The sequence below is a fragment of the Pelodiscus sinensis genome, chromosome 14 (genome assembly GCF_049634645.1).
Source record: "Pelodiscus sinensis isolate JC-2024 chromosome 14, ASM4963464v1, whole genome shotgun sequence".
Classification (NCBI taxonomy): Eukaryota; Metazoa; Chordata; order Testudines; family Trionychidae; genus Pelodiscus; species Pelodiscus sinensis.
The window spans coordinates 41471272-41759629 of NC_134724.1; the positions used below are offsets into that span (position 1 = coordinate 41471272).

At 42.4% G+C, this 288358-nt stretch overlaps 1 protein-coding gene and 1 pseudogene across 5 annotated transcripts; one reads left to right on the forward strand and one right to left on the reverse strand.

The window, feature by feature from the left end:
- Positions 1–4221: 4221 nt before the first annotated feature.
- On the reverse strand, positions 4222–13281 carry LOC112546468 (C2 calcium-dependent domain-containing protein 4C-like; annotated as a pseudogene).
- Positions 13207–233803, forward strand: VPS13C (vacuolar protein sorting 13 homolog C). 5 transcript variants are annotated; one of them, XM_075897681.1, is made up of 85 exons: positions 13207–13408; positions 19694–19737; positions 22704–22746; positions 24909–25004; positions 27171–27272; positions 31890–31952; positions 37305–37370; positions 40046–40155; positions 41140–41199; positions 41943–42002; positions 42454–42534; positions 57597–57654; positions 71491–71618; positions 73421–73527; positions 75257–75428; positions 77408–77470; positions 79746–79881; positions 80612–80706; positions 83337–83479; positions 85009–85201; positions 85419–85533; positions 86302–86438; positions 87460–87586; positions 88225–88342; positions 94409–94538; positions 94953–95031; positions 96044–96177; positions 98230–98383; positions 100692–100768; positions 100938–100997; positions 102818–102977; positions 105742–105858; positions 106898–107001; positions 107732–107899; positions 111506–111810; positions 112619–112766; positions 113410–113518; positions 113709–113842; positions 115192–115348; positions 117941–118020; positions 120326–120385; positions 125679–125841; positions 127483–127599; positions 128193–128296; positions 129510–129677; positions 135223–135527; positions 139822–139966; positions 142061–142214; positions 144020–144150; positions 147036–147205; positions 147747–147982; positions 149641–149870; positions 151233–151325; positions 152630–152995; positions 155781–155870; positions 157447–157602; positions 158156–158420; positions 159301–159461; positions 160104–160225; positions 160670–160964; positions 164088–164477; positions 165764–165868; positions 167120–167284; positions 168209–168337; positions 173588–173721; positions 173930–174056; positions 175788–176023; positions 177048–177198; positions 177457–177597; positions 183432–183513; positions 183619–183688; positions 185010–185121; positions 187678–187791; positions 189622–189761; positions 190867–190948; positions 191453–191566; positions 192388–192463; positions 195211–195374; positions 198052–198097; positions 199739–199862; positions 203506–203620; positions 219802–219893; positions 221397–221517; positions 223156–223245; positions 231793–233803. In XM_075897681.1, the coding sequence occupies exons 1-85, from the start codon at positions 13309–13311 to the stop codon at positions 231892–231894; spliced, it is 11286 nt and encodes a 3761-aa protein (XP_075753796.1). In that variant the 5' UTR covers positions 13207–13308; the 3' UTR covers positions 231895–233803. The 5 variants fall into 5 exon arrangements, with proteins under 5 accessions (XP_075753796.1, XP_075753794.1, XP_075753793.1 ...); XM_075897679.1 differs by lacking the exons at positions 31890–31952; positions 37305–37370 and having other exon boundaries at positions 13208–13408; positions 105739–105858; positions 147039–147205; XM_075897678.1 differs by lacking the exons at positions 31890–31952; positions 37305–37370 and having other exon boundaries at positions 13208–13408.
- The last annotated feature ends 54555 nt before the right edge of the window (positions 233804–288358 follow it).

Consider the following 288358-nt stretch of genomic DNA (forward strand, 5'->3'; position numbering starts at 1 on the left):
CTGTCCCGCTGCGGGTGTGCTCCGTGGCTTTGCTCTCCATCTCCCTGGTCTGCAGGGAGATGGGGAGCAAAGCCTTGGAGCATGCCCGCAGCGGGCGTGCTCCACGGCTTTGCTCTGGTGTCCCTGGTCTGCTGGGGGGGGGGTCCAGCGGCTTTGCTGGACCCCCCCCAGCAGACCAGGGAGACCGGGAGAAGCTTTTCTCGCCCTGGAGGTCACGGGTGGCGACCCGCCGCCCGTGAGCTCCGGGGCGAGAAAAGCCCCGTTTGTAAGTGCGGATCCGACATAAGTCGGATCCACGTAAGTCGGGGACTGCCTGTACAACTTAACACGGGTGTTTCCTTTTATCTTGAAACTGCAGATGCAGGAACAATTTGAGAGGGAAAGCTTTTGTGGAACAATTTGAGTAAAAATACATGATATTGCTGAGGACCTGAAATTAGTGAAATGAAGATAAATATTTGCCTTTACTTTTGTGCTGATTCCCCTCCTCCCCCATTCATCTATATGGTTTCATTTATATGAATTTAAGGATTGACTTTCAAATGGAACTCAGTAAGCTTTGTTCTTTGTAGATATTGGCTTATTTTCAAAAGTGTTAGCAGCTTGCTTTCTGATAACTAATATTTTGTGGCATGTAATTAGTATGTCAAAGAGGTAGAGAAACATAATATGTACCCTTAAGCTGTGTACAGTCACCAGTTTATGCCATAATACAGCCAAAAGTAGTGACAGAAAAAGATAGCAAATCTGGGCCAAAGGATAGTACTCCTTTGGCTCATGCATTACACTAGCCACGTTGTTTTGCCTCATTGACACAATGTCTAACTTCAGCCAAAAAAAAAAAAAAAAAACCCAGCAAGCAAATGGTCTGGTAGCACTTTATAGACTAACAAAACGTGTAGATGGTATCATGAGCTTTCATGGGCACAGCCCACTTCTTCAGATGACCCCATCTTCATGTTTTGTTAGTCTATAAAGTGCTACCAGACTATTTGCTTGCTGTTTTTTTCTGTAACAGACTAACTCGGCTACCCCTTGTAACTTCAGCCAGTCATCTCTCTTACTATCATGTACATTGAACATGCTAGCTAGGCAGAGTATAACTATGTTATCTTCATAAGTCAGCAGCACACACTGTTTATCCACACATGTTTCTGGGGTTTGAAGATACGATATTAATGTTCTGCCTAGCTGGAATGTTTGAAATGAGTGGTGATAAAAGCTGTGCGCAGAAGGCTACGATAATGCTGAGAATCACTGCTTTTTATTATAATTTATTACAAAATAATTATAATATGAATGGGAGGGAATAAAGAGATTCCAGAACAAAACTAAATCTGCTCTCAGATCTTCTTGACAGAGCATGGATAGGATGTTTCTTTCTCCCCACGGGAGTCTATCACAGAATAAACATTAGAATAAAATTACATACAAGAGCAACATTTTCTTTTTAATGATAGCATGGGGTTCTCTTAGTTATCTGTAGTGAGAAAAGAAACAGAAAGACAAAAAGGTAGCTCAAAACTATTCATCAGTAAAATCATGTGCACTACACCCCCCATACAACAGCGAAAGGACCAGCAGGGGGCTAAGGTGCTGCAGTTTGGAACTGATCAGAGGAGGCCATGTTAGACATCTTCCTCTGTTCTTCCTGGTGCACTTTTGAGGTGTCGACGCGCTTTTGCGTAAGAACTTTTTGTGGAAGATCTCTTCTACAAAAAGCTGCTTGCACAAAAAGCCTGCAGTGTAGACATAGCCGTAGATCCCTTTCTGCAATACTCTTTCTTCGACAGTCACTTCCCATTCTGTGTTCAACTGATTATTCTTTCCTAAATACTTTGCATTTGTCCTTATTGAAGTTCATACTATTTACCTCAGACCATTTCACCAGTTTGTCTAGATAATTTGAATTACAATCCTATCCTCCAAAGCACTTGCCACCCTCCCAACTAGGTATTATCTGCAAATTTTATAAGAGTACTTTTTATGCCATTATCTAAACCATTAATGAAGATATTGAACAATACTGGACCCAGAACTGATCCCTGCAGGAACCCACTTATTATGCCCTTCCAGAATGACTGTGAACAGTTAATAACTACTCCCTGAGAATGGTTATCTAGCCAGTTATGCACCCACCTTACACTAGTTCCTTCTATGTTGTATTTACCTAGTTTATTAATGAGGTCACACGAGACCGTATCAAATGCCTTACTAAAGTCTAGATACCACATCTATTGCTTTCCCCTCATCCACAAGGCTTGTTACCCTGTTAAAGAAAGATATCAGGTTGGTTTGACATGATTTGTTCTTGACAAATCCATGCTGCCTGTTATTTATCGTCTTATAATCCTCTAGATCAGGGGCCATCTATGGGCCGGAGCATATTCATAATCTAGCCAAGGAAACCCAGCAGCTTGGAATGAGGGGTGTTTTGTCTGAACTGGTCCTGCAAGTTGTGCCATTTCCCATCGCTGCCCCATCCTCTCCCCTCCCCCCATGTACCCAGTTTCCCACGTCACCTTAGCTCAAGGATTATGGGAGGAGTGAGGGTGGGACTTGGTGTGGGGCAGTAGAAGTAGTCCAGCCCCTCTGTCCTCAACACACGTACTCACTCTTCTTCCCTGTGGCTCCTGCTGCTGTGGCATCCAATGCCAGACCCCCTGGTAATCTCCAAGGCTGTGTTCCTTGGGGGATGGGAGGAAATGGGGGGTACAGAGTGGGGTGGAAGGAAGAAGACAGTCTTGGGGGCTGATTTCAGAAACCCCTTTACACTGAGCTGCCAGGTCTCCTGGGTCAGATTGCAAATATGCTCCTGCCTGTAAAATGGCCCACGGGCCGTGAGTTTGAGACCCATGCTCTACATCAGTGGTCCCCCGACCTTTTGGGGCTGCTGGGCACCCGGAGGTGGGGCCACCCACGCGCCTGGAGGCAGAGCCCCTTATACGCTGCATGCCTGGAGCTGGCGCCACCCATGTGCCACACTCCCAGGGCTGCATGCCCAGGGGTGGGGCCACCCATACGCCACGCTCCCGGGGCCGGAAGAGCCCATGTCCCATGTGCCCAGGGGCAGGGCCACCACCGCCCATGCACTGCGTGCCCAGAGCCGGCGCTTGGGCCACGTGCCCAGGAGCCGGCAGCACCCATGCGCCGTGCACACGGGGGCGGGGCCGGCCCCCATCACTCAGCAGGTGCACAGAAACGGGCACTGCATTGGGGGACTGCTGCTCTACGGGTTTGCAAATGGATTCCTTAATTATTTTCTTCCTTATCCTGGTACAGAAGCTAATCTGACTGGTCTATAATTCCCTGGATTGTCATTTCCCTTTTGTACAGATGGGTATGATCTGCGCTTTTCCCAGTCTTCTCGAATCTCTCCCTTCTTCCATGATTTGTCAAAGATAATAGCTAATGGCTCATTATCTCCTTAGTCAGCGACAGCCTTCAAGTGCCATCCCTTTTAGTATATTTCTTCTCAGTTCATTTAAATTATTAATAGCTGAAATCCTAGTATAATAACTGCAATATTAAGTGGTGTGTCTGTCTGTGTGTATATATATGTTATGCAACAGCAAATTATTGTTGTAAGTAATGTTATAGATTAAACAACACGCTTATTCTATAAACTAGCAATTAAAATTTTCCTGAGCCAAGTTATCTTTCAAATATAAGACGTCTCTTGGGCAGATGAAATATAGAGTAAGCTGTCACCGACATGAGTAAGAGAAATTGCCTCTAAAATCACACATGTAAATGGCTATTGCTGCAAACTCCCAAACTATGTCTAAGGTCATGTCAATAATTGGATGTACAGCTATTTAAACAGGCAGTGTCTTCCCTCTTTTGAAATACAGGGTTGGCAAATACACACCAGAGATTTCCATATCAGCAGCATGGGTAACAAATCTATCAATCAGTGGTCTGACGTGCTATCAAAAACTCCAATTTTCTGTTAGTGACTGTAAACTTCATGCACAACAGTGGGGATTTCACAGGGGCCTGCAATTGCTTTAAATGAACAGAAACAGATAACTGAAGTCCTCCTTATTGTAGGATTTAAATACTGATGTGTGGGGAAAAAATTGCTTAATAGCACTCACGTACATACAATGTACCTGAAAATAAAACTTTGCTTGCCAATTATGATTATAAATAATTGGTGTTATTTTAAAAACTAAAAAGAGATAAGATAAGCAAGGAAAGTAACAGCCACATAAAATACACATTTTATTCATAAGTAAATTTACTTTGCTGAAAACAGTCTAGACTTAAATTGCTTTCCTGCCCCATCCTATAGGCAGCATACTCCATAAGTAAAGTTGAATTTTAGCTAACATATAATCTCTCTTCATAATAGATGTTTTATTCACAGCTTTTATTTTGATGGTCTGTGAATACCATTCTTAGAAATACCATCAAAGTTCTCATGAAGGACGGGATTTCTGCTTCTCTTTATAACAATGCTGCTTTGTTTTTGAACTTTCCCTGGCAAAAGACAGAAGGTGATGCAACACTTAATCCTTTTAGGTTCCATATTCGTTCCACATCATATAAGCCTTCAGCACTTATCAGATGGCGTCGACACCTTCTGTTTTCAGGACAGTCTCAAGATTCCTCTTCTATCAAGAAATATGTGCACTTTTAAGTCTCTCTTGGCCATTAGCAAAATTCTGAGGAAAGATGGGTGAATGTGACCCATAAAACCTCTGTGTGCACTTGCTTAAATTTGCCACAGATTGCCTATTGGGATTAGGGTTGTTATCTGTCGAGCTATCTTCATCTGTGGACAAGGAGTTCTCCCTTGCCATGCTGGATTTGCTTTATGCTTTTAAAGCCCTGCAAAGCAGTCCCTTTGGATTCTGAATTGTAAATAAAGAGCAAGATCTAGGCAGGGATCTTTTAATAAGAGGGAAAGTAAACGGGTAAGAGGCAGTGGAGGAATGGGTATTGCAATCACAAGAACCGTGTCTTGGCAGGTATGGATGCCTGGAAGTGAGTCTGGTAACTGCACAGTTGATGCTACTGGAACCTTTGTAGTAAATTCTGGAACTCAGCAGCAAGAATAGACAGGACAGAGAAGAGCTGCATGGGTCACTGTGGAAAATACTCTCATTTCTTCTGGTATGGGGGCTCCCTAGCAAAGTACAGAATCCATAAGATGTTTTCACCTTAAGAAAATGTGTCAGGGAAAGTACTGTCTGTGATTGTGGGTATGTGATGGTGCTTTTTCCTATTGAAATTAAGTTATTAGCAATTTCGGTTGAGAGGATATGTGGCAGCTGTGTGCGGGGGTTGTGAACAGCTTCACAGTGAGGGTAGCGATTGGCCTTTGCATTAGGTTGGATGCTGGAGCTGAGATCCCTGACAGAGTGAAGCTAATCAATCTGGACGGGATACAAATCCTGGAATCCTGTCTGGAGTTAAGATGTTGGGAAAAGTAGCCATTGATCCTTGGGCTTTATTCCAGCAGCAAACCCCTTCTCTTTCCAACACAACTAGCTCCAAAGCTTTTCTGAGTTTCTCCAGGCAACACATCAATAACAATTTGTGATACACATAGCTGCCATACAGCAGGAGAGTTCTGTCCCAGGGGAAAGGCCAGTGACTGTAACCTGCAACACAGGAAAAGCAAGATGAGGATCACTTTTCATAAAAGTTAGCAGCCAGTAATAGACCAATGGGGACAGAATTAATGAGCGCATCAGAAGGAATCAGCTACAGATTTCATAGTTAGGGATGGAAACTTAAAAAAAAATAAATCAATCAATCCTTTATGCAATTTTTAAACGAATTCAAGCAAAATCACAAATGTAAAGAATTAATGAGGGAGTTTTGGTGAGACATCAGGTATCTTTAGGAGTTTACATCAATTTTCCTGAATCACTAACTTGGTTGAAGGACTTCTCTTTGTGCAAAATGGGCAGCAGTCACTTGGCTGGTGTTAAACGGCATTTAACAAACAACACTTAAAAGCTTTCGGCTTTTTAATTTATAAGGCGGCCAAGACCTCACTTGACTTCCAAAGCTGTGCAAATTAAATCTAAAAGGGTACTGGTTTGATGGCATTTCTGACATGCTGTTATAACTGGATGTATACTGTACAATGTAAGACCTCTAATTTTTGAAATACAGTGGGACATTCCCTGCTAAGGTCATTTAGATGGGACACTACAGTAGATGTTCAAATTGTAGGTCTCTTATAGTTGTCATTCTGTTCAGTTAGAGAAGTGGCTTATAAAGGTTGACCCAAGTGCTCACAATCAGATACTACAGGCCATCCTCACTATAAGTCCAAGAAATGTTCCAAAAAATTTGGACTTATAGCAAAACAACTTCAAGTGGGGAATTTCTTCCCTATGGCTGACTTCCTTGTTCGCAAACAGTGGCAGCCTGTCAATACAGGTGAACTAGGCGGTCGCCTAGGGCACCAAGATAAACGGCCATTTGAGGGCTTTGCAACATAATGCCATAGCAACATAATGCAAGCCCATCCTCCGACAGGCTTCCGGTGAGTTTACGTGCTGATCAGTTCATCTACTGCTGCAGCCATGCAACATAAAAGCCTCCAACAGAGCCAGTGCACACCACCTCCTTGTAGCTTGTTTAGGTTTGTTACTTGCTCACATTAAAAAAAAAAAAAGACAGCATGACAACGTCTACATCAAATATAAAAGGAAGTATGATAGAAAGGAGTGGATGTAGACGTTTTCATGATGCTTCCTGAAAAGAATGGTAATTAGATTATCTAAGTATTTAGGGAAGGTAGGAGAAGAGAAATGGCAAGATGACCAGTACTGATGGAACTAGTATCAGAGGGAGGGCAAAATTGCAATAGAGCACAGAATTTCATAGCGCAAAAGAATTAAACTATAAACTTCATAAAAACAGAAAAGACACTGATACTCAAAGATCCAGAATTTAGCACAGTAGTTTCTAAATTGTGATCCACAGCACCACTTTGCTAATGACACAAGGAAAGAAGGTTGCTTCCATTGTGTTGGATTTTCACTTAATATTCTACTGTATTTTCTATCTAAGCAGCTACTTTCAGCATAGGCCCAGGCGGCAATTGCCAAAAGCAGTGTTGGGATTGCAATGCAAAGAACACATGCAGTGGAACATTTTCGCAACTTTGCTCCTGCTTACTCTGAACCACACTCTTCTGTGAAAAGTCCCTCTATTGTCCAAGGCTGCTCAGTGTATCGGGCAGTTGCTACATAAAGTAACATACTTACTTTTCGGTCATGCCAAATGCTGAGTTCAGATGGTCCAAACAGCTCCACCACCTTATCAGTATGCTTCATAGTAAGGATGTTAACAATCATGTAATAACTGTCTAACCACTCAAATTCTCAGCGGTTACATGTGCTGGGAGCACTGCAGCATAAAACCTTGCAGCGAAGCCACCTCCCTGGGAGCAGGGCCACCAGTCCCTGCTGGCCTGGCTCCCGGGGAGGTAACTTCGCTGTGGCAATGAAGCCTCTCTGAGAACACAGCAGGCAACTCTTGCACGCCCAGTGCCCAGGGAGGAGGCTTTGCTGCCCTCCCACAGTGAAGCTTTCTCCTCGGGAGGCTGAGCGTAAGCAACACCATTAACTGATAAGCATCTGCTTATTGGTTAAGCCGTTAGTCATGTACTGTACACTGCAACATCCCTATTTCCTAGCACAGTGGTCTAGGCCATGGGAAAGCCCCTGACAGAGAAGGCAGATGTTTCAGGAGTGGCTAAAAACTCCCCAGACAAATCCTAAATAGCAGACATTATTCCAGAGAGCTAAGCCAAGTTTGTGTCAACAAGGCAATCACTCTAACACAGGAGCACATGGGTTGCCAGACCCATTCTGGGCAAAAAGCCAAGATATCAGTAGATCCAGTGCGAAGAGCCGGGGCAAATTTGTTGAAGGGGAAAAAAAGAAAAAAAATGTGTTTAGAGGCTTTTTGGCCCACCAGGCTCCCGCCGGCAGACGCCTTCTTTAACTCTCCTTCTTTAATGGCTGCATCGGACGGCTCCCCTACCCATGTCAGCACAGAGAGCCGGGAGGAGAGGGCTGTTTTGGGGGCGGATTTACGAACAATGGGTAGGGGAGCTTTGCAAGGGGTGGGTGGGTGGAAGAGAGAGCTGCATGCAGCTTGCGAGTTGTGGGTTGGCCATGGCTGCTCTAACATATAGTATATGCCTTAGGAAAAACTGATATCCCCCTGAATTAGGCCATGGGATACTCCCCAAAAGTACTTGTGATTTCACCTGCCATACTTCTACTTGAACTAACAAGTGATAGGCATCAGAATCTGAATGAGAACGGTTAGCTGTGCAAGGTAAGACTACTGAAATGTTAGTTAGTGCTGTTGGAAACCCTGAACATGCTGCACAGATCAGGTGGTGCTGGAGCCTTCAGAAACCCTCAAAATAGGAAGCCAAAAAAGTGAAAGTTGCCCAGTGGTCTGATCTAAAGTTCCCAATCAGCATCAACTTTGGTCCCAGACTTGATGATGAGCTCTGAACATAAAGTGCTGGGAGAGTTGCCAATCTGGGCATGATTCTTCTCTCATATTGATTTTACATACAAAGGAGGATCCTTGGTGGAGAGAGACAGAAATCTTTCACCTTTTCACTTTAGGATGGGTGATGCGTGGGACACATGGAATCTTGCCACCCTTTGTTGGACTAATTAGAAGGACTTAGGTTCATCAGGTAATTAATTTTCTTCACTAATCAAGAATGGAGGCTGTAATTGTGCCATATCTTAATTCTTTTATTTAAAGGCTTTTAACTGTCTCTATAGTAAATTTTAGCCCTTGACAAATAAGTGATCCTTCAAGGAAAAAAAAGCACTGCCAGAGCCTGAACGAAACTCACACGCCTGAACCTGCCCTGAAAGTGTCCATGCAGCAGCTTTTCTTATTCAATCAATTGTTGGCCACAAAACACAGTTTTATCAGTCCCTCTCATTTCTAATCTAGAAAACTTCACCCGAGGAACTCTGGTCACATAAGCATTCATGTCCACCATGCAAGTGATTACAAGTGAACATTTTGTGATGAGAGGTAGAGTCTGGACTTAGGCTAACAGATGTAGATGACCATACGTTTCATTGTCTGCTCAAATTAATGCTCATATTCTCGTTCTCTGATGACTGTTTCATTCATTATGGAAACAACGCTTAATACAGTCATCTCTGAAACTATCTTTTTAGAATTTCTCTGTTAATTGTTTCCTTCATATCAGTACCCTTAACAGTAATTATTAATTCTTCACCAGCTTCTGAAGTTTTTCTTTCTGTTTTCACAGGCTATGGTTATCTCGGTACTATCACAATCGCTGTTCCCAAATATTAATTTCTAGTTGACTTCATTATGTTAATTTATACCAGAGCACCTGTGCTTTTTCCGATAGGGGTTTCTTGCACAAGAAACCCCTGTTGTCCGTCCACACACGCCTTTTTGCGCAAGAGCTCTTGCACAAAAAGGCTTATTTCTTGTAGAAAAAGGAATAGCTCTTGCGCAAAAAGCCCCACCTTCTGATGATCTACTGTACTTTTTCTTGCGCAAAAATGCGCTTGTGGTGCGGACGCTCTGCGAGTTTTGTGTTTGTGCAAAAACTCTGCAGTGTAGACGTAGCCTTAGATGCTACACAAACATATAAGATCTGGTACAGAAGAAGTGGGTTAGACTGTAGACTTCATGTATTCCTGTCACACAGCAGAATTCAGTATCTGCTTAGTCTAGTAGCAGTAAAAGGAATTTATATAGGTGAAGATGAAATATGGTTATCATTTGTTTTTAAGTATTTGTAAATTAACCAATGAAAATAAAAAGGCAGATGTTTATTTGTCCTGTGCAGAATTTATGAGGGTAAGAGAAAGAGGCATGATGTTTTCCCCATTACCTGTTATATGAAGTAATCGTGGCAGCTCATTTCCCTAGATAAACATTTAGGATAATTGCATATTCTTTCCCAGTGTAGCTTGCTGTGAAACTCAGTCCACTATTACTTTTTTGTGGTTTTCTGATGTTGGCAGCCTGAGGCAGAGAGAGTGGGGCTCCCACTGTCAGCCAGCTGAGGCTGCACAAGGCAGCAAGAGCCCCCATGGTCAAAATAATCTCGGGTGAACTGCGTCTGGGCCACTTATTACCCACCCCGAGATAGAGAATGACACCCCACTACAGCTGTTAGTTATTCCATAGCTCAAGAGTCATTAGTTTGTGTGACAGATCAAAAGCTTCTGGCCGTGTTGATAAATCAGATGGTGTCAATATAAATCCATGTGATGAACTTTGTTTTTTGAGGTTTGCTTTTTAAATCTAGCAAATTACCCACAAAAAACTCCACCTCGAGCAGCTTTGTAATGCTCACATTTATTCATAACTCTCACCTCCAGAAGGCTCATCTCTACCTTAAGTTTACAAGTAAATCAACTAATAATGATATACAAAGATGTAACTGAGATGTATATTTTGTAAAAAAAAAAAAATCAAATGTAAGTAATACATCCAATCTGCAATCTGACCATTTGCCTAGTGCATTGTATCTTTCTCCCACCCTTTATCTTTTCTCTTATTTTTAAAACCGTTAGTGAGTTGGGGCAGGGCTGGTTTTCTTCTGTATGCCTCAACACACATATTACTTTAACTCCCTGCAAGCGATAGCTAAGGGATAAGAGAGTAATGGGTTTTTGGAGTATCTAACGTGCAGCTCATGGCTGGCCTGCTATATGAACAAGGAGCAGATACACCACCTGCACTCATAAAATCTGCCACTTTGTGTCCCTGTAATATTCAGTTAAAATGGGTGTAGATTTCATGATAGAAGGTGAATTCTCATTATTTCCACAAACACTTTTTCAGTGCTTCTAGATCACTGGTTCTCAAAGTGTGGTCCGTGGCAGGAGTTCACTTCCCCTTTCTTCTCCCATGCAGTGGGGAGCCCTCGCTGCTGCTGCAGCCTTGTGGTTGGTGTGCAGCCATAAGGCTGCACCACCAGCTCTGGCCAGCAGGCAGGGAGGTGAAGAAAACAAACCTCCACCCCCGGCACAGGCCATGGAGCTACATATGGAGGAGTGCCACCACAATGGGAAGACCCTACTTCCAGCCTGCTTCTGCTCCCAATCCCTATCCTACTCACTCTCAACCCTGTCCCACACACAGAACCCCTCATTTTTGTCCCCACCCCAGATTCTAAGGGGGTCCATAAAATCCACTAATTCCAGAACCCCAGAAAAGTAAATCTGGCCAATGGGAAGCCCAGAACCTCAGTCCTCCCTCTCCCTTCTCTTACCCTCGCCCCATGGGGCCGGAATGCCAGAGGACTGAGGTATCTCAGTCAGGGACCACATCCATGAGGGCTGGGGATTTTTGTTTTTTGTTTTGCTTCTCACTTGTGTGAGAAGTCCCCAACTTACTTTTCTGTGGGCCAGTGGCCCCAGACACAAAAAAGTTCCCCACACCTACCATAAGTAAAGAGGTCGGATTGCTGCCTGCGAGCTCCGGGGCGAGAAAGCCCCGTTCGTAAGCTGGTCCCGGTGCCCCTGGTCTGCTGGAGACCGTCTCCAGCAGACCAGGGGCACCGGGGCTGAAGCCGCAGCAGCGGCGGGTTCCCGCGCTTCTGAGGCTTTGCCAGAGCAAAGCCTCAGAGGCGCGGCACCCCGCTGCCGCTGTGGCTCTGCTCCCCGTGTCCCTGGTCTGCTGGAGTGGGGGTGCAGCTAGTGTGCCCCCCCCCCAGCAGACCAGGCTTTTGTTGTGGACCCTGGGGCAGAGCAGCTGGGGCGCTGCCGATTGGTCCTGCAGCGCCGCTCTGGGCACTACTGGACCAACCTGGCAGCACCCCAGCTGCTCTGCCCCAGGTCCTGATTCAGCCGCTGCTGGTCAGTTTCAGCAGTGGCTGAATCAGGACGCCTGGGGCAGAGCAGCTGGGTTGGTCCAGTAGCGCCAAGGAGCGAGGAGCGGTGCTACTGGAGCAACCCAGCAGCACCCCAGCTGCTCTGCCCCAGGCGTCCCCAAGTCAGCCGCTGCTGAAACTGACCAGCGCTGACTACAGGAAGCCCGAGGCAGAGTTGCTCTGCCCCAGGCTTCCTGGAATCAGCCGCTGATCAGTTTCAGCAGCAGCTGACTTGGGGACGCTTGGGGTTCTTAAGTTGAATCTGTATGTAAGTCAGAACTGGCGGTCAGTTTCAGCAGCGGCTGAATCTGGATGCCAGTTCCGACTTACATACAGATTCAACTTAAGAACAAACCTACAGTCCCTATCTTGTACGTAACCCGGGGACTGCCTGTAGTGACCATGTGTCCATTTTAAGGAATGTTGCTTATTTGGTGCCTAATCTGGGCTCACCAGTTAATCATTTGGTTACAGGCAAGAACCATGCAGGCATGATATGTAACCATATATGAAGATCTGTGAGATGGTTTGTCTGAAATACTTTTGTCCTTTTTTTCCCTTAAAATAGACAATCAAATGTGTTAGATATAGTAGGCATTAGAGGGGACAGCAAGTAAGGTGCCCATCCTTTGTCCCCGCAGAAGGGACTTTGTTTACAGAGTCTGACTCTTGGTTTGACAATGCCACTAAGCCTCACCAGCATTAAGCTGCTGGAACTAACACAGGCTGCCTTAAAACATGTACACTAGGGATGTAATAGTGTAACCGACGAACTGGTTAACCGATAGGTAAAACACTTATAGGTTAATGCTATAGACGACTCCCATTTCTCCCTCCCTCTCCCTGACCAAGAAATTTGTTAGCAGGCTGGACAGCAGCCTGGCTCAGTCCTGGCTTGTACCAGGTCCGGGCCCTGCTCCTGCTGTGGCTCTTCATGTCAAGTGTATTCACAGCCAGATGGGCAGCAGCCGGCTCGGTCCCGCCTTGCGCTGGACCCAGGGACTCAGCCCTGCCTCAGACAAGGGCTTCTGCCCCCCCCCCCCCCCCCCCCCGCTGCTGCCTCTGCACCAGGGGGTGACAAGCAGCCGGATCACGAGGGGGGCTGGTTTTTAAACTGGATCCCCTTGCACAGCGGCTCCAGGCAGAGGCTCCTCGGAGCAGGGTGGGAGCGCGCTGGCTGCCAGCTGCCCAGGGTGGGCGGGGCTACACCCTGCCCTCCGGCGCGTGGAGGGGGAGGGGCCTTGCCGTGCTCCCCCGCGCGGCGGGACCAACCAGGCAGGCGCGACGCGGTGAGTGACAGGGCCGCCGGTTCCGCGGCGCCGTCGCGCTGCGGGGGCTGGGGCGAGGACCCGCCCCCTCCGGCGCCAGGCACGTGACATCAAGGCGCTGCCGGGCGCGCGCCTGGCGTTGGCAGGCTCCCCGCGCCCGCCGCCATGGTGCTGGAGTCGGTGGTGGCGGACCTGCTCAACCGCTTCCTCGGCGACTACGTGGAGAACCTCGACAAGTCTCAGCTCAAGCTGGGCATCTGGGGGGGTAAGCGCGGGGCGGCGCCCGCGAGCCCCCCGCCCCCCCCGCGGGCGTGGCCTGCCGTTAGCCCCCGGCCGTTAGCCCCCCGCGCCGGCCGTTAGCCCCCCGCGCCGGCCGTTAGCCCCCTGCCGTTAGCCCCCCGCGCCGGCCGTTAGCCCCCTGCCGTTAGCCCCCCGCGCCGGCCGTTAGCCCCCCTCCCCCTTGGCAGCACGGGCTGGGCCTGTGGCCGCGCTGCCTGCTCCAGCGTTGGACAGCGCCCGAGGCGGGCTCTGCCCTGTCGCCTGGCTCGTGGCAGGGGGCAGCCAGCGACTGCCTGGGCGCCTCGGGGTAGCGAGCGCCTGGCTCGGGCTTTGCCAGGGGCAGGACTGATAGAGACGGGCGGGACTTGGGGTGTCTGGTTCTGCCTGCCCCTCGGGTGGGGGCTCGGTGCGGGGTCCAGAATGACCCCCCCCCCGCTGCGAGAGGGACTTGATATCGCAAGTCAGTCACAAGCGGCCAGATACCGGAAGCCTCCCAAAAAGCAGCTTCTGGCTTTGGTGGCTTTTCCCAGTGGGTTGTTTGATCTGTGGGGCTGGGCTGCAGCAAGGCGCTCAGTGAGATCAGCTCTAAGGGGAGCATTAGCAGAGCTGTGCATGTGTGGAAATGGCCTGGGAGATGGCGGAAGTCTCCGTTGCTGGCTGGTGCAGTTGAAGAATTTGGTGGTTAGAAGAACTGAACACAAACGTTACTGTAATAACGCCTGAAATGACTTACCGCAGTGTCTGGAGTGGCTTATGACAGTGCAGACTTTGGTAGATGAATGATATGTTCCCTCATTAGAGTTCACCAATGTAATACAATCTAAGTACTACTGTAGTGTTATACAATAATGGAGTTACAGAGGAAGACACTCCTGTCTGTTTTACTGCCCAGGTCAATTACACTAGAAATCACAAAAATTTCAAGTGACCCTGCCTCCCCCCACCAAAAGAGCACTCCCTTGTCCAGGCTGACTTGCATCCTAGGTCTCTCTCAGTATTGTGTAGCCAATATTCTAGGAATTTCCTAAATTAATTTAGGAAATACAGGCTGAACCTCTGTAATCTGGATTTCCCTAGTCTGGCAACAACCCTGGTCTGGCATCTTTGGTGACCCAGGGGGACTCCAATGCTGGAGAAGTCAATTGGTGGGTTAGGGCCAGGAGCGTTGCTGGACTAGGAAAGAGTGGCTCCCAGGAGCCAGTAGTGGGGGACTGGCACCCTGGGATACTGGAGGGGCTAGCATTGATTTTTGTCTGGTCTGGCAAATTCCCTGGCTCAGGGCTGGTCAGGTCCTGAGAGTCCAGGACAAGGGAGATTTAACCTCTAGTACATAATACTTGTTACCTGTGTCACACTACAGATGCATTGGAAGTGGTAAGAACTAAATCTCACATGCAAACACAATAGCTCTTATATTTTATTAAATTAAATCTTAAATGTTACATAAGTTTCATATTTTCAGTTGCAGACAGCTGAGTCAGCTGATGGCTGTCCTTAAACTTTTTTAAATATTCAAATTTTATTATTTTTAGCAGACAAATCAGCAAAACACTAAATGTACGTTGCCCTCAAAAGGTATACAACTAGCTCTCATCTTATACGACTAGTTCTCATCTTCCTTCCACCTACTGCCAAATGGACTGAAACATTTAAATTTCCTTGCTTTTTCAACTCCCAGTTGATTTCTTAGCTGTGAGTGAATAATATCATACAATGAAAATATTCTCTCTCTGCCTGCAGAGTAGGGATGTCAACGTGTATACTACACAATTAACTGATAAGTTTGGGCTTATCAGTTAAGCTTGTGGATTACTTGCAGTCCCCCCTTAAAGCTCCCCTCAAGCACTGGATCTGACTTCTCCCTGCCCCCTGCACTGCTCTGATAGAGAGGCAGCAGCACAGAGGGTGAGGAGAGCAGGCGGGAGCTGATACGTGCAGGAATCCAGCTTTCAAGTATGTTCTGTGGACCCACCTGCCCTCCCCTTGCTGCCTCCTGCAGAGGCAGTGGGTAGGGAGAGACAGGCAAGAGCTGGTACTGTGGGGAGCTGGCTTAAAAGTCAGTTCCCCCCAAGACCAGCTCTGCAATGCCTCCTGCCTCGGAGTGCTGATGCCTTGATCAGAGGTAGCAATGTGGGTGGGGGTGGAGGAGAGGCTGCCACAATGCAGCCTCTGTCCTCAACAGCTCGGGCTTGCATTGCAAGCAAGCACCCCTTGTCCATGGGGTGGTGGTGTCTGAGTTCCCTTTGGGCAAAGGCTGCTCTGTGGCAGCAGAGCTTGGACCGCCTCCCCCATCACCACTGACGGGCTGCTGCTATCCGTACTGCTGCCTCTGCATGGAGTGGCAATGGGCTCCTCAGGAGTGGGGCTGAGAGCACACTGGCTGCTGCCTCTGCTGACTATTGAATAGTTGTGTAACTGCTAAAATTCCTGCAGTTAAGTACTATCTAACCTCCCCACTGAAGAGGAAATTATTGATGTGAAAAGTTGGTTTAGCAACTGAAGGAAGGTGCCTGGCTAATGACTTCCACCAATTCAGGGGAGTGACTTTGTTCACAACATCGTCGGTAAACATATACTGATTAAATGATTTCACTCCAGCACTGAAATTTTATTATGACCCTCATAATTGAGAAGTGATTTTTGAGATGTACATGCCATGGCAACATTACCATTTTCAAAAGTTAGGCATCTACCTTTCTATCTGGGGTTAACAATGTTTGCAAGAAAATGAGGCAAAATTAGTGTTTGATCCATTCACTTCTTTATTGCCTTGCATCAATGTCTCTTGAAATGCCTTGTAAATTTCGACGGTATCAGCAATGCAGTAGTAGTTTCTTTGAAGTTTGTTTAAGGCTATGAATAATAGGTTTCAGTATACTGAACTTAAGGATATTAAATATCAGTTAATGAATAGTCAGGTAACCTCATGAATTCTTATTGCTTAGTCGACTGTTCTGTAGTCCCTGGAGGCGGGGCCGGCAGCAGCATAGGGTGCCAGGTGGGAGCTAGACTGCGAGGAGAGCCAGTTTAAAAACCAGCTTCTCTTACGGACCAACTGCTTGTCACCCTGTGCTGTTGCCTGTGATCAAGAGGCAGCAGTGCAGGGTGGCAGCAGCCTCTGTTTGGAGGGAGGAGCTGAGCTTCCAGACCCCGTGCAAACCAAAACTGAAACAGGCTGCCTGCCTGCCCACCCATTTCCTAATATGCCAGATGCAGGACCTACCTCCGCCTCCCCGCAACTCTGTATTTAAAGCATAAGTCAGAACTGAGCTGGGCTGCTGGTCAGTCTGCTAAAAAATTTACTAGTGTGGGGGGAGGGGAATACATGTAGTCTGTAGCATTAATCTATATGCTTTTGCATATTGGTTAATTGATTACACTATTACATTCCTATACTGAACATATCCTCTGCATTCCTCTTTAATTCAGTGTTAGATATTTTGAATGGGATACTTCTGTCTGTTTAATCATGGCTTTCTTCAGAAAGTTTTATGAGAACAAGCCAATTATTAATAAATTGTTCAAAACTATCAACTAATAGAATTCCATCAAACATTCTGAGGGAGAATAGTTTGGATCCTCCTGCTCTCTTCAGCAAAGCTGAAGCAATACGATTGTAACAAAAGTGTCCAGTATCAGCAGGGTAGCCGTGTTAGTCTGAATCTGCAAAAGGGGCGAGGAGTCCTGTGGCACCTTATAGACTAACTGAAGTGTAGGAGCATAACGAAAGTGGTGACTTAAACACTTTCTTTGATTCCTGGAGAAGCTGTACTTAAGGCTTTGGCTAAAAGATGTATTAAATAGGCCCTGCAGCATATGTTATTAAGGAGCATCCTTCTGTTTCTTCTAAGTTTCTTCCCAGTTGAATTTTTGTTTGCAGTTTATTGCAGCTTTCACTGTCACTTTTAAATATTCTATTGTGTGGGCATTTCCTGATGTATCTGTTCCTGGAAGATATGCAATCCCATTTTCTGTTGTCACACTGGAACATATTATTGGATCATTGTTTACATTGCTCCACCTATCAGTGTTTACTGGCAATTTCTCCATAGTATTTCTTGAACACTTAAGTTCCTTCTTGGACACAGTATCTGGCAACTTTCCATGAATGTCTGATTTACAAGGATTATATAGCCTGGTCTTAAAGACTCATGACAATGAAATACTTTTTATTAACTATGCGAAAAGGAAGATTTGTGGCATAAATGAACCAATCAGTCTTTTCGTCTACAGTGTCTTTTGTTATTTGCTGTTAGCGGTTATTGACTTCAAGTCTTTGGTCCTTGATTTTATGCAGTAGCTCATTTGTGTTTAATGACCAGGATTTAACGTCATCTTGACCATCCGTTGAATTACGTAAGGCTTATTTCTGGTTTAATGGGTTACTTAGTTAAAGACATATGTACAACGTAAATGTTGGCTATTGCATTCTAATAGAATACAAATACAGGCAGTCCCCGACTTAGGCGGATCCGACTTATGTCGGATCCGCAGTTACGAACGGGCCTCGCCCCGGAGGACACGGACTGTGGGACCTCGCGGTCCTGCCGCCCATGTACTCTGGGGCTTTCTCCGCGTCTCCCTGGTCTGCAGACCAGGAAGATGTGGAGCAAAGCCGCGGAGGGGCTCGGGTAGCGGGGCAGCCCAGGTGCGCCTGGGCTGCCCGAGCCCCTCCGCGGCTTTGCAAAGCCTCGGGGAAGCCGGCAGCGGGACAGCCCAGATGCCCCGTGGTTGTCCCGCTGCTGGCGTCCTCAGAGGCTTTGCTCCCCATCTCCCTGGTCTGCTGGTCTCCAGCAGACCAGGGAGACTGGGAGCAAAGCCGCGGAGGACCCAGGCGGCGGGACCGTGGTGCGTCTCGGTCCGCCGCCCTGCGTCTTCCTGGTCTGCTGGGATGGGGGGAGGGGGCGCAGCTAGTACCCGCCCCCCCCCCCCCATCAGACTAGGCTTTTCTCCGGACCCCTGTGGCAGAGCAGCTGGGGCGCTGCCGGTTGGTCCCGCAGCGCCGCTCTGGGCGCTACTGGACCAACCCGGCAGCACCCCAGCTGCTCTGCCCCAGGCGTCCTGATTCAGCCGCTGCTGGTCAGTTTCAGCAGCGGCTGAATCAGGACGCCTGGGGCAGAGCAGATGGGGTGCTGCTGGGTTGGTCCAGTAGCGCCGAGGAGCGGCGCTACTGGAGCAACCCAGCAGCACCCTGCTGCTCTGCCCCAGGCGTCCCCAAGTCAGCTGCTGCTGAAACTGACCAGTGCTGACTAGAGGAAGCCCGAGGCAGAGTTGCTCTGCCCCGGGCTTCCTGTAGTCAGCCTCTGGTCAGTTTCAGCAGCGGCTGAATCTGGACGCCAGTTCCGACTTACATACAGATTCAACTTACGAACAAACCTACAGTCCCTATCTTGTATGTAACCCGGGGACTGCCTGTAGGTGAAAACCATGCAGTATCCAATTAATTTTCATGAAGTTAAACACCAAATACATTCCTATACATTTAACAGACACTTTGTTCTATACTAATAAGTAAATTGAACTGGCTTCCACTTAGACTTTGTCAGTTCTCATCTGATCCCTATGCCTCGGTAAAATTGGTTTACCAGCATTATGAAACTCATCCTTTCTGTTTATTTCCTTACTTATACTGTGTGTGGTAGGGTAATAAAATGGATGGAACACCTGCTGTAAGGCTTTTAATAGGTTTTGAAAAATGTCTTGGAAACTTAAAAAGGATATTTCCCCTATCCCTTAAAAATGATATTCCTCCCTACCTTTCTTTCTTTAAGACACATTTACCTCCCACCCCCCATTACAGTGGTAAGTTCTGTGTGCCTGCAAACTTACTGATTATTCAAGGCATATTTGTTGTAAGCCATACATATAAATACAGCACAGGGAAGCTAATTATGTTTGTTTCCATCATTACGATGTAATCCTTTGAGCCTCCAAGTCTTTCATTTGGAGCAATACTTTAATTCTGATGCCTAAGGCAAGTGGAGTATGAATAGCAACAAGTGTTTGAAATCCAGTAATTTAAAAACGGTTACAGGTACAAATCTGCCTCAGGATCTCCATGCAAATTTGTATGATTTTTGTAATTCATATTTTTTTGTTAAACTTGTTTCTTTTCCTATTGTTATGACCCAATAAAATGAAGGGCATTGACAGTGTTTTTGATGCTCCCACCCTTATTTTAGAAAAAAATGCCTCTTCCTATTTTAATTAATAATACTGTAGTCTTACTTATTTACAGGACTATTGATCATTTTAATTTTTTGTTTTGTAGGTAATGTGGCACTAGATAACTTGCGGATAAAAGAGAATGCACTAGTAAGTATCTTAATATGATCATTTGCTTTTAGGATTCTTTTTTCATGGGTTGCAATGACCAAGCCATATGGTGTCAAACTAATGACTTAGGAATTTTATTTTTATAATCCTGATTATTCAGATTTGAATTCTGGTGCAACACTAGTACAGGCAGTCCCCGACTTACGCGGATCCGACTTGTGTCGGATCCGCACTTACCAACGGGGCTTTCTCGCCCCGGAGCTCGCAGGCAGCGGTATGCTACCTGGACCTCCGGGGCAAGAAAAGCTGCTCCTGGTGCCCCTGGTCTGCTGGGGACCGTCTCCAGCAGACCAGGGACACCGGGAGCAAAGCCGCAGTGGCGGCAGGTCCCGTGCCAGAGCAAAGCCTCAGAGGTGCGGCACCCCGCCGCTGCGGCTTTGCTCCCCGTGTCCCTGGTCTGCTGAGTGGGGGGGGGGCAGCTAGTGTGCCCCCCCCCAGCAGACCAGGCTTTTGTTGTGGACCCTGGGAAAGAGCAGCTGGGGCGCTGCTGGTTAGTCCCGCAGCGCCGCTCTGGGCACTACTGGACCAACCCAGCAGCACCCCAGCTGCTCTGCTCCAGGCGTCCCCAAGTCAGCCGCTGCTGAAACTGACCAGCGCTGACTACAGGAAGCCCGAGGCACGGTTGCTCTGCCCCGGGCTTCCTGGAATCAGCCGCTGATCAGTTTCAGCAGCAGCTGACTTGGGTACTAGGGGTTCTTAAGTTGAATCTGTATGTAAGTCAGAACTGGCGGTCAGTTTCAGCAGTGTCTGAATCTGGACGCCAGTTCCGACTTACATATAGATTCAACTTAAGAACAAACCTACAGTCCCTATCTAGTATGTAACCCGTGGACTGCCTGTACATAGAAGCTTGAAAGTATAAGGAGGGGGGAAAAAAGGCTCCAGTCTTACTGTGCAGCGTTTTGAATGGTACTGACGTCCTTTTTTTGAAGATGATGTAAAACAAATTGCACTTGTAGACTACTCTTTTCACCTTGTTCTAAATATTTATTCCTCCCAATCCATAACAAATTAATATAATGAGCTACTTAATTTTGACTGGTACAATCTTTAAATTTTGAATGAATAAAATCCAATCTTTTATCCTGCATGTAGATCTGCAAGGGTGGTCCTTCTGCCTGTGTTGACACCAAACAGCTTCTATAACTGGGCAAATACTTGGACCAGCTTTATATGGTAGTGTTCTGACAGATATTTAAGTAACACTAAGTGAATCCTACCGCAGGATATACAATATGCCTCTGGTGAAGTTCCACAAAAGTTAACCTACCAAGTATTAAAGAAACCATTCTGATGCCCTTAGGATCACCTAGTGCCTAGCTTTTCTTTTATTATATGAATGGGGACTGGCCATTTCATTAGATGCTGCTGAAGTAGCTGGGCTGGAATAATAATTCTCCAGTATTTAATCTGTGTGGAACAGCACTATGATAGATTTAATACTTGAAATTAGAGTTGACACATTTGTTTCAGCATTTGTTTTGTCATATTTAGGTTAGTCATTTCATGTAATAAAATCATCAGTACTATAAAATGTTATTTAACCTTGATTCACTAGAAATCAGATACTCCATTCTACTTGTTTTCAAGAGTTTCAACAGATCCTGCTTGTAATAAAGCTGTTAAGCTATCTGTTGAGGGTTCTTTTTTAGAGTACTTGAAGTACATGATCAAAGTTAGACAGAACTTTAGTTTTACGTTTGAATTATTGATACAAGGGTTTCTAAGGCAAGATATGCCGTTATGTAATTAGTACAGATCTGGCATGATTTTAGTTAGCCAGGTGTTCACTTATCATGGGTATAGCCAAGTTTCCTATGGTCCAATAAAGTTTGTTTACAGTCACCAGTCCTGACTCTCCATGTGTGCTGTTGTTTAGCTTTAATTTACCCCTAACTGTCTTCTAAGAGCCCAGTAAGTGGTGGAAGTGTATGTAATGCTGCTAGACAATATAGACCTCCTGAGATCTGGCAGATTCTTTGGTTTGGCACTGGTCAGGTCCAGTGGCTTTATTGAATAAATACATTTATTTAGAACTGAAATTACTTCTTTATATGATCGTGATCTTGTTAGGTAATCCAAATGGGTACAGGGATCTGCCCTCATAATCAGTTGACAAGATTAGGGCTTTAGTACTTGGAGGTTCTTTGAGTTTCTAACATTTCAGAAAGACTAAATGTTGGTTCTTGTCAACTCTGATTTTAGTAAACTAAAATTTTTGCCACTTTTCAACTCGTGCATCATATGTCTGTAGGGATCTTTCCCTTCACTTGGGCTCGAGATCAAGAAAGCAAATCTATTCATGAAAAAGAATTCTAAGACTCATAGAAGTCAGTGGGATTTAGGGAAATTCTTAACTTAAAGCATGTTTTAGATGTTTTCTTATGTATGTTTTGTCTAACTTATTTAGAGTACATTAAGTTCAAATTCCCCCTCCCCCCCAAAAAAATTTACTACTTGCATTTGATGGCTATTCTTAACCTTTGTACAGAAAAGTAATTTTTTTTAGAGTGACTTGAAAATTAGTTCTGATATATATGTAACAAAGTAATTTATATTCTACCTTTTTAGTGGGATAATGATATATTTATTGGGGGGAAAATCTGATTTTTAAATCTTTATGTGACTGCCATAAAGATGTGTTCTTAGTTGTAACCTCATTTTAACTATTATAATATATAATACTTGATGGAAGCTTCTTTTAAGTTTGTCACACTAATTTTCTAGTTTGTAATTTCACAGTTATTACTGTTACTACATTGTCTCAGTCTGAATAGTAAGGAAAACTTTTGTGTAAGGCCAAATTTCCTTGTCAAATTAAAATAACTGAGACTCCGTACTGAGATTGCTAGGATAACCTGGTTTCTACGGCAGGATGAGTTGATTTTAAAAGTAGATGATAGCTCTGAAATATAATATGTACACTATTACTTATCTCACTACAGAGTGAACTGGATGTGCCTTTTAGAGTAAAGGTTGGGCAAATAGGTAAGTAAATACTGCTTACTACACAAGTTAGGATAAAATAAATTTCCTCTTCAGATTGAAAATTTAGTGTAAGTCTTAATGCTGAACTATCTTGCTCTGAAGTTTCCTTAAACGGATGTTTCTGTGCTTGATTCCTATGACTGACTTGCTGTGTAGATGTTTTTACATTGTTTCCATATCAAGTTTTGAATAGTTTGCTGAATGACACTAAGATCCTCTTCTAGCACACCGGAGCATGTCGATCCTGAAAAAAACTCTCAATAGGAATCTTCCTAGCAGATATGTTGGGTCAAACCTAGGGATGTAAATTCCCAATTAACCTAATGTTTAACCAGTTAACTGGTTAACCTGAAAGCTAACCAGTTAACCGAGTAAGCAGGATCCCGACTGTGGAACCACCCCTGCCTGGCTGGAGCAGTCCACAGCCTGCAGAGCTTCTGGCCCCGGGGCCAGGGCCGTTGTCACTGGCTGGCTCCTGGCACTGGGCCTGGGGCTGCCTACAGCAGGCTGTGGGCAGGGAGGTGCTCCTGGGCACTAGTTAATTGGTACGCAATAAGCATCACTCTCTTAGAGTGATGCTTACTGGGTAACTGGTTACCTATTCAGTCCCTAGTTGAACCTGAGAACTGGTGTGGATAAGCCAAATTTGAAAATGTTTTCTTTGCATGTACATGAGATATGTTATGCTTGTATTAACACTATACTCAGTGCTTTTTTGGTAAGAAAAAAGGTGCCGGTACTCCAGGGGAAAGTTGTTGTACAAAAAAAAAAAGAAAAAAAAGCCGCACTGAAATGCAGTCACAGCCCCTTTAATACCCATGTAACCCGAGTGGGCTTCCATCAGAAGCCAAGGTGCTGCAGGAAAATAAATGCCAATAGGTGCCAGTACGCCCAAGGGGAATACCATTCATTTACGGTATGCTGGGTTGTACCGTCACAAAAAAAGCACTGCCAGGGCCAAAACCGACCCCTCCCTCAGAGCCAGCCATCCTCACTCCTCTCCCCACCCCCACCACCATTCCAATGCAACCACCACTTCCCTGAGCCTGGCACCCCAGCCCCCCTGTCCCAATGCTCCCAGCCCTTCCCCAGAGCCAGGCACCCCCAGTGCCCCCTGCCTCCCCAACCAAATTCTCCTCCCGCAGAGCCAGGCACTGGAGGGATGGGTAAGGTAACCCGACCTTTAAAGTGGCCGCTCCTGCTGCTAGCCCGGCTGCCTCGGCTCACTGTGTGTACAGGGAGGCAGCACGTTGCCTACTCTCAGCTCACTGCTCTGTGTCATGTGGGCCTGTGTGGCATGCGCTCCGGTCTCACCCCAACTAGCATTGGGCCCAGGGGCAACTACCTCCTCCTCACTACGCATCTAGTGTTGGTTCACTGAGTCCCCCCCCCCCCAGCCCAGCTGAGCCGCCTGCTGCTTTTCTGCCCACCCCCAGCCCAGCTGAGCTGTGAACCACTTTTCTACCCCCACAGCCTGCTACTTTTCCGCCCCAACAGTGGAGCTGCATGCTGCTTTTCAGCCCCCTCTGCTGGCCCAGCTAAGCCATGCACCATGGCGCGAGTGCTCCCAGAGCCAGGGGCTGTGCCGGGGAAAACAGCACGTCAAGAGTGCTCACAAGAAAAGGTGCCAGTACGCCATACCGGTGCGTACCGTCACAAAAAAGCCACTGACTATACCACAATATAGAAAGATCACATTCCTATAATATATGTGTTGGTTCTTCTGCTCTCTGATGTGGAGATGTCTGAACTGGAACACAGTTCTTTACTGTTAAATTTAATCTTTTCCATATGCTTTTTTCATTTGAATAGATTTCAAAAGTTGATCCCAGGCTGAAGGTATTACAGTATTGATTATTTCTGAGTAACTTCCTCCCACAAGTCCTTTTTAGTGGTAGCCACTGCTTATGTACTTGAGGCATTTGGGTCTCTGGAAAAGTGAAGGATGGTACTTCGGAGAAGCTGTCAAAACTAGAAATTTTTATGTGCCACTGAGAAAACCAAAAGTGCACATCTGCTAAATGCCTGCTTTACTTACAGTATCAGTAACATTTTTCAGTGTTTGAAATTTAATGCAGACTAAACTAAGCTCTAGAGACTTCTTTAGTTTTTTGTTATGTAGCATAAGATGCTGAATGTGTATTGTATTTTGGTCTATTTAGATAAGCTTACTCTGAAGATTCCTTGGAAAAATCTGTATGGTGAGGCTGTGGTTGCAACTCTCGAAGGCTTGTATCTGCTCATTGTTCCTGGAACGAGTAAGTAACGTCATTAAATTATAGTGAAATGGGATAATTCCTATTACCTATAAATGGTGTGACAGAAGTAAAACTACTGCTATCTGATGTTGCTATGTGGATAAGTAGAAAGTGGAACTGTTAGCTAACTAATGTAAAGCTGTGTCTAGACTACAGAGTTTTTTTCAAAAAAACTTCACTTGCATCTAGACTGCCGTCGTGTTCTTTTGAAATTAATTGAAAGAACGCGGCAGTTTTTTTTGACAGTGGTAAACCTTTTATGAGGAAGAATGCCTTTTATCAAAAGAGCTCTTTCGAAAAAAGGCTTTTTTGAAAGAGAGCATCCAGATTGCTTTTTCGAAAGTCTTGTGGCTGTCTAGATGGTCTCTTTCGAAACAGGCTTGTAGTCTAGATGTATCCTAAGTTGCTTACTTACACAATGTACCCAGAGTGAAACATGATTACAATACTTTATTTCTAGCCAAATATTGGCAAGTGAAGACATGTGTTGCTTTTACAGACTGCCTTGTCCCTACATTTATTTCCTCATCCATTGTCAACTTGTGAGCCAAAACCCTCTTAAGCTTACTTATCCTGTGTTCGATAAGTGTTTTTTCCCCCTCAGAATGGGATAGTTTATCAGGTTGTAGACTTAGGCTACATCTATACTAGAAATATTGCAGAGGTGCAGCTGTCCCTGGCAAATGGAAGCTGTAGGAAGCACTGTCCTGATTTAGGGATGTAAAATCCCATTTAGTTAGGTAACCAGTTAAACATTAAGTTTAACTGATGAACTGACTAAACAAGAGTGGACACCCCTTCTCTGGGTGTGCCCACTGAAACTGCAGCAGATTGCTTCTCATAAAACCAAGCAGAAAAGAGCCAATCCCCAAATCAACTACAGTCCTCAAAAGTTGACATAACTGAGCGAATGTTGGAAGAGGGCTCAGGGCAGACTCAGGGAGTACAGAGTGCCACCTCTGCCCACCGACCCTCACACAGAGCTACTGCAACAACCGTGTTCTGGGCTGGTCAGAGGTTGTGCCTCCCCCCACCCCAGCTGTGGCAACCCTAAACTTCCCCCCCGCCCCGCAGCAATGTCTGCTCTGTGCTGGGGCCAGAGGAGGCGGTGCCTTCCCTCAGCCATGGCACCAAAACTGAAACAGTCCCAGAGCTTCTGCTGGGGGACAGATGGTCCTTCCTGGCCCCTATCCAGCCTAGCTTGGACCCCTCCCGCCAGGTTGTGCCTGCTGGATGTGCAGCATCACCAAACTGCAGCAGTGTGAGAGGGCTGGATTCTCCCCAGGGTATGCAGCAGGCAGCATGCATCCTTAGCCATACCTCAAAGCACTTATTCTAATGAAGCATGTGCATTTTCATTTTATTTTCCAAAAAACAAAAGTTAATTGAGTTACGGACCCAAGAAAGGCCAGTAAATCTTACAGTAGTAATAGTTAGAAATCTAAAAATAAAGAAAATGTATATACATCAAAGTTATTTAAAAAATGTGTATTCCATCAAGCTTCCTGCTAAGGCCTGAAATGAATTACTTGGTGGTGATGTTAATTCTTGTCGTCTTTGAAGATTTTGCAAAACCGATAAATAAGGTCATGAAAGATTTCTGCTATTATAACACTTGTGCAAGATGCCAAGAGGTCTGCAGCTCAAGACAGGGCGAAATGGGTCTAAAGACCCAACATTGTAAGAGTTCTAAAGGGAGTCTGTCATGTGGCCATCTTACTTTAACATCTAGCTTATGGCTTGTCTACACACACACATCTAGTCCTATTTCAGAGAGGACAGGGTTGGAGTGCATTAACATGTAGCCCATGGCAGACTAGTGTAGAGTGATGACCCAGCTTGCTAAGCCCTAAACATTTGGGTAGTCAAGCCCTTAGGTATCTTGTAAGCTTGATAGTAGTGAGTAATAGATTTTATAAGGTCTGCTGCCTTGATCTGCTGAGATTGTATGAGATGATGGGAACTTATGGTGGTGTTCTTGTCAGCTACTGGTGTGTCTGGTTTAGGAGTCCATAATTAGGCTTAAAACCTATACATTGTATAGTGCTGTAATATCCTTTTGGGTAAAACGTGAGAAACATAATGTCTTAATTTATATTAGTATGCTTTTATTTAATGTGTAGTTGTGCCTTGAACATGAAATCTCTTCTAATTTTTGTCTTCTAGGCATTAAGTATGATGCGGAGAAGGAAGAAAAGTACTTGCAGGATAATAAGCAAAAAGAACTGTCAAGAATTGAAGAAGCTCTGCAAAAAGCAGCAGAGAAAGGTACTGCATATGTACAGAATTAATTAAAAGTTTTGGGGATTTAGACAATACTATAGAAGAGAAATCTTATTTTTCAAAAGTGGCACAACCCAATATTTTTATTAACTGATGAAAATATTTTAAAGCATGAAAATTTCTATAAAACTTAAAATGAGAGATTTAAACCTGCATGTTTGCTCTCCAGTTGCTTATTTAGTAACTTCCATTAGAAATGTGAAGTTGAGTATCTCATATACAATACATGAATTACCATAAACACTGACAAAAATGTTGTCCAAGCTGATTCCCCACTTTGGCACGATGAATGCCGAAGTAGGGGCCCGCAAAAGTACCCTAAAACCTTACCTTTCCAGGCTTTGGTATAAAACTTCCCCCCAAAATCCTAAAAAACCTAGATTTTGGTGATAAAAATCCTCGGCCACCATCAAGCGGTCTTGAACCCACAAACGGGGTGGACATTTGAAACCAATTCTTTTCCCCTAAGAGCTTGAAAAAGAAAAGAGAAAATATAAACTGCTGTCTGTGGCTGATTTCCCCTAGTAAGAGGCATGCAGATCCCACAGACAGATTTTCCAGGAAGTAGAAGTGAACCAATACCAGGTTAATAAAAAAGCGAGAACTTTTATCACAATAATACTCCTGTTACAAGCATAGTTGGATTTGCTAGATGGTAAGAGCCACCAATTAATAAACTCATGGGGAATTTTCCCATGGGAACAGAACTTACTTACAAAAGAGAGGAAAACCCATTTCTAAATACACAGACATCAGATTGCCATTCCCAAACCATAAAGCAATAAAGCCTAACGGATTTATCTAGACTTTGCCCTACTTACAAATGGTGAAGAGTCTTTTCTTGGAGAAGGACATGTTGTCTGTCCCCCTCAGAATCTGGAGAGCCAACTGCTTAGACACAAAGGAGGGAAAACCCCAAAATTCCTTTGTATCAGTTTGAAATCCCTATTTGCATTTCTATTGGCTGACTATTACTTGGCTGGGCACAGTTAACCCCTTAGTCCCCAGGCTACTGCCTAACCCTCATGACCATGACACATGTTGATGCTGATGCAGCTCTAGAATGACAGCTTGTTAGTTATCAGATACATTTATTAGCTGTGGATGTTGGTATATGAATATATATTTTGGAAAATACAGCAAGCTGAATATTTTTAAGGATAAGGAAATATTAACCCTATAGAACACTGGTAACTGAAAAATGCAGTACTTTTGATAATTATAATTATAACTTTGATATTATAATATAATCCATTGTAATAAGTAAACTTGTATACAGGCAGTCCCCGGGTTACGTACAAGATAGGGACTGTAGGTTTGTTCTTAAGTTGAATTTGTATGTAAGTCGGACCTTGTACATATTGTAGGGGAAACTCTAGCCAAACATTTCTCGAGAGCTCAGTTTTATTCTCCCACACCTCACTTCCCTCAGTCCTTTATTCTCAAGCTGAGGTGTCTGCTGAGAAAAGCCGCTCCGCGTCTCCCTGGTCTGCTGGGGGGAAGCAGCTAGTGCGGGGTTGCCTCAACCCATTTGTAAGTAGGGATCTGACGTAAGTCGGATCCATGTAACCCGGGGATTGCCTGTATGGTGTTTTAATATTAAACATGCCTTCAGTTTGTTTTTCGTTTGTGATGTCACATCTGAATGTTCTAGTCAACATTAGAATAATGGTTAATCAATAAAAGGGCAGGTAAATAATTGCAAAGAACTGGAAAAATGAAAGTTAATTTTAATAATTAAAAATAAAAAGTCAGCATTTAATTTTTGGCCCAAATCAATAGGGGCTGTTTTATAGGTAACTATTGGGCTTCATTAATGGATGTTGGTTGCAAAAATCACTAGCTAAATTGGCATTTGTGCCCCCCGGTCCACTGAACAACATGTCGAGGAACAAATTTGGAGTGCTGTCTCTTTGCAAATTAAACACACAATCTTCTTGCTTTGTTTTCTAGATCCTATTTTTTGTGTTACTTTGAAATGTAAGCTAATGCTTTTCTTAAACTGCTCCTGTTTCTCTTTCATTTATAGAGGAGAGAAAAAGACCTTATTCATTGCATGTGTTTAACATTCTAGGAAGTAGAGATTTCTTGGTGAATTCATTGTAATACTGATTGATAATCTTATTGCTTAAGTCCATTTGGCCCAAAGTATAATATGTATGAATAGAAGTGATCAGAGTTGTATCCTTGACAACTACACACATTACAATTGCTGCTCACAGAATCAGCAAAACTATGGTAGAATGGAGAAATATAGCCAGAAAAATGAATAACCAATTTGCTTGCTTTCTGTGTTACCTACTTACTTTGTTGTCATCTCTGTACAAGCATTTATATATGGAACTGTTAATGGGTAGCTTTCTGAGGGAGGCATAGAATCATAGGGCTGGAAGAAACCTCAGAAGATGAAATCTAGCCCCAGGCCTAAAGCAGGACCAATCCCAACTAAATCAACCCAGCCAGGACTTGGTCAAGCTGAGACTTAAAAACCTCTAGGGATGGAGATGCCATCACCTCCATAGGTAACCTATTCCAGTACTTTACCACCCTCATAGTGAAATAGTTTTTTCTAATATCCAACCTACACCTCCCCCAGGCATATACTATTAGAATTGTTGTCTAAGAACTTAGGAAAGATGACACTTTTAAAATGGCTATGGCCTTCAATAAATCTTTTGTACTATTAGAAGAATTTGCTTGGACTACTGAAATAAAAGTGAAGTCTTAAATATTTATTTAGTAGCTTCATTGTCTCATGAAAAGACACTAGCTCTGAGATTTTTATCCTGTGTCTCAGAGGGGCAGTCCTGAATTTGCAGTCTGGAAGGAAAGGCCAATGGGACTTTAAGATGCCATTGTGCCCTTTTTCTTTTCCTGGGCTGTTCTGAGAATTGGAGCAGCTCCAGGAATAACTTAGACAGCACAGGGGCCTGTGTAAGATACTGTGTATCCCAGGAATGGACAATAAACAGCCCAGAGCAGATGCTGAGTACTTTGTTTATCTGTGAATGGCGATCCATGGTTAACAAGAGCTCCGAGAGGCCATACCTGCAGATGTGCAAGTAAATGACACATTTGATAGCCCCTAGTGAACTGCATCCAGCCCTGCAACCTGCTTATTGCCCACCTGGGTGTATCCTATAGAGCCCTGTGAGCAGCATTGGTGTCGGAAATTTCTCCAGTGTTGTGGCCTTGCTGAATTAATGTCCTTAACCCCATCCTGTGTACAAGGCTTTAGGGCTTTATGCCACTCTGGGACCTTTTTACACAGCATGAAAGACTAGAGTGGTGTTGTGAATCTCACAATAATGATCCTTCAGTGCTATACAGTGCACTGCAGATCCAGTGAACATGTAAATAAGAGCCAGTGGGAGTATATCAGGGAGAGAAGTGACTGTTCTGAGAGATGTATGTGGACTCTTGGCTCTAAACATGCTTTTCTTCATTCTTAATTAAGGCATTTTTCTATTGGCCAGTGTATTTAGACTCATACTAGTGACGTAAAATCCCATTTAAAAAGTTAATGAATTAAATGTTAAGGTGAACTCTGATCCTATGGGTGGGAGAGCCACTCTATCCCAGCTGGGCTGGGGCAGGCTTGTGGTGCGGTGTGCCCGAGCTGGGCCAGGCTGCCGGTTAACTGCTTACTGGGTAACTGGTGAACCCTAACCCCTATGGCAAAAGTAATCTGAAGTGGGAAGTCAATATATTAAGAGAAGCTCTTCATTGGCTTAAAAAACACTCTGGTGTTTTTTAGAAGCAGTACTTCAACTACATGGAAACTGGGCATGAGTTTAATAGCTAGAAAACTTTTGCCCAGTTATAACACTTTTGCATGTGGAAATGCCATAATCCTCCCAGTACACTTCAAATGGACATGTGTTCACACGAGTGTATATATATTGGACAAGCTTTACAGGCTGGCTGTCTAAGCCTGACACTTGTGGTTTGTAATCGGAGCTTTCCTTTTCCAAAGGGAGCTGCCTGCCAGGGCTGATGTATCCTACCTGCCATACTTACTTTAAAATGGTCTTTATTTGCCTTGATAACCTTGTTTTAGGGTCTAAGTGGTATTTGACAGAAGCAGCCAACCCACAAGCTTGTCTCACCATGCCCTGTTGAGGTGTTGACTTCAGCTGCTTATTACATATTTGTAGGTGTCTTTCTTACATAGAGAATCTTCCACTATCTGCCACAAAAGGGCATGCCTGATGGAAGCCGGTTGCTCCATCGCAGAGAGTGCCACTTTTCTAGCTAGATAGTGTTTTTTGGTGTTGGGAAGGAGATAGACCATCATTGTAAATAGGTATATTAGGTATTAGATCAAGTACTAAGGAGAATAAGACTTTTGTATATCATGGGCAATGCAAAAAACTGCCACAGTCTTTGACCATTGTATTATCAGTGTGTTAGCTTAAAATTGCATACAAGATAAAAAGTTACGCTTAAACCAGTAATATACATACATAAAAAGAATATCCTTATGTTTAAATGGTATGTAAATATGTTTTTGAAGATTAAAGATTTCATTTGCTATGAAATGTGAAGGTAGATTTCCTTTAAAAATTGTGTTTTTTGGTTATTGCTGCCATGTGGATCAAGGCACTCATTCAGGAAACACCATATATGGCTTGGAGAACTTGGTTTGCAAGGATAACAAGCCTGGTGCGTATGCATGGTTCATTACCATTTTTCCTTTAGAAAAAATAGAAAACAGTGAAGCCTGGTTCTACTCTCAAGTGTTGCTTTTTTGCTCAAGGAATGTTCAAAAACACAGATGGCAGTTGGGCATCCAAATCCCATTGGCTTATAGTGGGAATGTCTCACCTGCTATTGATGCCTTTAAAAGCTTTCCTGTCAGTTATCATTGTACTGTATTCTAACTGTGTTGGTTAAGGTCTGTCTGAGCTGCTATTTCAATGCCAAGTTGCACTACTGCTTTACTGTTGCAGCTGATTTTGTTTAATAGGCCAGGTCCTGAGGTGCTGGAACTATGCCTGTTTACACTGAAGCCAATGAAACTAAATGGATTTGCTAGAACCAAGCAAGGTGTTACAATATTTGCAGATAATTCATGTAGCAAGAATTGCTATATTGGCTCTCATTTGTGATGCCCCTTAGATAGGGATGTAAGGGAGTAGTTAACTACTTGCTTCCCTCCAGACTTGCTGCTTCTGTGTAAAAGGGGGAAGCGGCAACCCTCTTTGCGGGGTGGGGCAGAGCTGCAGCATCCTGGGGCCGGCGCGTGCTGGGACTGTTTAGTCCCAGCTCACACTGCCCTGGGCAGCTAACCCTGCTGTGGTTCTGCAGTTGAAATGTAGTAAGAGCTAGGCTGCTGTGCGCCTGGATCCTTCTACATTAAACTGCAGAGCTGCAGCAGGGGTAGCAGGTGCCCCCCCCAATCAGCTAATCAAGTAGTAGATGGAAATTCCATCCACTACTGGGTTAGCTGATTAACTGCAATTTAACATCCTTGCTCTTAACAACAGTCAGACAGGAGACTGGACAGTAATAGATAACTTTGATGGTATCTTCATTAGCCGCTAATGGCATAGCTTTTGCATTGGTGGAGTTTTTGTAATCTCGTCCAGCAACTGATGTATAATGCACTTGATGTATGACTTAAACCCTAATTTTTCAGGCAATTAATCCCTGTTTTTTTTAATTCCATCTACTTTAATTGTATGCGTGGCATATGTATCTAATATTAATTTAACATTCTGTGTTATCAGATAACACATGGCTATGGCCACAGGCAAACTTGATTTTGTGTTTAAAAAATAAAAGTTGTATGAGAGGGTACCATTAATTAATTTGTACACTTAATGTCTTTTTATTGGCCTCTCTCTTGAAACTAAACAGTCCTTTCATAGAAATCTTTCTGTACCTCTAACCATGATTTCAAGAAATTTCTTTCTTTCTATATTTAGCAATAGGGTGATCAAATCAAAATATAGTATTTAAGATGCCGTTAGGCTTTAGTTGTTTTAGTTTTTTCAATCCTGTCTTTTTTAATGTAGCCTAGCAATTGTATTTTTTTCCCCACTGTGTATTAAGCAGATAGCTCAATTTATATCTATGCTGTCCATAGCGATGTCCAAATTCTTTCCCCTGTACATGGCTAAAGTTGATGTAGAACCAAGCAAGGTGTTACAATATTTGCAGATAATTGATGTAGCAAGAATTATCTAACTTTAGTCAATACTGAATTTTTCTGTCCTTATGCTATTCTTTCACCTAGCAACTTTGTAAAAGCTGACTGAATTTCCTTATTTTGTAGCCTTGATTAACTTAGATAATTTTTAGTTGCAAAATTGGTAACCACGCTGTTTATCCTTTCCTGGATCATTGATAAATATATCAAGCACCAATCCTAGTACAAAAACATTTGTTTTATTGTGGTTAGTTGAAGTTGTCCATTATTACAGTTGTCTTACCTATTGGCTACTTAGATCATGTTTAGCACTGTTTCCTTGAAATATTTTTCCCCAAAAACATGTACTTCTACATCAAGTTGGAGTTAAGGTTGAGAGAATGCATTCATAATTTAAAGGTGAAAGAATTACAAGAATATACTATCCCCAAAATAATAATAAACTTGGGAAATTTAGAATTGAGGTTAATATTAAAAGCAAATAATTGCAGAAGTCAAGCAGACAGACTTAATTTTGCTGCGTTTTGGTGTCATCAGGCTGATGGAAGGGCAAATTATTTTTTTGAAAAACTAGTTTAATCTGGGACAATAAATAAAGCTGTGTAGGAAAGAATAATATTTATTTTGGATCAGTTCCTTCATTACTTGACCTGGAAAATGGACACATGCACTTTTTGTCTGGAAGTTTGAGGGGGCAAAAATGTCAAGGAATGAATGGAGAATAGTTTGTATAATATATTTGAATTTGCTTTGAGTTGTAAAAACTAGACAGGCTAACCATGACAATTTATTTTTTCTTCATTGAGACTGTTTCTAGTTTTTAGTAAATGACAATTTCCTCTCATGCTTTACTGTTATAACACTTGAAAACTGATTCTTTTACAAGTCAATACCAAATTTGTCATGTCAATTTGAAGGGCACATTTGTGTTGTCAATAGAAGGATATTTGACAGGGTGAGTTTGAAGGGATTTTTACAATAAGGAGGCAATCATGATCCCCTGAGTGCAGATACCATCTTGTCACTTATAGCAGAACAACATACCCTCACCAAACCAGGTCCAAGGAATGGGTTCTGTATGCTCAAAAACATGATTGTAGTGTTCATTAAAAGAGGATCTCCACTAGCTATCAGGTACAGAAGGACCTTTAAGTTCTTTATAGGAGATCTAAGATTGCCCATAGACACAATCATGTTCACACCCAAAGAGCATAGTCTTTCTGCTTCTTAGATGCTATTGGATGGAAAGAGGAAAGAGTAGAAATCCCCAAAATATTTGAAACAAATTAACTAAAAGTTGTGAATCTTTTTTCATATGTGAGCTTACAAAGAAATGTAACTACAGGCAGTCCCCGAGTTACGCGGATCCGACTTAGGTCGGATCCTCACTTACGAACGGGGCTTTCTCGCCCCGGAGCTCGCAGGCAGCGGGACCGCCCAGAGCGCAGCGGTCCCGCCACCTCGACCTCCGGGGCGAGAAAAGCTGCTCCGGGTGCCCCTGGTCTGCTGGGGACCGTCTCCAGCAGACCAGGGACACCTGGAGCAAAGCCGGGGAGGCGCGGGACTCCGCCGCCACTGCAGCTTTGCTCCCGGTGTCCCTGGTCTGCTGGAGACGGTCCCCAGCAGACTAGAGGCACCGGGAGCAAAGCCGCGGAGCACGCGGGCAGCGGACAGCCCAGACGCGCCGCCGCTGTCCCGCTGCCGGTGTGCTCTGGGGCTTTGCTCTGCGTCTCCCTGGTCTGCTGGTCTCCAGCAGACCAGGGAGACGCAGAGCAAAGCCGCGGGGGACCCGAGTGGTGGGACCACGGTGCGTCTCAGTCCCCCGCCTGCGTCTCCCTGGTCTGCTGTGGGGGCGGGGTGCAGCTAGTACGCCCCCCCCCCCCCCAGCAGTCCAGGCTTTTCTCTGGACGCCTGTGGTAGAGCAGCTGGGGCGCTGCCGATTGGCCCCGCAACGCCGCTCTGGACACTACTGGACTAACCTGGCAGCACCCCAGCTGCTCTGCCCCAGGCGTCCCCAAGTCAGCCGCTGCTGAAACTGACCAGCGCTGACTACAGGAAGCCTGAGGCAGAGTTGCTCTGCCCCGGGCTTCCTGTAGTCAGCGGCTGGTCAGTTTCAGCAGCGGCTGAATCTGGATGCCAGTTCCAACTTAAATACAGATTCAACTTAAGAACAAACCTACAGTCCCTATCTTGTACGTAACCTGGGGACTGCCTGTATATGGAAGGTTTTTACAGGTAGTAATAGGGCAGTGTTGAGAAGAAGTGATGGACAAATGGTTAAACTCAATTTAAAATATTGAAATCTTTTAATGATCTGCTACTCCAACAGTTACATTTTACAAAGGATGTGAATATCCTTGATATATATTTAAGGTTGCAACCAGTTTCCGCTATAGCATCCTATGATGCAGTCTTCACTATGAAGATGATGCAACATCCATGTGATGGAGAGAAGTTAATGTAACTAAGAAATACAGTTTTCAAGAGGTGATACTTTTCAGAAGAAATGCAGTATATTAAGTTCTGGTGGTAGAATTTAGAATATACTTATTGACTAATTCATTAGTTTTGAAAAGAGGCTAATGTAAGTCTTTCAAGTCACAAAAATATGGCACCACAAATTATTGTAGAGCTCAAGCAAACTCCTGGGAAATAATCATCTATTGTCATGCACATTGTAGTAATCTAGTTCAATGACTTGTGTGGCAAAACTTCTAATTTCAGAAATGTGAGATGATTTATATAGCAGCCATTGCTGTGCATTGCAATAGCATGTTTAAATTTGAATCTAATGATTAATATGTAATCATGGTACCCTGGGTTTGTGCTTATTCTTGCCATTCTTAAAATGATGCTACAAAAACAATTTTTCATGTTTTTGTTCTTCATTTGAGCAGTATAAGAGGAGCAGGGATAAATGCACACAGGTCATATAATAAGTCTCACTGAAACCAACTTAACCTGTGTTTTGAAACCTTGTGAAGCAGGAGTGGACTTGATGGCCTGTCTATTGGTATATGTTGATGTTCTCTACTCAGTGCATTTAATTGCTTGAAGTATTGTATTGTTTCAGCTTTTTGTGTCTTTGTTGATTGGACCAAAAAGCAACTGTCAGAGGCAAGATAAAGGATGACTGTTTTGTGTGCTAACAGGTATACCTTTCACATACAGAATTCTATTACCTTTTTTCAGGGCAAAATCATGGCTTCTTTACTTGTGAACTTTTTGTCTCACAATTTTAATAGCTTCTACAATAAATTAATCACATATGGTGGTAGTGAATGTAGGTGTCACATATGGACCTATATATATTTTTTAAGCATTAAGTTCCTTCTCCCACTCTCCTAGTATAATATTCAAAAAGCTTGAAAACTGATACTAAAGAACAAATAAAGAAAATTCAAACTTGCATTGCCTTGACTACAACTGACATTACTATGTTCGACATGTAACTCATGACTTTTATAAAATGTATAGGTTTGGGGATGATGTAAAGTAGCAGCGAAGAGATGTTAGTTTGAAGTTAAAAGCTAACGATGGTGTAAAAGAGAAGCAAAAATTCTTTCTTGAATAATTCATATAAAAACAATTTTTGTATGTACTGGGCTGCCTACATATAGAACTTAAAAATGAGAGAGGATAGGAAACAGATGTTAATGAATACAGAATAGCATGTTGCTTCACTGAGTGAATTTGAAATATTTTAAAGGTTTTGAAGAAAGGCAGCTGTTTAAGATGAGCCAGTTTTCTTTTTAGAAAGCCAGTTACCTGCTTTGCTCATTTTCCTCCTTATCTTTATTTGCTTTGTAATGTTACTAACTTGAATTTTATCCTTTTCTCACAAAATTGCCTGCAATGAGAAGGACGTAAACGTAAAAAGCATAAAAAGCATTTTAAGAAACCTTTTAAAAGTCATGGTCACTCAAAAGGTGGGTACAATGTAGCCTTCTACATTGCATATTTTATTTGCTATTTGTTTTTTAATAGCAAATGGGAAAGACAGACTTCCAGGGCCAAATTCTTCTCCTCTGTTGTACAGCTGGAGTAATGCTATTGATTTCAGTGTTGTGAAAATTTAGATTAGCAGGCTTTATAGCAGAATTTGGTCAATCCTCTGGATATAACTTCATCAAGCATGGAATTTTATTGTTTTAACATTTTGTGCCTTCTTTTTCAAAGTGGTTTTTTTTTTACTTTGTGTAAAATTCTTTCATAACATGAAAATAGTTGAAGTCCTAAATCAAGAAGCTTATGATGCCTGCATGATACAACAGGGGGCATTATTTTTTTCAGCTCCACTTTTGTTAGCATTTGTTATAAATAAATTATATGTTAAAATCCAAACAGAGTTATGTCATTAGATAAGCTATTACCAAGCATATAGACGGGTAAAATTCACATCCTGTGAAGTGAATATTAGTGTTGAGGGTTTTTTTCCTCTTTTCTTTATTGATTGTACATAAAGCAATAAGTATGAAAATTTTCAAAGGCATGGAGGGCAGATAGTTTCCTTGACTCCTTGTTAAAATCAGTGGAAGTTGGGATCTGTTCCAGATGGATTAAGTGGGCAGGGTAGGGAAAATGGAAAGTAAGTTCTTGAATATTTTGGGATGACTGCATATATAGGAGGATTTAGATGCAAATGTGCAAAACATTTTACTGACGATTGGTTTCTTTTTTTTGATTGCTTGCTTTCCGTTGTGTGAACAGTGCCCTCATGCACATGTGTTTTGCTACTGAAAGTGAATCTTTCCATTTTTAAACAAAACAATTCTGAACTTTGATGTGTGAAGTATTTTGTGGGATACAGGTATCTTCACTTTTCTCTTGAAGTGAGCCATACTTGGCATTTGTATATGTTCAATTATCATATACTTGGCATTTGTATATGTACAATTATCAGTCAATGTATACTCTCTATATAAGGACAAATTATTCATGAAATAGTTGTCTTGAAGATTAAGCATTCAAATATCAGATAGGATTATATGTGCAACCTTAATCGTTACCTTAACCACGTCACTTGTATATGCATTTGGCAGAATTTGATTTAAAAAAAATAATGTATATAGATAATGTCCATATTTCTTCTTAAGCATTTTCCCCTTTTTTGTCTGTTTACATTTTGCACAGTTGTGGGAAATTATAGGGGAATCAGATGGTGGGTGACACACTATTATTTAATGATAGTAGGTATTTAGATTCTGAAAATTAAAGCTTTATTTTCAACATCACGTGTGAAAATACACAAAGTAAATGTCCTTAAATCCAACTTTTAGCCATGCATAGCATTTTCTTTTATAGTGTTAGTCTTTATGCCAGTTAATTGAATTCCAGTTACTTGTAAGGTGTATACGGAATGAGCATGGCTTCAAGAATTCATGTCTTATAGAGTAGGAAAATATAATGATTGTGTAAATGAATCAGTCTAACTCAGCGGTTCCCAACCTTTTCCAGATGGGGACCCATTTTGACAATTCAGTAAGACTTGGTGACCCAAGGCAATTCAAAAATGGGGGGAAGAAAGGAGGCAGAGCCGCCTGGGGAGACACTTGGCGACCCTTTTGAAATGTAATGGCGACCCATATTTGGGTCCCGACCCATAGGTTGGGAAACCCTGGTCTAACTAAAGTCCATGGGTTAGAATCATCTGGCTTGAAGTAGAAATATAAATGTAGCTCACATCATGTTGCTAGTTGTTTTTTGTTATACTCAATGAACTAAAAACATATATTCTGAACATCAGTATAGGCAGAATTATTATGATCCACAGAAAATATAAAAAGAATCCTATGATTGACAAAGGATTAGTGAATTTATCTACTTGAGAGGGATAACTCTTGAAGGTTTGCTGCAATTCTTAATACAGTATATAGTTAACTGTTGTGGAAGAAAACATTGTCCTCACTCTGAGTTTGTAAGCAACAAGTAGCCAGAGGCAGTTTTATTACGAGCTGCAGCAAGGGAAAAACTGGTTCGGACAGGGGGGGAGTCCCCCCCCTCACCGAGGCAGATCTTCGAATACAAGCAATTATGAAGCAGTTTATATACTGTCTATTAAATATAATAACAATAACAATTAGTCTCCTTCCCGTTACAAACACCAATGGCTAACAGTTATTTAGTTCCACCCAGATGCTCCTTATCTCAAGGTCCCTGCCAGAGTCAGCATTCTATCCTTATCTCCGTATGGAGGCGAGAGGCGAAGGCAGCGTCTAATTACAGATCTCGCGTTGTCAGGCCACAGACTTAGCCTGACTCTTGCTCTCTTGTTAACATGACCAAGATGGCTGCACACAAATTCCCTTATTCCCTTTTCCTGCCTCCACACTGTCTTCGTTCATACCATATTCAAGATGTGTAATTCAAGTCATTTTATAATTCTGTTTTTTGTTGCGATTTTTCTCTTTAAGCTTTAATATTTTAGGGTTTTTTTTGAGCACCAAAGGACTCTAAGTTAGACCAAAACTTAAATGCCAATACCTAACATGAATAAGTGTGTGAAGTTGTTGAAATATGGTGAGTGAAACTTTGTATGTCTTGTTTGGCAAAATGCAATGAACACAATGAAGGCTGACTTTTTTTTTTTAATCCACCTTTTTAGATAAGCTGAAAGAAGAGAAAAAAGATACGTTCTTGGAAAAGCTGGCAACTCAAGTTATAAAAAATGTGCAAGTCAAAATCACAGGCATTCATCTTAAATATGAGGATGATGTGAGTGTCCTAAACTACTTCTGCTTTCTTTTAAACCAAACTGCAACTGTGGGACATGTCATTTTGACAAAAGGCACATTCTGTCTGCACTGTGTACTCAGTAAATTTGAAGTACATTTGAGTTTTCAACCATATTGAAAACGGTTGTGTCTGTAATTCAGAAAGCTCTCCAGCATTCTTGAAATTTAATATATAGTGATATATAGTTAGACTTGACACTCTAATTTGGACAATCAGCTGCATTTCATGCATGAAAATGAAGCTGCTGATGGTTCGGTATATTATGTCAGGAAAATAATAGTAGACATCCAATCTGGAAAAGAGAACATTTTACCATTTTAAAAGGAGTCTTAATACCATTTTGATGAAAAGTGAAGAATTTTCATGTTAAAAACTTGATTTTCTTAGATATTTCCTTTTGGTAAAGAGAGAGGCTAGTAATTAGTTATGAAAGTTATATACCTGAAAAGCAGAAGTTTGTATTGACGCTAAGAAAGGTGCCGTTTTATTTCAAAATGGCCTAACCTCAGGACCTTTTTGAAAGTGAAACTTTAGAGAGAACTTTATAAATCAGAATGATGTAGCCAGGACAACTGTTACTTGGCAACAGTTTCCATATAGCTTGTATAGAAAAGGGGTGCTGGGATAAAGGTTATGGTGAGATTCAATCTATCATCTTCCACCCCACTTAAAAAAGACTTCTCAGTTCAATACTGAAGGCAAGAAAAAGCTAAAAATGATGCTGCTAAACTGAATGAATGGACAGATTAATGGAAGCTTTCTTAGAAGTTTTTTCATGGGCATAGCTAGTGAAATCTTCAGTCTAATATACACAATGAAGTGTATGTTAGGTTGAAGATTTAAATTCCAAAGCTACAAAATGGAGTCACTGTTTTAAGATGTCTTGTGAGAAGATAGATGTTTGCCGCATAAAATAATACAATATTTAAATAAAATTTGCTTTTTATCCTCTTATGTTTGTAGATCACAGATCCCCTTCGGCCACTTTCTTTGGGAGTGACATTGGGTGAACTCAGTTTACTGGTAATGTTTGGATTTTTTTTCAGCTTTTTCATTTAATTTAGTTTGATACATAACACAATTGCAGTATTTAGAATATAATAGTCTGCTGAACAGATTTGGAAACAGAGTAAAAACAATCTCTACAAATATCAAGATGTTTTTGTGGTCAGACGTTGGCCGAGAGTTTGGAAGGGAAAGTCAGTCTGTGACCAGTGCTAGGCCAGGGGCTAGAGAGACCTTGTTCTAAGAGCTGGTAATTGTGTGTCAGATTCCATCACTGAATCCTTAATTTTACATATTTAACTCAGTTGTCTAAATGTCATGAACGTTGTAGCTTGACACGTACAAGTTTAGCTTTTCATGAACGTAACACCATTGAATTATTAAAAATGTATTAGTCCTAGAGTGATTCATATTTAAACATACATAATTATATATTACAGTGAAACTGATTTTAAACCTTTTAATTTGTGTAAGTGTTAAAATCTGTTTATAGTATCAACACTTTTTTTAAAAAGGAAAGTTATGTCTGAGAGGCTGTTGAGCTTTGTAAATGGGACAAAGCGTTGAAACATGAAATACATATGTGCACATACATGTATATACACACACACGAGCTATTTTTCTTTCATTGTTTAAATACATGTTAGTGTTGTAAATTATCTACACATCCTAGGTTAAAAATACCCTTGAAATAAATGTTGCATAATGAATTGAAGGTGGCTTTATGGAGAATAATTTCGAATATTTTTTTCAACTTCTAGACAGCCAATGAAAACTGGACACCTTCCATTTTAAATGAAGCTGCAAAAATCATATATAAGGTAACATGCCAAAATTCATTATTACTTTCAGGAGTGAAAATTGGACCAAAATGAACTGAATTTAGTAGTAAATAAAGTCTGGGTGGGGGGAACATTCTGGTTTAATGAACCAAAATGCGGAAACAATGGTGCTGTAACTTGTGGGTTTTTTAATGATTTTGTAGCACTACATTCCTTTAGTTTAGTCTTTTCCTTTTTATAACTAGTGAGAAGTAGAAGCATGGCAGACACACCTTGCATTCATTCATTTACCCTAACAAATAGACTTCAAGTACAGAAACAGGAAAAGAAGGTCAGATTTTTGAGCAATGCATTTAAATCACACTTGGCAAACAAATTCCCATCAAAATGAGGCTGTTCACTTATATTGAAAGCTTATTTCATTAATATGCAAGTGGTATTGTCTGCTTTTCTAAATCGTAGAATCAGTTGAGTTTTCTTTACTTTTCAGCTCCTGCGTCTTGATTGTCTCAGTGCCTATTGGAATGTGGATAGTGAGATGTATTATCATGGCTCCCGCGAACAAATTCTGGTAATTTAGAAGGCTACATGCATGCTTTATAGATATATAAGGTTATATAATATAAACATGTTACTAGGATAAGCTCATAGAGGGAGATTTCAAATGCAGACTAGAAATTAGATGCCTAACTCGCATTTCTGGCATAAAAATCTCCTTGCTACTATATGTTGTGCTTTGATCATTAAGACAGTTTTAAGTAAAGAAAGTAGAGCTGGGTGACTTCTAGTTTTTATTCCTTCTACTCCCTTCAGTCAGCAGTACTATAATGAACTCAGGAACAGATCCTGTTTATACAGTAAAATTCTATTAGTCCGGCATCCAATGCTCCGGAACTCCTGATGATCCGGCACCATCAGGAACCCAGAAGTGCTGGGGCAGCTGGACAGGCTTCCCCCGTTCAGCTGCTACTGAAACTGATCAGCAGCTGAATCGGGGAAGCCAGGAGCAGAGCAGCTGGGGTGCTGCCGGGTTGGTCACATAGCACTGCCCCTCGGGGCTGCGGGACCAACCCGGCAGCACCCCAACTGCTGTTGGGGACGCCTGGGGCAGAGCAGCTGGAGTGCTGCCGGGTTGGTCCCGCAGCACCAAAGGACGGTGCTGCGGGACCAACCCGGCAGGGCTCCAGCTGCTCTGCCCCAGGGGTCCCCGAGTCAGCCGCTGCTGAAACAGATCAGCGGCTGATTCCAGGAAGCCCCGGGCAGAGCAGCTCTGCCCGGGGCTTCCTGGAATCAGCCGCTGATCTGTTAAAGCAGCGGCTGACTCGGGGACCCCTGGGGCAGAGCAGCTGGGGTCCTGCCGGGTTGGTCCCACAGCGCCGAGGGGCGGCGTTACGGGACCAATCCGGCAGCACCCCAGCTGCTTTGCCCCAGTCGTCGGGATTCAACTGCTGCTGAAACTGACCAGCAGCGTCAGTTTCACCAGCAGGCTGAATCGGGATGTCTGGGGCAGAGCAGCTGCGGTGCTGCGGGGTTGGTAGTAGGGGCAGCACTACGGCACCAACCCAGCAGCAATCCAGCTGCTCTTGGGGACGCCTGGGACAGAGCAGCTGGGGTACTGCCCAGTTGGTCCCGTAGCGCTGACCCTCGGCGCTGCGGGACCAACCTGGCAGCACCCCAGCTGCTCTATTGCCGGCATCCCCGATTCAGCTGCTGCTGAAACTGACCAGCAGCGGCTGAATCAGGGATGCCTGGGGCAGAGCTGGACTATTGTAAGGGGGGGCCAGGAGGGGTCTGGGGTGGCATCCCCTCCCACCCCACTCCAGACGCCTCATAGCCCCCCCCTTCTGATAGTCTGGCATATTTGATAATCCGGCACTCCGTGGGTCCTAAAGGTGCCGGATTATCGGAAGTTTACTGTATTTGTAAGTTGTTCTTTTAACTGTTGGGGATCACAAGCACTTAAGTATCATGACTGTAGAGTTCACAATGTTGGAGCATTCCTTTTTTCTCATACGGTCAAAAATTGATTGTGGCCTACCTATTTTTTTTTGAGTATCTTAACCTGGGCTTTGTGTTGGTTTCTCCACCCATAGTATTTTTAATTTTATTGTGGTAGCAACTAAATCTCAATCAGGGATCAGTACTACACTACCCTCACAGGGTAAGCTAATCTGTAAAAAGTGTGGGAAAGGGGTTGTGTCCTGAAATCATATGTCAAAGGCATTGTAGAAAGAGACATTTGGAGGAAGCAAGATAGATCAAGGTTACAGAAGCAAACAATCTGGTTGTTTAGGGTTATAATAGCAAAAGGTCTGTGTGTATTCCCTTGTACTGTTACATTGGAAGGGATGTGTGGGATTGTTCATTAAACAATAAAGAGACTTACGCTGCCACCTAGTGAAGTGATATGGTAACACCTGTGAAAAATAGGAATATGAAGACAAAAACTGGCTAAAGCCCTATGGGAAAGGGGCTGCCAAGAATGTACTGTGAAAGACAGGACAGACTCTTGAGGAAAAAAGACTGTACCCAGCGAGTTTGGGACAGAATATTACTTTGTTCGAACTTCAGATTTCCTTTGGAAGGAGTGGGCTTTTTGGGAGACATCTCAGCCATCTGACCATTTTGAAAGCCAGGGGAATGTTTGGGGGAAACTGAGGCAGTGGATGGAACCAAAGCCAAACTAGAAAGGTTCAGTTACACTGGTGTTGGTAGTCCATCACTGACTATCTTGTACCAGTTCTTATCTGTGGTTACAAATAACAAAGATACTCCCTGGCCCACAGATCTTACTGTTGAGGTGTGGGACAGGATGTGATATAACAATAAAACCTAATAAGGGAGGGTGAATGTGTGACCTGACAACACTAACTTGACATTGAAATAGAAGCCTGTGTTTGCAGCTTGACTAACAACTGTTAGATGGAAGTGACTTGTAGCCATCACAATAGAAGTAATTTTTGAGGAGAAATTTGAAGGATAAGGTGGTGATTTATGGAATTTGTTGCCTCCGCCTTCTGCATACTCATAGGGATCAACATTAATAAGAAGATGGAGAGACTTGCAGGAAAAATAGAAAACTGTATGAACAAAGCTGCCATTGTTGGCAGAGGAAAGATAAAGGTCAAAAGCTTAATAAATTGGTGTATATATATGAAAGATCAGGAGGTTTTAAAGACAAACAAAGAGCTTGTGGTGGATGAGAGAGATCCAGTGAAATGATGTGAGGGGAATTTTTATGAGTCAGGAAGACTATTACAGAAACAGTAATTTGTGTGCATTTGGGGAAAATAATGTAGCTGACATGTAAGTCAGGGCAAGACTTGCCAACAGCTAGAACTGTTGGGCGAAGAGAATATCAAATCGAAGTTAGGTGGTCTGTCGAATTCTGTCAAGTTGCTATTTAACAGTAAATCATAGAATTAAGCAATTTTTATATACACAATTTTATCTATATTAACTGGTAAAGAAGACTTACTGTAGCTTGTAACAAAGTTTCTTCGAGTGCTTGCTCATGTCCATTGAATGTGTGCTTGTCACATGCACCAGTGCTGGATGATTTCCCCCCGCAGTATCTGTAGAGGACCAAGTTCAGAGCCCCCTAGAGTGGTGTCCACGTGCCACGCTATATAAGGTGACCCCCAAGATCCTTCCTTCCTCAGTTTCTTCTTGCTGCCAGTGATGGTGCTTGGAACAGTGTGCTCCAACCTTAGCTGTAACTTTAGTTAATCCCTTTATCTAGTTGTAAATAGTCTCTCTCTAGATCAGTATAGATAGTTAAAATTAGCAGTTTGTAAGTACTCTGTAGGGACTTAGCCAGGGGATGAGGCATGCCCCTTACTCATGGAAGTCCAGTATAATAGGTGGGAGAAGGCACTCTGCCCGTGGTCATTTTTCACTTGCCCTGGATATTCAAGTCCCTTGAACACTAGAAGTATTTCAGGAAGTGCAGGAAATGCCCCATTTTGACATTCTCAGAATATATTTCATTTTTTCCTTTTGAAATGACTTCTTGTTTCAAAATTTATTTCTTAAAGGGTTAAAATTGAACCAGAATATTTTAGATTGATCAAGAGGGAATATTTTGATTGTCCCAACAAACATTTTTTAGAAGTTCTTTGTTTGGGGAAAATTTCTAAGTTGTGGCATTTTGTCTTGATAAAGTGACTTTATTTCATCATTGTTTGAGATGCAAAATCCATTTTCCTGCCAGCACTCGTGTTTACAAGTATCCACTTAACCAGCTGTTCTTTGCATTTAAACATATGTTCTTCATCCCATTGCCTCCTTTTGTGTCTAAGCATACACTGCTTATGTGCTTTTCTGCCAGTAATTAATACTATTCAGGTATAGAATCCATAAAGTATATTATCAGGAAATATTTGATGCCTACATGGATTTATAGTGGGATGTCTTGTGCATGGATTTTATAGAAGAGAAGTTGGAAGGTGGCTTATAAAAATAACTGAGGTGATCTATCTGTGTGGAAGTTGATTGTGATGAGGTTCACATATTGACAAGATGGATTTAATTCTCACTCATGAGAATTGTTTAGTGAATACAGAAAAGCATGATAAAATTGATTGAATGAAGAAAGCTGACTTGAGGAAACACAAAAGGAGACAAAGGAAGTGTAGAAAAGAGGAAGATAATGAACAGTGGAGAAATTGAAGAACTAAAAAAAAAAAAGTCAGGGGAGAGGACCAAGTAGGATGTCATCTTCCTTACATATAGCAACTCCAGTGATGATTAGAGAACACAAAACTGAACTGCTACAATGTAAATAAACTTTCAAGGTTGGGATGTTAAATTTAGATTAACTAATTGAGTAGTCAATGGGTTTTCCACTGACTATTCAATTAGTCAGCAAGGGCACGTCTGTTTTTGAACTGTAACAAGAGCCCTGCTGGGCTCTTGCTACAGTTCAAAAGCGCAAGCCGCGGAGGGAGCGCAGGGCCAGCGGGGGACTGGCCCCGTGTTCCCTGAAATGTTCAAGGCTCTTGTGAGGCTTTGACACGTACAGGGAGTGAGAGTCCAGTCCCTTGCTGGCCCTGCACTCCCTGCGGGGCTTCTGCTTTTCAAATGTACAAGAGTCCTGAAGGAGAAAGAAAGAGTCTGAAGCATGGGCCTGGTGCTTGAACCAAAGTAATCAAGAGTTGTACTATGAGATACAGACAGGCTGTGTCAAAAGCAAATGTTTGCCTGCAAGTCAGTGTCTCTCGGCACTAGAACTGCTAGCACTGATAAAGGCACATGAAGTATGTGAATGCATTCCATCGGGACCGTACAGGGACACCCAGCTGAGTACACGATAAAATAATTAGACACAACAAAAGTGTAAGTATAACAATGGGCAGTGATTGCTTTTGAGGAAAGTACAAGGGGAGGTATCAAATGTGTCATTAGTGTGTAAGATGATATGTATGGTGTATATCATAGATTGTTCATTTCTGTTTCTAAATATTGGGGTACCTTTACTAAATTCTTTGGCCGGCTGAGGGGATGATAGTGAAATCCATAGTATCCATTGAGCCGTGTCCATTATTATGGGTAGGGGCTCACAGGCCATTGGGCTACCGACCCCTATTAATGTACTTTTGTTCAACAATAAACCTGACTTGGGTGCCTTTGTATTTATTTGAGTCTGTGGTCTTTTGGGGGCTCTCATGAAATCTTTTATGCTACCTAACTGCGCAGAGAAGCATGATATCCCAAGGAAGAATACGAAAGTGCGTGCAGCCGAAGACCTGTCAGAATGCCACGCCAGTGAATCACGAATTTACTGTATCGCTGTCCTGAACTACTACAAGCCCTGCTGTGGCCCTTGTATATTTCAAAAGCAAAGTCGCAGCAGAACCAGCGGGAGCAGAGACTGCTTTAGTCCCTGCTCGCGTCTTTTTCTGCTGTATGTCTACTTCTCCTGGCCTCTGCAGAGACCGTGCTGGAGGGGAACTGACTTTTAAAGTGGCTCCTCCCTTCACCCCCCACACGGGCTTCTGCACCCCCACTTGCTGCCTCTCACTGATAGAGGCAGCAAGGTGGGAGGAAGCACCTAGTCGCCTCACTAGTCAAGTATCTGATAAACTTATGCTTATTGGATAGTCGACAAGTCGCTTACATCCCTATTTGAAGGTTGGATTCCAGCATGAAATCTGATCTTTGCCAAGACATAGACTACTTATATAGACTACTTATATATTTATCATAGTCACAAATTCCCCACATAATGACAGTTTCTCTACTTTGTGATATTGGAACTAGGGTGCAAGTGACTAGTTGAGTCACTACTCAACAACTCGCTTTGCCACTTGCTGCCTCTTTATCAGCAAAGGGCTAGAAGCTAATCAAGTGGTGAACAGAAATTCCATCGACTACTCAATTAGCTTATAAAGCTACTTAACGTCCCATGGCAGAACTTTCAACCCTGCTCTCACCACTTTCCATTGTTGGCTTGCTTGCTTGTTTTGGAAACAGGAATCCAGTCCATGAAGAGAGATGGTTTATCATAATGTGGTCAAGACCTTGATTTTGTAACATGATTTCCTACCTCACTGTCAGTATCTTGCTGCACTTAAGGTTTGTCTACACATGTCTCCCGCATCTTTTGAACGCGTCCGCTATTTTGAAATATAGCAGATGTGTTATTTCGCCATCCCTGTAAAGCTCATTGTACAAGGAGTAAGGGATGGCTCGAAATAGTGCTGTATTTCCAAATTTGGCACTGTTGAGATAATGTCAAATGGCGAAATGAGGTATTTTGAAATAGACTTGAAATAAGTTATGCAATTTGCATAGCGTAATTTGCGTATCTTTCTTTGAGTTTCAGGTGCTGTGTAGGCTGTCCAGGTCACTAATCCAGTAAGAACTTACTCTTCACTGGAATGTGTCCACAGTCTACTGACAAGCAGTTAGTAATTTAATGCCCGTCCCCCACACTTTTTGATGACGCGGTGGAAGAATATACTGCCTATGAATTGGTTTTAAGCTTTAAACACTGACAAAGTTTGTTCTTCTACTCTAAACAGGTTTGGAACAAAATAGTTAATTCTGTAATTATGGCAGTTAAATATTTGGCTTCTGCCTATCGTATAATTTTGTTCCCATTTTTGTGTGACTGATTTGGTTATTCATCTTTGCTCCCATTTGTTTGTGCATCCCAAAATATCTTGCTCATATGCTGGTGATGCTAACTGTCTGAGATATTTTTAATCTGTCACAAACTGTGTGGAACTGAATTAAACTAAATCATATTGAAATTGGTTTAATATCTGTGGGGGTCACTATATTAAAATACAGTTGTTTATTGTGATGGCGTGCAGTCGCAGCGGTCCCCTTAAGGCTGTTTCCCTGTGTGCTCATAAAGCCACTGACACTCGCCACCTTGCTCTCTGGGGATCCTCAACCAGCCTGTTCTGTTGAGCCTGATCTCCTTGTCTCCCCAAGACAAGGCATAGAGCTGAGATAACTGCCCCTCCCCCAAAGAGCAGTGTAGACAAAATCATTTTGCCTCTGGGAGAATGCAGTTCAGAGGCACAGCAGCCAAGAAACCAACCCACAAATGGGATCCAATCCCCAATAAATCCATTTTTCACTGTGTGAGAGTATGTTGAAAGCACATTCAGGTAAGCCCCTTCAACAATATGCATGCTGATTGTTCCCTCTAATTATTTCCACTGGGTTTGATAGATAATAAAGTAATTTTACTAAATATAAACTGTAGGATTTAAGTAGGATGCAAGTGAAGACAGAGCAAAATAAATTACATATTTAAACTAAAAAAACACATAGCTAGTTCTAGTACACTACAGCTTACTGCAAACTTACCCTAAAAGGCTAAATATTTCGGGCAACCCTTTAAGTCAGAGAAGATCTTTTATTCATACCTGGGTCCCTGGCTCTCTTATAGTGTGTGTCAAGCCAGCCAAAGACCAAGACAGTAGTAGCTTTCCAGCTTAAACGGACTTTTTTTTGGGCAGGAACCCTTTGTTTCTACACCCAGCCTCTCCTTCTATGGAAAATTACTTGATTAAACTGTAAAAACTTAACAAAACATGTAGATGGTATGACACCATCTGTATGTTTCGTTAGTCTTTAAAGTGCTACCAGACTACTTGTTGTGTTCTAAGTTTTTCCTGTTAGACTAACTCAGCTACCCCTCTGATTCTATTGATTAAACTGGTATACTACTATAAGTTTGTTTGGTCACATGTCTTTTTCAGGACTAACCATTGCTGAAACTTAAGAGTCGAAACCAGGCTGTTATCAAGTCATTAAGTTGATCACACCGTTATTGCGGCTCTTGGGAGCACCATTGAGGGCTTTTATTTTGTACATTTAAAACCATAAACAATTTCCTACCTCATATTTCTAACTTTACATACACTAAAATAAGAGATACAGATCTAGCAGTTTGTGACACGAAAATAGATAGGTTACACGAGATATTTTGCCCAAAGCATCTCCAAGTTAGGCATACTTGTATGAAACTGTTTTATGTATACAGCATGGGGAGGGAAGATACTTCACAATTGTGTTAGAAGATTGTATTCAACTTCTAGGGACAGGATTAATGTAAATATTAGGAACTCCAAAGAAGTGTTTGAGAAAACGTGAAGTGGGTTTCCTGGGAGGTACTTACAGATGCCTGTTGACATTACACCCTGGTAGAGACCCATTACTACTATATATCTATGCCTAGATAAGACAGGGAACTGTTAGTCATGGAGGTACTCTGGTTGTGGAGGGAGGGAGACTTCCACCCATAAAGACAACTAAGAGGGTTGGAAGATTAATAGTGAGTTTCTTTGATAAACCTTTAAGGGATCAAGATGTAGCCGTGTTAGTCTGGTGTAGCTGAAACAAAATACAGGACTATGTAGCACTTTAAAGACTATCAAGATGGTTTATTAGATGATGAGCTTTCGTGGGCCAGACCCACTTCCTCAGATCAAATAATGGAAGAAAATAGTCACAACCATATATACCAAAGGGTACAATTTAAAAAAAATGAACACACATGAAAAGGACAAATCACATTACCCACATCCCCCTTCCGTTCTGTAATGTGATTTGTCCTTTTCATGTGTGTTCATTTTTTTTAAATTGTATCCTTTGGTATATATGGTTGTGACTATTTTCTTCCATTATTTGATCTGAGGAAGTGGGTCTGGCCCACGAAAGCTCATCATCTAATAAACCATCTTGTTAGTCTTTAAAGTGCTACATAGTCCTGCATTTTCTTTAAGGGATCAGTTTCTCGTAACTATGACAACTCTTTGAACATGTCCTCCATGTGCACTCCCACTGAAACAGTGAGGTGTCCAGACCTCCAGAATGGACTGATAGAAAAAAGATTAGGAAACTTTCAGTGTGGATGTAAAAACCACAGCTGTGTGTAAAAATGGAATCATGTTACTTGCAATCGGTAATGTTAACAGTCTCTTTAGTTACATATCCAAGGAGAAGTTTGGGCAGGATTCCCTGGCCTGTGTTAGGGACCCCATGGTTCTTTAGTAGTTGAATTGTGTGGTGGGAATGTGGAATGCCATCTAAGCTTTCCATTTTAGAGTAGAATTTTCTAGCTTTAAGGGGAATAAATGATAGAAATACTTTAAAATGTGAATTAATGCGGAAATGTATTCCCAAACTTGCAGATGAGTTGAACCTATAATTGAGATGTGAACTATCAAATTAATCTCTACATGTTAAAATACTTTTTCTGGGTTATTTTAGCAGAAGCACCCAGTTAGCAGTCTTACTTAGCTACCGTTATTGGGTGGAATGGGGGAAAAATACTAAAGGGGACTTGTTTCTGTCAAGGGCTGCTGTGGTGGGAACTGGCCACCTAGAGAACTCTTCAGCTATTCTCCTTCCTCCCTCCCCCCACTGCTCCTAGTTATTCTCATCTCAGACTCTTCCCATAAAGGAAAAGTAAAGACTAATACTACTTAAGCAAATGTAGTTCTCAGTGCCCAAAGCTTCATTGGTTTTCTTTGTGCAAAATAATGTGGCTGCCCTTTTACCCCTCTGACTTCTTGAGAATAAAGCTTAAAATGAATATCAAAACATCCTGTTTAGAAGGAAGAACTAGTCCTCTGAGAAACAGGATTTATTGAAAGTTATATACATTAGATGTCTTTCTCTAAACAACAAAGGAGCACAATTACATGGAGCACTTTTTTTTTGTTTTAGCTGAGCAGCAGCGGCAAACCAGTCTCCATTACAAGTTTGCTATTACAGGTGACGGGGAAGGGAGAGAAGCACTTAGATGCAAAGAGCTCTTTCAGCAGATGAAAATGTAAAGCTCAATTGCTAATCAATGGGCTTTGTTTTTCTGTCCAACTGACTTCAAACCAGTATTAATATAGTTTGTCCCCCCCTCCCAAATCAAGATTTTTAAACATTAACTGATTAAAATACAAACTAAACAGGAATATCAGATTATTAAGCTTATAAATTCAGTTTCCAATGAATGTGCTGGGTTATGTTTTTTGCAACCCTTTTATTCAGTAAAACACATCAATTTTTATGAGCTGTGTTGCTTCTAAATTGGTCTTGTTGTCCAGAAGCAGATTCAGCAATGTCTGACTAAACTTCTTCCATGTGTATCATGATCCGTGGATATGTTCAGTAGGTTTATCTTTGTGCTAAGAGGAGAATTGTGCTCCATGTTGTTCAGAGAAATGTTAATGTACACAACTTTCAGTAAATCCAGTTTCTCAGAGGACTAGTTCTTCCTTCTAAGCAGGATGTCTTTATCTTAATTTTAAGCTTTATTCTCAAGAAGTCAGTCTGATAAATGGCTGATTAGTTTGCTTTATGTTAGTGATAATAAATTGTGTAAGCCTTAGCAATCTGTCACTTTTAGAGCAGTAGGCTTCGTGTTTCTAAGTAACAAAAGTATAAGGTTGTTTGTGAGATTGGTTATTGCATATTAAATATACCTATTTGAATGTTAGCTTTCATCAATATAGTTCAGTGGACAGGATCTATGATGAAATACAAATATTATGAATAGAAAGCTTCTTCATATTAAATTACAAATTAGATTTACAGAGGAAGCTGGGGAAGAAAACACTTTGAAGAAATTTGTTGTGTAAAATCCCCTTCTGGTAAAAACATTATTTTTTTAATATCTGGTTATCTTTCCAATAAAGGAACACAAATGCAAGCTATTCATTGTATTCTAGTAACATCTGGTAGGCAAACATTGTTTTATTTCAGCCTGAATTGAAGTTCATTCTTAAACAAGGATATTTGAGGTAAAATAGGATGTGTAGTCTGTTACTTACTATATGTAAATGTGCTTTCTATTAGGGATGATAAATATTAGTTATTGAATAGTTGAGTAAACTCATGAATTCTTCTTGGTTGGTTTGACTAATCTATAGTCCCTGGGGGCGAGGCCACAGCTAGTGCACTCCAGCTTCACACCTGAGGAGCCCTCTTCCACTCTGGGCTGCTGCTTCTGATACAGAGGCAGCAGTGTGGGGTGCCAGGCAGGCGCTGGTCTGTGAGGGGAGCCAGTTTAAAAACCAGCTCCTCTTGCAGACAGGCTGCCTGTGGTCCAGTGCTGCTACCTTTGATAAAGAAGCCGCAGCATGAGGTGGCAGCAGTTCCTATCTAGGGGACAGCTGAGCTCCCGGACCTGGCATGAGCTGGAACTGAGCTTGGCTGCCTGCTCATGCTGCTCCTAATACACTTCAGATGCAGAGCCACAGCAGGGTAGGTCCTAGACCCGTCACAAGCCAGAAGTGAGCCAAGCTCTGACCAGCCTGGTGGTAAATTTATGGGGAGGGAGGGGAAATGCGTATAGTGTATATAGCATTAACCTATAAGCTTTTGCTTATTGGTTAATCAGCTACACCAGTGTTTCCTAAATTATGGGCCACGGCCTGATACCGGGCCGTGGGAAAAGAATACCAGGCTTCAGCATGCCTGGTGGCTGCCGGCAGGGCCGGCCTTAGGCCGATTCAGGCCCCGCGCCCCTGAACCCGGAAGTGCCGGCGAGTTAGAGCCGTGGGCCCTGCTCCACCGATATGTGGTGCTGGGTCTCTCCCCTGGCTCTGCCTGGAGCAGGCCTGGGCCCAGGCCCCGGCCCCCCCGTGCGTCCTCCCACCCCGCCCCCAGAGCATCCCCGCCGTGCGCGGCTCCTCCTCACGGCCTGTTGCTGCCCATGTGCGGTGTTGCACGTGGGCAGGGAGGACGCCCGGGCATGACGTGATGTCATGGCCCCGGATTTTAAAAGTCTTCGGAGACACGTGGCGGGGCCTCGCTGGCTCCAGCGGCCTCCGGCCCTGCAACGTAGAAGGCAGAAGTTAGGGAACGGGCTTGGGCGGAGGAGAGGAGGCGGCAGCGGCGGCGGGCTTGCGCAGAGGGGGAGGAGTGGAAGGAGAAGGGGCTTGGGAGGGGAAGGCACCAAGGGACATGGGTGCAGGAGAGACAAATGCCAGGGGGCCAAGTGCAGACAACGAGGGAAAGGGTAGGAGGGGAGGAGTCAGTGGGAGGGGGACAGGGTGATGCTGGGGGAGGAGAGGAGAGAGGAAGGGCATTGGGGGCTGGAGGAGGAGGTGCAGGGGAGAAGGCTTGAAAGAAGGGGTGGGCATGAGAGAGGTGGGGATGGAGCAAGTCGTGTGAAGGCACAGAGGGGCTGGAGGGGATGGGGCAGAGAGTGCTGAGGGGGTGGGTATTAGGGAAAAAGAGGGCAAAGGGTGCAGGGGCAGTAAGGGAAGGGGGAGGCACCAGGAGGGTGCAGGGCTAAGGGAAGGTGCAGGTGCCAGGGGATTCTGGGGTGAGGAGGAGGGGAGAGCTGGCCACCGGAAGCAGCACTGGACGTGGGAAACGGGGCAGGTTGGGGAGATTGGGGGGTCGGTGGAAGCAGGGCTGCCGGGGGGTGTGAGGTTGGGGGCAGGGTGCTGGCTGGGGAAGGTTGGGGGGGAGAAGCTGCCGCTGGAAGGAGGGCTGGATGCGGGCAGCGGGGCTGGCCAAGGGAGATTGGGAGGAGAAGCGGGGGGGACCTGGCTGCCCGGGAGGGGTTTGGGGGAAGTGGGGCTGGCCAGAGGCGCAGCGGGGGGAGCAGGGGGAAGGAATGAATCGGCCTGCGGGGAGTGGGACTGACCCGGCCATATGTAGATCTTGGGACGCTGCCCATTTCCCCCCCCCCCCCACCGCAAAGCACAAAGCATGAGTTAGTCTGGCCCGGGGACTCTATTGTCCCCCCCACACCAGCCCCCCTCGAGTAGTTGCAAACTGTGTGGCTGGTAGACACACTCATGCAGCCTGAGCACATTTACCAGCCAGGCAATTCGAAACTACAAACTGATACATCTAGTAAGAATACAACTTACCTAATGAGAAAATACCAGACATGTTATATGTCTGGTATTTTCTCAGATTGTTTTTTGTGTGTTTATATTTTTGGGCTGCAAAAAGCAGTATTGGAGGGGAAAAAAGGGTTCCAACTAAAGTAAAAAGTTTGGGGAACCCTGGTATAACCAGTTGTCTTTCTGTCTGTCTGTCTGTCTCTGTCTGTCTCTTACAGTCCATTTATCCAATCCATATTCCTTAACTTGCTGGCAAGAACTTTGTGGGTGACCATATCAAAAGCTTTGCTAAAGCTGTCACCGGTGGTTTTGGGAGGACCAGAAACAACTTATTTGAATATTCATCATTTGATTAATGAATATGCAAATGAACATTACCAGTCCTCCAAAAGTTCGTGAATGGATTTACTGGTCCCCGTGTCAAAAAGTTTGGGATCCCCTGAGCTACACTATTACATCCCTACTTCACATGACTATTCTTGAGTAATATAAATGCATGTTTCTTTTTCCAAAATAAAATTGCTGTAACTGTACTTATGCCATGCACCTAATATTGCTTTCCTGTGCTTTTTTTAATGTAAAAGCTGTAATAAAAACAATATGTATTAGTTTTCATGTGTACAGTAATTACATAGGGTATTTGAAGTATAAAGAACATGACCAGGGTAGATACGAAAAGTTTATAGTCTCAGAACATACAGGGAAATTAGTACAGTAAAACTCCAATTGTCCGGCATCCAGTGGTCTGGCACTCCTGATAGTCCGGCACCAACTGGAACCCGGAATTGCTCCAGCTAGCCGGACAACTGGAGTAGCTGTGAGCCCCATGGGCACTCGCGGCTGGGAAGGGGAAGGGGATTATACCCCTGTGACGGGTGTGCTGGGACCCGCACTGCGTCTGGCTGAGGGGTGGGGAGGGGGGGAGGAAATGTCACGGTGAGGGGCAAGCCTTCCGCCGTTCTGCAGGAAGGCGGGGGAAGCCCCGCATAGCCGCTGGCAACAGGCCAGCTGGGGAAACCTAGCTGCCGGCCTGCAAGCGGCAGTGGAGGAAAGGGGGCGAGAGCTAAGTCCCCAAACTTGCCCCATTCCGGCTGTGCTCAGCCCTGCGCCGTCGCCGAAAGTTTCCAGGAGAGGAGCGAGCTCCCCACCCCCCAGACTGCAGTAGTTATCGCTGAGCAGGGGGGTGAGGGGCGGCGAGCAGGACCAACCCGGCAGCACCCCAGCTGCTCTGCTCCGGCATTTCCTTAAGTCTGCCGTTGCTGAGACTGATGAGCAGTGGGTCCCGGCAGACCCGTCACAGCCCGCCGCCTGAGTACCTCCTGTTACTCTGGCATCTCCGATAATCCGGCACCTTTGGGACCTAGGTGGTGCCAGATTATATCGGAAGTCTACTGTATTAGAGTTCTCGGTAGCTACTGAAATGTTCATTGGGGGGGGGGGGGTCTGTGTAACTCTTAAGGATGACAATTATACACAGTATAAGGGCCAAAAGCATTTGACCCATCCACTGAAAAGCTTGTCTCCTTCATCTCCTAGTTTTGGAACCTACTCACAACCATACTGCTGCAAAGAAGATAGCAAGTCAAGATTTTGCTGTTTCCTTGAACCTACTGTGGTTTAAGAGTGTATGTTTAGGCTTTCTGTCTGTAGTTTTGGTGCTAAATGGACGAGCTGTTTTGCTCACAAGAAAGCAGTTGTAGTGGAGGAGCATTTCACTGTGTAAATAAGATTATTCATAATGCTTGCTGTTTTTTTTGTTTTTACTCTCTGATTCTCTGAGGTTAACCATTGACTAGTTACTCACAAGTTAAGTGGGGGAATTGGTTAATTGTTTCTATGCTGAATATTGTATATGCTTTTTTGGGACCCTGCTGCATCTATGTATGTATAGGTGCATGTTGGATTCTGCAAAAAACTCATGAATATGAAGTCTTATATGCACTACTTTGGCATAAGAAGTATTGCGCTCAAGTTGCGTTTCAGATGGTGCCCAATTTGAGCTTTTTAAACAAGACTCTAAAAGTTTGAGTGTGTCTTATCTCTAGTGTTTGCCTTAGATAGTTTTGGAATGAAGAGAAGCTCAATTGAAATAAGTTCAGTGGTGGAGGAAAAACATAAACAGTAAGGTTGGTTGGAGAACAGCAGTGTAAGAAGTAAGGTGTTCTAAATAAATTGCTGCATTAATCATCTTCCCATCCGATCTGCAAAATATAAGTGGGTGTAATGGTTGGACTGAAGAGCTCACTAAACTTTTTACACAATGGTAATCTACACAACCAAAGCCTCAAACTTAAATTGTTTCCAACTGCAGGATCAGCTAAAGAGAGGAGTTCCTTCTAGCAGCAATCAACCTCAAGACTGCCAGTATAGTAAGTATAGTGAAGAATGTAAACTCATGCAGCACTTGTGAGTAGTTTGCCATGCTTAAGCATTTTAAAATGAAAAGTTGGGAGTCTGTTTTGCCAGAAAAATTATCTGTGACTTCTATGAAATGCCTGTGATGGTGGAGGGAAAGGAAGATATGTTGTGCCGTATTAATATACGTGCCATATAAAGAAGAAATTACAAATTTTATCAAAAGTGTCCTCTCATTCTCTTCACTTCCCCCTATTTCATTGACATTAGAGGTTACAGGTACTAGTTACCCTGTGTTCATAAATGACTCAGAACTTTTGCGGAGGCAGCATGGTGTAACACCATGGATGCAAGGGGTAACATGAAAACTTTGGACAATTGAAAGCATATCTTTCTTCCACAAACAAACAAACCAGAAGAAATGGTTCTTGTTAACTGTTGGTGTACAAAGGTAAAATATTTAAGTCTTGAAATAGCTGGAGCAAAATTCCTTGCTCCATCAAAGACCAACAAAAACAACAAAGTTAGGATTTGCTATTTCTGAAATTTAAACAAAACATAAGCTTTGTAAATAAGTACATGCCTTGTCTATACATCATGCCAATTTTTCTCCTTGAAGAGTAAGCTTTATTAAAGCCAATCTTCGGTTAACTGAAACTTTTTTAGATTTAAAAGGAAAATGTACATGTTTTATTTAAATCAGTGGTCACCAACCAATATATCGGGATCTACTGGTAGATCTTGGATCCTCTGACAGTCGATCCTGATTGGTTTGGCCAAGAGGCTATCAAGTGTTGGCACTTCCGCTGCCTCTCCCCCCACTGCTGCTCATCTCTTGCCCTTTGCCTTGGAGCTGTCCCTTCCTATGGGGAGCCTCCTGCTTTCTGTGCAGGGGAAGGAGAGGAGGGGCGCTGATGTCAAGGTGCCCCCTCCCAAAGGCCCCTCTGTCCTTTCTCCACAGAGCAGAGAGGGGGCACAGGAGGACTTGGGATGCTCCAGTACCAGGGCAGGGATGAGCCTCCTGTAGCCCCGCTGCACCACCAACCAGGAGCCACCAGTAGTGCCCAACTGGAGCCCACATCCCAAACTCCTACTCCAGTCATGAACCCCCTCCTGCATCCTGAGCACCCCTGCATCCAAACGCTGTCCCAGAGCCTGCACCTGGAATCTCTCTTACATCCCAACTGCCTGCCCCAAGAGCAGCTCAGAGCCCCTCTCACACTCCAGATTCCTTAATCCAGGACCTGAGCCAGCACCCCAACCCTCTGCCCCAGCCTGATGAAAGTCATTGAGGATGGGCAAGAGAGGGAGGAGGGAGTGAGGAGAGGTGGGAGGGAAGTGGGGCAAGGGTATTTATATTTGAGGTAGATCTTGGATTGCACTTAAATTCAGAAAGCGATCTTGTGCTTAAAAAGGTTGGAGACCCCTGATTTAAATGATAGGGCTCAGGGCAGGCAGTTGGATGCATGGGGTACTCAGGGCAAGGGGTGGAGGTGTCAGGGCAGGGGGATCTATGGGGGACTCACAGTAGGGGATTAGGGTATAGATTAAGACCAGGGGGTGGGAGTCCCAGGGCACAGTGTTGGGTGTACAAGGAGGAGCTCAGGGCAGGAGGAAGGGGGTGGGGAGCTAGAGTAAGGGCATGGTGTAGGAGGTGCAAGAATCATGGCGGGGAGTCTGGCTGGGAGAGGGGGGAGCTTACCAAGGTGGCAAGGGTGGTGCTGCTGTGGTGACAGTTACTTCTGGGGGGCTGGGACTGTGCTCTCCAGGTGGCCACTTCTCTTGTGGAGCCAGGGATACAATCTCCAGGTGGTGGCTTCTTCCAGGGGGCCGGGCTGCGTGCGCTGGCCTTAGCCTGCAAGCTGTGGGGGAGGGGGCAAGGCTCTGGGGGCTGGTAATAGCCTTTAGCGGCACCCCCTGAGGCCTGCAATCTGTCCGGGGGAGGGTGTGTGCACGAGGCTCCCGGGGCCAGCCCTAACTTCCAGCGCGTTCCCTACCCCCCCCCCCCGGTCTGCCAGCTCAGCATGGGGCAACAAGCTCCAGGGCTGCCCAACGTACATAGCCCGCCCCCCCGTGGCCTTCAGACTTTGCAGGTGCGGGGTAGGTCTGAGGGCTGCTCCTGGCCTGAAGTGGCTCCCTTTCTCTTGTGAGCTGCAGGCTCTCTGGGGGGGTAGTGTCAGGCTCTGGGAGCTGCCTGTGGTCTGCAGTGGCTGGTCTCTGAGGGAATGTCTACACTACAAAGTTAGTTCGAACTAACGGACGTTAGTTCGAACTAAAAAGTTAGTTCGAACTAACGGACGTTAGTTCGAACTAACTTTCATAGGCGCTACACTAGTGCTCCATTAGTTCGAATTTAATTCGAACTAACGGAGCGCTTAGTTCGAACTAGGAAAACCTCATTTTGCGAGGATTAAGCCTAGTTGGAACTAGCTAGTTCGAATTAAGGGGTGTGTAGCCCCTTAATTCGAACTAGTGGGAGGCTAGCCCTCCCCAGCTTTCCCTGGTGGCCACTCTGGCCAACACCAGGGAAACTCGTCTGCCCCCCTCCTGGCCCCGGACCAATTAAAGGGGCACGGGCTGGCTACGGTGCCCGTGCCACGTGCAAGCCTGCCAGCACCCAGCCGGCAGACCCGGCACCTGGCATGGATCGAGCCACCCACCCAATGCCCCCCAGCCCTCCCCCTGTTCCCGGGACCAGGCTGGCGGCTCCCGGGAGCTTGCCCGGGACCGCAAGAGGCGGGCACCCGCCTGGGCTAGTGCAGACATCGTGGACCTTGTCCACGATCTCTGCACTAGGCACAGGAAAGTGGCCGTCTAGGGCAGGAGAGCTGCCAGCCGGGCCACCCAGGAGCAGGTGTGCAAGAGAATCAAGGGGGTCCAGTGAGCTTACAATGGCCGTCCTGGGTCAGACCAAAGGTCCATCTAGCCCAGTAGCCTGTCTGCCGACAGCGGCCAACCCTAGGTACCCTGGAGGGGATGGACCGAAGACCGTGACCAAGCCATTTGTCTCGTGCCATCCCTCTCCAGCCTTCCACAAACCTTGAGCAGGGACACCACTCCTACCCCATGGCTAATACCACTCCATGGACCCAGCCTCCATCACTTTCTCACTTCGCTTTAAACTCTGTTCCAGTTCTAGCCTTCACAGCCTCCTGCAACAAGGAGTTCCACAGGTTGACCCTTTGCTTTGTGAAGAACTTTCTGTTATTAGCTTGAAGCCTGCTACCCATTCATTTCATTTGGTGTCCTCTAGTCCTTCTTTATGGGAACTAATGAAGAACTTTTCTCTATGCACCCTCTCCACCCCACTCATGCTTTTATAGACCTCTATCATATCCCCCCTCCGTCTCCTCATTCCTAAGCTGAAAAGTCCCAGTCTCTTTAGCCTCTCTTCATATGGGACCTGTTCCCAACCCCTGATCATTTTAGTTGCCCTCCCCTCTCCCAGCCTCTCTCTTGGAGAAAATTTGTTCCTCTTGGTTTCTGAGGACAGGACAAGGAGTAATGGGCTTAAAGTGCAGCAGGGGAGGTTTAGATTGGACATTAGGAAAAAATTCCTAACTGTCAGGGTGGTCAAATATTGGAATAAATTGCCAAGGGAGGTGGTGGAATCTCCCTCTCTGGAGATATTTAAGAACAGGTTAGATAGTCATCTGTCAGGGATGGTGTAGACGGAGCTTGATCCTGCCTTGAGGGCGGGGGGCTGGACTCGATGACCTCTCGAGGTCCCTTCCAGTCCTATTATTCTATGATTCTATGATTCCCCTCTCCCACCTCCTTTTCCCAGTCTCCCCCAGTTTTGTTCGATAAAGACAGATTCTGTTTTGGAAGACACGTTATCTTTATTTTGTACATCAAGAAGAGGGGCTAGGGAAGGGTAAGTGGAAGGAGGTGAGGGAGGAATGGGGCACGAGCCCCCGATGGGGAGACTGGGCTGGCTCTGCGGGCTTCTGGGGGTGGAAGCTCTCCTGCAGCCCCCCCATTTCCCCTTCTCCCCAGATGGCAGCCCGCGGCAAGTGCAGCCGGGCTGATGGCCGAGTGGTGTGATGTGCCCAGTGTGGGTAGTCCGGGCACTCCAAGCCAGGACTGCTTTGCAAGCGGGGCACCCCTGAGAACTGTCTGTCCGGGGTTGGGGTCGGGACCCTTTAAGCACAGCCCTCGGCTAGCCTGAGAAAGCATCTCCACGCTCTAAGTCCTCCTCTGATGCCCTGCCGGCACTGCTTCCGGCCATCCTTAAGCCCGGTTCAGGGTCCACTTAATGTGGACATGCTAGTTCGAATTAGCAAAACGCTAATTCGAACTAGTTTTTTAGTCTGGATCCGTTAGTTAATTCGAACTAAGCTAATTCGAACTAATTCGAACTAAGTTAGTTCGGATTAACGTTGTAGTGTAGACGTACCCTGTGGGGCTAGGCTCTGAGGACTCTGTCTGCAGCGTACAGGTTTTCTGTGGGTGAAGAGAGGCCAATGGAGACAGTCTGGGGTTTGTCCTGAGCCTGCACAGATTTCCCCACCCACCCTGCAGAACTGCATGATCTGAGGGGCTAAGCTCTGGGGTTGCCCCTGGCCTACAGAGCCCTCCCTCCCCACCCCTGTGGCCTGCATGCTGTTCAAGGCTGGGTCATGGTTCCTATCTCTGGCTTCTTTTGGGGGTGGTGGGCTCCTGGGCGGGGTTAGGGAGTCCTAGGTGGGGAGGTCTTGGGATGGCTGTGGCTGGGGAGACTGGGGTCTGGGATGGGTTGGGGTCTTCCCCACTGGCATTGTTTTGAGGCGAGGGACTTACCTGCTCAGTTGCAGAGCCCTGTCCTCAGCTGGGCAGTTTGTTCCTGGTGTCCCCAGTGGTCCCTCTGCAGTATAGCTGAACTCTGCAGGCTCTCTTTCCCCAGTAGCCATTCTGAGTATCATGTCTCCTCTCTGCCCTTCCCTTTTCAAATTCTGGAAAACAGTGCCATTCCCGGCACTTCCTGTTTTCCTGGCACAACCAAACCCTGGGTTTGTTGCTTTAAATCAGGGTAAGAGGAAGCTGCATACCAAATTTGGTGGCCCTAGCTCTTACCATTTAGGACTAGTTCTTGAACAAACTGACTCGCAAACAGACACACACATAAACACACTCAAAGTGTGTGCGTGTGTTTTATATGTATATAAAATATACACATAATGTGTAATTGGACATTGATTTTAGAAACTCCATTTAAGCGTGGACTCCTGCTTAGTATAAAATGTCAGTACTGAGATAATAAGGTAATAGGTGCCTTAACATATTAGAAAAATGGATAAGAATTAGGTCAGGTTGAGAACTTGCTGATGGAATATTTAGTTGAAGAGATTCTGAGATAAATTAGCTGTTCTGATTGTTAATCACAATACTATTCAGTTTTAAGGAATAACTGAAATGATAGAAAATCCATTGAAATGTGTGTAGCAAGCTATCTTAGTCAGATGCCCTTAGAGTAACACTATACAAAGGCTCTAGAAATTGACCAAATATTTTAAAGTTTCTTGATTTAACATAGTAAATGGTGTATGGTATCCTTCAAGGATGTTAGCACATAGTAGTTTAAACAATTAACTGATAAGTTTGGGCTTATCAGTTAATCCAGATGCATGCATCCCCTTTCCCTAGCTGCCTCTTAAGCCCCCTGCGGAAGGGGCTGCAGACAGGAGCTGATCAGTGCAGGGAGCAGATTTTTAAACCTGCTTCCCTCATGGACTGGCTCCACCTGCCCCCCCCCCCCACACACACACTGCTGCCTCTGATACTGAGGGAGAAGTGCAGGGTGGCAGGGTGTTCCCCGGGAGTGGAGCCAGGAGCATTCTGCCTGCCAGTTCTGCCCTGCACCAAGGAGAGCATTTTAGTAACTGTATGTTCTTTGAGCAGTGTCCTGTGGGTGCTCCACTGTAGATGTCGGGCTTGTCCTGGCGCCGCAGATCCGAGATGTTTTCCAGCAGTAGTCTGCCAGACCGCGTATGCGCGAAATGCAGCTCGTGGCTTTTCGTGTCGTTTGAGTCCGCGTGGTCCGGCCCCCGCCAGTTCCTCCTGACTGTCCTCATCTGCGGACAGACTGAACGCTCTCTCCACAACTCCTGTTAGATTGAGAGAGAGAGAGTGAGGCTGTGTCCAGACTCAGGGGTTTTTTCGAAAAAAGTAGCCTTTTTTCGAAAAAACTTAACCTGCAGCCGCGTTCTTTCGAAATTAAATCGAAAGAATGCGGCTTTTCTTTCGACGGCGGTAAACCTAATTCCACGAGGAAGAACGCCTTCTTTCGAAAGTGCTCTTTCGAAAGAAGGCGTTCTTGACAGCAAACAGGCTTTTTAGAAAGAGAGCATCCAGACTCACTGGGTGCTTTCTTTCGAAAAAGCAGCTTGCTTTTTCGAAATTCCGCGTGCAGTCTAGACGCGCTCTTTCGAAAGAGGCTTGCAGTCTAGACATAGCCTGAGTGAGTTTACTGGTAGTCGTAGTATATAGTTATAGTCAGGGCTTGCCAAGCGGCGGCGAGCCCCACTCGCCAGCTGCGCGGTTCTATGAGCTGTGCATGAGCAGATTGTGTGGCGCCAGGTGTGCCGACTTGTAATCTACTCGTCACAGGCGACTAGTGACGTGATTATAGTTATAGTTGTTACTCAGTTATAGTTCGTCATTTAAAAAAATTTTTTTACTTCTATAGTTACTATAAATAGTTTCAATGCCTGGTTTTAAGAAATGCAACGAATGCCGCAAGGCAATGCCTGCCTCCGATGGCCATTCCCTGTGTATCAGGGGTCTCAGAGAAGGCCACATAACTTCAAAATGTCCCCATTGCTCAAAGCTCACGGCCAGAGCAAGAAGAGATAGGGGCACGCGTTTAAAAATCCTGCTGTTCGACAAAGCCTTGCAGCCCCAAACTCAACAACTTAAGGGGCACGCAGAACAACCCAAGAAAATGGAGAAGAGACTGTCTCCATCACGCTCCCTTCTGCCTTCACGTGTGAGCGTTGGCAATGAGCCAGGGACCTCGGGCACCTGCCGCATGAGGTGCTGGAGAACCAAAAATCAGCCGGAGTAAGTCAGCTCCAAGCCCCTCCATATCGGTCTTGACGGTCTCAGCTGTTCCCTCGGTCTCCAGACCACTCCCAGGGACTTCCACGGCTCCGAGACCCTCTGTCAATGCTAAACGCTCCCGGGCGCTGAGCCGCTCCCCAGCACGGGCTCCGGCAACGAGCCGCTCCTCAGCACAGGAGCACTTGTCGGCACTGACTCATACTCTGGCACGATCACGATCACCAGTTAAGAGTCGCTCTTCACCCTGGGCACATGCAGCACCAAGGCGCCCCTTGCTTTTTAGATGCTCTCCGGTGTCTCAACGCTCACTGGCACTGAGATCACCAGTGCAGAAGTGCTCTGCGACACCTGAGCGCCCTGTGTCTCCCATAAGCTTCCCGGCACAGAGTCAATCGCCGACACCGAGGAGTCTTTCGCCTCCTTCATATTCCCCGGCGCCGAGGTACCATTCACCGGCAAGGCGTTCGCCGGCACAGAGGCATTTCTCCCCGTCGAGACGCTTGCCGGCACCAAGCCGCCCTTCTGCATCAGGCCGCTCGCCCGCACACAGGTGCTCCTGTCCATCAAGACGCTCCCGAGGCATCCCTCGCCTTTGAGACGATCCTCTCCCTCTAACCGCATGCCTGCCCTGACACGATTGCTGGTACTGACACGTTCTCCAGTAACAGTTGTCCCTTCAGCACACCCCTCGGTGCCGGAGGGCACCGCGGCACCGACTTCCTCAGTGCCAGTGCAGCTCTTTCCCCGTACAGCAATCTCCACTCCAACTTCTTCTCCACCGGAGCAGCTGTTGGCATTACCTACCCAACATAAGGCCAAGAAACTGCCATCTCTGTCACCAAGCCCAGAATTCTCACCTGAGCTACCGTCTCCCAGATCACCAACTCTTTCAACCCACTCTATTATAGATACCGGTATTCTGCATTGCCGTACCATCGCCATAGGTCACTGTCACGTCGTTGGTCGCCTCATACACTCTCCCACTCCTTTCTCACAAGGGAGCATCCTATTCCTTCCCCATCTTCAAGACCTCTAACTCAGGGTCATACAGCAGCCTCTTTCCACTCGGGAGCCTGAACCCGATAGGTCGCCTACGGACCAATCCTCCTCGTCCCCAGGCGATGCAGTTTTTCAAGGGGACACCTCACTCTCGGACGATCTTCACCAATTTCAGGAGCTTTTTAAGGAGTGGCAGAGAGACAAAAGGTGCAGGTGCGGGAAGTACAACAGAAACATCACCTCCTCCATAACATCAGTGTCACCAGGCCAAAATCTCCCTGCCATTGGATGAAGCTATTCTAGAGATAGCTGATCATATTTGGCAGCTGCCCGCATCCGCCCCACCCACAAATAAAAAGGCAGATAAAAAGTACTTCGTTCCCACCAAAGGGATGGAGTTTTTTTTACTCATCCACAGCCCAATTCATTGGTTTTGGATGCAGTACAGCAAAAAGCGAAGATGCCCCAACATAAGCCTACTGTTGCAGACAAGGACAGTAAACACTTTGACTTATTTGGCCGCAAAGTATTTTCCTTGGCGACACTCACTCTACGTATAGCCAACTACTCAGCATTGTTGGCAAACCACAATTTTGACAGTTATGCCAAACTAGTGCTACTACTTGAACACCTACCAGACACCAAACGGGACATCTTAAAGGCAGTGCTACAGAAAGGATACACAGCTTCCAGAATGGCTTTACATATTGCACTGGATACACCCGACATTGCAGCATGCACAACAGCTACATCGGTCATTATGCGCAGGGCGTCCTGGCTGCAGCAGTCGTCTGCCCCGAAGGATATTTTAACAAAAGTCGAAGATCTACCGTTCGATGGGCAGAATCTTTTTCGATACGATGGATCAACTCCTCCACTTGAGAGAAGATTCCAGGACTACTGTAAAAACATTGGGCATGTACACACCACTGTACCGCCGGAAGTGATACACTCCTTACCAAAAGCAAAGACCCTTTCTCCTGCAACCTCCTCCATATAGAGCACACGAACAGCAAAGGGGCAGACAACACCAACAACGAAGATGCCCACCACCTAAACCATCTACCCAACAGGGTAATAGACAGCAGGTTGATGCCTCCATTGAGGGATTGAGACTCATTCCCACTGTTACCGGTCAGAGTGCTACAAAGGCAATCTTCCACCACTGCTTGAGACCATATCTCCATCGATGGGCCTACGTCACCAAAGACAAATGGGTCCTTAAAACAATTCGGCTCAGTTATACCATTCCATTCACATCGTTGCCTCCCCCTCCCCCTCTGCCCTGTCCCTTTTCAGGGACCCATCTCACGAGTCGTTGCTCAGGCAAGAGGTTACTCGTGTACTCACCGTTGGTGCGATAGAGCCTATTCCAAATGAATTCAAAGGCAGAGGGTTTTACTCCCGATATTTCAGAATGGAAAAGAAATGGGGGAGATGGAGACCAATATTGGATCTTCGCGGTCTCAACAGTTACCTGAGAAAATAATGATTTCAAATGGTTACCCTGGCTACAATCATCCCAGCACTTCAGAACGGGGACTGGTTCATGTCCCTCAATCTCCAGGTGCATATTTTCACATTGCTATTCATCTGGAATACAGAAGATTCTTATGCTTTCAAATCGGCATAGACCATTTCCAGTACAAGGTCCTTCCGTACGGTCTCTCGTCGGCTCTATGGGTTTTCTCCAAGACCCTTGCCGTAGTGACTGCGTATCTTCGTCATCTACACATGATGATTTTTCGGTACCTCAATGACTGCCTAATCAGAGCTCAATCGTTGGAGGAAGCATGCCGCACCACAGGCACCACACTCATAGTCTTCAAAGCGCTGGGTCTCATTCTCAATATCCCCAAGTCGTCCTTGGAACTGCACCAATCAGTACAATTCATCGGAGCTCATTTCGACTCTACACGCGAGTGAGCTTTCTTGCTGACAGCAAGGTTCCAGACAATACAGGATTGGATTCAGATTTTACTGATCAGCCCAATGGTTCCCATACTGCAGAGTCTACAACTTATGGGACACATGGCTTCCACAACGTACATCATCAAACACGCAAGGTTACGTTTTTGCTCCCTTCAACATTGGATGGCAACAGTATGCCCCCCAAATGTCCATGGCGTATTACACAGCAGTAACGATTCCCACTCATGTCAAAGCATCACTAGCTTGGTGGACCGTTCCGGACAATCGAATGTCGGGTGTACCCTTTCATCACCCACAGCCGTCAGTGCAGCATACAACCCATGTGTCGCTCATCGGATGGGGTGCTCACCTCGGGGACGAGCAGGTACAAGGCCTATGGACTTCTGATGAATCGTTGATGCACATCAACTTCCTGGAACTCAGGGCAGTGTACGTCGCCTGCCAACATTTCCTTCCCATTATTTGAGGACAAGTCACACGAATCCTCACCGACAATATGACTGTTTATTATATAAACAAACAGGGTGGAGCCAGATCCCACTTCTTGTGTGCAGAGGCGGTACGTCTATGGAATCTGTGCAACCATCACAATGTTTCTTTAATAGCAGAATATCTCCTGGGCCGGCACAACGACACAGCCGATGCCCTAAGCAGACATTTTTCTCTCAACCACGAGTGGGAGTTATATCCCAAAGTGCTTTCTGCGATATTGCAACATTGGGGATTTCTGTCAGTAGACCTATTTGCTACTCACCGCAACGCAAAGTGTCCTCAGTATTGTTCGAGAGCGGCAATTGGACGAGATTTGAAAGGGGACGCTTTCCTCTACAGCTGGGGTCATCACCTATTATATGTGTTTCCCCCCACACCTCTAATACCTAGGGTTGTGGAGAAAATTATCCGGGACGGAGCCACAGTGATCCTAATAGCCCCCTCTTGGCTGCAGCAGATGTGGTATCCTTACCTCCATCGTATGTCGATACATCCTCCATATCCTTTACTGGTACGACACGATCTGCTTTCGCAGGATCACCGCTCCCTACTCCATCCGCAGGTAGACAATCTCGCACTGACAGCATGGTACCTAGTTGGTTCCAACAGTCAGAAATAGCATGTTCATAATCTGTCAAATACATATTACTAAACAGTAGAAAGTCATCTACACGAACTACTTACCTCTGAAAGTGGTCTTGCTTCTCATCACGGGGCTTTCAAATATGCCTGGATCCGACTTGTGCACCCATACAGAGCATCCTAGACTACCTGGTGCATCTCAAAAATTCCGGCCTTACCTGCGTCTCCATTAAAGTACATGTTGCCGCAATAACTGCCTTTCATCAACCTGTCGAGGGATACTCAATATTCTCCCATCCAGTAATGAAAAGGTTCCTGAAAGGAATGACCAACTTGTATCCACACCATATTCAACCTGCAGACCCTTGGGATCTTGAAATGGTCCTCAATGCTTTGATGGGTAAACCTTTCGAACCCATAGCAACGTGTGACCTTAATAATCTATCTATGAAGGTTGTTTTCTTGCTAGAAATTACCTCTGTGAGGAGAGTTGGCGAACTAGCTGCTCTATCAGCCTCACCTCCCTATACGGTATTCACCCACGAAGGGGTGAAATTGCGAATGCAACCGCGTTTTCTACCCAAGGTGAACTCGCGTTTTCACATCAATTAGCCTATAGTTTTGCTTATCTTCCACCCCAAGCCTCACCCTTCGCCCAAGCATGTGCGCCTACACCCTTTGGATGTGAGACAAGCCCTGGCCTTTTATATTGAAAGAACTAGACTCTTCCGAAAGGCGGACTCACTACTAGTATCAATAGTGGAACGTTCTAAGGGCCATCCATTATTCACACAACGCATCTTCTCCATTATTGTGCAATGTATAAGGAGTCGCTATAACCTGCGAAATAAACCACTGCCGTCGACATTGAGAGCCCACTCGACTCGGGCTGTTGCAACATCCATTGCTTTCCTCAAGGGAGTTCCATTAAGAGATTTGTAGGGCTGCTTTGTGGTCTTCGAACTTAACCTTCGCTACACATTACGCCATCCCCAATCTCCTAATACCAGATTCAGCGGTGGAGTCAGCAGTGTTATCCATGGTTACGGCACATTAGCTCCGAACACTCCTCCATTTATGAGCTACTGCTGTACATACACCTACAGCGGAGCATCCACGGGACACTGCTCGAAGAAGAAGTTACTCACCTTGTGCAGTAACGATGGTTCTTTGAGATGCGTGTCCCGTGGATGCTCCACGACCCGCCCTTCTCCCCTCTTCGGAATTTCTCTATTTTTATGTCTTTCAGATCAAGAGGCAGGAGGAACTTGTGGGAGCCGGACCGTGCGCACTCAAAAGGCGTGAAAAGCCACGAGCTGCATTTTGTGCATGCGCGGTCCAGCAGACTACAGCTGGAAAAGATCTCAGATCTGCGGCGCCAGGACAAGCCTGACACCTACAGTGGAGCACCCACGGGACACGCATCTCAAAGAACCATTGTTACTGCACAAGGTGAGTAACTCCTTCGCAGGGCTGTTCCCCACTTTGACACTCCGAATGCAGAAGGTGAGGGCCTGCAAAGCTCAAAAAGAAGACCCCCACCCCAAATCTTTGCCTCTACAGACACTGGTTGCAAAAAGCTCCCCCCCAGAATCACAATACACAGATTTCTGGGAATCACTGCCACCACCAAGTGATTCTATTCCTAAAACCATGGGTGAACACTTGAACCCACCACCAGGGGTATCCCAAAAGAGCTTGAAAAAATAAAAGAAAAACATGCTGAAGGTTTTTTGTCTGTCAAGATAGACAGACCTTCCAGGACACAAGAATCAGATCGTCACCATAAAAGTTTTTTTTATTACAAAATAAAAGATAAACTTGATAAAGTGCACTGTTGCTAGATGTTATAAAGCAACTAAGAAAACAAAACATGGAGAAAAGTCTCTGGGCACAGTGTTAGATGGTAAATGGGGAGGAGAGGCATAAATTCACACAGAGCATTTCAAACCAAACCACAAAATAAAGAAAAATTACCTTCATGTGACTAAACCCACTTTTCCTTTACTTATTTCCAATTTTTTCTTTATTAAGTCCACTTCCATGCCCCAGATTCCTTGGAGGCAGGGTGGTCCTTCCTGGGTTTAAATCATTCTGTGTGTCTCAACTCCTGTTTTTTCTCTCCCTCCACAAAAAAAGCAAGTAAGGAATCTATATTTAATTCAAATTTCAACACTCTATCTCGATTTGTTCTCCCGACCGCCTGGCCAACATCTTTGCAAGCTACCTGAGTTTAACCCCTTAGTTACTGGGTGTTGGTCAGCATTCCTCTTGTCCATTACACGGTGTAACTGCTAAAAATTGTTGAGGCTACATGATTACTAAAATAATCAATATTGAACATCCCTAATATCCGTTGTCTTTGTACTGAATCTCGTCAGTGTTCTTTAAGGAGCTCACAAAGAGCATTGTTGGCTTCAGGTAACTTTTACTTGATTTAAACAGAAAATACCGAGAAATGAGTCCATCTTTGTTTTCTCCTCTTGAACCTCAAGTTTGCTTAGTTGGATTTAAAAACACTAGTTCATCTGCTACTTGCTATTTTGTTGTGTTCTTGCCATTTTGGCATAAATATTCAATTAATGTTTTTTTGTAAATATAAGACTTAATTGATTTAAGTGCTAACTGTGATTCTAAATCAGATTTATTACATCATGTTATTTCCTGCTGATTACATGTTATCACAAGATCCTTCAGAATGTATGTAGTAGTAATTTTACCAATTAAAAAAAAATTAAAAAGTAGGTTTTACAAATGTAGTGCCACTCAGAACTATGGTATTATACATATTTTGTATATTGAAGTTTTTAGGCCAATATCAGCCTCTGCAAAAATCTACATCAACCCACATGCAGAAATGGAATTAAAAACTCCAAAGTTTGATTGGAATATAGAAGTACAGAATATTGCTGTTGAACTCACGAAGCCGCAGGTAAATTATCTGGTTATTTTTACTTTCTGTTGAAGGATTATGACCTTGTCTGTAGATATTTAATTAGCTAGGTTTGTTAGTTACATTTGCACTTTAATATCCATTGGCAAGTGTGGTGACTTATTTTAGTCTGTGTTGTGACAGGCATTCACTGGTGCTGGTTCGTGATTAGGGCCCAATCAAATACACTTTCCTTTTTGGTCAATTTCAAGGTCACAGGATTTAAAAAGTCATAAATATCATTTTTCAAGTATTTAAATCTGATATTTTATGGCAATTAGAGAGTAGTGGTTTCTGGCTGAGAGCCCAGCTATGAAGGCAGAGTCACTGCGAGCAGCAGTACAGAAGTAAGTCTGCCATGGTATTGTATGACCCCTGCCCCTTACTTCTGTGCTACTGCTGACAGCACTTTTCCTTCAGAGCTTGGTCACTAATTAATTGATAATGGCCACCCAAATCTGAAGGCAAAGCAGAAGTAAGGTTGGAAATACTGTGCCCCTCTTTCAACTTCATTTTGGGTCAGGAACTCCAATTTAAGGAACCTTAAATTTTCCATGATGTTAAGCAATATTCATTTCTGCCAGATAATCTGTGCTATGATGACATATATAAAGATGTGATGGTGCTCAGTGTTCACATAGGACATAGTTTCTGTATCGGTGATCATGCAAATAGTAGTGTGGTATTAGTGTGACCTTGCGTAATGCTACATAAACAAGAAGAAAGGTGGGGATCATGTACTGGAAGTACTGAATGTGTTTATTTTGCTCAGGAGAGAGCCATGGAGAAGAGCCATACACAGGCTATTTAAAGCTAAATAGCATGTGATTTTTTTTTATTCCTCACTTTGAATTTTATGTGGCTATATGAGTGTCTCATTTGGAAGAAGCTAATTACAATATAAAATAGACTCTAGGACAATTGTGTACTTCAAGTTGGAGAAGTCTGTGTAATAGAACTTGAAAAACCTTACAAAGCTTAAGGAAATAGAATGGACGTCTGAATAAAAATACAAAAATGTAAAATTTGAGAGGTGGGTAATTTATTTTAAATGGCCCATGGTGTATTGTTTGAAATTATCCATGTAAATTAAAGCGAAGAACAGGTAAAAATGAATAACACTGAAATTGTAAATGCTGTTCACAGAAACAGTTATATATGAGGCTTTTGAAGCATCTCCATGAAACATTAAACCAGAGATGAGTAATGTAGAGAATAGCTAGTATCAGGGCTAAGGAGATGGGCTTGATAACATGAGATACTTCACAGCCATGGCTTTGGGGCTGTTGTATGACTGCACTGCAACAAATTGAAATCTGTATATGATTTTCAGTTGCATAGTCCTTTTCAGCTGCTTAGAACTTGGTTAAGGTTGCTGTTTAGACTGAGGTTTTTCTAGATCTGGTCTAGTCCAAGAGTGTAATCTTGTGGTATCCATGCTATATTACACAGAGCATGGGGAATTCTAATAAATTTGTGTGTGGATTCCTGTAATACAGCTGAGACGTATGGATAGTACATTGTGGATCATATGCAAAGTGGGAGTGAGGGAGAGAAACCAATTTGAGAAGCTCTACTGCAGGGAGACAAGCACACTAACGAAAAATACAAATTTATATCTTTTAACTGTGATGTATATACGTGCAATTTGATACTTTATTAGCCTTAAACCATGCATTTCTATATACTTCAGGAACGCTAGAAGACCATTATGTATCTCTAAGTATAACTTGATAATTGCACGTAATTAAACTATGTAAATATGTGGTGGTAAGAAATAATTATTTGTTTCGTATATTTAGTACCTCAGTATGATTGACCTTCTGGAGTCCGTAGATTACATGGTTCGAAATGTACCCTACAGAAAATACAGACCAGAAGTACCTTTGCATAAAAATGCTAAACAATGGTAAGATGTATTGCTTTGCAGAAGTGCATTAAATTATCAGCTTCATATTGAATATCCTGCAATTGTTGGGTGACTGAGTAATAAATGCCAGAAGCTTTCATATGAGCCATGATCATTCTTTCTTTTCAGGGTAGAACTGTTTGTTAGCCTCTTGATTTTTCTTTCATGTTAATATGCCTTAAAAGTAGATGTGATGGCTTAGGTACTACTCGTTCAGTTTTAAAGTAATGCCAAAAAGGAAAACTGTAGTTAAACAATTGGAGAGACAAGGTGGTGAAGCTAATATCTTTCACTGGGCCAACTTCTGTTGGGGTGAGAGGTGAATTTTTGAGCCAGATAGAGCGCCTCTTCAGGATTGTGAAAAGTACTCTGAGCATCTCAGTAAAATTCTAAGAGAAACAAATAGTTGAGCATAAGGAATCAGTGCATATTCTGAAAGAACATTCAAGGTCACAAAAGCTCTTCCCTCCCCCCCAAAACTCTCCCACCTTAAAAATGCAAAATTTGAACTAACTGTGTTCAGAACAATTAAACTCCTTCGTTCTGAACATTATTTACTATTAGTTTAAAAATGACACATGGGTTCCTAAGTCATATTTCAGTGCACCTTGAAGATTTGCACGTGAATAAACTTCCCCACTTTCTTCTGTATAACTTCCTTTGAGCTGCCTCTTCCCAGAGTTGTCTGGGGTGGGAGCTTACATTTCATATAACAGGGCTTGCATCTCATGGCCCCCTCACTGCTAACCTGTTGTCTGGCAGCTGCCTAGGAGGCGCAAACCATTTGAATAGAAGCAGTTGAAAGGGTTTGTGCCTCCGGGCAGCTCCCAGGCAACTGGCCAGTGGGGCAGAGCTGAGAGCTCTTTTTACTTGCTTCTGTTTAAAGGACTTGTGGGTGCCAGGCAATGCAGCCACCGAGCAGATGAGCTCTTTAAATAGAAGCAGTTGAAAGGGCTTGCGTCTCTGGCTCCTTAGCAACGTGCTAGAGGCGCCCAGAGCTGCAAGCACTTAGTGTTCCTGTTTAAAGGGTTGGTGCCTTCCTTGTTCCTGTCAGAGAACATGAAAGCCGTTTAAACAGAAACAGCTGAAAGGGCATGCAGCTTCCCATGCCTCTAGCGTATTGCTGGAGACACGTGACCCCTTTCAGCTGTTTTCATTTAAAGGGCTCTTGTGTTCCCCGGTGCTGCTAGGCTATGTTGCCTGTGAGGTGTGGGGAAGGCGCCAGCCCTTTAAATAGAAGCACTTGAAAGGGCTTGCAGCTCGCCACGTCTCTAGCACATTGCTAGGGAGCCAAAGATGCAAACCCTTTCAACTGTTTCTATTTAAAGGGCTTGCGCCTTCCACGCGGCTGCTAGGACGTAAACCCTTTAAATAGAAACTGGTAGAAGGGCTCGCACCCCTCTCCTGCTCCAAGGCAACTTGCTAGGGGGTAGGGTCTGGAACTGCCTCATGGGCTGGATCCAAGCTACAGTGGCAGGCTCCAGCCTGCTGAGAGGCTTTTGCCCTCCCCTTGGCTAGCTGCTAAAGATGAGGTGAATTGGGATGCTGATGTGCAATGTTGTGAAAATTAATCCAAAAACTGGAACAACTCATAGTGGAAGGTTATAGAGTTACAATTTATTCAGATACTATGAACAAAATGTTGATTTACTGTTGTTTTTCTTCACCATTTAAGTTGTACATCATAAAATGCAACCAAAAATAATTAATACAAATGAAATGCTTACAGGTGGAAATATGCAACGAACAGTATTCTTGAAGTTCACATTAGAAGATGCACTCGCATGTGGTCATGGGGTAACATGAAACATCATAGACAGCTTTTGAAGAGTTATAAAAATGCGTACAAGAACAAATTAACACAGAGCAAACTATCAGAAGAAGCACAACGACAAATTAAGGTACTTGCTGTTAATATGATAGCATATTTGACAGTGGAGTATTGTTCTATACTTTAGTCTACTTTTTGTAACAGCCCTCTGGGCAGCCAGCATATTCAATTAATTCTTCTCTTACAGAAGAACCTTGCTTAATATTCACACTTGATTAAAACTAAGGGACAATCTGGAGTAGGTATTGTTTTACTTATGCAGTGTTTTTAAAACAAATATTTTAAAATAACAATCAACCTTTTAGAATAAGAGCCAGACGAATACCTAGAAACGATCTACTACAAGACAGACCCAAGAAAACCAACAATAGAACACCACTGGTCATCACCTACAGCCCCCAACTTAAACCTGTCCAACACATTATCAATAAACTACAGCCTATACTGGAACAGGATACTAAACTCCAAGAAGCTTTGGGAGACAGACCCATAGTCTCCTTTAGACAACCACCTAACCTCAAGATGATTCTTACCAACAACCACAGGACATAACACACTAATACCAACCCTGGTACCTTCCCTTGCAACAAACCCCGTTGCCAGCTTTGTCCACATATTCACTCTGCTGACACCATTATTGGGCCTAACCAAGTGAGTTATAAGATCAAGAATACATATTCCTGCGCATCCAGAAATATAATTTATGCTATCATGTGCCAAAAGTGTCTGTCTGCTATGTACATTGGACAAACGTCTCAGACGCTTCGCCGAAGGATTAATGCCCACAAAACCGATATGAGACAGGATCACAAAGAAAAAACAGTTTCTTGCCATTTCAACCAGAAAGGACGCTGTCTCAATGACTTAATTACCTGCATCCTACTCCAGAAGCCTTTCAAATCTGCACTTGAAAGGGAATTCTCTGAACTGTCATTCATGCTAAGATTCGACACTCTACGTGTGGGGCTCAACAAAGACACCAACTACCTTACCCATTACAAAGATAGCTTCCCCAATTATCACCTCTAATACCATTAGCTCACAGACATTTACCTTTCCCCACCTCTAATATCATTAGCTCACAGAAATTTACCTTTCTTCCTCCCCCCCCCCCCCCCCCCCGCATCCCCCTTCTGTTCTGAAATGTGATTTGTCCTTTTCATATGTGTTCACTTTTTTTAAATGGTATCCTTTGGTATATATGGTTGTGACTACTCCACTATTTGATCTGAGGAAGTGGGTTTGGCCCACGAAAGCTCATCTAATAAACCATCTTGTTAGTCTTTAAAGTGCTACATAGTCCTGTATTTTTTGTTTAATCAACCTTTTATTGAGAGAGAGTGCCTGATTCTTGCATGCAAAATGTGTATAATGAAGTATAAGGTCAGGAATTGTAAATGTGGTGTTTATTAAAACAGCATGTGTCAGTTTCACAGTTTGGTGTTGAATAACATTTTAGCCATTTCAATAGTGTCATTTTTAAATATTTCAGAAATAGAGCTTTAAATGTGGGGTAGATTTGAAATTTTAGGTTTTTTTTAATCCTTAGAATTCTTGACCTCTTGTACAAATAAGAAGATGTAGTTTAAACACACATGGGAAAAGAAAGCCAAGATAATCCTTAAACTTAAGATAAAATTGATGGCTGGTGGCTTTTTATACTACAATTCAGAGCTCCTGTGTATGAGAATACTTCAATTTTCAGCTCCAAAGTATCACAAAAGCTACATTTTATTGTTAACATGTGGGCACTATTAAAAGGATTTGTGGTCTTCAGTTATGTTCAATTTCCTGAATTGTAGATGAAATGTACTCCCAACATTTATTGAACTGGAAAACTAGTTTATTAAATATTCTGCGTTAAGACAACTTTCACCTTCCAGTGACCTGTTGTAAAGGGATCAATTCTAAAAGGCAGAGGCTAGAAAGAAGACATAAATGGATTTGTGGAAATGGATGTGTGGAGTAGGTTAATGCAACAATTTTTTTAAGAATCCTTAAATTAATTCATCTTGCTTTAAACAGGGTATTTATTTTTTCCTTTAACAGGATCTAGAAAGATCATTGGATGTTTTCAACATCATTTTAGCAAGACAGCAAGCACAAGTCGAGGTAATAGAATAAATAGAAAAAGTTTCTAATGTCAGTAACAATTATTTATGTACTTGAAGTTAAGGTACGGCTTGTAGAGAATTTCTAGCCCTATATGAAAGAATTTACAGTGTTTTGTTGTCTTGCCTACATTATAGAAGTAGATGAGAGGAGCTTCTTGCTGGGCTGTTTGCTATACTACATTTTCTCAGTTTGATGTTGAGTCTTAAGTTTGTATCAGTCATTGAGACTTCTAATACTTCTGCTGGCCCAGTATTCCATAGCATGTTATACCTTTGTCATTTTTTCTTGATAATATAGCAAAATACTCCCTTTCTTTTATTCCATTGCAGAACTACTTATATGCCTGCATAGCCTCCTAAATACTTGATCTCCACCCTTAATGATACACTCCCTAAATATGTGGCTGTTTGATATTTCTTTTTATCACCCAGCCAAGCATAATGCCTATTGAGGCAGAGATGGAAACAATGAGATACACATCAGGGTATGGTTAAATGCAGAGCTCACAATTTATTAAGCAATTAATAAATAAGGAAGCACTGCCTGGAAAGTCTGTTACAGTGCAGTAGCCCTGAGTTTTTTGCTAACCTGAGTGTATGTATATGTAAGCAGTGCCTTTTTAATATCCCCTGGCCTGCTTGGAAATCTTGGCAAGAAGCCAGAGTCTAAATCTTTTCTCTCCAACCAAGAAACACTGAACAGGAATAATTCCTACTTACAGCTTCTCAGGTAGAAGGAGTAAGACGATACATGGAATAGCAGCAGAAGTGGGTGGCATGACCTCAAATACTATTGGACACAGCTCTCCTGGGAAGAAAGGGAGGGAAATTAAACATAAATCAGAGTTTACTCTTGCTTTCCTTCTGCTCAAAATGGTGGAAGGTGATTGTTGATGCATGTGTCCTCATGGTTCCCAGTCATATTTTAGGTAGCAAGATGAGCTCTTCAGTAAACTATGAATATAGATGATGCAGCTTTCTCTAGTTTTTGCTCATTTGTAATTGCTCCAGTTTTAAATATATTTTTTAACTTGATGCCCAGAAAGATGCTGACAAGTCTGACAAAGTAGTGTTCTTTTTGCTGACTATCCTATTGCAAAGTCTTTTGAACTTTGTCTGCTGTGGCACCTCAGATTAAACTGAACAGAGTTTGTGTTTCTAGTGCCATGAGAGGCAACTATTGTTTTAGTTTAAATTTCTCAAGCATTTATGCTAAAGGTAGCTGAAGAAATAATGTAAGACATCTTTCAATTGTAAATTCTTTGAGGGTAGAACTGTCACTTAGAATTTGGAGTAGTTTCCATAGGGTAAAGCCTGTGCTTAATACCTAAAGTGGAAGGTCTAAATATAAATGAACAAAAGTAAAATGGTGGAATTATCAAGATGGATTTCTGGCAAACCTGAAAAAGTATCTAACCTTATAGATCCTTCCCTCCCTTTCTCCCCTTTGGTTTTTTGTTGTTAGTTAGATTGAAGCCTCTTCGGGGCAAGGGATTATAAGTAGATAGAAGGGCCCAACTTAGAATAAAAGTCATGTTACACAATGAAGCATTTTTGCCCCTTTAAAATACGGAGCCTCATATAATAAATGCTTCCATTTATGTTAGTTCTGTCTTTGGTTAGTGTCATTATAGTAATTCCTCATTTAACACGTGCCCGCTTAACACCTTTTCGTGATGGCATGGTTTTTTTTTTCCTGGAATGTTTTTTGAATTACACGACCATCCCCGGAATAACACGATTTCCTCAGATGGCCCATTGCCGGGGGCTGCGCAGGGCTTCCCCCGCCTCCCTACAAAGCGGCGGAGAGTTCGCCACTTGCTGTGCCGTTCCCCAGCGATCCCCCCCCATTCCCACCCCCTTCGCCAGACGCAGTGCGGGTCCTGGCAGACCCGTCACAGGGGCATACTCCCAACCCAATCACCTTCCCTCTCCTCGCCTTCCCTTCCCCAGAGCCAAACACCTACCCTCCCTGCGGTAACTCAGTCCCCTTTCTCCCCCGACCTTATGTCCCGGTCCCAACAGACACCACAGCTTGAAATGCAACCCCCACCTTTTCCATTATTTTCAGTGGGGAAAATTGACCCAGCATAACATGTTTTTACTTAACACGATCATTTTCTGAAACATATCTATAGTGTTAAATGAGGAATTCCTGTACTGAAAATTCCTGTGCACTGTTCGATGTCCATTGCTTAACTTCTGGGAAAACACAAGTTAATATGCAATGGCTCTAACATTTATGTTTTGTTTAACTAATCTTTGGTTTGTAGGTAATAAGGTCAGGACAAAAATTGTTGAGGAAGAAATCTGCTGATGGAGAGAAGAAAGGTGGAGGATGGTTTAGTGGGTTCTGGGGTAAGAAGGAATGTAGAAAGAAGGAAGAGGAAGAATCAACAGTTCCTGAAAGTATGTTTGAATTTAAATAGGTTATTTTCACATGAAGCTTAACAAATTGTACTAATAATTAATTCACTTGTGGATAAGTTGCTGTATGGCGAGAAGAAGGTAGAAGTATGGTGTGTACTGTATTCTTGTGTTTTAATTTTGGATCGCTGCTGTTGTATCACTGAATAGATAGTAATTCAGTGAAAACACATTAATAAAATAAGTCAAAAAAGCTATGGCCTGTTGCAAATAATGTGTGAAAATTTCAGGATTGCATTGTAAAGAAAAATATTGAATTACTTATGATAGTTGTAAAAGGAAAGTACTAACTAGCAAGTTCATCTAGGGATAGTTGGCTGTTCTGGCCAGAAATCCTTAGGGTATTCATAAAATCATAGGGTTGGAAGAGACCTCAGGAGGCCAGAGTCCAACCCCCTGCTAAAATGAGGACCATTCCCAACTATTGCTTGGTGCCTCGCACAAAGGGGTATACTGATGCTACTTGGGGTTTCTCTGAGCTGCTGTAATTTTGGTGACGTTATACTATGTAATTATGTGTGTATATATAACTTACTAACCTGTGTAGGGAGAATATGAATTACATTGCATAATTTAAGATAATTTTAAATACTTCAGTTTCTGCTATGAAGTAAATGCCCTAGTAACATATGGTGCCAAGATACATGAATTAAATTCTTTTCCTTGCACCAGTAATGGTTACTGATGTAAATCTGAATATTTCTTTTTTTAGCCATTGATGACCTCATGACCCCAGAAGAAAAGGCTAAACTCTTTACGGCTATTGGATATAGTGACAGCTCTCATGACTTGACTTTACCTAAGAAGGTAAACTGACCATTTTTAATGAAGGAAGAGCAAAAACTTTGTTGTCCTGATATACATCAATAATACAAGTGATATTAGCAATAACTATATTTTGAGTGCCAATTAGTCACTGATATTGATCTGCCAAAGAATACACACACTGTAAGTTCTTATTTACAGTGTATAGAGACAATTATAAATATCATGTCATGTTGAGATTTTGGTGTCCAGCAGTCAAATGCATCTAGAAAGTTTGATCTTTCCAGTGTTATTTCTTGCTGAGTGTTGGAAGGGAAGAACTTAAATTGGTGTTTAAACTTAGGTATTTATTTGTTAGAATTCTATTGAAATCAAATGTTAGTAAAGTATTGGTGATTCCTTGGCTCAGTGAAGAGTCAGTGTTCAGGCCTTGCAGGATTGTTTGTCTGAGGATGAGAAGTTGATTGAATCAGGTATATTCACAGTGTAGTTGTGTTAGGTTAAAAAATGCACATTGCTATTTCCTGAAGGCAAAAGAAATAGCAAGAGGCAGTTGAATTGCTCAGAAATTGCGAAGTCTTCCACTACAGCAAGTTATGTGCACCCAAAGTTCATAAATCTTAGGAAGATCCTTAAGATTTTATTGGATGGCCAAAAAGTCACAATTGCGCTGGGAAAGGAAAAGGGCAGTTTAGGTGGAAACTGGTTGATTCACTGGTGAAATGCAGGAAACAATTAGAAAGTAATACACAAAAAAGTGGAAATAGTAATAAGATTAAAATAGAAGTTAGCAATTGTAGAACATTGATAAGGGAACAAAGATCTCAGAGAGAAATCCATGGCTTGCAAGGCTAAGGACAGCGATGAGCTCTTTAAATATATTAGGAACAAGAAAAATTCTGACAGTAGTATGGACCCTCATTATTAGATAGACATGTTCCAAAGGGATAGCTCTGCTTGCTGTCAATAAATCCCTTAACTGAATTAAGAACTGGTTAACTGACAGATTTAAAAAACGCAGTTGTCAGTGAGTAGGGTCATTTGTAGTAGTAAATCACTGGAGCACAGCTTTGGTCTTGGGCTAAGGGACTTGGAGTGTGAGAAGTGCTGAGCTGAGCCTGGGGCAAGGAGTTAGGGTGCAGGAGGGGTTCAGAGTATAGGCTCTGTAAGGGAGGCTCAGGGCTAGGACAGAGGCTTGTGATGTAGGAGGGGGTTCATGACTGGGGTAGGGGTTGGGAGCTGGCTCCAAGTGGACACTGCTTACCTCAGGTGGTTCCTGGCTGGTGATGCAGAGGGGCTAAGATAGGCTAATCCCTGCCCTGGCCCTGCACCACTCAAAAGCAGCCAGCAAACACCCTCCATCCCAAGCCCTGTTGTGGCCGCCCCCACTCCATCCCAAGCCCTGTTGTGGCCGCCCCCACTGTTCTGTGGTGATAGAATACAGGGTGGGAGATGGGAGCACTGATGTCAGGGTGCCCCCTCCTCTCCCTTCTCTGCTCTGGACAGCAAGCAGGAGGCCCTTAGCGGAGGCAGCTCCAAGGCAAAGGGCAGAAGGTGCGCAGCTGTGGGGGGAGGGGCATCTGAAGTGCTGTGCTTGATAGCCTCTTGGCCAAACCAGTCAGGATCACTTGTCAGAGGCTCCAAGATCTAACAGTAGTTCCTTACCTACTGGCTGGTGACCACTGTTCTAGGACCATGGAGTGTGCACCTCCGCAGAACACAGCTAGTGAGGAAAAAAACATACATTACTTAAGGAGGGCATCTTTGGTGGTAGCAGTACACTTACCAGTATACTCCTATTTGGTGTACATTGCTACCCTTTTAATTTTTGCTCTATACGCTGGTAGTCATGTTCCTTATAGGGATGTGAAAGAGTAACTGTGTACACAGTTAACCGATGAGCCTGGCATCACTGGTTAATCTGCACAGTTACACGCAGGCTTCTGATATGTGCAGGGAGTTGGCTCCCAGGGAGCCACGTGCCCTTCACCCCCACATGTAATCATGCAACTGCTGAAAGTTTCAGTGGTTATATGTTTACTTAAATGCTTAGCTTAGGACTGGTAATCATGTACTCAGAAGAATTTATGGGTTACATAACTTTTTTCCAAGTTCTTATGGGAAGGAAAGTTCCAATCCTCTTTTTTGTTTAAGATAAAAAGAACTCATTTCCTAGTCTCAGAAAGGAAAAGTATGCTCTGCTTTTGTGTGAATGCAAATGTAGGTTCCAGGACAATAATCGAAAAATGTTTATTTATATAATCTTTCTTGCTGCTGAGACTAATGTATATGTTGTTCAAATCATGAATCAAGGTTAATGACCACACCTAGTAATGGTGCCTTTTGAGTTGTTCTCCATGAGATTAGGAGTTGACTGGATTTCCATCAAAGTAGCGTTTGTCTTGAGTAAAAATAATTGCAGTGAGATGGAGTTGATTTCTCCTCTTTCAGAGAAAGGAAATACCTCAGTAACTTTTTTTTAACTTGATGAGAGGGAATGATTGATGTCAGGGGACTCTACAATAAGTTTCTTGCCTGGGTAACCAGGCCAGTGGATTGACTGTACTAAAACTGTCTAAAACAGTGAAATATGTGGTAAAAATAAAAAACAGGAATTATCATGAAGCATTTGTGCAGACTCTTAATAACAATTTCTTTATTTCCCTGACTAGTATGTTGCTCATGTAATGACTCTGAAGCTGTTAAGCACTTCTCTTACAATTAAAGAAGACAAGGATGTGCCGGAGACTCTTAAAGTACAGATAATTGATCTAAGCACGAAAATATCACAGAGACCAGGAGCACAAGCACTTAAGTAATTACACGTTTGCTTTTTCATATTTCTATGAACAGAGATAAGATTTCCAGGGTGCTAATATCCACTCTGCTTATTCCTTAATTATTGATTCTTGAACAATGCAATTTGTTTTGTCTGACTCTCCCGATTACATTATTTCAGGGTTTTTTTTACATTTTAAAATGTTTTTGTAGGTAAATGAAATTATAAATATTGATTTTTAAAATATTTAAGGTAGCCATTCATACTTATGTTGCTTGTCTTCAAACCTTATTTTGTTAAAAGTAATACCAAAACAAGCTCTATAGTAAATACCAAATGGTCTGGCAAAAGTGCCCCCTTCTACTGTGCAAGTTGAATAAGTGATTGATAGTACTTGGCATATAGTCCTATTGCACTTGAAAATCTCAAAGCACATTTCAAAGGATTAATTCTGCTTAACGGGTAATATAATATGATACAGAGATTTGAAACAATAAATATGGTGTCCTTTGTCCAATATATGGATCTGTCCTCAAAGCAGAGTTAATTTTCCAGCTCTTAAACAAACGTCATATTGAATCTTCACAAAGGAACTAATGTACTCTCTTCCTAAGTTTCTGCATTTGGAAAATGAACTTGTGCACATTTTCTCTAATTGACGATACCATATTGGTGGTGCGATTAGAAATGACTTCAAAAAAGAAGAAATTTAAAAATATAGTTGGCTATTCCCAAAAATGTGGAAGGAGATATTAGTAAAATCATCATCTCTGTAATACACCATGATTACATCCTTGGTTGTTGTTGTTTTTTTTTTTCTTAAGAGTAATTAACACCCCACATCTCTATGAACCTGCTCTAAGATGACTTCCCTATTCTAAATTCTTAAGTTTTTTATCACTAAAACTGAATGAAGATCTTAATAGTTGTGGAAAAATGATGTATTTTTTTTCCCTAAGGTGCAACCAACCAACAAGCTCACATTATTCAGAAACTTGGTTCCTGCTTGCACTGAAGTAAATAAAGACCCCCCCCCCCATTGATATCAAAGGGAGCAAATTGAGTTATAACTTGCATTGAAATCTGCAGGATTAGGCTCCTAATTGGCCTTCCTAAATCATTAATAACTTTTAAAAAGTATAGCGCAATTTGACTATCTCTGCATAATAGATTCAGTTACAAGAGAAATGCAAATCTGAATGTAAAATGAAATTATGTTGAATGTAGATGGTAAGGATATTAAAATTGCAGGGCTTAATTTAGTCTCCTATTCTTTTCTTTGTGTAGCCAGTGTTGTCAACTTAAACTGTTCAGTTTCATTTAACCTACGAAATTTTGTGATGCCTTTTTATATTTAAGAAACTCCTAAAATCCTTTGGCATGTAGTTATTCCTATGAATTTGGGATATTTCTTGAGTGTTCTGGCTAATGTCTTGTGTTGACTTACATTGTGTTTAAGGCACTGTTGTTTCATGTAGGAGCAAAGTGAAATTGCAGTGCATATTCCATTGCTATGTTCATATATACTTGTGAATATTTAAAAGAATTCTTGTCTTCATTTATAGACTGGAGGCAAAGCTTGAGCACTGGTATGTAACAGGACTGAAACAACAAAGTATTGTACCTTCTCTTGTGGCTTCTATTGGGGATACCAGATCATCTTTGCTTAAGATAGTGTTTGAGATAAATCCAGAGGATAGTACTGCTGACCAGAGCCTGATAGTTGACTCTCAGCCTGTGGAAATCATATATGATGCTGTGAGTAATAGTCACATTTGAAACATATGGGAATAGCTTTCACTCTTTCAACCTCATTGCCTTTCCATCTCCTTTCAAATACTGTTCCAAAATAAGAAAAAATATTTGCCTCAGTTTTTTGCCATGCCAGTTTACTAAATATTTAATTTATATTTTGGAATTGATGCAGTTTGTATTGAATGATTGTATATAAACTTGATTATATTTATTTTTAAAGAGAACAATAAATGCCATGGTGGAATTCTTCCAGACGAGTAAGGGAATGGATCTAGAACGGCTAACGTCAGCCACATTGATGAAGCTGGAAGAAATAAAAGAAAGAACTGCTACAGGTAAATATATAAAAGTATTGATAAGTGAACTGTTAAATATTAGCAAAGAGTGTGGGGACCTTAGCTGCGAGGCAGAATTAGTTTCAATATTGCTGCTTGAAAATCTTTGAATCAGAATTGAGTTCTGCTTCTCTTTGGGCAACCTAAGCTAAGCTGCATGAGTGGCCCTCCTTCTCAGAGGGCTGCAAGATTGTCGTAATCAAGATGGTTTCCTGGAATAGGGTAGTTTTGCTAACTGCACTTCCACATGTAGAATTTGCATGGTGTGCCATTGAATCATAGCAGTGCTTTGACTGGATGGAGAGGGAGGACCCAGTTCCCACAATCAATGTTGTCTGCAATCAGCATGCACTTCGCTTCATGTGTCCTTACTTTACATGCATGTCAATTCAGTAATACCTGTGTGGATGGAAGCCCGTGGAATCTGGCAACCTTGCACTTGAGTAACAGTAAATAAAACGTCTTGTTCACACAGAGAAAACCCCAATGGCCTGGCCACAGGTTGCCCATCACTACCCTTGAGTCAATACAGATAATTGATTAACCTCCAAAAAGAACACTTCTAGCAATCAATTGAAAAGTTGAATAAAAACTTGATAAGATGTTAACCAAAAGGTGTCTGCATTAATGGCCGATCACATTTTATTTCAACTTACTACAGTGAAAATACGACTTTTTACCTTGGTATAGTATTGTTTGTTCAATGTCCCATACCTGTTGGTTATAAATGTGAATATATTTTCATCTTTTAATCTGTTCTTATTTAAGGACTAGCTCATATTATTGAAACACGGAAAGTCCTTGACTTGAGGGTTAATTTGAAGCCATCCTATCTTGTGGTTCCACAGACTGGTTTCCACCATGATAAGTCAGACCTACTTATTTTGGACTTTGGTACATTTCAGGTATGCAGTTGTTTGTCTCTAGTTTCTTTTGAGCTCAAGAAAGAGGGTAAAAGTACAATTTCTTTATTCCCAGAAGATGAATTTCTGTTGTGTAATGCTGCCAGTCCTGTTAGCATCATTCACTTTTATTACTAGTAGAGAGTCTCAATTTAAGACTGACAACAGCGTTGATCAGTGGTCAAAAAGACATCTGTTTGTAAGCCTATTAGTACCATTCGTTGCGTGATAACCTTCATCCAGAAAAAAAAACTATTTCATTTTGTGAAAATTGGTTCTATATATCGGACAAGTTAAATTGTAAGAGCTTTTTTTTAGGCACACACACAACCTTCATTGTGTACCTGTTTTTCAGTTCAGTAGTCTTTCTTTTATTTAACAAATAAGACTTGAGCAAAGCTGTTGTGCTACTCTGGAGCTGTGAAAGTTGATGCTATAGTGTTACTGTAAATCTGAATCTTGAGATGACTGATGTATTGTCATAGACATTACATGATTTGATTTACAAAAATGAAAGTTTGTGAACTTGCTCTATTTTCAGTTATCTTTAGAGCCCTGTGCAGATACAAAATTTGTATCCACCTCTGCAAAAGTGAGCCACGGATGTCTGCATTCACAGTTGTGGGTGTAAAGCTGATAGCCACGAATCTGAAGTGGTCTAGATACAAAATTTGTATCCATATTTTCAGCCACAAAAATTAACTGGATATCTGCATCCACATCTACAGATGTGAATACGCGCATGGATATAAAGTAGATATCCAGATTTGTAAGGCTCTAGAAGTTTTACCAGCTCCAGGTATACAATAGAAGATAAGTGCCTCTTGAGAAGTTTTTCATTAAGGATAATGATGTTGATGTGATTTTTTTTTTTTTTTAAATACCTCTTCTGAGGTAGCCAAAAAAAACTACAGGCTTTAAAAATCTAATAGTTTTGTCTGTATTGAAATTAATATAATGGCATGTGCATAAATACTGTGCTCTTAGTAGACATGCTTTTATTCCTTTTAATTTCTTCAACTAGGTGACCAGTATAAATCAAGGTGGTCATCAAGCTTCCAGTTTTTCATCCTTGGAAGAGATTATGGACAAAGCTTATGACATGTTCGATGTGGAAATAAAAAATGTACAACTTCTCTTTGGCAGAAGAGGTATTAAAACAAAATTTCTACCTCTTCAAAGAACAATACAATTTTTTTACACGATATATTAGCCGATAGTGTATAATAATGTAAAGAAAACAAATTGAAATATAAAACTCCTTTTTAAAAAAATTTCTAATATTGTGAGTAAAATTATTCTCTGGACATCTGTATTATTGCTATACTCATTCAAGTGTTAGCGAGTAAGTTAGGGTTAGGTAATTTAGTATCACATGCCTATTGATAGGCTCATGGGTTTTTTGGTTCATTTGGATTAATAGACTAGCTTAAAAGTATATGTGAAATTTTATGATGATTTACTTGTGGACTTTGGTATGTTCTGGAAAAGAAAATATCTGACTTAGATAATAGATTTCATAACTCTTCTGGCTTTCAAGGTTGTAAGTGAAAATACTGCTTCATGGTTTTGGTTCATTCTAGATGTTGTTAAAGCATTGGGTTAGGGTGGTGGTGGTTTTTTGATAGGTTCATGCACTATCTTGCTAATATGAATGCTGCAGCTCATTAGACAGGTTGGCTTTTTCACAATAATTCTTAATGATTTTTTGATTATTTTTATACTGTTTCTTCATTGTAAAATAAAGCTCGAGAAGTTTAATTTTTAAGCTAGATAAACACTCTTTCAGGTGAAGATTGGAAGAAAGCTCGATTTCAGCACCCATCAGCTTTGCACATATTACAACCTATGGATATGAATGTGCAATTAGCCAAATCGATGGTGGACAAAGACATCAGAATGGCTAAGTAATGTATCAGTGATATCAGACAGTATTTGCTTGGTTATTTGTTCTTACTGAAAAATAGCATCATAGATGGGACAAGATGGAGTTTGAAGACTTATGTGCCTGGTCTTAATTTTCTTTCTTATAGGCAAAGGTAGCAGATAGACTTACTGTTAAGGCTGTCTAGCAGTTAATATATTGCTTGTAACTTTGTCAAACTTTAATATTTTTGATCAAAACTTTTTCCTTATTGAGTGTTTGCTGCAGACTAAGATTTTTGTAAAGTTTTAGCTAAAACAACGCAGCCTTTTGTGAGACTCAGATAAAGAAAAAACGCCTTATTTTGCTCATTTTAAATTTCTAAAGTGTCTCCATGCTTTAGAGCAGAAACTTAAGAGAATTCACTCATATCAAGTTGTGCTTTTTATCATTTCTGTGAAAATCTGTCCAAATTTGTAAAGCCATGTGCAGATACAAATTGGGTATCTGTATCCACAAAAATGAGGAACCAATATTTGCATTCACATCTGCGAATGCACACACCCACAGATACAAAGCGGATATCCATAGATTTGCAGGACTCTACAAATTGGCCAGATTTAAGAACCTCTTGAAAAATAACATGGATATGTTTTAGCATTTAGCAGCTAAATTCTGAGAAGATTCCATCTGCACTGACTATGCTTAACACTCACACACTTCTTAGTTGCCAAAGGGCCTGTAATACTCTAGTCTTCTCTGAATACTTGCACATGCACATGATGAGAATGGATCCCAAGCACAGTTATCAGATTTTTTTTCCTCTCAGAAGTTCCCTTCATAGTAATTGAACCACCCTTCACTGTTGCACACTGTTCTGTGTAGTCATAGTGTTCCCTCTGCCCCTCAGTTCTTTCTTACTTCCCAAAACAGTAGTTGGAGTCTATTGGTCTTGCTCTCAGTGCTCTCTCCACTTATTTTTTCTTGTATGTAGTTAAATATGTATATACTTATTAGGGTTAGTTAATGTTGATTTTACTTTAATGTCTTTTAGTTTTTTCCTAGTTACTCCAATTTAGGGTTACATTATTGATACTGAGGAATATCTTGATTGCCAGGCTACAATCCCTGCTTTTTTACAATGATATGCTTCTGAGGTTAGGTATGAAGCTTCCGGGACATATGATCTGTTGTACTTAACTAGTGTGGTGTGCCAGATTGCATCTCAGAATTCTACATGGTTGGCTGACCTCAGTAGTTTTACCAAGCTATCATTATCTGAAAACAGCGCTCAGGCACCAAACCACATTTTAGATTCTCTAGGCTGGACGGGCACAAATGTTGCTAACATTTGCAAAGGAGTTGTCGTCCTCAGCTATCACTCATGCTAGTAACAGATGCATCTGCCTTAGGGTGGGAAACTCATCTGGATTCTCTTGAGTTTAGGGGTTATAAGTCTACAAAAAATGAGACTTATGAGGTGTTGAGAACTATCTGGATGGTGTGTCCAGTTTTGTATCCCATTTCAGGGAAAATGCTTTCTCACTCTGACAGCACAGTGACAGTATTCTATGTCAGCAGACAAGGAGGTGCCAGCTCATTCCTGCTCTGCCAAGAAGTGCTTCTTATGGAAGTACAGAATGAGCTGGCAGGTGAGCTGAGCAAGTCATTGAGGACTTACCAAAAGTTGACTAGTCAACCTGACAGTGCTTGGTTGATTTGCTAGACCTGTGAGACTTTGCCGATAGATCCATTTACAATGAGATAAAACAATAAAAACCAGTAGTTTAGTTACCTATGAGGTCATTATCTCTGGGCACTTTCAGATTGGCTAGAAGAGCAATCTTTTGTATGCTTTCCCACCAATTCCACTTCTTTACAGTATCATACTAAAATATCAGATTGAACTGTGCCCAAATCATTCTTATCATACCATTCCAATGTGGCCAAGACAGCAATGACTCTCCGCTATCCTATACTTTTCAACGAAAAAGCTGATATCATAGAATCAGAATTGTAGGACTGGAAGGGATCTTGAGCGTTCAGCTACTGGAGTCCCCTACACTCATGGCAAGACCATGGTTATCCGCTCCACCCAAATCTACAGGCAGTCCATTGAACAGCATACGTGCTCCACGGTTCAACTTTGGGGAGCAGTTGTTCAAGATGTGCTCCTGAACAGTAGAAAACAATCTAATACACCCACTTGCTTCTCTGGGTACATCTAAATAGCAAAGACAAACCAGATGGCTTGTGCTTGCAGGGCTTGGGCTGCAAGGCTGTTTGGTCATCATGTAGGCTTCCAGAAATGGACTGGAGTCTGAGCTCTTGGACCTTCCCACCTCACAAAGTGCTGGAGCCTAGACTTCTGCCCATGCCAAGAAGTAAGTACAGCAATTAAACAGTGCCTCGCTCTGAACCCTATGAGCCTAAACTGGCTGACAAGGGTTTATTGCCGGTGTCTAATTGCTGTGTAGACCAACTATCTAAGCTGAAGTATTTTTCTGTCTGGTCTGTTCTGTACTATCTTCTGTACCTAAAATATGAATTGATTGTTCATTCCATCTCCTTAGCTATTACCTCCGCCATCGACTCTTAGGTTGGTAACTGCTTTGTCTTTTCTAGTGGAATAATGTAGTCCTGGGGCAATTCTGCAATTGTTGCATTTTGGCAGCATAATAAAATATCAGGACTGATATCAGTAAGATTTTTGTAAGGCTTGGAAAGATTGTATTCTTAGGTAAAATATGCTGTTGCCCATGGATGTAAACTTGATACTGTCAAAGTTTATATTCTTCCATTTAAGCTTTTAGCTACTTGCTTTTGACTGCCTCTTTCAATAAAAGCAACATTTATTCTTCGAGTGATTGCTCATGTGCATTCCAATATAGACGTGTGCGCACAGCGTGCATGCGCCATCGGAGAGGTTTCTCTAAGCAGTATCCCTGGGGTTAGCAGGGAGCCCCCGGAGTGGTGCCAATATATCGGCCCATATATACCCGTGCTGGCCCCCTCATGCACTCAGTTCCTTCTTACTGCCATGACGGTTGTTGAAACAACCCTCAGCTCATCTTCGAGTTGTTTCTTCACTGTTCTTCCCCTTTGTTTCCAATCTTCAGTTAAGTACCTGTTAATTCAGTTAAAGTCTTTCATTTGTTGTTTTCTCCTATCTTGCCGCCGTGTGCCCACGGCAGGGCATGCCCGGCCCACAAGGCTTTAAGCCCTATAAGAAGTGCAACAAGTCTATGCCATGTGGAGATCCACACTCCTCGTGTCAGAAGTGCCTGGGAGAATCGCACATGCAAGATTTGTAAGGTGTTCAAGCCCAGGACTAAACGAGAGCGTGAGTCATGACTCAAGGTGCTCCTGATGGAGGCGGTACTCCGTTGGGCACAGGCACTGGCTCTGGCACTGGCACCGGACTTGGCACCAAGCTCCAACAGCACACCGGCCTCGGTGCATGACAGCTCCATGCAGCATGCTTCCCTGGTACTGCGTAGGGCCAGACGTGGCTCCCAGTTGCCAGTACCAAATCCAGAAGAGGAAGCCCAACGGGTTGGTCCCTGCCCAGGCACACGCCCTCTGTGCGCTCTACAGTGAGGCATGCGGCACCAGCCAGTCCACAGCCCGGGCCTTCTAGTTTGGGTGACTAGTCTTCCCATCGGAGGGATGTGAATCCTTCAGAGGATCTCCCGGACCCATCCACCCCAGGAGCTTTGGAGGCAGCAAGGATCCTTAGACTCTTCTCCCCCACCCCCGCCCACTCCTGCACCCTTAAGACGGCACGGGGATGCCCGGTACTGCTCCCCTCGTAGGGTGCCTGGTGATATGGGACACGAGGTGCGGCAGAGCCATGTGGCACACGTAGCACCTCCCCGGCTACAGGTGCCATTGACACCGGCAATGGATCCGGCACTGGACGTGACGTGGATTACCCGCTCAGCACCACCATCGGACCACGGCACCTACCATCAGGGATCCTGTCTCATCCATGTGTCGTCCTCCGTCTTGGCACTTTGGCAAGTTGGAAGCCATTTCTCGGTACGTTGCAGGGCAATTAACATTGGTATTGGCACTGCAATGGCCCACCTTGGAGTACTCATCTGACTCGGAGGTGGACTTTGCATGTCTTTATGGGGCTCTCGGCCCCATTCACATCACTGCTCCTGGTACCAGCACTGTACCTCCCCGCACTGGTACCAACAACAGTGGGCTCAGCCAATCTCTGTGCCGATGGTCCAGCAGATGTGGCTGCTCCAGCCACCTGGGCAGGGGCCTGTTTGGACCCCATGGACCTACCATCAGGGCTAGGGTGTGAACCCTAATAGACTGACTTCTGTCATGTCAGGTCCACGCGTCCCTCCATCGGTGACTCCCTTGGTCCGGTCCCCCATGTTGACCCACTCACTATCTCCAGGCCAGTCATCCCCAAGCCCAGGGGAGAGCGTGGTTCTGGTGAGCCAACCTCTCCCCCCTCCTTCTGTGGCCACTTCGGATGACCCAGGCTAGAGAGACGCCCCTGTGGGCGATATGGCAAAGAGGTCATCGGACTCCTCCTCGGACGAGGCACTGGCCGACTCTATGCCATCCATGCCCTCCATGGATGACAGGGCCCACCAAGACTTCCTCCGCCTCCTGGCCCAAAATCTGGGAGTCCAGGCGGACAAGGTATTTGAGGACTCGGACCCAATGGTCATCATCCTGCACGCAGATACCCGCTCCAGAGTGGTGGTATTTCCTATTCTTCTTCATCCCATTTGCCATCATCATGGGGCTCCCAATTTATTCTCAGAGAATATCATGTTAGGTAACTTCATGTATCTGCCTGTGTGACGCTTCAGCTAATGTTATCCTGCCAAGTGGAGTGACAGCATATAAATAAGATTAGAAACGGCTTCTCCAGCCTTCATGGCTAAAATTCCTATCTCAGACATTAGTAGGATAGCAAGTTGGTCTTTGGTGCTCATGCTTGCATCCCATCATTCTATCAATCAGCGAGCTCAGGCTGATGCTAGATTGCAGCAAGTTGTCCTTAAGTTCCTGTGCAGATAAGCCTCTGATGCTTTCCCTTGTTTTTATGGCTTGTTAATTAATCGAGAGGCATGCTCATGTGCAATCACTTGAAGGAAAAAAGTTATTAACTTTTTCCATAAGGGTTGTTCTTTGACACGTGTTGTACATGTCTTTTCCTGCTGTCCTGTCTTTCTGCGTTAGAATTTTTCCAGCAAAAAGAAACCAAGTGCGATTGGTAGTGATTCTGTCCTTTTATATGTATATGAATGGCATACAAGAGCAGAGGGTTCTTGAGCTGCCGAAATGGGCACTGATAAGGGGAAAGTTCCTGACCACTGTATTCAAAGCATGCAGACACCAACAGTGTCACATGCAATATGCCTCAAACATAGTTGAGGAATGAATTAGTATATATTTTTTCATGACACCTATTGCCATTTTAAAGTGTCTGAAGTATTTCTGGTCACAGTCTCATGCTGCAAATAATTTCCTCACATTTTTATCTAAAAGCACAAAATATTCTGCTGTTCGTTGACCAAAAACTTTTGGACATTATAATAGTTGACTGAGGTTTTTAATAAAGCTTGTCCCCATGTCTTAGCTTTTCTTGCCTTTTTTTTTTAAAAGTCAAAGTTAAGAGCAAAACCAGTGGTCTGAATATTGAAGATGTGTATATAAGGCAGTATTTCTGGCGTTTGGGGGAAGTGTGCTAGCCATACTGATGGCTGGAGAACAATGAAGAAGGAGCTAAAAGGAGGACATCAAGACTAATCCCCCTGTGCTTCAATAAGAAGGGGAAATAGGAAGGGAAAGGATCCCTAAAATTCAGTAGGGGAAAAAAGTCTCCCTTCAGATTGGGTGTTCAATATAGTTCCACTGATGGAATTTCTTGTGATGACTGTGTTAACTGCAGGTATACATACTAACAAGCCCGGAATGCAGATGTCTGCTGCATCAGCTTACTGCTACAATAGTTTCACACATTAAAATTAAAATGTAGTGAACATCTTACTGTCGGCTGAAATGCTGGCTCATAAGTAATGTCCTTCCAATATTACACTGTTTGCAATGCTATTTTTTAATTTCCTTCCCCCAGGTTTAAAGTTTCAGGAGGCCTTCCCTTGGTGCATGTGAGACTTTCTGATCAAAAGATCAAGGGGATTTTTGATCTGATTGATAGCATTCCATTTCCTCAGAAATCCACAATGTCAGTTCAAAGAACAAAGGTAAACTGGCTAGAATAATGTTGAACTAAAACATAATAGTATAACTGCATTAACCCTTTTAGTGAACACTATAATGATAGTGCATTCCTTCATTTAGTATTTATAGAAAGCCAGTATTGGCAGATAAAGAGAAGGCTACATGATATCTGAAGAAAAATACAGTAGTATGTTCATGTGTTGCTGTAAATGATGATCATCTTCAAGTCCACCGGAACACAAACAACTAACCTTATTTGACTAGATGGTGTATTATCATATGTTGAGTTCCAAGTTCAAATTAAAATTTGGGTCTTGTTCACAAATGTTATTTCAGAAGCAGGGTGAATTTTCTTGAGACTATAAATAAGCATTCATTCTGAAGTCATAAAAAGTTAAAATAATAGATCAGTTTCTATAATTGGCAATTTATTTTAGGAACCTGCTATCCCCACAATTTCTGATGCAAGAAAAAGACTACTTGACACATCAATATTGCTAGAAGGAGTAGAATCAGGTAAGAAAAAAATACATTTCTAAAACTTAAAAAAAACAAAAACAAAAAAAACCCCAACCCTATAGTCTCTTTGGCAACAAAACTTTACTAGGTGTTGATCATGAAATAAGTCTTCTGTGGAGAATAGATATCTATGCCTATCTATGAATTGCAAGACTTAATGAAGTCTCGCAGATCTTGCTGATAGAATCATAAAACACTAAGATTGCTTTCTAAAAAATGACCAGGGGGCCTGTGTCCCCTGCTCACTGTGCTCACCAACCTCTCTCTCTCTCTCTCTCTCTCTCTCTCTCTCTCTCTCTCTCTCTCTCTCTGTAAGTACGTGGCTGGGGGGAGGGGGACGGAGTGGGCTAGGAGCAGGGCGTCTGGCCAAGGGGGAGAGTGCAAGAGAAGAGGAGGGTCCAGGAATGGGCTGGGGGTAGGTGTCTGACCTGGGGGGGGGAGGGTGCAGGAACAGGTTGGGGGTTGTCTGGCCAAGAGGGAGGGGATAGGAACAGACTGGAGGTGTGGGGTCTTGGTGGAAGGTGTGAGTGAGGGGGGATGGCACCGGGGGGAGGCTGCATAGCTCTGGCTCCGTCAGAGTACTAGGGAGGGAAGAGGCAGGGCAGCTAAGGGTGGAGGGAGGGGCTGTAGGACACAGAGTGATGTTATGATGTCACTCTGTTGTCCCACAGGAAAATGTTTTTATTGATAGATATAGATTAGCTTTTTGTTCAGAAGATAGCTTTCATAGTATAAATTAATGTATGCAAGACTTTTCTAATCTGAGGTCAGTCATTCTGTCAAATGTTATCTTGTGATGTCTGGACCCTGGTGTCACAACTATCTTGCATTTGTAATGACTATATTTAGAAAATTCTTATAGGAAGAGGTCTTACACGGTACAGAATAGATAATGACAAACAAATCAGTATATCAAAGGATTAGCCATTACAAATAGGAAAATGTTTTTTTTATATTTGCTTGTCAGTTCCACAGATAGCAAAAAAATTATCATGTCTTTATTTCCTAGAGTCTGATGAATATTTTGATGCTGAAAATGATCTAACTGAAAAGACTCTACCTGAAAGACGTGAACTAAAAAACCAAGCAGATGCTATTAATGAAGAGTACATAGATCTTCATTTGAAGTTTGAAATTAAAGAGGTAGGTGTTTTACTTTTTTTTAACTGCAGTAGTCTCGCTTAATGTGAAGGACCATCGTCAAGTTACCATCTGTTCATTACATGTCAAAGTGTACTCCCACTAGTTGTTTGAATAGTGCAATATTGAAAAAGTGTAACCTCAGAAAATAATAGGTTTACTGTAGCAATATAGTTCAGCAGATTTCCCTATGTAGTACAGGCTGTCCCTGGGTTACGTACAAGATAGGGACTGTAGGATTGTTCTTAAGTTGAATCTGTATGTAAGTCGGAACTGGCATCCAGATTCAGCCGCTGCTGAAACTGATCAGCAGCTGACTACAGGAAGCCCAAGGCAGAGTTGCTCTGCCCCGGGCTTCCTGGAATCAGCCGCTGATCAGTTACAACAGGCTGAATCTGGAGGCCAGTTCTTACATACAGATTCAACTTAAGAACCCCAGGCGACCCCAAGTCAGCTGCTGCTGAAACTGACCAGCGGCTGATTCCAGGAAGCCCGGGGCAGAGCAACTCTGCCTCGGGCTTCCTGTAGTCAGTGCTGGTCAGTTTCAGCAGCGGCTGACTTGGGGACCCCTGGAGCAGAGCAGCTTGGGTGCTGCTGGGTTGCTCCAGTAGCTCTGCTCCTCGGCGCTACTGGAGCAACCCAGCAGCACCCAAGCTGCTCTGCCCCAGGCGTCCTGATTCAGCCGCTGCTGAAACTGACCAGCAGTGGCTGAATCAGGACGCCTGGGGCAGAGCAGCTGGGGTGCTGCCGGGTTGGTCCAGTAGCGCCCAGAGCGGCGCTACCGGACCAACCGGCAGCGCCCCAGCTGCTGTACCACAGGCGTCCGGAGCAAAGCCGCGGAGCACAGGGGCAGCAGGACAGCCCAGACGCGCCGCGGCTGTCCTGCTGCCCGCGTGCTCCGCGGCTTTGCTCCAGCAGACGAAGGAGACGGGGAGCAAAGCGGAGCAAAGCCGCGGAGCACGCCGGCAGCGGGACAGCCATGGCGCGTCTGGGCTGTCCGCTGCCCGCGTGCTCCGCGGCTTTGCTCTGCTTTGCTCCCCGTCTCCCTGGTCTGTTGGTCTCCAGCAGACCAGGGAAACGGGGAGCAAAGCTGCAGAACACGCCGGCAGCGGGACAGCTGCGGCGCGTCTGGGCTGTCCGCTGCCCACATGCTCCCCGGCTTTGCTCCCCGTTTCCCTGGTCTGGGGAGACGTGGAGCAAAGCCGCGGAGCACGCGGGCAGCGGACAGCCCAGACATGCTGCGGCTGTCCCGCTGCCTGCGTCCTCAGAGGCTTTGCTTCCCGTCTCCCTGGTCTGCTTGTCTTCAGCAGACCAGGGAGACGGGCAGCAAACCTGTTCGTAACTGCGGATCCGACATAAGTCGGATCCGCGTAACTCGGGGACTGCTGGTAGAGGTTGAATCTGTCTAGTCCAGCACTCTCTTGTCTGGCGACATCCATGGTCTGGCATTGTTTTGGTTAGATAGATGTCCAATTATCATGGGTGTAACCAAGTTTACCATGGTCCTGGCTTTCTGTTCTGTGCTTTTATTTAGTTCTAGTTTACCCCTAAATGTCTCCTAAAGAGCCCAGGAAGCCATTGAAGTGCTTTTAAAGCTGCTAGAAAATATTGACCTCCCATGGTCCAGCAAATTATTTTGTTGGGTACCCTGACTCATTGTTGGAGTCTTCATTACCACGTTCCTTTGGACTGGAGGCTTCTCTGGTGGTTCCTCGCTGATTGGCTTCTTTCATTCAGTCCATCTGCAGCTCTTCCTCTGGAGGCCCGATAGCACTTCCTTCCCCAGTGACAGTCAGCCCTGATTGAGCTGCTCCACTGGCCTTTATAGCTGGCTTCCAGCTGGAGCTTGTCCACACTGTGTAGGTGGGGCTTTGTCAGCCAGGTAACCGTTTTCAACTCTTGCTGGCCCAGTGTAGGGTTTGTACATCCCTTCACACAGTAAAGGTAGCAGCAATTTGATTTTCCTCTTTGCTAATAAAAATGGAACATCTGATATGAAAAGAGATGATTTGATGCTGGTCTGTTACTGACATTTTGTAATTTTTATTCATGTAGGTGGTTTTAGAACTCACAAAGAAACAGAAAATAGAGGAAACAATACTTGTATTTAATGTAACTCAGCTTGGAACAGAAGCTACAATGAGAACATACGACTTAACAGCTGTGTCTTATTTAAAGAAAATCAGCTTGGATTACTACAAAATTCAAGGTAATAAAAATAATAAAATAGAGGATATCAGTAATAGTATCTCTGATTAATAGACTTAATAATTAAACCTTTTTGTACCAAGGTTTGACTGCCTACCCTTGCCTTTTAGAGAAGTGCTACAGTATTTTAGTAACATTTAGAATGAGCCCTTTCTTTCTTGAGGCTGCAGTTGTGTGTGCTGAAATAATGATTTGCAGTTTTCCACATGGTACTTATATCCAGGCACAGTCGATGGCACTTAGATCTCAAGCACAAAAATCAGCTAATCTAGTAAATAAGTAATTTAAATATCTCAGGTGTAGCTAGAAAATGGTGAAGTTCAAGTTTTAAAACTATGCCACTTACGCTTTGACACACATACATTTTTAGGAAAATAATTAGTGTCTAGAAAATCAAAACACTTTCCTTAGGAATAAGAGGCAATGTATATGTTGTACGGTGGGAAGGGACCAATTTAAATCTGGTCCAGAGAAACAAGAAGTGGTGGCCTCGCTCTTACTAAATCAAGGAAAATCAAATAAAAAGTTACAGGTTAATTCATAAATAAACTTAAACAACAAATTGTCTGGTAGCACTTTAAAGACTAACAAAACATATAGATGGTATCATGAGATTGTGTGGGCACTGCCCACTTCTTCAGATGACCAAGAAAGCTCATGATACCATCTACATGTTTTGTTAGCCTTTAAAGTGCTACCAGACTATTAGTCGTTAAGTTTATCCTGTACAGACTAACTCGGCTACCACCCCTGAAGCAGGTTAATTCATGACACTCTCCTCAGGCATTATGATTCCTACTGTTCAGTTTCCAGCTTTTACATACCTTAGGAGACACCACGATTGTAGACAAGTAAAATAGTTAGTTATTAACCATGGCTGTTTTATTAAAGGAAAGAAAACATTAAACACAACAGACAAATGACAGAGCACACTGATAAAGTAGCTGTTTTGCTTGGTTTAGGTGCACACATGCATGCTAGCTCAATTCAGGCTCTATAAGAAGAACTTACTGATACAGGTTGAACCTCTGTAAACTGGGACTCTTGTCTGGCAGGACCACGGATATTCTAAGACCAGAGAGTTAGTGAAGGGCTGGCAGAACAGTTCACTGACAATGGGGCTGGGAGACTGGCTCCCAGCAGCTGAACTGCCGGGCATGATCAAGCTGGCATGACCCAGCAGGGCTAGAAGCCTGGTGCACAGCAGTGGGGCTGCCTGTGGGGGCAGTAGGCCTGCGGGGCTTGTGGTAGTGGGGGAGCTGGCTGGGAGGTCTGGTAGCTGGTCCAAGGCTGGGGGTGGCCAGTAGCAGGGGTGGGCAGGTTGTGACGTAGTGGGGGTATTGGGCTGCTTTCTATGCTGGCTCTGTGGTAACCCCCACTGGCTGCTGCCAGTGCCACAGCCCAGAAGGACAGGGAGTGAGTCGTCATGCAAAGAGGGTCTCTCAACCTGTCTGACTAGCTACCCCCCAAGGAGAGAAACAAAGGAAGGTGGAATGCTGCCCTGGCCCGGGGGGGGGGGGGGGGCAGGGAGAGGGGCAGGGCTGGAGGAGAGTGAGCTAGTTTCTGTCTGGGAGCATGGAGGAAGCAGCCTCAGCAACAGGCTGGAGGGTTTAGAAGCCAAGACCCTTCCCCCCATATCAAGGGGGGCTGAGGCATCCTAGGCCTGCCCTGTAACCTGATGACATCTGTGCTGTGCTGTATCCTGGAGAAACAATAAACTCCCTCTATTCTACTGGCTGGCGGACTCTGTCCGTGCCATTTCGGGGGTGCAGGAGGCGGGAGAACCACAACGCAAACCTCCCATGGTCTGGCAAAATCCCTGATCCAGGACTGATGAGGTCCTGAGGGTGCCAGACCACGGAGATCTAACCTGTACTTGTTCATTAATGATGTTGGTGTACGTATAGTTTTTCTCCATGTTGCTATCTTTACAACTTTATAGAGAATTTAGTATTGACATATTTAAGGAGAGGCTATTTCATTTGTCACTTATCTCCTCTCTGCCTTTTTAACAGAATGCTTTTTGTAAAAGATTTTTCAGGGGCACATATGAACATGAGTCACCCAGCACACAGTTTTAATGTGGTACCAAGCTCCAATGTTGACTTAACATTGCCTGCCTAAATGTTCAACTCAAGATGGAAACATGGATTCTAGCTTATTGGTGCAATAATTCAGGCAACATCACATTTTGAAACATTAAATAAAAATGACATTAGAGGAGAAGCGTTTCATAAAATCACTTCTCTACCTGTTTTATTATTGCGGAAGCTAACTTTTTAATAATACTCTCATTTGGTATGTTATAGATAAAAAACGACCTCTTCACTTAATTACCTCTTCAGATAGACCTGGATTAGACCTTTTGAAAGTGGAATATATCAAGGTACATGATTATTACTTCAGTATTTATTTATTAAAATGATCTGTGAAGTGTTTGGTAACAAGTTAAATATGTAACACCTACACAAGGTATAAATGAGTGCAGTCTGTACACTGTAATGGCTCATTTAATTTGTCTGTTTTTAACTTTTTATAATATGTTTCCAATGCAGGCTGACAAAAATGGTCCACAATTTCAGTCGAACTTTGACAACACCGAACAAACACTTAAGGCAAGTAAATTTTTTCAGGTGTTTAGTATTAGCCTGTTTATTTAATAAATACCTGCAAGTCAAAGCTGACACTCACTGAAGAGTGGAATATTAGCCTGATTTGATAAATAGATTGGCATACTTTTATCTCAAGTTAGGCAAGTTAAGGTAAAATGTTGTTAATGACAAGGCAACTTGGAATTTCAGCAGGTCAACTTAAAGCCTCGGCTTTTCTATATCTTATCTTGACTTGCAAACTGTTGTGAAAACTACGATAGTTGAGTTTTTTACTTGACACTAGCTAATTTGAGTTGACAAACTAAAAACAACCTTCGTTCCCTCCCATCCCCATCTTCAGTGGGACAGGACTTTGAAGTCCAGATGGCCACCAGACCACTCCAGCCCTGCCCCCGTTACATTCTTACGCCTTGAGATTCTTAGGAGACTGCTATACCAGCTTCCCATTTATGCAGTTTTAGTGTCCCTGTGTGCCATTCAGGCAGTGCAAAGAAAGCCTAATATTCGCAGTAGCTGTTACATTGGGTATAGTCAGAAGTCTCCATTCATTCCCTACCAAAAACTGAATATGTGCTTGCTTCAGGCACCAAATATTTTCAGATAACTAGATAGCTGTAACAATCTGCAGAGTGAGTGAGCTCTTTATTGATGCTTTTTTTCCTCCATAGTACAAGAACAATGAGGTATTACAGTTGTAAAGGTATAAATTTAAGTTTGTGAAAAGGAAATACATAGCTAGCTTGTGGCATTCTCAATATCTGATGTTGGGTGAAACATAAGAAGTGATTTTAAATAACCTTGAAGACTGAGGGGGCTTTAAAAAACCCAGCAACTGTGCTGGAGATGGAAAAACAACAGTGGTAGTTACTTTTCTTACCTCTGGGTATATCACTAATTGGTGTCAGGAAGAAGCTTTTTCCTCTTGTGTAAACTATGACTGGTGTAAGGAGTGCCTTGAGAATGGCGCTTCCTTTAGAATCATCTGTCAGTAACAATCAAACTGAAAATTTGGCTTAGATGGTCAGCTAGAGTGTTCTACGTTGGGTCTATGAATTCTGCTTGTTTCCAGTACAGCTATTTTAAATATTTCTGTGAATTTATATATATTTAATTGAATTCATTGGTATGTTTTAATGTTAATTCTTTACATTCCTTAATATGAAACTGTCAAGATTAGTAGAAAGTGATGATCCAACTAGACTGAGGTTGCATCAGCATAATTTTCATGAGTGAAGTTATTGTTGATTGGTTACCAGATGAATTAATCAAGTTATTATGGCCTAATTGAAGTACATCTGTTGAATCTTGTCTGTTTTTGTGTGTGCCTGGGTCAACTACAATGTAACATAAGCATGATAGCTCTGGTATAGCACAGGAATGTTGGTAACATTCAACCGCAGCATGTTTGAAAGGTTTATTTTGTCTAGCTTAGAATTTAATAATGCAAAGGTTCTTCTGAAGAACTTTCTGGGAAGGTGTTCTCTGCATCTTCTAATAATTAGTATTATGCATTTTCTCTAACAGGGAAGTTCTTGAGGCAGCAAAGGTGAACCAGAAAACATACTTAAACAGATCAGGAAAAACTACTCAAAGAATATGCTTGAGTCCACTAAAAGAAAAAAAATTAAATTTGATATGTTTTTAGTTGAATTGCATGTCACCCCATTCTTATATTATGGAAAGATGAAACCAAATACTTACTGATGATTACATATCTGTGTCCTGTTCCTGTATAATTGTCACCCTAGAATCCTAAATCAAATTGATCATCTTTGTATCTGTAGCTTTACTTTTTGTAATTTGAATTCCTTTGTTTTAAACAGGTGGCCTTTTCATCATTAAATCTTCTGCTACATACCCAGGCCCTTCTCTCAACTATCAATTTTCTAACATCTGCTGTTCCATCAAGCAGTCCAAGTGCTGGTGATACAGGACGATCCCAAACACAAGAAAAGCAGAAAAAAGATACAAGTGTGAAGAAAGGTATAGTTAATATTTTTGGCAAGCCTAATATTATTCAGTGTGTTTTGTTAATTGAAAGGGTAGATTTAAATTGTTAGATACTAAGTAATTTAGCTCTAAAAATTATTAAAATATTTACTTGGCAGAAACAAGAAATGATAGTTCAGTTCTTAGGAATTTTCCCTGCCTGCTAACTCAGAGGCATCCACTGGTTTAATCATGGGAGTTCTTTTGCATAGTTCACAGGACATTATCAAGGCTAAGCAGAATAATGTCCCTTATTAACTATGGCTATTTTTGTTGAAGTAAGGAAAAGAAGACATGAAACCACCCATGTGGTTGAATACAAATAGTAAACTGGTTATTTACATTACAGTCTCTGTTGCATGTCTCTGTGGAGAGCTTTTAACAGAGATTACACACTGACAGTGAGCACCTGTGAGGATTTTTTTTTCCTCTTGGTAAGTTAAAATCCAAGTGTATTTTCCTCCAAATTATTGTGATTCCTTTTTTATTAGATTCTTAGATAAGCAAGAAGGTTCATAGATGGAGGGAAGAATTCAGTGTAAGAGAAGAGTTTTCCTTTTCTTAATATATAACTAGAGTTCTACCCAGTTCACAAGCCATTTTGGTCAATTTCATGGTCAGAGGCTTTTAAAAATAATAAATTTCATGATGTTAGTTATTTAAATTTGAAATGTCATGGTGGTGTAGTTTTAGGGGTCCTGCCTTAGAAAGGAGTTATGGGAGGATCAGAAGATTGTTTAGGGTGGTTACGGTACTGTTACCCTTAGTTCTGCCCTGCTGCTAGCTGTGGCACTGCTTTCTGAATGGGCTTCCAACTAGCAGTCACCAGTCTCCATCTGCCTATCTCTGACAGCAGAGGTGCTGCCAACAGCAGTGCAGAAGAAGGATGTCATGTTATGGTATTGCGACCCTTGTGTGCTGCTACTTCTATATTGTCCTGGTATTTTTTAATGTAGGTTGCTTATATAGATGGCCAAGGTAAATTGTGAAGTACTTGCTGTATTCGCAGCAAGATGTGCATGTGGGGAGGTTTTTTTATCCTCTTTATGTTAATGAAATGATAGAAATAGTGATAGCAGTACCTGGGGAATGCCCCCTGCCCACCTCATTTGAATTAGTTAACTGGTTAAATAAGTTTAAATGGTTAACTAATTAAACAGGATTTTATTTCCCCAGATAGAACATACTTTTTCATGTTTGGTTAGCTTGTTTCATGTTTGTTGTTGCTTTCACTTTTTCATTGGTTACATGTGTTTGGGGTTGGCTTAGGTGGAACTTCTAGCTGCTGAAGGAAAAAAGGGATAATGAGTTTACTAAAGTGAATTTCAAAAAGGATGCTTCAAGTTTTATCTGTGAGCATTTAAATTCAGGTTTTTCTTTGAAAAGAAAAATGGAGGTTTAAGCCCCCTCACTTATTTATGAACTTGTTTATGCTATCATGGGCTGTTGTCCTAAGTTAAAAGCACTTGAGCTGCGTCAACAGGAGAGCAGTTAGTGATCGACTTTATCACGTTTATACTAGATTGCTGCCCATTGAACAAGCCTTTAGTGAAGATATGCCCATATTCCTGCATTCCTTTCACAACTAGGTTGCTTCCAAACAGTGTTTATTTACATGATTTATCTGGTTGTTGCTGTCCTTGGAGAGAGAAGCAGGAATCTTGTATATTGTTTTGGATGAACTTTACAACATTTTCTAACATAATCAGCTAAACATGTGTGTTGGTAAAGTTCCAAGCCTCTTGTCTATTCAGCTTCAATTGGGGTTTTTATTTCTGTATATTTTTGCTTAAAAGTTGCTTCAAATATTGCTCACTCAAACTTTGAGATATGCCAATGGTTTTCTTTCTCTGTGTGTGGAATAAAATGTAAGACAGAATCTTAATCCTCATTTCAGGGTAATACACAGAGAGATGAGTTGCCTATTGCTTTATCCAGGTAGTTATTGGGAGCTTGGTGCTGAGCTAGAGAAGGCAAGAATAAACCTTTTTTGACAAGAGATGTCCTTTTTTTTCCAGCCTAGTGAAAATTCTCCAAGTGCTTCTGGGCACAGGAGCAAAAGATGGAGAAATCTCAGGATTGAGGCAGCAATCTGTACCATGTTTCCAAGAGCTATAAAATGTACCTGGCAAGTGTCACATGAGCCAAGAAATGGACTACTCTGGTAGAAGAGCAGTCTAAAGCAGTTTATCAAGCTAAATGGTTTGTTAATGGGTGATAGGGCTTTCTCCTTTTGCAACCAAGTAACAGTGTCAAACTGTGAACAATGTCAGCACAATGAACACAAATACTTAATCTCAAATGTTAAGAAAATTATTTTCTATCCAAGCAATAAAGTTAATCATGAAAATACATAGATGTACATTGATACTCAGGGGTTTTTGTAACTGGAAAATATTTTTTTGTAATGTTTATATACAAATTTGTTTAACACTGCACTTGCACCTAATGTTGCCATACTTGATTACTCTAAAACTGTTGATCTTACAGAGGTAGCAAAAGTTGGTGTGCTATTTTCAGCAGCGCTTCTGCTGGGATTTAAAACATTTCCTGTAGACTAGATCTGAGCATTTTAAAATGCTATTTGTTGTCTGGAACCCTGTCAAGATTAGTGCTGATGGTATGTGCAATTCTTAATGGAAAAGAAAGTAGCCTTGATGCTCTATTTGTGTAGTTGACAAAGGCAGAAGGGCTTTGAAGTATATTTAAAAAACAAACAAACAGCATCATGGTATATATTTTGTTTTTTACTTAGTAGTGACCAAAACTGCCAAGGATAAGGATGTTATTGACTTCAAGCTGTCTGCCAGGTTGGATGCCTTGTGTTTAAATGTGTGTGATGAAAAGAAAAATATTGCTGAAATCAAAATACAAGGTAATGACTTCTTTTTTTTTTTTTTTTTAAAGTAATTATTGGACTAGTTAGTAAATTAGTGGTAGTTGCTTCCATTACTTTTTACTACTTTATAAGGTATGTCTTACTATTAAGGTTCTTGAGTTGTTTCACTTTTTTGGGATTTCTTTCTGGTTTACCAAATATGTACGCTGAAGCCATCTGGTGCCTCAGTTTTCTTTTTTTAAATATTCACACATGATGTAAAATATTCCCACTTTATAATATGTAAATGAAGAGCTGGTTATTACTTTAAGTAATCATCTTTAAAACCATTTTGCATCCATAACATTTAAAGGACTTTAGAACGCAGGCCAACATCATTATTCCAATTTAAAGATGAGGAAGTTGGGGTACAGAGCGGGGTTGTGACTTTCTTGAGGTGACCCAGTAACATTAGAACAAAGGCCTCCTGAATCCCAGTCTGTCCTCTAGACCTCACTGCACCCAACACTTAACCATGATAGAGATGAGCAAAGGGACACGGGAAAGAAGTTGTGTTAAACTCAGGTGCAAGTGGGTTGTGGTGGTGGTAAATCACAATGGAGTTGATACCTTCTCTTGGCAGACAGGACTGTTGTCCATAGACATTCAGTGGGGGATTGAGCATGAATCTAGAAACTTTGTATCTAGCCTTGAGACTTGTAGTTAACCTATGTGGAATTGCATTTGCCTGGCTATACCTAAAAGCAAGCAGCATGGGATCTAATTTTGAAGTGCAGAGAATACACATCTGTCTTCTCCTGAACCTCTTAACTGGACAAAATGTTGTTGTTAGTGTCAGTAGCAAGACAAAAAATAAGATGCTCTTTTTACTTCTGTGCCTGTAGTCAATATAGGAACAAAAATGGCTAATGTGTTACGTTTTAAGTATAAATGCATTATGTTATAAATATAACTTCTTCAGAGCTTTCAGTGGAATTCATGTACTGTCTATCCTACATAAAACTACTCGGCATATATTGCTGAAACAATGCTATTGGGTAATTTGGAATAGTATTTACCTCTCATTGCCTTGCAGGTATCGATTCATCGCTCTTCCTCCAGCCAAGTCACACTCTGCTCTTTGCCCGTCTTAAAGACATAATTGTCACAGATGTTGATTCAAGGACTATTCATAAAAAGGTATAATTCATAGTAATTCCTGAACAAGGGATTACTGTTTTACTTGATCTCTGATTACTTTATGTATATAAATTATGTGACAGAACAGTTCAGCCCAATATCTTTACATGTTAGATTTGCTAAATTATAACATTACAATGTTAGAGACCTAGGGTGGGTGAGGTAATACCTATTATGGGACCAAATTTTACAAGATATTACTTCTGTCTATCGTGCAACCAGCATGGTTACAGAAATGCTGCTTACAGGCTGAATCTCTCTAGTTTTTTTGCCCCAAATCCCTAAATGGCCTCCGCAAGTATTGAACTCACAACCCTGGGTTTAGCAGGCCAACGCTCAAACCACTGAGCTATCCCTCCCCTAACTTTGGTTGACTTCAATACTAAATGAGTTGCACTATTTCATGCATATACCGCATTAGAAAAGTTGACTGAAAAAGCTAAAATGCACCCAGGTGAGTGTAAAACAACAATTGTGATTATGAAGATAAATTAGTACTAAAATTTGACACTTGAAAATTGGATGTACAAATTATTTTTAACTTTAAGTAGAATCTTTTGAGTACCATTTGACTAATGTATATGCTTTGTCTGCTGTTCACATATTTAGTTTACTTCATCTATTCAGAAACCTCCAGAAGGTCTCTGATATGAAAAGTTGATTAAATTTTTGTTTTGCTGACTTAACTGGGAATAGTGGTATGAAGATCCTGTTCCTATGTCTTCTCCAGGCTGTCTCTATAGTAGGAGATGAAGTCTTCAGTTTTAACCTGACACTGTATCCAGATGCTACTGAGGGAGATGCCTACACTGATATGTCCAAAGTGGATGGTATTGTGTCTCTAAAAGTGGGCTGCATTCAGATAGTTTATCTTCATAAATTCCTCATATCACTTCTGGTAAGATTGCTGATTGTACTGAGTTACCAGTTCAGTGTTCCTGTGGCACTTTCAGAGACTAACAAACGTATTAGGTCATCTACAAGTGCTTGAAACTCCTTTCACAAAGAGCCAGACATGGTGTTAATCAGAATTCAAAAAATATGTTTTTTTATCTCTCAGCATCACACGTGGTGACTTGATTCCTCTGATGCTCAGGGAGTGAGGGGGAACTGTGCAACTTCTGGGAAGTCTCCTCTGCTTGTCCCCTAGGCAGCCAGGAGAGACAAGAAGGCACACAATCTGCACACCTTACCCCTCACTCCGATAGTCAGGGTGTGTGTGGGGGTTGGGTTTGGGGCAGCCCCAGATTGGGTGAGGGGGTTGCACTGACTTGCACCTCTGGGTTTGAGCTGCATTGTGGCCATGGGCCCGCATGTGTGAAATGTCCTGTATGCCCCTCGTTGAGCCCCTGCCCAGCATTATTAGAAGCGGTCTCCTCTTGCAGTTAATTATCTATGCAGTACCCTACAGCTCATGAGCTGTATTTCTATTTGCTTTTCTGCTCTTCATAAAATCAATGAGTGTTAAATGTTTTTGTCTAGTTGACAGTCATTTCATTCCCATAGATCTCTTAAACTTGATCTAAACTGTACCAAATAGAGGAGGAAGTCCCGCTTGCTCCTTATGCAGCTCCAGATATCAAGGAAGAAAAAGACCCTTCTCTCTCAGCTTCTGAATTTTGCATACATGTAGCTTATTACATGAGAGACTTATAAGATAATTCCACCACAAGAGTTGCCACAATGTGGGAAGAAAGAAGATTGGAAGGACTAATTTTTGTGAATTGATATGTGCCTTTGGCACAGGAACTTGGGTGGTAGGTATGAGGCAAGAGGAAGTGATGCCTTCCCTGGGGGTATATCTACACTACAGAGATTTTTTTTTTTTTTTTTTTTTGAAAAATGGAAATTTTTCCAAAAATACTTCAGTTACGTCCACTCTGCAATCATGTTCTTCCGAAAGAAAATTGAAAGAACAGAGGGGTTTTCCGACATTGGTAATCTTCATTCTACAAGGAAGAAGCCTTTTTTTGTAAGAGCTCTTTTGGAACAAGGCGGGTGTGGATGGGGAAGAGGGAGTTCTTTCAAAAGAAGAGGAAAGAGAAAAAAGAGCATAGGTGCCTAGGTGGCCATTCTGTCCATAGTAATCACAGCTGAAATGCGAGATAGTGTCCATTCAGTGTGGACGATATCTTTCCAAAAAGCAGATTGCTCTTTTGATGCGCTTTTGCAGTGTGGATACTCTTTTTTGGAAGAAGTTTTTCCAGAAGATCTCTTTGGGCAAAGCTTCTTCCGAGAGAAGCCTGCAGTCTAGACATAGCCTGGATCTTTGTGTTCAATCTCTTCCTAGTTATATTTTGACCATTCCTGCATGTCCCACAAGAGGCATTTGCGGCTTAGTGACTCTCCACCCCCCGCCCCAGTGGCTCTAGTAACTTAAAAGTGAAAAGATTTTCAGCTTGCAAGGCTTAATAGCATTGAAACTGTGAAAGAGCCATTAAATGGTAATGAAGCTATTTAAAAGTTGTCAGTCTCTCAATTTATTGTCAAAAATAGCTGTGCATTACTATAAGAAGTCTACAGAACCTTAGTTGAAATACTTAAAGGAAATTTTCATTAGTTTGTTGTTTAAAATTATAAAATCACATCTCTAAAAATCCTTGCATACATTTGTAGACGCACTGAGTATTCACCTTTTGCATTAAACGATTGGGTCTTCAGACATACAGTTTTTTAAATAAATTGTTCAAAAGACCACCCTCATCTAAAATGCACATTTTAATTATTATAGTACAAAAACTTGCTTCCAGAGTCTTCCTCTCCTTTCTGTCTATCCCTACTCTCCTGTCACTTCTGAGAACCCTCAAAGGGACCATGTCCCATTTCTTCCAGATAGCTGGACAAATGAGTTTCCCTTTTTTTTTTTTTTTAAACTTCTGACTCTTTGAACTAGTTTTAAAAGAACCTCCACCAAAATCAGTTCTTTAGTAAGATATAAAATCTTTAGTTACGCCTAAAATCTTTGGAAACATTTTTAACATTAATATAGGGTGAAATTTAAATAAACATGTCTATTATGGAGATTGCACTATTCCTCTTTTCTTAATGCAATGAACTTTATGAACTCACTAAAAGACTGAGATTAACGTATAAGAACGTCTTTGTTTTAGCGCATTAAATACATAGTAATCTGGGGTGATTACTTTGACAGTTTAGGAGTACACTTGAAATATAGATTAACAAAATGTAAAGCAGGAAGAGCTGCATCATGTATTCCATAATATTTAATGTTGTATTCAACAGGATAGCAAATAAGTCTCTGACAGGGGAGGGGGAGAGGGAGAGGGAAAGAGAAAGGAGGAGAGAGAGAGTTAAAATCCTGTGAGTAACTTTTTTTCCTCCATATTTAGTTTTTTAATTAGGTTTCTGCTTGGCCAGTCTTCACAATCTGGCATGCTGTGGAAAACATGGTCCATTTTCTGTAGAAGGAAATTTTAGTAGACCGTGGTTTTCTTCATATGTTACTTGCTATGTTAAGGTTCAGGGATTTGACTGGAAGGGGTGAGCAGAGGGGAGGAGGGAGGGGAAGAGAAGAGCAAGGCAGAGGGAAGGTGATGGGATCTGGGATGAGTTGGCGTATGGGTGGGGCCAAAAGCTGGAGAGCTTGCCTCCCCAAGCCAAGCAGCAGTTGCACCCACCATCCATGTATAGGGGAAACCAGTATCTTACCTACGAGGAGTCCTGTGGCACCTTATAGACTAACTGAAGTGTAGGAGCATAAGCTTTCGTGGGCAAAGACCCACTTCGTCAGATGCATGAGACGTGGGTCTTTGCCCACGAAAGCTTCTGCTCCTACACTTCAGTTAGTCTATAAGGTGCCACAGGACTCCTCGTCGCTTTGCAGATTCAGACTAACACGGCGACCCCTCTGATACTTGACAGTATCTTACCTGTTATATTGTTCCATGTTGAGGTAACATTGATGTAGTTACCCACTATATAGGTACTGGCTTGAATAGAGAGAATGGTTCCAGGGAGGAGAAGAACCAAATGAAAATACAGCCTCCTCTTCCCTGGTCCCTCGTGGGGGGCAGGTGGCACTGCAGAGCCGGTGCTGGGGGGAGTTTGCTTTCAAGCCAGCTCCTCCTAGCACTAGTACCTGCCTGCCCCCCCATGCTGCCTTATAACGTGGGGCAGGGGGGAGGAGAGGGGAGCCAGCCTAAAGTTGGCTCCCACAGACACCTCCTCCCCTTGCTGTAAGCCCAGGCTTACTGGTTAATCATGTAGTCATCTACATGTTGACATCCTTAGGCAATACATGGCACCAAACTGAAAAGCCTTGTTCTAGGGAATTGATGATGGGTGTGTAGATAAATGCAAGAGTACTTAAATTCTTATTGTACCTTCCTTCCTGATTGACAAATAATGGAACATACCTCATCTTTCATCCCATGTTACCTTTCCATGGAAAAAGATAAGAAACTTGCTTCTACTATTTACAAGATAGGAGAGTTGTTAAGCTGCATGTTGATATTTTCTTTCCATCCTCTTGTATTTGATACAGAACTTTCTGAATAACTTTCAAACAGCAGAAGAGGCTCTAAGTGCTGCTACAGTTCAAGCTGCAGAAAAGGCGGCTACCAGTGTGAAGGATCTGGCTCAGAGGAGTTTTCGCCTTTCCATGGATATTCACCTAAAAGCGCCAGTTATAATCATACCTCAGTCTTCAGTGTCCCATAATGCTGTTTTAATAGATCTTGGTTTGATTATGGTACAAAACAAGTTTAGCTTGGTATCTGCTGAAGGCTGCTTACTTCCGCCAGTCATTGATAAAATGGATGTGCAGCTCACAAAGCTAAAGCTGTCGAGGTATAATAGTTTACTTTACCAATTGAATGGAAAATTAAACAGTTAATTTATTAGTAATTTACCTAGTATGAAGTTAATGTAACTCCTCCATAATTTCTAACTGTTAGAATAAAATATCATGTTGTAAATATTGCTTACATTACTTGATGAATTTAGGTTAAAATGGAATTCATATTTCCTCTGTAAGGCTACGTCTACATTGGCCCCTTTTCCGGAAGGGGCATGTTAATTTCACGAGTCGTAATAGGGAAATCCGCGGGGGATTTAAATATCCCCCGCGGCATTTAAATAAAAATGTCCGCCGCTTTTTTCCAGCTTTTAGAAAAGTCGGAAAAGAGCGTCTACACTGGCCCCGATCCTCCGGAAAAAGCACCCTTTTCCGGAGGATCTTATTCCTACTTTGAAGTTTGCTTTGAAGTAGGAATAAGATCCTCCGGAAAAGGGCGCTTTTTCCGGAGGATCGGGGCCAGTGTAGACGCTCTTTTCCGGCTTTTCTAAAAGCCGGAAAAAAGCGGCGGACATTTTTATTTAAATGCCGCGGGGGATATTTAAATCCCCCGCGGATTTCCCTATTACGACTCGTGAAATTAACATGCCCCTTCCGGAAAAGGGGCCAATGTAGACGTAGCCTAAAGGTGTAACTCATTAGATAGTGAGCTGAATGATTATAACAGATAGCATCACCTTAAATAGTGTTCTTGTTATGAAAATGTAAATACAAACATTCTTGAAGTATGTGTGAACTTGTTTTTTGAAATGTCAGACCATATGCTTTGTTTCATTATTTTATTGGTTGTTTCTTTCCTAGGATAGTTGTACAGTCTAGTATTTCACAGCGTGACATTCAGATACTTCATCCTATTAATCTGAATCTGTCTGTGAATCGAAATCTAGCTGCAACTTGGTATAATAAAATTCCTGTGTTGGAAATCAAAGGTTATCTTGACACAATGAATGTAAGTATTAGTTTTTAAATAAAACACTGCTTTCAGATTGTGTTTTGTTGATAGTGACCCTTGACATTGTTAACAATTCTGTAAATATTTGTTTAAAAAAACCCAACAACTAAAATCTCTCTCAGATTGATTGAATCTGTTCAGGTTTATTAGGATCAAGAAGACGACCCATCATTTTGTTAGGTTTCGTAGAAATTTTTTTTAAAAAAGCTCTTTAGAAATATTTAACTGAACAAGAATATTTAACAAAATGGTGGTATTAAACTGTTAAAGAAAACCCCATAATCAAGAATATATATGAATTTGCACAAGGAAAATCAGATCAGTTTAAATCCCATAGTCCTCTTTTAGAAAGAATGTCTTGTAAATAAGACTGCATTAAAGTTTAGACTGTTAGGTTTCTTTTCATAGTCCTAACATGCATTTCCCATTAACGTGTGTGTTTTTTGTTTTATTTTTATTTTTCTTGAATAGTCACATCTAGAGATGCTTTTATGAAAGCCATATTATTGTGCTGGTTGATTGTTTTAATGGTACTGCTAAATGAAACATGATAAAGAAAGAATAATATAATGCTGCCACAGAGAGCTGTTTGCTTATGTATTCAATTCATTCTTAAAATCATTAAGCTGTTATGTCATAGGTTATTCTAACTCAAGAGGATTTGGATGTTCTGCTTAAAGTACTGACAGAAAACCTCAGTGAAGCAGATGAAATGTTAAGTAAAGTGAAACCCATAGTGCAAGAGGAAGGTAAGAGTTACTCTTCTGCAGTCTTAAAATTGAAATGCGTGTCAGTCTTTATTAAAAGCTCAGTTGAAAGAAATTTTGTACGTTGTCACAAACAATTTTTTAATATATAAAATACATAGAATGTGTTTCTTGTGTGAAATAAATTGTAACACATCTTTCAATGACATTAACAAATCACTGAAAATGACAGGAAAAATTAGAGGAATTGAAATACCTCCGTCAACACAAAATGAGAGTACATCAGGAGACAGCTTACCTGGTTCAAGAAAAGTCGCATTATGTGAAGATGTAACCAACTTGCTCCTTAATTTTGAGATCAAAGAGGTATGTATTTAACTACAATATCTTGCTTGTGGCTGACTTGATGGATTGATCTTAATACCCCTCTATGGCTGCTTTGTATGAACCAGGACAAAGTAACCATAAAGCCAATTCAGCAAGGTCAGATTGACCTTGGTTAAGGATATCACTGGTGGGCAGAGCTCACATTAACTCAGTGCCAACTTCCTGGTCCACAGTGTAGCACCCTTTTTTGTCCAGTGATTCTCAGCTACCCATCTGTTACATGCTCAGCCAATGAAGATGTTTTGATAAGAGATGGATGCTGCTATAAAAAATTTCCCTAGGTTGTTTAAAATGTACCCAAATCCAATGTAATTACTAAAAACTTGTGTTTTTGAAGTTTTTCAGTATCAGAATGTTGTCACTTCCCAATAAAATAAAACAACAAAAACTTAAATTGCTTCAAAGAAAGCTTGTGGTATCCAAAATAGCCCCTGGAATCACTGGTTTTTAAGAGGTACAAAATGGAAAATAAAAATTCTCATTATCAAAGTAAAAAGAGCCTCTAAGTTTCTAAGTCAGCCAGACTTAATTATATGCTTTGATTTGTATAGTAGATACTTGCCCAAATACTTGCCTTTTCTGAGAGGGTGAGAACAATTCAGGAGCTGCCTGATCTGTATTATGAATCCAGTTTCTTTCCAGAATAGCTAATAAAGACTGTCTGAATATTAATGTTCTGCCTCTGTCTCCTGTTCTCCTGTAAACCAGATCATGCTAATAATGACTGTATTAACTTGCTCCCTGTGGGTATGTCTACACAGCAGTGTTATTTCGGAATCACTGATGTAATTCCAAAATAAGTTATTTCGACATAATGTTGAAATAATGGTGAGCTGGAGGACATCTTACTCTGACTCCTGTAACCCTTATTGTATGAGGAGTAAGGAAAGTCGGAAGAAGAGTGCTCTAACTCAGACTTCCTGTTGTGTAGACAGTGCCAAAAGCTGAATTCAGCTATTTTGACTTTAGCTATACAATTGACATAATTCAACATTTTTATCAAATTCAATTGAACTAGATAACACAAGGATGTACTGATAAGACCAGAGAACTATTTTCTCTTTTCATGCTGTTGGAATAGACTGAAAGTGAAGGTTTTTCTGGAGGGATTTTACAGATATAGTGGCTTGGGTAAATGGAACAGGGAGAACACTACATGCATGTAGAGAAGTTTGGAAAAAGCACAGATATGGGCGTATGAGGTAAAAACACAAGGTGTCAAGGCTGACAATGCTGATGGAGTAGAACTGAGGATGATATAATTACCTGCTATTACTAGTGAACTATTTTTATTGTAATATTCCTTTAATTTATCTGTCTTCCCACAGGTTGTGGTAACCTTGATGAGACAGGTGGAGAAGGAGTGCTATCCCTTACATACACTAACTGTGCTGCATCTTGGAACTGAAACCAGAATTGGAAACCATGATATGACTGCAATAGCATATCTAAATAAAATTACTTTGAAGTGCCTTGAATTTACGGGTAGGTGCATTGTAAACTTGACAGTTCGTATGTGTTACTCAAACATTATAGCAGTAAGATTGCACGTTTAAAAAATGAAATTGAATCAGAATTCATTTTTGTAGCGCACTTTGTGACATTGTCCTTATGTAATGTTGCTGCAATAAGTCAGTCTCCAATGATCTAATCTAAGGGCTGTTGTTGGTGTGTAAAAGTTAGTTTGAGTTAATATATTTAAGTTCGTTCAGGTGGAGTTTCTCAGCTCCAGTGAGAGCTACCACACTGCAAAACATCACTCGAGATACAGAGTGATTAGATTAGCAGATGATGAGTTTTAACTCACTCTGCTATATATCCCCACTGCATTACTAGCTTGAATGTCAGTAGTGTTGAAGCTTCAACCCTTTCTTTTGGGCCAGCTAGCACAAGCTTTAAAGCACCACTTAATTTGAGATGGATTGTTTTTTTCTTAACCAAATTATTATTCACAAAACTCTGGTAATCTCTTGAGCTAATAACAAAGTCTAGAGAAACTGTCAATTTAATTGTGAAGTCTCAATATTACATAGTACATCTATCAAATAATTATTACACTGTTCTTCAGTGAAAGTTTAATTTTTTAGCATTTGCTTTTGGAAACAATGTCAGTTGCATGACTTATTACCCAGCTACAACACCATTCATTGATAGATATATGTTAAGATGAAAATACCGGCATTTTTTGTTGTCTTAAAGGAAAAATACATAAGTAAACTTGAGCCCAGAAGGAAGGCCTTTTTGAAGGGTTTGTCTACACTGAAGGGGTTAGGTGGAAAACCCAAGAAACCAGCCAACCAATAAAACATGTGGCAGCATATCTTGGACCCTGAGTCGGCTGACTTGGGCTCACATTAAGGGGCTAAACACAGCAGTGTAGATGTTCAAGGTTGGGTTGGACCCTCGTCTCTGGGACCTTCCTCTTACATGAGATTTTTCAGAGACTGGGCACCAGCCAAAGCCTGAAGATCCTCACTGCTGATTTTCGTCCCAGTGCAAGAACTTAAGGCCTAGTCTACACCAGGGATGTAAATGACTAGTCAAATCAATACTCAACTAGCCGCTGTCTCTATTAGCAGGACTACAGAGTTTGAGTTCCACAGCCTCTTATTCTGGAATAATGGTTTTGCTAGTGTGGATGCATTGCTTGGAAATTCACCCTTTGCTAACAAGACGGGAGCTAGTTTAAAAGCCGGTTCCCCCCAGCACCATCTTGGCAGGTAGGCAGGGGAGGCAGAGGCGCAGTGGGGGACCGGGCATAAGCTGGGAATCAGCTGTCTCAGCTTGCATTGGGTCCCAGATGCTGTGCCTCTGCTTTTTAAATATAGTAAGAGCCACCTGTTACTACATGTAAAAGGCAGTGCTGAAGTGGGGTTAGCTCCCGGGGCAGCGTGAGTGGAGACTGCTTAGTTGTGGCTCACACTGTCCCAGGGAGGTAACGCTGCTGTGGTTCTGCAGTTTAAATGTAGTTGGGGCTGGGCGGTTGAAATTCCATCAACTACTTGATTATCTGATTATCCGTATTTTAACATCCTTAGTCTACCCTAGAACTTTAGTCTGAAACTAGCCAAGGTCAAATTTCTAAGCAATGCATCCACACTAGCAAGCCCGTTATTCCAGAATATGGGGCCATGGAATTCAAACTCTGTAGTCCTGCTTTTCGTGAGAATAACACTATTCGTGAACTTGCAAATCCAAAATAACGTTAGTGTGAACACTCTGGTGCTGCTAATTCAAAAGAATAGGCCTCCCACAGCTTCCTAGAGTGCTTTCTGGGGCTCTGAGTCTGAGGTAGCATGTGCACGTTAACGGAGCCTATCTTGGACTACATTCAATTCTTTCCCGTAGCGAGGGCACAGAACTTCAAATTGGTTAAATCATATGCCCAGAAATCAAATTTAGTAAATTCAAAATAATCTCCTAGGCTGTGTCTAGACTACATGGCTCCATCGATGGAGCCATGTAGAGGAGGGTTGTAGGGAAATGAAGCGGCGATTTAAATAATCGCCGCTTCATTTACATTTACATGGCTGTTTGTCAGCTGTTTGTCGGCTCAGCGTGGCAGCTATGTAAATTTAAATGAAGCGACAATTATTTAAATCGACACTTCATTTCCCTTTGCCCAATAAACAAATCTACATAGCTCCGTCAACGGAGCCATGTAGTGTAGAGGTACCCCTAGTGTTGACTTGGCCTCTAAAATGCGTTGCTAATGTACTTTTTTTTTGGGGCAGTGTTAGGTGAATATTTGAAATAACTGAGTAGTGATTCTGACCTTTGCTACAAAGAACAGTATACGATGACATAGTGATGATGATGTAAAAATAGCAATGGGGAGATGCACATTTTTGGTAGGTTCAATATAGTATAAAAACAACAAAGGCTTCTAATTAGATAAAATTACATATTTGTTGTCATGAGAGAGCTCTTGATCTTTGGGTTTTGAACTGAAAATGATGCATTCACTTTTACTAGCTGAGTTATTGTTAAAGCATTTGCATAGGGACTTCCTTATAAAATATGTATGAGACAGTGATTTGAAGTAATATAAATGCATATGTGCTCTTTTGTCCACAGACTCAAAAGGAGGTCCTCTCCATATTATTAATTCTTCAAATGAGACTGGTGAACACCTTCTGAAAATGGAATGCATAAAGGTTTTTGTATTGTCTTTATTTAACCCTCCTGATTATCTTAACCAGTTTTAAAGGTCTGATCCTGCAAACAAAATCTGCATTAAACTTCAGTCGTAGGCAGAAATATTTGTAGGATTGGGGTCTAAAGACCAAAGTCCTGTGCCAGTTGTCAATTTTCAGTAATAAAATCAGCATTTTGTTCTAATACTAACCAACGTACTCATTCATGTGAAGAAACACTGTAAAGTAATTCAAAGTAATATCTTCCAAATAACTGTGCCCTCTCCAACAAAATGGCACCTATTGTGATGAGCACCCTTTCCTGGGCCACCCACTAGCATTGGGTCAATCTGAGGGGAATTCAAGCCTCAAGTGCTCTAGTGTCCAGATGTCTAGCCCTCGGGATGTAGAATACTGACCCTTCAGATTCCTTAGGGGTTGAAGATACCCTCTCTCCTAGACTTAACTCCAAAGCTATGAAACTTCTGTCTTACAATTGAACTCTCTTAGGGGTGTGCTGCTGTTATGAAACAGTTAACACACACGTAATATGGTCCGACATCTTGATGCTCTTTATATTTAATCCTGAAGAGCAACAGGAAAGTACAGATCATTCTAAACACGAAGTTCCTCTTGAGGTGGGGATTGTCCGTGTTCTGTCAGGGAGAGTCTTCAGCAACTTCACATACTCTGCAGCAGCCTCTCTCCTTAATCTGATGCAGAATGACTCTCCTTCCCAGTGTCTGCCCATAAGTCCTTTTATAGTTTCCTGCTTGAGGGTGTCTGTCTGTCTGTCTTTTGCTTCTTTTATTTTCCTCGTGGTAACTTTGCACATGCAAACTCAGTTTCCTTTTGCCAAGGGCAGGAAGTGTCTTCTGCCAACTAGAGCAAACCCATTGTCCTAAGGTATTTTACTTGAAATAGATTTTCCTTGAGTGCAGATGACTTACCATAGTCTTTAACTTGACAGAGACCTACTTAGAACCCTGTTAACTAAAGGGGGAGCTATATACAAGTAAATTTTTCACAATACAATAATTTAATAAACATTTCAGATGGGTAGCCAGCCATGTTAGTCTGTACCTACAAAAAGATATGTATCCCTACCTCTGATTTCCACTCCATGCATCTGACAAAGTGGTTTTTACCCACAAAATCTTATGCCAAATGAATCTGTTAGTCTTTAAGGTGCCACAGGACTGCTCATTTTTTTTATAAACATTTCATAAGTTCATAAAATCTCTCACAATTCAAAAGTGGTAGAAACCAAGCCACCAGTTCACCACACACGGAACAATCTTCTTTTCAAGAAAGCTGTGTTAAATTGAATTGAACATTTGCTCTTATCTGTTTGTGTGGCAAGTGCCCCTATTAATAGTGGCATTGACTCAGTAGGGTTCGCTAATTGTGGGGAATGGATTCTGAACAAGACAGCCTCTGAGGAGTAAGCTATGAAATTAGATTGTTACGACAAGAGAACCTTCAGCAGGTACTTGGTTATTAGGGAAAGTCCAGGACACCTCTCAGTCCAGTGGTTCTTAATACTAGTGCATTATTTTTTCTTAATCAAATTCTTTGTCTTTTTAATGTGGAAGCACACAATTTTACCTAAGGGGATTGAAGAGAACAAGCTTATTAAGGTATTTTCTGAATGGCTGACAGATGGTTTATAGATGTAGATTTGAATTAATTACTTTAACACACTAATAAGACAGCTATAGAATTTCACCCATTAAATGTGTACATAAATCCTACTACAGTAGACTTCGGATAATCCGGAACCTATGGGTCCTAGGTGGTGCCAGATTATCAAATATGCCGGACTATCAGGAGGTACTATAAAATGGTTATATATATATATATATATATATATATATATATATACTGTATACATTATATACTGTATATAAAGTGTTCCTAGCCCTTTTTATTGTACATACTGTATACAGTATACTGTAATGTTTTAGTTTTTTAAAGCCTTTTTTACCCTTTTTGCTCAGTTCAGCTGCTGCTGCTGTTACCTTGTGACTCATTTTTTGCCAAAGCTCACTCACTAGGCTCTTGTCATTTTGATGCTGGACTATCAGGAGTCCCGGACTATTGGAGTTTTACTGTAATTTGTTGGCAAAGGAGGTATTGTTTAGTAATGCCTTCTGTCTTCATTTTCAGGCCTGAGTTATGGAGAATTGATTACATCGTTTCATATTCCTTTCCCTTGATTAATTGTTCTCATGGTTAAAAATTGGCATCTTGTTTAACTTTGTACATCATCTATTAAAATACAGATGTAGTTTACTGTGTGCTTTAGTCTTCACTCTTTTTATAGGCTGATGCAGATGGACCAGAGTTCGCCACGATTTACAAAAGTACCAAACAAGTTGTTAAAGTAAGTATAAAAACAGTCTTCAGCAAGCTTTTTAGATCAGCTCCTATTTTAATATGTAAATATTTTGTTAGGTTAACTAAAAATGCACTTGGTTTTAAGGTTCTTTTTTCCTAGATGATTCATTTTTAGATTAGAACTGACAAGTTTTTGATGTTTTTAGGTAAGTGACAATGCCTGTTTCTTGCAGTACTTCTTGTGGGATGTGATTTGCTGAAAGTGAAAAGATCTAGAGTAGTAAACTTGTTAATATACCAAATATGAAGAACTTTGTGGTAGAAAATCAAAAGTTCTTTGAGTGATTGCTCATGTGCATTCCAATGGTGAGTGCATTCCACGTGTATGCGAGTTAGAAAGCTTTTACCCTAGAATCAGCTGTGGAGCCCCTGGAGTGGTGCCTCTGTGGTGGCTCATTTTAGACACTACTGGCCCCATGACTTCTTACTGCCCATGACTACTTGTTGGAACAGCTCCAGTCTCTTGCTTTGCAAATGCCTTGGTTCTCCTCATTGAAGTTCTTGTTATTTGGTCTCTGTTGCTATAGTTTTGTTGGATTAGTTAGTAGTTTAGTTGTTCCTGCTTCAGGGGCTCTCCCCCATTAGCTTCCCATATGTTGTGCTCACAAGGGCTTAAAACCTGCGAGAACTGTGGCAAACATACCCAAGGGCAATCCTCACATTGATTGCCTCAAGTGACTCTGAGGGCCATCAGACTGACAGATGCTCCATTTGTCACAGCTTCCGTTCCTAAATGAAGAACGAGTGGAATCACTGACTCAAGCTGCTCTCGATGGAGATACTACTCTGACCTCAACCACCTCCAAAGTTGTTCTTGGCAAAGATGGTACATAGTGCTCCAGCTTTGATATGGAACACCTCAGTGCCCAAGAAGCACTCCACTCCCAGGCACTGCTCCCCTTCTCACCATACGGAATCAAACACATGGTACCGCTCTCAATCTCTGGTGCTGCACAAGAGGAAGAAACCTGAGAGGAGCTAGTTGCCTACTAAGACACCATGTAAGGACCCAAATGGAGCGTGCCTGGCAGATGGACCCTGTTGGCTCTACTGTTGAGCCCCATCATCCTGGTTTCCCCAGCTAAGGTTCAATTGGAATGCTTCCTCATCTTCATCCCCAGATTAGGCAGTGGTGGACAACTCCACTGCTTCGTTGCTCACCATGGTTAGTAAGGCTCACAGAAATCTCTGATGTCTGGCGCAAAACTTTACACCTTCAAGTGGTGGAGGAATTTGACCCCATGGTGGATATGCCAAACCCAGAGGATATATCTAGAGATGCTTCCCCTCATAAAAGCAATAGATGTAAACGCAAAGGTGCTTTGGCAGACACCAGCCTCCATACCTCCCACAGCAAAAGGGATGGAAAGGAGATATTTCGTATCCCAAAAGGACTATAAGCACCTTTTTACAAACTCCCAACCGGGAGCATTAGGATTGTCCAGGACAGCCAGGGCCTACAACTAAAGCTAAAAAGGGCCAAAAAATGGAGCTTTTGGGCAATAACAATTAGCCATGGGGGTTCAGCTTGTCTGCTGTTGGGAGATGTGACCCAGCTTTCAATGGTGTGTTTGAGGACATTGTACCAGAACCCAGTCTGGATCCTTTCCCTCCTTTCAGGAATCCTTTATCACACTTCCATCGTGCTTCCATTGTAAATTATATCAGACACGGGGTCCTAAGCATGCTGGGTGTGTGATACTCTATATAATTCTGTTCCCTATCACCTACTCACCCCCCTACCTTGTCCCTCTTCAGGAACCACTCTCACTCCCATGTAGGAGGTGCTTCTAGTTCTTGGTGCAATAGAGGAGGTGCCTTGGGAATTCAGGGCAGGGGATTACACTCCCAATACTTACTAATCCGCAGAGGAAAAGGGGAACTCAGGCCTATTCTGAACCTCAGTATGTTTGTCAAGAAAAAGCAATTTCACATGGGCTCACTAGCCATCATCATTCCCTCCCTGGATCGGAGGGGACTGGTATGCTGCTTTTCACATGCAGAACATTTATTTTCATTATCCCCACAGGCAATTTCTGCGCTTCAGTTAGGAGTACACAAAACGGACAATTTTGTCCCCGATGTCTCACATAGTGTATGTCAAATGTGGCAAGCCTTCCTCTGCAAGTGTCAGGTTCAGGTGTTCCCATATCTGGATGATTAGATCATGAAGGCCAACTCCAGTAACTTTGCCTCCTAATCAAGAAACTCATTCAGTTCTCCACTGTGATGGTGAGGAATACAGGAGCTGAGAGTGATTTGCCTGGATGCCACACGTCAAGGACCACCTCGCAGGCACTTGTCTATGCTCATAGACAACACCACAGCGACGATTTAAATAAACAAATAGGGTGGTGCCCGCTCTTTTCCCCTGTGCCACAAAGGCCTAGAACTATGGCAGTTCTGCGTCCATAACTCCATATTTCTACAAACTTCATACCTGCCAAGTGTACAGAATAGGCTAGGGGACGGACTCAGTCGCTTCTTCTCCAGCCATGAACTGTATCTCAGGCTGGATGTTGCACTTTCTATCTTCCAGAGGTAGGCCTTTCCCCACCTAGACCTATTTGCAACAAGAGCTAACCAGAAGTGCCCAAAATTCTGTTCCCTCTTACATGTTCCACCTGATGTGGACAGGCCACACACACTGTATGCCTTTCCACCCTTTCCCTTCACACACAGGGTCCTCAAGATCAGGCAAGACAGATCTTGTATCATAGGCAACATGTGAGGGTGCACATGGGGCCACAAGCACCTCCCCAGAGTGCACCCCTCAAGGCAAGAGGGGCTGGCCAGCAGCCAGAGGGCTGGCACAGGAAGCCAACTAGAGCAAACCCGTGCCCCCTCCTCCACTCATTGCAGCAGCGGTGAGGGGAGGTGCAAGCCAGGTGGCTCCAACCTGCAGAGCATCACTCCCCAGCTGTACTGCTCCAGGGGAGGGTCAGGACCGCCCCAGCATTCCCTGAAAATAGCACTGCTTCTACTTCTGAGGAGCGCCAGGGAGGCCCCACTCCTCTGGAGTGGTGTGGACGGAGCTGCCGAGCCCATGCGCTCCCTACTGCTGCCGGTGAGGGCAGTGGTCTGGGCACTGTACAGAGACTCACAGGGGGACCAGTGAGGTTGGAGGGCCATGTCGGCACCAGAGTTCCTCCCCCCACTGCCTCCTGCAGTGGGCGGCAGGGAACATGTAGGCCAGGTGGCTTCAGCTCGTGCAGCACTGCTCTGTGGTCCCACCCGTACCCTGGAGCAGCGCAGCCAGAGCCACCCTCCCTGGACCCTCTCTGCTGCTGCTGGTGAGTGCAAGGGCAGGAGGTGTAGCACATATTGCCGGTGCCAGTTCCATGGTCCCACCAATCCCCTGGGGGTGGAGCAAGGGGGAAAGACAGGCAGGGACTGTGGTAGAAGGGACTTATCCCCGCCCTTCCCCCTGCTACCAGTTGCCACTGGCTTGCATCATCCTGATAGTGCCAGTGGGGCCTACACAACATTGATTCACCTCACTGTTGAGTCGATCCATTGCCACCCCGCCATAGCTATACACTTGTGGAAGGACCTCATCACGCAAGAGCAGGGAAGACTATACTACCCCAACCTGGAGTCCCTTCACTTCACCTTGTGGATACTCCATCGCTGAATCCCGTAGAGTTACTCTGTTCAGGTTTAGTATGTGAAGCCCTCACGGGCAGCAGAAAACTGTTGTACATGACCACATATTTGGCAATATGGTAACTGTTTCTCCTTCGAGTGGTGTCTCTGTTGGTGCTCTACTCTTGGTGTCGGTGCGCCCCTGCGCTGGGAATCAGAGGTGTGTTCTTCAGCAGTGTCTCCCAAGTATTCCAGCAAGAAGGAACTGAGAGGGCAAGGGCTTAGCAGCAGTGTTCCCTCTAATCACACTTCACAAGTGATTAATCAACCCCACCCAGTCAGTCAGCTCCATGCATGGAGCCTAAGCCTCTGACTGGGTGGGCTTATTAATCACCTGTGAAACTGTGCTGCCATGCAGCTTAGAGGGCATGCTGGTTGGCAGTATCTTATGTGCCGCTGTAGAGCCAAAGGGCTCAACAGCCGATGAGATGGATACCAGTAGGGCCAAGCTTTCTGATGAATATGCACACGGCATGCGCACACACCTTTTGGAATGCACATGAGCAGCACATTTTGAGGAACACAAGTTACCAGAGGTAGATAACTGTGGTGTGTGGGTGTTTTTTTGTTTGTTTTTTTGTTGTTTTTTTTCCAAATCAGAGTGGGATGGAACAGTTCTGCAGTGCAAATGTCTGGACTGGATGGCCTTTAAATCTTGGCTTGAGTCAAGCAGGTTCTAACACTATACTATCTCATGTGGAACATGGGATACAGTGTTCTAAGGAGGCCACTCCTTGCTCAGATGAAGAATTCTTGACAATGTTTCTTTGGGGAAAGATTGGTCCGCAAGTGAACTAGGTGTGCTCTATTTTCCTTCTCCCCATGCAAGCAAGCACAACTCAGATGACATGGAATATAGTGAGCTGCTTCAATGTAGCTGTAGTGAAGGAGACTACTTGCTTCTTTTTGGGGGGCAATTCACTTATTGTACCTTAAGTGAAGATGTATGTGCTTCGGAGGTGGATGGGGGAAGGCCAGAGAGACCCTGATATTTAATAAAATAAATATTTGCCGAAAGTTACTATAGTACCAGGTGATACTGTGCTAGCTTACATTGTCATATTTTATCAGTATAGATTTTAGTAAACAACCACTATAGCTCGCTCTCCATTGTATATGTAGAGTTTGAAGCCCTTCATTGTCCCAGAATGTCCTCTGGATGTAATAGGTGTTAGACAGAAACAGCTGTGTCCTAGATTGATTTTTGTTGGCCCCAATTAAACATGCATCACTTTTTTATCTTGAGCAGTGACCTGGAGAATGATTAAGCAGTATGAAATAATATTAATACTGTACTTTATATTCATATAGGTAGCGCTAGTTAAAATGCAGATTGATATTAAATATCAGATTTGATGTTTGGCATGGAATATGGCATAATATTGTCTGTAGGGTAGTCTTGTATCAGTCTAAGCTTTCACATAATAGCATTTGGTTCCTTTCTTTTGTATGTCAGGGCTACATTGATAAAAAATGTAGAGTTACGTGAATAGGGAATAAGTAATTTTTTTCTATTTTTCAGTAGTAATACACTTGAATTAATCATACAAACATGTAAAATACCAGTATATGTTTTAGGTAATATTACCATTTTTCTCTCTCTCTCTCTCTCCCCTCCCCACATATCACGTTAGGTGTCCTTTTCATCTTTGGATCTTGTACTTCACACAGAAGCCTTACTTTCCATCATGAACTTTGTTACATTCAGTGTTCCATCAGGAGGCCTTACCAGCTCTGATAAGGGATTTGACCCAAAATCTCAACGAGAGGAACAAAAAAGTGCTGTTAGCAAAGCAGGTATTGTGATATTGGAAATTCCACGTCTTTTATTTGTGGTTCAGTAGCATGCTCCCTGCTGTAAATCGGCATTGTTTGCAAGCAACACAGAACTCTTGATGCAGTTCATCTGGCAACTCGTTAGTCACACGTCCGTTTGTACATGGAAAAAGAAAATAGCAAATTACAATACTTAACTGTTTTAACACTCACATTAAATGAGTTTCTAAGGATATTCAATTTTTCTTTTGTTATTGTTAAATACTTTGTTCCACAAATACTACTAGCATTAGGTATTTTCCCAATTTGTGAATTCATTTGTATAGACAGTTATCTTAATTGATTAATTTGCCTAACATTCACGAGAAGTCTAAAATAAACAAACCTTGCTTTCTTAGTGCTTAAGGTATTTCATTAGCATTAATGAGTGACATTATGTATGATCGTTTCACACACCCATATTTCCCCAGTTAGCCTCTTGGATAACTTTAATCATCTGACTTAATTAAAGTTGGTTATATGACAAACACATTTCTTTGCTCTTCCTTGTAGGTAAAGTAATATCCTAATGTAATACTATCCTAATGTAATGCTAACAGTGGTTGTGTAATACAGATAGTGGTGATTTTAGATGACAGATGGAGGTAATGACAATTCAGCTGCCACAGTATGTATATCCCTTCATTGCATTTTTCAAACATGCCCAAGATATTGTTAGTAGCTTTAACACCTCACTGAAGGAAATAGTATGACAAATTGAAAAGGCAAGAGTAACGTCCTGTAAAACTTACTGGAGCTGCAGAGGATGAGGCATTATTGTCAGATTTCTGCACTGAACTACAGCTCATCAAAACTCACTACTCATGACAGTAGCCAGTAATGAAAAATGCCTGAAGTGCAGTGTTTTGTAAATATATATGCTACGCAATCTTCTTGATGCCTAATATGATACTTCCATATGAATGCTTGCATCTTGTGAAATGGCCAGATTTCACCATGTATCTGCCAACTTTGTGTTTATAGTGTAAAACAGCTTATAAGAGGACTCCTAAACAACATTTCCTATTTGTATTATGATCACATTGGAAATGGCAGCCTGTAACTTTGTGATGAGGGCAGTAAAGAGAGTTTAGTTAGTAACTATTTAAGGAATGGTTAGTTTGGGTTTTTTAGGACTATTTTTAAGTCTGATAGGCTTCAGCTTGAAATTGGCTGTGTCCCCTAATTGGCTTTGACCTGTGTCTTAGTAGCTGCTTTTCTGCCTACTCTTGAAGGTTTCCCTTCCTGTTCAGGATAGACAGTGCTGAGAGTGATTTCTTTACACATTGTGAAGTGTAGCTTTCTTTCCTGAATGCATAAAGAATACATTACTAACTGTTTGGATTTATATTATCAGATAAAGTTTCAAATGAGGCATAAACATGTAAAAAATAACAAGATTCTGTTTTTAAAGTGATTGATTGTGCCTGTATTTCAATTGACTATTCTTGACCCAGAACAATTCAGTCTGCAACACAATGTAATCAAATTTCCAAAGTGTTGCAAAAGATAAGTTTTAAACCCTGTCTCTATATAAACCTTAATTACTGCAGATGATTTGCACCTGTTATGTACAGGGATGAGCGGCACCCTCTTCTGATGATGTTTTTTTCTGCTATATAGTATCGAGTGGTGCCGCCCTTGATGATGTATATGACTTGAAACTCACTGTGAAGCTGAATGCATTCAATGTTTTTGTTTGTGATCAGAAATGTAATATTGCAGACATTAGAATACAAGGTAAGTAAAGTATTTTGACTAGAATTTAAAGGGATGCAGCCCTACTTTGCCCCCTAAGTTTTAAAAAGCTAATATAGAAGTTGTACATCAGTATTTCTACAGAATTTATATACATTTTTAACGGGATGAGACCGCAACTGAGCATTAATTGGAGATTTTAAATAACCAAGATACATGTATAATGGAAGAAAATATATTTGGCAAAGATACATACATGTTTCGTTTCTAATAGGGCGAATTAAAAAACACTTGAGTCACTAACTCACTAGAAAAACTGTACTTGAAATTCTCTAAGCATTTAGAGAACTCACAAGTGCTAGTAACTGGTACTCAACTCTGTATTTTCAGAGAAATAGAAGTACTTTTGTGTCTTCATCACTAATCTAAGAATATAGTGGTATAGGGCATAAAGAAAATAGATCAGAAACTCCTGAGGTTGAATAGCTTGTACCATTTTTGCTAAAATTTAAAAAAAGGATGTATAACTTCATTAATGGATTCACGTGAAGGTACTTTTGTATCAAAATCCCTTAGTCGTGTTCTGTACCTGTTGTTGTTAAAACTAAAATTGGGTGCTTTTTTTCCCCCAACAGGAATGGATGCTTCTGTTTCTATGAAAACCAAAAAGATAAAGATTTTTTCCAGACTCGAGGACATCATAATCACAAATGTTGATCCAAAGACCATTCATGAGAAGGTGACATTGCAATGTAGATAAGATTATAAAAAGGTTTTTAAAAGATACTAATCAATTGCTTAATTGTATTGAGATATGTATGCGGAAGACAAATGTATTGCTTCAGACACTGCAAAGTTAAACTCAGGATAAGTAGTTATAAATTACATTTAAACCAGGGAAGCAAAATATCATCTTTTGAATATTTCATTATTTGTTAGGATAGTGTTCTGATATTAACTTTGGCAAAATGACTAAAATCCCCAGTAGGCCACAAATAACTAACTGAGATGACAGAGTTGACTTAATTCACTCAAATTTGTGTCCAATGTATGCTGTATTAAACATGGAATCCTAAAAATGTTTAGTACTTAGCGTTTGTTCTTTTTGAATTGTATGCTATTTATTTCAGACCATTTCTCCTGTTTAAGATAATTTTCAATTCTAATCCTGTCTTCCACAGTGTTTTCAGGCACTCCTACCTTGTGTCATGAAACTTTAAGTGTTTTCTCTCGGCCATTTTCCAAATTTTTGAGGGCATTGAATAGAACCAGACTCAGGACAGGACCCCACATGATATGCGTTTCCAGCATGACTATCTATCAAACTAGCTTTTGATAGATAGCTACTGCTTGCTAGTTCTCAAACATAATCACTGATGGGCTAGAGATGTCTTTACTAAAGTCCTCATGTATTCTAAAACGTACTTTGTCAGGCTCTGCTGAAAGATTTTGCTAAAAAGAGCTTCTGGCTTTCAATGGATATTAACTTGAAAGTTGCAGTTTTTGTCATTCCTGAGTCTTCAGTTTAGATGTGTCCCACAGGATCTTACTTCCCAATTCTCCGAGTTGGCTAAAGTATGCTTTGTTAAAGTAAATTATCTTAATTCTACTGTTGGCTTTCCTACCATTCCTTAGAATTGTGAACTGTATCATTTCATGGTCACTTTTACCCAAGCTGCCTTTCATTTTCAAATTCTTAACTAGTTCATACATGTTTATCAGAATCAAACCTAGAAGAGTCTCTCTCTTTGTTATTTTCCCAGTACATATCTGGATAATTGAAGTCCCCCATCACCACCAAGTCACATATGTTGCTTGTTAATCCACTTGTGGTTACATCCTATTTGTTTTAGATAGCTTGTGTTACTTTCTTGGGTTGTGAAAGAATTTACAAACTGTTACTCCAGGATATTAAATACATATATGTAATTAACTGAATTCAATTCTTCCAGGCTGTCTCCATAGTAGGGGATGAAGTGTTTAGATTTGAAATGATCCTTTATCCAAATGCTACTGAAGGAGAAGACTACACCGATATGTCCAAGGTGGATGGTAAAATGTGTCTAAAAGTAGGCTGCATTCAGATTGTTTATGTCCATAAATTCTTCATGGCACTTCTGGTAAGATATTGTTACTAGCATGTGTAATTTGGTACACTTAGTTTCAGTTAATGATTTCTCTGCTGTCCAAAAATGCAAGACAAATCTTGTTCTGTGCAGTGGTGTTGTAACTGTGGTGGTTCCAGGATATTAGAGATGTAAGGTAATACCTCTTATTGGATCAACTTCTCTTGCCAACAGAAGTTCATTTAATAAAAGATTTTACCTCACTCACATGTTTCTGTTTTAGAAAAACAAGGTAAGACTAGGTTCTCCTTCAAGGAGTGTCCTATGGGTGATCTACCTTTTGGTGTTTTTCGCATCTTGCACCTCTAGATGGAGACTTGTGGTAGCAGTACCCTGGTTTGGCCATGTACACACAGCAGCTGTCTCGTGCCTGTCTGAGATGTGGGTACGCAGCTAACCCTCACTCAATTACTTCAGTGCCCTTGGTTTCAGTTGGAACAACAAGCAATGCCCTTACCTGCATTCACTTTCCCTTACGCTCTCCCTTTATCTTAGTTTAAACTCCTTCCTGGTTAAATTCTACATTTCTTTTCTCTGTTTTTGGATTCCTTCCCCCCCTCCCCCCAAAAAAGCCTCTCCCTGTCTTAGGTGGGCAGATGCTGAAGAAGCAGTTTAGACAGGGCATTCTCGACAGAAATGCCCCATTTCGAAAGATTCTGTACTCCCAATGAGGATCTTTCGAAATGTGGCATTTCTATCAAAAATGCCCTGTCTAAACTGCCATTTTTTCGAAAAGCCCCATTTCGAAAAAAAGCGACGGTCACATTATGCAAATGAAGCATGGGATATTTAAATCCTGGCTTCATTTGCACTTCCAATACATCTAATTTACATCCCTCTGCAGACAGAGGATTGTAGGTTAGACGTAGCCTTGGAGAAGCCTTCCTCATCAGAGTCGAGTCCTATATAAAATCACACAAGACAAATCCAGCGTCATTTGGATTACTTAAACAGGCCTCAGATAAACCTGATTCCTATATCTGACATAGATGTCTGTCACATCACAAACCCTCCCCCCTCACCTACTGACACAGGATGCAGGATGCCTCAGTCGCTCCAACATTCCAACCCTTTGCCTCAAGGCATGGCTAATTCGGGGCTGACAAAACTCGAAACATACTGCTCCAAAGAGGTCCAAGACATTCTAATTAGCCGACAACTCGCCACATGAATAACACATACACACACAAGTGGAAAAGATTTTCAATTTGGTGTTGAGATAAGCAAGTCACTACATACTGATGTTAAAAAAAAAAAAAATCTGGACTCTCATCTAGCTCAGAATGCATTTAGCAGCCATCACCACTTTTCATGCTAAGGCGGACAGACTCACAGCTTAACCCATCCATCAGTTTAGTGCTTTCTCAAGGCTATTGAGAACACTTATCCCACATTAAGGGATCCATCCCCTATGCAGGACTTTAACATTATTCTCCATGTCCTTGTTACTGCATTTATCCATAAAGATCCCCTTTTTAGTAGCTGTCATATCATCAGGAAGTGTGGGATAACTGGGTACTCTAATGGCACACTCACTTTGTACCACATTTGGTCACAGACAGAATAATACTATTTTCACACCAGTGTTCCCTCTAAACTGCGCGGCAGCACAGGTTCACAGGGGATTAATCAGCCCTGCCCAGACAGAGGCTCAGGGCTCCATGCACAGAGCTCACTGACAGGGCGGGGCTGATTGATAACTTGTGAAGCTGTGCTGCAGTGCAGGTTAGAGGGAACACTGGTTCACACCCTAAATTCATACACAATCCCTCTTCTGTCTCAGTGAACCCTCTTACTTACCTGTATTCTTTCCTAACCATCTGCTGACAAGAGGGAGGCTTCCCTTCACACACTAGACATCTGCAGTGCTAGTATTCTGTGTAGTGAGAACAGAAATATTCAGAATATCAACCAGGATATTTGTATCTACAGCAGAATGATCAAGAGGCCAAATCATTTCCAAACAGATACTTTTTCTAAATGGATATCTAATTGCATCAAGCTATGTTACCAAAACTACAATTTGCAAGCTCCATCTGGACTTTGCGCACACTCAACTAAAGCTGTACCCCCATCCATAGCTTTTCTCAAACATGTATCCATTATTGATGTTTGTAAAGCAGTTTCCTGGGCATCGGCCCATATTTTTACCAAACAGTGAGCTGCAGATGCTCACTTCAAACTATTGGTATTCTCCTGTGTACAAACATCAACTTTGAAGCCCTCCATCTCCACTGAGGAGTACTCCTCTTCAGTTACCTAAAGTGGACTGACTACTGGAACACTCCTTGAAGAAGAGAAGGTTACTCACTTTGTGCATTGAGATGGTTGTCCCTGTGCATGCTTCACTACCCATCCTCCTCCCCTCTGCTTTAGATTTTGACTTGATTGTCAGGGGTAGAGAAGAAGGTTGGCTGCACCCCAGAGTAGCCTCTCAGAGAGGCATGAGATGGCTGCCCCATTTGCCTGGCCAACCGGGGTACTGCTACCAAGTCTCCGACTAAAGTGCAGGTCACCAAAACACCTATAGTGGAGCACCCACAGGGACAATCATTTGAAGAACCTGAGTTACTGGACAAGGTGAAAAACTTCAAAAACAAATAGTCTAGCAGCACCTTAAAGACTAACAAAACATGTAGATGGTATCATGAGCTTTTGTGGGTACAACTCACTTCTTCAGATGAGTCACCTTCATTTCTTTACCTTGAAGACATGGTGTTTAGGAGTTGTGCTAGCCAAAGAGAGTTAGATAAATAAGGGGAATGATGAAGAATAAGAGGGATATGGTAACTTAGTTTTGCCATGATATGAGTGATATGGTGACTTATCAGCCAAAAGTACAACTACTAAAAATAAATGTACTTAATGCATTCTACTTTAGATGGATGTTTCAAGTGGGTTGAAGTCAACAGTGAGTATCCATGAGTTAGAATCTTAGCTAGGAGATGATCATGTAGGTGAGGTAGATCGACTGAAGTATTATGAACTCCAGCTCAACAGGGCAAAGGGGCTAGGCAGGTGCCACAGACATCTCCTAGTGCAGTGGTCTCCAACCTTTTTAACCACCAGATCAGTTTTTCAATTTAAGTGCAAACCCAAATACCTTTGCCCAGCTTCCTTCCCCCTTCTCTAAGGCACTGCCCCTGCTCCACCCCTTCCCTGAGGCCTCATCCTGCTCACTCCATCCTCCTTCCTCCCCGAATTTCATTCACTTTCACCAGCCTGGGGTAAGGGGTTGGGGTGCAGGCTCTGGTCTTGGGCTAAGGGGTTTGGAGTGTGAGAGGGGACATCCTGAAGGTAAGCAGATGGGGTGAGTTCTGGAGTGGCCTAGGGGATAGGGCATTTGTCTGAAGAGCACAAGGTCGTGGGTTTGTTCTGCTCTCCCCTCCCCCTCCCCGGCAGCTTAAGTCCCACACACCCTGGGAGTGACCAGACATAAGGCACCCTCTGAAGGTAGGGAGGGTGGAGTGGCATCTCTAGTGAACTTGGGGATAAGGCATCAGTCTCTGGAGCACAGGCTGGTCGGCTCAATCCCACCACCTCTACTTGCACAGGAAGCAGTCATTTGCCTGGGGAGCATAGGGTAGTGGGTTCCAGTCCTGTCAGTCCTCTGCAGCTCAAGTCCCCCCACCCTCAGAGCAACCAGACAGCCAACACAGGATAAGGGACTCCCTAATGGTAGGGAGGTGGTGTGGATTCTTCAGTGAACTAAGGGATTCAGCATTTGCCTGGGGAGTGCAGGGTGGCGGGCTTGAGTCCTGCACCCACCCTGGGAGCAGCCGGACAACCAACACAGGCTGCCCCAAGGATAGCGCTTGCTCCCACATTAGGAGGCATGAGAAGGGACCAGCTAACAATAGGGAAGGTGGGGTGGTTTCTAGACTGCACTAGGGGATAGGACATTCACCTGAGGAGCACAGAGTGGTGGGTTCAAGTCCTGCCAATCCTCAAAGCAGCTGGACAGCCAACACAGGCTGCCCCAGGGCTGGAGCTGGCTCCTGCACTTGGAAAGCAGGAAACCAGGGCCCCTTGAAGGTAGGGAGGTAGAGTGGGATCTCCAGTGAACTCGGGCATAGGGCATTTACCTGGAGAGTACAGGGTTGTGGGTTTGAGTCCCACCCACCCTCGGAGTGGCCAGAGAGCTGCTCCAGGGATGGAGCATTGGAGTTAAGGTAGGCCTACTCCCACCCTGGCCCTACAGCACTCCTGAAAGCAGCTGCTATGTACAGCAGTGGCTGCATGGCTCCATGTGCTGCCCCTCATCTACAGGCACCATCCCCATAGCCTCCACTGGTCACTGTTCTCCATTACTGATCAATCTGAGCTACAGGAGTGGTGCCTGCAGGCAAGGATAGCATGTGGAGACCCCCTGCCCTGCTCTCACTTTCACAGAAGCTGCAGGGACATGCCAGCTATCTTCAGGAGCACAGTTACCACAGGGATAATTATTCCAGACATGACAGGTTGAGCATTTAGAACTCACTATTCAAAGAATTAAATTTGTGTGAGAGAGTAATGAAAGTTATGAAATGCACAGAGCAGTCACAAACCAAAACTAACCCAATTTGCAATCAGTAAAAGTAGTACCCCCCATGTATGTGTTGTGTCAGGAGATGAGAGGGGTGTGTGTGTGTGTGTGTGTGTGTGTGTGTGACACACACACACACACACACACACACACACACACAATGTGAGAGATTTGCATTGCCAAGCTCCCTCCATCCCCTTGTCTCTGTGCTGAGACAGGGTACAGAATGAGGGACACCCTGACATCAGCGCCCCCCTCCCCTCTCTCCCACACCGTGCACAGCAAGCAGGAGGCTCCCAAGAGGCAGATCCAAGGCAGAGGACAGGAGCATCATGACAGTAGGTGGAGGGGCAACTGAAGTGCCAGCCCTTGAGAGCTTCCTGGCCAAACCAGTCAGGATCACCTTGCAGAGGCTCCCAGATCTACTGGTAGATCCCGATCTACTAGTTGGTGACCACTGCCCTAATGGCAACCACTGCCTCAGCAGTTGTCTGAGTGTCTTGAGCCTGTGACCTGGCAGCTCTGCTCCAGTCAGCATGCTGGCATGACTCACAGGCACCCTCTGCCAAGGAATGAGGGGGAAGGGCTGCTAGTGTAGGGCAGAGATGGGTGCTCGGGCCAGGCCTGGCCATTAACTATGACAATTCCAATCATAGCCTTGTCCAGGAAGAAATAGTAGTACCACTGAGCCCCAGTCCCTGAGATTTCTGTGAGTCTGATGCCCCTGTATCTCATAGTGTGGCAGCTCATAGTGGGAATGACTGTGAGTCCTCCAGCCACTGCCTGTCAGGACTGGCCACTTCCCCTCGCCCTCTATTCAGTGGCTCCCCTTTGCTTCACCAGCTGCCACTTTTTCACTATTAGCTTTGCAAAGCCTTCCCCTGGTCTTCCCTAATTCAACTAATTGCTCTCCTGGTGGACCACCAAGGACTTTGTTGCTGCCCATGGTTTGGGAACCCCAAAAGTATTTATTTTTGTGCTAGCCATGATGATGTTTTTTCCCCCCAACAGAACTTCCTGAACAATTTCCAAGAAGCAAAGGAAGCCTTGAGTGCAGCTACAGTCCAGGCTGCAGAAATGGCTGCTTCCAGTATGAAAGATTTTGCTCAGAAGAGCTTCCGTCTTTCAATGGATATCAACTTGAAAGCTCCAGTTGTAGTCATCCCTGAGTCTTCGATCTCCCATAATGCTTTGGTAGCAGATCTTGGTTTAATCAGAGTTCAGAATGAATTTAAATTGAACTTCACCGATAAATCTTCTGTCCCTCCAGTCATTGACAACATGGATGTGCAATTAACTCATCTGAAGCTATCAAGGTATAAACTGCTGCATTTCCCTCGATATTGAACATTTATAGTTGGAATAGGAAAATCGTTAACATGCCAACAGTACATAGAGTAACAAGATAAGGCTTGTGTCTGAAATATATAATACCTAAGCAGGTTGTACAGATGTCATGGGGGAGAGCGTTTACACAACGAAAAAGCCAAGTAGCTCTATGCTGCTTGCTCAATCTGCTCTTTTTTAAAAATAAATTCTTTTAGTTCTCTTTTTCTACTTAACATAGCATTTTTAGAGGATTGAAGTATGATTCAAGTCATCCCTTATCCTTCGTGAAACTGGGATGGTGAAATAGCGCACCCATTATTTTGAAAAAGATTTTGAAATAATGGGCAGCTTGTGCAGATGCAGGGTAGCTATTTTGGGATGCCTCTGGTATCCCGAAATAGCCGTGCAGTGTAGACGTACCCTTGCTTTCCTTGTTGGGCCTGTCTTGTAGTAGGTGACTACTGGGTTTCTGTCTGGCTCTCCACTTCCCCAAGTGAAGAAGTTAGAAGAATGTTTGATAGAGAGAGAACCTGTAGGTGTTTGTCTCTGTCTGAGGGATGGGCACAAATGGTGTAGTATCTTGGGGCTTAGCTGTAGATAATGGTTTTTGTGATGTGCTTTAGATGAAAACTGGAGGCATGTAGCTATGTGGCAAACTCTGACCTCATATTTATCATAGTGACAACCATCATAGGACCTAATCACATCAGCCGTACAACGAGCAGCTCATTCACCTGCACATTTGCTAATGTGCTCTATGCCACCATGTGCCAGCAATACCCTTTTGCCATGTACATTGGCCATACTGGACTGGGTCTATGCAAAAGAATAAATGGACACAAATCAGACCTCATGAATTGTAACATTCAAAAACCAATAGGAGAGCACTTGAATCTCTCTGGACATTCAATAACAAATTTCAAAGTTGCCGTATTTGACCAAAAAACTCCAGAACAGATTTAGGTGTGAAACTGCAGCGCTGGAATTTGTATTGCAAACTTTACACTATCAGACTTTTCCCTCTTTTGGTATTCACACCTTTTAATCTGCTATTTGGAATGGGCCACATCTACACTGATTGAAATGACTTCATTAGCTCTGGTCCTCAGCATAACAACATAGTAACATATTGGGTATTTTGTGTGCATGCGTGTGTACCTGCCAAAGTGAAGTTTCCACTTCATGCATCTGACAAAGTAGGTTCCAGTGCAAATAAATTTATTAGACTTTAAGGTGCCCCAGGACTCCTTGGTTTTGCTGAAACAGCCTAACGTATTCTAAAGTTTCTGAGGGGTAGCCGAGTTAGTCTGTAACAGGAAAAACTTCAAATATAACTAATAGTCTAGTTGCACCTTAAAAACTAAGAAAACATGTAGATGGTGGTATGAGCTTTCGTGGACACAACTCACTTTTTCAGGTGACCCCTATCTGCATCTTTATCTAGCCCTTTGAAAAGTGGTAAGGAGAGGTCTGGTGGCACCCTGTTCTCATTACCCCTGTTTTTGTGGAAAATTGATTCAGCAGTGGGAGGAGTTATCCTGTAAAGTCCCAAATTGAAATCCTTCTGTAATCCAGGAGGAGGGCCTACTGCATGAATAAAGGGGAGAGGTTTTGAAATTGTAAACATTTTTTTTTTTTTTGCAAAATTGCTCTTTTAAGCACTTTCCATTTGATGATCACAAAGCACCTAATCAAAACCAATGAATTTACATACACTCCTGTGATGCAGGCAAGTATTATTATCCTTTTTTCTTCAGATGGAGAAATGGAGGCACAGGGTAATTGAGGTTTTTTTTTAAAAAAGTATGCTGTTGTGGTGGTGTTTAAAAAAAAAAAAAAAAAAATCAGTGGAAAAACACCACTTGAGATCAAGCCTTAAATGATGGGTTCAATGTCATACTGAAAGTCTGACAAGGTGGATATTGAGAAACTCCCAGATCTTCCCACTGCTAGAAATGTGAAGCATAGACCACTGCTTGCATTGAGGTGGGAACATGACCAGAAATCCCCACCTACCTCAGTACAGGAACTCCGCAGTGAGATTGCACCTGACCCTGACACAGTGTAAAGGCTGGCTCTGCTCCTCTGTACCAGGTGTGGTTGGACAAGCTCAGCCCAGAATATGGAGGGGCTTACTGTGGGGGGATCCAGGTGTGGGACAATGTGAGTGTGAGCAGCTCAGTGGGAGATCTGGATGTACAGGGGGTAGTTGTGGTGTTCTGGGTGTAAGGACAATGGGTCTCTTGTTGAGCTCAATGGCGGGATTGGAGGGTGGGGCTTAGTGGGCGATCTAGGTGCTGGGGAAGAGGGGCTTGATGGGGTGGAGGTCCAGGAGAAGCTTGCTGGGGCACAATGGATGGGAGTCTGGGTGTGGAGGGCTTGTCAGATGGGTCCAGGTGTAGGAGAGCAGGGCTTGTCAGGGTGAGGGTTTGATGGTCCTGTTTAACCAGGAACCTGCCGCTGAGAGGGCTGGACTTCTGCTTCCCCCTATGTTTCCAAACCTCTTTTCTTCTCCATCCCCTTCCCCTCATTCCCCTGCATCTGCCCTATTGCACTCCACTGCCTCTTTCCCCCACTTCCTCACTCCCCTTCCCAGATTTTCCCCATGCCCACCCCCCTACCCAGCTGTACTGCTGGCACAGAACGCAGGAAGTGTCTCTTCCTAGCACACAGAAGGAGAGACTGACAGGCAATAGGATCCAGCTAACAAGCTGCATTTGGCTGCAGGTGCAGTGGAACCCCTGAGGCAGCATTCAAGCCAGGCAGCCCTTCCTTTGAAATTTGAGCGTGTATCATGCTGTTTCTGGGGCTGAAGAGGCTCCCTGCTATTCAGCCTTTCCTGCTACTCAAGAACCTGCATGTACCATAATAAAAACATCAGCACATGGAACTAGACAGGGGTTTTGATAGCACTGCTGCAGCAGTGTGGGAAGGTAGCGCCTTCCTTTGCCTTATAGATACACCGTCCATGGTTTTGGAGTCTGCTGTTCAGGTTAGATCTTAGCAAAAGCAACTTTTCTATTGTTATGGCAACCTGCTGTGCGCGCCATAATATCTGAGAGTAAGGGAGATCGTTATATGGCAGGGTGGGTGGGCTGAGGTGTGTGGCACCTAGTCAGTGATTATAAGTAGCCAGACACCAGGTCAATAAAGAGAGCACAGCAAGGGGGACTGCAAATCAGAGAGGCTTTGAAAGATAGCTTCATGAATGGCTAGACTTCAGAGTCATTCATGTTGCTCCTAATGAAGTGCCCCTGCATTTAGTGTCCTTGCCTGTAAACCCTGTAACCCTCCCCACTTTTGACACAAACAATAAAGAGACTGTTCTTCAGAAATCATGCATTTTAGGGAACATAGAAGGGACAAAAAAGGAGTCCCGGGCAGGAACTTGGAGTGGGGGTGATTACAAATGTGAGAAGGACAGCATTTTGCTACATGATGCATCTCTGCAGGGATATGTGAGAGGCTGCCTTGAACTGCTTCTCCCCACCGCCCTTCTAGGGCAGCTAGGGGAGGAGGCCTTGGAACTTGCTGAGGAAGGAGTGTTGGTCCTCAAGGGCTGGAGGTAGTGTCTGTGCATGTAGGCATCCATTTGCCTCCTTTGTTTTTTGGTATGATTGCCTCAGCTCCTTTATTTTCATTTGACACTGATGGGTGTCTCTGGCATATCCTTTCTCTTCCAGGCCCTTTGCATTCTTGGCATAGATGTGTGCATTTTTTTTGCTGGTTTGTACTAGTTCAAGAACAGATTTCTCTCCCCACAGCAATCAATCAGATCCAGCATCTCCTGCATGCTCCATGCTCGTACTTATCTGTGACCCTGGGAACTCATGGAACCCATGGTCAAGTGTGCCTCCTACTGTGAGATTTGCTCACCTTGCTGGCCCTACAGGAAATGAAATTCAAATATTCCCAAGCTTTTTCTGTTCACTGGGGAGAGCAGTAGAGTTGAAAGTCCTGGCTAGAGCAGTCAGAGGGGCACTGTGGGATACCTCCCAGAGGCCAAGAACATCATCTTACATACCTCTGTGTCACCACTGCTGTAAAGTCAATCATGCAAGATCGAATTTAGTGTTATACCTCATGAAAGTAGGAGTACCAAAATACACTTTAACGGCCGTTAAAGTCAACAGAACAGGCTTGGTTGTGTGGACTTGTCGTTTAGATGATCATCCTAATGTGGCTAAGTTCAGCCTAAAATCCCACTGTAAATCAGGCCAGAGATTCAGTAGATGTTGCTTTAATTAATTAATTAATTTATTTATATATTTTTTTTTTCAGGAGTATCATACCTAGTGCTTCTCAACCAGATGTTGAAATTCTGCAGCCAGTAAATCTGGTTTTGTCAGTCCAGAGAAATTTAGCAGCAGCTTGGTATCACGATATACCAGCAATTGGGATCAAAGGAGACCTAAAACCTATGCAGGTAATGCCACAGCAAATTAAGTTTTGTATTTTATGTAGTAATATATTTCTGTAATGTTTACAATTGTGCCTGTTTTGTAGCATTTTACATTCTTAATACTTCATTTAGTACTAGGGTGTTCCTTGTCTGTCTGTCAGGTTCAGTTCCACCCTGACTGTGATCAGATGTGGTTGTGGGATCAGGTGTGGTATGGCTCCATTGTAGGCAGATGATGAATATTTAGTGATTTTTTTTTGGGGGGGGGGAGGGTGTGCATGATAACGTATACAATATAAAATTAAGCCTGAATTTCAGCTGATCCTGGCAGATACTATACAGGCAGTCCCCGAGATACGCGGATCCGATTTATGTCGGATCCGCAGTTACGAACGGGGCCCTCCCTCTCCCTGGTTTCCAGCAGACCAGGGAGAGGAAGCAAAGCGGCGGAACACGCGAGCAGTGGACAGCCCAGACACGTCTGGGCTGTCCGCTGCCTGTGTGTTCCGCTGCTTTGCTCCCCGTCCCCCTGGTCTGCAGACCAGGGAGACGGGGAGCAAAGGAGAGCAAAGCCGCGGAGCCAGAGGGCAGCAGGACAGCCACGGCGCGTCTGGGCTGTCCCGCTGCCCCCGTGCTCTGCGGCTTTGCTCCGGACGCCTGTGGTACAGCAGCTGGGGCGCTGCCGGTTGGTCCCGTAGCGCCGCTCTGGGCGCTACGGGACCAACCCGGCAGCACCCCAGCTGCTCTGCCCCAGGCATCCCCAAGTCAGCCGCTGCTGAAACTGACCAGTGGCTGACTACAGGAAGCCCTTGCCCCGGGCTTCCTGGAATCATCCGCTGATCAGTTTCAGCAGCAGCTGAATCTGGAGGTCAGTTCCGACTTACATACAGATTCAACTTAAGAACAAACCTACAGTCCCTATCTTGTACGTAACCCGGGGACTGCCTGTAGTTCTGAAAGTTAATAGCTAGCAGTATCTGGCCACATGACTTTTCCTTTATTAAGCTGTCACAAGACAAGCAGACCAAACCTGGCGGCTTTATCATAGCAGGAAAGAAGAGTGTTTTGTTAGACTGCAGAAGTTTAGCTGAAGGCTCTGAAGCTCAGCTTAGTTTGAATTACACATTTATTTGAGTGAATGTTAAGTCTGTATCAGTTTTTATTGTAAATGGAAATAGTCAGACCTCAGCTTTATCATCTTTCTTTCTCTTGTCTTCATTTCATAGGATAATATGAGTCTTACTGTAATAGCCCCAGGAATCTTAAATTTTAGCCAGGAATCAGAGTAGGGATTGTTTGGCCCCTGTACCGGTAAGGAGGAAGAAATTTATATATTGGCTTGTACCACAATGGGAATGATCCTTCTGGGATTGGAGATGTCTGTCCCTTGTTCAGAATTGACCAGTGGCATTGTACAAGCGGGTGCATATCTCGCCAAAGGAGGCCTAATGTAGCTATTCATATTTTGTAAAACCTAAATATGTGAAAACATTAATTTCTAGAAACATTAAGGATTGGCCCATAAATATTTATTTCTGTTCCTTACTTATAAGTTGTATGAATAATTATATATTTGTAACTTTCTATTTTGCATTCTTTAACTTTGAATTATTTATTTACTCTCATAAAAATTTGCTTCATGGTTTTAACACTTCCCGTGCTTAATGTTGCCTGCTTTTCTTTTTATTGGCAAAGCAATTCTGTTCCATAGGGTGTTAACGTGCTCTTTTATTAAATAGTTATTAAGCTATGTGGGGCCAGCAAGCACTTGAAAGTGATGAATTACTTTTTAATTAAATTATTTAAACAAAAACTAAGTGGTATCTTTGAAAGAGAAAAAATATTCATCTTAGAATTTTTAGACTTTTTCAGACAGTCTTGTTGTTTTTCAATCAAATTACAAACTCGTTTGCAAAGGAAACCACTCTTAATTAGAATGTGAGTGGGAATTGCTGGAAAGGAAAGACCTTGGTTAACATAAAATCTATTGCACTGCAGAGTCTAGGTGGGATAATTTCGATGTGACGTGGCAATGGATTTAGTAATAAACACGCTTGTTCTCAATATGTGTTGGTGAATGTCTTCACTGGGAATAGTCATGTGTTTAACAATTTACAGATAGCTCTCAGTGAAGATGACCTAACTGTCCTCATGAAAATTTTGCTGGATAATCTTGGAGAAGCTCCTTCCCAGGCAAGTGCTACACAACAGACCCTTCAAGAAACTCAAACAAAAAAGGAAAAAGTTCAAAGTGATGCTCAGTTACATGCAGGTACAACTTTATTCCAGAATTTCAGAAAAAGACGAGCTGTTCTTAATTAATAATTTTATGTAGTTTGAAAGTATAGCGTTGGTAAACTAATACATTGTTTTCCCTGCTGACATGAGCATACATAGAGCTCATCTGGCATTGCGGTTAAATGCTGTATATTTTTTCTTTCTTTTGCTTATTCTTTAGAACTTTAATATTGGTATTTGCTTTTGGCTTGTGGAATTCACTTAATGGATCATGGGGAAGTTGGAGAACACAACAAAATCTATAGCTAAAGGAATACTAGTTCTTTTACTATGAAGCTGGATTGAAAACAGAAGAATATTTAAAATGTTTATACTTACTGCTTTTTTACAACAAGTTTCATTTCTAAGTTCAACATCACAAATTGCTTTCATAGATGTAATTTCTTGAGGTAGAGTGACAACCCGGGTAAACCACAAATCCAATCAGATTCAAAGGCGTACTTTGTGCCTGCTGTTTTTATTTAGATGGAAAATATGCACCCAGCAAGTCAAAGGTCTTAACAAGATCCTGCCACTGTCCATAATTAAACAGGGACTTGGTATGCAGAGATCTCAACTTGCTCAGTACCATTGCAAACACACCTTTAAAAAGTGCTTTTAATAATTAGAATAATAGAATCATAGGGCTGGAAGAGACCTCAGGAGGTCATCGAGTCCCAAAGCAGGACCAACCCCAACTAACTTTATTATGAATGTAGAAAAGAAAGAAAATCAGTTAAAACATCTGAAATGTAAAGTATTATCTAAGGATTTCATTATAGCACCATCCATTGTTTCCCTTTAATGGAAAGAGTTTTTAGAAGGAAAAACCTCTTTCTATAGTCATCTTAGATAATACTCAAGACAGTAGCAGCTATCCTTTTGGAGAACAGAGATGTTGATATGGATTAGAACTGTTTGCTGCTGTTAAAACCTTACCCTGTTTCTTATAAAACACAAGACAGATTTGTACAAGATGGAAGAGAAAATAACAGTAAAGCTAGAAAATGCAGCTTCTGGCTCTGATGTTGACTCTCTTGCAGTCTTGCTGCTGGTGAAACATTGGTGCAGCGCACGGTTTTATCAACCTCTCAAGAACTGGAAAATTTGTACCAGCATCAGGCTGTTATAGATCATTGTTTTTAATTTCCTTTTTCTGGTGACAGAGTAGTAATAGTGTTGCAGACAGTTACACAGTCATTTAAACAGTCTTAATTGCCTGTGAGAGACTAATTTCATAGTTGGAGAAAGGAGAGGAATAGGAAAGGGAAGAGAAAAAGTGGGGTGGGAAAAGGAGATTTGGTAGGCAGACACACAAAGTCTCTCATCCTGGTAGGTGTATGGGATTCAGCTATCGTAAGTTGAGGAGGCAGTGCCAAATGGCTCTGTCTTTGGCCTCATCTGGTTTGGATGCTTCTCATATTGGGATGACAAAGACTCAGTGTTGGAGAAGATGGTGGCAGGGGCAACCACAATGGTTAATCCAGCTCTGGTATTCCGTATCTTCCCCTAGATTTCTTAAAGGACTCAGTAAGAAATGAGTGGAATAGGCCATCTTCTCATTTTGTCTAACAATTAAACCTCATTTCTGATCAACTAATTTTGGTTCACAGATTTTTATTTTGCACTGTGATGTTTACCAGACATAATTTTAACATCATACTTGAATTGTATCAGGTGGCTTTTTGTTTGGGATAATTCAGAATTAACGTTCTGAACTTTTTGGACAAATAGACTTCTAGGGTTTTTAAAAGCGGTATTAAATTGCTGTGAGTGTATGAAATTTTCTTCAACTTGCAGACCCTGTTGGCAGTTCAGGACATACAGATATTTCTGCATTGCAACATCCTGTGGAATATTATGCAAATCTTAAATTTGACTTCAACTTTGAGTCACTTTCAATAGTTCTTTTCAGCAATGACCGTGATCAGGTATGTGGTGAAATCTTGTAAAAATTGGAGGAAGGGGAAGGGAATAACTTTTTGCTTATATTCCCTTACCGTGAGTTTTACTGACACAATTCCCTCCATTCCTGTTCACTTGGTATCACTCCTTTGTTGCAGTACAGCTTAGGCACACTCAGTTACTTATCAGCTACTTGGGAAAAAGTTACATGTTTTTCCATTTTAATAAATACTGTTAGGAAAATATTAAACCAGTTAACATGAAAAATATTGAAACATCATTGCAGTTCACATTGGATATGATTGTGTAAAATGGAAACTGCATTAGTTAGATGAAAAGGACAGTTGATTTAAAAAAAATTGAAGTGTTTTGACAATTGAGATGTACAAGTGAGGCTGATCTTGGAAAATGTTAAGGAAAATGCTAAATATGCAGTTGCCCTTGGGAATGGCAACAATTGATACATTGAGAGGTTTATTTAAAATAAAAATCCTACACATATGTATCCATCTTAAAGATAAGGAATAATAAGAAAGTGTTCGTTCTGATTTTTCTTTAATTAATGTATTTTTCTGCATTTGTAAACATTGATAAAGAACACAATACAGTTAAATGCAGAGGTCTCAACTTGATTTACAACTTAAATCCAACTGGACTTACCACCCACATTGCCTGGTTGTTCTGATATCAAGGAACACCAATAGCCTGGTTGGACTGTAAATCGGAGGGTAATTGTGAAGCTACCCCCCTTTTTGCACCTCCAAGAATGCCCAACAACTCTGACTGGAATCCAGAGTGCTAACTTGTTCCTCTTTTTTACATTAAAAGTTGGGGAGAAGATCTGAGAGGAACCACAAGCTCAGAGACATATGTTCATGGTCCCTCAGTAGGTATGTGGTGCCTAATACCAATGCCTAAGCAGGCCACTGGGTTACAGAAACCTCTGTCAGACCCTTTCTAATCCACAATCTTCACTGGAACCTGCCAATGGTTGTGATTGAAACCCTCAAAACCAGATCAACTAAATGGTGGCTGGCTGAAAGGTGAAAAAATTCAGAATAGTTTGCTAATTTGATTTGTGGATAAATCCATTTCAGATCCCAATACTGACTGTCAGCTTTAGCTCCCCGCATCATCACTAGATATCCAGCAACTACTTTACCACAGAGGAAAGACATGTACTCTACCCTACCAAGCAGGAGGCAGTTGTCCACCCTCACCACCTGATGCCAGCGGTAATGTGTTGGACAGGCTCAGGAGCTGAGGGAAGAAGCAGCCTCCTTGATTGGAGGTGGGAGAGCAAGTGAAATAGAAATGGACAGCTGTTCCCACCTGAGAGCTTTGTCCTCTCCCCTAGCTAAATCTATCCTCTGGCTAGGAAACTCAGCATTTGGTGTGACTAATGTGACAAAAATCACACATGTTATAGTTAGATCACATACCTGAATCATTCATTAATTATGCAGAATGAATTCCTTTCTTTCTCAGATTTACCTTGCAATATCCCAGTTTTTTTCAAAGAGAATATAGATTTCTCTTTTTTTGCCCTCATGGCTGTTTGTATGGAAATAAACTTAATAGGCTATTAGCTTATCAGTTATAATATACAATTCATTCCAAATGTATAGTTTACTCTGTCTCAGATGAAAGTAGACTTTTCCTCGCTCATTTTTAAATGAAATCATAATATATTAATTGATTTCTGAACATTTGTAATGGTACCAAAATCAGAAGCTTATGAAACAGAAGTAGCAGAATTAGAATTGCCAGAAAAAAAGGAGTTAAAAATAACCTTAATCTTAACCTTATTTATGCTTCTTTCCCATTCTTTTTCAGTTTCTGTCAGTGATCTAGTACAAATATCATATCCTAAAGGCAACAGTGATGCACAAACATTATCACTTTATCCTTGAATCATAAGTTTGATAAAAGGTGCGAAGAAAAGTTACTTGAGATAGGGATCAACTTAACTCTTAAATATTTAGTGAGTTCTGAATTATACTATAATAATCAGGGCCTTGGCAAGTCTGAATTTGATGTGGGTTGTCAGGGTAGTTGTAAATACGGCCAAAATAACAGTTTTTGTTGCTCAAAACCTTTAGTTAATAGTGCATGATAGATCATACAAAACTTTTTTTTCTTCCTTGCTCTTATCCTTCCCATGTCTACTTGGTCCAGTTTGGAGATTGCTCAGTTGCATTCTTACCCATTTGCCAATGTCAAATACAACAGTTGAGAAATCTATGGCATAGGTTTTCAGAGGATGGGATTAATTGTTTTCCAAGTCATTATTGTTCTTCTTTGAGTAGTTCAAGGAAACACTAAGAAAGGCCCATAGCATATGAAGCAAATATTAAATCTAGTATGAGAATAATATATAATGGACTTTCTATATTGTAACAGGTGGGCTTGGTGACAGACAAATTTGGTTCCATTTCTTAGTGATCTCTCATAGTAGTGGCTGTAGATCAGATGGTTTTAGATCAGGCAGATGCTTTTGATATTATTGATCATGAGATGGTGTTAATTCATTTATGCACCTCAGTAGTGAAGGGGGCTACGGTTAAATTGGTTTCTTCCCTCAGCAGTTGTGGGAAACTGCTTTTCTTGACAAAGAGATCTTCTGTAGGATGTCTTTCAGTCACACCGGTTGAAGTGTGTGTGCACACACATGTACTCAGCTAAAAAACTCAGTCAAGAAGCTTGATTTCTGACTCTAATGCAGTTCAGCATCTCAGCCTTAGTTGCTGTCATCCATGCTTAAGTCTCATCTAAATTAAGTATAACTTCTTTCATAGCCAAATCACAAGGTACATTCAGTCTCTAACATTAACAGAAACACACTTACATTTAATCTTCCATTCCCTGGTTTTCCGTTCCCCATAATTACTGTTTCCCACTGTTTTTGTAGCAGTCCCTGCTTTCACTGCATAGTGACAATTTACGCCTTGGTGAACTCAGACTACATCTCATGGCATCATCAGGGAAGATGTTTTCAGATGGTTCAGTGGATGTTAATATTAAACTCAAGACGTGTACCCTGGATGATCTCAGAGAAGGGATTCAGAAAGTAACAGCGAGGTTAGTTGAATGCATAACAAAGAAGAGTTGCAGTGAAAGTGTTACCACTTGTAAATTACTTTTGAGAGGAATGTTGGGGTTAGAAACTTTACTGAAATTCTATAAATAAATGTTGGGTATAACTTGTAATTTGTATTTGTCAAAATAGAGCTACTTGCACACAGACAGACATAAGTAATTAGGGGATCTAGATGTCTGAAATTTCATTAAGCTTGGAATTGCTGAGTTGAGTTGAATCCAATTTAGAGTTAGGCTCTTTTGTGTCCTAAAATACTTGATTCACATATTTCCTGTCACACTATCTCAGTTCATGGAAGGTAGAATAGAATACACTAGATTTCATTTCTGTGAATGTAAAACAATTCATACTTGTACCTAGTTTGCTTGCTTATAGAACATGAAAGAATTCAGTTGGGATTTATTAGAATAAGTGATTTTTGAAGAAAAAGAATGCATTCTATTACAACTCCTCTTCCCTATCCAAATTCTTCTAATGTTATAGAAGTTTATTACAATAATATTTTTTGCACTTATTTTCCAGAATGATTGACAAGAAATATGATAAGACAGATAATGTTATGATTGATATAAACTACAAGCAAAATACAAATGGGATTGAAGTAGTTGCTATTCTTGACAAGCTGTATGTGTGTGCCAGTATGGAGTTCCTGCTAACAGTGGCAGACTTCTTCATTAAATCCATGCCAACAGCTTCAACAGAAAGGTCTACTCAGGTTCAATTAAAGCATGTCCCTGGAAAGCCCAAACATGAAAAAGGTTGGCAAAAATGTGTCTGGTTTTTTAAAGATTCTGTGAGAGAAAGAAAACATAAATTGCTGCTGATAATTTTCTAAGTTGATTGGGACAGTATATCAAAGGGCACTATTGTCCCCAAAATGAATGTCAATATTGTCTATTGTCTATTAACAAAGTGGGTCTTTGCCCACAAAAGCTTATGCTCCTACACTTCAGTTAGTCTCACCGCTTTTGCAGATTCAGACTAACACAGCTACCCCTCTAATATTGTCTATTAAGGTGCCAGGGATCATGCTGAACTGAACAGTATACATATCCACCTAACTCTGGATATCTTACATTACCAAGTTATGCTTACTAGATACCTTAACAGGGCTGGGATCTGTTTCTACAGTGACTAGAGATTTTTTTCCCTATTATAGTAAATTCTGTAAACAATAATTTGCATATCTATTTTTTTTTAAAAACAGCAGTTGCCATATGTCTGTAGGCACTTGAAAAAGCACTTTAAGATTCAACAGAAACACACTAAAATTACCATGTGGCTGTATGGCCCAGTAGTCTAAGCATGGATCTCTGCTTTTAAGAAATTAAGAAGGTGAAGAAAGAAAGTGTACACTTGAAATGCAGGTTACAAAAAGCATTTGACTCTTGGTGTGTAAAATTAGTCTTTAGCTAAAGGACACTTGATAACATGAAGTCCCTAGATGGATTTTAGTTAAGAATCCAAAACCTATCTTCCTTCCTTCCCCTCCCGAGTGGAATTTTAAGGCTTCAACACTGAAATATGATTAAAAAAGAAAAACAGGCGGTTGTTTTTTTTCAGAACAGTTGTGGCTATGCCAGCTTCAAATTACTCATGAATGGGGTAAGCAGGCATGATTCGATTTTTTGCTTTTTATTTATTTTTTTTACTACTACTGGAATAACATCTTGAATAATTTCTTCCTGTTCATATAGACTGTATCTTGACTGGTCCTGTTGTAAAAATCCAGTGTTGAAGCTTTTCATCTGTAGCAATTATTTGTTTTCCTTTTAGTTATGATATTACAAGGGATCTGTTTCACGCGTGTTTGGATTGTCCAGCTACAACATATGGAACTGTCTAACTTCAGTGTAACCCCTTGTAGGGGGGCATAGTGGAGAACTTCATGTTATGTAGGCACCTCTTTCTGAGAAATTTACTCGTAAGGACTTGGAAATAGGAGTTTGAGTAGTTTTTAAGGTTAGGAAGTACAAGTAGATGTTTACAGTAGGTTTTCTTTATCTGGTGGGCAGAGATTGGTGTGGGTGGTTTTTTGTTTTTTTTTTTGGTCTAAGTGATTACTTGATAGCTGTGGTATACCCTGGTTCCATTGTTTTGGAACAAGTTTTTTCATTTATAGCTTTACTGGCTCATGGATTATGCAAGGCATTTTTCTAGGAGAAACATGGGTTCTAATAAATGACTGTGAAAGAACAAAGTCACAGCGTAATATATCATAATTTGAGGAAAACCTTTATGGGGTCTGACTTCAGATTGGAAGCTAGGAACAGATAATTTTGGATTATTTCTGCTATATAAAATTATGATGCTTCTTAATCTACCATACATTAATTGTTGGGTATAATTTCTGGTGATATAATTTTAAGATGCAATCTAAGTATGTGTCTCAGTACTTATTTCTTTTTTTTCCTAGAGGGTTCCTTACGGCCAAACATGTCAGTAAAAGCAGTGATCATGGATCCAGAAATTGTATTTGTTGCCAACTTGACCAAGGCTGATGCTCCCGCCTTAAAAGTTTCATTCCAGTGTGATTTCTCTTCATCATCTGACAAGATTGTACAAAGGATGACAGCTCAAGTAAAGGATTTAAAAGTGCTGGCCTGTGCTTTCCTAAGAGAAAAGCAGGACAATAATATCACCACAGTAAGAAAAACTAGACATAAAACTGTTGATACATATACATTTCAGTTGCTCACCCTCCCCTCTCAGTCTCTCCCCACCATCCAGCTCAATGCCAGGGTAACATGAAGAGATGTGTAAGGATGAGGAGGGGCAGAGCAATTATATTGTGCATTTTGGGCTATTTTGGTCAGAGGGAAGGGAGGTAGTTTGGAAAGTGATGGGATCACCTAGAGAATGCCATGATATTCCCGTCATCTGAAAACAGAGGAGCTGCAGCTTATGCACCTCTGCTGGGTAGCAATTGTCCAGTAATGCATGTGGAGAGAGGCCGTATGTAATTAAAACATTAAGTTGGTATGAGTGGTGTGTTTCTTATTTTTACAAATATACTGCTAACTCCCATTTCCTCAGCTCTGTTTCATTCCATTTATCTACAAGTCAACATGGCTGAGTTCCATAAGACGCTTCTCCAATTGTTTCTTCCTTGTCTTCCCTCCCCCTAAGAGAAAAAGGAAAGTTTTACTTCAGCAGAACTCAGCTTTCAAATAGAAATATTAGAAAAAAAATTTTTTTTTAAATATGGAGCATAAGCACATTAGGTGAAAGATCTTTTAGAGAAGACCCTGATTATGTAGTCAATAATTTATTTGAAAATCTAAATGAAAGCTTCTGAGCTGAGGCTTGGGTACAAAGCAGAAATTAATAGCAAGAACATTTTGTAGATAGAAAACTCAAGGTAACATTCTAATGATGAGTTAATAATAGTTGTTAGAACATTTTCACTTGATATTACGGGTTAGTTTTAAGTCTGTAATGTCAGCTTCAATATGGGCAACTCAAACTTAATTACTCCAAGAGTAGCACTGTGAAAGTCACTGGGTTTCCCTTTTCTGCTGAGAATATGGGGAGTAACTTGTTTAACCTTTTTTCAGGAAGCTGCTTACTTCAGCCCATGAATTTGGCTAGCTTTTTCTACTCTGGCTTTTAGTCCTCTTACTAAATGGGAGGGCGAGTATTTGGTGCATGGCTTCTGGAGCTCGTGCCTCCATGCCAGCATCTCATGTTTGGGTGGCTTATATTTATTTAGTGTGTGCATGGTCATCCAAGCAAACAATGGCATCTTCAGGGATATGATGCGGTTCTTCTAGGCCACCGCTGAACATAGTCAGCAGGTATTCATTGACAATGCGCATCAGTCTGGCTTCTATGTGACCATATAAGACCAATATGGGAGGACTGTATTCCCTTGAAACAACTGCATAGCTCTGTGCTTTTTGCTAAGTGTTAGGTCTCTTTGGCCATTTATTAGAAAGATGTCAAAAACATTTTTAAAGGTGGAAGCTTGGAATTATTTATAAGCATGTATTAAAATTATTCTTTCAGGTATTACAGCCATGTTCTTTAGTTATGGAAAATATGACACATTTTTCAGGAGTACAAAATGTGCTAGTGACAATACAAGAACTTATTATAAAGGTTAGTAATACTGTTAAAAAGTTGACTTAGGAAAAGCAGTTATGCTTCACAGAGAGATTGAAATTGTAATGTCTTTTTTTTCTTGCATTGCTGTCAAGATTGTCTAATTTAGACCACTAGAATTCTGTGTAATTTTGCTGTAGGCATCAAAACATTTTTGGCAATATCCCTGTATACAAGCACTGATAGTTCAGAGATATTTTAAAATATAGTGTGCTACATTATTAATTTGGATTGGTATATATTCATTTATGTAGTAAAATATACACAGTGAGTATAAAATCTTATTAATAGATCTACACTTGTGTAGTTTGAAATCTAGTCTATTAAAAAAAGCTAGGGGGTGGTATCCCCTACTTGCTACGCTTGTCAACGCCTCTCTCCGGGAGTAGCCTGGGAATGGGTTGGACCACCTGGGAATGGGTTGGACCAGAGAAGAGCGGCAGCTGTCCTGGATGTTCCCTTCCAGCTGCCAGGGGGTTGGGCCACGGCTGGCTCAGCCCTCAACCTCTGGCAAGGAGGGCTAGGTGGTGTAGCTCCTGCATGGCCTCCTAGACTACCGGGGCTAATTTGTGTGTACTATATGCTCTGAGCCCCTGCAGCTCTTGCTCGCCACCCTCCCCCACCTGAGCCTCCATGGCCCCTGCGCCCCTTGCCCCCACACAAGCTCCTGCAGCTGCTGTGCACCCCCTGTCCTCCACCCAGAATCAGCTGGCCCAGCTCACACTGGGTTCCCCCATGCTGTGCTTCAGCCTTTTAAATGTATCTAGCCAAGAAACTAGTCAACTAACTATCCATAGTATGTACTTAGTTGCCAGAACAAGGAGCTAGCCCTGCTGTGGTTCCCTTGCTTATCAACTAATTGACTAGTCTATGGAAAAGCCATCAACTGGTTGATCAGTTGATTAAACTATATCCCTAGTATGTATCCATACTAACACAACAAATACAGTATTTTAGCAGAGATGGTGTTCCCATTTAACATTTTATTATTTTTTAGCATGTAAAAATATGTGCTCTCTGTGTACAACAATAAAAAGTTTAGGACTTTGTGTGTTAGAACACCTAAGAATGTGTGTAGAAAACTAGTGAGGTTTTAAGTAGTACAAATAGTTGGGAGACCTTTGTTCATGATGGCTGGGTTTTTTTCTGAATTTAAGTTACTTGCTAGTGTAGTCAGATACATGCCTTATTTATGTGTTGATGAATAACCTAAAATAGGTGCCACGGTTTGAGGGTATTTGTTCCATGTTCAATTATTATAAAACAAATTAAGCTACAAATGAAACTCTTTATTCTTAAAGATTTCCCCAATCATTTTGAATACTGTGATGACTATAATGGCTGCCATAAAACCAAAGGCCAAGGAAGAAGATTCCAAAGGGACAACAAGTGGTTCTGAAAACTTATGGGATGTGAAACCCATTAACCAGTGCAATGCATGGTTTCTTGGTGTTGATGTAGCTACAGAAGCAACTGAAACTTACACAGATAGTGAAAATGCTCTGAAGAATGAGAATTTTGATGTAGGTGTGAAGTCGGTTCAGATTACTTTGGAATGTGGTCTGGGACATCGTACTATTCCTTTATTATTAATCGAATCAGCATTTTCAGGAACACTTACAAATTGGTCTTCCCTGATGGGTGCCACTGCCGACATGACACTGGAGGTAAGTAGGGTCAAGTCATGCTTCCAAATTCAAACTATTACAGGCAGAAAAAATATTTAGAAATATTAACACAATTGTTGGATTTATTTGTAGTAGTGCTTAAAGTCCTCAATAATTATTGGGCTGGCATTGTACTAGTGCTGTAAAAAGGTATACGTAGTTATAATCAATACTACGAATTGAACTAGAGACAATATCATTGTAAGAACTGATATGAGAGGGACAGTCAGGAGAAACCATTATAACATAATATGGTTTCATAGTCTATCAGTAGCTTGATGGTTCCAAAAATGTAAACAGTTATTACAAAAACGCTATCAAACGATGACACTTTTTTCCTCGCAACTTCTTTAACATCTTCCCATATTTCTTGATGTCATGTTGCAAGTACCCCTTGTCCCGAGGCAGTGCGGCCCCATGGCACAGTCTATAACATAGCCCTAGGATCCAGGGCAGTAAATCCGAATGGTTAGTCAGTAGCCCAGCCCTCCGTTCCGGGTAGTACATCCTATTGGCTAGAGTCAGTAATCACAGCCTTGGCTTCAAGGCAACACAGTCAATGTCTAGAATCGGCAGCAGAGCCTAATGGCTATAGTCAGTAATTTTGAGCAGTAGTCCCAGTAGGAACGCCTGGGCCCATCCTACTCAACCAGGCCCTGATAGTGGCTGAGTGCTCTGCCACTTGCTTAGCAGGAAATCTGACTGCAACACACTGAGCTCGCTCGGGTGCAAGGTACCACTCGCGCACCCTCCTTGGGTTACTTCCCAACAAATTTGGCATGGGAATACTCCATATGGTCTCCAGTTCCTGTGATTCTGCAGCAACAGCTTCTCCTTGGGGCTCCTTTGGCACTCGTAGCTAGATATGGTATCCCGGGTCTCTGGCCGAGGTACCTCTGAAACTCCAGCAGCAGATTCTTCTCTGGCCTCCAGCCCAGGCTGAACTGTGTTGCTCCCTTTTATACTGCTCCAGCCCTTGGAGTATGCCCAGTGTGGCTGTGGGTCTGGGGCTTCCTCCGCCCATAGGATGTTAAGCCCTCCTGGCCCTATGTGGGGTATACAAACCCCATCACACCTGGGGTCTTGGTGACCAACCCATCCTTCTTAATCTCTATGGAGAAGGTGATCTTGGGTGTCATGATGTTCATGCTTCATGTATTTCTTAGGAAAGTGTTTGTCTTTTCCATACGGTCTCTGTCTACACCGTGTGCTACAGGTGTGATTCTCAGCTCCTGTAAACATTGTAGTTCTAGCTCTCATAGAAATAGTGCATTGAAACTAGGTGCACATCTAGACTACATTCCTCTTTCGAAAGAGGAATTTAAATGAGGCAAATTGAAAGCGCAAATGAAGCGTGGATTTAAATATCCTGCCCTTCATTTGCATATTTGCGTCCGAGCACTTTTTAAAAGCGTTTTTCGAAAGTGAAAGCTCACTTTCAAAAAAAGGTGTAGGTATGTTTTTTTTAAAGAACCTGTACTTATTTTTTTTCAGGAGTATGGGTTCCTTTAAAAAATTTTTTTTTAAAGAACCCCGTCTAGACTGAGCTTTCACTTTCGAAAAACGCTTTTTCAAAAAAGCGCTCGGATGTGAATATGCAAATGAAGTGTGGGATATTTAAATCTATGCTTCATTTGCGTTGTCCGTTTGCCTCATTTACATTCCTCTTTCGAAAGAGGAATGTAGTCTAGACCTAGCCTAGTACTGTAGGGGTGGCAGCAGCATCACAAGCTAGCCAGCCTGAGTACCAACCTCCTTGAAACTATAAATACATACTCTAGACATCTAGTTCATACTGATGCTGCTTGTGCCACTGTGGCTTCATTGATCTTTTTAATCACACTTATTCATTTGAGAACTAGTGCGAGTGTGTCTACACTAGCTGGGAATTGCATCCTGAGCTTGTAGTGTACATGTAGCCACAGACAAACAGCAGCTAGTCTGGTGTTTAAACTATCATCTATATCCACAGCTCCTTCTGATGAATTCTTCCTAGAGGGGGCTTCAAATCTCATTTGGGGTTGGAAGGTTACCAAGACCCCCAAGGTTATCCCATCCTCTCTGGCATTGTCCAAGTAGAAGGAATGGATCTCTACAAATGGGCAAAAGAGAATATCCATTAATCTGGTAATGGATACATGTTGATGAGCCGTACACTAGATATCCTTGTAGTTCAGGATTGTGAATATGACGGTAGGGTCTATTACCTAATCCTCTAATCCAGGGGTTCTCAAACTTTGTAATACCATGACCCCCCTCTAAGTTGCTCGCAACCCCCCCCAGAGGGTTGGGACCCACAGTTTGAGAAATGCGGCTCTAATCCCTTTTCATTCACATCCCTCCAGTATGGTCGGTTCCCAACCCTCACAGAATTAGGACTTCTGGATCTCCAGATGCTGACCACTGATGCTGTGGAAGGGGACAGTAAATTAATGAATGAATGAATTAGGAGTGATAATTTAATTAGGAATTCACTAGTAGAGTAAATTCAGTTACTAGAATGTCTGGGCAAAGTCCAATTTAGAGATAATTTCAATTTCTAAGTACTAAATTGAAAGTGTCTCTCACTGTGAAAGGTAAGGAAACCAAATTTAGTTAGCAATATGTTAGGCCTGTTCATTAAATTCATTAAAAGGTCTGCGTTTTATAATATTGAACCCAATGAAAGAACCATTACATCAAATTTTGAGTTGGAAGAAATGCCTGTGTTTTTATAACATGGTTGCTATAAGGAATAATCCACAATATGCTTTGCTTCAGACTCAATTTTAATTTTCTTTTTCAGGTTCATTATTACAATGAAACTTACGCAGTGTGGGAGCCTCTTATTGAACGAATTGATGGAGGAAGGAAACAATGGAATTTAAAACTTGAAGTATGAAAACATAGAAAATATATGAAATATTCATTATGAACATAGAGCTTAACGTGTTGATGCATTAAGATACTGACCTTCTAAATGCTGTCTCCTTTGACTGAAGGCATGTGTATACTGCAAATAAAAGCTCATGGTTGTCCTGTGGAGCTGTTTCATTGCATTGTAGCTTTTTGGGCTCTGTCTGGAGCTCAAACTCTAGGGTGCTGCAAAGTAGGAGACTCCTCGAGCTTGGGCTGTAGCCTGAGCCTGGAAGACTACACTACAATGCAAGTGCTCCAGCCCTGAAGGCCTGAGCTAACTAGAGGTATCTATACGTGTTAAAAATTCTGTTAGAGTTCTGTGGAATTTTCGAGAAGGGTACCTTCAAAATAAGCAGAAGACTTTTTTCCTTGTATGAGATACTAAATGTGTCTTACTGACAAGACGGGGCAACACAAGCTTTCAGGAGAACTTTCCAAGGTGTAATAGATGGGGAATTATAATTATCCACACTTTTTAGACATGCTATACTTAGGCCTATATGGAAAAAACCTGGTTCTGTGGATACTGCCGTTAGGCTAAGTCTCAGAGGTGCTACTGCACTTTTAGGTAACAGCTCTGTATTTTAAAGAGCACTCACCTGGAATTGATTTTGGAGTCCAATAAATCTTTGTCCCACATAAGCAGATTATATCCTACTTCTGAAATAAGAGTTGCACTCTAAGAAAACTGATGCTTTACTTCTTAAACCAGATTTTTAAAAACAATTTGACACATTATGTGAATATGAGGAATTATACAGCCTCTTTTAGTTTCAGATGGGTTTGGGGACCCAGAGTAGTCAAGTTAAAAAATTAAGAGCATAACAAAAAACTTGGTCAAGGCTAAAAGAAATAGTAAAAACTGAAGGAGGACAAAGTAATAAAAAATGGAATATCACCCAATTGTGAAGATACTAAAAACGTTAGGACAAAAAGGTACTGCTAACAAGACTGTGGCATGAAGGAAGCATTTTGAAAGGCCTGGCTGATAATGATATGTCAAAGGTGTGGAGAAGAACTAAGTGCTAATTTAGACATCTTGGAAATTCATGCAGTTACCACTTGAGATGTGAAAGCCTGAATATTGGTAGCAATGGGAAAAACTCAGCCTCACTATATTAATAGCTAAATGGCATTCTACTATTATCCAGAATGAAATCAACAGAATCCAGCAAATGTCCATGTCTTGATAAGAAAAAAGTAAAGTGGGAAATTCTATTGGTTCACATTGTCACCTTGCACTGTTATCTTCCAGATGGCTCATTAATTCATAACAACCAGTTAGTGATCCTGTGGCACATGAATTAACGTGCAGCTGGATATGTGTTAAGAAAATGCAGAAAACAATGCTGTGTTTGACTTTTAATATAGGTGGCTATGGGATAAAAAGATCATATGAAAGGAATTTGGTAATGATATGTCACGTTTGTGAAATAGGGTTTTAAGAGAAAATTGCAAACCTTCATAAAGCTACTTAAATCTGGAGAAATGATTGTGTTCATAGTTACAAAATTAAGCAATGAGAAAGTTTGATGCTATTTTTTTCCCTTTAGATAAAGACTAACCCTGTACAAGACAAAAGCCTGATACCTGGGGATGATTTTATTGTTCTTCCAGAAGCTCAAACAGCAGTTAACATCTCTTCTGAGAATACAATGAATATAACAATATCCAAATCTTGTCTTGCTGTTTTCAATAATTTAGCCAAGGTAATTTTAATAATTACAGGACTTGTAGTAAATTTTGTTTGTGGTCAGTCCTGAATTCTTATTGGTAGTATTCTAATACTCCTAATCATACTCACTCATTATCTGTCTCTGGTGGGAAGGTGAATTGTTCCTTTTGGTACACAATTGATCCTCTAGGTATTAAAGAGTGTGTTTAACTTGTTCAGAAAGAAGGCAGATGCTCCTTTGACTATGAAAATGGAGGTGCTGATACAGGAGTTCAGGAGGAGGAAAACATGGAGGGAATTGATCAAATGGAAGTCTTGTAATTTAATGTGAATTGGTACAAGACATAGTTTGTACCATATTTGTACAAAGAAGCAGCCCTTTCCCATAGTTTGTGGTCAGTCTGGCCTGTGCCATCTGTATTACAGGGTTACGATCATGCCAAAAGCACGTACTTTGTAATATACTGTATATACCTTGCCTTCTATAAAGATTGTGATATTGTGAGTGGATGTTTGAGTTAACTGTGTAAAGTAATTTATACTGTCATGACTACTATTCTTTACAATTTTTATTTATACTTTTACAGGCATTTTCAGAAGGAACTGCTTCCACATTTGACTATTCTTTAAAAGATAAGGCTCCTTTCACAGTGAAAAATGCACTAGGTGTTCTTCTCAAAGTGCATCCTAGCTCCAATCTTCGAGTGGTTGGTTCAACCGTAAAAGAAGATATTTGTGATGTTGAAATTGGTCAGAAATTGGAACTGGAATATTCCATTTTGGAACCCCTACATCGAGGAAAGCTGTCTGCATTACACCGTCAAGAGAGCTGCATGTTCACTTTGAGCTTAGGTAATGGACAAAGAATGACTGGTGGTAGTAATTGTGCTTGAAGAAATGCAGGGGAGAGGTAGTAGGGTAATCCATGGACCAAGTACCATGTGATCAAATTTAACCACCTCGTGCAATCTGGAGACAACTGGCAGCCACCAGTTGGTAATGTTTTTACTTTTGATCTTGCTGGAGCCAGGGTTGCTGTTCCATAGTCAATTTCTCATAAAACAGACTTGGATGCTGGGAAAAGAGGAGTGGGGAAAATTCAAGTTCCTTTACCTTTCCTTCCCTAATAATAGAACTAAAGGCTAGTAAGAAGCAGAGGCAGGTAGATCATCTTGCCATTCCTCTGAAGGTCTAGCAGAGCTTGAGAACTGATGTGAGTGCACTTCAGCTATCCTACCAACCTCCCCAGTGGTGCTCCTCCCCCTGCTAATGCTTGCTTTACATAACCAGATTCAATCTCTTTGGCACAGTCAGGGGTTCCCACATGGCCAGCTGTGCCAGTCAATTCTTTGGCAGGAGTAGGTAGTGCAATGCCTACTATACTGAGGTTCCCCTATCTCTTCCTTACTAAGAATCCTGAGTTTCTTCTGTGTGAAGGACTTCAATTCTTCCACTGAACAAATAGTTGAGGGTGAGCTATGTAATAAGGGTCTGTTGTAGAGGCTGGTACAATCATACTTGGTTTTCGCAGACACTTTTGATTTAAAATTTACTTTCAATTTTCCCTTCTGGTTAACTATTTTCTACTTATTATGGGCCAGAAACTAACCCGTGAAATTTCTTATGTTGGATATTGTGGGGTAATTTATTTAGTGGCTGGCATTGCATGCTTGCTTTAAAATGAATGGTTTGTAAGTTTGCAAAATAACGTATCAGTATGGTTTTAAAACAGCGCCTCAAGGATATACAGAAGTGACAAACATCCCCATAGCAAAACCAGGCCGACGATTGCACATTGTACGAACTCCTCTTGTCGACCATTCAGACTCTATTCTGGTACAGATAGATGCAACGGAAGGGAATAAAATAATTACCGTACGGTCTCCTCTGCAGGTAAAAACTATAATAAAATGCTTAAAGTAATATGACTCTAAGGCCATTGTTTGTTTCTGGACAGTGACTTTTGCTTCCTTTCTTTTTATACATTTTGAGATTCTTCTTCTGCAAAAGGCAAACACAAACGTATAAAGTAAAAGCAGTAATTTCATAAACTTACTATTGTTTTAAATTTGTATTAGATGGCAATTTTAAACATGTAACAGGATTGAACGAAGCAGTGATATGCATGTGTTGGTATAAAATCTGTTTTATGCTAAATAGGTTAGAATGGGTAGAAGTGATATCTTGGTTAGATTCCTTTTTAAAGTTGGAAGTTATTCAATTGTAGCTTAAGCTGACTCTAAAGCAGCTCTAAAATATATCTTTATATTATGTGATTTCTACGGTAAAATTCATTGTTCTCTTCCAAGCAAATAACATTGTTAATTGAGTATTAGCATGATTGTGTTTTGATGTTTCAATTTGCTTTTTTGTTCATTTACACATTAGTAATTTTATGATGACAGATCTTTGTACATTTTAGTTTGCAAGGGATTATTATAATTGGATTTACTAATTTGAAAATATGCATAGTTCATTATTTCATTTCTAAACTTGTGAAATATATTTAATGAAACATACACATTTTTATCATAGATTAAGAATCATTTCTCTGTTCCATTTACAATCTACAAATTGGTCAGAGATGTTAGACTGCTGGAGCCAATAGGAGTATCTAAGCCTGAAGAGGAATTCCATGTTCCTTTAGATTCATACAGGTACACTTCTTTTGTTATACAGAGTCTTATTGTGTGGTTTGAAATTACCGTTATTTGAATCATCTTCCTTCTAATTCAGTTCATTAATCTCACTAGGTACAACTCATACTCCTCTTGTGTCATGGTTGAATTGGCAAAAGCCAAATAATTTATTTTTAAACAATTGTATCATGTAACTGGGTTCATTAGAAAATCCCCCAAAATAAGAGTACTGAGCAAATGGTCCTTCAAAATTGTTGCAGTTATCAGAGTTGTGCAGTTGCTTCCATTACATGAACACAACCGTGGTTGTTGTATTTTGTGAACAATTTCAGAATGTTTTGGTTATCCAGTGTGATTAGGTTATTCTATTTAAGTTTACACTGAAATTCAATCCATTGTCCATATTTTGTGAGTGTGAAGGCTCTATTGGTTGTTTTTGTTTTTGTTTTCCCCTCCACCTAGGTGTCATCTATTTATTCAACCAACAGGGATCTTAGAAGGTCAGTTTAAAGAATCCACAACTTATATCACCTGGAGAGAAGAGCTTCATAGGAGCAGTGAAGTGAGATGTATGTTACAGTGTCCTTCTACGGAAGAAAACTTCTTGCCTCTAATAGTCATGACAACTGCTGTATCTGATCAACTAAACTTCATTGCAACACATGGGGAGGACTGGGATCCAGCCTACATTATCCATCTTCATCCAACACTCACTTTGAGGAATCTTTTGCCATACTCTTTGAGATATTTATTGGAGGTATGGAAATTAAGTAATCATGACTTCTTAAAATCAAATTATGGAAAGCATTCAATGATTTCCATCTCTAAACAGAAGTTATTAAGTTATTCTATTTGATAGAGCTCAGGACCTCTGTATGCAAGAAAACTCAGGGAAGTTATTTCTATTTAATTAAAGGTATGACTTCAAAGTGGATTAGTTAAACCAGATTAAATCACTGTGATATGGAAAGGCCATTGCTTATTGGCAGCACAGAAGAATCCACCTTTGCAAATAGTACAGCTAGTAAATGAATTAGAAACCATGGGGAGTGAACAGTTTGTTGCCAAAATACAGGTTGGACCTCTCTCGTCTGGAGTCCTTGGGATCTGACTGGTCTTAGATGATGGATTTTGCACAGCTGATGGAGGTTATTTCTGGCTCCCCTGCTGCTTGCCCTATGCCCTGCCCTGCTTTCCTACCAGGCTTCACTGCTCCCTCAGGAGCCTAGCTGGGTCACATGCCAGCATTCCTGACTCCCTGCCCCCCAGCCAAGCTGAGCCGCATGCCAGACTTCCCAGCTCTTTCCTCCCTTTGCCCCCTCCTAGCTGGGCTGCACGCTGGGCTCTGAGTCCTTACTCCCCCACCATCCCTGAAGCATGCCAGGCCTTTGATCCAGTTTCAAATTATAGAGGTGCAACCTATACTACAAAATTAAGTCAAAAGCAGACATGATGGATCTAATGGTCTTAAATTGGCTTTACAGTGTCTGGAATTTGAAAAAGTGTTTCTTGTCTTGACGAGAATATCTTTTTCCTTCTTTGTACCCTGATCTGTTGTCTCAGAAATTCATACTGTACTTCCTGGTCTTGATCTGCCTGAAGTGAACTTGCACTAAAAAGATTGAAACTAAGAGATAAGGAATTAATAGCTGAACATGTTTAACGCCCCTCCCTACAGCCCACTATTATCCTATTAATTAAGAAAATTTAGGAAGCCTTGTACCTCAGAGGACATGAGATGGACTACTTTAGTTCTTGGATTATAGGGCAAGGGATATGAACTTCATCCTGAGTCAGACTGGGTACTCTTGTATGGTGAGGCTTAGTACCCAGAGACAGTAGAAGCTGAGTTAACCATTGTTACCCCAGGTGAATGGTAAGTGACCCAGGTTTTAATTTGTAGAGGATCAAAAATTGTTCATACAAAGAAGTGGTTCCCCATTCTGACCTTAGTTTAGTACAACAGAGGACCTTATTGCTAAATGTCAAAACTGATGGACATCAGATTTTTTTTCTGATTGTTAGTCCAAGTCTTCAAGATGGCTTTCTATAGCATTTAACTTAGCTAGAATGTGAGGAAGTTGGTGGTTTCCTTAATAATTGCACCTTCTCACTTTCTTGGTGAATTAACATGGAGAACATTCTGAGTGTCACACAGAAGAGGGACAGACTTTCATAAATACAGTAGTAGGAAAATAACCTCCCATCCTTTTCTCCAATGCATTGTATATCTGCACACTCTTTCTCCCACCCATCCCCCCAAAACAAAACCTCACCCAAACACTTAATTCTGTAGCTAAAATACTAAAATATTGCAGAAGGGAGGACATTTGGTTTTGGATTTATTTTCTTTTTATTTTATAAGAAAAAACAACCCCTAAAAGGATGAAATCCTCATAAGCTTTCATACAGAGATAGTCTAAAATGACCGTTGTGAGGTGTTTTGGCCTCGTGGCCTAATGGAAATTGATATCCTTTGATTAGCCGAGAAGTAGCCTGGTATCCGTTCTGCACATTTCTAAGGTGTTGGAAGAGCACCTATTGGTGTTTATTCCTGATAAAGCCAGCTGATTGTGTGTCTTGGCTTCACCAATAAGAGGTAAAATACATTACTTGCATATGATCACTCCGGGACCACCTTAGGGCTTCAGAATGCTATGACAGCGAGCATATTAGTTCCAAACTAGGAGAGTCTTTGGATGCACAAGTAATCATCAAACAATAAATGGAGTTTCTGAGAGAAGCTCATGGGTCATAGACATGCCACTAATTAGCCCATTTCAGTTAATCAGAGTAGTTACTAAAAAAGAAACAAACAGACCACCTTTGTAGGTAGAGCTGATTGCTACAGTCATTTCTCTCAGAAAGGTTAGGACAGGCTTAAGTGGGTAGGTCATGTGCAGATCCAAAATTGCAATAGGAGTGTAATCCTGTATGGAGAGAAGTGTAACAAACAGTTGTCCTTGGGCAAGTGATCCCCTCATAGAAACAAATAGCTCCCAATTTGCTAAACTAAATGTTTATGCTCTAGTAGCTGGAGAAAAAGGCCAAGTTAGTGTGCATATCTGCCATGGGTTTTATGTGTAACTTGGGGCAAATTGGTTTAGTTACTCTGCTACCAGTAAAATATCTCTTTACCTGTGAAATAGTTGAATGAAAGGGGTTAAGACACCTCTCCCGCCCCCGGTTGATGATTCCATTTGTTTAGGTTTTGAAACCAGATTACATTTGTAAGCCACCTTCCATCCAATCATACTGAATACTGAAACAACATTTGCACTTCAGAAAAATGTAGTTCAGAGAATAGTTGAAATAATGACTAATCACTATGCTATAATATATTGGTTTGTTCTGAGTTGTTGAGGCTGCCTGTGCACAGTGGGTAGTCACGATGACTCGCAAGGGTGTTTTTGTAGTCTGAAGTATCCCTTAGGCTATGTCTAGACTATGCTGAAGTTTTGAAAGGTGATATGCAAATTATATGGGAATTTGCATATCTTCGTCCGATTTCACTTTTGAAAGCGGAGCTATTGAAAGTGAAAGTAGCCTGGATGCTTTTTTGGGGGGATGCCTCTCCCCCTTTTCGAAAAGCTACTTTTCCTCCAAAAATGAGGTTTACGTGGATTTTCGAAAAGGGGGGGGGTTGCAGGCAAAAAAACGCATCTGGACTACTTTCACTTTCGAAAGCTTTGCGGGAATTTGCATATCCTTTTTCGACACTTTAGCGTAGTCTAGATGAGCCCTTAGTGGAAACTCTGGAGTCAAGTGAACAAGACTTAACAAATAGAATTTAAGCTATTGCACCCTTTTTGTACTAGCCATTCTTCAATACTATAGGTTTAGCAGTAAGCTTCTTTAAAATGGTTTGTTTTTATTTTAGGGAACAGCAGAAGCTTATGAATTACTAGAAGGGAGTGCTGCTGATGTTCTTCACTCAAGAATCAGCGGGGAAATAATGGAGTTAGTTCTGATGAAATATCAGGGTAAAAACTGGAATGGACATTTTAGAATCCATGATGGGCTGCCAGAGTTTTTTCCTGTGTGTTTTACCTCCAACTCCACAGAGATGATGACAATAGATGTCTATGTACATGTTAAGCGAATTAGTAGCCGTATAATCCTGTCTGTGTTCAGTCCTTATTGGATTATCAATAAGACTTCCCGGGTTCTCCAGTATCGTGCTGAAGACATACACGTGAAACACCCGGCAGATTACAGAGATACTATCTTGTTTTCCTTTAAGAAAAAGAACATTTTTAGTAAAAACAAGGTATGCTACCTAACTTCTTTTAAAATATCCTGAAGTACGGAGTTATTTATTTTTTGACATTTATTCATGCTTGCCTTTGAAATACTTACCCTGCTTTTCAGTAGCAATACTTTGGTAAAAAAAAAAAAAAAAATCTATCCGTATGGTGTCAGTATTTGGTGTTTCGTTTATCTCTTCTGGTTTATGAAGAATAATTAGCCCTGGTTTTTATCTCTCTTGTCTCCTCCTCTTCCTAAAATCTTGCAAGTTTAGGGGGAAGGGAGAAATGCGTGAAAGCAGTACAGCATTAGTTCATTCCACACTGATAGAATCTGGAGGGCAGCTTTTAAGAAAAGGAAATAAAGAATGGTGGTAAACTTCAAGCATTGCTAACCTTGCATCTGCAAAAATTACGATGAATAGTGTTGTAATTTTGAAGGGAATTAGGAATTTTATTGGCAGGAGGAGGGGGTGTTAGATGTTTTTATTGCTTTGTGGCCACTCAATTTCAATTCTTATCAATTAGATTTGGGGAGAGGTATGTTAGTGGGAGGGGTAGGCAAATAAGATATTTGCTTGCTTCTGATTTTTAAGGCTTTCATTGTTTCTGTTATAGCTCTTTAGAGTTATAGTCTGTTTTAACAGAAGTTCACTAGGCAAAGGGGACTAACCCATTAGTTCCTTGTCTGAGGGTACCTTGTGTTGAATACCTTGATTATGATTTTTAAAAAGAGGTGTTTGTGACAAACAAAATGAAACAATTTTTGCTCTTTTCATATTTTGGCATTATGTAGGCTTTTGGTCCTAGACTATCCTTCTTGAAGTCATCAGTATAACTAAAGAAGGGTCTTTATATTATCTTTTGGTTGTTACCCTGATCTTTAAATAGACGCCACAATCATTTTTACATTTTCCTTTCTCACTTCAGTTCTGTTTTATGAGACCTTTGCCACATGCCATGGTCACTAAGAACCACCTGGGCAGATCACATACTTGGTTTTGTGTGCTTTCCTATTGATCATTTATCTTCTGCTGCAGTGCACCTATTTGCCAGAGAACGAGTACTGCTTGATTCTAGTAAAGCAGTGAGCTGGAATTGAAGTGATTAAACTGGGTGACTTTGCTAATAATATATCACAGGTGGGATTTTCAGAAACATACGACCTATACGCTAGTGCAGTTATACAGTTCGGCTAGATATTTAATATAATGCAGTATGAATAGTCTTACTATCTATCAGCATATAAATTTTAAAGTTTAAAAAAATTATTTTAAAATTCTTTACCATGTTTTTTTTTCTTCTATAGATCCAGTTATGCATTTCAACTAGTACGTGGTCCCCTAGTTTCTCCCTTGACACTGTAGGAAGTTACGGATGTGTAAAATGCCCTGCCAATGACAGGGACTACCTGGTAAGGCTGATTTTCTGTGTGTTTGCTAACTTTTCTGAAACCTAATAATAGTAATGAAATATATTGGATACAAATACATGTAGCAAATGCCAACTTAATATTTCATCTGCATTTTTAGGGTGTGTTGGTTTATTAACATAATCACACTAGTATGCATATCATGTATTTTGTCATTTGGTAGTCAGCAGTTACAGCACTGGGTTTTCAGGCCTAGCTGATAAAAATACATGTTTAAATATTTAGATGTGGTGAGGCTTACCACATCCTATATCCGGTATGTTAGTGACACAGATGATCAAATTGCAAATATTGTACAGTGCCTTCCTCAGGGGATCCTGGTTCATGACTGGGACTTCTAGGTGCTATCAATCTGCTATATATTTGAGAGTTTGTCCATCTGTCGGTCTGTTCAAGAACTCCTAAACAGTAGGATCTAGGACCACCAAGTTTGGTATACAGCTTCCTGTTATCATAACTTAAAACAAAGTAAGGGTTTGGTTCTGCCAGGAAAATGGGATGTGCTTGAAATGGGATTGCTTCTCATAAAACCATATAGAGAAGAGACAATCATGAAGTAGGTGAAAGGGGCTGGCTGGGGGCGGGGGCATGCCCTAGCCTCAAGCCTCCCCCCCAGACACCCTTTAGGGACAGCAATGGGGTCTGAAGCTCCTCTCCCACCTTCAATTCTTACCGGAACATTGCTGACTGTTACCCTTCCTCAAGAAGCAAGAGGGAAGTAACAGTTTGCTACATTCCTCACTCTGGCTGGGGAGCGTAGAGGGTAGACAAACCCTCTACCTGTCTCAGCCAAGAGACATGCACCCATTTTCTGGCTATGTCTGCTGGAACTGCAGAGGCCATGGAGAGGCATTTCTCACCTGGTCTCAGACTGCTGCAATGAGAGCAGGCTGGGGTAGTCTACTCACCCTGGGGCAGCCTGTATACTGAACCTCTCATCCAAAGCCATACTCAAGAGCAGCGATTTAACTGAAGCATGTACATTTTCATGTTTTCCTAAAAACAAAAATGAATTTAAGGACCCAAGCAATGCTGGGTAAATCTTCTAGTAATAAATTCACAAATAATAATACATACTCATTTAATTTTGTGTCAGTTCTTGAAAAATCAGATTCAGATTATATTTAGTGCACAGATGTACAGTCTCCTCTTCACTTTTTTATTAATGTCAAGCAGATGAAAATACCATTGCGAAATAAGCTGAATTTAACCAAGTTACTTTTCTTTCAACAGGTTGGAGTTAGCATAAAAATGAGTAGTTTTAATCTCACCAGGATAGTTACCTTAACTCCATTCTACACCATAGCAAACAATTCTTCTTTGGAGCTGGAAGTTGGAGAAATCATGTCTGATGGCTCTTTGCCAACTCATAACTGGAATTATTTCTCATCTTCAGAGGTATCCTTTGTTTCTTGCTTTAGATGTTTCTAAAATTTCGGTGTAAGGTAAAATTTAGAAACAAATACTCAATTTTGTTGATCATGCTGAGGTGTTTGTCAAATTAATGTAGAAAATCCAGTAGGCAATCTGATAAGATTCTTAGCTCATCACAGATTGAGTAACTTAGTGCAAGTGTAACTGTGTAGTGTGGATAACAGGGATATGGAGAGAGAGTACAGGCAGTCCCCGAGTTACGCGGATCCAACTTATGTCGGATCCACACTTACGAACGGGTCTTTTTTGCCCCGGAGCTCGCAGGCAGCGGGACTGCCCAGAGCGCAGCGGTCCCGCCACCTCGACCTCTGGGGCGAGAAAAGCTGCTCTGGGTGCCCCTGGTCTGCTGGGGACCGTCTCCAGCAGACCAGGGACACCCGGAGCAAAGCCGCAGCGGCGGCGGCTTTGCTCCCCGTGTCCCTGGTCTGCTGGGGGGGGAGGGGCGGCGCAGCTAGTGCGCCCCCCCTCCTCCCCCCCAGCAGACCAGGCTTTTGTTGTGGACCCTGGGGTAGAGCAGCTGGGCTGCTGGCAGGTTGGTCCTGCAGGGACCTACCTGGCAGCCCAGCTGTTCTGTCCCAGGCTCGAGATTCAGCTGCTGTTGAAACTGATCAGTGTCTGATTCCAGGAAGCTGGGGGCAGAGCAATTCTGCCTCCGGCTTCCTGTAGTCAGCCCTGGTCAGTTTCAGCAGCAGCGGCTGAATCTGGAGCCAGTTCCGACTTACATACAAATTCAACTTAAGAACAAACCTACAGTCCCTATCTTGTACGGAACCCGGGGACTGCCTGTATCTAAAAGACTAGTCCATATTTGTCATTAACTAATTTGTATGACAATATTGCTGAATTATGAACATATCACGTGTCTTTTGTGTGACTTTTTTTCCCCAGTGTCTTCCATTTTGGCCTGAGAATTTGTCTGGTAAATTATGTGTCAGAGTGGTGGGCTTTGAAAGTGCTTCCAAACCATTCTTCTGTAACAAACAGGACAATGGTACTTTGTTAAGTCTGGAACAGTTGGTAAGTCTTTGTCTTTTACTCTTGAAATAATAACAAAAATAATAACAATTTTTTTTACACGACATTGCTTAACACCAAAAATGTAATTCCCCTGTTCCCTGCATTGAGGGCTGATAGATTTAAAGCACCTATTGAAAAGTCAGGGTGAATGTAGCAGAGTATGCAAATAAGGTTGTACTTTCATACAGCTAACAAACTGAATTTTAAAAACTAGGTGAAATTGATTTCTTCACAAGCTTATAAGGAGCTGCACAGCTGTACTGATCTAGAAATAGATTGGTATAGAATCATAGAAGACTAGAATTGGAAGGGGCCTCAAGAGGTCATCGAGTCCAGTCTACTGCCCCCATGGCAGGACTCAGTACCATCTAGACTAAGGGTGGGCAAAAGGGCCTCCGCGAGCCAAATTCGGCCCACCAAACGGGTGGATCCAGCCTGCGGAGGCCCTGCCTCTCCCCCACACCCAGACCAATTAAGGCCTGGGGGCGGGAGAGCGCTCAAAGCCACTTTGAAGCACCGCACACTGCTTGCAGGGTGGGGGCAGAGCGGAGAAGGCTTTGTGTGCTCCCCTGGCCCTATTTGGCCTAGGGGCAGGGGTGTGTGGGAAGTCTTCTCCCACACCAGGAGCATGGGCACCTAGTGGGAGCATGGGGGAGCAAAGGCACTCCCTCAACCCCAGACCAAGTGTGGAACCTGGAAATATCTTGGCCCCATCCCTTCTGCTTGATGTCCCGCCCCTTCCTGTGCGGCCCAGGGCCACTTTGGAAATTTTTGAAGTGGCCCTGGCAAAAAATTATTGCCCACCCTTAATTTAAACCATCCCTGATAGATGTCTGTCTAATCCTCTTCTAAATATCTCCAGAGATGGAGATTCTACAAACTCCCTAGGCAATTTATTCCAGTGTTTAACCACCCTGACAGTTAGAACGTTTTTCCTAATGTCCATCCTAAACCTTCCTTGCAGCAATTTAAACCCATTGCTGCTTGTCTTATTCTCAGAGGTCAAGGAGAACCATTTTTCTCCCTGATCCTTCTGACACTCTTTTAGATTCTTGAAAACTGCTATCATGTCTCCTCTATCTCTGTTCGAAACTAAAAAAGCCCAATTCTTTAAGTCTTCTTTCATAGGTCATGTTCTCTAGACCTTTAATCGTTCTGGTTGCTCTTCTCTGGACCCCCTCCAATTTCTCCACATCTTTCTTGAAATGTGATGCCCAGAACTGGACACGCTACTCCAATTGAGGCCTAATCAGTGCAGAGTAGAGCAGAACAGTGACCTTTCATGTCTTGCTCACTGCACTCCTTTAATGCATCCCAGAATCATGTTTGCTTTTTTTCCTACAGTGTCACGCTGTTGACTCGTATTTAGCTTGTGGTCCACGATGACCTCTAGGTCCCTTTCTGCCGTACTCCTTCCTAGATAGTCCCTTTCCATTCTGTATGAGAGAGACTGATTGTTCCTTCCTAAGGCTATGTCTAGAATGCAAGCCTCTTTCGAAAGAGAGCGTCTAGACTGCACGCGGAATTTCGAAAAAGCAAGCCGCTTTTTCGAAAGAAAGCACCCAGTGAGTCTGGATGCTCTCTTTCTAAAAAGCCTGTTTGCTTTCAAGAACGCCTTCTTTCGAAAGAGCACTTTCGAAAGAAGGCGTTCTTCCTCGTGGAATTAGGTTTACCACCGTCGAAAGAAAAGCCGCATTCTTTCGATTTAATTTTGAAAGAACGCGGCTGCAGTCTAGACGCAGGTGAAGTTTTTTCGAAAAAAGGCTACTTTTTTCGAAAAAAACCCTGAGTCTGGACATAGCCTAACTGGAGTACTTTGCATTTGTCCTTACTAATCTTCATCCTATTTGCCTCAGACTGTTTCTCCAATTTGCCCAGATCATTTTGAATTTTGACCCTATCCTCCAAAGAAGTTGCAACCTCTCCCAGCTTGGTAGCATTTGCATACTTAATAAGCGTACCCTTTATGCCAGTATCTAAATAGTTGATGAGGATATTGAACAGAACTGGTGCCAAAACAGACCCCTCTGGAACCCCACTTGTTATGCCCTTCCCAGCCTGATTGTGAACCGTTAATAACTGCTCTCTGAGAGCAGTTATTGGGTGGCTATTCCACATGCACAGCCAACAGTTGCTTCAGTTCCTCCTCTGTCACCTCCGGCTTCAGTCGCAGTTCAGCAATCGCCCTCATCTCTGAGTTAGAATTAGATAGTTTGTTGTTTTTAATGGTAGTGCATATTAACAGTCAAGTTTTAGTTACTGTTCTTACTCAGTACTAGTTTAAAAAAAACTTTTTTCCTTCATTGTTTGTAGTATGGTTAAGTTAGATAGCATACTTCTACAGGGCCGTTGTCCAGCGGCTGATTGAAGTCCTGGTTTTAAGAGGCGTGTGAGCTGCAGGCTGTCCATTTCTATATCAGACGGACATTCGCAGTGCTGTTTAGGTGAGGAGCACTCCACTGTTCATTGCCCCCACCGTAAAAGACTGACATCCAGGATGAGAAAAAACAGGGAACGCCAGCTAAAAATGACGCACCTGGAGAAAACTGCTCATCCAGTTTCTGACCAGAGCACACCATGCTGCCTAGGCAACCATCCCTTGGTGTGGCATTGGAGAGTGGGGCTCCTGTCAGTTTGATCCCACAGCACAATGATAGAGCACAGGTGCCAAAAAAGAGGTCCCACTCTTCCACAGGCACTGATTGCCCTTAGAGGAAATGCATTTTCCAGAAAAAGACTGGCTCAGCACCAACGGTAGCTAAGGCACTAGAAAAACAGAGAGCTAGTGGGTGTGGCACCAACAAGAGCTGAGGCCTAAGGAGAAGGTGCACTCCTGCAAAGTGCTGATGAAGGCCAAACAGAAAATTTCGTCAGCACTGGTCAAGGTGCCTACCAGGCCACACCCTGCCTCAGCACCAAGCGCCACCATGCCACCTCCGACATTAATGTCAGTATCGACCAAGCATCCCACACCAGCGGTGCACACAAAACAGTCAGCATCGCCTCAAGCCAAACAGCCAACACTGGTGCTGCAAGTTCCACTGGTACCGCAACTATTTACTACTGCAGCAGAACTTATGGTTTCTTTGGTGCTGGGAACACCCTTATTTGTCACTGACAGTCCCCTGAATTCATCCAGATTCAACCTCTCATCCACCCCAGCTACCTCAGTGCCACCTCTGTCCAGTGACGATGAGTATGACAAGACCATTCAGGCACATACGCCTAGGCACTCTTCACCTATGCCCACCCAGCAAATATAGCAGTGGCAACCACCCCAGTGTCTCCCACAACCCATCCTGCCCAACTGTCCCTTCTGAGATCATCAGGCAGCCTACAAAACGCAGCAGCCACAACAACCACAGCAGAGCTCAGGCTCCTATGGCTCAGTCACCTGCTCGCTCCAGTTCATGTGGGGAATGAGGAGGGATGTGTCTGTAATAGGTGAGGACCAGACACCCAGCTCACCCTCAGCCATGCATATATTTTCATAATCTCTGGACAACACAATCATGCCCCTGCCTCCAGCTTTGGGGGATGATTTTAAGTGGTTTCAAGAACTTTTTAAGGGAGTTGCAGATATATTAGAGATCTCCCTTTCAGCCATGCCAAGTTCCAACACAAGCTGACAAACATTCTGCATGCCATAGCGATGAATGAAGCTTTCATGGACCTAGCAAAACCATCTGGCAGACACCTACCACAAAACCTGCTAATAGTCAGACTGGAAATACTAGGTTGCTCTCAAAGGAGCAGACGTTTTATTCTCCCACACCACCCTGGTATGGTGGATGCTGTAAATCAGAGGGGGAGATAGCAGGCCACATGTACAGTTCCTTATGACAGGGACTGGAAGAGACAAGACTTGATGGGCAGGAAGGCATACTCTAGCCAGCCTCCAGCTCAGAATTTCCAATTATACAGCACTTCTCGCAAAATACATACACAGTATATTTGATCAGCTTCCATCTTTTGTTGAATTTCTTCCTGATAATAAAAGAGAACAATTTAAATCAAACACTAATGAGGTTGCACTAATTTCTAGAATAGCATTTCAGGCTGCACTAGACTCTGCAGATACTTAAGCAAGATCCATCACCTCTACGGTCATGATGAGACGGGTATTACGGCTCCAACTCTTCAGATTCCCCAGAGAAGTCCAGGCCACAGTCAAAGTCTTTCCTTTTGAGGGAACCAAGCTCTTCGTTGAATCCACCAATGCCTCACTCCACACATTAAAGGACTCACGGGCCGCACTAAAAACACTCGAGTACACATACCTGTCACAAAAAGAAAACAGGGAAGGTCATTTGTGCAAAGGTCCAGACCCACAACTTTCAGTCAGCAATCTAGACAATATGACAACAAGCACTGACCATGCCAAAGTAGGTGCAGATAGGCCCCTGAGCAGACAACAGCTCAGCAGCCATCCACTTCACGACCGGTGTTTTGAAGTGCTGGTCAAGGGTCTGACAGCCCCAGTTTCTCCACAGCAGCAATTCAAATCCTCCACAACATGTGGCAGCAGGCTAGCTGCATTTTATCCAGTGTGGCATACCACACTGCGGCTGCCCTTCGGACTCTCCACCACTCTCCCTTCCTCTTTTCTGCTTCAGACACATATATATCCAGGTCCGAGAAGGAACTGATGGAATGATTGGCTGCACATGTGGAATAGCTATTTCAAATGTTGTGGGCCTCTGGTTCTGTGTGTGCAGCCAACTGTGGGCACTGCTACCTAAAATCTCCCATTATGTTCACTTTGAATTAACAATTAGTTTTTATTAGAATTTAGCTTAAGACTGGCATGCCCCATATTAAAAATGACAACTTAAAAAGCAATAAATATGAAGGTTTGAATATTTTTAAAATACTAAAGGTGTTTGAGGTGAATGGTTTAGTTAATACACTGAAACAAATAATGATAAAAGCTATTTTAAAGATTTAACTAAAAATCTGTTACAACCTACATTATTATGGTTATATTTGTAAATAGTGTGCAAAGGTTTAATGTACAGCTTAATTGGTTAATCATTTTCACAGTTCATTAATGCTCAGCAGCTCATTAGGGTGCCTATTACTAACAATTATACATATTATGTGCATCTGTAATAAACTTACAACTTATTCACTTATAAATGGTTAATAAAGTGTGCATCATAATGCAAAGTGACTGTTAATTTTCAGTTACTACAGTTCATATTTTATATTAAATCAACTATGTACAGTGCAAGTCTTTATCTTCAACAGAATGGAGGTATACTGGTAAACGTGAACATTTCTGAACATTCGACAGTCATAAACTTCTCAGATTATCATGAGGGAGCTGCTCCAGCTCTTATCATTAACCAGACTCCATGGGACTCCCTTAAATATAAACAGAGGTATGTAAAAGAATTCTGCCATTTATTTTTCTTTTATTGAGTTTTTATTGTTAAAGGTAAGGAACCTAAATTTTCATGGACTTTTCTTGAACGCAGTATAATGAAGATGAAGAAATGGATATTTTGTGGTGATGTTCTAGCGGTGCCTATTAAAATTGGCTTATTCTGTGAGTCTGTGGCTTATTCACCTGCTTATTTTTTACTGCAGTGAGTTACAGGAGGAGATGGAGTTAAAACCAAAGGAGGTGCGACTCTTTGCCTGGGCAGATCCCACTGGAATTAGAAAACTAACTTGGACATATGCACAAAATGTTGGTGAACATGATCTGCTTAAGGTATATTTCAAGGGGAAAAAAAAAATTGGGGAGTGAAGTTGTGATGCAAACTAGAATCATGAGTTCACAGACACTGGGGATTGTTTTGTCTTTGGATATGTTCCTTAAAAAATGCTCTTTCATTTTAAAGTCACCAATTTTGTTTCTCTACAAAGATAACCTTTTGTTTCACGACTGTTTCTATTTGAGCATGCTGAAGAACTTTGTAAGCCTTTGTATGTAGGGCAAAACACAGTTCTCCAAATTTCCTTTACTTGAAATAAATGTGAATCATCCTACTGAGCAGGTTGTGTATAAAAGAGGACTAAGAAGGGCAGACTGTTATTGCTGCCAGACCTAAAAAAACAGCTTACTGATACGCCTCTAAAGAAAGGCGGCAATGAAATGGGAAGTGGTGCAGAAAGTGAAGATGGTCATCGTACCAGTATCACTTGTGAATAAAGTCCTGTTCAGACAGCTGCAAGTGAAAGTAGCACTTCCTGCAGTTATTTTTCAGTATATAAGATGTGTTTTTCTGAGTTGGGGAAAATCACAACCCTGAACTTTTCTCCTCATTAAGAAGATGCACTTTGAGTAGAATATAAACAGCATTGCTTCCTGTGAGCTTCTTCAGTGTAAGCCATTGACGTAGGAGAGAAAATTGATTTGGGTTAAGGGTAGAAATACAGTGACGTGACTTAAAAAGATAAGAGAGGAAAACAAAACCAAGGTGAATACAAACTAAGAGAAAGATCAAGCAAATCCATCCTGCCACAAATAGTGCTCATATAGGAAAAAAAACTGATGGGCAGTTTTGCATGGACAAAGGATTAGATCACATAGTCTAGGACAGGAAAATTAGAAAATATCTGAAAATGTACAGGCAAAGGAACATTTTTTATTATATGGCTTACAAGTGGAATTTTTTTCCCCCAGTTACTTTTGTGAATGGTGCTGCTGGTTGTCTGGTTTTTTTTATACTGAGGTACCTCACCAGCATAAACACCTTTACATACTGGAACATTGATTGCTACTTCTACAGCTTCTGAGATATTGAAATATGTTTTAATGTCTGTTTAGATGCATCTCACCATGGTAACATTGGATTAATTATATTATATTAGTATTATATTAATACTCACTTCTAAAGTTATATTTCAAAAGCCTAAATAATTGTCTCAGTTCTCCTTCATTGTGTTAATCTTGAAAGAAGTCTGACATCTTAAGGCAGCAATGGGCAACCAAGAACAGTGAGTGGGCCTCCTTCATCTCAGTAGGCTGCAACAGCCCACTGCCCTCTCGGGTTCCACCTTCAGCCCACTGGACTTCAGCCCTTCTGCTCACTTCCCCCATTCACTTCTTACACATTGGAGCTCCATACGTCATACTCCTCCTCTCCCTCCCAGCATTTTTGGAACACTTCAGATCCGCTGATTTGTGCTCCATCCCTGTTCCTGCTCCCTTTCTCTCCTTGCCAGAGCTGGAATGCTATGAATCAGCTGGCGTCATTCTTTAAAATTAATTTTTTATTTAGCATCTTAATGACCCACAAGACCCTAAATGCTAAAAATGTAAGAGTTACGGTGACAGAAGACTCCATCTCACTGATTTCCTACAACAAATTAAAGGGTTTAATCAGGCACTTGAAACATGCTAATTTTTCTGCTTAATTTGGGTTGTTGACATATTTTGCTTGCTACTTGCTTTGGTTTCTTTGTGAACCAATTAAAATACCTTTCTTTTTTAACTCAGGATGACTGTGGTCAATTTCCTTATAATTCAAATACCCAGATACATTGGGTATCCTTTCTGGATGGACGCCAGAGAGTACTGCTTTTTACGGATGACGTTGCTTTGGTTTCTAAAGCACGGCAAGCAGAGGAGATGGAGCAACCTGATCAAGAAATAAACTTGTCACTTCATAGTCTTGGGCTTTCTCTGGTCAACAATGAGAATAAACAAGAAATCTCTTACATCGGGATTACTAGGTACAGCAGATTGAAAGCAAGTTTTCCTGGACGTGGACCTGGGAGTAGTTTTATAGACACATACTCCAATACAATTGAAAATTGTCATTTTGAGATGGATTATACTTCTAAAATGACAATGCTTTTAATATTATATGCTGAATTTTTAAATTGCATGTCTGCTGTACTAGAGCTAGCAAGGGAATATTTTTAAATGCCTATCTTATCAGGGTTCCCTAATTAATTTTACGGTTGTTTCTTGATTTCAAATCCTATTGTCATAGAAGTACAATGGAGATATTATCTGACTAGTTAAAGTACTGTACCTTGTGATACAATACAGGTAAAATTGGGATTGATTTGTCATAGTGCACTTCAGTAACCCTTACATTCACAGTAGCAAATTAAATTTGAAAACACTCATATGATCACTTCAGAGGGGTAGCCTAGTTAGTCTGTAACAGGAAAAACTTAAAAAACAACATATAGACTATTAGCACCTTAAAGACTAACAAAACAGGTAGATGGTATCTTGAGCTTTTGTGGGCACAACCCACTTCTTTAGATGACAGGAGTATTAGAAATCCAGATTCAAGAATAATTAAAGGAAAGGGGGTGGGAGAGAAAAAAGGGAGGTGGGGAGAGAGACAGTGAGTAGATGGTTCAAATAGTTACAAGAAGCTGATAACCAAACAACCCAACAATGGAGGTGCTAATTGTTCTCAAGTCATTAGGATGTGGAAGGTAGTGTGTGAGCCAGCTGATATCCCTGTTCCTACCATTTGCTTAAGAATTGAACTTTTAAATGAAGTTAAGTTCCAATCCTTTTCTGTGTATTTGGCTTGTGGAATCGGTCTGAAACAACATGATAACTTGGAGATCCATTAATGAGTGTCCAGGTAGATTAAAGTGTTCTCCAGTAGGTTTTTGTATATTGCCTTTCCAGATATCTGATTTTGGTTCCTAAATATGAGAATTTTTGGTGTGCTATTTCAATGCATTTTTATTCAGGAGTGTTAATTACATTAATGTACTTATCTTGTAGTTCTGGTGTTGTCTGGGAATTGAAACCAAAGCAGAGATGGAAACCTTTTAATCATAAGCATATACATCTGTTGGAGAAAGCCTATCAAAAATACCTTTCCACAAGTGCCATGAAGAATCTGGGCTGGGTTAAAATAGACAACAACTTTGAGGTACATCTTTGCTTGTTTAGTGCTTAATCAATAAGTTTAATAGCAAAATTTCTATAACTGTTTTCACTATGTCTATCTCTATATATAGTATTTTATTATGCAATAGTGAAAGAGCTCTGGAAATTCAATTTTTTTAATACTAATATGCATTTCTCTTAACTGATGAATGTCTATTCATGTCTAATGAAAGCCACTGTGATGAAATCTAGGAGCAGTGGTAGTAGCCAAATGGAACTAAAATGTATAACATGTTTCTAGGTGAATTTTTGTAAGATGCCAATGAAAATGCGCCTTCCAATAAAATGCAGTATCCGACGAAACTTCCTATCGGGCATTCATGTTGAGTTAAAGCAGTCTCCTCACCAAAGAAGCTTGCGGGCACAGTTGAATTGGCTTCAGGTAACATTTTTCATTATTCACTGAAGGCTGAACTAGTAAGCATTGAGATCAACTCCACAGCAGGTGAAATCATCTGAAGTTGAGAATCCTCTTGCGGTAAAATAAGAAGGGGTAGCAGCAAGGTATTTGTAGTGAGTAATCCTTTGATTTGGAACTCATAATTTGCTTTGCTTCACCAGGGTATAGATTAAATTACCTTAAAGATGTGCTATGTGACTTTACTGTATTGAAGAATTTCGTAAGTGATATTAGTGAGGAATCTATAGGACAGAATAAAGAAGAGTGGGCAATACTATAATTGAAGTAATGATGGAAATCTTGTGACAGAGAATTTTTAAGCATTGCTTCAGCATTTAAGTTGATGTATTTTGCACCTGACACGGCTACTATGAACAATCAAAATAGAAATGACTATTCTTGATAGTAATGTTTGGAAGGTTTGGACTTTTCAGTGTATTGGACATCTGAAGTGATACTTGTACAGTCAGAACTTTTCTATTGTAAAATTTGAGCGCTTGGGCCTCCTCTTTGCCGCTCCCCATAATTGCATCCCCGTTCATTCACTGTCAGGAATTCAGCAGCAAAGGTAAATCTTCTGAAGTGCTCTTCAATTGGAAATACTGCTATTAAATTCCAGCTTGTAGATTCTGATTATATGCAAGCTTAGCAGATTTTAGTGTTTTTTAATTGAAAGAAGAGTAGTTCTCTGAAAGTAAATAATACTTTGTTAAAGAATAAAAATTGGGAATTTGTGGGGAAAGAAAACTTGTGGTATTCTGGTATTAATATTTCTGCAAAGAGCCTCTCTTTAAATAACCAGCTGTTTTCCTCATAGCTTGATGCATTATCCAAATCCTGGGACTGTAGCTATTACTTGACTCAACGCCACAACTGAAAGTATTTTTATATTCCATTTCTTTTTATTTTCCTAACTCTTTAAAAATCTTAAAACCTAAAAAGTTCAGTCCATTTAGGTATGAAATTTTAAGAAAGCAATTAAACAATCTTTAATGGCCTGCCAGTCTGTTAGCTTCTCATTTGTTACGTCGCTTGAGTCATTTATGTCATAGGCCATGTCTACGCTATGAGATGAAGTCGAATTTATTAAAGCCTATTACCTGCCACCCGATTTTGCAAAGTCTAAGGGCCATGTCCCCACTGTGTGTGCAAGAATTTACCATAGTTTGAAGTAGTGCATCCCCAGTAGGGAGACTGCCATCGACTGACAGAAATTCACTCTAAATAGCTTATCCCACATTGCTTGCACCATTTTACATTCTGGGTCATGCTCCTTGTGCATGCGGGGACCAAAACTATGGAGCAGTGGTTCTGGATTCATGTCATCAGCACCTCAGAAAATTAGAATCAGAGAGGTGGAAATGCCAGTAGTGATCCTTGGCGACCCAGCCTCCCCCCTGTTCCCATGGCTCGTGAAGCCGTACATGGGCAGGCTGGACTGTGAAGAGCAGTTCAACTGAAGGAAGAGCAAGTACAAAATAAGGAAGAGCAAGTTTAAATGTGCTTTTGGGTGTTTAAAGGGAATGTTTGTTAGTCTCCTGATGAGGTTAGACCTCAGCAAATGCAACATTGCCTTTGTGGTGTCAGCCTGCTGTCTGCTCCATAATATTTGAGAGAGCAAGGGAAATTTATCCGGTATGGTGGCAGCGGGGGGCGGGGTAGAGCATGCAGACACTGGGGCAAGAAGGAGAGTTCAGTGCAGGGCAGTGCAAATCAGAGAGCCTTTGAAAGAAAATGTCATGAATGGTAAGGTTTGAGAGTCATTCAAATTGTACTCAATGAGGTGCTCCTACATTCTATGTGTTTGCCTATAATACCCCGTTGACCCCTGCAACACAAGCAATAAAGAGACTGTTGTTCAGGGATCATGTGTTTTTATTTAGGGAAGGCAGCAGGGACTGAAAAGAAGTCCATGGTAGCACCCGAAATGGGGATCAGAAACCCAAAGTGTTTCCTCCCTAGACCCTGGAGGTTGAATGTGAGGCTGCTGTTCAATCCCACACCCCCATGTCCTGGGGCTCCTAGGGGCGGAGGCTATGGAACTGGGTGATAAGGAAAACTTATTGTGCATGTGATGGGAGGAGAATCTGGGGAGGTGCTCTTCTCAAGGCATGCCACCAGGTGCTCCATCACAGCCCTCAGGGAGGAAAAGACATTCTCCTGTTGCTTGGCTTGCACTTCCCTGCACACTCTCCTCTCCTGCCGCTCCACTATCCTGTCCTGCTGCTCTGCTTCCATCTCCTCCTCCAGGAGCATGTTCTTCCACTCCATTTGCTCCTTGAACATGTACGTTTTCACCTATGGATTTGTATGAGCCAGACAGCTGCTGGAGCCGGGGGAGTGTGCTGCAAGCTTCTACTGTTCCCACTGTAATGAAGTTACAAGGGCACACATTACAGGAGGTACACTATGTAGCCTAAAACCTAATCTGTTAACATAAAGCAAAAGTCTCTCTCAAACAATGGAGATGTATTCTGTGCAAGGTCAAAGTTATGCTTTAAAGTGGCCACTGTACAGCAGGTACACAGCAGAGTTCTCTAGGAAACATCTGGACTCATGCAGTTTGAAGGCAGGCAGGATAAGAGGCCTGCCAGGGCACAATCTGGAGGACAGGGGAGCAGGAGGGGAGTGAAGGGTGCTGTCGTACCTCGGTACCTTCGGTGTTTTGAACTGTCAGTGTCAGCGTCGTCTGGTCACGGTCGTCCTGGCGTGCTCCTGACAGGACCTCTACTCAGTCGGTGGTGATGAATTTTCAGCTGCGTGTGTAACAATCGGTACTGCCTTTATCTAAAGTGTTAGACCTCGTGCACTTGGGTTAACACAGAGATCTCTGAGAGGGCCCGGAAATGACAGATGCAGGCAAGGTTTGAAATCAGTTGAGCATGTTTATTGTCAAATGCGAAGCTCTACCAGTTGGTTACACCACTGGGCACTATGGCCCGCGTTGACAAGGTACCAACACCGGGCAGACCTATTGCCATATATCAGATATTAAAAGCAGTTAGTCAAAGTTAAGCTACTGTGCGTTCTGTAAGTTTAGGCAATGACACCTGCCGTTCAGGCTCCTAGTGCACCCCCCCCCCCCCCCCCCAAGGTCGGCCGGAGAGCACCTTTTGCGGTATCCTTTTATAGACCAGTACAAATAACTTACATCATTTCTTTACGTACCAGGTTGCCACCCTCTGTTGCCTAGGTACCACCCCTCACTTTAGAAGAGGGGTTTTTAGAAGAGGGGCTTACTTACTATCCTTCATGCTGTCAATCTCGACCCGGTCCTGAACCTAGGTCGGTATGTACATTAGTTTTTAGGGAGTCTTTGTCCCAAGACGTTTCTTATTAAGATGTTCCGTTACTCCCCTTTGGCTCACAGTCTGTACCCAGTGCCTCTCTGTGTCCTTCCATGCTCGACCTAACTTACACAGTTATCAATAGGGCCTCTTTTCTTGGCTCCTGTGTTACTGAACCAAAGTCTTGCTCACTAGATTGCAGGCCTGTTGCTATTTTCATGTTACAGGCCTCTTTTCAGGCCTGCTGACACCATGTTACTGACCCTCAACATGCTACAGGTGCTAGATGCTGAAGCCATGCTAGCAGCAGAGTCAGCTAGTTAACAGCTTCCCCTCCTTATTCATCCAGGTTGCCATGTGAGGTATCAGACTTCTCCAAATCACAGAGTGATAGGGCAATAATGCTGACTAAATGTGTCCAGAAAACTGGGGCATTATGCTGAAATGCTTTGCACTGGAATGATACCAGGCCACTTGGCATGGGAATGTGTCCTACTGTGGAGGATGGAAGAAGGCAGACTTCCCCAGAAATCTTGTGAGAAGGATCAAAGAGTTCCTCTAAAAGAGTGTCATGGTGATATGCCGGGAGGATTGCTGCTCCATCTCCAGACAGTTTACAAGCTGTTCCGGGCCCCCTGTGATGTGTAGGCACAGAGTACACCGCACGCTACACCCAATTGCCTTAGCCTGCTTGTAGCAAGAAAAAAATTGTGAACTCACCAGACGTGCCCTCCCTGAGATTAGTGCCTGCTATGAGGAGTGCTCACAATGCTGCCACACGGGAAATGAAAGGTTAAAGCGCCTGGGACTTTTCAGTTTAGAAAAGAGGAGACTGAGGGGGGATATGATAGAGGTCTATAAAATCATGAGTGGTGTGGAGAGGGCCGATAAAGAAAAGTTATTTATTAGTTCCCTAAATAGAAGAACTAGAGGTCGCCAAATGAAATTAATGGGTAGCAGGTTTAAAACTAATAAAAGAAAGTTCTTCTTCACACAGCGTGTAGTCAACCTGTGGAACTCCTTGCCAGAGGAGGCTGTGAAGGCTAGGACTATAATGGAGTTTAAAGAGAAGCTAGATAATTTCATGGAGGTTAGGTCCATAAAAGGCTATTAGCCAGGGGATAAAATGGTGTCCTTGGCCTCTGTTTGTCAGAGGCTGGAGAGGGATGGCAGGAGACGAATCACTTGATCATTGTCTTCGGTCACCCTCTCTGGGGCACCTGGTACTGGCCACTGTTGGCAGACAGGCTACTGGGCTAGATGGACCTTTGGTCTGACCGAGTTCAGCCATTCTTATGTTCTTCTGTTCAAAGCAGTCACAGTGGGGCACTGTGGCATATTTCCTGAAGGCCAAGGACATCGACTTCCTCAGCGCTGGTCTATGCTACTGTAAATTCAAGCATGCAAGGTTGAAATTTGCACTACTTCTCATAAAAATCAACCTGAAATCAACTTCAGTGGCTCTTACATTTGATGGAACCGTCTTGGTAGTGTAGACTCATTGTTTAGAAAATCTAACTTACACAACTAAATTTGACCTAAACTCCTAGGCTGTGTCTCATCTGCATCCCTTTTCCGGAAAAGGGGTGCAGATGAGACAAGTTGGAATTGCAAATGAAGCGGGGGATTTAAATATCCCCCGCTTCATTTGTATAAACATGGCTGCTGCTTTTTTCCGGCTCGGGGCTTTGCCGGAGAAAAGCGCCATTCTAGACGGGATCTTTTGGAAAATAAAGCCTTTTCCCGAAAGATCCCCTTTTCCTGATTTTAAGAGGAATAAGGGACCTTTCGGAAAAGGCTTTATTTTCTGAAAGATCCTGTCTAGAATGGCGCTTTTCTCCAGCAAAGCCCCGAGCCGGAAAAAAGCAGCAGCCATGTTTATACAAATGAAGCGGGGGATATTTAAATCCCCCGCTTCATTTGCAATTCCGACTTGTCTCATCTGCATCCCTTTTCCGGAAAAGGGGTGCAGTGTAGACACAGCCCTAGTGTAGAACAGGCCTCAGTGTTCACATCAGCACTTTGTAATTGGAAGACAATAGGGTAACAAGTATTCATTTCAAGCCACATTAGTTGTAATCTCAAATCATAAGATAAGGTACATGTACTGGAATGGGGCACGTGACTCAGCTGTTTAAAGTGGAGTTTGTGGAGACCACCATATTTGATTTTAGGATGGACCCTATAAAACTTTTTTTTTTAATTCTTTTGAAATAAAGAGGAGTTTGATTTTAACGGTAATCTTCTTTGTAGGTAAGGACTGCAGGGATGTGGTCCATCACTATTTAAAATATAAAACAGCAACAAGCAGCTGTGTGTTTTTAATAGTATATAATCCCTAACTGTGCTGAAATTTGAAAGCTTATTTGCACGCTTCTAAATACAACTGTTATTCTGATGGTCCTAACTTTCCTTGATAAATTGGTGCTGGCAAACGTTCTAAGCTGCTAAAGCCACGTGAAGCCAAGGAATCCTTTATAAATCTTACTCTCACTAAATAGTTGCTCATCGGGTCTGACTTTGTTTCAGGTTGATAACCAGTTACCTGGTCCAATGTTCCCAGTTGTATTTCATCCTGTAGCCCCTCCCAAATCAGTAGCTTTGGATTCAGGTAAGTAAATTCAAGAATTATCTAAAGTTAGCTGTGATATTAAAATATTTTTATTTAACTGCACAATGGAATCTATTATAAAACTAATTTATACATTCTTATTAGAGCCAAAACCATTCATAGATATCAGCATCATCACTAGATTCAACGAGTACAGTAAAGTACTGCAGATCAAGTAAGTAAAAGCATATTATATCTTGCTTTAGAAATGCAGGCTTGTACCACACCATGCTGTCAGGCTTGTACCACACCATGCTAAGATTAGCGTACCAAGTCTTTCACCCCAAGTACCAAAACAAGTCTCCTGATCATTGGTATACTTGAACATGAGCCTTTTTGGTTAAATATTTAAACGTTTTCAGAGAATATTAAGTGCAGTTTTTGCCCAAGAAGCTGACAAATCTCTGTGACCACCTAGGTAAATGGGCAGCTTGCATGGGAGTTCTATCAGAATGAGTGTTGGGGAGCTCTGAAGCAGTCATCTCATGACTTGTACTACTACTCAGAATTTTGCATAACTTATTTGTACTATACTTAGTTGTTAGGATGAATCCTAAAGAGATTATGAATGTACTATCAGACTTATCTAGGGCCTTGGGTGTATGTGGGGGGGGGGGGAGGGAAGGGAGGAGGGTTCGGAAGGCTTCAGGCCAGGGATGTGTTCTTTCCATGCCCAGCACCCCCCAGCCCAAACGGGGCCTGTTCTCCTATCTTCCCCCTTCTCTCCCCCAACCCTCTCCAGGCCTCTCAGGGCCTATTCTCTCTGCATCCCAGGCCATTCCTCCCAGCCTGCCTATTCTCTCTCCCTTCTGCCCCCCATTCCCCAGTGATGCAGCTAAGGACTGGGAGGGGGGAAGGGTTTGAGGTAAGGGGGCTACGTACCAGGGTCCTGGCAGGTAAGATGGTGGAGCGCCACCCCCTTGGTGGTACATCTACCTCCAGTGGATGCTCTGTAGGATAACTCTCCCGTGCAGGCTCGCTACCCCCAGTGGGCATTCTTATATTTCAGCCTTCCGAAAGCAGCCCCTCCCTTTGCATATTATGGAAAACTGTCCTTTTCCTGGGGCTCCTGGTTGTCCTGGCACAACCAAACCCTGATGTTACTTCAAGTAAGGAGAAGAGCAAGATGGATACCAAACTTGGTGGCCTTAGCTAGTATTGTTTAGGAGGAGTTCTTGAACAAACGGACTCAGGCAGACGTAGACATACGGACACATCTAAAATATATATAAACCAACACACAGAGAGAGAAAGAGAGAGTGTGCCTTTATGATGTTGAATTGCAACCCAGTATTAATAGCATATCTCTTCAGATGTCTATTAGCCTCTAACTATAAACCGATACTTTTTAATCCAAGCATTACATTATTATGGTATGAACTTGAATGCTTAGTATCCAGAATGTTTTGGTTAATGTAAATCTGTTAATTGCAATATGTGATTGTAAGTATGAAAAAAATCAGTCACCATATTTTTCCTGTTATTTTTTTTCTTAGATATTTTATGGTTCTTATCCAGGAAATGGCATTGAAATTGGATCAGGGGTTTCTAGGAGAACTTATTGGGTTTTTCACGCCATCAACAGATCCAGAAGCCGAAAGGCAAAGGGTACTATGTTAAAGAAAAAGTGCTTATTTTGCTAAAACGTTTGATTTATTACCATGTGAATTTTTAGGTGTACATTTAAGGGGATACGTATCTTCTCAAACGGAGGTACAAAGCTCAGGCCCTCTCTTAGTGTGGGATTGGTAGTGGTGGTGTGGGTCTAGTGGTGGTGGGTTGCAGTAGTGGTCTAGTATTAATAGTTTGCCAGTGTTTGGGTAAATAGTGCTCATAAGAAATGTTAAAATGTTTGTTTGCACAATGCATATTGAGCTTTTGATTCACAGGTCTACAAGATGTTGGGGGCCAAGATTGCAACAGGATACATACAATTATTTTAAAGGGCTAATGAAAATTGCACTGTTAAATTACATATAGAATGTCTTGTTAATAGTTCCCATTTTAATTGACTGTCAGTCTGGACATAGGAATGGCCACACTGGGTCAGATTAAAGGTCCATCTAACCCAGTATCCTATCTTCCAGCAGTAGTGAATGCCAGGTGCCCCAGAGGGAATGAACAGAGCAGGTAATCATGAAGTGATCCATTCCCAGCTTCTGACAAACAGGCTAGGGACACCATTCATGTCCATGCTGACTAATAGCCATCGATGGCTCTATTCTCCCTTTAATTCATCTACTTCTTTTTTTTAACCCTGTTAGTCTTGGACCTCACAACATCCTTTATCAGAGTTCCACAGGCTGTCTGTGTGTTGTATGAAGAAATACTTCTTCCTTGAGAGGTGTCCCTGTGGGTGCGTCACTCCAAGCGTTGGAATGTCACTGTGCCCTCGCATGGAGACTTTTACAGTAGTGTTCCTTCGGGCTGTGCACGACACATGCAATTTGTCTTGTGGCTCTTCCCTTCCCTTTAAAGAGCCCCTTGTCGGACCCGGAACCCTCAGTTCTTTTTTCTACCATCCCTGGCTGGAGACAAATGCATCAGTGACACTGTCAGCACTCTCCTCAGACCTTTTGTAGTTAGCATAGTTTATCTTAGCTAATTTAGCTAGGTAATGTTGATACGAGAGAAGAAAAAAACACTCTGCTTCGTCAGTGTTAACAGCCCCAGTTGCCCAATATGCCTGGTTCCTCAGGCTTCAAGAGATGTGCCTCTGGAAGGGAAGCTATGCCTATCTCTGACTGGCACAACCAGTGTGTCCCCTGAAATGTGCCCACTGTGCCAAAATGAAGTCTAGGGTATACAGGGACATGAATCTGAAGCTCCCCCTAATGGAGAAGCTCTTTCAACCACTCTCTGACCTGGGGTAAGGGGAATACTCAGTAAAGTGCTGCCCAACAAGGTCCTCAAAGCCACTCAAAGTTGCAGAAAAGTAGCAGGCACCTTCATTGCAGAGTACACAAAAAAAAAAAAAGCTTTCCAACAAGACCTCTTCCATTGCCACAGACTGCTCATAGAGTGAACACTGTCAATGCTTCAGGCACCCAACCCAGGCAGTGCTGGTGCCAAAGTTAATGCTGCCACCCTTCCTGTCACTTTCCTGGCACTGTCGGCACTTCAGACAGACTCAGCACTGATAGGCAACCTGCTCTCAGTGTAGCAGCTCACTGCTGAGACAGGGACGCATAACTCCTCCCTGGCAAAGGACACTGCAGCTGTGTCAGCTCAGGCTGCAGTACCAAAACTGGCCGTACCACAGGTTGTGTTCACCACAGAGCCTTGCAAGTTTCCCCAGTTCCAGCTTCCTTACTATTTATGGTACTCCTCTCATCTACTGAGAGGCATCGCATCACAGGCACTCACGGGCAGCTTCCCCATTTCCCACAGATAAGAATGCGGGCTTTTCTCCTCACCATTCATCTCCCTTGAGATCACAGCTCGACACACACAGCCAAAACACCAGCCCTATTACAAATACCCACTGCAGTGGTATGGGCGTGAATTCGGGCCACCAGCCCCACAGTTCTCAGGTCCTTGGTCATACCGATGTGTCTGGGGCGTGAGGAAACTGCGATTACCATTCCCCATCAATCAATGACCTATGTCAGTCCATCACCATAGGGCAGCCCCCCATCATTTGGGCACAGGTTGGACCTCCCAAAACCTGGACACACTTGTCTGGTGACATCTGTAGTCCAGCAGGACCATGGATGTTCTGAACCAGGGAGTCCAGTGACAGGAGGGCTGGGAGCTCTGCAGGACTGGGAAAGCAGTGGGACTGTCAGCAGTGGGGCTGGGGCTAGAGCCCTGGTAGCGTAGCTGTGGCTGCGGCAGCCACAGCATGTCCATAATAAGTGGGTATCTGGCTAAAATCATTCCAGACCCTGGATGTTCCCAGACTAGAGAGTGCTGGACTAGAGAGGTTTAACCAGTCATTTCCCTTCCTTTGAATAAGGAAGAGATGAGCATAGTTATCACAGATTAGTGATCCATCATATGCTAAAATACTGTGCTTGTGTATTTGAGGGACATCTATCATTGATACAGTTATCCAGGCAATTACGTAATTATTTTGCTTTTACCTTTCTTTGATTCCATATGTGTCTCTTTCCATTTTGAATTCAGAGTTTTGATTTTAAAATTTTCTTTTTATACAAACAGACAAAGTTGATTCAGCAAGATATAGATGCTCTTAATGCTGAATTGATGGAATCTTCTTTAACTGATATGTCAACTCTCAGTTTCTTTGAGCACTTCCATATTTCTCCAATTAAGGTATGTTGTAGTGGAAAACATTTTGGAGAAACAAAAACCTTAAATAGTATTCTCTTAATTCTTTATAATGTTTAGCTATTCACATTGGTTGGATTAAATAACTGTTTTCTAGCCTCTCATTTATGGTGGATGATATGATGCTGCAGGAATATGTGGTTTGTCAGATTTTCAATACTTGGTGGAAATTTCTCAGTTGATCTGGGAATCATCTACAAATATTTGTCCTATCTTCCATCTGCATTTAATATCATGACAATAGAAACAGAAGGCTATAATGGAGGTCAAAACTATAAATTATAAAAATACTAACATATATTATGGTGACAAGTTCACATAAAGTAAAAAGTGAACATTTTCAATCTGAATAAAAAGTATTAATATTTTGTTGTTTTTCATGTCCTCTCTCATTTCTCTTATATACTTTATTATTCGTCACACTAAGTGAAGAAAGCTCACTGATGGTTGTAGTGTAATTCTGCATATTGCAGTATTTTTTCTGTGCAGTAATGAGTAAATTGTTGTTGTAAAGAATTGCACTTTTGATCTTCATAGTATTATAGCCACAAGTATTCAAAAATCATGAATCAGCTCCCCATCCCTATATATAAATGACTTTAATTGTTATATTGAAAATATAATTAAAGATCTTGGTTTCTTCTTATTAGGCCTTGTTTCTGATTCTACAGGGTATATTTGGGTCACATTTTAAGCATTTCTCTGCAACAATGATGGCTAGAAACTCGACTTGTGCCTCCTTTTTCTCTCAGATTAAACTGCTGATTCTAACAAGCACATAACTGCAGGGCAAAGTTAAAAAAACATTAAATATTATAGGGCCCGCAGTAAAGTGTTATACTTTCATGAATGCTTTAGAGTCACTTGTGGAATTGGGTCATATACCTGTTGAATTTCACTGAAGATGACTGTGCTTTTTGGTCTTTTGGAGAGCCATCTTAAGGATTTAGAGCTGCTATTTTGGGAAAGAGGGGCTGGTTTCCTCCCCCCGCCCCCAAAGTAGCTTGTCAGGTCTCAGTATTTAAAAAAAACCTGGATGGTAGTGAGACTTAAAAATTGAGTAAAGTGAGCAGTTGGAGGGAGGGGGGAAGACAAAAACAGGGGAACACCACAATAAGGTTGATGCAGTAAGCAGTTTATCCACATATCTGGGGGATGAATATGTATAATGGAGACTCTGTTATGCTGCGCCCTGCTAAAGAAGAGAATTTTTGAAGAGTCCTAATATGTAGTACCAATATCAAGGAATGTATAGTTCCAGAGAAGAACGTTTGGGGGATGGGTGGCGGGGGGGAGAGAAAGATGAACTTATTTGCTAGCTAAATTCAGGATAGTTAAAATACAAGCCTTTTTTTGCCCATACTAATTTTCATCAGGACCCAAATGAGTTACTTTTATTCCACATTATTTTCTGTCAGGGAATGTGATTGATGAAATCCTGATTTATGAATAAACTTTGGTGCTATTCTGTGATTTTTGTGAAGAGAGGATTTTGTTTGCATTTTGCTGTGCTTTGAGCTCATTGGTAGAGCCCTGCAAATCTGTGGATATCCACAGATATCTGTGAACCACATTTACAAAACGTCAGAGGGATGCAGACCCAGATTTTGTTTCTGCAGAGAGCCATCCACATGGGTGAATAAAAGAGCTATTAAGGGAACTTGATCACTATTTCTTTAAATGCATTGCAGGCATAGCTGTTCCAGTAATGGAATTTTTAAAAAGAATGTCAACTATAAATAACTTACAGGCATGATAGTTGTATTTCATACATTCCTGTTGATCTCACTCTTTATAAATATTTTTGTCTTGTAGTTGCATTTGAGTCTGTCTTTGGGCTCAAGTGGAGAAGAAGCAGATAAGGACAAAAAAGAAATGATCGCTATTCATTCCGTCAACCTGCTGTTGAAAAGTATTGGTGCTACTCTGACTGATGTGGATGATCTTATATTTAAGTAAGATAATTCTGGCTAATAGCTTTTGCCTATGAAAATTTAAATGAAGGTAGTGAATTCTTGTAGGTATTTCAGTTCTTCAGTAGTAATCAGTAAATGATTAGTGTGATTTAACTATAGTAAAAGCTTTATCCTGCATGTGGGGGGAATGGAGCATTGCTAGCTAATCAAATATCCAGGTTCACTGAGTTGCACTTCCCTGTGGAATACCAATTTTAAAATAATTACAATACCATGAATGAAGTATAAAATAGTATTCAGGTACTCACCAAGCCAGTAATAGTACTGTACTGAAGAGCAGTTGTTTTCTTGAAGCACTTAGGTGTGTACAGGTAAAATTTTCTATACAGGATACTTCGTATCACTATGGGGCAGTGTATGGCGTACACCCAGGTCACTAAAAATACATTTAAGACTAAAACTATATTGACCGTAATTTAATCTTTTATTCAGAAGGCACTTCAGGAACTGCAGTGTCTCAGGAACATCATTATTAACATCAATTTTCATTGTAAATGTAGAAGATGTAGGAGATTGGGCTGAATCTGTAATTGACCCTATGTACACCCTGCAAACTGCTTTTTTGAATAAATCTCTCATATCAGCTTGTTTACATGTCTTCTGCCTCTTTTGCATAAAAGCAGTGTGCAGAATGTGAAATTGCATAACTCTCCCTGGTTACTAGATTGAAAATTTGCATTGGGAGGTACCTGAAATGCCAGTTAAAAGCTGTCTGCTTGGTGAAATGCCAAATACATTCATTCAATATACAGTAAATGCTAGGTAGTTAAGAAAGATGACATTCTTGTAAAGTTTGTATGTTTGTGTTATGTTTAAAAGTGGAATGAGCGCCTCAAAGGAAAGGAAATGAATGGGATAGGAAGGGGTATCTAATTGTTCTTATCCTGGCACTGCATCCTTTGGTAGCCTTTCCTCCCTACAAATGTATAAAATAATGCTCTAAATGTATTACTGAATAAGGCACAACATAAGGTGGAGGTTAATTTAAATTATTTTCCAAACTTAAATTCTCTTATGCTAATTTCTATCTAAGAAGTCCATAAAAGATATTTTTCAGCTATTAATCTTGCTATTTGTCTTTCAGACTTGCTTTCTTTGAAATTAAGTATCAGTTTTACAGGAGAGATGAGCTAATAAGGAGAGTTGTTACACATTATAGTGAACAAGTAAGTTAATCCAGCGAGTTCTACTTTATTAATATATTTTTAGGATAAATCTATCAGTCTGGAGTGTGACGCTTTTCTGAAATAGTTTTTGGGGGTATAAACTACTGGTTTTAGAAATCCATTTTTCATAGTCATTTTTATGGCAAAGCATCTAACTTGAATACCTAGATTTCAAATGGGTTTCAATTTTGACAATCATCTGCCATGACATTCTAATAGTTACTTGTATACTTGCAGCATCTTTTGCCATAGCCAGACTTTCTCACAGTCACTCAGGCAGAGCATACTTACTCCTGTGCCTATGTAGTTCTTTTATCTGGTCTATAGCATTACACAGTACTTCTGCTTAAGCCACTGTTTTAACACCAGCTTACTTGTGCTTGAAAAATTTAAAAAGCTATGTTATATAGATTTTAATTCTAACTTGGGTTCTACATTAAACAACAACTGATGAATATTTCTACTGTGTGTCTACTAATATGTCTACTTCTGTTCATTATTTAGTTCTTGAAGCAGATGTATGTTCTTGTGCTGGGTTTAGATGTCCTGGGAAATCCATTTGGTTTAATCAGAGGTTTGTCTGAGGGTGTTGAAGCTTTCTTCTATGAGCCTTTCCAGGTAGGATTTCTTCTTTCAGGTCACTGCATTAGTAAATGAGCTATTGGTTGATAAAAATATATTTGTAAACCTTGTGAAGAATTGGGAGATCGTGACACTTATACCCAAAGAAATCTCTTGTTAAATCTGTACTGCAATAGATGATTCATGGCATGGCTTCAATTGGGCTGAGTTAGCTGACTGCCTCACTGGGCATGAGGCTATATGAAACTCAGGTTCTGAGACCTTGAGGGGTTTAGGGATGTTAAAGACTTAGTTGACTATCGGATAAACAAATGCTTATTGAATAGTCGACAGGATAGTCAACTAGTCACTCCCCCTTTTTGCTGTCTCTATCAGATAGGGGCAGCAAGGGCAGGGTGGGGGGAAAAGAGGGAATACTTCAAAGCAGCAGCACCCAGCTGACTCCGCAGCTGTCCCTGGGCTCTGTGCAGCACTGCAGCTTTGAAACACAGCAGAGGCGTTTCAAAGGGGCAGCGCCACCCTGTCGACTAATCAAATAGTCAATGCAAAAATGCATCAACTATTCAATTAGTCAGTTTCACGATACTTAACATTTTTTGAAGGGGTAGGGGAACTGGGTCTCAGAATTTGGGCTCCAGCCCTTACTCAAATGTCTGCACTGTTATTTTTAGTCAAAGCCCTGTGAGCCTGCATCAGCTGACCTGGGCTCTGAGACTCGTGCCAGAGTTTTATCTCAGTATAGGCATATTCTTTCCTAATGTACAGCAGTTGCCATTTGATTTTTAAAGAGTTGCAGGAGGAATAGTGGGGTTTGTGTGTATGTGTGTGTTTTAATTTATAATAAATTTCACCTTTAGGGAGCTGTTCAGGGACCTGAAGAATTTGCTGAAGGCTTTGTGATCGGTGTAAAGAGTCTTCTTGGTCACACAGTGGGTACGTCTCATACATATTTCATTACTGTTTTGACAAAAGTACTTGATAACCTAGTTCTTGTACTATGTGACCCAATGTCTATTTTAGTTTCATTGAGAAGTACTTTCAAAACACTAATATAGGAAGCATGGCAGAAGTTGTGATGCAAAACACTGGCTGAAGAGCTCTGAGCTATTAGCAATTATTTTTGAGAACTCTTGAAGGATGGAGACATCACAGTGGACTAGAAAAGGGTAAATATACAGGCAGTCCCCGGGTTACGTACAAGATAGGTTTGTTCTTAAGTTGAATTTGTATGTAAGTCGGAACTGGTACATATTGTAGGGGAAAGTCTAGCCAAACATTTCTCCAGAGCTCAGTTTTATTCTCCCACACCTCACTTCCCTCAGTCCTTTATTCTCAAGCTGAGGTGTCTGCTGAGAAAAGCCGCTCCGCGTCTCCCTGGTCTGCTTGGGGGGGGGCGCTAGCTTCGCGTCTCCCTGGTCTGCTGGGGGGAAGCAGCTAGTGCGGGGTTGCCTCACCCCGTTTGTAAGTAGGGATCCGATGTAAGTCGGATCCATGTAACCCGGGGACTGCCTGTAGTAACCATCTGTTTTTTAAGGCATAATAGCAACCCAGGGAATTATAAACCAATCAGCTTAACTTGGGTACATGAAAAGATAATAGGGCATTTGTTCTGTTTGTCAAGCACACAGTTCATAATCTCCTAGAAAATAATATAATATTAATCAGTTAATATGATTTTTGTCAAGAACAAATCCTGTCAAACCAACCAGGGTTCTTCGTTGGCAGGGTAACAAGTTTGTTGAATGGGAGAAAGCTGTAGATTTGTATAGAAGACTTTATTCCAGAGTAGTTATCAGTGGTTCACAGTCAAAATGGAAAGACACATCAAGTGGGCTCCCTTAGGGATCTGTTTTGGTTCTATTCTATATCTTCATGAATTATTTAGATAGTGGAATGGAGAGTACTTTTGTATTAAGTTTGCTTATGAAACTAAGCTCAGAGCAGTTGCAAGTGCTTTGGAGTACAAGTTTATAATTCAAAATCAGCTTGACAAGCTGGAGACAACTGGAAAGTATTACGGTTAGGAAGGAAAAATCAGCAGCACAAATACAGAATTGGAAATGACGGTCTAGAAAGGAGTGTTGTAGGAAAGGATCTGGGGCAATGATTAGCAACCTAGGTTAGAGAGTACGCCACATGAGTGGCCCTCTTTCAGCTCACTTGGCTGCAAGATTGTCACAACCAAGACAGTCTCCAGGGTTCAGGTAGTTTTGCTAATTGGGCTCGCATACCTAGAATTTGTAGAATGTGCCGACTGAACCATAGCAGTACTTTGACTGTGGAGAGAGTGCCTGGCTCTCACAGTCAATGTTGTGTGCAATTAGCATGCCCATAAGATGATGTGCATACCATTTTAGTAATACCAGTAAAAAAAAAAAAATCCTGTGTGGAAGGAAAACCAGTGGAATTTGGCAACCTTGCATGTGGGCAACAGTAAACAAAATGCCACATGGGCCACACATAGAACCCCTATGGACCACATGTGGCTCTTGGGCTGTAGGTTGCTCATCACTGGTCTGGGGGGTATTAAAATGGATCAGAAACTAAATATGAGCTATCAACGTAAGACAGTTTCAAAAAAAGTGAACTTCATTATGAAATGTATTAGCAGGACTGTTGTAAGACACAAGAAGTAATTCTTCCACTTTATACAGCACTGATAAGACCTCAACTGGAGTATTGTATTTCATTCTGGGCACCAAACTGGGACAAGACACAGTGAACCACAGCCAGTGGGAGCTGCGAGGCTCCATGCCTATGGACACTTAGATAAACAGAGTGTATCATGGCCCGCCAGCAGCTTACCTGGAAGGCCCACGACCCAACTTTGAAATTCCCTGTTATAGAAAGCATGACCCTGAGAAAGATTGGAAAAAAATGGATATGTTTAGTCTGAAGAAGGGACATAAGTCTTCAAGTACCTTCAGGAGAGAAGATTCCCCACTGAAACCTCAGAAGAGACAGAAGGTTGTTATAGCTTTGTAAAAGGTTGCTATAGAAAGGAGGGTGAAAAATTGTTCTACTTAACCACTACGGATAAAGCATGAAGTAAAGGGGTTTAAACTGCAGCTAGGAAGCTTTAGACTAGACATTATGGAAAATTCCTAACTGTAAAGATGGTTAAATACTGATACAAATTACCTAGGGAGGCTGTGGAATCTCTGTCATTGGCGGTTTTTAAGAACAAGTTAGACCTGTCAACTGTCATTATCTCAGTAATATTTAGTCCTGCCTCTATGCAGTGGACTGGGCTAGATGACCTATCAAAGTCTCCTCCAGTTCTGCAAGTCTATGCTATGTGTTGTAAAGTCTGTCAATCATTCTTCAAGAGCTTTGTTCGTTTCCAGATTAACAGCATATGCAATAAACTGAGAATTACTAGTTTTCAGCATATTAACGAAAAAGGCAGCTAATTTATGGAAATATAGAATGCGTCGTGTCAGTGCTGGGATGATAAACCAGTGATTTTTTTGAAGCCTTTTTTGAGACCATGAATAATATATTCAAAAGTGATCTGGTATTTCACACTTCTAATAGGATTATTTAACAGCATGGTCATATTGGTAACTTTAGCACAGAAAGATGGCTCTGAATTGCATGCTATTTAAAATTTACACTATGATTTGCCTTATTAAATATTATGAAGGTACAGTGTGACTTAATCTTTCTTTGGCTGACAGGAGGAGCAGCTGGGGTAGTATCTCGGATCACTGGTTCAGTTGGAAAAGGCTTGGCTGCTATAACTATGGACAAAGAATACCAGCAAAAACGGAGAGAGGAGATGGGCCGTCAGCCTAAGGATTTTGGTGACAGTTTGGCCAAAGGAGGAAAAGGCTTTTTAAGGGTATGAAATTAAAACTAAATCTATGGGAGCTGACAGTTGGGTCTGTGCTAGGAAATCATTAATTACATGTATGAAATAATTTGACATCCTCCATATTCAGTTAATAAAAGAAGCACTAAAGAAGCAGAATAGAAGCACTAATAAAAGAAGCAGAAACTGAAGGGAAAAATTAAAGTCAATTTATATAGATAGCATGGAATATTACTATTATTGTAGGGCGATTCATTTTCTGTTTATTTTAGAGTATACCTGGGAGTGTCATAAAAATATTTTAAATGTATTTAAAATCTCTGAAGAGGAAACATGTAAATAAATTGCTTAGATTCTGAAATGTGTTTCCCTTCATGACAATGTGCAAGTATTTTGAAAACTAAGACACCTAATACTGTGTATATACGTGATGTGGGACAGAATGGGGGAGTGTTGAGAGTTAAAATCTAAGCGGTAAGGTCTGATTATAAGTGAAATTCTAGTTAGTAATAGTATTGCCCTGTAAGACGTAAATATTGCCAACATATACCATCAGTAAAGGGCTCATTCCTTTGAATACTGAGCAACAACAACTAACGTTCCCCAAGGTGTGTCAGTGTTGGCAAATCACTTCTGCTCATAAGTATTCACTTACTTAGAGGATTGACTTCTAGAGGGACAATCTTATTGCAAAATGTAGACACAGCTACCACACTTCTAGATCTAGAAAGACTGGATTCAGAGCAAACCTGAAGAAGTCCACCCTATAAGCCACAGTTGTGGATGAGATTGAACACAGTGACTGCCAAGATATATTTACCAGAGGACCAGTTCCTCTGAGTCAGTCTCATACAGGGAACTCTGATGAGCCTCAGGAGGTCCATGCAGTCCTGGCACTGTTGGATCATACAGTTGCCAACATCTATGTGGTCCTATTAGTTGGGCTTCATGTCAGATGTAGTAAGGCTTGGTTACAGACTCTGTATATTCTAGTTGAGGCATAGACTCAACCTGCTAGAAAGATTCTTATATTCTCTTACTTGGTGGGAAGACAGATGAGAAGTGTGTGCAGATCTGAATGCATACTTTTCAACCCACTGCTCCCAACAAAGATCTTTGACCATGGATGCATCCCTCAGAGATTGGGAAGCACACATGGAGGGACAGGTATATAATATCCCTAGAAATATTATTATTCCTATATTTACCTATCCCTTTGTCTGTATCTCTTTGAGTCTCTCTTCTCTCAGTTCCGATGCCACACAATAGGGACTCGTAGCAGTTGGGAGGAGCAGTTCTGGTGGTGGTTTTTCTCAGCCTTGGCACCTGTGGATTAGAACATAAGTATTGACTCCATAACAGAAAATACTGGACATTTTAAGTGTATGGTATTTACCAGACAGGAGCCAAAAATACTGGACTGTTCAGTTCAATACTGGACACCTGGCAACCCTATTGAGCAAGCCCAGGCCTAAAGGTCTAATGGAAGCAGCTGTGGGCCTCATCAGCCAAAGGGCTATATAAGGCAGCTAGAGGAGAGGAGCCAGGGTGTAGCTGAGTATGCTCCCCAGTCAGGAGAAGCTGGCTGAGTTTTCTATGAGCAAAAGCTCTGTAAATAGAAGGTGGCGGGAAATTAGCACTGACAGTAAAAGGCACTGGTGACTGCACCAGAAAGGGTCTCTAATTGATTTTGACCCAAGGAGGGGGTCCCGAAGCAAGGGGCTTGAGCAAGGACCGTGCCACTATACCTTAAGAGCATAGTTTTCAGTAAAGACACACAACTCCTTAACTATCATTCTACATTAATGGATTGTACTCATTAATGGATTTTAAAAGTAGCCATTCTTCTACAAAGACATTTCACAGGCCAATTACAGAGAGAGTGTGCAGAATTGACCTTCATATGCAAATTTGACACTTTCCCTGGGCTTGAACAATGACATGAACTGGATGTCATACTGTAAAACAAGCCTTCCCTGTATTTAACACCTCATTTACATTAAAAGCTAAGTATGTGACACTTCCAGCCCACTGAGTTAACCTCATTATCACCCATACTGCATTTGACAGGTTCTTCCTTTTTTTTTCTTTCTTTTTCTGTCCCAGGAGAATGGCATGGCCCAGAGCAGGAGGGTTAAATATTGGCAAGCCAATTCAGAAAAGGTTGCCTACCCCTGTTCGTCTCTAAGGTGCCACTGGACTACTCATTGTACATACATTTCACAATTATTAGGATGACAGCTAAACTCTCGGCTCTTGGTAGAAACCTCAAACCCTCCACTCTTTGGTGAATGGCTACATAGGGGATCTCTGTAAACCCCTTTATATGTTCTCTGTCAGTTGACCCCAATGGTCTGAGAGTCTAATCCTGTGATGTAGAGCCCACAGAACAGCCATGAAATAGTAACTTTGCTGCTGTTTTGCACTACCAGTCAAGATGGTAGCATATTGCTTTTCAGGAATGGTCTCGGAATCTAGTTTACCAGTTCCCTGAGTCTTTTAATTATTCAAAAAATGTTTTTCTTTAATTTTGATCATGTCAACATGAATTCATAATAAACAAAAATAACCTTAGGAAAAATCCTAAATGCACATTTTATCCATGTGTTAATTTAAAAATACACCAGAAAAGACACCTACTGGCTGAATCAGGCTTTAACATTTTCAGTTTTCAAATGTTGACTTGAATTAATCATTTTTCTTTCAGGGTATTGTTGGTGGTGTGACTGGAATAATCACTAAACCTGTAGAAGGTATGCAAAATGATTGGCAAAACTTAAGACCGTTTTTCAGAACACTAACATATTGTACTGCTTATAACTTAATTTCTATTGAGAAATATTGTTTTAAACATTATAATAATTAGGTATAAGCTAATTATTTTTGTGTTTCTGAACAAAAGTAACTAGGGCCAGGCTGGAGCAGCTCCCTGGTAAGCATGCTGATAAGGCGAATACTTACCTGGTAACCAGTTACCCCTTTACATTCCTAAAGTAACACTTTTTTAAATAAAATAAAATTAAAAAAAAACTTTCATACGTTTTACTATTGCTATTAAAGATTCTTGTGCAAATTCACATGCAGACTTTGACAAACCAATTTGCATATCATGTGCATCTGCCTATGAATAAGTTTCAAATGAAAACTTTGAATTGTCATATATCCAGCTTACAAATCAATTTAAGATATTTTTGCCATTGTATGCTCTTTCCATAGAATTTCCTCTGCATCAGCAAATTAACTGTAAAAAGTCAGGGATTGAGTAACTATCTCTCCCAGCAAAGAAGTAGAGAAATAGACCTTTATGTATTAAGGTATTTCAACCCTAGGTGAATGCATATGTGTATGTGCACATATATAATTAGAGTGATAGGGTAAAAATAATTAGAATGTCAGCCATACTAGATATACTATCTACTCGGTTTGCTTCTGCTTTTTTTTTTCCTTTGGGAAGTTTAACTGGCTTAAACCTCACAGGTAGTTTTTTAAGCCTGTTTCATTCTGTCAATATGATGCATGGTAAAAATCTTTAGCTAAAGAATCAGGACACTCTCACAAACAGTTTCATTTCTTTAAGGGTTGGTAGAAGAACCTTCAAAATATTAAAAACAATGACCAGTCTGTGACACCATAGAAATCAACAAATATAGCATGAGCTTTCATGACGCATGATAGAATATTAGTCTCTAAGGTGCTACAGGACTGTTCATTGTTTTTAAAGTTAGAGACATGCACAGCTAGCTCTGAGACTTTTTACCATCAAAATATTAGTTAAATACATTACATTTCACTTGATTTTTGCAGATTGGTGATTAATTGAATAGCTTTTCTGTTCTTAGCAATAATTCTGTAAATATGGTATTAAAAAAAACTACACCCCATGTGATCTGAACACAGACTTGGTTCTTTTTTATTTGCACATTATATTATTTAGCTTCCCAACCCATTCACCAACATGAATGGGTTAAGAAGCTAAATTCTGATCTTAATTAGATCTGTGTAAATACACAATCTTCAAATTTAGTTCTTAATCAGACCTATGAGAAATGCCATTGTCTTCAGTGGAAGTGCACTGGTGTAACGGGCTAAGATCATTATAACTTTAGTAAATAATTCTTATAATTTACAAGAGAATCCAGTTCACCTCCCTTATCTGTTTTGGTTCTGAAGGGGTTCTGAGATTTAAGGTGAACAGCTGTATCATCAAACACAGGCTGGGTAGGGTTCCTACAACAAAATGATGTCATTAATAGTAATTTTTCTGAGCTGATCGACAAAACCAACTCTTTTGGAATGTTTCAGAATTCTTCTAATTAAAGTTAAATTTTCATAAAGCAGGAGGTTTGGATAATCTGCAAGGGTATGTAACTAACACTGTATTTTCTTTTCTGAAGGAGCTAAAAAGGAAGGTGCAGCTGGATTCTTCAAAGGGGTTGGAAAAGGGCTTGTAGGTGTTGTGGCCCGCCCAACAGGTGGCATCATAGATATGGCAAGCAGTACCTTCCAGGGAATTCAGAGGTAAAATGATGGAATGGAAGTTGATTGTTTACCAAATGTTCTGAGGTATTTGGAGTATGTGATTACAGATACACTGGGAACATGTTTGCTTACCCTTTGATGTGATTAAAGTATGCATCCGGAGAACTGAGATGTGTCAGGAGGACAAAGTGCATGGTAGTGATTCTCTGTTAAGTGCTAGGTGAAGGAAGAGTGTCATCAACCTGAGACTGATGCAATTATGGGATACCTTCATGTATTTTAGTGTCATAGGAGGTTATAAATCCGCACCAACTGAAAGTCCATACAATAATCTAAAAATGAAATAAAAACAGAACTATTAGTAATTAAAAATGTATTTTTTGCTTATTAATGTTCACAGCCATCTCACTTCACCCGGCTGTAGTATCTAGACCACTACAATCACTGTCAGGAGGACTTGGGATCGTAAGTGGTGGAATGAGGAAAATCTGTGGGACACAATCATACCAGGATATAAAATATATAGAAAGGATAGAGGAGGCTGGGTGGGTGGCGGAGTGGCACTGTATGTGAAAGATAATGTAGAATCAAATGAAATAAAAATAGTAAGTGAATCAACATGTTCAATAGAATCGCTATGGATAGTAATTCCATGCTCCAATAATAAGAAATTAGCAGTAGGGATATATTACCGACCACCTGACCAGGACAGCGATACTGACATTGAAATGCTGAGGGAGATTAGAGAGGCTACCAAAATAAAGAACTCTATAATAATGGGGGATTTTAATTACCCCCATATTGATTGGATACATGTCACCTCAGGAAGAGAAGGGGAGATAAAATTTCTTAATGGCTTAAATGACTGCTTCTTGGAGCAGCTGGTGCAGGAACCCACAAGGGGAGAGGCAATTCTCGATTTAGTCCTGAGTGGAGTGCAGGATCAGGTCCGGGATATAACCGTTACCGGACCGCTTGGGAATAGTGACCATAATATAATAACATTCAGCATTCCTGTGGTGGGAAGAACACCTCAGCAGTCCAGCACCCTGGCATTTAATTTCAGAAAGGGGAATTACACAAAAATGAGGAGGTTAGTTAAACAGAAATTAAAAGGCACAGTGACTAGAGCCAAATCCCTGCAAGCTGCATGGAAACTTTTTAAAGACACCATAATAGAGGCCCAACTTAAATGTATACCCCAAATTAAAAAACATAGCAAGAGACCTAAAAAAGAGTCACCGTGGCTTAACCACCATGTAAAAGAAGCAGTGAGGGACAAAAAGGCATCTTTTAACAAGTGGAAGTCCAATCCTAGTGAGACAAATAGAAAGGAACATAAACACTGTCAAATCAAGTGTAAAAATGCAATAAGAAAAGCAAAAAAATATTTTGAGGAACAGCTAGCCAAAAACTCAAAAAGAAATAACAAAATGTTTACGTACATTAGAAGCAGGAAGCCTGCTAAAAAACCTGTGGGTCCCCTAGATGATTGAGCTATAAAAGGAGCAATCAAGGACGATAAAGCCATTGCGGAGAAACTAAATGATTTCTTTGCTTCAGTCTTCACGGCTGAGGACATTGGGGAGATTCCCGAATCTGCACCGTCCTTTGTGGGTGATGAATCTGAGGAACTGTCCCGGGTTGAAGTGTCATTAGAGGAGGTTTTGGAACAAATAGAAAAACTTAATGTTAACAAATCTCCGGGACCGGATGGCATTCATCCAAGGTTTCTAAAAGAACTAAAATGGGAAATTGCTGAACTATTATCTGTGGTTTGTAACCTATCCTTTAAATCGGCTTCCGTACCTAATGACTGGAAGGTAGCCAACGTGACACCAATATTTAAAAAGGGCTCTAGAGGCGATCCTGGCAATTACAGACCGGTAAGTCTAACTTCAGTACCGGGCAAATTAGTCGAAACAATAGTAAAGAATAAAATTGTGAAGCATGTAGAAGAACATAATTTGTTGGACAAAAGTCAACATGGTTTCTGTAAAGGGAAATCCTGTCTTACTAATCTGTTAGAGTTCTTTGAAGGGGTTAACAAACATGCAGACAAGGGGGATCCAGTAGATATAGTATACTTGGATTTTCAGAAAGCCTTTGACAAGGTCCCTCACCAAAGGCTCTTGTGTAAATTACATGGCCATGGGATAAGAGGGAAGGTCCTTTCTTGGATTGTGAACCGGTTAAAAGACAGGAAACAAAGGGTAGGAATAAATGGTAAATTTTCAGATTGGAGGGGGGTAACTAGTGGTGTACCCCAAGGGTCAGTCCTGGGACCAACCCTTTTCAACTTACTCATAAATGATCTGGAGAAAGGGGTAAGCAGTGAGGTAGTGAAGTTTGCAGATGATAGAAAACTGTTTAGGATAGTCAAGACAGAAGCAGACTGTGAGGGACTCCAAGAAGATCTCACCAAACTCAGAGATTGGGCAGCAAAATGGCAAATGAAATTTAATGTGGATAAGTGTAAAGTACTGCACATCGGGAAAAATAACCCCAACTATACGTACAGTATGACGGGGGCAAATTTGGCTACGACAAATCAGAAAAGAGATCTTGGAGTTAACGTGGACAATTCTCTGAAAACTTCCATGCAGTGTGCAGCGGCAGTCAAAAAGGCAAATAGGATGCTAGGAATTATTAAGAAAGGGATAGAAAATAAGACGCAGAATATCTTACTGCCCCTGTATAAAACTATGGTACGCCCACATCTTGAATACTGTGTACAGATGTGGTCTCCTCACCTCAAAAAAGATATTTTGGCCTTAGAAAGGGTTCAGAAAAGGGCAACTAAAATGATTAGGAGTTTGGAATGGGTCCCATACGAGGAGAGGTTAAAGCGACTGGGACTTTTCAGTTTAGAAAAGAGGAGACTGAGGGGGATATGATAGAGGTCTATCAAATCATGAGTGGTGTGGAGAGGGCCGATAAAGACAAGTTATTTATTAGTTCCCTAAATAGAAGAACTAGAGGACACCAAATGAAATTAATGGGTAGCAGGTTTAAAACTAATAAAAGAAAGTTCTTCTTCACACAGCGTGTAGTCAACCTGTGGAACTCCTTGCCAGAGGAGGCTGTGAAGGCTAGGACTATAATAGTTTAAAGAGAAGCTAGATAATTTCATGGAAGTTAGGTCCATAAAAGGCTATTAGCCAGGGGATAAAATGGTGTCCTTGGCCTCTGTTTGTCAGAGGCTGGAGAGGGATGGCAGGAGACGAATCGCTTGATCATTGTCTTTGGTCCACCCTCTCTGGGGCACCTGGTGCTGGCCGCTGTCGGTAGACAGGATACTGGGCTAGATGGACCTTTGGTCTGACCCAGTACGGCCATTCTTATGTTCTTAAGTCATTTATGTGATTTTGAAAGTGCAACTGAAAAACTCTCATTTGGCAACTTAGGAAGATTCAGTTAGAGTTGAGCAGAAACGTCTCGTGTAGGCATGTAGTTTTATAATTGTCTGGTTAGGCAGTATGGTAATATAGATTGCCATGAGAGACAAAGTCATACACAGGTATGAGCAGGCTCTTTCAAGGTTTGAGGGGATCATTTCTAAATAATCGATTTAAAATTTTCTGTGGACTAAACTAGTAATAGAAATGAAATATTAAAAACAGTGTGGTGCTAACTGGTCTGTAGTAGTTCTGAACATATTGAAATTATTGATCTTTCACAGGGTGGCAGAATCAACTGAAGAAGTATCTAATCTTCGTGCTCCACGTCTCATTCATGAAGATGGCATTATCCGGCCATATGACAGCAGTGAAGCTGAGGGTTATGATTTATTTCAGGTGGGAACTACACTGTTTAACAACCTAAATTTTCTAACTATTGAAGAGTTGAATGCATACATTATAAAAATGCTACTTTGGAGAAGGGACCTTGATATAGATCTCTGTTTATTAAATATGTCTACTTATTACCATCCAGTGCAAGCTTGAGTCATAGTGAAGAACTAATATGTGCTATGCAGAGTAAATCAGATTACACAGTCTTTCAGTATTGTGGTGCATATTTTGTTTACCAATTGCTTATCTCCTCATTTTGTATTATATGAATCACTACGACTCTCACTTAAAGGGGGAATATGTGAAGATAGTTGAGCACTTGTGGGACCATATATTGTGGGACAATATTTACATTAATCCTTTTACTTACTTTTTCCTATGTTTTCAGTCTGTGATTTTAATGGTAACATGCTAAAAGCTACACAACACACATGGGGCACATCTACACAGCAGCGTTCTTCCGGAATAACAGACATTATTCCGAAATCACTTTGCGAGCGTCTATACAGCAAGCCCGTTATTTCAAAATAATATTGCAATAACAAGCGTCTTACTCTGGATTTTGTAGCCTGCATTGTGTGAGGAATAACACCTATTCCAAAATAGCTATTTCAGAATAGAGCATGTGTAGACAGGACAGCTGCAGTTATTTCAAAATAAGAGGCCTCCAGGAAATCCCACAGGTGCCCTGCTGGCCACACTCAGCAGAACTCTATAGCTTCTCTTTCCCTGCAGCCCTTAAAGCTGTTGCCTCAGGGGAAACGGTGTGGGGCACGTGGCAGGCCCTGACAGACCTGAGCCACACAGCACTTGGCAGGCCAGCACTTTCTGCCACCATGAGTGTCCTCGTTGCTTCCATTGAGCCTTCCACAGCTGCAAGAGAGCCAGCTCCCAGGACCCTGCCCAGGGAAAGACTAGGCATGCACCTTCCTGCTCTGGTATGGAGATCCTGGACCTCATTGAGGTTGGGGTAGAGGAGGTAAACCTCCAGGATCTCTGCACCAGACACAGGAATGTGGATGTCTATGTTCAGATGGTCAATAGCCTACATGTGCACCCAGGAGCAGGTGAGCATGAAAGTAAAAGAACTAAGGCAGGCCTATGTCAAGGTCAGGGAGCATAGCTCCCACTCCAAAGAGGCACCGCAGGCCTGCCCTTACTACACCCAGTTCCACCTCATAATGCGAGGCCTGTCAGTCCCTTCACCTATCCCTCATCGTGGACTCAGGGCTAGAGATGCCCGTCGTCACCCTCCCGGGAGGCAGAGCCAATGAGGAGGAGGCCTGCACCAGCTCGATACGTGCCAGCCAGGAGGTCATGCATACCCTGGAGCCGGTACCCACGTCTTATGATGTCTCCCGGGTATCATCCAAAGCCGGGGAAAGCCCCTCAGGTGAGTGCCATTACTTTCCCTAGATTGCCATTACTTTCACAAATGAGTAGAGGTGGCAGGTGGTGAGGGGCTGCTACGCACTCTTCACTCAGCTTTTTCGGCCTGGGGATTGTGAGACAGGCTGTGCATGTGGAACACCAGTCCAGGGCTGTCCCTCAGTGATGTAGGCAGAGGAGAAGAGCCTGAGACATGGCTGTACATTGGGGGCCCTTTAAGTTCGAGCCTCAGCAGCTCCAAGAAGAGTGTTGTCCTGATGCCCTGCCAGAAGTTCTTCCAGGAGGCCTTAAATGTGATTCAGCGTCCAGTGAGTATGGACGCTCTATTTCAAAGTAGCTCAGAGCTATTTCAGTGAACATTTGCTGTTTAGACACTCCAAAATGGCTTATTTTAAAAGAGTGTATTTCTTCTGAAATAGCTTATTCTGAAATAAATATGCAGTGTAGATGTGCCCATGATGATCAAATCTAATTGACCGTCTACTTGGTGTTAGACATGGGTGGTGGCATGTTGATAATGAATGCTGTTTCTCACATACAGGGGAATTGTAATTCAATTAATTTTGGGTAAATGCAACAAGATAGGAAACAGGAGGAATAGTTTAAGAACACACTAGCTGCGAATTTAAATAAAATTTAGCTAAATATTGATTACAGTAAAATACTGGAACAAAAATAACTGATTTTAAAATATCAGAGGGGTAGCCGTGTTAGTCTGAATCTGCAAAAGCGACGAGGAGTCCTGTGGCACCTTATAGACTAACTGAAGTGTAGGAGCATAAGCTTTCGTGGGCAAAGACCCACTGGGTCTTTGCCCACGAAAGCTTATGCTCCTACACTTCAGTTAGTCTATAAGGTGCCACAGGACTCCTCGTCGTTGATTTTAAAATGTTTATTTTTAAGTTAAGGCCGAAACATGGCTCTTAATTACTGATTGCATTTATTTCCTGTAGCTGTCAACTATTATTTATGGTCCCTTTGTGTGAGTTTCTAATGTTGTCCCATCTGTCTTTCTCTCTCCTTGCATACGCAGCAAGAACTGGAATGATGGAGTAAATATTTTCCATACTTTTTCATTATTTCCTTCATGGTCTTTTGTCTGCCTTTAAGGACATGATTCCATTAACAAAACTCAAAATATTCATTGACTTCTACTCGCTTCTATTATTTATGTATGTAGCAGTCGAATGGCACATTAAATGACCCAAGTCACAGTAGTAACAAATTAATTTGCCTGTTACTCTTTGGACTGTTAACCCAAATTAAGACTGGACAAGTTAGGAATATAGTAGACACTAACATGAAATCATTTCCTTTTGCTTTTTTTACTGATATTGCACCTTACTTCTGAGCTCTGAATGGTAAGTGTTGAATCAAGTGGTCACCAAAGAAATACCCGTAGTAGTGTAGATGATAAAATGCTCATTGACTAGTCAGCAAAGAAATGCGAAGAAAAAGAGAGTAAGCATAGCTAATAAAAACAAACACAAATTTGCTCTTGTCTACGAAAATCTTTTGCAATTTCATAAGTCAGTTACGTAAGATTTGAAAATATCAGTTAAAATGCTTCCATTCCTATTTTAAATAAGCTGCTATAGGCCTGCACTTGTCACTTCTGACTAGTCACATGACTCCATGTTTACATTTGAAAGTGAATAAGCTTCTATATAATTGGTTGTTCCATTCCTGGAACAGACAACTTGGTTAACTCAGCCCTTTGCCCCAAATAAACCTTTGGATTCTATTTTATGTGATGCACACATACTATTATGCACCATTTAAAACTGTAATCCCTAGAATGTAAATCCAACTTTTTCAAGTGAATGAAGCCAAGTCTCCCCTTGATGTGTGAAATTTTTTATATTAGGGAAACCAGTAAATAATCCTACTACCAACAAAATGTTCTGTTATGTGCATATACACTGTTGACAGATAATTTTACTGGCTTCAGCCATTTGTCTAAAATAGTATAAGATTGTGATCAGTACTCCGTATTTCTTTTGGGATTGTTGTGGTGCTTGAGTGCATTTCTGTGCACTAGTGTAAACTTTTTTCAGTTCCCGTCACAAAAATTTCGGACAGTGGTGATTTACAAAACTGTCTTAAACTTAGTACAAAAGCAACAATTTTTTAAACTCAGACATTTGTCATATCATATTAAATAAAAATAGAAATACAGTAGTTCTAGTTTGTTGTGTGCTTGTCACTCTATTGCTTAAAAATACTTTTCAGTGCAGTGTTAGACTTCCTGGTCTGTTATGTGGGGAAAATGCTTTTGGTACATGAAAAAGAAAGATGTATAATAATTAACATTGGAAAATTGGCCATTGTACATATTCAGAATCTCTAAGATTTGTATGTTTAACCTAATTTTGGTGGCGCAGAGTTTGATATTAAAAATAAATATTACTGTACATAGTTTTCCATGCTGAATTTTTTTTCTGTTGGAAGCTAGGAAATGCTCAGGTGATTGTGAAATGGCTGCTTCCCCTCCCCAACACTATTACTGTAACTGTATACTTGAGATGATAAAAATTTAGGGTTGTGGCAAAAACATATGGCGCCTTCAGGGAAAATAGGATATTTAATGAATAAGTCTTAGCCTGTAAACTAAATCGTCCTTTTTTCATAAAAAGTTTGCAGTTATCAAAATACTGCATAATAACTAAGTCTTGAGTCCTTCCTAATTTTGAAATTTATTGAAACTAACCTTACAGTTAGTGAAACACCGATATTTCATACTCTTGAGAAATTCTGTAGTACTGTGAATGTGCAGAATTCATGTCCCCTTGCTTCTGCTGGGGAGACACTGCAATTATGTCTTTTGCCCACCAAGGGCTGCTGTGGTGCCAGAAGAGAGGGCAGCCAGCAGCAGAAAATAAGAGGCAGCCCCTGCCCCCCTCATAGTGCCCTGCCTTTGGGCCAGTTGAGACAAGGGATATAGAAGGAAAGGACAGTGTGGGGCTTACTGGGCTACCTGGGGCTGTTCCCTGTAAGCTAAGTGCTTGGGCAGCTGCCCAGGAGAGATTCAAATGCCGTGAAGCTGATTAGCAGTGCTCCACAGCTGGCAGCATGTGTTTCTATTGCTAGTGCACATCTATACATGCCTTGGTGCGCATAACAATATTTATTCTGCACATGAATGGAAAAATTCAAGGGAACATTTCTGCGGGGAGGAGAGTCACATAAACAAGGATTCAGTAGAGCCAGTGGGGGGAACAGACTGGAGTGTGGGCACAGGAACTAGTGGGTGACAACATTAAACCAGAGGCTGAATGGGAAAGGAGGTGCAGGGACATTGGTGTGCAATGAGGGGGGATACAGGGACACGTGGGAACGAGACACAGATGGGTGGCTGAGTGGGGTGCAGCAACACAAGAGGATGAGAGGGCAGAAAAGTGCAGACACACACCAGGACAGGGCAGATGTGCCTGAGGCTGTCCCTGACTTCAGGGAAGATTCAAAGGAGGATATGCAAATTCCATGTAAACCTCATTTTTTGAGGAAAAGCAGCTTTTCATCCGGGTGAGGCTTGCCGAAAAAGCCGCATCTAAATTGGAAGAAGATATGCAAATTCCCATAGAACTTGCATATCCTCTTTCGAATTTTCCCTGTAGTCTAGACCAGCCCTGCGTGACTTGAAAAAGCTAGACATCACCCAGGGTTTGCGTGGAGGAGACTTCTCAACTCTCTAACAATCCCTCTTTCAATCCCTGCTCCATACTTCTCACACCCAACAACTTTCCAGATTCAATCCCAGGCTCCTGCCCAGGAATTACTTGCCTCACCCTGAGCTCCTCTCCCAAGCCTTTACACTACTGCTGGGGGTACATGAATTACATTTGTCTTGTAGTTTGAATTATTATTCAGAGTTCTGTATTCATATGTTTAGTAAGGAATCTATTTGTCAAAAAATGTATTGAATCTCTTTTGCTTTCTGTTTTGTTAATACATATTTGCTGACTGGTATTTTGAAATAAATTACCAAAATAATTGAAACTGGCATGATTATATTGTGGTAAAATTTTACAGTATTGTGCACAGCATTAATTTTTGGTGCAGTATTCCCCCTAGAGTAATTTCAATCCTCATACTTTTTCCTTCTTAATTGGCCAGAGTACAAACCTAATAAAAGGACTATTTTTTGCTGCCGATGAGCTATTTTGTAATGTAATTTTGTCTTTGTTTTTTCATTCTGTTGCATTTAGTAGCTCTACAACACTCACTGTCTTAGTCTTGCAACACTGGCATGTTTAGCTTTCCTCTTGTCTGTAATTAGTCATTGATGCTGCCATGAAATCAGTCCACCACCACACCAATTCCAGGCTGCTTTCTGTTTCAGAAGTCCTTTTTCTGGGCTTGAACATATATGTCTGAAGCCAAGGCAGTCCCTACCAACGCTGGTGCCATACACAGCCCAGCGCCGGGACCTTGCTCGCTATAGTGGTAGCAGATGCAATGGTGTCCATTCTGTCTGGTTCAGGAGAGTTGACAACCGTGGAGCTGGGCAGATAGGGAGTGTCACCTGCAGCCACAGGGAAGTGCAAGGGAGGCATGGGGGTGCAAGAACGGGCAAGAGCACTCAGGAGGAGCAGAGGGTGGCCATGTCTGCACAGCTGCCCCCTGCTCCTGGGTCCTCCAGCCTGTGCTTGTGCTACTCACCATTGCCTGGTGAGCAAGAGGGAGGCACAGCCCATGGCGAGGGGTGGGACAGCAGCATTTGGGGGATGAGGTTAGTGACTGCTGAGCCAGCACTGAGCCCTCGAGCTGAGGGGGGGCAGCGAGAGTACGGGGCTGCCTGCTGGAGCCATCCTGTCCCCAGCTGCATGGGGCACCATGAAATTTAGGGCAGTTTGGTGTCCCAAATTTTGCAGTGCAGCACATGGCTGTGTGTCTTGCATATGGGATGGGACAGCTGTTTCTGAAGCACTAACTGACCTCATCTTGTGTAATTCACCTAAAGTTCTTTGATGAATATATAGTTTACCCTCTGGACCATGTAGATGCTTCAGTAGGCTTCATTTGCTGTCTGCAACAAATGTAGCCTTCTCATTTTGATTTGACTGGCCCTTCTCAAATTTTCTCTCCTTCACCCCCTAATCCTGTGTATTCACTGCCTTTGTCACACTCTTTCAAATGTGAATATCCATTTCTTTGTCCCTATATTAGGAAATCACCTCCTTACCATGTTTCACCCTGGTTAAAATTCACGTTTTCAACAAGGTAGTGGTGAAATAGCTCCATATACTGAACCACAAGACTTGGGATCGCTTGTGCCATTAATTCACTTGGCTCTCTCTAATCTAGAATGTGAAAACTGCTGTTGTGACTGACTGCTGCATTGTTACACAAGTGGGGAATTGTTTTGTTGTATTCCCGCAATTTCTGCAAATTCATACATAAGTCAGTTGCAGTTTAATCCACACATAGCGAGGACAGTGACTGTTTCTCCTTTGCTTACTAGCAGATTTACCCAGTGTTGCTCAGGTCATGGGGGGGGGGGGGGGGGGGGAGGGTTCAGTGCAGGGAGCTGTGGGTGTGGAGAGTGCAAAAGTCAGGGCAGAGGTTTGGGCCCTGCAGTTGGTCCAGGGAGGAGGAGGTTTGATGATCCATGGACTGGCCCCAGACCCCAGCCAGCTCCCTGCCCTACAGCTTGGGGGGACAGCCTCTGGGGCCCAGCATCCACCTGCTCTCCACTGCTTTGCAGCCTGTCGGGGGGGGGGGTCACTTCTTGGAGGAATGTGAAGAATTTTCTTGGACCAATATTTGCATGTGAAGCTTCTGTTCTCAAATTTCTTTGATTTGGCATTGCCTATGGTAACATGTCAGAAATGTGGTTTGAAAGAGTGTCATGACGTGAACCTACAATAGATTAGAAACACGTTTGTAATGATTTGTGGTGATAGGATGAAACAGATACGGATTAAAAAGATTTTGAAGCGCTTTGTTGAAACCCACTCCAGAGTAGCACAGAGTCCATATCACTTTCAACTCTGGAATTCAGTCTCTTTTAACCAAGTTTAAAGCTTGTATATACAGTAATTCCTCATTTAACACGGTAGATACGTTTCCGAAAATGATCGTGCTAAGTGTAAATGTGTTATGTGGGGTCAGTTTTCCCACTGAAAATAATGGAAAAGGTGGGGGTTGCATTTCAAGCGCATGTGTGCTCGCAGCTCCAGCCTGCACTTGTTAACAGCTGGGACCAGAACATAAGGTTGGGGGAGAAAGGGGACTGGGTTATAGCAGGGAGGGGCAGGTATTTGGCTGTGGAGAAGGGAAGGGAAGGAAAGGGGAGAGGGCTTGCAGCCAGCAGCTGGGTTTCCCCAGCTGGCCAGTCACTGGCAGCTGTGCGGGGCTTCCTCTGCTTTCTCACAAAGTGATGGAGGTTTGCCGCTCACCGCGCAGTTCCCGGTGACCCCTTCTAGCCGGACGCAAGGCATCTGGCCAGAGGGGATCACCGGGGAACTGTGCGGCGAGCGGCAAACCTCCGCCACTTTGTAAGGAGGCAGAGGAAGCCCCAGGCAGCTGCGCAAGGCTTCTCCTGCCTCCCTGCAAAGAGGCAGAGGTTTGCCGCTCACCGTGCAGTTCCCTGGTGACCCCCTCTGGCCGGGTGCCTTGCAACCCGCCAGAAGGGGTCACCAGGGAATGGCGCTGCGAGTGGCAAACTTCTGCTGCTTTTCAGGGAGGCAGGGGAAGCCTTTCACAGCTGCCGGCCACCAACCTGCCTTAGGGGAAATCGTTATTGCGGGGACGGGGTAGTGTTGTTTGAAAAATGTTCCCTAAAAAAAAAAATCATGCGATTGCGAAAATGTGTTAAGCGGGCACGAGTTAAGTGAGGAATTACTGTATTGCAATGATATTTTAAGTTATTTAGAGTTTTTAAATCTGTAAGAATGATGTTCTTCTTCGAGCAGTGTCCTGTGGGTGCTCCACTATAGGTGTCGGGCTTGTCCCAGCGCCGCAGATCGGAGAACTTTTGTAGCCGTAGTCTGCTGGACTGCGCATGCGCGAAGCGTGGCTCGTGCTCTTTCGCGCCATTTGTGTTCGCGTGGTCCAGCTCCCGCCAGTTCCTCCTGACCGTCCTCGGCCGCGGACGGAATATATGTTTCTCCTCAGCCCTGTCAGACTGAGACAGGAAGAACTCGTTACATATGGTTTATTTAATAGTTAGTTCTCCCCAGTTAATTAGTTAGTTATTAGTCGTAGTCATTCTAGTTTAAAAAAAAATTTTTTTTCCTCAAGTTATCTGTAAATAGTTTCTCCCCCTGACTCAGTCAGAGGAAGACAGGGGCCATCATGCCGGGTTTGCCTGGATTTAAGAAGTGCGGTTCATGCCAGGAAGCAATGCCTGCCTCCGACCGTCACGCTCTCTGCATCAGGTGTCTGGATGAGGGACACATACCCCAGAAGTGTCCTCACTGCTCTAAACTCACCGCAAGAGCGAGGAAGGACAGGGACATGAGGCTTAAAATGCTCCTGTTCGACAGGGCGTTACAGCCACAAGATGGAGCAACTCCCGGATCCCTCCCTGCTCCTTCACCCAAGCCGTCCCCACAGAGAGCCAAGTAAAGACCTTCGCCTTCTCGCTCTCTACCTCCGCGGGTTAGCGTGGGGGACAAACCGGGCACCTCGGGTGTTCATGGCCCTTCTAAGGCAAAGCATGGCTGCAGCACTTTGGCTCCACAGCCCGCAACTATTCCTGCGCCTAAGTTGCCGTTGGCACCGAAGCCTTCCCCGGCGCCGTCAGTACATGCGGCACCGAAAACACCCGCCGCTCCGGCACTGGAAGTGACCTTGGCATGGGCTACTCTAAAGGCACCGGCTCCCACCTCGATGCCGGGCGCGCCGCCGGCACCGAGTCGCCACTCGGCACCATGCCCTTCAGCGGCACCGAGCAACTCGCCGGCACCGAGTGACTCTTCGGTGCGGGAACTCACCCCGGCTCGGGAGTCTCCTCTCCCACAAGGCTCTCCGCTTCCCAGCGCGGCACCAACCCAATCTCATGCACAGCCCTCGCGACTCTCTGCAGGGCAAACTGCCACAACCACCCATCGAAGGTCCAGGAGAATCATTACACCGTCTCCCACACATGACATCCAGTTTTCACCGGAACCGCCTTCTCCTTCATCAGGGCTCGCAGCCCAATCCATTAGACACGCGCAGAGGGTCTTCCGCCCTCCTCTTATTTCACCAAGACACCATTATCGCAGGTCACCTTCACCAGCTCCGAGATTCAGGGAATGGTCCCAATCCCCTAGGTCTCCATCAGTCTCCGGTCGCTACGGGTACTATACCTCCCACAGGACCCGCTACTAAAGCAGATCACCTCATCGCTCACGATATTACCATAGGTCTCTGGAACACCACCGGTATTACAGGCATTATTCTCACTCCTCCACACGTCGTTCCTCAATATCGTTCAGGACCAACCTCAGGATGAAGCTCCCACAAATCAATCCCCTTCCTCGCCGGATGATGCAGTGTTCCAGGAAGATACATCGCCATCGGACGATCTCCGACAATTTCAGGATCTTTTCAGGAGAGTGGCGGCGTCACAGAACGTGCAAATTGCAGAAGTCCAACAGAAGTCCCATCACCTCCTCAGGAACCTTCACCCTTCACATCAGGCTAAGGTGGCTCTTCCACTCGATAACGCCATTCTTGAGATTGTCGACGACATATGGCAGTTACCAGATTCTACACCGGCCACTAACTAAAAAGCAGACAAAAAATATTATGTCCCGGCTAAAGGGATGGAGTTTCTTTTCTCTCATTCCCAACCAAATTCTCTAGTTGCCGATGCAGCCCAGCAAAGAATAAGGGGCCCGCAACAAAGATCAAATATGCCAGACAGGGATATGAAACAGCTAGACCTCTTCGGTCGAAAGGTCTACTCGTCTGCTACCCTTACGCGCCGTATGGCAAATTATTCCGCACTATTAGCTAATCATAACTTCGATAATTACGCTAAATTAGTGCCCCTTCTGGAACTTCTACCCGAGAGCAAGAGGGAGGTCCTCAAATCAGTAGTCCAAGAAGGCTATGCGGCTTCCAGAACAGCTCTCCACATAGCTTTGGACACGGCAGACACTGCAGCCCGTACCACAGCCACATCTGTGGTCATGCGCAGGGCTTCTCTGCTGCACCAGGCAGCAGTCCCTAAAGACCTTCTCACCAAGGTCCAGGACTTACCCTTTGATAGACAGAATCTCTTCTCTGACAAAACCGACCAAGTTCTTCATTCGGGTAAAGATTCAAGAACCACCCTCAAGACCCTAGGCATGTATACTCCTCCCTTTCGTCGGAAGAGGTACACTCCCTATCAGAGACAGAGACCGTTCACTTTCCAACCATCTCAATATAGACAGCAGGACCAGCAAAGCAGCCGGCAGCGCCAGCAGAAAAGAAGACCTCAGCCAAAAATATTTGGCCGTCTAAATGCCAAGCAACAAGTTTGACATCCCAGTCCAGGGACTGTGCACCATTCCGCTAAACACCCATCCCAACCCTCCACAGGCATTATTCCACCATCGCTTGAGACCCTTCGAATACCGATGGTCTCACATCACCACCGACAGAGGGCTATTGCAGACAATCACGCTAGGGCATACCATTCCATTCACCGCTCTACCCCCATCCAACCCCCCCACCCAGTCCCTTTTTCAGGGACCCATCTCATGAACCTCTTACAACAAGAGGTCGATCGCCGCCTCCACCATGGGAGCAATAGAAATAGTACCAAAAGAGTTCCGGGGATGGGCGTTGTATTCCTGATATTTCCTAACAGAGAAAAAATCAGGGGGATGGAGACCGATTCTCAACCTCAGAGGATTAAATCAGTACCTGCGGAGGCACCGCTTCAGGATGGTTACCCTAGCCACTATTATTCCAGCCCTTCACAGCAGAGATTGGTTCACATCCCTCAATTTACAGGACACCTATTTCCATGTAACAATACATCCGGCTCACAGACGCTTTCTACGCTTTCAATTAGGCGCAGGCCATTTCCAATACAGGGTCCTGCCCTTCGGTCTCTCGTCGGCTCCCAGGGTTTTCTCCAAAACGCTGGCAGTAGTAACGGCGTACCTAGGACATCTCGGCGTAATAATATTCCCCTACCTAGACGACTGCCTAATCAGGGCGCCTTCAGCGGCAGAGGCTTTACGTGTGACATACCTCACAAAAACAGTTTTCGAAACCTTGGGCCTGATCATCAACATCCCAAAGTCGGCCATGACGCCGCACCAATCGATAGAATTCATAGGAGCACAACTCAACTCAACCACTGCTCGTGCTCTCTTAACCAATAACCAGATTTCATGCAATCCAAGATCTTATACAGGCCATCATCACCAGTCCCAAGCCCTCGGTCCTACAATGTCTCAGGCTTATGGGGCACATGGCAGCCATGACATACGTCATCGAGCACGCAAGACTGCGCTTCCGTTGTCTCCAGCACTGGATAGCAACTGTTTACACTCCAAATGTTCAAGACGTCCACAAACGAGTTCCATTTCCCGCACACGTCAGAAATTCTTCTCTCAGCTGCGCCTCTATTAAAGTGCACGTTGCCGCAATCACTGTGTTACACCATGCTGTATATGGTTATTCAGTTTTCTCCCACCCGATGATGCGGCGCTTCATGAAAGGCTTGATTAATCTCTTCCCACACTGAACACGGCCAGCGCAGCCATGGGATCTAGAGCTAGTTCTTACCACGTTAACTCAAAAACCCTTTGAGCCCTTAGCCATATGCGACTTGTGCACTCTTGCAATGAAAGTTACCTTTCTCATTGCGATAACTTCTGCAAGATGGGTTGGTGAGAGAGCTGCCTTATCCACTGTACCCCCATACACAGTGTTTACCAAACAAGGAGTCATTTTACATCCTCAACCCACTTTCCTTTCGAAAGTGAATTCACAATTTCACATCAATGAACCAATAGTACTTCCCACTTTCTATCCAAAGCCCCATGTCTCGGCAGAGCAAACTCGGTTACACTCTCTGAATGCCAGACGTGCCCTGGCTTTCTACATAGACAGGACTAGGTCCATCAGGAAGACACACACGCTATTCGTGTCTACAGCCGACCGCTTTAAGGGTCACCCGTTGTCAGCTCAACGCATTTCGTCAATCATTGTGAACTGCATAAAGGAATGCTATGCTCTCAATAGTAGACCTCTGTTGCAGAATCTGACAGCTCATTCAACACGTGCAGTTGCTACATCAACTGCATTCTTAAAGGGCGTCCCTTTAAAAGACATTTGCAGGGCTGCCACATAGTCGTCAAACTTCACCTTTGCCAAGCACTATGCCATTCCCAACCTTCACCTTCCAGAGGGAGCAGTGGCAACAGCGGTGCTGTCCATAGCTGCGGCACAATAGCTCCGAACCCCCCTCCTTTCAGGGGCTACTGCTGCATATTCACCTATAGTGGAGCACCCACGGGACACTGCTCGAAGAAGAAAAAAGTTACTCACCTTGTGCAGTAACGATGATTCTTCGAGATGTGTGTCCCGTGGGTGCTACACGACCCGCCCTCCTCCCCTCTTCGGAAGTATGATTTTGTCTTTCAGACCAAGAGGATCAGGAGGAAGTGGAGGGAGCCGGACCGCACGAACACAAACGGCGCGAAAGAGCACGAGCCGCGCTTTGCGCATGCACGGTCCGGCAGATTACGGCTACAAAAGTTCTCCGATCTGCGGCGCCGGGACAAGCCCGACACCAATAGTGGAGCACCCACGGGACACGCATTTCAAAGAACCATCGTTACTGCACAGGGTGAGTAACTTTTTCTAACTGAAATAAGTTTTGAAGCTCTTGTAATGGACTTTGTATTGATATGAATCATAGTCACACTGATACTTTCTCATTCATTTACTTGAACTATACAAATGTAGTCTGCACAGTTGACTATAGAAAGAAAAAAGTTAAGTTAAACTTAATTGTTGTTAAGCTTCAGGGTATAGCCGAGTTAGTCTGTACAGGAAAAAACAACAAATGGTCTGGTAGCACTTTATAGACTAACAAAACATGTAATAAAAACTCCGGTCATCTGAAGAAGTGTACTGTGCCCATGAAAGCTCATGATACCATCTACATGTTTTGTTAGTCTATAAAGTGCTGCCAGACCATTTATTGTTTTAATTGTTATTGTTCTTGATAGATGCACATTAATACATTGAGTATTTGTTTATGAAGTATAGGGAATTATTTCACCCTTTCTTTCATTGAATGCCATTCAGTGCACTGGCTTAAGTGTGACAACTCACAAAATATGCTCCTACTCAGCATGAGTAAGAGTATTCGAGCTTGACTCAAAGAAAATGTAAATAACATAATTAGCAATGAGGAGTTAAGTGTTTAATTAGTTACATAACATAAGGAAGATGTAGATTACCTCAATAACTGGATGTGCAGAAATACTCCTGCTATCAGCACTAGCTATACTCTTATCGAAGGCAAATTCATTTTGCACCCGCGAAGCAGAGGACGTATGGTTTTCATCACTCCTCTCATTCCCCCACATAGTTGCACCAGTTTCCTGTATGGTAGCAGTGCATGCTCCATTCTACAAGGCAGTGTAAGGAGTTGGCAGTTGGGTTAGAAGGAAGTACAAAACTGGAATGTTTTATCTTGCTCATTTTATTAATTAAAATATTCTGTACAAGTGGTGTATTCATTCTAAAAAGACTTCAGACAATGTTTTCAGTTGCAGATAATCAAACACAGATGCATAATTATAGTAATGTTTAACAGTGCTTTGATGATGTCCTATATTTTGAGTAAATGTTTAAAATTTCAAATATGTTTGTGTATTGAAAATCTCTTGGGCTTAGCAATAAATGATGAAGTTGTTTTGTGAACTTGGAAAGCAGTGATTTGTTTTGTTACAGTTGCTGTCACTTGCCAAAACTTAATGCAAACCTTTCCAAATATTAATCTTATAAATCATAAAACAATGCATTGTTTTTGCTATATGTTTTGTAACGGATATGGTTTACATTTGAATATTAGTGACTGAATCTCTCAAATACTACATATTTGAAGTGTACATGAACACAGAGCAATCTGCAGCCTGCATCCTCAGCTGCCATATTTATATTCTTCCCCTGACCTTAATAAGCTGCCTTCATAGTTGATTAGGGATGTAAATAGTTAACTGGTAAACCCTCACCCTTAACAGCAGAGGCTTACCAGTTCCAGTTAACTGGTAGGGGCTGGAGCAGCTCTTCACCCTCCTCAGGCAAGAGGCTTCTCCAGCCCTGTGGGCCTCACTGGAGCAGCCCCTGTCCATGGTGGGCCTGCCGTCCTCCAATTTCCTGCCACAGGTTACATGCCTGCTCCCATGGAGGCGTCACTGTGGGCTCTGCAGCATAAAGCTTATTTAAGCTTGCTTTATTTTTATGTTTTTAAATTACTCAACTGTAGTGAAGTAAAATTAATCTTAAGAGTGTTTCTTCACACCATACAAACTCTAAACAGGAAACAAGTTAATATATGGGAAGGACTTGGATTCTAAATCACTGTTTACCTCATAAGGCAAGAAGTAAGTTCCCTAATGTGTAAAAGTTTGTCTGCATATAATTGTGGAGTTAACATTGTGTGTTCGTTATGATTTTATTTCTTGAAATTGTATTATTTGTTTCACAGTTTTACCTTCATATCTTACTGTCATTTGGTCTCTTTGTTTTCTCTAGACCCTACTTTTATTGGCATGATTCCTCAACAGTCTTATTTCATCAGTGTTAGTGTGTTCTGTGTGTGTAAATGAACGAAGGGGAACCAAAACACTTTTTTTTGGTGTTTGTAATGTACCTGACATTTCAGTAGATGAATTTTTTCTGTGATGTATCAGAAAGATAGAGGTTGAATATTAATGACTGAATCTCTCAAATACTACAAATTTGAAATGTACATTACTATAAACCAGTCTGCACATAGCCCTCATATTTATATTCTTGAATTGTCATGTTTCAGTTAAACAGCAGATAAAAATGCTGCTAATTCTAAGAACTTGGTTTTACACATTTAAGTCCATAAAACTAGATGTGAATAAAACAATTGTTAAACTTCACTCTTTAATTCATTATGTTTCATAGATATAAATGGTAACTGATGTGGGGGGTTTAATATGCATTTTCCTTAAGCTTCTTTCTCCACCTATAAATTCCATAAAAAACTTTTGTCTAACATTTCACTTGCTAACATTTTTTGTATTACAAGGCCTGATCCTGAGAGGTGCTGAGTATCTACAACCTGATAATTTCCTTTGCAGAACATCTTTCTCTCTGGATCATGCTTTGAGTCGTGTGTTTAAAACTAGGCATATTCATTAAACATATCATCTGCATCTCACTCTTTTTTTTTATGTGTGTTTTTTTGTTCAAGTGTCCAGTTTTAGGCTTGGCAGAAGGAGAGAGCTAGTGGCATCAGTGGCAGAAAAAGAATAATTGAAAGGATCAGTAGGAATGCTTGTCTAGATTGTTCTTAATAAACTCCAATAATGGGGATTCTAGAGTCTACTTTAGAAAATTGTTCTAGTGATTAAACACTTTTTATAGTTGGAAAGGGTGGGGTGTGTGTGAGCATGTGCGTGCGCGCAATATCTAACCTAAATCTCCTTTGCTGTAGATTGAGCCCATTATTTCTCATCCTATGTTTAGTGCACACAAAAAAGAATTGATCTCTTTATAACAGAGCTTTACTAATTTGAAGATAAGGTCCTGCCTCAGTCATCTATTCTGAAGACTAAACATGACCAGTTAACATCTTTGTTTTCCTTTTTCAGAATTCTCATATCAGAAAGCTGGAAGAAGAAAATTATCGATATCACTGTTTACTTCCAGGAGGCAAGAAGACAAACCTTGTTGTTACCAATAGGTATTATCAGCATAACTTAATGTTTGTTCCAAAGCTACTTTTGGGAGCATTTATTATTTTCAGACCTTTACCTCTTTCTTAGTGTGATAAATAAAAATCAAGTATAGTTTGGCCTACAAAACTTATGTCAATCTTTTGTAAATTTTCCTGTCCTCTGTTTCCAGATATTCTACATCTTCCTTTATTTTGTTCCTATAATAATTAAAAGGGAACTAAAGCTCAAGTTCTATTTATGAACCTGCTTGGTAATACATCTTAATCAACATCATTGTGGTCTGTGACATTTTCCATGCAACTGTCCGTAACAATGACTACAAATAAACAACCACGAGGAGCAATTAATCTCTTTCATGTATTTAGATGAACAGACTTCAGCACCCTGGGTTTGTTTTCCCAAATGAATTTTGCCACTGAGTTATAAGTCCTATACTCAGTAAGTAAATTAGGTTATAGTGAAACTAGAATTCCTAATTTTTTATAACAATCTAACTCTAATTGTGAAAATACAGAAGGTGCTTCTACCTTATTACTCGCTGTATACATCTACTTTATCCTACGTGATCCAACAACCCTGCCAACATTTGTGTGACAATTAAGACACTATTGCTACTTCGGAATAAGGAGAATATCACTTAGTCTGTCACTGCCTCATGGTCTTTGACACAGTTGAGGCATTTGAAGGTTTTTAAAGTGCTTAAATAAAATCAAAGATCACATGAAATGTGGTGTAACCCACCTAAGAAACAGAGTAAATTATAGGTTCACCCAATACACCCACCTAAGGCCCACATGAATATCCCTCTTAGTTAACTTTGACAGCGAGTCAACCTTGAAATTCACAATGCAATGTCTGTTAAATTACTATTGAAGTCTTAATGATGGGAGAAATTCAGACTTGTTTTCACTGCAACATTAGCAAGAGATATAACTCAAATTTAGGTCCTAAGCTGAATCCTGTTGATTTCCCCATCCCCACCCGCGCCCAATTTTAGAATTAAATGTTTAAATTCAATGTAAATTAGTTAAGTTCAAACTCAAGCTAGCTGGCCAGTTGGCGATATGGGTTGAAGTGTGAGTGCTGCTGATGCTCCAGCTAATAATGAAGCAGGGTTGCAGATACAGGTTAAATTAGTATAAATCATCAAATAGCTCTATGTAGCTCAAGTGTATTTGCTCTTTAGTGGAGTAACTTGCACTAGTTGTTACAATGAAGATAAGCCCTACATTTTCAACCCTGATGAAAAAGTGGTTTTAATAGCTGTTTGGCTTTGTCCTCCAAACATGTTTGTTTATGCAGATTTAGCTAAAACATAATCTGTTGTTAAGTTTTCTGAAGATAGTCACAACATCACAACCCTTTAAATAACAGCTCAAGAACCATGGGGTGCATATCACTGGAATATCATAAATGTAAGGACAAGGCAAAATTAACTTTGTTTCCTTATAAAGTTGTCGTCCAAAGAGGAGGTTAAGTATTTCAAAATGCTTTTGTCTTTTGTATAGGAGGCTGATGTGTGTAAAAGAAGTGGACATCCTAGGCCATGTAACAGACTGGGATTATTTATTTGAAGATTTTACACATCCTCCTTCTGTTGAAACAAATATGCTAAAAATCACTGTTAAGGTAAAAAATGTTTATGCCTTTAGAATGCAGATCTAATTTGAGAAGTTACTTAGATTAAAAACTATAAAAATAGCACAGTGAAATTCTGTGTCAGTGATTTCAATGTGTGTGTGTTTTCCTAACAAGCTGAAAAGTCAAATTGAGTCTTTTCCCACCCACTTACATCTTCCTTAATAAAGGTATTACAGACAAAATTATTCCCTGGGCAAACATTTGTAACCCCATGAAACCTCTCCAGACTCTCTGCCTTTAACAGACATGTACAGTGGAAAATTACTGAAACTTTTTAATCTTAAAATGTTTGGTACAGAAAAAGTATCTCATATATAATGGCCCAGTGTCTGAGAGTCTGTAATGCCGAAATGCTGGCTGTTCCCTCTGGGGGGCTCTGTTGCCTGAAATGCTGGCTGTTCCCTCTGAGCGGCCCGTGTTGCCTGGGGAGTGCGGGGCCCAAATGGCCTCTTGCACCGCTTGCTCCCCCGCAGCGGCCCGGATGAGCGGTGCAGAAGTCAGCTGAGTGCCACAGTGGGAGGGGAAGGAGGGCTGGGGGGTGATGTGCAGTGTGAAAGTGGCTCCAGGCCCCGCCCCCTTGCTGTGAATGTCACTGCCCCGCCCCCCCTTCACCTCCGGCTATGGCGGTCAACTGACTTCTGTGCCGCTCAGCCAGGCCTCCACGTGGGAGCAACTGGCACAAGCGACCGTTTGGGCTCCACACTCCCCATGCAGCACGGGGAGTGCGGAGCCCAAACAGCTGTTTGGGCTCCGTGGTCCCCTGAGTGAGAGGCAGGAGGCAGAGGAAAGCTGAGAACGAGGGGCGGGAGGCAGTAGGAGGAGGAGGAGGAGAGAGAGAGAGAGAGAGCGAGAGACCGGAGGCTCAGGAGAGAAGACGGACGTGGAGGAGAGACCTGAAAATCCCGTCTTATGACGGACTAATTGGCTAGTGTTTTAATAAGGGTCAAACCTATGTTTTTAAAACATTGCCCCAAAGCTGGAATTTTTACTGAGATGGTATACTGAAAATTTGAGTATAGCACTGCTGTTTTCAGTATTTGGTCGTAAGACCTATGTTGTTATATCAACTTCCAATGAAGATTATGCATCCATTTCTTTGGAAAACTCAAGAATTTACAGGAAAGTAGGAATCCTAGATTAAAAGGAGAATTCTTATCAGATTGATTATATTACCATTTGTTCTGGAATTGTTACTGTTATGTCAGCCAGCTTCAAAATGTCTACATTTTCAGGGTACTAGCTACATCAAAAACTATGATAATTTAGCCAATGTAAGTTGCGTGTGGAATATTGATTATTTTTTTTGCATTTTGTTATATGCCTTAAAATTCCCTAACTACATAAAAAGCACAATTGTCAAGAACTTTTATTATGACAACATTGTACTTGAATTGCATCTTTTTATAGTTTAGCACTTTGTTGTCATTTCTGAGTGGAGCTCAAAATATAACTATTTGATAAATTAAGTTGATTGTGAGGTAAAATCATTTATTCAAAATATGGCCTGGATCTATACAGAAAGAAAAAGTAGATATAACTTAAAACATGACATTAAAGCACCCAATAGCAAGGAAACAATTCACAACCCAAATCTTTTAGATTTATTTTTATTCTTCTTTGTAACAGGATCAGGGGCTGCTAATGTTCCAGAAAAAGGACCATGCAGCTCATGAATGTGTGAAGAAAATTCAATTGAAGGATGAAACTACTGCAAGGGTAACTTGTTCTTTTTTTGAAAAACTTCTTGTGCCATTCTAGCTAAATCAAACCCCACTATAAGTCAGCCAAAGGAGAGGGCTTGCTTAAAAGAATTAAAGCAGACCTGTCCTGACTACTGGTTATTTGGTACAAAGATATTTTAATACTATATTGCATCCAGATACATGTACCTTTTTAAGATATACACCTTTGTGTACGATATCAATCCTAATAGAGACCAAGAGAAAGTCTTTGGAAACATCTCCTTAGGTGATAGTCTGTTGAACATTGGGAATCTTGTGAAAGATAAGGCAGTGCCTGAGGAGACCTCAAAAGTGCCTTTTGTAACTTCTGAAAGGTAGCGGGAATGGTTCGAAGCAGACAGTGGCTCCAGCTGTGTCAGTTCTGTCTTTCTCAATGAAAGTGTGCATGCAAGAACCTCTCTAGGCCCAGAGGTTCCTCTCAGACTTTAAACACAAGTTTGCTTAAGTCCTTGTATCTAGCTGTGATGATACAACAAAATACAAGTGTTAAGTAATTTACCTTTCTGTTTTGGATGCTTCAAGAACGCAGATGATAATGGCAGATTTAAGCATTCACTCATTCTCCAGGTCAATGCACATGCCTACTGACTCTTCTGCTTAGGATTGCTGTCTCCTCTTAATTGGCTATATTGATTTATTGAAGTTAGGTCCATGTTAGTCCCAGAATCAGATATAGTAGTATTAGAAATACTGTTTGGTTAGGAACCCTGCCCTCAGAGGTGAAAACAAGCCAATATAGCCTGGTATGCTGTACCAGCAAGTAAGTGGCCAGCAAAGTCTGGAACACTGCACCAGCCCCCCACAAAGCTGCCTCTCCTCCCACTCTCTCCATGCAGCAGTAGCGGCTGGGGCAAGGGGAGCTGGGAGTGGTATGGCAGCTGGAGGAGCTGCTAGTGTGTTGTGCTCCTTTCCTCACTGTTCCTCCTGATAGGGAAAGGAGCAGAATTCCTAGCCTTGTCCTCCAGCAGGGCTGCTGCTCCACAGATGGAACCAGGGGAGAGGTAGCTTTGTGGAGGGGCACAGGTAGGACTGGGGCTTCTGGTCCTTTCCCTGCTGGCAGGGGCAGAGCGAGAAAGCAGCAGAACTGCCAGCCTCTCCTCCAGTTGCCATGCCACACCAACCCTCTTTTGCCCAGATAACATGGGATGGGGGAGAGAAAGCAAGAGTGAGAGTGTGGGGCAGAGCTGTGTGGGGAGGTCACATGGCTTCCCTTCGCTAGTGTGCTCCCCACATACAGGGAAAAATACTTTCACCCCAGCCTGTCATGCACAAGTGCAACACTTTCAAATAGGAAAAAGCTTTTGAAATTTTCAATAATTTTATTAACACTAGGAAACACAAACATTTCTATCTAAACAAAAAAATGACAGTAGCACAAAATTAATTTGACTTGCTGCTTCATATATATTTTCACACAATTGTAGAGGTGGGAAGAGACCATGAGGGTCTTATCCTGCCTGTAGCATGCCAAGAAGGTCCCGTGTTTGAGATCTTTTACGCTCAACACCATCTAAGCCAATCACAGGACTGTTTGGAATATTCAAAAATATTACACGACTGCTTTGAATATTCAGAAATGTATTCTACCTCTTTTGCCTGTAACTTCCTCACCTTAATAAAATTTGGAGTATCCTTATCCTATAAGTGACATAATTCATATACTAAATCTCATTAGCATATAGGTACATTGGTTACTATGGCAATCTTATGGTTGCACATCTGCTGATGTAACCACAACAAATATGTTGATACCACTTTTTAGGTTAGGAACATGTCAGCGTCTTATGCAAGACTTAAGAAGAACTGTTTATTGTTAAATAGGGATGTTAGATACTGTGTAGTTGAATAGTCATGTAATCACGTAAAATCTTAGCAGTTGTATGACTATTTGATAGTCCTAGGGTTGGGGCCAGCAGCCAGTGTGCTCCCAGCCCCGCTCCCATGGAGCCCCCTGCCACCCTGTGCTGCTGCCTCTATCAGGTGGGAGCCGTTCCATGATGGGCTTCCCACACAGACTGGCTGGCTGGCTGGCTGCCTGCCTGCCTCCATGCACTGCTGCCTCTGATACAGAGGCAGCAGCGCAGGGTAGCAGCAGCCTATGTCTACAAGGAGCTCAAACTCCCCACTGACAGGGGCTCTTGCCGTGGGCTGCTGGATGCCGGAGCACCCTCTGTCCACAGGGAGCTCCTCCCAGCTTTTAAGCTGGCTCCTCCTAGCACAGGCTCCTTTCTGCCCCCCCCCCTCCCCGCCTCTCGCTGCCTTGGTAGGAGGCAGCAAAGAGGGGTGCAGCTGGGTCTGCGGAGCTGACATGTGTGGGGAGCCTGCTTGAAAGCTGGCTTCCCACACATATTGGCTCCAGCCTGCTTCCTCTCACCCTCTGCGCCGCTGCCTCTATATTAGAGGCAGTAGTGTGGGAGTTGGAGGGTCAGGCGGATCGGGTGCTCATGAGGAGCCTGCTTTAACCCACCTCCTCATGGCTCTTCATGCCTACAGATGCAGCAAGGAGCAGAATGCATGTGGTCGACAAGATTAACCGATAAGCTAGGACTTTTCGGTTAATTGTTTAGTCGACTACATGTTGACATCCTTATGTAAAACAATCAAAATAATATATTTTGTGACTCATTGTAACTGCTTGTCAACTTAATTATGCTAAGGCTTATAGGCCTGATTTTCCTTATGCTAACTGTGTAAACTAATATTTTACAGTCTTGGGTCTGCAGCTTCTTTGCATTACTGCTGGATACTGCACCGATATTCTATTACTTAAAATATTGTGTGTTCAATAGGTTACAGTGTTAGCCTATTCCCTATACTGGTCCATAGAGCCTGCAGCTCGAGCCCATACTGATAAACAATGGAAGTTTTTTGCTGTCCTCTCCATCCTATTTTACAGGCTGAAAAAAATTCACTTGCCTAATTACAGGTTTTAGGTTGTCTTCAAATTTTGGGGACCCTAAATCTTTGTAAGTTTCAGAGGGGTAGCCAAGTTAGTCTGTATAAGATAAACTTAAACAACAAATAGTCTGGTAGCACTTTAAAGACTTACAAAACATGTAGATGGTATCATGACCTTTCGTGCGCACAGCCCACTTCTTCAGATGACTGGCCGAGAGTGTGGCATAATCTCTGGCTGTAGTCTGTGGGATATGTAGATGGCGGTGGGTTTTTCCACTGTTAGACCATCTATTTGCACTTGGAAAGGAAGATTGTCTGTTTGGATCTGTGCGAGTTTCTTTGTGTAGTTGATGGATTTCCACTCCATACGGCTGAATGCAGTGCTTTGTAGTTGGTGGTAGTTCACAATCAAAGTTTGCATTGAGGTGCTGAGAGGTATAGAAAGGGAGGTAACATACACAGGCTAGTTTGACTGTCATACTACAGGTTGGACATCCCTGGTTTAGCACTCTTGAAACCTGACCAGTGCTGAACCCCAGGGACTTTGCCAGAGCAAGAAAGGTCCCAGCCCTGGCCGTCAGGCTCCAACATCTGCCCCTCAGCCACTGGGCTCTGACTCCCTCGACTCCAAGATTCTATTCCCAGTTACCAGACTGGCTCTCTGATCTAGCAATATCTCTTGTCCTGCTACTCCAGTTTGTCCCAGTGAGTGTTGGACCATGCATGTTGCTGGACCAGAGTCCTGAATTACAGAGATTTAACCTATATATCTACTAAATGAGTACAGAAGCTTCATGGGGTAGCCAAGTTACTCTGTACAGGATAAACTTAAACAAATAATGGTCTGGTAGCACTTTATAGATTAACAAAAGGTATGAAAAATGTGATGGCGTTGATCAAATTACTAGATGTATGCCAGCAATGCCCCACTGCTATATATATTGGACAAACTGGACAGTCCCTACGAGAGAGGATCAATGGACACAAATCAAATTTAGGCAGAGGGAACATACAGAAACCTGTTGGAGAGCACTTCAATCTACCTAATCACTCTTTAAAAGATCTCCAGGTGGCCATCTTGTCACAAACCAATTCTACTAGTCAAATACACAGAGAGGTGCTGGAATTACTATTCATCCACGAGTTCAATTCTCATGCTGATGGCCTCAATGGAGATGAGGGATGGCTGGGACATTATCAACCTAACATTCAATGAAGGTGCAAACAGCTCGTTGTCTGTGTAGATTCTTGCATTAATACCCTAACTATCTATAGCTATCCTTTGATCCTTATCTGCTTCTTCAGGAGCTCACAGATTGCCTGTTCTGCCTACTTGCTTTTCCCTTGGATTTTTTTCATACCCTCTGCTCCATGTGTCCTGCCCCCACTCCATTTTTCCTCCCTCCCTTCTCCCCTATTTCTTTTGGGTCTGCACATCCTAAACTCAAAACTGCAGACATCTGAAGAAGTGGGCTGTGCCCACGAAAGTTCATGATACCATCTATATGTTTTGTTAGTCTATAAAGTGTTACCAGACCATTTATTGTTTTTTAAGTTTAAATGAGTACAGTGTCTAAAAAGAAAAGCATTGTCAGTTTGAGTTCACAATAATGATGATTAGTGAATCCTCTTAGCTTAAAAACTCTTTGGTCTATTTTTTCGTTAAATATGATACTTTCCTCTGGCATATTGGTGTTTTGTTTTATTTATTTATTGGCCAAAACTTTTCAACGTGGGTGACTAAATCTAGCTATACATCTAAGCTGACTTGACATTCAGATCTTCAGAGTACTGACTTAAATAGACATTTTACATGTGAATAGTCTTATTGAGGGGTCATGTATGTATTTTAAGAATATGAATATTCTCAATTACTAATGTTCCCTCTAATTTTTCCCATTCATGTCCATATTGAATATTGTTATGTGAAGCATCACTATCGAGGTACTGTAGATATGTGCCACCACTACAAACAAATATATAGATATAATTTTTAATATTTTTTAAAAATCCAGAGGTATGGAAGGAGAGAATATTAAAACAAGGGATAATTAACAAGGTACATTGCTTAAGATGTTTATTTCATATGAAATAAAATAAAAAGAAAATTAACAATGTCCTTGGAGTACATCTATTTTATCATTGTAATAATTCAAGCCAGTAAAACACATCAAAATAGGGCATACTGAAAACAGCTATATAAATAAAACAAAGATATAGCCATTACTTGAAAGAATATGCACCAGAAGTCCAATTTAATTACTTATTTCTACCATAGACCACTAAATCTTCAAGGAAAGATGCTCAAAAAAAAATGGAGCATCTGCCAAAATACAAGCATGCTACGGACATTAGCAGTCCACAAAACTATCTGCGCACACAGCTCAGGTTTAAAATGCAAAACAAATCTGAGTCAACTAGAAATATTCATGCTATCATCACAAATATTAATAAAATATTTTCAGATCCTGAAAAAGAGAGTAAAATGCATTTACTGAGTCTTATACAGTTGCTTGGGATGCCAACTCTTAAATTAATACTTCACACACAGAACAGTAAAAATAAGTAATAAAGCAACACAGAGAGTGAACAAAATCACAAACAAAAAAAGTGATGTAAAAACAGCCAAAGTTCTTTTGACTTCACACTGTGTACGTCACCAACTCAAAAACTTAAGAGTAGGCTCAATAAGTTTTTACAAGTCCCTTGAGTCAGCAGTTCCCAAACGCTGGGACACGACCCGGGACTGCTGGCTGCTAGGTCACAGCGGCTCTGGGGGCTAGGATACACCGCTCTTGCCATGACTGTTGGGAGAGGCTTATCCTGCCATGCCTCTTAGCCAGAACTATAACAGATGATAAAGATCTCGCCTTAAGGGTTTCCAGTACCTCTCCCGAAAGAAACTTTAAAACTTAACGAAAATCGCTTGTCTGAAATGGAAGTGATTTCCATTGAGAGGCATCTCTCCTGGCCGCTGCAACCCCTGGGCCTGGGATATGAAAGCTTAGAAAATGTGTTCCCAAATAAAGCCCAAATCCAACTTTTTAAGCATCTGGTGAAGGTAGCATTCATTTTAGGAAATAGATTAATTAACATGTATGCCAGTTACACAATTCTGAAATACCAGACAAAGCAAAAGCCAGGTATACGCTGTCACTTTCTGTTTATAAAAAAGTTATGTGATTAATTTTTTTAATGGCAATTTTGGGGAAGAGACAAGATGACTTAATGGGATTCTTTCTAAAAAATAAACCACAGTTTGTTATTCTCCAACAGAAGTCTTTTCTAGCCCCTCCAGCCCAGCGAGGCCTGGGAGAGACTGAGTCGGACTCTCCACCCAGCCACCTTAGTAATCTTTCACTCACTCTTTCACATACTCAGAGCTTTTCCTGATTTGCTTAAATGTGTCCCTCCCATTCTTAAGTTCATGAAGTTACTCGGATTGACTCTTCCCGAGTGCTTTGACATATTCAGCAATAGGGGCATCCCTGGGGGGGCATGTACCCAAAGCCATCCTCCCTGCCACAGGCTCCACGTCTGCCCCACCCCACCCCGTGCAACACGACCCAGGGAATTACTAGGGGCTCAAGAGCCCAGGAGCAGCAGGTGTTGGCTTCCCTCCTACACTCACGGCAATAGGAGCTGGAGCAGCCCAGCATCCAGCTCCACTCCTCCCCGCCACCCTCTCCCAGCCTGCTGCGCTCCATTTCTCCATGAGCTGAGCAGGCTGCCAGGTTGCTCCAGTTCCCGCTGCCATGGTGAATGCGGGGTGGCTCAACCCTTGTTGCTGTCCCTCACTGGTAATCCCCCAGATCACCGGTAAGCCCCCCAAAGTACGGTGTAACCTGGACTGACACATGCTTTTTCCTAGGCACCATTCAGTCAAGTGGTATGCATTTAGCTTTTCCAGTCATTGACACACCTGGATCGTTCCTATCGCTCTGGTGCAAGTGCCCTCTGGTGCCTAGAACTGAGTGCACAGCCTCATTACAGCACAAGGAGACAGGGACTGGAGCATCCCCAGATAGAAATATGCACTTAAATCCAAAGTAAGCCCCACACCCCAGGCACAGGAAAGAAGCTACAACTGGCCTCTAACTAGGCTCCTGCTCCCAGTTCCTTCCAAGTCAGCTCATTCCTCAGCAAGTGTTGTGTGGGTGATGCTCTGGTTCAGCTCTATTTCTTGCTGACATAAGGAAGTCGTAGCGAGCCCAGCCACTCTCAGCTACATTCTGCACTGCAGGAATTGGATTTGATTCTGCTCCCCTCACACCTGTCCCCAGCGGCAGCAACAGGAGCCTGAATGACTGGCAGTGCTGCTCAGGCTAACAAAGTACCGTTGAGTGATCTAGAAACCATGAGCTACTAACTGAGCTCATCTGCCAGCCACTTTCAGCAGCACAGGAGCAAGTGTTGGCAGGAATTATGGGTGCTCCCAGCCCCCACAGCACAGCCAGGAGTGACTGAGGGTCGGTCTCCACCTCTCTCCCTGTCACTGCAGCACAGCTAGGGCTGAGGAGAGACTGCTACTGGGGTGAGTAGCACCTCTCCCTGGCTGCAGCATGCAGGCCAGATGGGGAAAGACACCCCAAACTTAATCTTCCCACCCCACCTGTGTGGCTCCTTAATTAGGTACAGTATATGGCCCTTTATTTCCTCGTGTGGGGCCACCAGGGGTGGGTAATAATTTTTACCAGGATGGGGGGGGGCACTCCAAGAATTTTAGTAAGTGGTCACAGGCTGCACTTTTATATTATATTCGGGGGGGGGGGGGTCTGAGACAGAGTTTTGGGTGCAGAGGGGAGCTCCAGGCAGGGATTGGGGGACAGGGTCTGGGAGGGAGTTTGGGTGCCAGAAGGGGTTGTGACCTGGGGTGCAAGCTGTGGCTGGGAGACTCTCTTACCAGAGTAGGTGGCTCCTGATCAGTGGTGTAGCAAGGTCCTCAGGCAGGCCACCTGCATGTGCCCAAACCTGCTGGGTACTGCTAGCAAGCTTCTCTGCACAGCCCTTGGGGTGAAAGGCACAGCCAGTCGGAGTTATGAGGATGGTGCTGTGGTCATGGATACCCCTCCTCCCCCAAGGGGCTTGCGGAGACGCACTTTCCAGCAGCCTTCAGCTGTGGTGCTTCCGAGCAGCAGTGTAACTGGGGGTCACAGCAGCCAGGGAGACTGCCTGAATGTCCCACTGGGTGCTGGATGTTTTCCTTTGGCCCCAGGCTAGACGGTCATGGCAGGTCAGAGGAAAATATTTGATGGGCCAGATCTGGCCCGTGGGTTGTATTTTGTTCCCTCCTGCCTTACAGGGACCTATGTCTGTGACCTCAGTGGGGCTATTCCCTTGTTGAAGTTGAGGCACATTCTTAAGCATCTCAATGAATAGGGCCTATGTACCTAACTTTATGAAGACAAGTTAAAAGATTTGGCCCAGTGTAAAGGCCTTTATGTTGGTACGGATTGCTTTGAGTGAGTGCCATTTGAATCAATCACTGTTATGTTGGTTGCAGAACTTAAAAAAAAAAACTTACATGTGTTTGAAAAATAGCCAAAATTAGTAAGTTGCAGCTGTTTTTTGGTGGAGATAGCTACATAAACATTGCCTCTTACTTTTTTGTATTGCTTTACAGAGAATTTGCCATGCTGTTAATGAAGCTCAAGCAGCAAGACAGCAGCAAAAGCTGGTGAAAAAAGCTTCGCTGAAATTAATGAAACCACAATCACTATCTTAATGACAATAGGGTTTGCGTTTGGTTGAACCTGTGGTATGTGATCTTATTCCTGAAGATTTACCAGAAGCAATTTATGTACAATGTAGAGGAAAAAATGAAATACCTGTAAGGTGTAGTTCCTATATTATCTAGACCACTTTTCATTTTTAATTTTTTTGGCAATTGTTGTAAAAAGTGAGCTGATGCACTGTGACAGTCTCCTTAGCATATATATGTACCTTGACTATTCTGCAAGAAACAAACTCAGTGAGCTGAAAACTTCCTTTGGGGAGAGCGACCTCTACTGATTGTCCTCTCACCTTTTCCCCAATATTATGAAAAATATCCAACAATTAGTTTTTTAAGAGACTTGACTTGTTACTTGCATTGAACTGTACCTAATTTGCACTATAATGTAATGCTTTTCATATGAATTAGCAATAAATAATCATTCTAACTTTTGAAAACTAAAATCCATATTATCTAATTGAAGCTTATTAGAAATATGTCTTGTTTATTAGGAAACCTTTCTAATGTTTAAATATGTTCTTGTGGTGTTGGCCTTTATATACTTGAAAGAAATCAGGGAGGTGTATATTCTGTGGTACAAGAAAATATTGCACTGTAGACTAATGTAAAGAAGAATGTGAATACATAAAAACATCATTACTTCTCAATAGAGAGGTTCACTTTAGAAATAGTCAATTTGCATAATATTAGAAATAATAGCCAATTTTTGTATTAGAAATAAAGTGGCTTTAATTCACTTTAAAAATTGATATCTTTGGTTCTCCTAAAATGACAAACAATGTAATATCTTGCTATGTATTAATAGGAAGGATTTAGTAGTAGACTACACGTTAATACGGGCTCCGGTTGAAATCTTAAATAATTAGGAGATTTCCCTGTGAAGAAAGTAAAACTTGTTTTTATACAAAAAAATGTATATAGTTGGTCAAAAACTTCAATTTGTTGTCCATAGTTGAGTGTACAGTTAGTTTTTGCCTGATATTTGCCATTGATGTATATTAATCAGTAGCTGACAGTGGTATTTTTTATTGTACTACTGCTTATCTTAAATACTACTTCTAGGCCTCAGTTCCGTAATATTACCTATGTTCATAACTAATCTTTAAGTATGTATTGTCTCATTGATTTTATTGAGACAACTCGCTATGTAAAAGTTAGGCACATGCTTAAGTACCTTTCTGAATCAGGCCTGTTTGAGCAAATATTGTTTAGTTGATCCATCAATAAATTGAAACTGATACTATCAAATGTCTGGCTTACTAATGAAAGTATATATGCCCTAAAACACCACTTGAGCATTTTTGCATTTTTACTTCATACCTCAAGTAAGCAAAGACTAGCTATTGACCTTATTTCTTTATATATGCAAGCTTAAAGATTTCCAGTATGGTAAAAAATGGCAACAGTGTTGAATAGATACTTGCTCTGTCAGTGTTTGTACTTTATTTCCACTGAAGCAATCATCAAAGATAAAGGAGGATCCAAATGTCAGATAAGTACCAGTCCAGAATCTAAAATTCCCTGGATATCAGTGGTAAGGAATTCTGGTCTGCGTCCATTTCTTATTTAGTATACTTTGTCTTACCAAAGGAGAGAAATTAAAGATAATGAAAATATGATGTTGAATATGAAGCATCTAGGGAAAACTTGCATCTGTGCTTCATTTACTGCTTGTATGTATGTCTGTAGTTTTGAACATCACATAGTTCAGTAGGAAGAAAATACCGTCATTCATTAACTATGAGGCCTTAGACACCACTTTGGCTAGAGAAGTCCTTAATGTTTCATTCTAATGTTTAAATCATACAGTGAATTGATGGAATGACTTGTCTGGTATTTTCTGTACATTTCAACTATTGTATTTAAAACATGGACAAAATAAAATCTTTATATGCATTTACTTATGGTTTGAATCTCAAACAATGAATGGGGTTTATTTTCCAAGAGAAAAGACGTGGGAAAAGAGTACAATTTGAGTGTACGTGAGCAAACTTACAAAATGCACAAGCATCCTCACTGCTTCACTGTTTTCTCCACTGTCTTTTGAGAGCCCAGTTTGTGGCCTCTGAGAAGCAAACTGACAAATCTTGATAGAAATCAGAAATTTCATTACTTTTTCCAGAAGTTGTTTTGGATTTTTAGAAGTTGCCATGTTGTCTGAGGGGAGAAATTTGGAATCAGTTTTCTGCCATCTTGAATTAGGTGACTCTCTTCACAATGACTATTATATCAGTAATAGTATTTTAGTCTTCTTCAAATGTTGCATGTAATATTTAATATTTAAATAAATACGATGAAATGAGTTTTTTATATGGACTAAATACAGATGGAAAATTGAAAAAAAAACAGTGACTTTATACTAACATTTTTACAACGTGGGTCATTTAGATCTCTGCTACTTAAGTCAACACACTAACTGGAAGTTACCACCCATGTAAGCCAGCCACCAAAGGGGACTTGAGATGTACACTTTCCCAGTGGGTATCAGAGCTGTTTGCTAACAGAAGAGGAACATAGAGGGTGTGTCTAGACTACACTTTTTTTAAAGTGTCCTTTTTCGAAAAAACTTCCCTTGCGCCTAGACTGTTGTCGCGTTCTTTCTAAATTAAATTGAAAGAACGCAGCGGGTTTTTTTGACTGCGGTAAACCTCATTTTATGAGGAAGAACGCCTTTTTTTGAAAGAGTGCTCTTTCAAAAAAGGCATTCTTGAATGCAAACAGGGCTTTTTTGAAAGAGAGCATCCAGACTGCCAAAGTGGCAAAGACCAAAGTGGCTTGCTTTTTTTGAAAGAAGGGGTGGCAGTCGAGATGTTCTCTTTTGAAAGTGGTTTTTTCGAAAGATACTTTCAGAAAAGCCTCTTTCAAAAGAGGCTTGTAGTCTAGATGTAGCCAGAGACTCCATGACTTTGGTTCAGTTCCAGATTGTGTATAGAAATATGGTCTACTAGCTAAACCAATCTGTCCTGCCCGCTTTGCAGCTCTTACCTAACCTAGTTCCTGCCTCTACACTCCTCTGCACCCTGACTCTTAGCCCTCCTCTCTTCACCTGTATGTTGCCCCAACTCCCTCTGCTCCTGCCCACCCTCATTCTTGTATACATCCTCCTCCCTCTGGCTCCTGCACACCCCATCTGTTCCCCTTCCTTTCTTACTCCTTGTATTTTGTCTTACACGGTGCTTTTCAAACTGAAGCTATCCCAGCGGGAGTGTGAATGTTGTTTTCAATGCATTCTTCAGCTAATAGCTTGTAGCATTGAGGAAACTAAAACTTACGTGAGACAATATAAAGATTGAATTAATATAACACAATATATATCTTCAAGAGGCTGCAAGGAACTTCTCCCCCAGAACATCTCAACATAAAATACTGAAGAGTACAAAAAATAATTTAAAATGTGAAAAAATTAATTTGTAAACCTTTTGTAAGAACTGGTGTAAATTCAATATAGTCTGAATCAATTATGTAAGTTTACAGATAGGGATGTTACATTTAGATTAATTAACTAATCAAATAGTTGATGGGATTTCCATCGACTATTCTATTAGCCTATAAGGGCACGTCCACCTTTGAACTGTAGCAAGAGCCCTGCAGGTTCAGGTGCCGCAGGTAGTGCTGAGCCAGCGGGGGACTCACCCACTGGCTCTGTGTTCCCTGCAGCCACTCAATCAAAAGGAAGCCTGGCAGGGAGGGCGGGACCAGTGGGGCAGTCCCACACTGGCCCTACGCTCCCTGCAGGGCTTCTGCTTTTATACTTTTTAAGAGTGGGGCTCTTGTACATTTCAAAAGCAGAAGCGCAGCAGAAGCGGTGCAAGTGGGGACCTAGCTCCGGCTCCCCTTCTCACTTCCCCCCCCGGTTGCCTTTCCCCCTTGTTGATAGAGGCTGCAAGATGGAGGAGAAGTGACTAGTTGCATCATTAGTCGACTATCCGGTAAGTTTATGCTTATTGGATCGTCAGCTAGTGTCTTACATTGCTATTTACAAATATATATCTTTATAGATCAACATGTGAATAGGAACAATGGCCAACTCTCAAAATAGATGCCAGTGGACTAGCAACTTCAACAGGAGTCACGGTAAGGCGGTAAGAAAAAAGCACCCGATGACATCTAGCACCTGATGGTCCCCCCAGCACCATCTCTGCAGGGGGCAGGGAAAGGTAGAGGCACAGTGGAAACGGTGCGAGTGGATATGGCCTCCACTTGCACCCCTTCTGCTGCTCTTCTGCTTTTGAAAGCGCAAGCTTTCATCTTCATCTATGTTTTAAGGCTCTGTTTTTTATCATATCTTCAATTGATGACAGCATTCAGAAAGATAGCTGGGTTGGTCTGTTCCATCAAAAATAACAGATTCGGGTGGCACTTCAAAGACTAACAAATTTATTAGGGTAATAGAACAGAAGCTTTTGTGAGCTACAACTCACTTCCTCAGATGCTGACGACAACTGTTAATGTATATATTGATATATAGATATGAAGCACCATATTAAGGACAAAACCAGAGTTAAATCATTTTTGTAATGCTTCTAGTTGTAATATAAATATATATTCTCAATGAAAGTCCAGGAAACGCATTCAGTTGTGAATGCTTATGTGCTTCCAGTTGTGCCGATCCCTTCCTTAGCCCATGGATATTTTATTTCCATAATCACTGTATTGTTATCTCAGTAACAGTGCTGCAAATATGCAAATCTCCCAACTTTGGCTACTATAACCTCTCCGCTCTGATTTGCTCCTGCTTGTAGGATTTTCAAGCTATTTGTTAGCAGCTATATTTGTTCCATATATTGACTTGATCTAGCTGAAGCAGAAAAGCTGTGAAATGTATGTGGAAGGGGAAGAATACCGAAAAGAAGATGGCCTGTCAAAATGAACTTCTGAAGTTAAAACTTGGGGTTTATTTTCTTCCATCCACTCATTTCCCTCTTTGTACAGGTCAGCAGAGTTTTTTGTTCCAGAAAACCTATTGTCTATTTGTAGTAAAATGGCATAGAATACGAGAGCCTGAGAGGGGTGGGATAATGGACATAGAGGAGTAAAGGACTGCCAAGAAGGGCCTAAACTTTATGGCTGTGTCTACACTGGGCCACTTTGATTTTCCGGAATAAGCTGCGAGCTGTCTACACTGGCCCTTGAATTTCCGGAAAAGCAACGATGCTCTACTGTACAAAATCAGCCGCTATTCCGGAAAAACTATTCTGCTCCCACTCGGGCATAAGTCCTTATTCCAGAACACTGTTCCGGAAAAGGGCCAGTGTAGACAGCCCAGTAGTCTTTTCCGGAAAAAAGCCCCGATCGCGAAAATGGCAATCGGGGCTCTTTTCCGGAAAAGCGCGTCTACATTGGCCACAGACACTTTTCCGGAAAAAGGGCTTTTCCGGAAAAGCAGCCTGCCAATGTAGACGCTCCTTTTCCGGAAAAACTGAAAACAGAATAGTATTCCGTTTTAAGCATTTCCGGAAATTCATGCCAGTGTAGACATAGCCCTTATGTATAAGAGCGACAAGAATGATTAAAGGTCTAAAGAACATGACCTATGAAGCCAGGCTTCATGAACTGGGCTTGTTTAGTTTGGAAAAAAGAAGATTAAGGGGGGACATGATAGCGGTTTTCAAATATCTAAAAGGGTGTCACAAGGAGGAAGGAGAAAATTTGTTCCTCTTGGTTTCTGAGGACAGGACAAGGAGTAATGGGCTTCAAGTGCAGCAGGGGAGGTTTAGATTGGACATTAGGAAAAAATTCCTAACTGTCAGGGTGGTCAAATATTGGAATAAATTGCCAAGGGAGGTGGTGGAATCTCCCTCTCTGGAGATATTTAAGAACAGGTTAGATAGACATCTGTCAGGGATGGTGTAGGTGGAGCTTGGTCCTGCCTTGAGGGTGGGGGGCTGGACTCGATGACCTCTCGAGGTCCCTTCCAGTCTTCTTATTCTATGAAATAGACTGGATCTTTCTCGGAGCACAAGGCAATACTCCACATTTATTGAAAATACAGCTTTAAAAATCAGCATCTGCATCCATTCATACATGCCTGCACAAACACAGATGTTATAGTTACCAGTCTATTGTGACTTGAGTCAATCTAGTGTATAGGACTGAACCTAAAGAAACATGGCAATACACACCCTATGTTCATAGTTGTAAGTTCCCATTTGAGTTGGTCTTTTTGCAATGTCATGCTGTGATCATTAATCCTTAAATGGTGTTTTATCCCAAGGTTATCCCTATCCTCATCCTTCACGGTTGTCACTGGGATTTACCACATTTTGTTTTGCCTTTATCTGTTATCTTGCCTTTTGAGGTGTATATACCTCTGCTATAGGGTCATCAATCTGCCATTCTCCAGCCATGGGCAGCGTGTGTTGATAGTCTGATTGGCATCGTCTGATCTTTTATTCTCCCTCTTGACCATTTGGTACTGCTGCCTTCTGTTTATTAGGCTATCCTGCACTCCTCATTCACACAGAGAAGAAAATGATAAGAGTAAAACTTAATTTTGCAAAGAAAACCTTTGTTTTTGCAAGGAGAGCTTAAGCAGAAGTTAAACAAATTTTACTAAAAGTTCTGTTTTACCACTAAAAACTATTTTTTGTAAGGATTAAACAGTTATTCCAAACACTAAAGAATGAAGAATTAACCTAGAGTAAGATAATAGACGTTTTAAGTCTTTTCCTGCCTCACTATTGGGGTAGTTACTGACATCTTATCTGATGTGTATTTTCCAACAATTTCAGGGGGTTCCTCCCTGCTAAAAAGGGAAGGTGGCTGGCAGGGCCACACTTAAAATATAAGTATACTACCATTAAACTAAATGTAATGTTACAATTCTTCTACATATTTTAGCTTTCACTATTTCTTATTTTACATACATGAATTTATTACTCAATCTACACCATTTTCTGATTTAAAAGTTCATAGAAGCAGATAGTTTAAAGCAGGGATGGCCAACCCGAGGCTTGCAAACTGCACGCGGTTCTTCCCCTCTTCCTCTTACTCCCCCTCCTGGGTGCAGCTCACGAAGCGCTCCCCCCCCCCCCCCCATGGCTCGAAAGCTGCCCCCTCTGCCTCCCAAATGGTTCTCTCCTCCCAGCTCCCTGTGCTGACCAGGGCAGGGGAGCCATCCAGCTTGGCCATGAAAGCTGCAGAAATAAAGATGGTGGCAGGATCCTGCTGTGGCCAAAAAGCCTCAAAATGCATTTAACTGTGTTTCTTAAAGGGGCAGAGCCTTTCTTAGAGGTGTGTTTTGGTTTGCTCAACAACTTTGCCTCTGCTCTTTGTGCTGGATCCACTGCTATCTTGGCTCTTTGCCCAGAGTGGGTTGGCCACCCCGGTCTAAAGTTTTGCTGTCAGCTGATCGCGCGCTCCGCGGCTTGGCTCTGCTTTGCCCCCCCCCCCCCCCCCATCCCCCTGGTCTATCATTTTCCCCATCTGCAAAATGGGAATCAAGTTTCCCTGTTATACAAGGATGGGCATTTGGCTGGTAAAGCAATTTCAGAGCCAATGTAAAACATATTTAAGTGTAAAATAGTGATTAACATATATCAAAGACCTTACAGCTCCTTCCTTATGTTTGCTCACTAACTGTAGTTTGAAAATATCTGATTTGCCAGTTACTTACAGTGCTAAACAGTTCCCTTTGATACTAACTGTGACATACCAGGGTAGAATCTACACTGAGTGGCTGTCACCCCTATCCTGTAATTTGGGGTGCCCTTTATAACGTCTTGCTGCTCAGATCCAACAGCATGGAAGTCACTCTCAGCTATGCTTCTGTGTGGGCTGCAGCCAGCCAGCCACGCTTTGACTATTACCAGACCTAAAGTTTACCACAGAATGACCCCAATACAATCCCACTCCCAGAGGTTGCCCGGGAAACATATGTCTCTATTGCCCTGCTCAATCCTGGTCAGTGCATATGTATGGAGACTGTGATTCCTTTAAGGGAATGCACAGCACTTTTCACCCAAAGTAGAGCTACCAGACTCTTCAACTTTGAACACAGTGGATTAAATAAAACATTAAACTACAAAGAGATTTTAATAATCTTGTTTAAGTGAGTACAAGTAATGAGGCACACAAGTCAGAAATGCTTACAAGGAAACCAAAGATAAAACACTTACTGATGATGGCTACATAACAAACTAGGTTAGTTTGGCTTTAAAACAAAGCTTCTCACTACGGCTATGTCTAGACTGGCATGATTTTCCGCAAATGCTTTTAAGTTTTCCGTTAAAAGCATTTGCGAAAAAGAGCGTCTAGATTGGCACGGACGCTTTTCCGCAAAAGCACCTAGACGCGGTTTTGCGCAAGAAAGCCCCGACTGCCATTTTTGCCATCGGGGCTTTTTTGCGCAAAACAGTTTTTAGCTGTCTACACTGGCCCTCTTGCGCAAAAACATTTCCGGAAAAAGGCTTTTGCCCAAACAGGAACGTCAAAGCATTTGCGCAAGAAGCACTGATTTCGGACAGTAGAACGTCAGTGTTTTTGCGCAAAATCAAGCGGCCAGTGTAGACAGCTGGCAAGTTTTCACACAAAAGCAGCTGCTTTTACGGAAAAACTTGCCAGTCTAGACGCAGCCTACGTGTTTTCAGCAGTCTTCCTGACAGAAGTCCTTCAGTTGGGACCCTTCCCCCACAGTCCAAAAGCTGCTTCCCTTGTGAATGGGCAGAGGGAGAGAGAGGAATGCTTTGGGGGTGTTTGTATCTCATTTTTAGTTTCAGTCCCTCTGTTGAAAAACGTTTCAATCTGAGAACCAGGACCCCAAAAAAAGTCTATATGGAAGGATATTCCCTGCTGGTTTTTTTCACCTGTTTGAACTTCTTTTGTCTGCTCTTCTTGCTTGATTACTCTGTTTATAGCTTAAGTGCAAATTAAGCAGAGCACATGTTCTGTTCTTTAGGACAAATCTGTTTGCCAACATCTATTAGGGCAGTGCCGTAGGGTTTGGAACATGTGTTACTAACACCACACCATAGAGGGAAAACCTGTAACTTCATGTACAATGTGGCCACACCCATTTTACCAGGACAAAACTATCAAATTTTCCATTTCTAAACAATATCTCACAAGGCATCCTTTGTACCAAGATTATTACAGTAGGGTTTGAAGTACAGGCAGGGTACAATTCAGGCTGGCAGCTGTGGGCTCCATGCTTTGGGGGTCCCATAGGACCCAACAGTCAGAAGGATTACTGAGAGGGAGGCCTAGCATCGGAGGCAGGGGTGCCAGGCCCATCCCTGCACTCACCAGAAGCAGCAGAAGCTGTGAGAAGTGGAGCAACCCAGCAGACTGCTCTGTTCCCCCATCTCCCAGCTGAATTGTTCTGCTTCACTCGTAGTAAAAGGAAGTGGAATGACCCGGCCCCAGCACTGCACCATGGCAGTGGGAAGTGAAGCACCCTTGCCCCAGCCCACTGCACTTACCCGAGCAATGGGGACACAAACATAGTGATTTTCCTTCTCTCCATTTCCTGGACTCTCTTTCATGCCCACCCCCAGACCTCCTCTCTCTCTCTCTTCCCCATGTCCTACAATGTGGGTTCCTGTCACAGACCAGTTAGGTTTTGAGCAAATCAAAACCAATGAGAGTTGTTACTGCCTGCCCCATGACCCTGGGTAGCTCTCAGTACTTCGCTGTTGTAGCTCCCAATCTGGGCTATTCACAACCAGCACGTCAGCATGCAAGTTTCAGCTGGCGTCTCCGCACGCTAGACATCCTGGGTTCAGCAGCTCTGACACCAGCAGCGTGTCCACAGCCCCACCTGGGCTTCCAACGGCCTTCGTTGCTACCTGCATGGGGCTGCCAACACACACTCACCCCTGCATCTCCATAAAACTGTGTGCCCTGAAGTGTCCAGCCTTCTCCTGGGCAGCTCAGAGAAATCGTAAGATTCATTTGTTCCTCTACGGACACAAAAACACATCACAGCTTAACATAAGTGTGGGGTTGGAAGTGGGTCTCTGGCAAAAATGAAATATATTAACAATCTACATAGTGAGGCAGGGCGTTGCCCTGTACTAGCCCTTTAAGGGGCTCAGACCTGGAGTCAGGAGGAAACCCAGCTGAGGCAACTAAGGAGGGCCCAGCTGGAGACAATATAAAGTAGCTCCTGGGAGAAGGAGAGAGACCTGCCTGCAATGAGAGAGGCTTCCATCTAGCAAACCCAGGCTACCCAGCCTGAGGCCCAGGGCTGCAAGGAGGCAGCTATGGTAGGCTGGGGGAGTTTGAGACAAGAAAGCCCCAGGCTATAAGTTTGCAAGGCAGGGTTGCAGGAGGCAACTGGGCAGGCAGAGTGGGAGAAGAACTGGGGGGTCCTGGGGAGTAAGGAGGACCCTGGAGGAGCAGCAAAGGAAGAACAATGACTCCCCCCCCCCCCCCCCAAAGGGGGTGTGGACCAAGACTGGAGAGGTCACTGCCACAGGGCAGTGCCCTGAAGACAACACCAAAACCAAAGGGGGCGTGTCAGAGCACCCAGCTACTCCCCCAAAGCCACCCTGAGGGAAGAAGCTGTAAAAGGTGAGTTGAACCTGCTACAATAGCATTCAGTGAGTTCAAGTGTTTCTAAAGGTGTAAAACTTCATCTAGCAAGATACACACTTTGTTCAAGTTGATTTCTTGCACCAATTGCTTTTCTTCCCAGGCCTGGCCTCATTCAGGAGGACCTTTCCCACAAGTACAAGATTTTGGCTTCCCTTGTTTTATTAGGTGAAAGGTCTTTGCCTAGGTTGGTTTCTCAGTTATATTCAGTTCCAGTCCCTCTGTGTATAGGCAAGATTAATGGTTAGTGAGTTATTAATTTTCAAATAATTAATAATAATTGACATTTTATACAAAGTGTATTATAACATTACTGGGATTGGTGTAAGATGTTACTAGACAAGTTCTTAGTGTCACAACCCGCTTTTACATTTGTTTTCAGTTGCTCCCACTGCCTTTACCATTCTGTTTGTACTAGGGTTCTTATAGGATATGTTTACAACAATGTAGCATCATTCATTTTAGCAGTGTCCCTGCTATAGTATTTTCTGTTTCTCTCCAAGGTCTATACTTCCCCTGCTATATATCACCCTCTTAATTCATTGCCTCTTTGTTACAGCCAATGGGCTTTGAACCTGCTGTGTGCAGATAACTATATCTGAAATACTATCTTTGCTAGCATAACAGGAATGGCTCTTGCTGGTGATGTTTTGGGCTGTTGACTATAGTTGCTTTGTATGTTTTTGGGGAAGGCAGAATTATGCTCTTTTTAATATATGGAGATTTACCATCCCATAGACCTGGAAGAGACCTTGAGAGGTCATTGAATCCAGTCCCCTGCTCTCATGGCAGGACCAAGTACCATCCCTGACAGATTTGCCCCAGATCCCTAAATGGCCCAGCAAGGATTGGACTGGCAACCCTGGGTTTAGTAGGCCAATACTCAAACCACTGAGCTATCTTCTCCCCTATGCAAAACCATGCAAAAGAAGAGACTTTTGAACCATGCAAAAGAAGAGACTTTTACTAGTTAGACTTTTGCTATTTATTGTTACTCGTTTACTCTGCTAAGACTGTTAGTCAAATTCGCAGATAGCATATGCAAAAATGCATTTCCAATTTCAGCAGATGTGTTTATGACCCATAATTCCTGCCAGTCGTCCACATGAATCTTGCATATCTGCTACAGTATTTACTTGTTGAGCAAGTGTTTTGGAGGAAAGCGCAATGGTTCTATCTAATGATGAATATGGCATGGGTCACAAGGGGGTCAGCTTTGAGTTCAGTGCTGAAAGGAGCATGCCAAGTTGACTAGTGCTAACAGTATGTATCTTTTCTTATATATTTCAAGTATGAATGACTTTCACTTTTGGTTAAATTCCCTGTCAGTGTTTGTCATCTCTACAGGTCACAGTTACTGTGAGAACAAAGTGGACACACACACACACACACACACACACACACACACACACACACACACACACCTACCTCTTAGACTTAAAGGTGCACTGCATAAACAAAAGGCATTACCATGTCCTAACTAAACCCACCCTTCTGTAGCACTAGTGTTAGGTGCGCACACACGGATAATTGCTACAGGATTTTACAACCCACATGGATTCCCTCCTCTCCCTACCCCACCCGTTTGCTTTTCAGATCCACAGTTCTTTGCTGCTCAAGCTTAGCCAGAGTGTTCATGTCGCAGAGGTGTATCGCAATTCAATTGCTATGACAGCATGCTGTGGCGTCTGTAGTCACAGCACAGCCTTTCTACAAGTGCAAGAGAGTCAGCAGTTCTGTGGGGTCACAAACCGGCTGTCTATGCCCCTACCCAACCCCTAAAATTCTTGTGGGAGTGCAATGAATGAGCCCCAGGAACCAGCATTCTGCAGTGCAAAGAAAGTGTCAATCATATAAGTCCTCCCGCATATTAGAGTTTCTGCAATTCCATCCCTCTTTGAGGTGCAGCATCCCAAAACGTTTCTAACAGTTGCACGTAGATGTTGGGTTTTATCGCACTGTTTCCTCTATTCAGGCCTTTGCTGTGAATACATAATTCATCTAAAACCTAGTTTCACAGCATAGTGCCTTACAAGTGCTTATGTCCGAGATTAATCTTGATGATGCAGCCTGAAGTCATGTACGTTATCATTCCAAAAAGAACGGCTCCTATTAATTGAATTAGTTGTTCCTTTTCAAACACGTCTTTCTGAAAACAAGAATGAACTGTGGCTGGAAAGAATAACAACATAACCCTTATGGCATATGTTTACACATCCCTTTTCACAATACTATGTTTTGATGGAACACAGCATTGTTCATAAGTTGGCCAAAGCATCTTGAAAGGAATGTTGGCTGAAACAAGCTGCTGTCTACAATTACAAGAGAAACAACAGTTTTGGATACTTGCGAGTGAAACATACATGATTCCACACAGCCTCTCACTTAACTCTGTTTGCAGGGGGCTATGGACAATGGGCCTGACTTTCCACTCCATGCAGCTCTCTGTATCCATTTACACTTGTACAAAGCTGGTGTAGAACACCAACAGACTGGAATGGAAGCACTTTTTTCTACAGATGAAAAGGATTACACAAGGTGCAGGCACTGGACAATCCAGATGACTGAGTCCAAAGCTGGGTAGCTAAACGTCTTCAAGTCTATGGCTGTTCACATACAGTTCAACAGATTGTGAAGTGAGGGAAAACTGAATATGGCCTCGTGCCAACAATGCAACACTGCTGATGTCACAAGGCCAGTTACACAGAATTCAGCTGCTTTTCATCAGAGGCAAATTTAGTCCAGCTCTCTCTGAAGAGTTCCACAGATGGTACAGTTCACCACACTCTTCTGTGGATATCAAAGCAGATCTCAGTGTTTTGTGTTGCAGAAAGGTAGCATAGCCTGGTATTGCAACACACAGGGCTCAATCTGCCTTCAGAAAGTCAATGGAAGCAGCATGTTTGTCAGATTTTTCTTTTTAAAGTCACATTGTTTAACGTGGGAGGCCGTTGTGCATGCTGGAGACTGGCATTTCAAAAACTGATCAAGATTAATTTGCTTATTTATCTATTTAGTCGTGTTTTTTTAAAAAAAGCCATATTGTATTTAAAAAAATATCCATAATGGTCATTGTTCGTTTGGATTAGGTGTTTCTCTATAACCTAGCCATGTATTACATGTACCTGACAAGTTTATGAAGTACCATAAAGCTCCCTTTTAACCCTTAATTGAGCCTCTTCGTGCACTCTTATTTCTTCTCTAAATCATCTTTATTTTGTTCACATGGAGATCTGTTGGGGTGGGGGGGAATCTACATGAACTGTGGAACATTTCAGATTTGTACACTTTAGTTCTAATTTCTAAAGCCCCATACTAATAAGCACTACTATAGGCTGCCCTGTCCTTTCCCTAAGTGAAAGGGACAGTTGATAGTCAATGCACAATGACAAATACCCAGCATTATTAAATGTTTAAGCTCTGTATGCCAAAAAATGTAGATGGTATCATGACCTTTCGTGGGTACAACCCACTTCTTCAGATGAATGGAGTAAAGGAGTCCAGGTTGCAAATAAATAGCAGAGACAGAGAGGGGATGGGGAGGGAAAGAGAAAAGGGAAAAATGGAGAATAAAATGTTGTCAATTAGAGTGCTTATGCTAAATTAGGCTAATCGAGTGGGCTCTAAGTACCCGGTGCTTAGCATTTTATATCATTAGGCTGTGGAAAGTCGTGCCCTATCCAGGTTAGGTGTTGGTTTAAACCTCTCTTCAAGCTGTCAGACTCGTAAATGAAACCCAGTTCTGTAGTTCCTCTGTCCAGGGGACTTTTGAAATTGATTCAAAATAATGCAGACACTTTTAGATCCATTAGTGAGTGCCCAGACAAGTTGAAATGTTCCCCAGCAGGTTTCCGTGTGTGACCATTTCAAAAATCTGATTTGTGTCCATTAATCCTTTGTTGTAGAGACCGTCCAGTTTGGCCAATATTCATGGCAGAGAGGCACTGCTGGCATTTGATGGCGTGGATCACATTGGTGGATGTGCAGTTATATGAGCTTCTGATGTGGTGGCTTATGTGGTTAGGCCCTGTGAGGACATCACTTGTATAGACATGTGGACAGAGTTGGAACTGGGCTTGATTGCAGGGGTGGGTTCCTGGATGAGTATGATGGAGGTTACTGCGTGGTTGCTGGAAAGATTTTGTTTGATGTCAGGGAGCTGTTTGTAGGCAAGGATTGGCTTGTCCCGCAAGGCCTGGGAAAGTGAGGGGTCATTTCCCAGGATAGGTTGTAGATAATTAATAATGTGCTGGAGGAGTTTAAGTTGGCAGCTGTAGGTAATAACCTGTGGTGTTCTGTGGTTTTCCTTGTTGGGCCTGGCTTGAAGAAGCTGATACCTGGGTTTCGTCTGACTCTGTCAGTCTGTTTTTTCACTTGTCCAGGTGGGTATTTCAGTTTTAAGTATGCTCGATTGAGATCATGTAGGTGTTTGTCTCTCTCTGTGGGACTGGAGCCTGCCTGTAACCAATTGACTGTGAAATGTGTCTTAGATGGAAGCTAGAGGCATGTAGGTAAGTGAAACTGTTGGTAGGTTTCCAGTATAAGGTGGTGGAAATGTGACCATTAGGTAATTTTATTGTGGTGTCAATGAAGTGGATCTCTTGTGTGGACTGATCCAGGCTGAGGTTGATGGTGGGGTGGAAGTTGTTGAAATCCCTGTGGAATTATTCAAGGGTCTCTTTCCCGTGGGTCCATTTGATGAAGATGTCATCAATGTGGCATAAATAGACTAAAGGTGCTAAGGGACAAGAACTGAGGAAACGTTCGAGGTCAGCCATAAAGACGTTGGCGTATTGTGGGGCCATACGGGTGCCTATGGCTGTGCCATTGACTCAAAGATATAAATTGTCCCCAAATTGGAAATAGTTGTGGGTGAGCACAGAGTCACAGAACTGTGACCAGGCGTGTGGTGGTGTCATCAGGGATGGTGTTCCTGATGTCCGGTAATCCATCATCATGCGGAATGTTGATGTAAAGAGCTTCTACATCCGTGGTCACCAACTCGTCAGTTGCGATCAAATGGTCAATCCTGGGGTCCCGACCAGTCGATTGTGAGGCTTTCAGGGGCCTCCCTTGCTACCCTCCACCCCCAAGATGAACGGCGCATTGATGCTACCTCCATGGACAATGGAGACAGTACGGGCTTCCTGCGGGGCGGGCGCGGGGCGTTCTGCAGCTGCGCTCTAGGTCCTGGAAGTGTGCAGGCTGCTCTTCCTCTCCCCTCCCCCCCCCCCCAACAGACGGTGCAGTACCTAAAACGCTGGTCTGTCGCACGCTGGGGACTTTGTGCGGGGGAGGGTGTGGGGGTCTGGGACTGCGCCAGCTCTGGCTGCTTGGGCGGTAGGCTGCCATGGGGAGAGGAGGAGCAAGGCACATGCTGCCTGAGCAGTTGGGGCTGGTGCAGTCTGGGACTCCCCTTCCCCCCCCCCCCCCCCCCCCCCCGTGCAGGAAGGCATCAGGCACATGATGGACCAGTGTTTCAGGTACCGTGCTGCTGTTTGGGGGATGGGAGAGCAGCCTGTGCACTTCCTGAGCCTTGGCGAGCAGCTGCAGGATCCTGCCTCCTCACCCTCACCTAGACCACCACAAGTACCCTGCCCCAGCACCCCCCCCAGCACCCATTGACACCCTGCCCCAGCACCTACCAGCACCCTGGTCCCTGCCTCTGGCCCCTGCCTCCATCAGCACAGTTGGGGCCACATTAGTGAGGCTTGAGGGGTTGTGTTTTTGTATCTCACTTGTGTGGCCCCGACTGACTTTTCTGTGGGTCAGTGACCCCGACTCAAAACAGGTTCCCTGCCCCTCTCATAAATCAAGACAGCGCTGAAACCTTTTGTGTTTGACATATTTTATTTAAAAATGAAGTCTGGTCAACAAGCCCCCAATTGGGGCCAAGCCCTCCTCTGGCCACAGTATCACCACACTCCTGTACCCTCCACCCCGACCCCAAATCTGAGCCTATCCTATATTGGAAGCCCTTATCCTGAGCTTCTCACATCCCCAAACTCCTGTACCCCCACATCCCCAGTCTTCTGCCACAACACTCTTGCACCATCCACACACTGCAAATCTGTGTCCTGAGCCCATCATACTCCCAATCTCCCTGCCATGAGCCCCTCACACTCCCTGCCGGAGGCTGGAGACCAGGAGTGGTTGCTTTCTCAGTGAAGCAATGTAAAATGTACCCCATGCTGGTAAATTAAGGGAATACAACTGTCAATCAGTGCAGATTGTACACAGGTCAATCTCACAGCCACTTACTTGAGTTGCTGCTCAATTCAGATGTCCCCTGGGAGCTAAATTAGCCTAATGCATATCATTGTCACCTTAATTCCACTCTTACCAGACCTCTCTTTGAATCACTGGATGTGGATGGTTCTTGGAAAGTGTATGGGTGATTCTCACCCTTTATTTGCAGCTAATTTCCAGGGCTGTGTTACAGGGATGGGGGAGGGACTGTGAGGGAAGGGATGAAGGGTAATAAGCCCACATCTTGAGTTCCCATATGTCTATGTAGGGAAGCCTAAATCCATAGACTTTTAGAATAATAGAACTGGAAGGGAGCGTCCGAGGTCATCCAGTTCAGTGCCCTGCCCTCACAGCAGTACCAAGCACCATCTAAATCAGCCCTGATAGATGTTTATCTAACTTGCACTTAAATATCTCTAGTGATGGAGATTCCACACCCTCCCTGGGCAATTTATTCCAGTGCTTAACTACTCTTGACGGGAAGTTTTCCCAACCTAAACCTCCCTTGCTGCAATTTAAGCCCATTGCTTTCTTGTCCCATTGTCAGACATTAAGGAAAATAAGTTTTCTCCCTCATTCTTGTGACACCCTTTCAGGTACTTGAAAGCTGCTATCATGTCCTCTCTGTCTTCTCTTTTCCAAACTAAACAAGTGCAATTCTTTCAGTCTTCCCTTACAGCTCATATTTTCTAGACCTTTAATCATTTTTGTTGCTCTTTTCTGGACCGTCTCCAAATCTTTCTTGAAATGTGGTGCCTAGAATCATAGAATCATAGAATAATAGGACTGGAAGGGACCTCGAGAGGTCATCGAGTCCAGCCCCCCGCCCTCAAGGCAGGATCAAGCTCCGTCTACACCATCCCTGACAGATGTCTATCTAACCTGTTCTTAAATATCTCCAGAGAGGGAGATTCCACCACCTCCCTTGGCAATTTATTCCAATAGAAGCAGACACAACACTCCAACTGAGGCCTAATCAGCGCAGAGTACAGCGGAAGAATGTCTCGTGTCTTCCTCACAACACTCCCATTAATGCATCCCAGAATGAGGTATGATTTTTTGCAAGTGTCACGCTGTTGACTCATATTTAGCTTGTGGTCCACTATAACCCCTAGATCCCACATGTTCATATCTCAGTTCCCCTGCTGCCTCTGTGCCCAGTGGAGATGAGGCAGCAATGCCAGAGGAAGTCTTCCAAGCACCAATAGCCAAACCAGGTATTATCTTGGAAGAGCAGTGACATTTGGTTAAATGTGCCCATTAGAACTCTTGAAATACATGTCCAGTCTGGTTAATGCCCCTGACTCTTTATAGCCAATAGAACAGTTGCATGCTAATACTGTATAAAAGGATAAGTGTGAGGAGGTAACTGATGTCAGTGATTCCCCACTTAAGTTACCTGAGTTGTTACAACTTTCTTATAGCCTATAATCAGAAATCAATGAAATCCCATTATTTTAATTGCAGTGGAAGTGTTGTGCAAATTTTGCCGAAGACCATCTTTCTGTTGAAAATTGAAATGATATATCAATGTAATGTAGATTTTTGAGGGGTGATTCATTATCCTTTTTTATACACAAGATGCTTCTGCGAGACACAAAGTGCCTAACTTTTCCTTAATGGTAGCTTGTGCCAGAATTATGAAACCATCTTTATATAATCCATTAAAAAGATAGTTTAAGAAACAGGCTGCTGGTAGCAATAAATGTCAGAAGAATCGATATCTTTTCCTCCTTCTTGCCCCTTCCCTGTTCAGGGTCAGTGACTTTTATAGCCTTCCTTTAAAAGTTATGATCATGAGCCAGACTGTCAGAGAGATTGATCTCTCTGAGTTTCGCTGATATCTGGACCACGTACCAAGTCTTCGGTCTCCCATTTAGTTGTCTTCCATCCAAAATCACTGCAATAGCCATCTGCCAACGTAAGGATCTGGTCTCTGCTGCATATGTCCATACTGTAGCTTAGCTGTCATCAACTTGTCTTCAATTGGAACAACAACAGTAGGCCCCTTACAGTGTCATTTGATATCTAGTTATGGGGTGCCCAGCCCTCTGGACATCTTTTCCATGGAGAGCGTACTGTTTTTCTATTTTGATGACGGGCCAGGTCTCTGTTCCATGCACTAAGATGGGTCAAAATATAGTTATAAAAGGCATTCTGCCTTTTAACTTCAAAGAGAACTGGGATCCACTCCTGCCTTCTGCATCAAGCAGGTTTGGTATGATGCTGGGCATAACTCAGAAAGGTACCATTGTTGGGGAACATTGATCCTTGGTATTTAAATTCTCTCACTTTTCTAAGTTCTCTGCACATGGCATATTTACTGTGCATCAAACATAATGTTATAGGGCTTCACAAAAAATAGAAAAAACTATAACTTTCTGATTTCACTGCTAAGATTTTAATTGTAAAACACTTAACGTTAACTGTAACAATATGATGCAGCATCTTGGATTTATTTAGCAAGCTGTAGGTTACTGTGCTGACATATAGCAATGTCTCATAATATCTTGTGAAATTATCCCATAAATTGTTGTATCAGCTGATGTCCACAAGATGGAGGAATGACTTAACATTTATAGTTTTTATCTGCCTTTTAACATTTTGTCCACATTTCACCATCAGTCAAAGGCATTAGTCAATTTAATATCTTTAGCGCGGGACATAAGCTATATAGCCATGGATATTATAAAGTTGGCCACCTGTGGACAAAAGTCCAATGACTTATGGAGGACTAGTGGAAAAAATACAGCATATAGAACATTCTTGCACTAATTCTTGCAGTGGCCTCTTTTGAATATGAATTGTTGCCCAGTTTGAAATAGTACAACCTACCTGAAGGGATATTAGTTTTGAGGTTCAAGTAAGCCTTTGTCTGTGTTCACTGAACATACATACCTCTCTGCTGTATTGAAATGCATAAGACTGAGTAGATCTTTGTACAAGAGAGTATTATATCAAGTCTGTACTATTTTTTGTTTCAGAATAGCAAATACAGAGGAATCTGAGGATATATGAGGCCATTCCCAGGTCCTACTCTATTTAATCTTTCCCAAAACTCTTCATGGGATCATCCTTTCTTTTTTTCCCTCGGGCTATTCAGCCACAATTCTCATTTTTATTTTTGGGAGAATAGAAGTAATTGTTTTCCTGTAGGAATGTCAGGGTCAGATCACTGAGTAACAGAATTTGGGGGAAATGCTTTAGAAAGATGAATGAGTTAAAAGTATTTTTGAATTGTTGCTATTCTGGATTGGCTCTTGCTGGGCACTATCTATATTTTATACTGGCTCTAAAATTAGATGAGATTTGCTGATTTTAAAAAAAAACTCCTAATAATGGTGCAGAATATGGATCATGGCTGCTACTTTTTCTCTGTAGGGAAATTGAGGAAAACGTACTTTAAGAAAACTTTATTTTGAGCTTGCCATCATCATCTACGTACTGCAGACCTTGAGGAACCGGAATCTAGGGGGGGAAAAGTGTTTTAATTGCATAAGAGCCCCAGCATGGCAATTAACTTTGACTCTTGGTTATGTATATAAATGCTAATCACTTCAGGATTGTAACTTCAGGGGTTTTATAGAAACCTCGGTATTGGAAGTACTGGGGGGTGAAAACAACTTAGAAGTCTTACAGGTACACAGGCCCAGCTCCTGAGTGCTGCCCAGCTCATGCCGTCCAAGGCTGCGGCTGCTGTTGTGGTAGCAGTGATGGTAGCCAGGAGCCCAATGGTCCTTTTAAATTGCTGAGTTCCAGGGCAACTACTCCTTTTGCCCCTCCCCACCATTCCCCACTTGGTGACCCTGCTGGTATGGTTCTTAAAGCACTGTCAAGGCAACACTTTAATGTCAACTGTGTACTGGCCCATACCGGTGGCCATTTTTTTCTATTGATATGCCATACCTGCACACTTTCACCTTTGGAAGAATTTAATTTGTGTCTGTCCACACGTGTAGTAACATAGTAATTCACAGCACAATACACCCACCCACAGACACATCAGCTGTATATTTATTGTGCAATAAAATACTTTAGCAATGTGATTTTTTTTTTAAATGAATGTATTGGGTGAAGGTCTGTTGCGCTGCACTACTTATGGATGTAGCATAGAACTTGCAATCCAGGGAAGCATGAGGTTTAATGGTACTAAACAATTTTAAAGTCACCTTTGTACCTTTGTGACTCTGCACTATTGTGCACATTGGAGTGGTCCTTGCCTAATTTAGGCAAACCTGAGGAGCTTTCTGAGTTACAACTGACTGCGTCCTGCTTGTTTTGGGTGACAGGGCTGCCCATAACCTCTACAGTGCTGTTATGCAACCTCACTTCATTTGGCCTTCCCATCCTCAGCTTTAGTCTGCTGTGAACCTTCTACCCAGGGCTTGAGAGGCTCCTCTGGGTATGTCTACACTACCCTCCTAGTTCGAACTAGGAGGGTAATGTAGGCATACCGCACTTGCAAATGAAGCCCAGGATTTGAATTTCCCGGGCTTCATTTGCATAAGTGGGGAACCGCCATTTTTAAATCCCCGCTGGTTCGAACCCCGTGCAGCGTGGCTACACGGGGCTCGAACTAGGCAGTTCGGACTAGGCTTCCTATTCTGAACTACCAGTACACCGCGCTGCACAGGATTCGAACCAGCGGGGATTTAAAAATGGCGGCTCCCTGCTTATGCAAATGAAGCCCGGGAAATTCAAATCCCGGGCTTCATTTGCAAGTGCGGTATGCCTACATTACCCCGCTAGTTCGAACTAGCGGGGTAGTGTAGACATACCCTCAGAGAGCAGGCAGTTGTTGTCTTCCTCAGTTCTTACACCAAGGGAATTCTGTACTGGCTGGTCCAGAGTGTAGTATGACTCCTAAAATGCCAAGCCAGCCTGTTTATCCAACGTAAAAGGGTTAGAAGGGAGGTGAGAATCTCACCCAATATGTACTAGAACAGATCATAAAATGTGAAAGCAATTTTGCAAAAATATTTTCAGTTTCCAAGCTGATGTTATTTTTGCAGAGTTCAAAATTGGAACCATTTTATTTTTTAAAAGTTAGTTTTGCATTTTGGGGGTTTTCCTCTCTCTCTCGTTTTTTTTTCTATTTTTTTTCCTTTTTGCCACATAGCCTGAAAATCATTCACTCAATCATTCATTTCTCAATTTTTGCACAGTTTTATTTTCTTCTCAAACTTTTAAAATCATCTCCATCTTTTTAGTAGTTAGAAGGTAGATGAGAGGGAAAAGAGAGGAAAAAGTGAAAAGTGGGGGGAACCTCAATACATAGATTTACATTTGCTAGCAAAAAAGAAAAGAAAATATTTTCCCTATTTTTTTTTCCCACATTGAAAAAGTGAGTTTTGTTGGCTAATAGTGAAATTAGTTTGTTTTGGGTTTTTTTCAAAAGACATTTTTACTTATCACACTTGTTACACTTTTTTTAATGGCGAAAAATTAAAATAGGGGTTTTTGTTGTTGTTCTTGCCCATATACATTTTCTCTGTTTTCTTCAAAATTTTCTTGCAAGAAGAAAGGGAAGAGACAATTTAGAAATGTGAATTTTGGGGGGATACACTTTTTTAATTAAAAAATGAATTTTGTACACAATAATGTGTTGATTAAACTGTTTTGACAAATTTTACATCAAAAATTCTCAACCATCTCTATCTGTCCATATTCCTTCCACTCAAACAGGCAAGGAAAAGATGGGGGGAGAAGTTAAAAGTAACTGAGATAGCTTAAGGGGGAGTGCGGTTGCCAGGCAACAGGTAGCCTTGAGAATACTGGAGTGAACCTTGAAGGGCTGCTACCGGATTGCATTACCTCCTGATTCTATTCCCATGAGATTCTGACTCTTGCAACAGTCCTGCTCTGGCTTTGCCGATCCCTGGCTCCCTCTGAGGCCCACAGGAACTCCTCCAATATACATGCATTAGCTACTTCCTTCCCCTGCCTGCGGGGCAACGAAGCTGCTCCAACCTCGGAGCCACTCTAGAAGTTAGAGAACCGTTGTGGGAAGCAGAGGCTGCTTGCTCAACATTAGCACTTTGCAACAAGGTTGCTATCCTCTCCCCTCTCAAAATATCCAGTCCCAGCTTCCTGCAGCCATCCCAAATTAGAAGAGAAGGCTAAGACGACGGACAACTTACCCCTTTCATCCAGTGCAGCTTTTCCGGGGAGTCAGAAGATAAGTTCTTCATTTCTTTCTCAGCACCTACCAATTGGTTCTTCTCTACAGAAAGCTCCTTAGCCCTGTTCTCTTCATAGCTGCCTTCCTCTGGAAGCCTTGACTTTAAAGGCTTCCCTGTTCAGCTGGCAACAATAGTGGATAAGACAAAGGGTCAGGGTAGGCCTTTGTGAGGAGTCATCCCCACTATAGAAAGAAGATTACGTCTGGTGGATGAGGAAAAGGGAATATTAAATAAGTAGAAGCAAGGAAACCCATCTCCAACCTCAATTCCAAGAAAAAGGGGTGGTTTTTGTGACGCTGTGTTCAGTGGTACTTGTTTCTTATCCACCCTTTTAAACCTCTGATAGAACCAATTTATGGTTAATGCTAACACGTGTAGCATAAGAATTATTTAACAAAACTCTTGTACTAATGAAACCACTCTAAATTTTGTAACACAAATCAATTCTTTCAGGGATTCTTTTTTAGAGGTGGGACTTAGTTTGTGTGAGCAAATACAGTTGGTGTTTTCACTCGGTGCTCAAGGTGCTGGTTTCAGGGTTAAACACAGTGTTAATAGAAATGACAGGGTAGACATACCAACTCTTTACTTCGTATTTTATTGCAAATGATCAAATATAAAAATAAACTCAGTTGAATAGTGCATTGGGGGATGCTCACACTGCAGCTATTAATACTGTGCATATCCTATAGAGAAACAGGAACTTCATCTCTAAATGTGATAATCCATCATTTTCCATGAGCCTTCCATTCATTAATGTGCAGTGCTACATTTGTCTGCAGTGTACATTTGACTAAGGGGACAGTGTCTTCTACTTTTGCCAGTCTTCAGGGTCTCTAAGCTATATTTTTGTAGTTCAAATACAAATCAGCCATAAATTTCAAAATGAGTAACATTACATTATTTTAGGATGAAATTAGGGTATCACTGATTCTCTGGAAAAACTTAAACAGCAAATAATCCTGCAGCATCTTAGAGACTTACAAAACATGTAGACGGTATCATGAGAAACCTGTTGGGGAACATTTCAACTTGTCTGCGCACTCACTAATGGATCTAAAAGTGTCTGCATTATTTCAAAGAAATTTCAACAGTCACCTGGAGAGAGAAACTGCGGAACTTGGTTTCATTTACAAGTTTGACACCTCAAATAGAGGTTTAAACAAAGACCTGACTTGGATGGGCCATGACTTTCCATATCCTAATGACATAAAAAGCTAAGCAGCCAGTTCTTCGAATACTTAGAACCCACTCTATTCGCGTCATTTCGCATGGAGACTCTAAATTGACAATAGTTTTGTCTACATTTTTCCCTTCCCTTTCCCTCCCCATCCCTTCTCTTTCTCTGTTATTTATTTGCACTCTGGCCCGCTTAATGCCATTCATCTGAAGAAGTGGGATGTGTCCACAAAAGCTCATGATACCATCTACATGTTTTGTTCATCTCTAAGGTGCTGCAGGACTATTTGTTGTTTTTAAAGTTTTTTTCAGTTACAGACTAACACAGCTACCACTCTGAAACTGATTGTTACTAATTCTGGATACAAAATGCATGGGAAGTAAAGATCATTTTTCAACATTTTAATCATCCTCGTAATCAAGTGCTATGATACAAACATGGAAATATAATCTACTAAATGACCCATAATGGCTTACCCTGAGTTAATACAGTATTTCAAAAGTGCAGCAGTCTGAGAGAAATTAATTGCCCTAATTCATATTCAGACTTCACAACGAAAGCTTCTCTTCAGATAAAAACGGTTTTCTCCAAGCTTGTCAATTTTTATATCTGATGACCAGATAAGTCTATGCACACCCAGAATGAAACAAAGAGGGTTTGTTCCACTGTGGAGCTCAATGAGTGTTTTCTGTAAGGTCATCAGACATCTTTGGAAGATTTTTGGTGGGAGAGTGACATGAGGGGAAGGGAAACATAGGCAAGTATGAAAGAATAATTGTCACACTGGTTTTTTGATGGCGTACTTCTCCCTCTGACTGGAGCTTCAAATCCAGCCCGTGTTTACCTTTCATGGTGTACCACCTCCTCTCGCCAACAAGGAAAGGCCGTGGTACATCATGGGAGACGTAGTCCGAGGGAATCTGTAATTGTTACTCATGGATATCTCCAGCAGGATGGTACTGTAGCATAGTCAGCTAAATATAGAATAGTCAGATTTCTGAGAGCAACAGGGTCCTTTAGCTGGGAAACCTTTAAAATTCAAATAGTTAAAATCCTCAGCCCTGAAGCAGAAAGCGGCACAGTGTTTGTAGTGGATCATGCTGGATTTCATTCCCTGTTGTAGTGGGGTACCTGGATAAGTTAGATCTGCCTGAACCTTGTGGAAAATACTAAGCTTTAGATAAGAAAATATGTATAAAGTCGTCTTGCTGTTTAACCCTTTTCTTTCGGATTCCTATATGCCAAACTTACTGATTGTCCAAGCTGCAGATGATCATTTTCAGAAATTTAGGGAATGGAGCACACCTGGCGGGTCTTGGGGCCTCAGCCATGTGGGAGAAGCCTGTCCTCCTCTTGTTGAAGCCCCAAGTCCTGGCAGACATGTTCTGAGATCCCCCTCCCTGTGCTGCAGAAGCTCCTAGCTCCTGCTTCCCCCAGTCTGGTATGCAGGGAATGGTGAGAACATGGGGAGCCACACAGTAACTATAAAAGAGCTGCATGAGGCAAGCCAGCTATGGTTTAGCCACCCTTGCTGTGTGTCTATGGATAAATAAATAATACTTTGCTTTGAAAAAGCTATTCTGAGTCCCTGCATTTTCCTAATGGTCACATCTCCCTAAGGCACCCAGCCCAGCTGGGACACTGAGGAAACATAGCTAGTAAACTGGGGTGCTACATTTTCACAAGAGAACTTGAGATTAGAGCAGGTGATGGAAGGAAGGGCAAGTTCATCTTCAGGAACACTTTCACAGACTATAGGGCTGTCAGGTCAGTACACACTCAGTGTCTGGGGCAAATGAGCCATCTCCCCAAGTGAACAAGTAGCACACTCCAACTGTCAGACAGAAGGAGTGGAGGGCAAAGTGCAACCTTTTAGGAGAGAGGCAGTTGGCAGGGATGCAGGCAACTCATCAGTCCACGTCCAGATATGTGTGTGTGTGTGTGACTTTGGGACTTAGGGCAGGTGAATAAGACAGGAAAAAAGTAGGAAAATATACCCATGTCTCAGGGTTGAAAAAAATCCCTCTAGCAGTCTAGCTGGATTAAGATTTCATTTCATTTTAGTCCAGTGTAATGGGGTGTGCTTCCCACACTAGCCCCGAAAAAGCTGAATTAGGCCAGGAGGCCCAGTCAGCTAATTAGGTTGCAAATGGGGGAGCTCTAGGTTGGAGGCAGCTTATTAGAGAAAAGCTCGCCTGAGAGGGAGAGGCGGGTTCTTCCCAAGACAGAAAATTGGAAGCTTTCAAAGTGGGATTCAGGGAAGTAATCTGTAGTCAGGCTGGGGGGGCTCTAGAGATAAGGTGCCTGGAAGGAGAGAGTGGGAGGGACTGGGAAACCCAGAAGAGTGGGGAGGGCTCGGTGTTGTGGAAGTGCCTTGGAAAAGGCAGTAAAGTGAAGGAAATGGATCTTGGCTGCTGTGTAGGGAGTACCCGAGCTGAGTCAGGAAGAGGATGCTGCGCTTCCTGGAATGAGAGAAGCACTGCAGAGAGGAAACTGCTGGGGTGTAATGGTTGCCAGGGGTGTCTGCCTGATGGAGCTAATCCACAGAACTGCCCAGAGGCAGAGTCACCCAACAGTGTGTAGGGAAATCCCATCACATCTACGTACCTGCCAGTGAGTAATAAATTGAGCATGATTCAAGACCCAAACAAAGTGACATTTGACAAAAGAGAAAGTAAAAGATTTAAGGGTGAATTCTGACGATTGGAAGAATGTCTAGATGACAGCTGTTACCCAGTCACTATGAGTTAACAATGTCATCCAAGGAACTTTTTGTGTGAAGACCTCTTAACATTTTAAATTATAAATATGCAGGAAAGATGATGTGAGACCACAGCCTGTCTCTGTTCTGAGGCCATTTGAATTCCTAGTCCTCCAGTCAGGAGACATTCCCTGCATTTTAGCAGAACCTGAAATAGATTTCAGTTAATACCAACTACAGAGCAATGCAGAGTAGACTGATGCCTGCATTACAAACCACTGCTAAGTATTTCTAATAGTTTGTCTTATTAAAAAGAGCCTTTTCTAAGCTTTCAGGTAGATGACATAGGATGAGTAGATGCATAATTTATTACACACACTCTTTCACTACCCAGGTGAGAGGGGTTTGGAAATTAAGCCTCCCAGGTCAACTAATTTCCCACTTGAGAGAAGCTGCTTTATAATTAAGTTTGGGTCCTCATTTCAACTACAAGCCTCTGTTTTAAAACTCACTCTAGAATTAACCTTTGACTCTCAGCCCTGTGACTGGTGATGGGCGATCACTCATTGCCGAGCATAATCATCTTCCATGGGAGTTGTGGACCCTAGGTGGCTGATAAGTTCTATTACAGTGAAGACAGATGTTTCCAGGTACAGCAGGCGACTGTTGACCATGACTAGAAGCCAGTCTCCCCTTCCTCCTGCACCTCCTTCTCAGCTTGTTGGTGGGCAAATTCAAAATGCAGGGGACCATTGCATAGGACTTCTCTCCATTTTGAGCGATTCCGGACGAATGTCTCCCAAGTGTCAAAGTTACACTTTTTAAAGTTATCCTTCAGCAAGTCCTTATAATACTTTTGTTGTCCTCTGATGTTATGGTATCCTTCTTTCAGCTGAGAAAACAGGACCTGTTTTGAGAGGCAATGGTCTGGCATCCGAACAACGTGACCAGTCTAGTGAAGTTGTTGACGGATGATCATTGCCTCGATATTGGTGGTCTTTGCCTCTTCCAAAACACTCATGTTAGGGCACCCGTCTTCCCATTTGATCTTCAAGATCTTGCAGAGGCAGCGTTGGTGTTACATCTCAAGGACTTTCAAGTGATGTCTGTAGGTTGTCCAGGTTTCAGACCTACACAGTAGTGTTGGAAGAATGATGGCTTGATAGACAAGAAGTTTGGTGTCTGTTCGGATGTTGTGATCCTCAAAAACCCTGTGCCATAAATGAGCAAGGCTGCACTGGTACAGCTCAGACAATGTTGGATTTATATATCAATGTAAATTCCTTGAAAGATGAAATATAACTGGCAAGGCAGAGTTAATGATTAACATTCTCCAGTGCCTCTCCATTGATTTTAATAGGTGAGGTGTATAATACTTCATGTGGCGAGGGCTGATGGAGTGATTTGGTCGTCTTGATATTGAGGGTGAAACCAAGACTTGAGTAAGCATCAGAAAATGCGCTCAAGATAGTTTAAAGATAATTCTCAGAATGGGCAAAAACTGCATTGTCATCAGGATATTGGTGTTCCATGATGGTGGTGGAAATCTTACTCTTAGCTTTAAGCCTGCTAAGCCTAAATAGCTTTCTATCCATTCTGTAGATTATTTCAATGCCAGCTGTGAGCTTCCCAGCAATTAGGTACAAAATGACAGCCATAAAGACCATGAACATGTTTGGGGTGATGACACAGCCCTGTTTGACTCCAGATTGTATTTTGAAAAGTTCACTCTGGGAGCCAGTGCTGCTTAGAACAGTCGGTTTCATGTTGTCATGAAGCAAATTTAGGACACTGATTTCTTTATCAGGACATCCAATCTTCAAAAGTACAGTCCAAAGGGCACAGCAATTCACTGAGTCAAAGGCTTTAATTACATCATGTACAATGGTCAGTTTTGCTCCCAATACTTTTCTTGTAGCTGCCATGTAGTGAAGATCATATCCACGTGGCCGGAAGCCATTCTGAAACTCTGATAGAATTTATGATGGGTAGAAGATGGGTTGCAAGGACCCGTGCCAGAACTTTGTCTGCAATAGCAAGGAGAGAGATAACACTATAGTTTCCTCAGTCTTTGTTACCCTCTTTAAGAAGGGGGATAATCAAGGCATCCCTCATTTCACTGGGTATCTCCTCCTTTATCTAGATTTTAAAGATATGCAGGCTGAGCTGCCGAATTAACTCTGGTCCACCGTCTTTAAAGATTTCAGCAGAGATCCCATCTGGATCTGCTGCCTTGTTGTTCATCTACTTGATGGCATTGCATGCCTCATACAAATTGGGAGGGTCTCTGAGCTCATCCCTAGAAGATAGTTGGGGAATTTGTTCAAGAACATCATCAGCAACCATGAAGGTACAATTAAGAAGATCTTCAAAATGTTATTTCCAGTGAAAATTAATGGCTTCATTGGCCTTCAAAAGTGTGTTTCTTCAAGAAGTCCCCGTGGATGCTCCACACTACTTGGCACTGCACATTTGCGGTTCGCACCCTCCAGTTCTTCTCAACCACCCTCAGCCTGAGATGGACCTCTGCAATTCTCTGCCTCTCTTACACTTTACATTGTTTATTAGCTATTAATTCCTAGTTTTAGGTAGTTAGTGTTGTTAACATTTCATTAGTTTAAAAAAAATGTCATCATGACTGGCTCCCCAGGCTTCAAATGTTGAGCCTCCTGTAGAGATGCAATACCTATCTTAGACAGACATTCACAATGTGTCAGGTGTCTGGGAGAACACCATTCTTCTCAAGACTATACCCACTGAGCCAAACTGGAGGCCAGAGCTTGTAGGGGCAGGGAACTTTGCTTCAAATTGATCCTTATGGAAAAGAAGACACACCTGGCTTCAGATCCAGGAAGGCAGGCAAGGGAGGTACGTTCACCCCCAGGCACCCCTCAGAGCAAGAAGGTTCCCAAAAAGAGGAGCTCCTCTGTGCCCTACTAACAGTCCTCCTTGAGGAAACGGTATCTGCCCAAACCATCGGCACAAAGGTATTGCATCAGTACATACGATACACCGGGCACCTTAAGTGTCCAGACACCATTGCATCCTGGCGGCACTGAGGGCAAAGGGCTCAGTTATTACTTCAAGACCGCACTGCCAACTAAGGCACCATTGGTACCAACAACTTTAGTGGTACGACGACTAGGACACCAACAACTACGGCGCTGATGCCACTAACAGCACCAAGCTCTACAGAACAGAGCATTTCCACTGCACCGACGGTGCCTTCCTGTTCATCGGCAGCTATCAGATCATCGGCACCACTTACATACATACCAAAGATCTTTGCCATCGGTGCCGAATACTCCATCGGCACAGTACAGACCTACATTACAAACACCAGCACTGATCCTCACAGCACCGTTGCCGTACATGCAGAGTTCAGACTTGGCAGTCACATCTGTCCCGCAATCACCACTCTTTAACACTGATGCTTTTTTGGTACTTATGACTTCACGAGCTTTATCTCTGGTACTGTTGCAATTCTCCAGCGATGACGAAAAAGAGGTACAAGCTTCTTTCTCTCCACACCAAAGCCCTCCAATGCAATATTACAAGTCCCAATATGACCCAAGAGCGATTCCTTCTTGGTATGGGCATCACTGGATGCCTCTTCTGGTACAGTATCCCACACAATGACCTTATTGGAGTCCTTGGGGCTATACAAGTGACATCACAAACACATTGCTTCTCTTATACCTAGAACATCCACATCTATGCAACAATCAGAGGTGCCTCAAGCAACGGAGGAGTCACCCCCTGATTCTTCACCACCTGATTCTTCTGCAGAAGAGAAGGGCGGGGGTGGGATTTGAGAGCAGCCTTCAACTTCCTGAAGAGAGATTCCTAAGAGGATGGAGAGAGGCTGTTCTCAGTAGTGACAGATGGCAGAACAAGGAGCAAAGGTCTTAAGTTGCAGTGGGAGAGGTCTAGGTTAGATATTAGGAAAAATTATTTTACTAGGAGGGTGGTGAAGCAGTGGAAGGGGTTACCTAGGGAGGTGGTGGAGTCTCCAACCCTAGAGGTTTTTAAGTCCTGGCTTGTAAAAGCTCTGCCTGGGATGATTTAGTTGGGATTGGTCCTGCTTTGGGCAGGGGTTGGACTCAATGACTTCGTGAGGTCTCTTCCAGCCCTAGGATTCTATGATCTGAAAATCTCTTAACAATTTTTGAAACAGTAGCTATTCTGGAGAAAGGGTATAACTTAATCATAATCATTGCCACCATGTCCTGACCAAATACTAACATGGGTGATTATAGACTAAGCTGTATGATTAAATTCACTCTGCTGTTTTAGATGGATTAAGCTCTTTGCTTGCATTTGCAACTCATTAAAATACATATGATCTTGTGGTGAGAATATCTGCTGAGTTCAACTTCCTACTGTCACAGACTTTGTGTGACCTTGGACAATGTGCTTTTGAAAATACCACCCACCATTAGTCTCTCCTCTAAGTCTGTAAAATGGGGATGACAATACTTCCCTAGCTAACTCTTGGGTTCTGAGAATAAATATATTAAAATTGTATAATTCTTAAGTAATAGTGTAATAGGACCCATGTCATTACTCAAGTTAGATTGTCTCTGTTTAAGCTATTCCTTGTATATGGTTAATTCTTTGTTATGTGACATTTGGTGGTCCTTTGAAATAAAAGGAGCTATATAAATGTAAATACTACTCTTGGCCCTTACCATGTATGTCCATTTTGGCTGATGTCTCTGACTTTCAATTCTTAATTATGTAAGAGATTCTCAAGAGTACTTGGAGGAAACACTTTTTTCTGCAGAATTTGCAGTTACATAGTGATTAAAATACTCTTTGGGGGTGGTTGTGTATAGCTGAAGAGCACGGATTACATTCCAGCAGAAATCTGCTCAATTCCTAGTAGCCCATCTGTTCTCTTGGTTTTCAAAGAATGCCCATCTGGTAGGCTGTCACCTTTTTGAGCATTTTGGGAAGCCACCAAAGGGCCCAGAAGAAAATTTTGGAACTTTTTGCTTTCTTTCCACATGAGAATGAAACCACATGTTGAAATCTTGAAATCATCTGTAACACTGCATTACTGTGTTCTACCTAGCTGTAATTCCTTGTGGTTTCATCAAGAAGTTACATTTTATTTGCATTACAAATAATCCTTTGGAGCTGAGGCATAGTTGAAACTTAGACTTGGTATTGACACACAATTTGATGTCATCATCACCTTCCCTTGACTGGGTCCCAGTCTCTGTGTCTAATCTAAAATTTAACAGTTTGGGGAGTCTGATCACACTGCCTGACAGCTGTGGGCAGAAGACCCTGCACAAGAGATGGACTGCCCAGAGCTCTTTAATATTGATGTGCAGTGTCCCCTTATTCAGACACAACAGACCTCTGTGACTTGATGTTGCCAAGAGGACGCTCCTGCGCCTCCCAAACCCAGATCCAGCGCATTGAACACCAGCTTACCTGTGGAAGGTGCCTCTGGACTGGGATCTTTTCAAGGGTGTTCATAGGGTTGGCCCGTCACTGGAGGCAAGTAAGTATTAACTTGGGAATGGTGAGGACCTTGTCCAGTGGATCACTGGAGTAGAAGACTGAGGCCAGCCATATATGCAGAGGTTGCGTATGATATGCATACAGGATGCCATTTTCTAATTTGTAAAGCAGTCAGATTCCATCTTTACATTAAAAGTACTGAATAAATCCATTTGTTCGTTAGGGTGTGTCTAGACTACATGGCTCTGTTGATGGAGCTGTGTAAACTAGTTTACCCAACATAGTCAATGAAGCAGGGATTTAAATAATCCCCACTTCATTAAAATAAAAATGGCCGCTGAGCTGTGGTGACAATCAGCTGATCTGGAACAGCACAGCAGTCTAGATGTGGTGCGGTGGACAAGGGAAGCCTTTGTTGACGGCTCCCTTATGCCTCATGAAATCCCCGCTTCATTGACTATGTCGGCTAAACTAGTTTACGTGGCTCCGTCGACAGAGCCATATAGTCTAGACACATACTCCATAACAATCTAGTATAGGGAACACATGATAATGCTGACAAATGTCTTGAATGTATGTGTAGTGTCTTGAATGTATGTGTAGTTTATCCTATGCCTAGTGAGTGTGAATGCATTTTGACTTAGAAATCTGTAAGGTCTATAAAATAGATAAACTTTGCTTGCTTCTTTAGGAAATATTTCTGTAACTGTTGAGGAATTAAACCAGAAGTTTAATCTATAGAGTCAGTTAAAATGACTAGTCACTCTGAAGTACTTATCTTAGAAATTTGCTTAAGAACTTTAGAAGCATTGTGAATATAATCATTGAATATTCTGATATGTTGAGCATTTGCTCAGTTCAAAAGGCATTATTTATTTATTTTGAATGTGTTTTCTGAAAGCCTGTGTGGCGTGAGCTAGAAAAGCTAGATCTAAGTGGGAAGTAAATTCCATACTAAGTTGACAAACTGCTTTAAACATTAAAAAGCAGAAATGTACTGATCAGATCCTAAAAATACTGTTCACTGTAACTACTGCCATAGCAATGCACCAGTATGCACTGGGGAGTCCAATAGCATTGAACTGGGAGGATGAGTGTTCGCCGTTTGGTGACTAGTCGATGACATTAGTTATGTCAGTTGGATAATGCTAATAGCACAAGTCCAAGAAACATGTAACAGTAGCGCCATGGGAAGGCTAGGAGTCTAATACGTTGCTGAAAGCCATAGCAGATATGGGTCTGAAAACAAACCTTTTCAAATTTAAATATGGTCCTGATCAATTATCTCATGTATGATATCAAAGAAATGGCACAGAACACACACAGCTATCACTTGTAGCTAGGAAATAAGTCCTAGAACAGTGTTTCTCAGTGTGGCCCATGTCACTTCCCACAGCCGCCCTTGGCTGCAAATGGCGAAACAGAGCCAATGGGAGCTGCGAGGCTCCATGACCGCAGTGCCAGCAAATAACCAAACTGGGGTGGCCAGTTAACAGGTCCCTCAAAGTGGTTTCATGGACTGCTTTGAGAAACACTGTCCTATAATTTGTCTGACGAAAAAGACTGTTACCTCTTCCATAACTGGTGTTCTTGGAGATGTGTTGCTCATGTCGATTCCACATGCATTAGTATCCTACCAGTACCCATACAGGAGTACCCCTAGACACCTCTGGAGTGGTGCCTCGATGGTATGGTATAAGGGGTGCTATGCTTTCCCCCAACTTTCAGTTCCTTCTTGATGAAAACTTCAACAGCAGGGAGGCAGGGGAAGGGCAGGATGTGGAATGGACATGAGTAACGCATCTCAAAGAACACCAGTGACAGAGCAAGTAACTGTCTTTTCTTCTTCAAGTAATTGCTATTGTGCATTCCAAAGTCGATGACTCCCAGCTGTATCCATTCAAAGGTGGATAGGCGTTCAGGGATGAGTAGGGAGAAACATGACTCTGCTGAACTCGGCATCCTCCCGAATCTGAGTGACAATGGCATAGTGCATAGTGAAAGCCTGCACTGACGACCACGTGGTCCGGGCAGCACTGTCCAAAGCTGCCTGCAAAGCCTCCACAAAAAGAGCCTTGTTGTCCTTTCTGGTGTCTTCAGGAAGGGAGCTTTTGAATTTGGACGTGTTCTACCATAAGGGCCAGGAGGGCTTGGTGCTTTGCCACCCTCAGTGGAAATTGGAGGATGAATAAATGTTATGACCAAACAAGTCCAATCTGAGTCTGTTTTGCGGGGGAGGGGAGAGGTTGTCACTGTGGGTTGGCCTTGGCGTTCTCTGTGATTAACTGCCTCCCTCACCAGCAAGTTTGGGGTAGGATGGGTATAAAGGTATTCAGGGTCCTGGAAGGCACAAAGTATTTCCTTTCTGCCCTCTTGAAGATAGGAGCTTGCCACAGGGCATTCGCGATCTTCAAAACCTCTTCATGGAGCAGCGGTGCCACCCTGGCTGGCGCTGCAGCCCCCGAGTTCATTAAACAGGGATCTGAGGGTTCCTCCAGTTCTTCCACCTGGAGGTTGAGACTGGAAGTTACCCTCTTCAATAGCTTTTAAGCCAGAGGGAGTGCAGTATTACTCATCAGGAGATGAGGACCAGGTCATGATAACTAGTGTTGCTTCTGGCTATGGGGCATGCTCTTCTTTGTCCCACAGGACTTGGGAAGTCCCCTCTACTAAGACCTCCTGGTGGGAATGAGGGAAGGAAGCAGAGCGCCTCTCTGAGACCCCTGCCACCCAACAGGCAGTCTGGGCTGGCTGGGTGAACCCCCACAGGTTCCACTGATACCTGGTGCGAACCATGGCACCTGGTGCCATTGACCTGGCGGTGTGACTGGATGGCACTGCATGGAGACTGTAGTGCTTGGCTCTGAATCAGACCAGCTTGCCGGTGCCAGGATTAGGGGTGACTTCATTAGGAGGACAAATGTCTCTCTCCTTTCTGGACCTCAGCTTGAAGGACTTCCAGATATTGCACTTGTCATTAATGTGACCTTATCCCAAGCACAAACCACTTGTGTGTGGGTTGCTTGCCGGTGTGGGTCATCTGAATGTGTCACAGGGTTTGAAGCCTGGGGCTCGGGGCATGCCCTGGTCCATGCAGATTCCTGCAAAGGACAACCAGTCATTAGTTTTCTAGTAGAGTAGCACCTCGATAACTATCTACACAAACACAAGGAAAATAGCACTGCAAGAACAGTGGGTAGCTGGAGCAAAGGCCGTTCCATGCATGACACTGGCAGCAGAAAAGAACTGAGAGTGGGTGGAGCTTGCAGCAGCCCTTATATTGCACCATGGAGACACCTCTCCAGAGGTTGCTAGGGGTGCTCCCTGTTGGGTACTGCTAGGGAAAAACTTCTGGGGCCAATGCAGGTAGTGAGCATGCATGCCTGTAGTGGAATGCACGTGAGCAATCACTCCAAGAAGAAAGAAATATACAGGACCCAAGCACATGAGGGCTGAGTCATCAAGGCAGCTGAAAGCTCAATACTTCAAACAGCCACTTAACATTTTTGAACTTAATGAAAGTCCCTCAAATTAGAAAGCTCCCTGCCTTTGACACTTCAGTATCCATCTCTGTTTTCTCTTTCTTTGCAGAGAGACAGTGATTAAAGATTCATTCTACACATAAAAGAAGCGATCAATGGTAGGTGGCAGTTGCCATTGTTTGTTTGTCTGAAAGGTTTACAGTGCGTGTGAAGAGCAGCAACACTGGAAAAATGAACGGCTGGGTTAGGTTCTGGTTTGGCTTGCGGTTATATGCTGTGCATTTTTATTTTTCATATTGGCCTCATGGGGAAAGAGTTTGGAGTCTCTCGCAAGTCAGTTGGCATTGACGGTTCCAGCAAAAGTGCAAAACCAAATTTGTAATTCAGTGAATCTGTTTAAAATTGGTCATTAGCTGTATTACCAGCCCAAACATTCAAAAACCACAAGTCAGCCCTCCCCCGCCGCCCCCTTTCCAAGTCAGAGGGGCTGGTTTACAAATAATGAGATCAAAATAGTATGTTGGCAATTCTATCTGCCTTCTGATCTAATGAGCCCGTCGCTTTTGCTTTCCCAAGCTTTTCTCTGTAACCATGCAGGTTGGAAGCTTTTTTCGTTAACAAGAAGCTGAGAGTCTCACACTGACTCCAAGGGCTGGGACTTGATGGGAAAAAAAGCCAAGTTTTGTGAGACCCAAGATAATATCATGGAAGTTGGCAACTGTGTTTTTGTTGGCATCTGGAGGGAAAATGTTCATTTCTGTACAAATCTAGTAACGTGGCAGCTATGGGTATTAAATGGCTAAACTGGTATGAAGATCTTTTCTTGTGCCATTGAAGACTGACCATTTTAATACTAAACGTTTGAGCCTTTCTAATGACTAGGGAGCTGGTCTGCAAGTAAGACATGAACTTGATCCCCTGCTCCACCAGTGGTTTACTTTTGCCACAGCATCAGCTGGGCACATCAGCAGCAGCTCCTTCAGTTTAAGTCGAGCATTATTGATTAATCTCATCTGAGGATCTGGCCCTTTTCAAGGCCATAACGAATCACATAACCTGTCTGTGCTTTTGCATCCACAACTTTAAAATACGAGTTTTTTTTATATTTTTATCGCCTGGCACTTTTCTAGTGCTTGGATGCAAAGCAGTGCACATGGAGCATTGCTAGAATAAAACGGGGGTTTAGCTGAGCCGAGGTGAGCTATGAAAGACTGAATGCCCACATACTCATTCACCAGAATAAAAGACTTGTTGTGTTTAATCTGTAATGAAAGAAGTGTTGGGGCTCAAGCTAGGCAGCTGGAGCATCATGACTCCTAGCCAGGCACCCAGCTCTGAAGGCAGCGCTACCACCACCAGCAGCACAGAATTAAGGGTAGCATAGCATGGTGTATTGTTGTCATAATCAGGAGTGCTGACCAGGGGTGACTAAGGGGTTAACTAATGTCTCCTGTACCTAGCCAAGTATCTGGTAGTCAGCCAATAACAATGCAGGTAGGAATTTTAAATGGGAAAAGCGGGGTTTCTCTCTTTGTTCTTTGTTGAGATTCAGAGTGGTTTCTTCCACGTATTGAGGGAGATGGGAGACACTTCTCCCTCCAAGAACAGACTTCTTACAAGGTGTAAGAAGGGAAAAATTTAGCTAGACTGTCAGGATTTGTTGTTTACCTTGTTTGGGGATCTGGAAATAATGTCTGAGCTGTTAATTGTGTTTTTTCTTTTGTAACTAAGGCTTTTAGCCCAGGGACTTTCCCTGAGGATCTATATAAATAGGTGGCTCTTTCCATTTAGCTACTTTACTATGCTTGCAACTATATTTTTGTTTTGATAATAAAAGTTTGTTCTTTTTTCTGATTAGCCGTTATTTGTTGATTTTTGTGTCTGGAAGGTCTGTCTGTGTGGACCCCTCAGTCAGGCATGCAGGTAAACTACCACAGACTGCAGCTTGGTTTTTTTTGTTTTTTTTAAGCTCTTTTGGGGAAAAAGAGCTTGGGGTACCCCTGGATTTGGTTTCAAGTGTCCACCCCTGTTTGTGGATTCAAAAGTATTTGATGGTGGTGGCGGATTCCCCAACTCTGGGCATTAGGATTTTGGGGAGAAGTTTTTGGACCAGAGCCTGTAGAGGCAATGTTTTGGGGTTCTCCTGCAGGCCCCCAACTTCTGCATTCATCCTGCCGGAGCGGGGGAACAGCCTTGACAATTGCCATGCTTATTTTTGCACTGCTGCTGGCTGTTGCCCTGCCTTCAGAGTGATGGCTGCAGACCAAGAGCCCAGGCTAGGAACTGCCGAGCCTGGAGCTCCCACTACAACACCATCTTTGAGTACTTGAATTAGTAAATCTGCTCTCAACAAGATAGAGGTTGTTTTACATTTCAATCCTCCCCTGTCCTCTTACCCAAAGCAGAGAGCGCAGGATCTTCTTCCATTTCATGGTGGGTGAGGAGCAGGCTTGTCCTAAGCAGCAAACCGCAGGAGTGAAAAAGCCTTTGCTCTGACCCTGAGGAGTGTGCTGTGGACTCCCAGGGCAAGGCAAACAGGCTGATCCTGTCTCAGATACTCGACCAGAGTGATTTCCTCAAAACCTATTGTGCTGGGGCTGGATTGATGGCAGTGCTACAGAGGCTTAGCTAAACTTATGGCATGGGGCCCTCAATTCAGGGCAACAGTGACTCTCTAAAAGGCGATGGGAGCTGCGGTGGTTAATCCACTGAACATGAGCTTCTGTGTGATGCTGTTTCCCAGAGACCTAATGTGAACCTTGGGTGCATGAACAGGGTAATCCTCAGTAGGAGTAGAGAGATTCTTTTGCCTTTGCTTGTGGCGATGGTGTGACTGTTGCTAGAATACTGTATCTGCTCACAGAGAGGACAGAACCTGTGGCAGGTGGTGGGAAGAATGTTGGGCACAGGATGGAGGGTGCTGGGGAAGATGTTGGAAACATCTTAGGGGTGTTGCCTATGTCCCTCCTACTGAGGTGTCCACAAGGACCCTATGGGGAGATGGTGGTACTGTGAGTCTCCCCAGGCTGGGGCCAGACCTAGCCCAGCCGAAAGCTGTGTGATCCCCCACTCCCGTGGCCCCAGCAGGATGAGTTGCCCTGATGCCAGCAGGTGGGGCTGGAAGATTCCTTCCAGAAACAACTCAAGGGGCAGTCACATTGTGGCCCCCTCCTCCACTATCTATAGGCACAAGTTACCTCTGAAGTGGCTGGAACTTGAAGCTAGACACATTCAGACCAGGAATAAGGGGTCATTTTTTTTTCCAGAGTGGGGGTAATTAACCCTCATTAATAAAGGCCATAATGAATTCTATCGCTGCCCCTTTTAAAGTCAGGATTGGATGTTTTTCTAAAAGGTTTGCTCTGAGAATTATTGTGAAGAAGTTCTATGGCCTGTTTCATATGTAAGGTCGGACTAGATGATGGCATTGGTCCCTTCCCGCCTTGGAATCTACGGAGCATAATAAATGTCCCTATTGAAATCAAGTGAATCCCTTCTTCCTAGAACTATTTTGAGATTAAGAATTCCAGTAAAGCACATTTGGGTAAATTATAAAGCATATTGTCATATTCCCCAGCCACCCCTTGCAGGGAAATAACTTTGGGTTGAGGGAGCGCTTTGATGTTTCCTTGCTAGCACTCTTTTCAAAATATCTGTCCTGTGGTGACTTGTCTGTAGCCCTCTTAGAAAGGAGACATACTGAACATTTGCATCACAACCCCGGTGTACCAGTTCCTTCAAAAGGCTTAGGATTACTGTATTTGTACAGTATTCATTTGCTTTCAGGTGCCAAGCCTGCTTTTTTCTTCTTAGCAAACAGAAAAATAGAACACACATTTAAATGTCACTCCTCAGTTGGCTTTTGGAGACCCATTTTGTTGCTCTTCACTAGCACAGTAAATAATCGCTGCAGTTTGATGCCCTGTGTTACTGTCAGGAAGAGGGATGCCCACTGTAAGCTTTCAATTTGAGGAATACCGCTAAGCTCCTTATGCGAATGTATCATATAGAAGAGACTGCTCTTTATGGGTTTATTTTGAAGTTTGCTGTTGGTGAATTTATTACTTGAGAAATATGATGGCTTGGCAGTGCTAGAGCTGCCAGACCTGTTTATCAAGAGAGAATAGCTTAGTAGACCCAGCTTCTCATCTGAAACACCCAGCCCCCTGCGTCCACAAGTTCTAGCCCAAGCATTGTCAATTGAGCCTTTTATTCTACCAAGGCAGAAAAATTAAATTTCATGCTATTCACTTGGTGAGGGTCTTCAGATGTCATCTGCTTTTTGTGCACTTCAAAGATGGGTGGTTTGTATTGCAGGAGTTTGTCTGTGTTCCTTTCCCTTTTATATTGTGTTGTGGGTAGTTCATCTGTTGGTTACTACCTTGACTGCATTAGAATGAAGCAGTATGCAAGTCGTGTGAAAAATTCTTGATAAGAGATGCTGTACAAAAGCAACACACACATATCCAGTGGATAGCTATATTATCAACTGTAACAGCATTTGCAGCCTTAGGTAGTAACTGTGATTAGGCCTGTACTGAAGGGATCTATTTATAGATAGTAACTTCCAAGCTTTTTCTCTCTTTGGCCTTTCGGCTACGGCCATCAGCAAATGTGCTAGTGTGATGATTTTGTATTGTGAATACACATTCATTTTGCACAGGCCAATTAACATGCATCGGGGACTTGCTCCCATGGAAGTCAAATGGCTAATTTTGCATTATTTCAGTGTAAGTGGGATCAGGGATCATTTGGAAGCAACTTTTCATAGACAACTCACCTCAGCTGGGCTTGAATGTGAGATTGTCTAGCAGTAGAAATTCCTTAGTCCAAGTTATTCTTGGTCATGGTGTGGTACAGGATAAGGAAGTGGTAGGACTGTGCAGTAGGATTCAGGATGTTGGTATGAATTTAGGGGCAGAGTCAAGTGGCTTATCAAAGTCTTAACTAAAGTACCTTTCCCTCAGGAACTATTTGTCTTTTGTGGCGGTTTCGAAAAAGAAATAGTTGTGTGCTTTTAAGGACTTCATTAGAAGAAGAAAAAAGCAAGTGGATAGAAATGCAATGCAAGGTGGGGGCCACGTCATACTAAGTGGTAAATTCATTACATTTACTAAAATAAAATACAATCATCAAATCAAGCTTACAACTGGAATTAAATCAAAAAGTTCACATGGACATTGAGTTGAATCATCAGTTGATCAAGTTGTCATATTAAAGCAGGAGATAATCAGATCATGAGGTCTGTGATCAGTCCCTGCACACACTAACCCTGGAAGCTTAAGGAGACATTTTTCCCCCTCAGTTCTATTGCCCAAACTCCTCTGAAGTACCATTCAGTAATGTATTTAGCTGTCTCTCCAAACAATCAATTCCTCTGCTTTTAAGAAAGGAATGATCACCTACCTGCAATTCCCTTGATGAGCAAAGCAAGATGCTTTTAATAGCCCATAGGTACACAGTGTAATCTAAGGTGCAACCTGCTTAGAACTTGGTTTACTAAATAATCGATGGTGTCTTTCTATTATCAACGTTATGCACATACAGTTAATTACACAGATCTACTAGGGAGGCCAGCGAGCAAGCTTGAAGAATCAGGACAGGAGTTGGGAGGCTAATAAATAACCATATAAGACAAAGCCCCAAATAGCAGGGCTCCCCCTATAAAAATCAGGACGTGTGGTCACCCTTAGACATACAGGTTCATACCTTAAAAGATTAGAAAAATCACTGAGCAACATAAAGAAACACAAGAAAAATAATCTCTCCAGCTCACTGGGTCTATGGAACAGGGCTAGCAGTTCAGAGGATCTTGACCATAGAATCATAGAGTTAGAAGATACCTCAGAAGGTCATCAAGTCCAGTCCCTTGCCCAAGGTAGGACCAATCTCAACTAAATCAACCCAGCCAGGGCTTTGCCAAGTTGAGACTTCAAAACCTCTAGAGATGGAGATTCCACCACCTCCCTAGGTAACCCATTCCAGTGCTTCACCACCCTCCTAGTGAAATAGTTTTTCCTAATATCCAACCTAGACCTCTCCCACTGTAACTTGAGACCATTGCTCCTTGTTCTGCCATCGGTCACTACTGTGAACAGCCTTTCTCCATCCTCTTTGGAACATCCCTTCAGGAAGTTGAAGGCTGCTATCAAATCTCCACTCACTCTTCTGCAGACTAAACAAACCCAAATCCTTCGGTCTCTTCTCATAGGTCTTGTGCTCCAGCCCCCTAATCATTTTGGTTGCCCTCCGCTGGACCCTCTCCAATGCATCCACATCCTTTCTATAGTGGGGGAGGAGGGGCAGAATTGGACACAATATTCTAGATGTGGCCCCACCAGAGCTGAATAAAGGTGAATAATCACTACTCTGGATCTGCTGGCAATGCTTCTCCTAATGCACCCCAATATGCTATTAGCCTTCTTGGCTACAAGGGCACATAGTTGACTCATATCCAGCTTCTCATCCACTATAATCCCCAGGTCCTTTTCTGCAGCACTGTTACTTAGCCATTCAGTCCCCAGCCTGTAACAATGCTTGGGATTCTTCCTTCCCAAGTGCAGGACTCTACACTTGTCCTTGTTGAACCTCATCAGATTTCTTGTGGCTCGATCCTCTAATCTGTCTAGGTCACTCTGGACCCTATCCCTGCCCTCCAATGTATCTACCTCTCCCCCTAGCTTAGTGTCATCTGCAAACTTACTAAGGGTGCAATCCATCCCCTAATCCAGGTTATTAATAAAGATGTTGAACAAAACCGGTCCAAGAACAGATCCTTGGGGCACTCCTCTAGAAACCGACTGCCAACCCGACATTGAGCTGTTGATCACTACCCATTGGGCGTGACAGTCTAGCCAGCTTTCTATCCATCTTACATTCCATTTATCCAATCCATATTCTCTTAACTTGCTGGCAAGAATATTGTGGGAGACCATATCAAAAGCTTTTCTAAATTCAAGGTACATCACATCCTCTGACTTTCTCATATCTACAGAGTCAGTTACCTCATTATAGAAGCTAATCAGATTGGTCTGACACGACTTGCCCTTCATGAATCCATGTTGACTATTCCTGATCACTTGCCTCTCTTTCAAGTGCTTCAAAAAGGATTCCTTGAGGATCTCCTCCATGATTTTTCCGAAGGTAAATGTGGAAGATGTTTCTTTCATCTGGCACCACGAGACAAAAAATATAAAAATTCAAAAAGGTTGATGCCCCAACTTTCTCTGGGCTAGTCCTGGGTGAAGAGGTGATCAAGACAACCACAATCTGTGGTAGCCTGCCCAGCTAGCAGCCTTGAGCAAGCGGGCTGGCTGGAGTGAGATGGTGCCCACAACAGCAACTGTGGTCATTTTGGTCTCTTCTTTACTTAGCCTGTTACACCTAAGGCACCTTCCCAGGGATCTTCTATGCAATTCAAGACATCAAAAGTCTTGCACCCCAACAGCATGGTCTAATCCTAAGCACCAGTGAGACAGCTTGGCAATCCCCCTTTCAACCAGCAGATTTTACAATGCCTGTCCTAAGCCCCAAATGTGGGCTTGCTCCAAAAATACATAAACCCTGGACCAATAGGAGATGATTCCATAGAAGCCACTTCATCCTTCTCCTTTGCAATTAAGAGTTAATGGCTGTAGCTGGCTCCAAGTCTACAAGAGGCCCTGCTACCATCATGGACATGACTTATGGTCCAAAGAAAATTGTCATTGGTTCTCACTCACTCCCACATCTTACTCTCTCTTAGCATGCCTCTGAGGGTCCCCCTGTGCCAGTGAGGAATTAGGAAACTGACAGTTTGTGACCTAGCTGGGGTGAAAGGTTGCCTTACTTTGACAATGTCTAAAGGCATAGCTGCTTTTAAGGTTCTGTTACTATAAATCTCTTTGATGCTAAAGCAAATTAAAGTTGATACATGCTGTGCCATGCTCATCCCTCACCAGACCTGGATACTGTAGAATGGAATGCAGATTTCATTAATTAAATGCAAGTAAGTTCAGTGACTTCTCCATATTATTTCTAGTCCTCTATAGCTGCTATGTTTCTGACTGCCCATGAATACTCTATTATTAAACGCTTGACTGGAATGACTGAGACCTGCTGTTTGTTTGGAGGAAAAATTATCTGTGTTTTCGCGAAATGTTCCAATGCTTGGAGGGCTGCAAGACAAACAATAGACAAAAGATCATAATATACATTCATCACTGTCTCAGCGTACTACATGTGAAATTAAAATCATGAATGAGCAATTGAACTAAATCTAAAAACAAACATGCTACTTGCCAACACAAGTGCCTTTAATCAGATTGGTAGCTGATGCTTAAAACTGTTCAGTTAGGGACTTCCTTGATTTTTTTCCCTCTAGTAAGTTATGGGGAGAATCATTCCTAAATTGCATTGAGTTGCTGTGAACTGCTGTTACTGGGGACAGAAGAAGGAGTGGCTACCAATCAGTGACATGGGGGACCAGTGCACTAGCTATTCACTTCTTGACTCCGGAAATGAAATCCTGTTTTGGACTCAAGTGAAAATGAGAGCAGCAATCTTAGCTTAGTTTCCCACATGTCTATAGCAATTCCCTCCTTGCCAGTGGGGTATAACGGACATCACATGACAATGTGATCTAAGACTGAACCACGTGCCAGCATTCCAGTAGTTGGGTGTCACCGCTGTGTGTGCTGAAGCCCAGGCATGAGTGTTTAAGCATCAGCCAGAAAGTTCCCTTCTCTTCCATGGGCACTCCACAATGAAAATGGCCTATACTCTAATCCCCAGAAGTGACCAATGCAGTGGTAAGTGACCAGAGATCATAAGGAAACTGGTATTGCCTTTGCCTTCATCAACAATAAATTAAGATCTTTTATAAGCATTAACATTTGCTGGCAAGAAAAAAATCAACTGGGGAAAATACAGTAGAGATCATCCAGATGCATGTGATGTGGGGGATTGGGTATAACCTCACTGCAGATGGTAAGTGTAACAGCTGTCCTTCATTCCATATAAATGCAATTTTACTGACTGGATAGCCGAAACAATAGGTGTCACCACTGTAAAGACAGGTCACGGCAAGGCTAGTGAGGACATTGGGCTATGCATGGGCAGGTTTGACTAGGGGCTGGGTGCAGAGAGTAGGTGCTGCGTATTGAAGGGGGCTGTATCATTATCAGTGGGAAATAGGTCAATGGAGGGAAGATAGGAGTTACTATAGAGAACTTTCTGGGTGTCTGGCTGATGAGTCTTGCCCACATGCTCAGGGTTTAGCTGATCACCATATTTGGGGTCGGGAAGGAATTTTCCTCCAGGGTAGATTGGCAGAGGCCCTGGAGGTTTTTCGCCTTCCTCTGTAGCATGGGGCACAGATCGCAGCTAGAGGATTCTCTGCATCTTGGGGTCTTCAAAGTATTTGAAGGCTTCAATATCTGAGATATAGGTGAGAGGATTATTCCTGGAGGGGTGGGTGAGATTTTGTGGCCTGCACTGTGCAGGGGGTCAGACTAGATGATCATAATGGTCCCTTCTGACCTTAAAGTCTCTGAGAGAAAAGTGGCAGCAAACACCACCGAAATCTGTAGCAACTGCAGTAAAGAAGCCTGAGTCATTAGAGAAGCTCTTGTAGCATGACCCTGAGACCAAGCTATATGAGAGCTGTGTGCTGGCTATAAAAAAATCTTGGGATTTTGAAACTGTCTCCTGTTGCTTGATTTCTACACATTCAGCAAAACAGAACTTAATGTATTTTCTGAGTAAATAAACAGGATTGTATCAAAAATACCTGATTCCATCATCTCCTCCTAAAGCAAGTGACTCCCAGGACCCTAAATACTGGCTAACTGCCTGGGTCAAAAGTCAGTCTGGTTACATGGCTTGGGCTGCATTCTTCTCATGAGAGTTTTGAGGGGAATGCTCCTTAAGGCCTGAAAAATTAGAGGTAGTAGGTATAATAGTCAAACTGTTAAGAAGCAGCCATCTAAGCCTTACAGCTGAGGAAATCTGCCTTGAAGTGTGAGGACAGAGTTCCTAGCTTTACCATTGACTTGCTGTGTGAATATAAGCCGGTCACTTAGGTTTTTTTTGCCTCAGTTCATATGAGTAAAAAATAACATACTGCAATAGATATGTAGTATTTGCTGTTTCACTGGGGTATTGAAGCATAATTCATCTTTGAAAAGTACTTTTGAGATCTTCAGATGGAAGGTTCTAAGTAAGTATGTAGTATAATAATAAGCTAGTGTGTTAAATGCTGAAGGAACCTGTGGAAGATATCTCCATAGTTGATGTATAAAACCACCAAGCCAATGCAATGACACAAGTTTGGAAGTGTTCAATGTTCTAGGTAAGGACAGGTTGAACCTCTCTAGTCCAGCACACTCTGGTTTGGCAGCATCTGTGGTCTGGCATGATTCTAGTTAGCTGGATGTCCACAAATGTGATTTGTCCTTTTCATATGTGTTCATTTTTTTAATTGTATCCTTTGGTATATATGGTTGTGACAATTTTCTTCCACTATTTGATCTGAGAAAGTGGGTCTGGCCCACGAAAGCTCATCACCTAATAAACCATCTTGTTAGTCTTTACAGTGCTACATAGTCCTGTTTTTTGTTTCAGCTACACCAGACTAACATGGCTACATTTCTATCACTGTTTTTCTTATGTGTCTTCATATACAATAACCATATTGTAAGCTACCTCTTTGTTCAGTTTGAGATTCACCTTTAAAGTCTTCTTTGCATAAACTTTTAATTCTAATTATTTAATAAACTTTATATCTAATTGGACAATCACTCCAAATTCATATTAGAAGAATTTAATAATGAGCACATGTTAGCAGATAAAATTTCAAGACTTTGAAATAAGGCTAAAAGGGACATTATTATGTAATCATTGTGAAGTATATACAATTAAAATTTTGTACGACCAATAGCCTTTAGCGAATTAATTTGTGTGTTACTGTGCTTTATAAAAAAGAATAAAAGATTTGAAAGTGGTGTAAGTAAGAGATGGTAAAAGTGACAGAATGAAGCAGCAGTTAAGAATGTAAAGCAAATGACATCATTTCTCATAGAAAAGATACCTTAGCCATTAGATGTCACTATCAGCATGATCACCACTTACAGTTCTGATGATAAAAACTTGTATTCATAAATGACATTTCAATGCCACTGCCTCAAAGTGAGGAGGTTATTGATCAAGACACAGAAATGCCAACAGTAACGATATATGCAGAATCTATACTCGATTTAGAGACTATGAAGGCAGAAAATGAGGACCTTGGAGATGCTGTGCAGCAAGAGTAAGAACTTATGACTAGCACAGGACATAGTGTAACAACAGTGGCATCAGAACCTGATATTGGACTTCTTGAGAAGAACAATGTTGCTCAAATGCAGTCATTTCTCAGTTAGTTTTCAGATTCCAAGTAATATACCAAAAGATGCTGAAAATCATGCTTTTCCCACTCACCTACTCTCAAAAACTCTTCCAAATGTAGAGATCTATTCAAGAGACTGGCTTTGCTGGAGCATGGAAAAGCAGGCTCTGTACTGTGTACCCTGTTTCATTTTTAACAGTAATACTTGAAATGCATCAGTACTGTCTGATCCATCCAGTTGGAGCATCAGTAGAATGTTGGAGGAAGTTGAAAGACCAAATACCTGTACATGAAACTTCACTATCACAGCTGGTAGATAAGCACTAGCTGACAGTTCAGTTGAAATAAACACAGAAACTGATAACTGGAAGCAAAATGCAGGACAATGTAGCAATTTAAAGACTAACAAGATGGTTTATTAGATGATGAGCTTTCGTGGGCCAGACCCACTTCCTCAGATCAAATAGTGGAAGAAAGTAGTTACAACCATATATACCAAAGGATACAATTTTAAAAAATGAACAAATATGAAAAGGACAAATCACATTGCAGAACAGGAAGGGGATGCGGGGGGGGGGGGGGGGGGGAGGGCTAAGGAAGGAAGGGAAGTGTCTGTGAATTGATGATATTAGAGGTAGGGAGAGTGGGATGTTTGTGAGTTAATGGTATTAGAGGTGATGATTGGAGAAACTATCTTGGTAATGGGTGAGAGAGTTCAAATGTTTAAGTCCTTTTTGGAAAGTGTCGAATTTTAACATGAATGACAGTTCAGAGGATTCCCTTTCAAGTGCAGATGTAAAAGGTCTTTGTAGCAGAATGCAGGTGGTTAAGTCATTGAGAGAGTGTCCTTTCTGGTTAAAATGGCAAGAAACTGTTTTCTCTTTGTGATCTTGTCTGATATCTGTAATTGATAACTAGAAAAAATCCTTGAGCGCATATTGAATGTCATTCTTTTTCTTTCTGAACGGGCTTTTGCTTTGTTTGGTTCCAGTCAACATATTGATGACCCTACAAATGGAAACTTTCTTGGTATACTTACAGCCAGGCCCCTTGCAAAAGGAGCTTGAATTTGCTTGGGTTCAGAAATTCTGCAGTATACCCTAGAATATCCCTGTACCTATAATCCACATTGCTTGGGTAGTCATTATAATTAATGGACAATTTCCTGGGACAATGTCTCATACAGACGTCACAAGAAGCATTGGGATCAAAAGTACTGCTCTCACAAGTCTTCAAATGAAAGGTAATGAATAAGTAGCGGTGTCAGCCCACTGGCCCCTTTTAATAAGCCAATTGGCTTTTTTATATGAAAAACATGATTAATTACAATTAGCATTATGATAGTTAGCTCCTTGAAGCCCCGATGGGGTCCTTTTGTGGTAGAGATTGTTAACATAGTTAATAAAGGACCTGCCCCATGGAACTTAAAATCAATGTGTAAAATAAAAGACAAAAGGTCGATACAAGCAACAGATTGGGGAAAACAATTGGATGACTATAGGTATAATATGAAATCGTCACATCACATTAAAAGTCCTGCCATCATCCAGTGTTTGGTAGGAAACGTGTCAAATTATTTTTCAGGAGAGATTTGTAGGTTAGTGTAGTATGCCCTAAACTTCAGACACCTGTGACAGATGGAGATTGACAGGAGACATCTCATACATCAAATCAACAAGACAAAATTATTTTAAATATATTGCTGGGCTATCCATTTAGTGAGGTGAGATGGAAGCTGGATTTATCGGCCCTGTACTTTGTCTGTATCAACAGTACACAGAATGTTTCAGCACATGCTTTCAGTTCCAGAGATGATGGTGGCTCCATTTTCAGTGGGTTTCACCCTTGTCCAATCTGAGCCTGGTACTGGCGCACACACACATGCTAATTTGTTTATGGAGAAGCACAATGTGTGTGCGCAAAATGGATGTGACATATCTAAGTGTTAATATGACGTGTATATTTATTAAAGGACTGAAATTCTGCAGGCTTGTGGCTCTTTGGCCCCATCCACCCACCCCTGTGGCCATATCACAATTTTGGTTTGGATAGCTGTCTCAGAGAAAGACGAAGAGGATGTCTGTCTATAATTTAATTATGAGTGACTCCTGAAACTTGCATCCTAAATACAAAATGGATTCCTTGGACTGCTCCTTCTGTATGTTTGCACCTCTGGGCACCCCTTTTGCAAAACAGAATTTTAACCAAAAAACCTAAATGAGTCTATGGAATTCATAGATTTTGTGTTTAAAAAAAAATTAGATCATTCCGAGGCCTCAAGTGCAGCTTACAAATAACAGCCAACAGTGAACGTTCAGTCCTATACCCACAGACATTTAAGTGATTTATTTCATGGACAATAATCCATAAATTATAGGGTGAAGCTAATGAGTCCATGTAAAATTCCTTGAAGAAGATAGTTAGGAGAATAACCTTATAATAAAGGAGGCTGTAAAAAGATGGGAGAGGAAATATATTACTGTGACATAGCACAGGTAAACAATTTATGATTCTATTGTAAATAAATACATCTTATTTACCAGCCAACTGCACGCAAAATTTACATTTTAAATGGGTACAAATGGATTTAGTCCTCTTTCTGGGTTCATGCATATTATTCTCTATTAATGATAATAGAAATTTTGTGCATTCACCAAGAAGAAACATAAACCCAAGTTTACAGTGGTCCAATGTTTTAGACATTTTTCCCAGGTGTATAGGGTGCAAGCTGGCTTTTCTAACCTAAACTGAGAGCTTTGCTTCGGTTTTAAATTTCTGTGTGTGTATGGAAGTAGCAAATGTTGATTAGTCAGTTTTTCTCTGTATAAAGGCCAATGAGATGGCTATAAACACCACTGTCAGTATTTCATGCTATTTTATATAATGTTTGTTTCTGCTGCTGAGTGTGAAGTGACATGTGATGTGAGGAAACCATCTTTTATGTGGCCACCAGGTGTAAATGGCTTTTCCTTGCTCTGCTCTACAATGGGTTGTCAAAGATACATAAAAGTTCATCAGTGTGAAACAGAAATTGTTTTCCTCTTGATTCCATTGAGAGAATACTGCTGTCCTCTCTACGATCTCCCAAATAATGAACCAGGAAGGTTTAACAACCTAGTTCTACAATATTAATCTCCACTGAACGCATCACTTTGGTCACTTGCATCTTTTTGCATTTCTCAGTTCTCATGCTTGCATCGGCATTAAGTTATTTGAAAAAATACCCACTCTAAAACCTCCTTTTGGCCAAAGTCTTGCATGCTATCGGTACATGCCAGACTGCAAGGTGATTTATGAGCACGATCAAGCATTTAGTGCAAGCTGCACAATTAGCAAGCTGTAAAAACAAGTTGCTATTTAATAAACACTTTAAATTGAAGCATACGCCATTATGTCAAGGGGTTGGAGTCAGTTGCTTGAACCATATGTTCTATGTGCAAACGTGACTTTTGGTGAGGGAGAAAGTTATCAGGAAAAGTGGTGGCCCTGACTCTGCTTCTGGAAGTGAGAAATACTCTGTACAGTTACGTTCGGTCCAGTTCTACAGCTACACTGCAGTCCACCCACGGGCTTAATTCTGAACCCTGAGCTTGTGCATCATGATTCCTTTCCACAACTTCCCCATGTAGCTCTGCGAGACAGCAATTTTAATGCAAGAGCTTTGAAATGGGAGAACTGCCCTGGTAGAAAGGATCTTGCTTTTTTTTTATTTTTTTTTTATTTATTTTTTTTTTTTGCATAACAAGGGGAAAGAGACATGTTCCTGAGAACAGAGGACTGAGGAGAGAGCTATAGCCCAAGCTTTCTCAGGGCTGTGCTGATCTAAAGGCAAGTGATGACCTTGAGCTACTGCACAAGCTAGATAAGAATTTCTGAGATAAGGTAACTCCCTGCATTGACAAATGGAGCTGTCCCAGGTAGAAACATAGAGCAGAAGGGACTGCAAGGGTCATCTAGCCTAACCTCTGGCCAAGATGCAGGCTTTGTTGTGTCTAAACCATCCAGTCTCCTTTTGAAAAGCTCCAGTGAATGAGCCCCCACAGCGTCTGTTCCACAGTCCTGTTCTTAGAGTTAATGAGTTTTTCTGGAGATTTAATCTAAACCTGCTATGCTGTGGTTTGAACCCACTATCTCTTGTCCTGCCCTCTGTGGCAAGAGCCTCCATGATACCATCTACATGTTCTGAGAGTCTTTAAGGTGCTACTAGACTATTCATTGTTTTTTAAGTTTTTCCTGTTACAGACTAACTTAGCTACCCCCTATATCTTTTTTTAAGGCAGCCTTTCCTGTATTTGAAGACTGCTCTCCTCTCCCACCTTAATGTTCTCTTTTCCAAACTAACCATACTCCATTCCTTCAGCTCATATAGCTCGCATTCCATCTTTGGTGCTCACCTCTGGATGCTGAGATTTCACACGTGTGTGTGCGTGTGTGTACGAGTGTGTGCGTCTCTAATATTATAAAATTCAAAGCCAAAAAGGAGATTAGCTGGCTGCTTTTTCTATCTAATGGCATTAATGTATGTTTGGTAATTGCTTGCCAGGAATAAAAGGAATAATAAAGGTACTCGGCCTTTGCCATTAAGACCCCAATGGTTTGTTTTAGCCATCATTAATGCTTATATTTTTTAAAAAAACTGGCTGTAGGTTGCTCTTTACTATTTGCATGATGCTTTTTCACAGTTGTATCAATGTCACATGGACTTGCAGAAGAGCTAACTCCTCCTACAAGTGCCAACAGCCTTCTGGGGCCTTAGAGTTACAAGCAGAGCGCACACAGGCCATGCTTCATGTCTTGATATCAATAAAAGGGCAAAATGTTGGAGGAGAAAGAGCACCCATGTAAAGTTGACATTACTTATATTTTGAAAAGGTATTTTAATTTTATCATGGGCTTTTAAAGATTTTTTTCATCTAATCTTTATTATTACCAGGGCTTGACAAATTATAGAATCTACTCACCCGGGGTGAGTAGATTTCAGCCGTGCGCCCCATTTACCGGTGGTGTGTGCATGCACAATGTGGCTCTTGCGCATGTGCAGTGCGGGGCTGGCAAGCGGCTTTCGCCGCCGTTTTTGTAAAGCCCTGATTATTACATACCATATATGTGAGAAACTTTGTCACTGAGCGAGTCAGTCTGTCTGTCCACACATTTATTCAAGAACTCCTCCTAAACGGTAAGTGCTAGGATCACCAAATTTGGTACGAAGCTTCTTCTCATAACTTAAAGCAAGCTGCGACAGGGTGAACTGCTGGAGGACTTGCTGCACCCTGCCCCAGGGAGAAGAGCAGAAAATAGGTCCTCCAAGCAGACTAGAGTGGCTCTTCTGCTACAGCCAATCAGAGCCCAGTAGGACCACATAAAAGAAGCTGCTGGGCCAGGGCCTAGCAGTTCCTCACTGGAGTTCGACCCAGTCAGACCTAGAGATGGACTGGGAGGACAGCAGCACCTTGGACAGGCCCAACTGTGAGCTGGGTTGAGACCCAGGTCCAATGCCTGAAAACTAGCTGTAATAGACTACAACAATTTGCAGCTCTCTGGACATGGTGTGCTGAGAACCAGACCTCAGAGCCCTGAGAGTGAGCTTCTTGGGGAAGTGGCCCTAGGGGCCAAGGTAGCAACAGAGATAGTTAGCAGAGAACTGCTACTCAGAGGGTCCCTGGGCCAGGACCTAGAGGAGTGGGCAGGCCTGGGTCCCCTCCGACCCTCAGCAGGGGCCAGCAACAAGGGGGAAAGAAGAAGCCTGGTTCCAGTCAACCAGCCAGAAAAACCATCTGGGACTCCATTCCCAGAGAGAGTCAGGGTGCAAAAGTTGCGCACATGCCCTCACCCTCAAAGGAAAGGTTTGGTTGTATGTAGGGGGAGGGGCTGATGTTCTCCTCCCAGCGTGCATTGGGGCGAGCGTAACCCTATATAGAAAAGAGACAGAATCACCAGCAGGTGAAAGAGGCTAACTGCTCCCCCTCCCCTCCATGACTTCTTCAGCCCCAAGCCTCCCACCCCCAGGCAGCCTTTAGGAAGGGAGAAGGGGGATGCAGCTCTTCCGCCCCCCCCCCCCCATTCATATGGGAACATTGATGGCTGTTCCCCTTCATCAGGGAGCGAGAGGAAAGTACAACTTGCTCTATTCCTCAGTCTGGCTGGGGTAAAGGGGGCATGTGACGGGGTGTGCACAGGGCTGGATTAAGGGGGGGGTCTAACCAGGCAGCTGCCTGGGCTGCCTGATTGAAATGCGTGGCCACATGCCCGGGGCGGGGCCATGCATACGCTGTGTGCTCCTTACCACTTCAATCAGGTGCCCCCATAGGTTGGCACCTGGGGGTGGCACCATGGCTCCCCTTACCATGTTAATCAGGTGCTGCACACCGGGGGGCGGAGGGAGCTGCGCATGTGCCGCGTGCCTGCTGTCTGGGTCACAAGTATGGCTTGGTCCGGCAATAGGTGTGCATACCCCCACTCTGAAGCAGGTGGGGTTATGACCCCGTGGGCAGAGGAAGTCCCACTCCTTCACCCAGACTGGGCATGCTCCAAATGCTGGGGCAGCATAAAAGGCAGGAGAGCAGCTCAGTCAGCGAAGGACTAGGACCTTCAATCGGCGCGCCCGAGCTGCAGCAGCTCAGACGTGGGAGCCAGAGTCCCAGGAGACAGCTGTGACACAGCCCTAGTGGAGCCGCAGGGAGAAGCCACAGTTGGGAAACCGAGAGACCCAGCCACTACGTGGGACGTCACCCCACCAGCCTGCCTTGTATGGAGTACATGGTGGCAGGGGGAGGGGAACCTGATGTCTGATCTCATAGCAGAGGTCACTCACCCATGACGATCAATGTAAGAAGACACAAACCACCACTGTGTATTTGTACTGTTTGTGCCTGGGCTCAGAGTATGTATTCTGAGTGTTCTCTGGCTTCTGCAGCACTGGATCTCCTTTGAATAAAAATGCAGGAGAATTAAGTGGTTGGATTGTATTCAAATATGAGAATATGAATACTGTTAGCTCATGTGTTACTGTCAAACTTGATCATTGCTATAATAACAATACATGTGGAGAAGAATTAGCCTAGCAATAAGTAGAAGAGCTTCCTGAAGACTCTCAGACTCACATAGGAAGGGGGAGAAGTCTGTTGAATAGGAACGTGGTATCACTTTGCAATGCACACAAAGTGGAATTTATTGTTCAAGCCTGCTTTTTTATATTGTTCAATACTACCAGGGAGTGATCACCATTTTTAAAAGTTAATCATCTGTTTAATTCCATTATCCTTTCTTCTTGGGTTTGATTTTTTGTAAAGGCACTAGAAGATTTACTGGCATTGCTTGGGTCCTGAGTTCAATTTTTGTTTTTTGGAAACTAAAATGGCAAAAATGTTCATGTAAATCCTTGCTCTAGGGTGGGGCTGGGGATGAGAGGTTCAATATTTAGGTTGCCCCGGGGAGAGAGGAAAACCCCAACCCCCTCTCACCGCAGCAGCTTGGGATCAGGTAAGAAGCGCCTCCCCATGGCCCCTGCAGTTCCAGTAGGCACAGCAGGGGAAGGGCTTCATGTCTCCCAGGTGGGGCAGGTCCGGGTTCATCTACCCCTTATGTTCCCCAGCCAGAGTGAGAAATGCAGCAAACAATGAACTTTTCCCTTGCTCCCTGACTAAGAGGGATGGTCAGCAATGATCACGTATGAATTGGGAGGGAGCTTCAGTCCCCCATCCATGAAGTGTGCCTGGGGGTGGGAGGCTCAGGGTTGGGCAGTCCTGGACACGGGGTAGCACCCCTGAGCCAGCCTCTTTCATGTGCCTGGTGTTTGTCTCTTCTGAATGGTTTCATGAGAAGCAATCCCAGTCCAGGTAAAGCCCATTTTCCTGGCACAAACAAACCCTTACCCTGATTTTAAGTTATGATAAGAGGAAGCTGCACATTGAATTTGGTGCTCCTAACTCTTACCATTTAGGAAGAGTTCTTGAACAATTAGGCAGACAGACAAACTCTTTCAGATATATAGTAGATTTTGGGACTGACCCTGGATCTCCTATTACAAGCAAAATTCTCATTAAAACTAATAGGAATTTTGTGACAGGACAGGAATTTTGTGTAGGATTTAGTTTAAGATTTGATCTCCTTGTATATTAAAACTGTCATCACCACGCAGTATATCATGTCGGTTCTAGGAATTTATATTTCGTTATATCAACCACTCTATATCACAAGTAATTTTTTTTTAAAAAGTAAAAGCGACTCTGAACTTTGACTTGGAATACAATTTTATTCCAAATGTGAGTTTTCTCTAATAATAATGTAAAGGATCTATCTTGCGTTGAGCAGCAGAGAGAGTACAAATGCTAATACAATAAGGATGCTCCCACTAATAGTACTGGTACATAAGAAATATTGATCAGGAATATTATGCTATTTTTGTGCTCTTTTAAAGCAAGAAAAAGAGACAAATTATTAGAGGGCAAAACTATATTTCTCAATGTCAAGAGCTGGTCAGGACTTTTCCAGTGAATTTGTTAGCTGGAAAATGCAAAACCTAAACATTCAGAAAGAAAGAGTCAGATTCAACGACTCTCCTGATTCAAAAAGGTTTGAGATTTTTTTAAATAGGACATTGGACATTTTTGAAAAAAAGCTTTCTGTTCTTCAGTTTGTAGCAACTTGTTGTGAAATGGTAACCATTAAGATCAAAATTAAACTTTTCAGTTAAGCTGGTCCATTTTTTTTCAGATTTCTTCAGAAAAGTGTTGATTACAACGCTGTCCCAGTCTGAGATGGGGAAATATTTCAAAATCTTAAACTCTCATGGAGCTGAAAAAACATTTTTCACCCACCTTCTACAATCGATGACTAACAAAAGGGTAAGCAACACACACAGCTGGATACTTTTAGAAACAAACAATAAAAATGAAGTAATCTGGAAATGTCTTGGGTTTTATGAAAATGCTCATGTCCAGTCATGGAGGTGTTTCTATTCAGTGCATGCTCCTCAACATAAGTAGTCCATTGAATTAGATAGACATCTGTCAGGGATGGTGTAGATGGAGCTTGGTCCTGCCTTGAGGGCGGGGGGCTGGACTCGATGACCTCTCGAGGTCCCTTCCAGTCCTATTATTCTATGATTCTATGATTAGTGTGACACTAGGTGCAAAACTACTGCATTTAACAGGAGAGAAATGTGAAGATAAAAATAGGAGGAATTTCTTAATACTGTCTCTAAAATAGTTGGGACTATTCAAGGTACCATTGCTCCTATCTGGATCTATCTGTATGGGTCTGGTTGCAGGTTCACCTCTTAAGCCATAG

Excerpts from the sequence above, each read along its gene's own strand:
- VPS13C (XM_075897681.1), top strand. The coding sequence starts at position 13,309 with ATGGTGCTGGAGTCGGTGGTGGCGGACCTGCTCAACCGCTTCCTCGGC. Across the intron at positions 31,953-37,304 it reads TTGCAAGGATAACAAGCCTG|GACGTAAACGTAAAAAGCAT; the intron begins GTGCGTATGCAT and ends TGCAATGAGAAG. Across the intron at positions 221,518-223,155 it reads TGCTAAAAATCACTGTTAAG|GATCAGGGGCTGCTAATGTT; the intron begins GTAAAAAATGTT and ends TCTTTGTAACAG.